This window comes from Macaca mulatta, chromosome 10 (genome assembly GCF_049350105.2).
Source record: "Macaca mulatta isolate MMU2019108-1 chromosome 10, T2T-MMU8v2.0, whole genome shotgun sequence".
Classification (NCBI taxonomy): domain Eukaryota; kingdom Metazoa; phylum Chordata; class Mammalia; order Primates; family Cercopithecidae; genus Macaca; species Macaca mulatta.
Genome location: NC_133415.1, coordinates 94,251,524 through 94,539,881, shown reverse-complemented (window position 1 = coordinate 94,539,881; position 288,358 = coordinate 94,251,524). Strand labels below are relative to the sequence as shown.

Genomic DNA, 288,358 nt, shown 5'->3' with positions numbered 1-288,358 from the left:
CTTCAGCCTCCCAAAGTGCTGGGATTACAGGAGTGAGCCATGATGCCAGGCCCACACTGCCTTAATTACCATACTTAATATGTCTTGTTGTATGCTATGGTGAGTTCACCCATTCTCTACTTCTCATTGTGTCTTATCTGTTCTTATATATTTCTATCTACATTTTAGAATCAGCTTAAGTTCCAAAGAAATATGTTAGAATTTTGATTAGAACTGCAGTAAAATCGGCCGGGCATGGCGGCTCATGCCTGTAATCCTAGCACTTTGGGAGGCCGAGGTGGGTGGATTGCCTGAGCTCAGGAGTTCGAGACCAGCTGGCCAACATGGTGAAACACCATCTCTACTAAAATACAAAAAATTAGCTGGGTGTGGTGGCGTGGCTGTAGTCCCAGCTACTCAGGAGGCTGAGGCAGGAGATGACTTGAACCCAGGAGGAGGAGGTTGTGGTGAGCTGAGATCATGCCACTGCACTCCAGCCTGGGTGACAGAGTGAGACTCCCGTCTCCAAAAAAATAATAATAATAAAATAAATCAAAAAGAGAACTGCAATAAAATCTATACATTCCTGTGGAGAATTGACATCTTTATGATATTACATTTTTATGTCCACGTTCATAATATGTTTTTCTGTTTATTTAATAGGTTATATTTAAGATTTTTTCATCACTTTCTAGAATTTTTTCATAAAGGTTTTAAACATCTTTTGTTATCTTTATTGCAAGGTACTTTATCCTTTCTTTCTTGATGTTATAAATGACATCTTTTTTAAAATTGTATTTTCTGTGTCTGAACCGCTTGAAAACAATTGAATCACTTGGTAAACTCTCCTATTGATTCTAAAAGCCTTTTTGTCAATTATCTTGGCTTTCTCTGTGTAAACAATCATATAACCTGTGAATAATTGCATGGAAGTGATGTTCAGTAGGCAAAATAACAGCACCCTAAAGATGTTCATGGCCCAATTCCCCTCGTGTCCCAATTCCCCAAATCTGTGACTATGGTACTTTACATGACAAAAAGGACTTTGTATATGTGACTAAATTAAGGATCTTAAGATGGAGAGAGGTTCCTGGATTATCCAGGTGGGCCCAATGTTCTCACAAAGGTCCTTTTAAGGGTGATGCAGTTTTATTTCTTTTTCTTGTCTTCACTGGCTAGGCTCTCCAAATACAATGTTGGATAGAAAGGTATTAGAGGACACCTTTGTCATCTTCCTGATTTCAAAGTGAATCACTTTAAAACTTTATTATTATGTATTCTATCTGATGTAAATTATTAGTAGAGCATTTTCATCAAGTTAAAGAAATTGCCTACTTCTGGTTGGCTAAGATTGTTTTTAACTTAAATAACTGCTAAGTTTCATCAAATATTTGTTCCTTGCCTATCAAGATAATCATGTAGATTTTCTCCTTTAGTCTATATTGTGATGATTTATATTAATACAGCATTTTTAAGTTGGATCGATTTTGCATTACTAAAGACCAGCTTGATTCTGCCGTATTCAGCTTGCTAACATTTTCTTCAGAACTCTTCTGTCTATGCTGATGAGTGAAAGTGGCTGTAATTACCTGTCTTCTATTGTCCTCATCTAGTTTTTGTTCAGGGCTATATAGCCTGTACTTGTATTTTGGTTGATTCTTTTCACTTTAGAAATTCCTTTAAACATACTTCCACTTGCCTTTATTTTCCCATATAGTTATAGCTTCTGTTTCAGTCAATATTTCACATTATCAGAATTACATAACTATTATATGCTATTGAGGCACATAATATATTTATATATCCTTTCCTGTACAACTTTTGGGCTTAATAGCCTCCTTTTTCTTTTCTTTTCTCTCTTGCTTTGTTTGTTTGGGGCTTAGTTTCTTGAAACTGTCATGCAGAACTGTAAGTCTCCTCTCAATACACTTAAATATTAGAAAACTGACCAGGTGCATGTTTTTCATGGAGAAATTTCTCCTGGAGATGTCTTGTTGTTATCCTCCAACCTAGATCTCTTGTGCTCTATGCCTGCTTCCAGTAGTTTTGGGGGGACTTCGTTGGACTAACACTCTTTGTATTCTTTTTTGTTTCTTTCCTGTATTGGAATCTGTGTTTCCATGGTTTCCATGATTTCCTCTATTTACTGGCTCTTTTTGGTGGAGTACATGCTCTCCTTTTGAGAAAGGGTAGGTGGAAGATAAAATTTTTGAGGTCTAACTTGTCTTGAGTGTGTCTTACTTCTGCTCTCTCATATGTTACTTTGTCGGGTCTAGAATTCTAGGTAGGAATCTTGTTCCTTCAGAATCTTAGACGGGCTGTTGTCTTCCATTTCCAGTCTTGCTAATGAGAACACCAATGCGATTCTGATTCTTAGTTTTTTTCATGTGAACTATTTTTCCTGCTGTTATGATAGTCTTTATCTCTGATGCTCTGAAATTTCATATATGCTTTGGAATAGTATTTTTTCCCTCATAGCATTGGACTGTTAGGCCATTTTAATCTGAAAACTCACATCCTTAATTCAGGGAAATCTTATTATATTATTTGGGGGGTGTGTGTGAGAGAGAGAGAGAGAGCAAGAGCGAGAACGAGAGAGAGAGAGAGAGAGACACTTAACATACAGGTAATTTAAGTTATGAAACATAGTAGTAAAACAAATTCCCAAGAACCTATCACCCAACTTAGGAAATGGAACATGCCCAATGCCTTGAATCATCGTGTACTGACTTTTTCTGATTTCATTCCATCTTCTCCCTTGCCTGCCATGCCTCATCCCCTACCAGCTACATAATCACTTTCATGACTTTTTCCCCAATTATGTTGCTTCTTTTTATTGTTTCACTAAATGTGTATGTATTGCTAAACTATACCTCATTCACTTTTTTTTTTTTTTTTTTTTTTGAGACGGAGTCTCGCTTTGTCCCCCCGGCTGGAGTGCAGTGGCGTGATCTCGGCTCACTCCTGGGTTCATGCCATTCTCCTGCCTCAGCCTCTGGAGTAGCTGGGACTACAGGCACCCGCCGCCACGCCCAGCTAATTTTTTCGTATTTTTTTTAGTAGAGACGGGGTTTCACTGTGTTAGCCAGAATGATCTCAATCTCCCGACCTTGTGATCTGCCCTCCTCAGCCTCCCAAAGTGCTGGGATTATAGGCGTGAGCCACCGCGCCTGGCCACCTCATTCACTTTTGCTTTATTTTGAACGTCATAGAAATGGCATTGCACAGAGATGGCACTCTTCCACGGTTTGCCTTTCATTCAACATTGTTCCTAAGAATTACCTATATACGTGGCTATAGTTCATTACCTTTTCATTGCAGCGTAGCAGTCTGTTGTGTGAAGATACCACAATTTAGTTATCTATTTTCCCAGCAACAGGCATTAGGTTATTCCCTCTTTTAAAAATTCTGTCTAGTCTACAGATAAAGAAATCTAGTGATCATTTCTTTCCCTCATTTTCTCTCTTCTCTGTGAAAGTTAGTTATTAGATCTTCTGGGCTAAGCCTTGAATTTTCTTACCTTTTCTTTTTTTTCATTTTCTGTTTCTATTTTTCTTCTACTATCTCAGAGAATTCCTCAAATTATATTCCAATTCATCTGTTGATTTTTTAAGATTTCTGCTATCATATTTTGAATTTTCCTTTTTTTCAACATTTATTTTGGATTCAGGGGTTTCATATGCAGGTTTGTTACATGGGTATATTGTATGATGCTGAGGTTTGGGTTACAGAAGATCCCATCACCCAGGTAGTGAGCATATTACCCAACAGATGGTACTTTAAATTTTCAAGAGCTTTTATTCTTTGGATATTCCCTTTTGTGTGTGTGAGAGACAGAGTCTTGCTCCTGTTGCCCAGGCTAGAGTGCAATGGTGCAATCTCGGCTCACTGCAACCTCTGCCTCCCAGGTTCAAGCGATTCTCCTGCCTCAGCCTCCCAAGTAGCTAGGATTACAATCGTGCACCACCACATCCGGCTAATTTTATATTTTTAGTAGAGACAGGGTTTCTCCATGTTGGTCAGGCTGGTCGCAAACTCCTGACCTCAGGTGATCTGCCCACCTTGGCCTCCCAAAGTGCTGGCATTACAGGCGTGAGCCACCACGCCCGGCTATATATTCCTTTGTATAGCTTACTATGTCATAGTTTTCACAGATACCAGACTTACAAGGTTTAGGATTTTCTTGAAATTTTATTTTGCTTTCTGTAGTCTGTTTTCCTCTACTGTGGCTGGTTGGGTGGTTGATTCATTTATGCCTCTGTCTTTCATGTTAGAAACTCCCCTCTGATGTCAAGTGATGCTAATCTACCTACTCAGACATAATAGTAAAGGGACCAAAATGGTAATTTCAAGTTCTGTGTGTATGGGTGAGGCTCATCTGCCAGTGGACTTCACAGTAGGCTAGTCCGGTGGGGACCCAGCTGTTTCACTGGGGAAACCTGTGTTAGTAGGTCTTTTCTCTTGGCCTAGTCAGTATCCCCAGAGGAATCTTCCATTCTTCTTCCTGGAAACTATAAGCTCTGCCATCATGCTGGCTGCTGAGCAGGGAAAGCGAGTTGGAGGGTTTGCCATCCACAGGTAGACGTCCACTTAGTGCCCATTTTCAGTATAGTTCCCTGATCTCAACTGCACCTGGCATCTCCAACACTAGCATCTCCTCATTTGAATGTCCCATCCCCTCCAGCTATAGTGGATAGTTGCCTGGCTTGTGCAGAAATGGGGTAGACATCTGGGAGTCTCTTTGCTCCTCGAACAGATAGCCAAGATGTGTCTCCCATTTTCAGCCCCACCCCTTGAAGCTTTGTCATTGCCTGGGGTAATACCCGAGGTTCATTGCCTCGCGCCAAGGAAATCGAGGACATGGACACACACAAGAAGTGAGTTTAAGAGTGAAGGTTTAGTGGCCGGGCGCGGTGGCTCACGCCTGGAATCCCAGCACTTTGGGAGGCCAAGGCGGGTGAATCACGAGCTCAGGAGATCGAGACCATCCTGGTTAACACAGTGAAAACCCGTCTCTACTAAAAATAAAAAAAAATTAGCTGCGCGTGGTGGCGGCGCCTGTAGTCCCAGCTACTCGGGAGGCTGAGGCAGGAGAATGGCGTGAACCCTGGAGGCGGAGCTTGCAGTGAGCCGAGATCACACCACTGCACTCCAGCCTGGGCGACAGAGCGAGACTCCGTCTCAAAAAAAATAAATAAATAAATAAATAAAATAAAATAAAATAAAAAATAAATGAAGGTTTAATAGGCAAAAGAAAGAGAAAGGAAAATGGCTCTCTCTTCTGCAAGAGAGAGAGGCGCCCAAGCGGAACTTCTGGCCCGCGGCAGAGCGCACAGGGTTTCACACACAGGCTTGAGGACGCGGTGTCTGATTTACACAGGGCCCAAAGATTGGTTGGACCTAGTGTGATGTTTATATAGCGTGTGGGGAAGCCGGCCACCCCACCCTAATCTTCTTTATGCAAATGGAGTCTTTGTGTGACTGGGGCCATGTTATCTTCTCCCAACCGCACACGTGGTTGGCAAGGAAAAGGGAAGATGGAGTCATCACTTTGAACATACCTAGTCTCCAGTAGCCCCTTTCCTATTGCCACAACTGCCAGCATTCACCCATGCAAGCTTCTAGCCTGCCTTTCTATGTCTGCAGCTTGATTTTACCGGCTGCTCTCTGTTAGAAAAGAAAATGATTTAGAGGCTGCTTTTCATTAAAAGGAAAAGCTTACCGAGGACTTCCTTACCCTCACTATCTGCCTAAATAATTCCTTTTTAACTCCTGTATCACCCTCATCCCTATCTTCAGGGGTATTCCAATAGGGGTCCTGCAGTAAGAAATCTACCAACTTCTTTTCACTGGGTACCACCCCTCTTTTTAGGTTTAAATTTCAACTTTCTCTGCTCTTCTAAGTAAATTACCACGGACTTAATTGATCACCTTCCAAAATTTTCTTGACATTCATGATCTATTTCTATATCCTCTCTGAAAGTCTTTGTCCTTATACATTTATGGTTTTATTTGTTGTCATTTCTCCACTGTCATTTTGAGGCTTTGAGAAGGAAGAAGATATAAAGGCATATGTTTTCCATGTCGCTACCCATGATGCAGAGATGTTAGAAGGTGGGCAAGTACCTGAGGGGAGAAGCCTAAGAAACTGCAGGCAGTCTGTGGGCCTCGCTCTATGTCTGCAGCAGCCTCTGGTTTTCAGGAGCCTCCATACCACTGGCCGACTGCCTGACACAGTCGGTATTCAGTTATGTGGCAAGTCAAGAGGAATTCTCTGCGTGTTTGTTCAGACCAGTGACACTTTCACAAAAAGCAGCTAAGAAGGTGCTATTGAACTGGGGAAAGAGAATCCAGCTCAGTTAGAGCAAGCAAAAGTCTATTGGAAAAGCATTGATTGCCAAGATCTGGATAAACCTCTCCCACATTCCCTCATTACTGGAGTTAATGCTGGGGAAGGAGGAGAGGGAGGCAATCTTGAGTGCTATTGAGAAATAACCCAGGGTAGCAGAGTTCACAATAGCAGCCCCAGCTCGGACTCCTGGAATCAAGGTGGACATGACTCCCGCACCTGAGGTTGAGTTCCTGAAGGAGGAAAACAGCAGATTTCTCGTCTCCAGTCAGAGGGATCCCCAAAAGGGTAGGACTTGATTAACAACTACTGGCTACCTTGCTTCCAGTGTAGGCAGAGAGCCCCAAACAGGACAGCTGTGTCTCAAACAGGATAAGCTACCCCCTTGCATCTGGCAAACTCAGGGCAGATGGGGCAGGTTCTGAAGGAGGACAGTATAGTAGCTCCTATGCGCCCAGGGCTCTGTGACCTGGGGTTGGGGCATTTTCTCGGAGATAACCAGAGAAGCCCCCATCTAGAAGGGGAGCTGAGCAACTCCACGTGGAATTTCTGAGAAACAGACCGCTGATTTGATGTGAATGCTCACCCTTTTCTTCTGATGCTGAGCAATCTGGAAGCTGCAGTCATCCTGAGAGCTAAGTCATGCCAGACAGGAGTCAGAAAATGGGAGAAGGGCTTGGAGGAGTCGCTCTTGTCCTCCTGAGTAAGCAAGCTAGCTCCAGGATAGCTGTCGCTTTTGTTTGTTTGTTTGTTTGTTTTTAGAGACAGGTCTCTCTCTGTTGTCCAGGCTGGAGTGCAGTAGCACTATCATAGCTCAATGCAGCCTCCACCTCCTGGGCTTAAGCAACCCTCCTGCCACAGCCTCCCAAGTAGCTAGGACCATGGGTGCTCAGCACCACACCAGGATAATTTATTTTTATTTTTTTACTTTTTGTAGAGATGAGGTCTCCGTATGTTGCTCAGGCTTGTCTTGAACTCCTGGCCTCAAGCAATCCTCCCACCTCATCCCCACAAAGTGCTGGGATTACAGATGTGCGCCACCTCACCTGACCAAGCTGCTTCTGTTTTCTACAGAGTGGCAGAACTCACATCAATGAGGAAATTGTTCACACAACTGCCTTTCCACTCATGAAGTTGAGTAAGGGAGGGAAGAAGGAAAGACTCACGGCAGATGCTGTTGGTGCCTTGCCCGTAGCCCCTCAGATCCCTGGACCATTTACTGTGTCCACCAGCTCCCCATGCACCTTCACTCCCAACAGCCTGCACCTGCATCTCTTGGTGGAGAGCCTGGGAATTAACATCCCCCTGGGACAGCCCTTAACAAGTGACTGACAAACATGGGAATACAATCCTCTGGCTCTTGCTTCCTGGTGAGGGAAATTGGAAAGTGTCTCCTGAGTTCCCAGGAGAGACAGCCAAAGCAGCCTTCCCCGGACTCTGCCTGCTGCCGTTCCTTTGCCTGGCCTTCTTTCTCTCCTGGTCCCTCTTTCCCGCCCACTCCTAAATGGTTTTTTCTAGGAACACTTCTTAAATAAATAATTTTTATAGGAATCCTCTTCTCAGAGTCTGCTTTCAAAAACTCAACCTAAGACAGCCTCCTATTTCAGAGTCCTTGCTGGTTCGTTGCTACTAAAAAATTGAAAAACCAGTAGCCCTTTGTTTATTAGGCACGTTAAGGATGCTGTGGGTATAACAAGGTAGACTCTGAGGTGAGGCAAGGGTGGAGACTTCAATTACTTCTTTAAATTCAAGGAAGAGAACTGGGCCTCTGAAGGGAACCTGGAGTGGTAAGGAGAGGAGGGAGCTGGGAGTGTGTGGTGGAGAAGGGCTGGGCAGGGTGTGAAAGCTGTCTGTTGTACCGAACCTTCAGCAAGGCTGCTGCTCACGCAGACTGTGTGGGTGTGAGGTTTGGGGCAAGGGTATCCAATGAAAAGGCTGCTTGGGATGCTGCAGTGCAGAACAGAAGAGCGGGATGGAAAAGCAAAGCAATCCTCCAACTGAACTCAGTTCGTCGCAGCAGAAACTCTGAGCCACCAAAGGACATTATCCACCATGAGCATGCCACACCCACCCACTCCCACCCCCTGTCACACACCAACCCACCAAGAGGTTGAAAGGAATAAAATACATCCCCTGAGATCTGGATTATGCATGCAAATAATCAACTTGAAATAATTATTGAAGGGTAAGTTATAAAATCATCCTAAGAAACTATCCAAAGGCATCTATAACCCTAAAACAGGATTTCCTAATGATTATCTGTTAACAGGATCCTGCAGCAAACACAGGAGTTAACGGAAGGTGGGTGATGCAATTAGAAAGGATAAGCTAAGGCAGTGAATTCCACACCCATAATGTCAAAATGCAGGGCTTAGAACACAGCATCCTTCCTCCTACCTATGACCTGAGCCCCTTCCCTGCTCCTCCAGCCCATAACAGAGCCAGCACAGCCCTGGGACTTCCTCTTCTCTCCCCAACCACCTGGGACTCAGCAGCTGTGCCAATAGCCCTGCTCCTGCCTGCCCTCCCACTCCTCAGCCCTGCTGCCAGCTGCCCACTCCATGTGGCCTGGGTCCTAACGGTGGGTGCTCCAGGGCCAGTGAGTTCTAATGAAAACAGGGAGCGGGGGACCTGCCTCCGAATCCACTCTTGTATCTGACTCATTCTCCCTTTTGAATCTTTATTCCACAGACATTGATTCACCACATATCACGTAACAGTCTCTGTCCCTGTCTCTGTTTTTGTTTCTTTCTCTGTCTCTCCCTGATTTCATTCCTGCCTCTCCCCTTGTCCCTTCCTTCCTCCGTCTCTCATCACATCTTCCTTTCCCTCTGCCTATCCCTTCTCCCAGTCCTGGCCTTGTTAATTAAATTGGTCTATGTCTCTGAAGACAGATGACACAGCAAATCTGACACTGCCCACAGAAGCTCACATGTCTCAATGCAGTTTGTACTAACACATTCACTGTTTTCTGCTATTATAAATAACCATGTAATGAACATTGCTTTAGATGTCTATCTACATATCTGATTAATTCCTGCAGGCTGCTGTACTCCCTAGATATGACATTTTTAAGTCAAAGGGTATAGACAGTTTTAAGGCTTATTGTAGGTATATTTGGAAAAATAGTTTTTACAGCAATGTCATGCATGTAACTGGACTTCTTTAAGGTCATACAATTTCAGATTTAAAACAGGGTCATGTGTTTTTCCAGGGACCCTGAAGACATTCACATTCTGAATATCTCTGCAGATCATGTGGTTTCTTAAGGACCTAATCCCCTTTCTGCACACTTAAATATTAATTTATCTATCAATTTGTTCATCAACACATGTGCCAAGCCTAGTAATGCCCCTGGACCACACCTTGGCGATTTAGAGCCTTTCCAAAATCGTGGGTGACTCCCTCCTTTTTATGGGCTCAATTTCAGTATTTGGTATTTTTTAAATCAAAAATAAAATGGAAGTTTTTGAGTACTATGAGGCAGAATGTGATCAAAGATCATTCCACCACCCATTTATTCTTTATCCAGACAGTACCAAACAATGTTCGACACTCACCTACACTGCCTTCAGTTTCTGTTGGTTGAGACTTCTCCTTTTTTTAAATATCTAAACAGCTTCAGATGTCCTGTAATTTTTAGAACACTTCGCTGCTTCAAAAAAAGGAGGCGTCTGGGCCTCTTTTATTCCTCCCTAGGGTAGAATTTGTGGGCCATGGTGCCCACCCATATTCTTTTACCTCATTTAAGATAGGTTCAATGGACTGGCCCCTCTTTATTATCCAATGGCAACATGAAAACACCAAGCATTATATTTTTCACTTGCTGCAATATATGCTCACAGATCTTGGTGTAACTTGCTCAATAATCACAATTTTTAGCTGTAAGACAAGTGTCAAGGGGTGTTTTGAGGTCCTCAAAGTTCTCCCAGAACATTTACTTACACTTGGAAGTTCATAATCTAATGTAGGATATAAGCACGTCAATCAGATAATCATAATATGGTATAATAATGGCTTTTAAGCAGTTGTACTACAGGTGGGATTTGGGGGAGGAGAACCCAGAGAATAAAGGGCAAGAGACCTTGAAAACTATGCATCTGGCACCTACTGCTGCATAACAAACACTGCAGCAACCTCAGTGTTGAACAATACGTATTTGTAAGGTTCTCATCCCGATGACTAGAGGTTTGCTGTGCAGGGACTCTGATCTTGTCTAGGCTTATATAGGCTTCACTCCAGGCCATGTATTTGGTTCAAGTCTGTTCCATGCATTTGGGGCCTCCTTGTACCTGTGGCTACCTGGTTATCATGGCAAAAAATAGGCATGAAAGAGACCAAGCCCAACATGCAAGCACATTTTAAGCCTTTGCTCATATCATGTGTACTAACATGCATTGGCCAAAGTAAGTCACATGGGGAAGCTCAAAGTCAAGATGAAAGGAAGAACATTCCTCCATGGAGATGTAGTGAGAAACAGTGAATATTTGTGGGATAATAATCTAATCTACCATGAACCAGATCTTGAAGAACCAAGGAGTATTGGTTCTTCTCTAGAATGGAATATCCTGCGGAAGTGGAATATGCTGTTCCTTGGGAAGGACCACATCAGGAAAAGCAGACAGATACAAAGATGCAAGGTACATTTAGGAAGTATGGGTGATTCAAAGTGCAGAAGCTCAGGACACTTGTGAGAGATGTCCAGGACATATAGCAAGCAAGCTGAGGCAGGATCTCAGGGTGGGAGGAAACCCAAAAGGTCTAGACAGCTTGGGGCACAGTAAGAGCCCTGCCTCCTTGTTGGCTTTTTTGTTTTTGTTTTTTTACAGTTTGTTTTGTTTTGTTTGAGACACAGTTTCACTGTGTCGCTCAGGCTGGAGTACAGTGCACGATGTCGGCTCACTGCAACGTCTGCCTCCCAGGTTCAGGAGATTCTCCTGCCTCAGCCTCCTGAGTAGCTGGGACTACAGGCGTGTGCCACCATGCCCGGCTAAGTTTTGTATTTTTAGTAGAGAGGGGGTTTTGCCATGTAGGCCAGGCTGGTCTCCAACTCCTGACCTCGTGATCCGCCTGCCTCTGCCTCCCAAAGTGCTGGGTTTATAGGCGTGAGCCACCGCGCCCAGCCCTTGTCGGGTTTTCAGGGGACTCTTCCCCTATCTCTTGAAGTGTCTACTACCTGGTTGGGGGTATGGGGGAAAAAAACTTTCATCAATCCTCCATATTCTCTAGGCAAAAACATTACCTCCTCTTCACCATCCAAGTGCAGAACCCTACTAACCCTCCCTTTCCTCATCACTTCTGCTACCCAGCATAGCATGTAACAAATCCTTATGGTATATAATCCAGAATATGTATACAGCTGGGAATTCTTTCCTCAAAATTATTTTTTTCTGATAAGGCATATTTATTGAAAGAATGACACAAAATGGTGAATGTTAAAGATCTACTGCCTGTCTCCAGAAATAGCCACACTTCACACTTTGATGTACAACCTTCCAGATGGTATGTAATATAATTCCATAAGTGGAATCATATATTCTGTGAGGTTTAACCAGCTGTTTGATATCAACTTAAAACATCACCTATCACTTTCTTTTTCATGACTGTGTAGTATTTTATTATATGGCTATACCATCATTTATTCAATCAATCTCCCAATTTTAACCACGAGAAATAATACTCTAAAGGATATCCTTGTAAATACATCTCTGCTTACTGATCTAGTTAATTTCCTAAGTGTAAATTGCTAGAAGTACAATTCTTTGTTCAAACGTACACCCATTTAAAGTTTCCATACATATTGTCAAATTGCCTGCCAGATGGTTGTACCAACATGCATTCTCAGCAGTGGTGTCTGAAAGTGGCTTTTACTCACACACTTGACAGCGCTGGGTATGTAACACATTGCTAATACGAACAATTTTATCTTGTTTCTTATTATAATAGAGCAATGACTTTTTTATTTCTTTGTAAAAAAATTTTGAACTAGAATTCTCTTAGCAGAGCTATCAATAAGTATGAGGGTAGACCATCGACATTTTCGGAGAAAGGAATTATTAAAGATAAAAGCTAAAATGTCAAAATAAGCAGACTTGATAAATAAAACTAAGCTTGTTCTTTAAAAAGACTAAAAAGAAGAAAAGGAAAAACTACTGTTAAGCATAAGCAAAAAATTAAGAATTAAATCACAAGTAACACAATGCCAGGGATAAGGAGTAGGGTCTTTATCTCCACATATTAAGAAGAATTAAGTTATTTGAAAATTTTATGTTAAAATTGATGTTAATATACCTGAACATTTACCTAAAATGAATGGTATTCCATAAAAATATAAGCTCCTAAAACTGATTCTAAGGAACCTATATAGGCTAGATGCAGTGGCTCCTGCCTGTAATCCCAGCTCTTTGGGAGGCCGAGGTGGCAGGATCTCTTGAAGCCAGGAGTTCAAGACCAGCCTGGGTAACACTAAGAGACCCTGTCTCTACAAAACATGTTTTAAAAAATTAGCCGGGCATAATGGCAAGCACCTGCAGTCCTAGCTGCTTGGGAGGCTGAGCCAGGAAGATCCCTTGAGCCCAAGAGTTTGAGGCTACAGTGAGCTATCATAGTGCCCCTGCCCTCTAGCCTGAGTAACAGAGCAACTACATACCTCTAAAAACTAAAACAAAACAAAAGGAACCTATATACTAAAATCTATTGCTAAAACTGAAAAGGTAAATAATCTATACCCCTAGGTAATTCTGCCCCAGATGGTTTTATGAGTAGGTTCTAGGAAATCTTATTAAAAATACCATTTGTATGTTTTTTAAACTAGATATTTAAACTAGCAACAAAAAAGATCCAATTTCATTTTATAATGCAAAAATCCAACCAAGCACTTGCTGGTATGAAAGTCTTAAATAAAATATTAGTAAGTCATACCCAGCAGTATATTAAAAGAATTATGTACCGTGACCAAGTAGTGTTTATTTCAGGAAGAATGATTGGTTCAACATTAAGAAATTTTTGTTGAACTAAGCATCCTGTAATACATCAGATAGTGAAAGGAAAAAAACCATATGATCATCTCAATATATGCCCAAATGCATTAATTAGAGTATAACCTCCATTTCAGATGATGATAATAATGACAGTGATGACAAAAATGATGATGAACACTTTACTAAGCAAAGAACAGAGGGCCCAGGGACACTTTTTAAAATCAGATGCCAGAAGCAGCAAACTTAATGGTAAAACATTAAACACTGGAGGCGTTTCTATTAAATGGGATGCTCACTATTATTGCCATTAATCAAAATGTTTCTAGAGTCTCAGAACAGTGCCATTAGGTAAGAAAAAAAACAAAGGGAATACATATTAAAAGAAACAGCAAGTTATTTGTATTTTCAGACTATAGTCTTTTCTTCTTAGAAAATCCATGAAGCCCAACAGAAAATATTACTGAAATTAATGAGAGAGATCAATAAATTGGTTCAATACAAGAAATATAAATCTATGACTTTCTTATATTCCAACAATAGCCACTTAGTAAATTGTACTGAAAAGAACTTCCATTCATAATTGCAACAATAACTGTAAATAACTGTGTGTAACTATGACCAGAAATAAAGAAAATATACATGAAGAAAATTCTGGCTGGGCGCGGTGGTTCACGCTTGTAATCCCAGCACTTTGGGAGGCCGAGGCCGGTGGATCTCGAGGTCAGGAGATCAAGACCATCCTGGTTAACACGGTGAAACCCCGTCTGTACTAAAAAATACAAAAAATTAGCCGGGCGTGGTGGCGGGCGCCTGTAGTCCCAGCTACTCCGGAGGCTGTGGCAGGAGAATGGCTTGAACCCGGGAGGCGGAGCTTGCAGTGAGCCAGGATTGCGCCACTGTACTCTAGCCTGGGTGACAGAGTGAGGCTCCGTCTCAAAAACAAAACAAAACAAAACAAAAAAAGAAGAAAAGAAAATTCTAAAATATTCCAAACTAGAGAAAAAGTTGAAGAGGTATACCACATTACATGGTATAAATATGTTAGCTTTCCCCGAATCACTTTATGGATTTAATACAGTTGCAGTCAAACTCCCCTTGGGATTATTTTTGGAACTTGAAAGACTGATTCTAAAGTTGTCTACAAGAATGCATGCGTGCGAAGCATCATGAAATTTCTGGGTGGGATCACAGCCACACAGAATAAAGACTACATTTCCCATTTTTCTTTGCAGCTAGATGTGTTCATGTGACTAAGTTTTGACCAATGGGAGCATTTTGTTGCTGCATCCAGAAATCTTTAAGAGACAATCTACATATGCCCTTTCCCCTTCCTCTTTCTCTGTCCTGCTACCTGGAACGTGAAGTCTGAGGATGAAACTGTGCAGGCTGGACTTTCAAGATGAAGCTCACATTCTAGTAACGGCAGAGCAGAAAGTTGGAAGGAGCCTGGGTTCCAGAGATTTTCATGAAAGAGAGACACTACATCAGCTCCAGATTAACACAGAGCTTAACATGAGAGAGAAATGAACTACATATCTTATTTGAGCCATTGTTATTTTGGGTTTTCTTTGCTCACAGGTGAATCTAATGCTATTAAAATAACCCTTCATATTTCCCCCCATGCTTATATAATTATTTTCAGGCCTATACGAACAAACGTATACACACATAAGTTTTATATAGTTTTCTGTCATTGTTTTCTGGGAGAAAAAAAAAACTTTCTTCATCTTGTTTTTTCTCAGTCAATACATTGTGAAATATTATCCATGTTCATTGGTATAGCTCTAATTCATGGTTTTCATTTTTTGTTTGTTTGTTTTGAGATGGAGTCTTACTCTGTTGCCTAGGCTACAGTACAATGGTGTGATCTTGGCTCACTTCAACTTCCACCTCCTGGATTCAAGCAATTCTCCTGCCTCAGCCTCCCGAGTAGCTGGGATTACAAGCACCTGCCACCACACCCGGCTAATTCTTGTATTTTTAGTAGAGACAGGGTTTCACCATGTTGGCCAGGATGGTCTTGAACTCCTGACCTCAGGTGATCTGCCCACCTCAGCCGCCCAAATTGTTGGGATTACAGGTGTGAGCCACCACACCCAGCCTAATTCATGTTTTTTGATGGCTTCAAAAAAAGTATCAAAATGTATGCCCCTATTCTCCCATTGGTGGGCATTAGATTTGTTTTCTTTTTTTTCCCCCCTCACAACTAACAAGAAATACATCTGCATCCTTGCATACTGGTGCTCTTGTTTCTAAGAGAGAGAATCCTAGGAGTAGGCTAGCTGGGTGAAGGATGTATTTATTTTAAATTTTAATAGCTATTACTAGATTGCTTTCCAGAAAGCCTGCATCACTTAGATTTCTATTGGCAATGTATGAGAGACACTTTGCCACATCCCTACCAGCAATAGCTCCTTTTTACTTTGCAGTCTGGTGGACATAAAGTGGTGTTACCTCAATTTGCTTCTCCCAGACTATTAATCAAATCTGACAATATATTACTCCTATGTCTTCTTTTCATAGTTTTCATCCATTTATTCCTCATAGAACAAGCTCACTTTATTCAATTCAAAGAAAAACCTATGAGATTCTAAATGGAATTATAATAAATTGATATATAAAATTTTTGTGTTATGCCTTTCCATCCAAGAACATGGTAAACTTTTTATTTGGTTCTTTTATGTCTTTCAATAAACTTTAGAGTTTTTATATAGTTTTTCCTATGCCTTTCCCGTTAAATATATTCTTAACTATTCTGTAGTTTTTGAGGCTATTATAAACATTTTCCCGTACCATTTCTAGGTATTTATTGACAAAATAAAGAAAATATATGGATCTTTTTTGTGTATTTACTTTCTAACAAGCTGCCTTATCGAATTATCTTATTCATATACTCTTTTTTTTTTTAACTGAAACCTCTTGCGTTTTCTTGTTAATAACATCAGAAAAAAAAGAGTAGGTTTAGGTCTTTATTTCCAGTATTTATGTTAGCCATTTCATTTATTTTTGGAATTTTCTAGAACCTCCAAGACCATGATAAGTACTAACAGCCCATGTTCTTATTTCTTATTCCTCTCCTTCAATTGCTGGTGCTCCTACACTTCTATCCTTGATTGGACCTCATCACATCTTACTGAAGGGCAAGAATAATGTCTACAAAAACACGTTTCTGTGTTTTTGATTTAGCAACAGGTAGGTCGTTGACAAACTTAGTGACAGTATTTTAATGATAGGGGCAGAAGCCACAGGACAAACACTGGGGAATAAGGTCAACCAGGCCCAAGGGGAATTTTTGTGCAAATATTTGAGGGCCTGAGCTCCCCTAGTGCTTAAGTGATACTGAAAAACCTTTCAGCAAGGCTGGAGCTTATGGTACACATGGAAATGAGCAAGAGTCATATTAAGCACTGTGCTTTACTCTGGAAGACATAGACAGCTATGAAAGACCTGTAAACTAAAGAGTTATAGCATTAGGGTCACTTTTTAGAAAGAAAATAAAGTACCATTTCTTGAATCCACTCACCCATTTCTCTCCATTCTTACTTGCATTGCCTTTCCTTGGATCACCCCGTCCACCCTCTCCACACACGTGAATTTCTGCAAACAACTTCCTGGTCTCCTTCTATTTGTTCTTATCTCGCTTCAATCCATTCTTCACACCAGCTTCCACAGTCACCTCTCCTTTGTTTTGATTTTCTTTCCTTTTGTGTTTCAAAGTAATATTTTCTAGATTTCAAATCTAATAATACCATTTTTCTGCTTAAAACATGTTATTAGGCCGGGCGCGGTGGCTCAAGCCTGTAATCCCGCACTTTGGGAGGCTGAGACGGGCAGATCACGAGGTTAGGAGATCGAGACCTTCCTGGCTAACACGGTGAAACCCCATCTCTACTAAAAATACAAAAAACTAGCCGGGCGAGGTGGCGGGCGCCTGTAGTCCCAACTACTCAGGAGGCTGAGGCAGAAGAATGGCGTAAACCTGGGAGGCGGAGCTTGCAGTGAGCTGAGATCCGGCCACTGCACTCCAGCCTGGGCGACAGAGCGAGACTCCGTCTCAAAAAAAAAAAAAAAAAAAAACATGTTATTAGGAGTCAGTAAAGAACTACCCTGCCTTCTATACGATGCAGGCTTCCCAGGTGAGTTCCCAGGGACATCTGCTTCCACCCTTTGATTGGCAGAATCTCTACCTGAGGAGTAATATGTTCTTTGGGCTCCTAGGGGGAAACTTAGTTTCTGCTCTAGTGAAACAAAGCTAAATGAGAATCCCGTGACCATCCTTTGAGGCTTAGGGGTACAGATTTCTTCCTCAAAACTGTTTTTCAGCTCCACTCTAAAGCCAGTTCAAATGGTCATAAAAGTAACTGTGCTTGTCCCATTCCTCTGCTGTATGTTCCTTACAGAAGACCCTGACAGTCTTACATCTGCTAAGATAAGAGGATAAGTTCTCTGAAAGTTCTGGTCTGTAGATGTGTGTCTGAGAGAGGAACCAGGCAGATTTGGATAGGGCTTGGGGAAGAGATTTCTTCTTGGAAGACTTCACATTCAAATGAGTTCAAGGCTGAGATTCAGTAATAATAATGGTGACTATGATGTGGTAGGATGGTTTTGCTTCCATATATTTTCTCCCTTTTCCTCGAAGCCTGGTGCCTCATGAGGCTGCGATATTGGAATGAGCTCTGAAATCATGTAAGTCAAGGTTGGGAAGCAGATGACACTTTTTCTTTCTTTCTTTTTTTTTTTTTTTTTTTTTGTCTGAGACAGAGTCTCATTCTTGTAGCCCAGGCTAGAGTGCAGTGGAGTGATCTTGGCTTACTGCAACCTCCACCTCCCGGGTTCAAGCGATTCTCCTGCCTCAGCCTCCTGAGTAGCTGGGATTACAGGTGCCTGCCACCATGCCTGGTTAATTGTTATACTTTTAGTAGAGATGGGGTTTTGCCATGTTGGCCAGGCTGGTCTCGAACTCCTGACCTCAGGTGATCCACCCACCTTGGCCTCCCAAAGTGCTGGGATTACAGGCATGAGCCACCGCACCCAGTCAACACCCTTTTAACATTTCAAGAGAAATAAATCCATTTATTTAGCAAATACTTGTATGTGCAAGACATTGTTCTGGGTGCCGGAGATATTGCAGTGAGCATGACAATCAGAAATCCTTACAATTAAGGCACTTACATTCTCATGGCAAGAAGGGACAGACAATAAATAGGTAAAATGTACAGCACATCAGACAGGTAAAATAAATAAATAAATAAATAAAAGAAGATAGGGGTAGACAGTCTTATAAGGGAAAGGAGTTTGCCGTAGAATGGTCAGAAAAGTCCTCCCTGACAAGTTGACATTTCAGCAAAGACCTAAAGGAGTCAAAGGAATGAGCCACATGGCTATCTGGGATCAGAGCATTCCAGGGTAAGAGAAAAGCAAGTGCAAAGACCCTGGGGCTGGAGCATGCTGGTATCTTCACGAAACTCAAGGAGGTCCATGCGGCTGGAGTGGAGTGAGAGGAAGGGTAGCAGGGGATGAGGTCAGATAAGTAATGGAATCAGATCATGTAGAGTCCTATTGGCCACTACAGCATTTTATCTTTTACTTCTTGTCTCACCAATGGTAGAGGTGGTGACACTTGTCAGTTTCTAAATATATTTAGAAGCTAAAGCTGATGGAATTTGCTTATAAATTCAACGTAGGATTAGAAACCAAAAGATTGGTCATGGATGACTCCAAAGATTTTGGCCTGAGCAGCCGGAAGTATGGAGTGGCTATTTGCTGACATGCGGGAAGATATAGAATGAGCAAGTTTTAAAGAAGTCTGGAATTCAATGTGTTCTTTTTGAGATGCTACTAGACTCCTAAAAGAGGATGTCAAGCAGGCAGTTAGATGTACGAGCCATAAGTTCTTGGGAGAAGCCTGGGTTAGAGATCTAAACTGGGGAGTGTTTAAAGCCATGAGGATTGGATGAAGTCACCAGGAGGTAACTGGACATGGAGAAGAGTACCAAGGACCGAGCCTGGGGAAATTCAACATTTAGATGAGGATATAAGGAATAACCAACAAATAAGACCAAGAAATAGTGTTGTTGGAGTGAAAAGAAAACCAGGAGAATGCAATGTCATGGAGGCTAAGCACAGAAAGTGTTTCCAGGAGCAAAGAATCATCAACTGCACAAGGTGCTGCAGAGAGGTTATAATAGTCAAGTCAAACTAGATGCTGAAATTGAGACAACCCCATATCTTAGCGGTATCAGCAACCTAACTTTGTTTCTCATTCATGTGAAGTATATTCAGCAGCAGAGTGGGGAATGAAAGGAGGGAAACGGCAGCTCTCTGCTCCATGACAGCAGTCAGGGTCTTATGTTGATCCTTATCTTCAATTTTTGGCTTCCAAGGTCACTCTATCCAGCCAGTAAATGAAGGTGAGAGATGAGGATAGTGCATTGGAGTCTGGTAAGAAATAGAGGACACACTCAAATTTAGGAAAGATTTAATAAACAGACGACTTATAAAGGTGTGAGCAGGGGCAGGAAAGCTATCAAAGGATGTTGCTATAATCCAGAGATGGTTGACAGTAGGAGCTGTTACCACCCCTGAGTCTGAAGAGACAAGAGAAAGTAATGGTTAGTGGAATTGGGAGAGAGGAAGAGCTATGTGGAGTGAGATGCCTAACCAAAGCTTCAGTAAAGGAAACAGCCAATTCAAAGCAACCCTACAGAGAGGAAGCCAAGGGAATAAGTATCCTGACCTCATTCTCCTTTTTCCTCCCAGTCTCCTACAGATACCTCTGATTGACTTGACCCAATCAGAAACCAGAAGGCTCATTGATGAAGTGTCTAGTGATTAGGCTCCTAAGGCAGGAGCAGAGTGGAAAAAGGTGAATAGAGGAGGCAGACCTCCAGCACAGAAAGGTTTTGTGGGTCAGGCTTGAAAGTTGCATAAATCCCTTCCACCTACATTCCATTGGTCAGAACCCAGCAATATGGCCACACCTAGCTACAAATAAGTCCAGAAAATGTGATCCAGCTGGTGCCCAGGAGAAAGAAGAGAGAGACTTGGTAAAGAGTTAACCTCTACCACATGGTCAAGAAAGATGTGAACTGAGAATTGACCATTGGATTTAGCAATATGGAGACAATTGGCAATCCTGATAATTCAGTCTTGCTAGAGTGGTAAATGTGAAAGACTGATTGGAGTGGGATCAAGAAAGGATGGGAGGACCAGGTATGGTGGCTCATGCCTGTAATCCTAGTTCTTTAACAGGTCGAGGTGGGAGGATCACTTGAGCTCAAGAGTTCGAGAAGAGCCTGGGCAACATAGTGAGACCTTCTCTCTACAAAAATAAAATAAAATAAAAATAAAATAAAATAAAACACAATAAAATAAATTAGCCAGGCATGGTGGTGGGTGCTTGTAGTCCCAGCTACTCGAGGGGCTGAGATGAGAGGATCACATGAGCCTGGGAGGTTGAGGCTACAGTGAGCGAGTGAGCCATGATCATGCCACTGCATTTCCCACACACAGGGTGGGGAAGATTCATGAAGGTCTTCTTCAGCCTGGGCAACAGAGTGAGACACTGTCTAAAAAAAAAAAAAAGAGGCCGGGCGCGGTGGCTCAAGCCTGTAATCCCAGCACTTTGGGAGGCTGAGGCGGGCGGATCACGAGGCCAGGAGATCAAGACCATCCTGGCTAACACGGTGAAACCCCGTCTCTACTAAAAATACAAGAAAATTAGCCGGGCGAGGTAGCGGGCGCCTGTAGTCCCAGCTACTTGGGAGGCTGAGGCAGGAGAATGGCGTGAACCCGGGGGGTTGGAGCTTGCAGTGAGCCGAGATCGCGCCACTGCACTCCAGCCTGGGGCACAGAGCAAGACTCTGTCTCAAAAAAAAAAAAAAAAAAAAAAAAAAGAAAGAAAGAAAGAAAAAAAGAAAGAAAGAACAGAAGAAAGAATGGGAGAGGAAGAATTTGAGGCAGCAATTGTTAAAAACAGCAACAACAACTCCTTTCAATAGGTTTTGCTACAAAAGGAAGCAAAGCAATAAGGTAGTAGCTGGAATCATTGTGAGATAAAGAGTTTTACTTTTTTTTTCCACAATAAAGAAATAGCAGCATGTTTTTATGCTGATGAGAATGTTCCAGTAGAGAGAAAAAAAACTGATGATTCAGGAAAGAGAGGGAAAATTGCTGGAGCAATTTCCTTGAGTAAGCAAGAAAGGATGGGATCTAGCAATAAGTAAAAAGTTGGCCTTGGAAAAGAACACAGGTAGTTAACAAGGAAAACCGAATATATGGACAGAACCCTGGCAGGAAGTAAATGTGGTGGGGGAGGTTGTTGAAGCTCTTTTCTAATGACCTGTATTTTCTCAGTGAAACAAGATGCAAAGTTATTAGCTGAGAGTGAAACTAGGGGAAGAATTGTTGGGGGTTTAAGCAGAAATAAGGAAGTATGACATAGTTACCTGAGAATGTGAGGTTGCTACCCAGCAGTTAATCGTCCCTGTGGAGAGGGTCCAGTTGTCTCTGAGTCCACTCAGGCGGGGCACTTCAACCATCAGCTTATTTAACTCCCCCCTTTCTCCCCTCAGAGGACCAGTTGGAATCTATTGGCCCCTTGGTCCTCATATTCTCACTTGGAGCCAGTTCATAAAGTTCACAAGGCCACAAAGAGAGAAATTTGGTAACATTGCTGAAATATATTAACAGCTGGGCATATCTCATACTTAGAAGGTTAGTACTATCACTTCCCTGTACTAGCCAGGTGAAGGCCTCCAGCCCTGCCTTTTTTCCTCAATCTGTAGACCTCTCCTTGTCCTAATCCAGCTTCAGAACTGAATAATAATAATCGATAACATGTGTTAGCACTTACAAGGCACTACTCCAAACACTTCACATTTATTTAATCACAATAATTCTATGGCATAGGTACCATTGTTATCAACTTCATTTTATAATGAGGAAACTGAGGCACAAAGTAACTAACAGAGTCGGTACCTAAGCTGAATTTGAACTCAGGCAGTCTGGCTCAGGGGCCATGCTCTTGACCTCTACATACGTATCTTCATGTACTGAAAGTGTCAGAGAGTGATAAACACTCCAGGGAGCTGGGCTTGGGCAGAGTAAATAAAATTTTAGGAGGACTGCAGTCAAGTAGGTGGGGATGAGTCTCTGTGCTTGAGAGAGGGTTGGTGAGAGATTGCTGCTGACAGAAGAGTGGCCACATGGTGACCCAGAAAGCCTAGGACCAAAGGGCAGAGCCAATATCAGTACAAAGACAAGTTGAACAGGCTGAAGAAGACCTTCATGAATCTTCCCCATGCTATGTGTAGACTCTGCACCAATCAGCATAGGATGCTTGATTTAATCTTGATTTGCTGTTCCCCTGGCTTCCATATGTGTTTCTCTTGTTTCCATGACAGGGGAGCATATGCTGTGATGGGAGCTACAATCATGATATGGTAAAATGGTTCCCAATCAATGAACATTTCAATGAACAATAAACTTTATGAAGAACTTCATCAATGAAAAATCTATCAATGAGTGCAGAACACAGCATGTTACTGACATTATGTAGTTCAATACTTATAACACCACTGTGAGTTACACAGCATTGTTCCCATATTCAGATAAGGAAAGGGAGGCTCAGAGAGGTTGTGCTGCAATACTAAGGTCTCATAGGTAATACATGGGAGAGGCAGAGCTTGAGCCCAAGCTTGCTTGGAGTCCGAAGTCTGTGCTGGCTACACTGTACCAGCTGCCTCTCTATTTTGAGATAAAGCACCAGGAGCGCTACAGAACCCTTCAGGGTCCCCAAGGGCCTCTGGGTCAGGGCTCCTGGGCGAGAGGGACTCCCTTTAATGAAGGCAATTGAGAAACAATCCTCCTCTTTATTTGCCTGTAACAGGGGCTCAGAAAAGCTAATTATCTTCCTGTGAACCAGTTAACTATTCAATTTTCTCCATTTGGGTAATTAATTATCAGAGTCAAATGCAGGATCCAGCTAATTTTAGAACCATGCAGCTGTAGGGTCATCTGGGGAACAAGCTCAGTTGAGAAAGGAGGAAGAGCAGGCGCCAGCGTTTGTCATGGCTTAGAGAGAGGCGGGGTGTTGAGGGACCTTGGGCTGGCTGGAGTGGAGGGTAGCGAGAATGCTTAAGGCAGGCTGGCTGGGATTCCCTCAGCACCAGACAGCAGAATAGTCAGTGTCCAAACACAGGAGGACAAAGATGCTATTGGAGCTGCCAGTCCCATGTTGGAGAATTAAGGGAGGGGGGACAATTCAACCATCTCTTTAACTCCTCCCTTTCTACCCTTAGGGGACCAGTTGGAATCTATTAGCCCCCTTGGTCCTCACATTCTCACTTGGAGCCAGTTCATAAAGCCACAAAGAGAGAAATCTGGTAACATTGCTAACATTTATCAAGAGCTGGGCATATCTCATACTAAGAAGGTAAGGTACTATCACTTCCCGGTATTAGAGATGAGAAAACTGAGGCTTAGAGAGGAGATAAAACTTGTTCAAGATTTCGTGGTTAGGATACAGCAGAAGCTGGGATTTGAGCTCAACTCCTGAACCCATGATCTCACTGCCTCCTAAAGCGCCATGCTATATGTACAATTTTAATATGAGCAGCACTGAAGTGAAGACATTAGGGTATTTGGGGCATCAAGGGTTGGAGGAGTACTTGGTTCACTAAAACAAAGTCAATTGGTTAAGGATATTCAAATCCTCAGCAAGCTCCTCGGCGGGGAGGGGAATGTTCCTCCCATCTGCCAATGCAGAGGGTATAGATTCTCACCATTATTCATTCCCATGTGCTCCAGGGGTATCAAGAAAGGTTAGAGAATACCTGGCCATAGACTTTGTCCCCTGGGCCAGTTGCTGGGGGTGAGGACAGGGGTGGGAATGAGAGTGATGATAGTTTTACTGGGCATTTAGTATATGCCAAGAAGTGTGATTAACTCATTTCATCCTTACAACAGTACTGGAAATCCCCATCCCCATTGTACAGACAGATAAATTGAAACACAAAATTTAGTCCCTTGCCCTTGGGAAAAGAAGTTGAATTCAAATCTAGGCAATTTGACTCCACAGCCTATCAAGTCAACTGGGCCCTGGGAGAGGGTCAGAGAGATAGCCAGAGCTGGTGAGAAGCCTACCCCAAACCATGGACAGCTCCCAGGTGGCCCTGTGGTTGAACAGCCCAATTTCTGAGACTACTTCAATGCCCTCCCTGACCACCACCAGTGTCACCCATTGTGAAGCACTCTGCTGCCTTCCAGAAGGGAATTCTCCTTGGACTGACTCTTAGGGAACAGATCCTCCGGCTTGATTCAGGTCCCTAAGAAGCCCTATGGAACTGGTCCTTGAGCCAAGTATATCCCTCCTTAGGGTTCTGAACACCCATCCTCTGAGACAAAAGGATTTTCTCCAGGGTAGGTCAGGCAGGAAACTGCTACCCACATCAGCCCAACAGTCTGTCTCTGCCCACTAGTCCTGCTCTTCCCACGCCTACCACCCTTCCCCATTACTATGGGAAAGCCAGTTCCCTCTGCCTCAGTTCTCCATATGTAGTTTTACCATCTCTGCAAAAGCCCAGGGCCAAAGCAGTCTCCCCAAATTAGGTCTTCCTCCTTTTGACAGCCCTTATGGGAGTTGCCAAGTTCAAAGTCAGGCTCCCTGGCCCAAGCTGCTGGCCCAGAGCCCCAGCAGGTGCCGCATAGTTGCTAAGCAACATCTCCGAATCTCTGTGTGTTCCTGTCACATGATTATTGTAGCTAAGGAAACAAGTCCTCTGGCATCCCAGGACGCAGCAAGGCCTAGGCAGCAGTGTGTTACCTGAGGCCTAACAAAAATCCTGCTGTCCTGTGTTCCTGACAAGTTGTGGTTCCCTAAACTGCTATAGGAGACTATCAGGTTGAATTTTGTCTTTCATCCAGGTACTGACTCTTAGAAGAGAAGGCCTAAATAGGAATCTTAGTCACTTGCTGCGCACTCATGGAATCCAGTTCTTTGGGATGGTCAGTAGGAGCAATGCCTTTAGAAGGGTATATTAATAGGCTCGGATTCAAGAGACAATCACATATCCCCAATTACCCCATTCTCTATCCTTAGATTCCATTGTAGAGGCGAAATGGAAAAGGCTTGGATTGGACAATGGAAAAGCTGAAGAGAGGCTGAAGACAAGAGCATTGCTCCAGGGTCCCAGGTCTACAGCAGCACAAGAGCCAGACAGGGAGTTCCCTACAATGCCACCTTGCCACACCTGCATCTCAAACACTAGAGGAAAGTGGACGACACATCAGGGGATGCTACTGTCTCCTTGGAGGGCCTGCCTCCCCAGTCTTCCAGCCCATACTTCCTGCAGCTTCTTCTCCAGGATTGGCCTAGAAATAAGGAAATCTCTATGAAGGACAAACAGCTAAAGAGGTAAACAATAGCAGAGGAAATATAAGATTTTTTTTTTTTTTGGAAACAAAGTCTCTCTCTATTGCCCAGGCTGGGGTGCTGTGGGGTGATCTCGGCTTACTGCAACCTCTGCCTCCTGGGTTCAAGTGATTCTTGTGCCTCAGCCTCCCAAGTAGCTGAGACTAGAGGCGCCTGCTACCACGCCTGGCTAATTTTTGTATTTTTAGCAGAGACGGGGGTTTTATCATGTTGGCCAGGCTGGTCTCGAACTCCTGACCTCAGGTGATCCACCCGCTTCAACCTCCCAAAGTGCTGGGATTACAGGCATGAGCCACCACGCCTGGCCTAAATATAAGAGAAATTGAGCACCAATGAGGAAGGCACAACAAGTGAATAACTGGAATTCCAAAAATAAAGAACAGAGAAAGCCAGTGGAAGGAAATTATCAAAGAAATAATTGAAATCTATTGAAAATAGTTGAAATATTCCAGAAAAGAAAGGCATGAGTTGTTTCCAGATTCAAAGATTCCAAAGAGTGGCCAACATAAACTCTGGAAATATTTCCATGTCAAGTCACATCTTTCAGAAGTATCAGATCACTGGTGACAAAGAAAAGATGCTTCCAGAGAGTAAAAGCAACTTTCATAGAAAATGTCAAAAACCATAATGGCATCAGACTACTCAAGTGGCAGATCCAACACCATGGGGCAAGATCCACTAAATATCCAAGGAAAATAGTTTTATCTGTTCTATTACAACTGTTTTCATTCCGACAGCCTATTTTTTTAAACAATCAATCCCCCTTTCATAACATCCTGTCCTTTTTTTTCATGAGTGCAGTGTCTAATACCATCTTCTCCCTACATCATCCCAAATTCCTCAAAATTGTATGCAGTAGTGTAGTCTTTATCTTTCACATTGGAGCCTTTCTTCAAATACTTGGGGATGTTCTCTTTGTCACCAGTGATCAGATACTTCTGAAAGATGTGACTTGGGTCGGGTACAGGGGCTCACGCATGTAATCCCAGCACTTTGGGAGGCCAAGGCAAGTGGATCACCTGAGGTCAGGAGTTCGAGACCAGACTTGCCAACACGGTGAAACCCTGTCTCTACTAAAAATACAAAAATTAGCCAGGTGTGGTGGCAGGTACCTGTAATCCCAGCTACTCAGGAGGCTGAGGCAGGAGAAATGCTTGAACCTGGGAGGCAGAGGTTACAGTGAGCCAAGACCATGCCATTGAACTCCAGCCTGGGCAACGAGAGTGAAACTCCGTCTAAAAAAAAAAAAAGAAAGATGTGACTTGAGATGGAAATATCTCCAGAATTTATGTAGGCTACTCTTTGGAATCTTTAAATCTAGAAACTCATGCCTTTCTTTTCTGGAATACTTCAATTATTTTTAATAGATTTCAGTTATTTCTTTGATAATTTCCTTCCATTGGCTCTCTCTGTTCAATGACTAACAGAAATTCTTGAGTTTGCAGAACAACAGATAAGAAAAGAAACAACTTGCTGAAATGCTGAACATTCCTCTGCTTATGAGATAACAAAACCGGCTGGAATCAAATGGAACCAGTACGGCCAACTAGAGTCTGCGCAGAACCAGCTTGCTGAATCGCAGCTTGAATTTCCGCCACATGTTTCATGCTAACTCCCTCCAAGTTTGCACATGTGCTCCATGAGGTAGCATAGAAAGATAACTGCACGTGCCCAAGGACTGTCCAGACCTCCCCTTTTCTTCCACCAATCACCTGCTAATCTCAAAACTCATTCCCTAAACCTTTTCTAATAAAATGACTGCCTGAAAGCTGGCACAGAGAGACAGGTTTGAACTAGACTCCTGTCTCCTTGTTAGTCAACTTACAATAAAAATCTTTTCTTTTCTCAAAAGCCTGGTGTCTTAGTAATAGCTTCTAATGCATCAGGCAGAAAGCTCCTTTTGCTCTCTAATAGTTGTTTGGATAATTCGATGTTTGGGTTAGCCTTAGGTTTAAGTGTTTAGGTTGTCTGGACCTGCTTAAGAGTAAAGCATTAAAAACTTGATCAAAAGCTCTTTGCACTTGGCTTGAGCATGTGGTCTATGGGCTTCCCTGTTTGGTGATCCTCCTGGGTCCATTTGTGAGGTCCTCCTTCTCAGGCTGGTCATTTTCCCAGAGAAAAGGGTCTCCCACTCTCCTGTCTCAAGGGTATAATTCTGGCTACCAGTATTCTAGCAGTTGTGAGAGAGAAAAAAAGGGTGGGAATCTCCCAGTCAGTATGCAAACTTAAATCTAATTTCCCTACTATTATCAGGGAATATCCCAGTCCTCAATTGTACCTGGCACCCCCAATTCAGAAGCCCTCTTTTACCTGCACCAGAAAATAAACATGCAATCTTCTGCTGAGGTTAAAGAAAGGATCTAGGAGTCTGCATAACAGACTTCTGCATATCAGAACCAATCTTCCTCTTTCAACCCCATCTGGTGCCACTAATTCCTGAGCCTTGGGGAGTTTCTGCCATGAAATCAGGTTGCTGTTTCTTGGCTTTTCTCACTGCCAGTTTAGGATTCAGCTTTCTGGGTCTGTGAAGTCAACCACCATTCATTCGTCTGCTTTCCAGCTTCTAAAATTGTATTGCTGCTTAGGGATAGGGATACATCTGCCCTCCCACACTCTTTGTCTTTGTACATTTAAACATTTTACAGTTTCTTGCAGTGTTGTTTTTGTAGGGTTTTGGAAGACAGGGTTAGTCATCAATCGCACTTGTTCAATCTGCCATCTTGAACCAGGGGTCTTTATGCTGAAGAACGACCAGTACTAAAACATCTAGATCCAGCCTGGGTTCAGATGCTGGCTTTAGTACATGAATAGCTGTTTTACCATGGGTAAGTTACAGAAACTCTCTATATCTTAAAGTACTCCATCAGAGTTAACTATTATTATTATTGTACAGCATTGACTATGTGCCAGCACCTATAGCAAAGGCAATGGGTCTCCGCCAGGATGAAAATTTCAGGTTAGCTGCTGCTCTTTCCAGCCCCAAACTGGTGTGACCAGTTTCCCCACTCTGGTCTATACCATGTAAATACAATATGTACCCTAAGTAAATTATCAAGCAGGTGGAAGTTCTAGTTGTGCAAATACAGCTGGTAACAATGTAAATACAGTATTTAAATGAACTAGAGGCCAGCAAGGCAGGGCAGTTGTTTACAAATGTAGTTGAATCCCTTCTGTTTTAAGTACAACAGCCATGGGCATCATTTCCCCCAAATGACTTACCCATACATTTATTTCTCAGCATCAAAATCATGTTGTCTATTACTTGTTTTGCAGGGCAAATGACACCATCTGGACCCTAGAAACAGCACATGCTTGGTGCAGTCACCCTCCCCCAAGCCAGTATCTTAAGCAAAGTCTCCTCCCCCGTTAAATGAGCTTCCTTCATGTTTTCCTTTCTTCTGGTCCGCTTGGCTTTCATGTTCCTCCCTCTGCTCTCTTTGTCCTGCTGAGCAGACAGCAAACCTGCAGGTTCTGTGATCCTGCTGCTCAGCTTTAAAACAAAAACCAAAAACAAAACCATGTTGCAATTTGTGAACTTTCTCTCCTGGAAGGCATAAACCATCAGCTTTCCTGAAGGTAGTTACTGCAAAGCATTGGTCTTACAGAAGAAAAGGACTGAAGAGGGAAAGAGAAAGGGACACAGACAAAGAAAGGAAGGGAAGCATTCGGAAGGAGGGAGAGAGGCCAGCTGGCCCACAGGTTGAACCACATACTCAGCCTTTAAGAAACTGGGCTTCTTTAACATGGGTGCAAGTATCAGCCAAGGTATTTCCACTGCAGATTCACGACCGAGATGAAGATGGCTAGACATGTTTCAAATGAGAGCAACTGGGCCTGTACTAGAAGACGTATTCAGGCTATTAATATCTCCATGCCCTGCCATTCCCTCTGCCTGAAAATGTTCTTTCTCCAATAGTTTGTATTCTGATGGCTCTCGACCCTAGCTTCAAACCCCAAACCCCTGCTTCTAGATAACAGCCTCACAACAGATTATTCAGGGGCCCATGTATTTACAAGCCTGGGAGGTGATCCTGAAAGCGTTGCAGGTATATTCTTCTTTGACTCCACCCACACTCCAGTGAGCACAGCTGCATCTGCTCAGTTATGCTTTCTTCTTCCAGACACTGCCACCAATGCTGAGATACACAAGATGCCAGGCCTTGGGAATCAATGATAGATCCACAGCTGAATGCTTGAAGACAGGATTTGACCAAGTATCTAGTGTGGCATCTCTTCCAGTTTTCCCATTTATAGCATGTTTTCATTTTTCAAATTTCAGAATTTATTATATCCCTCCCCTTTCTCTGTGTGTGTGTGTGTGTGTGTGTGTGTGTGTCTGTCTCCCCTCTCTGTCTCCCTCCTCCATCACCACCTTAAGATTCAGACATGTGCCTACTGAACACAAATCTGAATGGAAGCCACCTCTTTGAACTAGAATTGCCCAAGATGAGGGCCCCATTTACCAGGTCAGCTTGTTCTCTGGTTCCCTCTTTGTTAAGGGTGAGTTTTCTCCCAAGAAGCCCTTATGCAAACTGATGTCTGGTTGGCAAGCTCAACAGCTCTATACAGACATACCCAGACATGCTATACCCCCATGTGTGGGCACAGCTGATACCCACTTGATCCCAGTAAAACATTCATAATCCCTTTCATGCTGTCATTGCTTTCACCCAACAATTCCACCACAGAGAGTGAAGATATAATTTTTTTTATTGACCAGGGCCCTTGGGTGCTTCTTGAGTGTGGCTTTCAGGGACAATGACATCACATGTTAAATAACTCTTTGCTAAAGAGCTCTGAGTACAAACAACTGCTATTCTCTAACATACCCTAAGAACAAAGTGAATAGGTCCTATCCCTGTCCTATGCTTTGGCCTCCTGTCTGGGAATCTGTCCCCCCAACTCCATTCCCATCTCGTCCATCCCCAGAATTGACTGGTTTAGTCCTGTTGGGTCCCAGGTTACTTGGGGGCAGGCAGAGCTGTCTTTGGCACAAAAGTGGAAGCAAGTCCACATGGATCATCTGGGCCCCAGCCAGTGTCTAAAGGTATAGCCACTGGATCCTTAGATTCACCTCCATTTGGGTTCTTGGCTAATTTCTTGGCTGTAGAGGAAGATTATTCTACTTTCCTTGGGCCATTTCTTCATTCCCTACTTCTGATTTTTATGGTAGGCCCAGGGTGCAAACAACACAGTTTTCAACCTGTTCTCTCTTTGGGGGGAATCTCTGCCTGCATTGCACATAGCCTCGGGGTCCTGCTCATCCCTGGGCAATAGCAAGCACTTAATTTATACTGAACCCATTGGACCCTTTCCCTCTCTGGATTTTGAATCTTGAGTAGAATGATCCAGGAATGAAAGTGATGACTTTGTAGTACAGCTACTCCGTCCAAGCTTCCTAAAGGGACTGCTAATTCTTACTCCCTAGATCCCTGAGATGCCCTTTCTCCTCTTTCCAAAAGCTGATCTATTCAGCCCTCTTTACAATTCTGTGACTTTTCTTATAGTCTTCCAATAAATCCCTTTTTGCTTAAGTTAGCCTAAGTCTTTTTCTGTTGCTTGCCATCAAAAAGTACTACCTGATAGGGATGGCCCTCTCACCATCGTTCTCTGTCCCCTGGGTATCCTTTCCCCAAAGCTGTTAATTTTAGAGCCAGGAAGCTCAAGATACTCCCCACCGCCACATTCCTGCAAGATCCAGGCAAACTTTGGCCTCTGATTCCTTGTATCTTCTTTCAGAAAGCGGCCATCCTCAGTTTAAACAACAAAAATCTTCCATCCATGATCCCTTTTAAATAACATTGCATTTATCAGGCAGGATTCAACAGAATGGAAAACAGAACCATTCTAAGTATTGAAAACAGGCAATTTAATGCTGAGATTTGGGTTTGCAAGTGACAGAAGAGCTGATAATCGAAGATGGTGAAGCAACTCAGAGTTTAGCTGTAGCAGAAACTGCTACCAGCCCTAGGCTGTAAGGACAAAAGGAGGTGATGTTACTGGTGCTCAGGGTTTAGGGTCACTGGAGCAAACTGGGACCATGGTAAGCCCATCTGATGAGAGCTGGAGTCAAGGAGAAGATGCAGCGACTGCTGAAGATGCCACCTGTGGCAGAGGGAAGGGGAGAAACACCTGGGTTCTCCTTTCTTCCTGTCCTCTCATCTCTTACCTCCCATGTTCAAGCTAGCTGTAACCCAGTCAGCAGAGGAGTCTGAGAAAGGAGCCTGGGAGGTCAGTTTCACTGTGGCACAGAGCAAAGCAGAAGGACAAGGAACGGATCTGAGAGGACACAGAATACAGACAGCACCTGCTTCATTATTTAAATTATATTTGCTAAAGTATTATTTAATGTTTAGAATAAAACGACTTTAGCATTTAAATAAATAGCATGCAATATGTGTATATCAAGGTTCCAAGGGTATGCACAATTTTAATTCCTTATTAAATTAGATATTATCACACAAAACACAATAGGAAAGTCTTCTCAGCTAGAAAATGCTTTGTATCTTGATCGTGTTCTCAATGTAATCAACAGGCCTGTTTCTTTCTTTACTGTTTGTGTTGATGACACTGTCTTGTACTCATATATTGTACAGATATTTGTAGGGAGAAGGGATACAGTAACCCCCAAACTGCAGTTGCAAGGGCAGAAGCAATGCCCAGTGTCCCCAAACCTCCAGGCCCCAGAGACATGAGAGAAGAAACATGGCAGTTACCACTTGGTGACTTACGAACTCAAATCACCGAGTTCTTCCCCAAGCCTGCTGCCTTCTCTTCTGTAATTTCCTTGCTGTTGGCCGGGCACGGTGGCTCAAGCCTGTAATCCCAGCACTTTGGGAGGCCGAGACGGGCGGATCACGAGGTCAGGAGATCGAGACCAGCCTGGCTAACACGGTGAAACCCCGTCTCTACTAAAAATACAAAAAACTAGCCGGGCGAGGTGGCGGGCGCCTGTAGTCCCAGCTATTTGGGAGGCTGAGGCAGGAGAATGGCGTAAACCTGGGAGGCAGAGCTTGTAGTGAGCTGAGATCCGGCCACTGCACTCCAGCCTGGGTGACAGAGCGAGACTCTGTCTAAAAAAAAAAAAAAAAAAAAAAAAAAAAAAAAAAAAAAAATTTCCTTGCTGCTGATTACTGTAAGGCAGACTGGCCTCACATCAGAGCCCAGAGAAGGGGGAGTGACACAGTGACGTGACAATAGTGCAATGATAAAACAGGATTCTTTTTCTTATCTAAGGTGTTAGAATGTGTATAAATAAACACTTTTGTTAGGCGATTTGTTTTAGTTTAGTTTTGCTATTTTAACTACACAAGCAAGACAAGCATGATCTGAGCACTCCATTTTGTCAGCCTGTGCTGTCTGAAATCGAGGCTCCTGCATTCTGTCCTAGCTTATGTAATTCTGAGAAAGCAGTTCTGGTGCAGTGTTTAGGCTCAGTCCCCATCAAAGCAGTGCTGGCTGTCCTCCCTACGGTAGTAATAAAATGATAAGTCTAGGAATGGGATGGGGAGTGGACGATGTCAGGAGAGGGCACAGAGTAGGCCCTCGATAATGCTTACTGCACAGATATTGAATGGCAGAGTCAAGAACAGAGACTGGGTTGGGTCCCAGCACACTGGGCTTAGATGCCCCTGCTGGCACAGACCCTGGCATTGCTCTCCAGAGGGGAGGCTAAAGCTCCACCTGTGATCCATCTGGGTCTAGGTGTGTTTCTCCAGGGTAAAGACTGGCAACAGCTGAAGCCTCCACTTGGATATTCCATGGACACGTAAAGCTAAATGTGTTGGCACATGAATTTGTTACTCTCTACTGTTGACCTACCCCTCCAGTCATCTGTATCTCAGGTAATGGTACCTCCAGCTATTCAGTTGTTATGTTAGAAACCAGGATCTCATCCTTGATACCACACTCCCCACCATCAGCATCACTATGCCCCTACCAGCATCTAATTTATTCTACCTCCCAAACATGCCATGAATCTGTGCACTTCTCTTCATCCCCACAGCCAGGTCACCTGTGATTTAATATTTGGACTACATAGTCACCTCCTCACTGATTATTCTGGACACATTTTCTACACAGCAGTTATCCATTCATTCACTTCTCAGTTGTTTGCTGAATACCTATGGAGTGTTAGGTGCTAGGGATACAGTAGTGAGCAAAACAAAGCCCTCATCCTCATGGAACTAATATTCTTACAGAAGCCAGTTATGGCTCCTAAAGCACAGATATTCTCATGTCTGTCCCCAGATTAAAACACATCAATAGCATCCCTCTGTCCTCAGCACAAAATCCAAACTCCCTAAGACACCTTCCTCTCTAGCTCATGGCATCCCAGTATTTCCTGTGCTCACCTTCCCAGCCATATGGAATCAATTTCAGTTACCCAAATGCACCAAGCCTTCGCATATCCTAGAATATTCTAACCACCTCCCCCAACTTGCCTATCAGCTACTCACCCTTCAGTTCTCAACTTGGAGCTCTCTTGGCCAGGGTTGGTTGCCAACTATGATGAGTTGAGTCTTGTTGGGGATAATGGAATTTGGAGGATGCCCAAAATTCCTGAGACCTGAAACCTGTCCTGCCACAGCCACTACTGCCCATCCCTTCTCCCCAAGCCTTCAAAAGAAATATGAGCCCAGAGAATAAGCCCAAACAAATGCACACTCTTTCTTTCTCTGAGGTTCTGGCCTCTGGTTGTGCTGGATTGAATAATGTGAAGGATTTTACTGACCTAGGCTAGAGGGAGACCTAACTGATCTCAGAATAGGATATTTACTATTTTTGGCTTCTAAGTATCTGTATTATTCTGTTGTCATGCTGCTATAAGGACATCCCCAAGACTGGGTAATTTATAAAGGAAAGAGGTTTAATGGACTCAGTTCCACATGACTGGGGAGGCCTCATGATCATGGCAGAGAGCAAAGGAAGAACAAAGGAATGTCTTAGGAGGCAGCAGGCAAGAAAGTATGTGCAGGGCAGGTGCCCTTTATAAAACCATCAGATCTCATGAGACTTATTCACTATCACGAGAACAGCACAAGAAAACCCCATAGCTACTGCTGTTGCTGCTGCTTTTTTTTTTTTTGGAAACAGGGTCTCAGTCTGTCACCCAGGCTGGAGTTCAGTGGCATGATTATAACTCACTGCAGCCTCAAACTCCTGGGCTCAAGCAATCTTCCTGCCTCAGCCTCCCAAGTAGCTAGAACTACAGGTATACACCACCACATCCAGCTCTTTTTTTTAAATAATTTTTTGTAGAGACAGGGTCTCACTGTGTTGCTAAGGATAATCTTGAACTCAAGCAATCCTCCCACCTCAGCCACCCAAAGTGCTGGGATTACAGGTGTGATCCCTTTTTCTGCATTTCTCTCAACTTCCAGGCCATTCTGCTGTTTAAGTTTATCTCTTAGATCCAAACTTCCCAAACAAGGATGTGATTAGATCTGTTGATTACTATTCATAGAGAGTCCTGTACGAGGACTATAGGTCTAGAGACACTTTCCTCAGAAAGGCTAAGGATGTGGCAAACACACAGAGTGAATGGAGCCCACTCTAGTCCAGCATTTCAGACTCAACTTGTGCAAACCTAAGCATGTCATCTTCACTCACATGTCTTCTTGTTCACTCTGTGTTCCTTAACTCAGTGAATGTTCCACTGTAGACACCTGGTCTTCCAAACAAAGTCCCCTCTTGTAACCTACCTCTCCAGCCTCATCTCCTTCCACTCCCATCATGCCGCAACTATCTGAACTTCTCAATACATATTTCAAAAAATGAAATCAGCTCTTCCAACTTTCTGGCCAATGTATTCTTTCTTCAACTACACTCCACACCAGGGGGCTTTGTTTGTACTTCTCTGTCTCTACTTGTATTTTCTTTCCTCTACAAGATCCCAACCTAGAAAGTTTTAACATCCTCTTTTGCTAGACTATGAACCATCTGGGGCAGGAATTATGTCTCAGTAATCTTTGGAGCTGGCCAAGGTGAGTGTCAGTGAGTTTCTAAAGACTAACTCAGCAACAACCTTCAAACATCCTTCCCCTAGAGTTTAGGACACACAGTCTTACTTGTCCTCCATCCCTTGGTCCAGCAGCTCACCTTTGAGACCCCATAGCCTGGTAGGGTCCCACCCGCCCTCTCTTTTGATGGAGTTGGCTCAGGTGTGAATGGGTCTGAGGACTGGGTCCTGAAAACACATTTCTCTAAAGAGTGACAACAGCTGAGAGGATGCAGTTATGACCTAGGTGGTCCTTTGCCTGGCTTCCCAGGGGCTTTGGGCTGCCTGGCTGCTCCAAGTGCCTCTCTGTGAAATAAGCCAATTTCCTCCTGCTCTGTTGATTTCTGTTGTGATGCTGCAGGACTCCCGGCCCGAGAGTGACTCAGCTGATTTGCCTTCTGCATGCCTGGATTGGTGTAGGAGGGGCAGACTGATAGGAGTGAAGCTGGAACAAAGGTTTGAGTCTTATGGTCATGAGGAGGCCTGGCCTCATGCCCATAAGACCATAGAGAGGGCTGGGAGGGTTAAGGCCTGGTCCTGTACTTACGCCAGGAACAGGACAGGGGCTGTGAGAACTCTGCCAGCTCAGAAAGTGTTTAAGAGGTTGCAGTGTTGTCACTGAAGCCCAGGCTTCAAGATTCTCCCAACAGGCAGCCAGAAATAGTGATAAGAAGACCAGGGGCAGGTGATACAAATCAAGAAGTATTTGGGCCTTCACGGCAAGATTGAGATGGAAGCAATCTTTCTATAGAGCTGGGGAAGGAAGCAAATTAGTCAAACAAGCAAATCAGAGTGAGATACAAAGCAGAAACCAGCTCTGTGAGTATGGGCATAGGCTAGGTGGGAAGGAGAGACCTCAGACTTAGAGGCATCCTCATCCATTCATCACCCTGTGCTGGGCTCCAGAGATGAAGAGATGGTTGATTACGCTCCTGCCCTGAAGGAAATCCCTGCTTGAGTTCAGTGGGGAATCCCCCAGATACATAAACAGAAACTACCATAAAACATGGTCAAGGGGCTGGGCATGGTGGTTCATGCCTGTAATCCCAGTGCTTTGGGAGGCCGAGGTGGGAGGATCATTTATTTGTGCCCAGGAGTTCGAGACCAGCCTGAGAAACATGGAGACTCCGTCTTTACAAAAAAAAAAATTAGCCAAGTGTGGTAGTGTGCCAATGTAGTACCAGCTACTCAGGAGGCTGAGGCAGGAGGATTGCTTGAGACTAGGAATTTGAGGCTACAGTCAGGTATGATGGAGTCGACCCCAGCTGGGTGACAGGGCAATACCTTGTCTCTAAAAAACAAACAACAACAACAAAAACATGGTCAAGGCAGTGGCAGAGGTGAGCACAGAAGCTGTGGAGCACAGATGAGGAGGACTTAACTCTGCCTTTTTCAAAGCAGGGCTTGAGGGTCCTTCACAGTGGAAGGGAGGGTCTGACGGTTCTCCATAGCAGAGGTGAGATGGAACTTAAAGGAGGTAAAAGCATTTGCTAGGTGGGAAAGAGTAGTCCATGCATAGGCATGGAGGCGTGTTAGAGCAAAGCCTATTTGGGGCACTGTAGGAAAATGGGTGGGACTAATACTTTGAGTGGATATGAGCATGTGGATATGAGCACGCGGCAGCAAATGCTGCAGATGTTGACAGCAGGCAGAAGAAAAGGCCTTATTCCTGCATATGGTTTTAGAGATCCCACCCAGCATTTAAACCAATCAAATTACAATTTCTCCTCTTAAGAACGGGAGATGGTTTGCTGCTGTTTAGTTTGAGTTCCTTTTTTTTTTTAAGTGTAAGAGGATAATTTGGTCTGACCTCAGGCAGAGAGGAAGACTAAAGCAAAAATAAGAGGGAATTGCATTTCAGTGGGTACTCAGATGTCCAGGACTCAACCCCAAACACACAGGATGCTGGAACAGGAGCAGTATGACTAACTTTAACCTACCCTTGCTTTTGATGGAGCCCCTGCCCAGTTGGTATTGGTTCAGATATGATCTGGGGCAACCTCAGCTGGGTCTCCAGATGTTATAGTAGAGATTAGGTGATAGTCAAAAGAGCTGGGAGCCTTCTGGGAAGGCACTTGCATGACCAAGAGGAAAGAGCACATTTTTAGGTTCAGAGTTCAAACACAACTTACTAGCTATGTGTCCTTAAGCAAGTTACTCAGTTTCTCTGAGACACTGGGTCCTCAGCTATAAAGTAGGAATCACAGCACCTGCTTCCTAGGAATGTTGTAAGGACAAATGAGATAATCCATGTGAAAGAATCTGGTACATATTGGATGTTCATTTAAAGGGAATTATCTTCTGCTTCTCTCCCATGAACCTGCCTCAAGAAGCCAAGAGAAGGGGAGGAGCCTTTATTTAACATGCATAATGGGTTAATACCTGAATATATAAAGAGCTCTTTTAATCAATAAGAGGAAGAATAGCCCAACAGAACAATAGACAAATGATAGACATAATTAATAAAAATAGATATTAATAGTTATTAATCATATTATGAATTTTATACATAAAAATACACAGCCATATACATACAAATTTCATTAGCCAAATTGGTGAATCGTGACAATAATAAAATATCATTTCCACTTATCAGCTTGACAAAGTTTATCAAGCATTTCACCATAAGTGCAGTGTGCTTCCTTGCACAATTGATAAATCATTTGTATTATTTTTCTGTAAATTACCCATACCTACCTTTTGTCCATTTTTCTGACACAGTGTTAGTCTTTTTTTAATTGGTACATAAAAAATTTGCACCAATTTAAAAAAGCTTTTTATGTATTTGATTTTAACCTTTTGATTGACCTAAGTGTAATAAATATTTTTCTAGTTTGTCATTTGTCTTTTGACTTTGTTTATGGTATTTTGGTTGTACAGAAGTTAAAACTTTTTTATGCAGTCAAAATCATCAATGAATATTTTCCATTTCTGGCTTGGCAAAGAGGCTAAAGTTTCACAATATACAGTGTGGGAAAGGCTATCCCTAATATGAGATGTCTGGCTTGGGCTAGCTTAGACTGAACCCACTTTACATTTAGATCTCCTAAGTCTCACTTCCCTGACTCTAAGTTTTATATGATGTAGTCTGTCTTTGAAGATTTGGCTTCCCAATAGGTATGAGCCCAGGGAGAAACTGATCACACTGACCTGAGTATTCTGGTCCTTTCCAAAAGCTGTATTTCTCATTGGAAATTAATGGACTATGATCTGGTTAATACATTGGTCTAATGAATTTGATAAGTATGAATCTGCCCTAGAGATAGATCTCTTCTCAGTACTGAAAAAAATCAGGTTTTTGAGCTATAAGTCTGACAGCCAGACTCTAGGCTGTAATTCACCCAGACTTTGCTGAAAAATGTTAGTCTTACCACCTTTTCTTAGAGATAATTCCCCAACATTTCTGTTACTATGCAAATACCTTTCTCAATAATAAGCCATGAAGGTAAATGTGCCAGAAACTCCGTAACTAATAATAATTCAGAATCAACCCTACCCCCTAATTAAGTACTTGCTAGGTGCCTAACACTGTTCTTGGTGCATTTAATGAACTGTTTAACAGCTACACACTTCTGTGATGTATACAATCTTTTTATTTATTATTATTTTTTGAGATGGAGTCTTTCTCTACCACCCAGGGCTGGAGTGCAGTGGGGCAATCTCAGCTCACTGCAACTTCTGCCTCTCAGGTTCAAGTGATTCTCCTGCCTCAGCCTCCTAAGTAGCTGAGATTACAGGTGCACACCACCACGCCTAGCTAATTTTTGTATTTTTAATAGAGACGGGGGTTTCTCCATGTTGGCCAGGCTGGTCTCAAACTCCTGACCTCAGGTGATCTGCCCACCTCAGCCTCCCAAAGTGCTGGTATTATAGGCGTGAGCCACCGTGCCTGGCTGACATATACAATCTTAGTTCCTAATTTACACATGAAGAAATAGAGGCCCAGAGAGATGGAGTAACTTTACCAAAATTACGAAGTCAAGAACCTGGTGCTGCCCGTATTTGAACCCTGGACTGTCTGCCTTTTTATGTGCTTGCATTTGTAATATTTGATTATGACCCTGTCTTGAAACCTCCCTTTAGTTTAGGGAGCTTCAAACTGTTATCCAATTATTCTAGTAACCATCCCAGTAATAAGTTGATAACCTCTTTCCCACTAACTTCTCCCTCTCTCTCTGAATTTTCAGATCTCCTGCACTAAATCATGCACGTGAGGACTCCGTGGATAACACACAGGGACCTCCTGCCAAATCCCTCTTCCCAGAAAATGTGAGCCTTCATTCTTCCACTAGTTTCACTGCGGCTGTGTCGAATTTAAACTATAAAGGGTTTCCTGTGCATTGTCTTCTAGCCAGAAGGATTAGCTTTAGGCTGACACATTCCATATAAGGTCTTAAGCCTCAAGGAAAGTATCTTTCCTTTATGCTTTTCCAAAATATCCATTTAGCTCTTTATTTTCTGAATGTGAATATAGAACTTTATTTACCAGTTTCAGATGCTTTAGTAATGCTCAAATAACTAAAATTGACCAGTCTATAATTGAATTGAGTTATTTGGAGGATATAAAAATACTGTGCAATTTCATTTTATGTGCTGCTATTTTTATGAAGGCTAGAAAAAGTTCTGTAGACAGAAAAGGGAAAAATAGAAAGAGAGATTGCTATTGTGCTGCAGGAAGAAACAAGGGAGAGAGAAACCTAGGAAGAAAGAAGGGGAATTAATAATTGATTATCACCTACTGTTGCCAGTCACTGTGCGAGATGCTTCATGTGCATCATCTTGTTTAATCCACTCTAACCACCGAGGGACATAGATTTATTGCATCCATTTCATGAATTAGGAAATTGAGAGTCAGAAAGGTTAAGTAACTCACTTAAGGGCACACAGCTAGTTCATGCAGAGTTGGGATTTGAATGCAGTTCTCTTAGATCCTCAGTGTGCTGGGTATAGAACGGAAGAACAGATCACAAAACTCAAACTGAAGTCTAGCAGATAACTGAAAAGATCAAAGGGAAACTAACTGGAGATGAGAAAAGAGAAGGATGATCAGAGTGACAGAAGAGGATGTGCTAGCCTTTGGTAAGAGGTAGGGTTTCCGAATCTACCAGCCTAGAACAAGGTAGGGGCAGGTGGCTGGAGCTGGAACTGACGGATTTCGGAATGGGATATGGCTAGAACCTCGTCAAGTCAGAGAGGATGCTTGTTCAAGGACAGCCAAGTGAAGAGGATCTGAGTGAAGGCAAAGAGATGGTTGACCTGGCCCAGAGACCGGGGCTCTGGCCTCTCTGGAGGCAGAGGGGACTCTAGGAAGAGGGAGCCCTGAACCTGATGGTTGGCTCTTCCATTTAGGAGAAATACTCTCCCTGTCAAAGTCTTCCATCAGGAAAGCCAAACTTCATTGTCATAGTATTAATAATGCCCTAGCAACCCATCAAGAACTTTCCTGAGTAGGAATGCCACAGGAAGGTTTCCATTCATTCAAAAAAGTGCCTACTGGGTACTTTTCCATTTGCCAGGTATGACCTAATAGATGGGGAGAAAATGGTAGGCAAAAATACTTTGATTTCTGTCCTTATGCAGCTCACAGTCTAATGGAAGAGATGGTTACTAATCACATGATCATACAAATAAAGGCAAAACTACTAATTTAATAAGCTCTCCAAAGCAAAGGTACACAATACTGTAAGAGTATATTTAATAAGGCTTCCTTGAGAAAGCAATGCTTGTGCTGTGATGCAGGGAATCAGAAGTTAATTACTTAAAGGAAGAGTATTATATTCCAGATAGAGAAACCATCAAGTGCAAAGGTCCCTTGTTTTAACTGGTTCATCCTGGAGGACGGAGGCTTAGTCACATTCAGAGCTTTACACACAATTTACAGACTATCCGGATGTCTCCTTTTCTAACTGGAAACTCCCCTAATCTCCAACAAATCCACATTTCATGTCAAAGATAGTGTTTGTCTCTAAGCATGAGATACTTTTTTTTTCTTTATTTTATTTATTTATTTATTTATTTATTTATTTATTTATTTATTCTGAGACAGAGTTTCTCTCTTATTGCCCAGGCTGGAGTGCAATGGCACAATCTCGGCTCACTGCAACCTCTGCCTCCCAGGTTCAAGTAATTCTCCTGCCTCAGCCTCCCAAGTAGCTGGTATTACAGGTGCCAGCCACCACGCCCAGCTAATTTTTATATTTTTAGTAGAAATGGGTTTCACAATGTTGGCCAGGCTGGTCTCTGAACTCCTGACCTCAGGTGATCCGCCTGCCTCGGCTTTCCAAAGTGCTGGGATTACAGGTATGAACCACCGCACCCAGCTTATTTTGTTTTGTTTTGTTTTAAACGGAGTCTTGCTCTGTCACCCAGGTTGGAGTGCAGTGGCGCAATCCTTGGCTCACTGCAAGCTCCACCTCCTGGGTTCAAGCAATTCTCCTGCCTCAGCCTCCCGAGTAGCTGGGACTACAGGCACCTGCCACAACACCCAGCTATTTTTTTTTTTTTTTGGTATTTTGAGTAGAGATGGGGTTTCACTGTGTTAGCCAGGATGGTCTCGATCTCCTGACCTCGTGATCCACCCGCCTCGGCCTCCCAAAGTGCTGGGATTACAGGTGTGAGCCACTGCGCCTGGCTGGCTAGTTTTATTTTTAACAACAAGTTTTGGTTTTTGCCCCAGACTTTCCCCTCACAGGTACGAGTAATAAGGTGAGAAGGCATATACTACTGAAGCAAAAGGATAAGCAGTGGCAGTAACCATGAACATCACCACTCACAAACATGACCATAGTTTATAGTTGTCAAAACTGTTAATGGTCTCTCATCACAGGCTGAGACACAGATAAGTTAGACTGAGGGTAGTGTGAAATTCCCAGTGCTGAGCTAAAATGCCTCCCTCTGCCCTGTTGCTCAGGAAAGCACATCAGAATGCAAATGAATAGGAATGACATTATTATAAGAATAACTGTTCCTATTTATTTATTTGAGATGGAGTTTCACTCTTGTTGCCTAGGCTGGAGTGCAATGGTGTGATCTCAGCTCACGGCAACCTCTGCCTCCCGGATTCAAGCAATTCTCCTGCCTCAGCCTCTCAAGTAGCCAGGATTACAGGCATGCACCACCATGCCCAGCTAATTTTGTATTTTTAGTAGAGACAGGATTTCTCCATGTTGGTCAGGCTGGTCTTGAACTCCCAACCTCAGGTAATCCGCCTGCCTCAGCCTCCCAAAGTGCTGGGATTACGGGGGTGAGCCACTGCACCTGGCCTTCTATTTATCTTTATTAAAAGAAGGAAAATCATTCAGACTGTGGTGCCTTATTGGTAACAAATTACTGGCCATAGACCTCATGACTGATCATGTCAAGATGTGACCCCTGAGAAGCGTGGCTAAACGACTGCTAGATTTCTGAACATGTTTAAGGTCAATAAGCCATCATGCACATAAGTTAAAACTGGAGTGAAGTTGTTTGGGTGAGTCAGAGTGGCCCAGCTCCTCTCCTGGAGATACCATTCATTTGTTGGCTATGCAGAAGTGTTGAGACTCCTTCATGGAGCTCAACACTGGTCCATGAGGCCATAGTTCATACTACTTCAAAACCTTTCAAGAAAAATGTAATGGAAAATGTGATGTTATCAGAGTCTTGGCCAAAATAATATTTCAGAAATGAATGAGGAAGTACAATTCCTTGTGATCAGCAGTCTGGTCTGGGAAGATGTCACTCCTCAACAGTTGGATGGTTCTAGAGCCCTGAGTCAAAAGATTTTGAAGGCACTAACTTTTCAACAATGTAGGATCACTGGTTTATAAACATAAGCTCTGGCCAGCACTAAGACATCAGTGAATTATACATAAAAGGTTTATACTTTGAGCCTGGGAAACATAGTGAGACCCTATCTCTACAAAAATAAAAATAAAAAACAAAAAATTAGACAACACAGTGGTGCGTACCTGTAGTCCCACCTACCTGTAGGATCACTTGAGCCCAGAAGTTTAAGGCTGCAGTGAGCTGTGATCATGTTGCTACACTTCAGCCTGGGTGACAGGAAGACCCTGTATATAAAAACAAAAAATAGTAATTTTTAAAAAGGCACCTCTGAGAAACTGCCTAGACAGGGCTTATACCAATTTTATAGATGAAATGACTATAGCAAAAAGTCAATGTCCCGAGATAGCAATTAGGTTTCATACTGCGAGCCATTCCTAGTTGACTAATAATATCTGCCTGGCCAGGTGTGGTGTCTCACACCTATAATCCCAGCACTTTGGGAGGCCAACGCGAGCAGATCACTTGAAGTCAGGAGTTCGAGACCAGCCTGGCCAATATGGTGAAATCCCTGGCTCTACTAAAAATACAAAAATTAGCCAGTCGTGGTGGCAGGTGCCTATAGTCCCAGCTACTCAGAAGGCTGAGGCAGGAGAATCGCCTGAAGACAGGAGACAAAGGTTGCAGTGAGCTGAAATCGTGCCACTGCACTCCAGCCTGGGTGACAGAGCAAGATTCCATCTCAAAACAATATATCATCATCATAATAATAATGTCTGCCTGGAGCTCTGAGTTGATAGGGATTCTGGGGTTAAATACAGGATTAGCAAGAAAGAAGGTGGTAAATTAGCCAGAATTTCTCCATGGATATGGGAGGGAGAAGTAGAAACAGGTATGACACCATTTCCCATCATTTTTCCAGTATTTTCCATCATTCAACCAATATTTGCTGAGCTCTGCAAGGTACCTGTCAGGTGCTAAGAATAATGAAGAAGAACAAAAAAAAAAAAAGTTTTTAAAATCTATCTAAATAGGCCGGGCGCGGTGGCTCAAGCCTGTAATCCCAGCACTTTGGGAGGCCGAGACGGGCGGATCACGAGGTCGGGAGATCGAGACCATCCTGGTTAACACGGTGAAACCCCGTCTCTACTAAAAAATACAAAAAACTAGCCGGGCGAGGTGGCGGGCGCCTGTAGTCCCAGCTACTCGGGAGGCTGAGGCAGGAGAATAGCGTGAACCCGGGAGGCGGAGCTTGCAGTGAGCTGAGATCCGGCCACTGCACTCCAGCCTGGGTGACAGAGCGAGCCTCCGTCTCAAAAAAAAAAAATAAAATAAAATAAAATAAAATAAAATAAAATAAAATAAAATCTATCTAAATAACTGGAGCCCACAATCCAGTTATTTTTATCATCCCATTCTGTTCCTGATAAAAGATCTTGCTATCTCTTCATCAAAAATTCATTTCCTCTTCTTCCTGGGTACATACAAACTACATTATTCAGCTTCTCTTGTGGTTTGGTGTGGCCATGTAACTGAGTTCTAGCCAATGACACATGAGCAGAAGTGATATGTGTGATTTCTAGGCTTTTTAAAAGGGGGTGTGTCCTAACCACAATCTCTTCTTGCTAGTTGGATGCAGATGAAGACAAAACCCTAGGGGTGATGTAGTTATGGCATAGAAGGAATCCCCCTGAATCAACAGGTAGAGGATTGTGACTTGTCAACCAAAAATATTTTCCTTTAGACTGGGCGTGGTAGCTCACCCCTGTAATCCCAGCACTTCAGGAGGCCAAGGCAGGCAGATCATCTGAGGTCAGGAGTTTGAGACCAACCTGGCCAACATGGCGAAAACCCATCTCTACTAAAAGTACAAAAATTAGTTCGGCATGGTGGTATGTGCCTGTAATTGCAGCTACTCAGGAGGCTGAGGCAGGAGAATTGCTTGAGCTGGGGAGGCAGAGGTTGCAGTGAGCCAAGATCGTGCCACTGCACTCTAGCCTGGGCAACAGAGTGAGATTCTGTCTCAAAAAAAAAAAAAAAGAAAGAAAGAAAGAAAGAAAGAAACAAACAAACAAACAAACAAAGAAAAAAATACTTACCTTGAAGTACTGTATAAGCAAGCAATAAACTTCTTTTTGTTGGAGCCATTATTCTTTTGTGTGTATATTTATTATAGCAGCTAGTGAATATTATACTACCTAATTTGCTCTAAAGTGACCTGGCTTCTTTCAGCCTCCTCTCAACATGCTTTCATCCACTATAGTTGGCACTTAATCCATATTTTCAAGTTAAGTTAGGTGGATATCCTTCATCCTAGCCCAGGAATCTGTATTTGACAGGGGGCATCAAAGGCACGTTGAAGGTCCCTGCTTTATTCCATTCCTACGAAGGAATGACAGTCATGTTTCTTTTTGGCTAGAATATCTTTCATTGTTGCTGTTGGACTCCAAAATTGGTGCTGTAATGACTCCCCAGAGTTGTCATGGGCTCTGAGTCACACAGCCCAGATTTAGCCACAGCTGGGTCCCCTACGTCGGTAGAGCTCAGACTTCAGCATACATTTAAGCACAGGCTTCTAGCCCCACCCCCAAACTTTCTGATCCAGTTGGTTTGGGTTGGAGTCCAAGAGTCTGGATTTTTACCAAGTTCCTAGATGCTGCTGCTGGTCCAGGAACCACACTTTGAGAACCATTAAGTCAGTAAAGCTAAGCTGTTGCTGTTCATCTTTTTTTTTTTTTTTTTTTTTTTTTTTTTTTTTTTTTTGAGACAGTCTCACTCTGTCGCCCAGGTTGAAGTGCATTGACGCAATCTTGGCTCACTGCAACCTCCACCTCTCAGGTTCAAACGATTCTCCTGCCTCAGCCTCCTGAGTAGCTGGGATTACAGGCGCCTGCCACCACGCCTGGCTAATTTTTTTGTATTTTTAGTAGACACGAGGTTTCACCATGTTGGCCAGGTTGGTCTCGAACTCCTGACCTCAGGTGATCCGCCCATCTCCACCTCCCAAAATGCTGGGATTATAGGTGTGAGCCACTGCACCTGGCCCTGTTCTTTTTTTTTTTTTTTTTTTTTGAGATGGATTTTCATTCTTGTCGCCCACGCTGGAGTGCACTGGCACAATCTCAGCTCACTGCAACCTCTGCCTCCCAGGTTCAAGAAATTCTCCTGCCTCAGCCTCATGAGTAGCTGGGATTACAGGTGCCTGCCACCACGCCAGGCTAATTTTTCTATTTTTAGTAGAGATGGGGTTTTGGCATGTTGGCCAGGCTGGTCTCAAACTCCTGACCTCAGGTGATCCGCCCACCTCAGCCTCCCAAAGTGCTGGAATAATAGGCATGAGCCACCGCACCCAGCCTCATCTTTTAAAATTACTATAAGACATCTGAATTAGGGTTCTCCAGAGAATAGAACCAATAGGACACACACAAGCATGCACACATGCACACACACACACACATATGAGGAGATTTATTATGGGAATTGGCTCATATGATTATGGAGGCTGAATATTTCCACAATCTGCCATCTGCAAGCTGTAGAACCAGGAAATCCAGTGGTTTAATTCAGTATGAGTCCAAAGGCCTGAGAACCAGGATATCTTATGATATAATCCCTAGTTCAAGCCTGAAGGCCTGAGAACAGAGAATAGAGGTGAGGGGAGTGCAGGTATAGGCTCCAGAATCCAAAGGCCTGAGAACCAGGAGCTCCAATGTCCCGGTTCAAGGAGAGGGGGAATTCACTCTTCTTCCATATTTTTATTCTCTTTGGGCCCTCAATGGACGATGCCCACTAACATTGGTGAGGGCGATCTTCTTTATTAAGTCTACTGATTCAAATGCTAATTTATCCTGGGAACATCCTCAGAGCCACACCCAGAAATGTTTCTCCAGCTATCTGTGCATCCCTTAGCCCAATCAAGTTGACACATAACATTAACCATCACAGCATCTGTGTTCTGTAAATATTTTTCTTTGTATGCTTTGTTGGTGCTTTCTTTTCACTTTTCCTTCTGTAAAATCTCAGCCTTGTTTTTGCTTGTGATACCTACAGCAGGAGCCTGGGAAGCTAAGACACTGGACTGAACTGCTATTGGTGTGGTAGTTACTGCTGCACTTTGGCACCTGGGCCTGTGGCTCAGTTTTACTATTTGTAAAATGAGAGTAATAACAACTTTTTCTTTGTAAGACTTAAATATTTTATACATGTAAAGCATTTAAAACAGTGCTTGGAACAAAGCCAGAGGCATCACATTACTCAATTTTAAGTTAGCATGGTACTGGTACAAAAACAGACACACAGCCCAACAAACAGAATAGAGAACCCAGAATTAAAGCCACACAGCTGTAGCCATCTGATCTTTGGCAAAGTTGAAAAAAATAAGCAATGAGGAAAAGACTCCCTATTCAATAAATGGTGCTGGGATAGCTGGCTAACCATAAGCAGAAGAATGAAACTGGACCCACACTTTTTAACCATATACAAAAATCAACTCAAGATAGATTAAATATTTAAGTGTAAGACCTCAAACTATAAGAAAATCCTAGAAGAATACCTAGGAAATACCATTCTGGACATTGGTCTTGGGAAACAATTTATGACTAGGTCCTCAAAAGCAAATGCAACAAAAACAAAAATTGATAAGTGGGACCTAATTAAACTAAAGAGCTTTTGCACAGCAAAACAAACTATCAACAAAGTAAACAGACAACCTACAGAATGAGAGAAAATATTTGCAAACTATGCACCTAAAAAAGGTCTAATATCCAGAATCTGTAAGGAACTTTGACAAATCAAGGAAGCAAAAACAAACAACTCCATTAAAAAGTAGGCAAAGGGCCAAGCACAGTGGCTCAGGCCTACAATCCCAGCACTTTGGGAGACCAAGGCAGGCAGATCACTTAAGCCCAGAAGTTTGACACCAACCTAGGCAACCCCATCTGTGAAACCCCATCTCTACAAAAAAAAAAAAAAAAAAAGTGGTGGCATGTGCCTGTAGTCCTACCTACTCAGGAGGCTAATGTAGAAGGATTGCTTCAGCCCAGGAGGTTAAGGCTGCAGTGAGCCATGATCGCACCACTGCACTCCAGTCTCGGCAAAAGAATGAAATCCTGTCTCCAAAAAATAAAGAAAGTAGGCAAAGGACATGAACAAAGATTTCTCAAAAGAAGAAAGAAGAAATATGAGTGGCCAACAAACATATGTAAAAAAAAAGCTCGACATCACTAATCATCAAGACGCAAATCAAAACCACAATGAAATACCATCTTACCCAAGTTAGAATGGCTATTATTAGAAAGTCAGAAAATAACAGATGCTGGCAAGGCTTCAGAGAAAAGGGAACACCTATACACTGCTGGTGGGAATGTAAATTAGTCTGCCACTGTGGGAAGCAGTTTGGAGATTTCTCAAATAACTCAAAACTACCATTCAATCCAGCAATTCTACTACTGGGTATATACCACTCCCAAAAATAAGTCATCCTACCAAAAAGACACATGCACTCATATGTTCGTCACTGCACTATTCACAAGAGCAAAGACACAGAATTAACCTAGGTGGCCATCCATGGTAGACTGGATAATGAGAATGTGGTACATATACACCATAGAATAGTATGTAGCTATAAAAAAGAATAAAATCATGTCCTTTGCAGCAACATGGATGTAACTGGAGGCCATTATCCTAAGCTAATTAATGTAAGAACAGAAAACCAAATACCACATGTTCTCACTTATAAGTGGGAGCTAAGCATTGGGTACAAATGGACATAAAGATGGGAACAATAGACACTGGGGACTACTAGTGGCAGGAGGGAGGAAAGAGGGAAGGACTGAAAAAACTCCTATTGGGTGCTATACTTACCACCTAGGTGACGGGATCATTCATACGCCAAACCTCAGTGTCACACAATATTCACATGTAACAAACCTGCACATGTACCCACTGAATCTAAAATAAAAATTGAAATTATTTTAAAAATTTTAAAAACAGTGCTTAGTTCATATTAATTATGCAATAAAATTAGCTATTACAAACTGTCAGTGTAACAGTGCATGTTTTAGTAACATGGGGGCGTCATTCTCTCCAACTTTATTCCCTTCTGGCATATATTCCAAAAAGAAGCAAAATAAGTGGTAGGAGCTGGACTTGCTGGCATCCAGAGTTTTAACTACAATCATGAAAGCATAAGCATCATTCACAAGAAACGGAATTGGATGGAGAAAAACAACTTACTGTCATCAGTTTGGTTCAAATTGCTGTAGGTTGATCTGGAGTTTTCTGTCACGAACAGGTTTTGAAACATGTAGGCAATGCATGTGATATGGTTTGGCTCTGTGTCCCCAACTAACTCTCATATTGAATTGTAATTCCCAATGTTGGGGGAAGGACCTGGTGGGAGGTGATTGGCTCATGGGGGCAGATTTCCTCCTTTTTGTTCTCATGATAGTGAATGAGTTCCCATGAAATCTGGTTGTTTAAAAGTGTGTAGCACTTCCTCTTTCTCTTTCTCTCTCTCTCTCTGTCTCTCTCTCTCTCTCTCTCTCTCCTGCCGCCATGTGAACACGTGCTTGCTTTTCCTTTGCCCATTCATCATGACTGTGAGTTTCCTGAGGCCTCCCCAATCATGCTTCCTGTCCAGCCTGCAGAAATGTGAGTCCATTAAACCTCTTTTCTCGCTAAATTACCCAGTCTCAGGTAGTTCTTTATAGCAGTGTGAGAACAGACCAATATAGCATGTTTGCTGAATGGGACTGAAATGATTCATAGAATAACCTAAAATATCTGGATGCAGGTCATATGTTAAGAAAACACTTAAAATGTGGGGCAAATTTTATACAATAACCAAGCACATTTCATACATACAGTCCCTTAATGATGGCTGTCACTTGTATCACCCAAGGAAATACTGTTATCTATTGCTGCATAACAAATTATCCCCAAAGCTTGGTGGCTTAAAAACAACAACAAACATTTATTATCTTACATAGTTTTCGTAGGTCAGAAATTTGAGAGTGACTTAAGTTTTCATGAGGTTGTAGTCAAAATGTTGGCTGGGGATGGATGCAGTCTGATCTGAAGGCTTGACTAGGCATGGAGGATCTACTTCCAAGATGGCCAATTCATATGGTTCCTGACAAGAGGTCTTGAGTCCTTGCCACAAAGACTTTTTCCATAAGGCTGTCTGAATGTCCTCATGTCATGAAAATGGACTCTACCCATTGCAAATTACCCAAAAGAGCAAGACAGATGCTGCAATGCCATTTATGACTAGCATTGGAAGTTACACTCTGTCACTTCTGCAATATCCTACTGGTTACATATATAAATCAGCTCTATTCAGTACGGGAGAGGGCAGTATAAGGGTTTGAATCCCAGCAGATGAGTATCACTGGGGGCCAACTGGAAGGACAGCTACCATGCTTCACCTCAGCAAAAACATGGAAACTAATTCATTTTTTAAAACTATAGTTTTTTGTTTCTAGTATGTACAACAGTGTTGCTTGTTTTTATTACCAGTTTTCAGATGGTAGCCTCTCCAAATTGGTCAGTAAAGGTGATGGCAGAATTGCACACATAAAGAAAAGGATTCCACAGCAACTTGAGGCTTAGTAAAAAGCTTAAGAAAGTTTTTTGTTGTTGTTGTTGTGTTTGTTTGTTTGTTTTGAGACAGTATTGTTCTGTTGCCCAGGTTGGAGTGCAATGGTGCTATCTCAGCTCACTGCAATCTCCGCCTCCCAGGTTTAGGTGATTCTCCTGCCTCAGCCTCCCATGCAGCTGGGGTTACAGATGCACACCATCATGCCCAGCTAATTTTTGTAGTTTTAGTAGAGACGGGGTTTCACCACATTGGCCAGGCTGGTCTCGAACTCTTGACCTCAAGTGATCCACCCGCCTCAGCCTCCCAAAGTGCTGGGATTACAGGCGTGAGCCACTGCGCCCGGCCTTAAGCAAGTTTTTATCGCTGAAACTGTCTAATGGTCATTGCAGGAAAGTACACTGTTGAGCAAGAATGAAGGATTTACGAAGCTGTTTCAGGGTAGTGTGACCAGTGTTTTTGAAAAATCCTGCCCAAGAACATTTGAGGTGTGATTTTCCATAAATCATAGTAACTGAAAGGGACTGCAGTCATTTTTATATATAACCTTGGATTTTAAAAATCAAAATAGCGGTAGTGCTATACATGGGTGAGAATGAGAGCTCTGTGGCACTGTAAGAGTTAAATCAGTGAGATTAATTCATGAGGGATGGAGGCCATATATCAGCAGAAGGCACTCCAAAAGACAGAAGGTTCCCCAAGCCAAACACAAGAACAGAGATTGACTTCAGTTCAATCAATGGAATTAATGTTTCAAAAACAGCAAGTCAACAAAGGGGGAAAGTCTATACAGAACATGGGGAAATGGGAGGCAGAGGAAAGGCTGTAATAATTATATACTAATAACCAGTTTGTTGAGCAGTTGCCATGTGCTAAGCACCTGGCATGAATCATTTAATCCACACAACAACCCTATTATTGGAATCAAGAAACTGTAAGTTAAGTGACTTTCTTTTTTTTTTTTGAGATGACGTCTCACTCTATCACCCAGGCTAGCATGCAGTGGCACAATCTTGGCTCACTGCAACCTCCATTTCGCAGGTTCAAGCAATTCTCCTGCCTCAGTTTCCTGAGTAGCTGGGATTACAGAGGTGTGTGCCACCATGCCCAGCTAATTTTTGTATTTTTCGTAGAGACAGGGTTTCACCATGTTGGCCAGGCTGGTCTCAAACTCCCAACCTCAGGTAATCCACCCACCTCAGCCTCCTAAAGTGCTGTGATTACAGGCATGAGCCACCATGCCTGGCCTGTTAAGTGACTTTCTTAAGGACACTAGTGGTACAGCTGAGATTTGAACCACATCTGTAGGGCTTCAAAGCCTGTGGGCTTAACTAGTCTATCCAGCTTTGTTCTGGAGAATGGAGCTTCTGGAAGGAGAATGCCTCGTGGCAGATTCACCCCTACAGTGGAGATACAGGGATTGGACCAGTATAGTTCCAGAACACTGGCTATTAGCATCATCCCCTCAGTTCCAGGTTCCAGAAGTCACTTTCTCATCATGACTCCTCTTCCCACAGAGAGAGAACAAGGTCAGGGTCTGACAAGAAAGGCCGGGCTGCTTGGCAGGTACAATTCTCAAGGGAACTAAAAAGTACATTTTTAAGATGTTTAATCACGAAATATTTCAAACATACAGAAAATAATATAAGAGATGGGCCAGGCACAGCGACTCATACCTGTAATCCCAGTGTTTTGTGAGGCCAAGGCAGAAGGATTGCGTGAGGCCAGGAGTTTGAGACTGGCCTGGGCAACATAGCAAGATCCTGTCTCTGAAAAAAAAAAAAAAAAGAGAGAGAGAGAGAAATGACTGAAAATGTACCTTTACTGACAGAGAGTTGTGTTTGCTTCACAGTTTTCAAAAACTCTGAGAGATTGAAACACAGAGACTTTAAGCATAAATAGGCCCAAGACCAGCATATCTATAAACTGGCTCAGACATGTCTGCAAGGGCAGCATTACTGGAAATAAGTATATGGCTTCCTAAGATATATTACTTTGAAACACAGAAATCAGCGTGACTACATTCTCACACACTCCAGATCTCAGCTCAAGGGCAGCTTTCCTGACCTCCTTGACAAAGGCAGATCCTTCTAGCATAATCTCTCACAGTATCTTATACCCCTCCTTTATGGCATACACTTACCACTGCTGTGATGTTACATTTATTCACATGACTACTGGACTAATGCCTTTCTCTTCTATAGACTGCAAGCTCCATGAGGGCTGAGTTTGTGTCAAATTTTATTCACTACTGTATCCCTGGCATCTAGCACAGTACTTGTCAGTAATAGACACTCAATAAATATCTTTTCAATGAACGAATTCAATTTTAAACACCAATCTCCTTCGGCATCTACCCAAGAGAAATGAAAACATATGTCCACACACAGACTTCTACTTGAAGGTTTATAGCAGCATTATTCATAATAGTCCCAATGTGGAAACAATCTGAATGTCCATCATTTGGTAAGTGATAAACAAAAGGTGGCATATGCAGACAATGGAATGCCATTCAAGCAATTTTAAAAAGTACAAACTGACAAAACTCTCTACAACACAATGAACTACACAATTATTACATTAAGTGAAATAAGCCAGACACGGACGACTACATATTGTACTATTCTGTTTATATGACATTTCTTAAAAAGGCAGAACTCTAAAGAAGAAAGCAGATCAATGGTTTCTCAGGCCTGGGGGTGGGAGTGGAGATTGACTGCAAGTGGGAACAAGGAACTTCTGAGGGTGACAGAAATGTTCTAAAACTGGATTGTGGTGATGGTTGCACAACTGTATAAACTTACTAAACATCGTCAAACTATATACTTGCAGTAAGCAAATTGTATGGTATGTGAATTATACCACAATAAAGCTGCTAAAAATGTTTAAAAAATCAATCTCCTTACTTAGTCATTTTATCCCAATTTAGGTTCTGTGGAACATTATTTCTGTAGGGCATTGTGCCAGAAACTGCTAGTTGAGTCTCTCAACTCTTTAGTGACAGACCCAATTTTTAACTTGGCACATAGAAAAGCAAAATAAAAGACCAGATTTCCTAGCCTCCTTTGCAGCTTGGCATGGTCACATGACCAGGTTCTGGACAATGAGACATAAGCAAAAATGTGTAGTATTTCCAGGAAGGTTGTTTAAGGGACTCAACTCCACTTTTTCTACTTTGCCTTTCCTTTTTCCTTCCAAGGACATGTGGACTGGTGCTCCAGCAGCCATTTTGGACCATGAAGTGACCTTGGGAATGAAAGCTAAGGATAATGGAGCAAAAACATTGAAGCCTGGATTCCCGAAGGTACCGGAGAGCTGCCATGCCACCCCTGGATGGCCTGCTTCCCAAATTTCTTTTATGTAAGACAGAAATCAACTTTAATCTTTTTATATCATTTTCTCATATTTATGCAGGCAAATTGAGTCCTAAGTGATACCAGTTTTTTTTGTTTGTTTTTTGAGACGGAGTCTTGCTCTGTTGCCCAGGCTGGAGTGCAGTGGCACAAACTCGGTTCACGGCAAGCTCTGCCTCCTGGGTTCACGCCATTCTCCCACCTCAGCCTCCTGAGTAGCTGGGACTACGGGTGCCCACCACCACGCCCAGCTAATTTTTTGTATTTTTAGTAGAGACGGGGTTTCACCGTGTTAGCCAGGATGGTCTCAATCTCCTGACCTCGTGATCCACCCGTCTAGGCCTCCCAAAGTGCTGGGATTACAGACATGAGCCACCACGCCCAGCTGTGATACCAGTTTTAATAGGTGTTCAATGAAGAAAGGGTTCTGTGGTCAAATAATTTTGAGAATTATTACATTAAACTTTAACAGATTTTATTAGTGCAGGACCTCTCAGGGTTTTTAATATGTGAACAGGAATCTCCAAGAACCTCCAGGAGGGGCTACAGTATACTCAACTTCCCAAACTAACTTGTCCCCAAAACCTCTTTTTAGTGGAAAATCTTATGGGACAAATGACTTGAGAAGATGAAATGTTGCTGTAAAAATTTTTTGTATTTTTGACTCTCCCTTTCTAATCCATCCTTTTCCAGGTAGCTAGAGAGATGTTTGTTAAAGATAAACTTGATGACATCACATTCTTGTTTTAAATCCTTGAATGATTCCTGTAGGGTAAATTTCAAACTCCTTCATGTAACATACAAGACTTTTCGTGATCTGGCCCTTGCCTTCTTTCTAGCCTCACCCTAACCATATCCATGACCCTTCTGCAGTGCTGAGAACTGACTCTATTTTCCCTAGTTTCTCTACCTCTACACATGCTATGCCCCCTTCAAGGAACACTTTCTACTTGCCACCTTGCTTGGCATTCTACCTCTGATCTTTGAGACCAGGCTCAGGTATCAGCTCATTCACTCTTGTCCATACTTCAAGAAACGCTTACTATGTGCCACGCATTGCACTTGTGCTTGAGTTACAAACACAGTCCCTGCCCTGGAGTGACATGGAATCAAATGAAGTTAGACAAGTACTGTATCAGACAGGGTATACTAATAGCTGTAACAGACAACCTTCACATTTCAGTGACTTGACACCATGACATTTTATTTCTTGCTTACAACATGATCCAGTGCAAGTGAGCACAGAGGTTCTACTCTATGCAGTGAGCCACCATTGCCATTTTCTGGGGCCTCTGAGTCCTCCACTCAATATTTTTGCACCTGGCCAGGCATGAGGAAAGGAGAAATTTGGAAGATCTCATGGGAGTTTTTAGGGGATGTCCAGAAATGGGATATATTTACCACTTCTGTCCAGATTCCATTACCCAGAGCTCAGTTACATGGGCCTACCTGATTACTGAGAAATGTAGTTTTATTATGAACCTAGGAGGAAAATGAAATGGGCTGGTGAAAAGAGTTATTTTTCCTGCCACAGGTATATCAACAAGAACAATAAAGAAGCTCATGGTCTAATAGAGGAAACAGACAAGTGAACAGAGACATGAAGGCAAGAGAGAACAGAGTCAGGTGGGATGCAACTCTTTCTTTGTGGTGTTACTATAAGAAAGTTCTAGAATTGCTGGAAGCCCTTCTGTGGCTCCCTTCAGAGCTCCTAAGGATTGCTTTTCTGGGGCCCTTTAGAAATGGGGCACACTATATGGTACAAAAATTTGTGCATCACTGGCATCACCCTTGTAGCATCAATCATCTTTCGTTCCAGCAGCTGCTGTGGCATCAAGCTCTGCGTGGGCACCATCTGACTTCACACAGCTGCACCCTGACAGTACTTTGCCTCGTGGCCCTGCCACGTGCCTCTTGCTAGGTTCCCTGTTGACACTGAGTTTTGGGACACTGCAGAAGCCCACTTGGCACCTATGCATGAACAACTGGTGTGAGTCTTTATCCAATGAGATGAGCTGATGGATAGATTTCCTTCCCTTCCCCCTCCCATAGGCTATTCTGAGACTCATTTTATATGGCTTCTCAGAGGATAATCCCTTGAGCAGAAGCAATCAGCCATACTTAGTGGAGGCCAGATTAATAACCATCCTGGTATTGGCTCTTCCTTCCTCCCTACTTTACTCCTTTTGCTTTACTCCTACGCTATAGAATCAGGCTCTGTTTCTGGAGACGCAGGCCAAGACACTGCCATGAATGGGTACAGCTAAAAGCAACTTAGCTGTCTCTGTTTCCCTTTCCCCTCCAGTTCCTCCCCACTGGTTCCTGATGAAGTACCTTGGGTCAGACTCCACTAACTCCTCTCAGTTCTGCAGACCTGACTCTCACTGGATAAGGTCAAGCCTGCCACCTCTCCTAAATGCAGTCCCCAGACTGTTCCTTTGGTTGTACCTGTCCCACCCATTTGTGAATCAGTCATATACTTCTATTGATTTCTTTTTTGGTGACTTAATATTGTGTCTCTGTGTATATCTAACTTCTTATGTGCTGCTGACTTTTCTCAATGTTTAAGAACAGCAATTACTGACAAGTCTACCTTCCATCTCCCTCTTGGCTCTCACACCTCCCCAGGCTGCCTCTTGCATTGGTACATACATGCTCCTCTTTCTGTCTAGAGTACCACCTCATTTATGTTATTTCAATTTTTGTAGGCAAGAGACTTTATTATGCAAAGGAAGGGTCATTTGACTCCCACATAGGACCCACCAAATCTGTCTCTGATAAAACTCTGCTCCCTGGCTAGGCTCAGTGGCTCACACCTGTAATCTCAGCACTTTGGGAGGCCAAGGCAGGCGGATCATGAGGTCAGGAGATTGAGACGATCCTGGTTAACACGGTGAAACCCCGTCTCTACTAAAAATACAAAAACAAAATTAGCCGGGCATGGTGGCGGGTGCCTGTAGTCCCAGCTATTCAGGAGAATGAAGTGGGAGAATGGCGTGAACCCCAGAGGCAGAGCTTGCCGTGAGCTGAGATCACACTACTGCACTCCAGCCTGGGCAACAGAGTGAGACTCCATCTCAAAAAAACAAAAACAAACAAACAAACAAAAAACCAACTCTGCTCCCAGCCTCTTTCAAGACATGAGAGCCAAGAGTACCATGGGCACTGTTGAGAGCTTTGGAACCTGTAATTCTGGTGTTTGAGCTGGAGAGGCTGTGGCTACCAGCTGCCTGGTCCTGCCTCAGCTTCAACTTCAGCTCCTGAAGCAGCTGGTTCAGAAGGTCAAGCATGCTGTCCCCAGGAGGCAGCAGCAGGCGGGTCACCCTCAGTATACTCACTCACCAGCAGCTTGGCAAAATTGGAGATCCTCAGGATCTATGCATAACTCTCTATCTCATCCTCAACTAGATTGTAAGCTCCTTGAGGGCAAAGATTTTATTTGTCTTGTTTAATGCTGCATCCCTTGTGTCTAGAACAATACCTGGAACATAGTTGGTGCCTAATAAATATCTGTTTAAGGGAGGAAGAAAGACGAGGAAAGAAAGACCATGAGACATCTTGGCCAGCCTTGAGTCAAATGACAGAAATGCACACAAATGAGAGAGATAGGCAGCAGGGGGCTGCTGCCTCTGTTTTCAAGCTGGAGAAATCTCTTGTGTCTGCCAAGAAGTGAAGAGTGTTACTCACAAGAGAGTTAGGGCCACAGGCTGAAAGCCATCGGAAAACTGGGATTTCAAAGAAGCTAAAAATACTCTCTCTCTGGGGGTACAGTAAGGCTCCGCTAAATCATTATCATGGCCCCTGACACAGTCAAAATGTGCTTATCCTAAATGTATCCCACAAACTGCTCTTAGAATCATCAGACTCAGATCATTCCTGCTTTAACTGAGGTAGAATAAGCCTCTACAGTCAGAATCCAATCAGTTTTTTAGTCGGTGCTTAGGAAACACGATGGGCAAGCAGGGCGCGAGGAGGGCAGGTGGCTGCCAAGGTCAGGGTGGGAGGGGGCAGTAATGAGATGCCATACAGAGTATTCAGCCAGGCAGCGCAAACTCTCCATCCCTCCTTTCTTAATTTAGGAATTTCCTAATTCCTAAACCTTGGTCTAATTTCCCTCCTTTCTTCTATCTATTTTCTTCACAGCATTTATCACTACCTGCCCCTTGTATTTAGTCTTTCGCCTACTCCATGAAAGCAAGGGCTTTGTCTTGTTGACTGCAATATCCCGTTTTATATCAATGTCTGGAATTTGCGGGCACTCAAAGATTAGCTGCTAACGAATGAATTCGAGAGTGTAACAATTAGTTGAATCTCTGCCAAACACTAGGCCCTGTCCTTGAGGATGCTACAAGGATGGTAGGGGCGACAGGCCCGAAAATAAATGTACCATATCTCGACACCTGATTTCACGGAGATCTAGCCAAGGCGCTGCAGGGTCCGCGGGGCTGGAAAACTCCCGGGTGCGCGGGGCCTTGGGAAGAAGCCCGTCAGGAGCCAGGAGTGCCAGTGAGCCGGGCTGAACGGCAGGAGACGCGGCTGCAGGCTGCTCCTGTGTTTCCTTGGCCACTCAGCATCTTCTTTTCCTGACCTGCGGGTCCCTCGCCTCTCCTTGCATTTGCTGGCATGACCTCGGCCCCTGCGGAACCCCTGTGTCGCGGGACCCCAGCCACATCCTCTTCCACCCGCGGAGACGCCAGCCCCAGGTCTTCCAGAGAGCTAGCCAGCTACCTGAGAGACCTCCACCTGCGGGCTGAACGCCCGCCGGGCTCCGCGCGCGCCCCAGGTCCCCGCCCCCTGCCTGCGATCCGTCGCGTGCAAGACCCCGCCCCGCCCCCTCGGCCCCCGGGACCCCGGCCCCGCCCCGCCCCCGTGGCCCCGCCGCTAGTCCCGAGGGGGCGGGGCCGCGCGCAGCGGCGTCTCCAAGGCGGGGGGCACGAGGCAGGGGGCGGGGCAGTCTCAGCGCCGACCAATCAAGGCCGCGATCACATCCATGCAAATACGAGCACAATGGAGCGAGCCCATCACTCGCCCCTGCAAGCAAGCTTGAAATGGGCTTCTGCCTGAGCGGCAGCCGGCAAGACCAATGGTTCTGTGTTTTGGACCGGCGAAGCCCAATGGCGCGACAGGGAAGGCGGGCCCGAGATGGGTTAGGGTGTCCTTGCAGGGTGTCTGAGCTAAACTTCACCAAATAATAGCTGTTTGTATTTTGGCTGCTGCAGGAGCCATTTTAGGTAAGTTCTTCTCTTAACTTTTTATTTTCCTTCCTGGCCTCGGCGGACCGGCCTTGTCCGCGGGTCCCCGGCCCCGCCCCGCCGGCCGGGCTAGGGTGCCCCTATGAATGGAGCCGGGATGAGGGGCTGCGGCGGCGTCCAGGCCCGGCCGGGCTGGGGTCCGAGCGCGGCCGGCGGGCGGGCGGCCTGGCGGAGGGCAGGCGGCGGCCTGCGGCCTGGGGAGAGGGGCGGCCTCTGCCGCGCCAGGCTCCTGCTCCGGCTCCCGCTCCCGCTTTCGCTTGGGTCGGGCGGCCGTCCTTGGGAGTGCGCCGCTGCGGGCCGCGCGCAGGGGCGGGGGTCCGGGCAGACCCCGGCCGCGGGCCTTGCGGCCGGGGGCGGGGCGTGCAGAGGCCCCCCCGGGGCGGGCGCGGTGGGACCCCCGGGCCGGGCCGCGCTGGGGCGGGGCGGGGGTGACCGCTATTCCCGCCGCCGCCCCCGCGGAGAAGTTGCTCTATTCGCGTCCTGCGTCTGTTTGCAGGGGTGGAGGAGGGTGGGCTGGTGCCAGGTTGCTGCTCCGGGAGGGGGCGGGGGCCCCGGCGCGGCCTCGGATCGCGCACCCCCTCCGCCCCCTTCTTACGCACTAGCGCGCACTCGCCCCGAAAATTGGAGCCCTGGAGGGGTCCTGCAACCCCGCTGCCAAGTTTTGTGCATTATTAGATTGCATGTTTGAGCTTTAAAAAAAGATCTATCTGTCCTCTTCAAGGTATTTATTTTCTTCGCTGTTGAGAAGTAACGGAGTCCGTTGCGCCCAGATTTCCAGGGACATGCCTGTCGGATGTGCAGAGGGTTGGCAGCTACTTGGGTTTTTTTAAAAGGCGTTATTAGGAAATCCCCTCACTAGTGAGATAATTGAAATTTGAGTTAGTTTGCAGCTTCAGTTTTATTTGATACAATTAAAAATGCATAGCAGGCACTTTATATTTGTGTACATAAAGTATTCCTAGTTCCAGTTATGACTAATGTGACTATGGTTTCAGTTGTGTGGGATCTAATAAGGCAGTATAATTCAATTTTGATCTTGTAGGCCCCTGTTCTCCAAATTAGGGTTTATGGAGCATTAGTAATCTGGCCAAGGTTTCTGGTGAATCCTTGGCATCTCTGAGCATCTCTCTGGGACTGTGTGTGCCTTATTTCCCACCCCCTGAAAACTCCTCGTTTCTGGTGGCAGATCCACGAACACAGGAAATACACATTTTAAATATTTACAGTTTCCAGGATGTCTGAAATATTGCCCGAGATTTGATTATGGTTTCCCAGATGGTATGTAAGAGTACCATCCCAGTGAGACCCCAATTTCGATGTACTTTGTGGAAATGTGTTTGTGGCGTTTGGGGAAAAAAACCGGGGCAGACCACTTGGTTTTGCTCCCTAGGCTGATGTGAGCTGTGTGACTTACTGGGGGTCTGTCCCATTGATTTCATGGCACAGTCGAGTTTGACTATAAGCCAAATTGGAAAATCAGGTTGGCAACCTCAGAGAGAGAGTTTTTGTGAACTTTATGGCTCTCTGGCAACAGAAAGAAGATTTGAGATCTGTGTGTGATAAAATGATTAGGCATGAATCCTCAAGTAACATGATTTATGCCAAACAGAGCAGGTGGTTTCTTATAAGCAATGCATCATTATAACCAAAGGCCTTGGGAAAATGCGGAGTGGTAAGATTATTCATTTTGGAGTTCTTTTTGTTCCAGGGCAGATTTCATAGGTGAATTATAAGTTCTTTTGAATTTAAACTTTTTTTCTCGATTAGTGGGCGACTAAAAGCTAGCCTGCACACATCTTTCCCCACCTTTCTGTTAGCTTTGGAGTCTCTCTACTAATAACCAAACTACAGTACTGTTCTTGGTGCAGTCTGGCCATGGGCGAAGTAAATCTGGATCTGTTGCGAAATTGAGTTGTGTTTCAGTGTGGTATCACAGTTTCCCTGGAGTCACGTTTTTTATTCTGCAGTTGTTTCTTTGCTTTTCACATTTAGCTCTTCTGTTACATTTAGTAGCACTGCAGACTCTTTCAATATGATCATTTTTATAACTTTTAAATATTCTATGTCTTTATAATTTTTATAATTTATTATTCGTGTAGTTGGAAGTTCTCTGAACTCATCAATGTATTAGTTGAGGCAAACCACACAAGAAATTGAAAGACAAGTTAGAAGTGAAGTGGGAGAAATACGACTAACTGCTGCATTTCTGGAAGAACCTTTGGCAGTTTTGTTTTTGTATTTATTGATTTACTTTTTGTATATTTCAAATACCAAAGAAAACCTGAAGCAGAATCATATCTCATTAGAAACCACATCTTATTTATGATTTTGCTCTAACATTGCAGAAAACCTGTTAGAAACAACAGGCGGCCCTTGGGCTACTATGTCTTGGAGAGCTCCTTGGTTTATGTAAGTTTCAAAGAAATGTTTTGGTTTTCTTGGAAGTATGGCTTTGCCCCAAGCAGAGTTTGTGGTTATGTCTTCCTGTGTTATACCATGAGGTTCCACAACATCAGGCTTGATTCTCCCTGTAGGTGCCTATGTTTTTCACCTTTCATGGAAAGACTTTAATTGGTAATTACTAAATGAGATCACTCACGGACCACCCATGTTCTGAATCTCTTTGAACAAGTTTAAGGATTCAGAGATTCTACCTGCAAAAATGTCTTTGGTATAGGACAGTGACAGTATATCCATATCAACTGAGGAGGCTGTACTCTCCCTCCGTCCTTCCCCTTTCCCTGCCTGGTATAAGGCGGCTTGAAATAGTTTTGTTTTTAATACATATTTAATGATTCTCTTATACTTCATTGCTCATGCAGAGCTTTAGTTTAATTCTAGTGAGAGGTGGAGTGAATTCCATAGGATTGCCTGCCTTCTTCTATACCAGGTTATTATATTGAAAACTCTTTGAAATACACAAAATGATAGCTAGGGCTGAGATATCTCTTCCCTAGAGAACTTTTTTTTTTTTTGCAGTGGAATGTGACATACTTGTGAGTGGAGCAAAAAGAACTAGCATTGATTGAATACCTAGTGTTTGTCCAGTACTCACCCAGATACTGGGGCTACAGAGTTGGGAAAAATACGTTTGCTTTCATAGCCACTTCATGAGGCTGGGCTGCAGCTCAGAGAAATGAAGTAACTTATTAAAGGCCATAAAGGTAATCAATGATAGAGCCAGAATTTGAACCCAGATTATCTGTATCCAAGACATGTCCTTTTCACCAATAGTTCTCTCTAAAGATCTGTTTAAAAGCTCAAGCGTACTGTTGTATTTTAGTGGTATGGTGTTAGGTTAGTTAACTAACACACCTTCCCTAAGTTCTACACGTGCATCAATTTTTACTTTTCCGTTTCAGGAATTTGTCACTGAAGAGGAGTGTTGAAATACAGTGAGGACACCCTTTCCCCCGCTTTGTCTCCATGGTGTAGGGGTGGTCTTCCTGGGGCACTTAGGAGTTCAGGTGTACCCTGGTACAGTAATAACCATGAAGTATAGGGAGAATGCAGTCACTTTTTCCTTTGCCAAAATGTTCTTTTCTTCGGTTCATGTTGTGGAGGCGTTGATACCCTCATGAGAAATTCTGTTACTTCCATAAAAGTCCTGAAGGTAGTAAAATGGAGTTATTTTAAAATATCCATGCTTGTCCCTGTTTCTGAACTAAATCATCTGCATAAAATCCAAAGAAAAATGTTTATTTTTGCCTGTAGTACCTGTATTTGTTGGTTTTTACAGTCAGTAAATAGTGATTCTGTGCATCCTCTTACATTTATTCATTATGTTGTTTGCCATCACTGTTCTATTTTGCAATCTTTAGAATTTGTAATGGAGTGTATATGATATAACTTAAATCGCTCCTATTTTGAAGAGTCAGGATTTTTTTTTTAAATTGAACGTTTTTTCTTTATAGTCATAATGAAGGACTTAGAAATTTTAGCAAGGAACAAACCTAAGTTTTCAACGGACTCCTGTGGTGCTTTTGTTATCTATTTCAATAATATACTAAGACAGCATTTGAAAATTTCAGGATGCTAGGAAGTCAAATTGTAAGATAACCAGGACAAGAATCCAAACATAAGTAGAAAGCGATGGATACATATTTGAATTTTCTAAATAAGTAAAGGAAGATTTCCATTTGTTTTACCCCTTTATTAAGGATACTTGTAAGGGATAGTCGCTGATCGCACTTTATGGATCAAATATGTTATTCTTTATCAAGTAGTTAAATTTTTAATATATTTTGGATTTTCTTATATACTATGTGACCAAGGTATTTTGGTTTTGGAATTTTTTTTTTTAATTCTAAGATTGTCTTTATGTAAAAGCCTGGCTTCAGGTTAAAAGTTCCAGCTACTGTGGTAACAGAGATCTTTAGTTCCTACCTAAAGGTTTAGGCTTTTTATCCTGTAGTTCGTGGACCCCTAGGGAGTCTTTGGCTGGTCTGTGAAAGCCCCAAAATAGTATGCAAATTTTTGTTTGTGTCTGCGTATTTTATAAGCGGACAGTCCATTGCTTTTTGTGATTCTCAAACGGATCCGTGACTCTCATACCCCTACCCCCATACCTTTCCACCAGCATACAAAAAAATACTAAGGGTCATTAATTTAGGTCATTCTAGAACAACTGCTTTGCATGAACAAAATCTTCTGCCTGGATGCTGACTTCTTTGGACCTTTTTTGTCCTTTAGCAAGTTCTGCGATCTCAGCCTTGATCAGTTGGCCTGGGCTTGGGGAAGAACTGCATCCCTCTGGCAGCATTCAGGCATTCCCTGGGATTATCCCCCAAATTCTTCCCTCCCTGCGATCACATGGAAGTGTTCCTTGCCCTTGCCCTTGCAGCCTGATAGAGTTAAAGGTTGGAATGGGAGACATGGGGGCTCTTGAGGGTCCTCGGCTTCTCGTTTTCACACATCTGCCTCTGCAGATGGGACTAGAAGGGTGGCTATGGCAAATGCGCCTGACATTTTCTTGCTTTGAATACTACTTCTTACTAATTCTGCTATTGCTTCATTCAATATGTTAGGAGGAAAAGGGATTTTCTTTCTTACACTGAAGAATAATTAAAAGAAGCCCTCCATTTTTTATATTCCCCAGACTTTTATGAAATGCTTTGCAACTTCCATTAGTGCTGATTTTTAGTGGAGTTCTTCGTTAAAATAATGTGTGGTTGAACATAAAAGCTTATTTTTAGACTGCCAAAAATTTTACAGAGAACATACATACAAAACCAGGTGTTACTATATAAAAAGGATTTTATATTAAAGTTCTCAGAGCCTTATTGTTTACTTAATAAGTCAAGCAAATTGCTAAAACAATATTAGAGTAACAAAAAAATTCTAAGAATAACTCTAGGAGGTGGTAAACTTAAAGTTATTCTGGAGATTTTTTTGTTGGGCCAGACCAGAAGTTGAATAGAAGAAAAATCAGTTTATTTTGTTTAATAATAGATAATAATAATTAGATTAGGGAAAATACCTAAGCTTTAGGCAGATGGTGAAGGGCATTGACTTGATTATTTGGTTTGTTCCTTCCTTAAGTGTATATGAGTAAAGAAATATATCTGGACTCTACTTTGGATCCAAGAAAAACCATCAGTATTCTAAGAAATACTTTGAAGGATTATGTCTGGTAAGCTAAGTCTAGATCATAGATTTTATTTACGGAAAGAATTTTGCATAATTTAACACAGAGACTTTATTATTGCTCATTGTGTATTTTGGCTTAGCAATTCTTGCACTGTTGGCAGTCTAAATTAAACTATGGGTTTGGATGAAAAAGTTAAGCCATCATTATTGTTGATCCCGTGATAGAATCAGATCACATTATAAGTGATGACACCATTAGATTGCTACTTTAAACCTGGTATAATATCACTTAAGGGATTTAGGGGTATTTTGCTTAATGGAATTAACAGTTTTGCCTTGAGTTGTAAAAATGTACTGAGGAAATGATAGAGGATATGAAAGAGGTCATTAATGACCAGCTCCAGAAAGATAAGTGTAAAAATGTAAAAAAAATAAGCTCTTGTGGATCAGGCTACTAAAAGTAGTCTACAGATTCCTGCAGGTCTGTGGACTGCTTACCTGTCTGACAAAGTGAGTACAGAACTTGAAAAGAAGCATGTAGATGCTTTTATAGCAGATGGTTAGAAAAATGGTTTGTTGAATCTAATAATAAAAGCAATTAGTTTATAATTGTAGTCCTTTTTAATTTATTTTTTCCTGGAAATTCATTTTTTCTGGTGTTTTATGAAAGTCTTGGCCGTAGATTGGGAACGAGCAAAAACAAAAACTAGTTCTTCACTAATCATAGTGTTGGGAAACTTCAGCATTACCTTGGAGCATGTTAGAAATGCAAGTTTTGCCGGGTGTGGTGGCTCACGCCTGTAATCCCAGCACTTTGGGAGGTCCAGGCAGGTGGATCACCTGAGGTCAGGAATTCTACACCAGCCTGGCCAACATTGTGAAACCCTGTCTCTACTAAAAATACAAAACTTAGCCAGGCATGGTGGTGCACATTTGTAATCCCAGCTACACCAGAGGCTGAGGCAGGAGAATCGCTTGAACTCTGGAGGCAGAGGTTGCAGTGAACTGAGATGCAGTGAACTGAGATCACGCCATTGCACTCCAGCCCGGGTGACAGAGTGAGACTCTGTCTCAAAAAAAAAAAAAAAAAGAAATGCAAGTTTTGGGGCCCCATTCCAGACCTACTGAAATAGACCACCTGGGGTTCCCAGGAGTCTGTGTTTTAACATGCTGATGATTTTGTGCACATTGAAATTTGAGAAACATTGTTCTAGATCAGCACTGTTCAGTAGAACTTCCTGTTATGATGGAGGTGTCCAGTATCTGCATGGGAACTACTAGCCACTGATGGTTTTCAAGTCCTTAAGATGTGGCTAGTATGACTGAGGATGAGAATTTTAAGTTTTATTTAATATTAGCTTAAATTTAAATAGCCACACATGGCCAGTGGTACCACTATTGAACAGCACAGCTCTAGACCCTTTAGCATCTCTACGTAGACTCTTTGGAGCAAAGGTGGTTTTTTTTCTGTGTCTGTGAAGGAAAATATAATAGGAAACAAGATTGTCCTTTAACCTAAAACAAGTCTAAGCAAACCGTGTAATAAAATTTGACAGTTATTTACCTATTTATATTTGTCTCTTTATTTTTATCTGAAAGTTGATTTGAATGTTCAGAAAATAGTAAGATGAGAGAATAAATTTAGATGTGTCTTGTAAGGCTTTACAAAAATCAAGGTAGCTGTTTCAGCAGGGCCTTATGACCCTTCCTGTCTATGACTAACATGCATGATGTCTTTCAACATGGCTTTTGAAGCTTTTTTCTTTCATACTAAGATTGAAGATAGGCAGCTTTTAAGTGTAACACTGTAGTTCTCCTGTTCTCTATAAAAACTACTGGCTATGGGGGTTCCCATTACTTTAGACCAGTAATGGATATTTTTACCATACAAAGGATATCAGGTTTATCAATTAACTTTATAAAGGGAATCTTGTTTTTTCAAAATAACATTTACCAAGCCTGCCTTGAAAGACTGAGTCTTATTCTCTGTTCCCTTTCCAATGTATTTTAAAAATTGATTTGTTAATAGAAGCAGTTTCTTTGGTTCATTCGGGGTTGCACATTCTTCTCCGTCTCCTCTCCCCATCTACTTGTAAAGGGGGAATACAAGTTTTAAACTCCTAAAAATCAGTGATAAGATTGATTCTAGTATATTGATCGAAATCTATTGCAAAATTGAAAATTATGTTGTGATTGACAAGAAGAAGGAAATTACTGTAGAAGTAAGCACAGGCTGGGCACCAGTGGCTCATGCCTGTAATCCCAACACTTTGGTAGGTGAGGTGGGCAGATTATTTGATGTCAGGAGTTCGAGACCAGCCTGGCCAACATGGTGAAATCCTGACTCTACTAAAAATACAAAAATTAGCCAAGCATGGTGGCAGATGCCTGTAATCCCAGCTACTTGCGAGGCTGAGGCAGGAGAATCGCTTGAACCCAGGAGGCGGAGGTTGCAGTGAGCCAAGGTCGTGCCACTGCCCTCCAGCCTTGGCAACAGAGTGAGACTCCATCTCAAAAAAAAAAAAAGTAAACACAGATCCACATGTAGACTTGTAGCTTAAAAAATGCTGTCCAGTCATAACAAAGTGAGTCTAATCATACAGCAGTTTTATTAGATATATTTACTAGGTTTTAGATTTTCAAGCAGGAAATTGTTAAGTCATTTAGGCAGTGACTCTTGAAGCAAGAGAGACAGTAACGGATGTCCCATGTGGTTTATAGACTCATAGAACATTAGAATTGGAAGGTTCCTTAAAAATCAGGGATAAGGCTGCCAGCATAGCAAAATTTATAATGCAGCAGTGTCTGTTTTGTTTATGGCGTGAGTTAATGCTGTGTAGTCTCTCGTTGGTGTTCATTGCAGATCAGCACTGTTTTCTCATTAATTTCTGTTGTAAGGGTGGTTGTATACTCACAGAGCAGGGACTGGTGGTAGGTTGTCTGGGCAGGTGCTTCTGTTTGACACAAGTGTCACTGATTAGGGGGCTTAACATTTTGTAACTTGCTGCTTTGAGCTTTTTTGTCTGACTTTCTTGTAAGGATGTCAAGTTCTAGATCTCTGGGCATGTATTTTGTTTTTGTTTTTGTTTTATAGAAACTGGGTCTCTTATGTTGCCCAGGCTAGACTCATGGGCTCAAGTGATCCTCCTGCCTCAGCCTCCTGAGTAGCTGGGACTACAGTCTTGCCACTGTGCCCAGCTCTCTGGGCATGTATTTGAATTCTTGCCATAGGGTTTTAAAGAATTGGAAAGCCCAGTGTGTTGGAATTTAGATCTGATAGTTGGACAGATCCTAAGCCTAAAAGGTTTGGAGGTTCCTTGCTTCAGGTTTGTTCCCATCACTGCCACTTGTCCTTGGAATGCTGTGTGAGATGTTACTAAAATATTGTGATTTCATAAGCTACACACAAAATAACCATACTCTGTCCATTTTTATCTGCACTTTGTGTCTGTACCTTTTCATGTAGCAGAGCTCTCCCTGCATGTTCTTGACTGTGTTGCGTATTTACTCTTGAACTAAGCTTTGTTTTTGCCCTTATGAGTGTGGTTGTGGCAGATTTAACCGTTACCGGGTCTTACACAGGTCACCATCATTACTAGATTCTCTGAAAAGAAAGCAAAGCTTCTTTCTAGCTTGTCAGGATTGCAGAAGAGTAGAGTTAGAAGGTACCTCTGAAGACATCTATCCATTTTCATTACGCATAATGGAATGGGGTCCTAGTCATGTAGATGTTTGTGAGGTCACAGAGCTAATCTGCGGTCAAGCCTTGATTAGAATTCAGTTCTCATTTTGCTGTATAGGACTTTTCCCTTAACCTCCAAGGATTAGGGTCCTGAAAACCCACATAGGAGAATTTCCCTTAGAATTTCATGGGGGAAATATGGGACAGGCGTGCTCTGAGATTAGGAGTGAATGTGTGAAAGTCTCCGTAATTTTTTAAATGTTCTCTAAAATAATAAAGATACTATCAATGAAGTATTACATGTCTTAAATTAGTAAGAATGGGTATTTTAATAGCTCTTCTTTACTAGAAACGTTTTGGCATGTCCCTCTCTCATCGTGGTACAGTGCTTGTTCTATTTTGGTAAATCTTGTTACTATTTTTTTGCTTAATGGAAACTTTTCAGCATATCCCTCCCTTTTATCACGGTAAAATGCTTGTAAATTAACCTTTGCTTTATTTGTAAATGATGTGCATAAGATTTTTTTCACACGTGCTTTATATGACTTAGGGTTATTAGGATAGATTTTTTCCCCAGATCTCTCAATAATCATGATCACAGTAGCTGTCAATCACTGAGTGCTTACTGTGTGCCAGGTATGGTGCTAGACTCTTTCATGGTGTGGTCATTAGGACTCTTCAGTATTCTGGTTCTCTTCCTTAAGCACACGTGGTAGGGTTACATTCTCTCTTACACCTTGAAATTGGGCATGACTGTGTAACTTGCTTTGGATATTGACATTTCAGTGGAAGTGATGTGTGTCCCTTCGAGGCAGGTACCTTTTCTTTTTAAAGAAATATGTAATGGTTACATAGTGTAAGCAAGTAAACCTTTGCTTTAAAGCACTGAGCTTTTTTAATGAGTTTTTTGTTTTTTGGTTTTTTTTGCCCCTGTGGGATGGTCTGCGTTTGTACTGTTTCCCATGCTCATTGTTTTCTGCTCCTCCCTCTTGGCCCATCCAGATATTTTCCTTCCATGAGACTTGAGAGCAAGACCGGTGTCTTCATGGAGCCTTCTCTTCCCATATCAGCCTGAAGCAATCTCTCTCCCCACAGCACTTCTTGAGTTAGATTTTCCCTTTGTAACTAATTTGGCATTTCATATTGAATTGCCTTTGTCTTTTCTTACATTGTTATTCATTTATTCCACAAGTGTGTGAGGCCCATTTATTTAGTAAACAGTTATTGAAAATTCATTGTGTTTCAGCCATTCATGTGTCCTGGGAACTTGATAAATGCGCATGGTCTCTCCCTTTATGGAATGCACTTTGTATTAGAAGACACAGAAAGGTAAACTGCCACTACAAGCATCATGATCAATGTCAGATTACAGCTATGTCCAAATTTTGTTAAGACTCAAGAAGAAGGATCAACCATTAAGCCAGGGGAGTAGGTTAAGGCTTTTGAAAGGAAGACCTTTTAAACGGGTACTTGAAAATTGATTCGGAGTTTGATAATCAGAGACAGATTAGTGTTTGTGAGCTTGGAGAGCCTTTTATGCATAAGAAACATCTTGCTGGGGGTTCAGAGGCAAATGGTAAGTTCATTCTGGCTGGAGTATGGTGGAGAGCCATGGAGTACTGGTAGGTGAGGGGCTGGAGGAGGGATAGGTTGGAGATGTTGAGAAAGGCTTTGAATATCATGGTCAGTTGTTTGGGTTTGTGTTGGCAGTGAGGAGTCATCAGAGGTTTTAATGCAGGAGGGTGTCTCGTACTTTGCACTCAAGCACCAGAGGTTGGTTGAGTGGTGCTCAAACTTTGTAGTGTATTAGAATCACCTGAAGAGCTTATAAAAATACCAGTACCCAGGCTACAAACAGTAAAATCAGATTTTTCTGAAGGAGAGACTCAGATATTGGATTTTTGATAATTTCCCAGGTGAGTCCAATGTGTATCTGAGTTTTAGAACTACTCTTTTAGAGGGGCCTGATGGAGTAAGGAATTCAGATACTATTGCATGGACTGATTAGGAGGTAAGTCTTTTTTTTTTTTTTTTTTGGTGACAGAGTCTCGCACTTTTGCCCAGGCTAGAGTGCAGTGGCATAATCTCTGTTCACAGCGACCTCCACCTCGTGGATTCAAGTGATTCTCCTGCCTCAGCCTCCTGAGTAGCTGAGGTTATAGGTGCCCGCCACCACATCCAGCTAATTTTTTTCTTTTTTTTTTTTTTTGAGATGGAGTCTCGCTCTGTGGCCCAGGCTGGAGTGCAGTGGCACGATCTCGGCTCACTGCAAGCTCCACCTCCTGGGTTCACGCCGTTCTTCCGCCTCAGCCTCCTGAATAGCTGGGACGACAGGCGCCCGCCACCACGCCTGGCTAATTTTGTTTTTGTATTTTTAGTAGAGATGGGGTTTCACTGTGTTAGCCAGGGTGGCCTCCATCTCCTGACCTTGTGATCCGCCCGCCTCAGCCTCTCAAAGTGATGGGATTACAGATGTGAGCCACCGCGCCCGGCCAATTTTTTGTATTTTTAGTAGAGACGGAGTTTCACCATGTTGGCCCAGGCTGGTCTTGAACTCATGACCTCGTGATTTGCCTGCCTCGGCCTCCCAAAGTGCTGGGATTACAGGCGTGAGCCACCGTGACCTGGCCAAGAGAAGTCTTTGAATTGAGGCATTAAGGAGCTGGGACAAGGTGAGACAGAGTCAACCATTATTCTTTTCCTTCAGTGTTCTAAATGTTTGTCTTTTCCTACAAAATTGTGGTCCTCATGGGCGCAAGGCCCATTCTTTGTACCTTGAATTCCTCATAGAGATTTGTACATAGTAGGTTCTCAAAAACTATTTGCCTGCATTAAAGTCAGTTTTCCTTTGGTCAAGTATTCATACTTGTTGAGTACTTTGGATATTTTCATTTCACTTCTTTCCTTTTTGTTGTTAAATAGAATCTTCTTTAGGAATGAGAGTGGATAGAAATGAAATTTTTTTTTGTCAATTTTACTCATAGTTCTGATGAAAATTAAAATTCACTAGTTAAAACAATAAGTCTTACATATGGTTTATCTGTGCTGTCTCTCTATATTAGCACAAATAAGTAAATTTGCCATTAATCCTTGGCATTTGTGTAAAAACTCCTTAGTACTAATACATCCTTTAAAATAAAGAATTCAGATGAAGTATCCAACAACATATGGGAGGTTTACGTTAAAAATAACACCTAACTTCTGTTAATTTATATAACTCAGGAACTCAGTGTGGTATAGAGGCTGACTTGGTTTGTGCACTTGAAATTCAGTTTCTCTTTGGCAAATAACTTCATTTATTTGTGAATGGGGATAGTATTGAATGTTTTAAGGCGTTTTTGAGTCAACTCTTTGTTCTCCATTCTAATGGAAGGGAGTTGGAACCTGTAGAAATTAAAAACTTTTTTTATTCTTAAAGGATTTATACTCCTTTGTATCTTAGAAAAGTATCAAACCTACAGACAGGTGTGAGAACAGTACCATGAGCACCCATCTCCCCTTCACCTAGAACTACCTGTTATTAACATTTTGACAAATTTGCTTTATAACTTTCTGTCTCTCTATATATGCACTTTTTTTTTACAATACCATTTGAGAGTTACTTGCAGACACTGTAATGCTTCACCCCTAAATACTTTACATATTTATCCTAAGGAAAAAGGCATTCTCCTACATAGAATGATCAGAGTGTAATTATATCCCTCAGGAAACTTGAAGTAAAACCCAATATGCAGTCCTTTTTAAAATTTTCCCATGAAAATGTTACTTGTAGCCTCACCACCCCCAACTCCCTGTCCCCCATTAGGATCCAGTCAAGGATCCTGCATTGTATTATGTTGTCATGTGCCCCTACCTTTCAGTATCAATTAGTTTGACCTGGTAGTCCAAGGATTCCAGAAATGGAAATGAAAACACCTGGAAAATGGTGTGACCCAGCTTCTGGAGTCTTCTTCCCTGCTTACCTCTTTCTGTGCTCCCTGCCACAGGTAGGGAATTGGCCTCAGAGAAGATGGGTGGCAGAGTTCTAAAGTGGAACCTCACATCCAGTGCAGACCTGTTTGTTCACATCTTCCTGAGACTCAGAGAGGCTTTATCTGGACAGTTATTTTCTGTTTTAGGATTAAGGCCATTTGAGTCACCCACATGCTTAGTTAAGAAAATGTGATAGTGTTAATGAGACTTTAGGAAATGATTTTCATAGCCAACTCTAAGACATCTGCAACACAAAGAGTTAGGAGTCTTCTGCTATTTCTTGAGGACCACCGATTTTCATGACCAGTCATTATGTAGTTCCTGGGGTTTTAATTTTTAAAAAACTATTAAGGACTCCTCTAATCTTTAAATATTCCTCAGTCATACCTTATTGGTCTTGTGCCCTTCTAGTTTTATACTTCTTCCTGGGCAGGCTATTCTTTGTTGTTGTTTCAACTTTTGATGACTCTAGAATCTATTTTTCCATCCCTACCCTCTCCTGTGATCCAAACCTTTATTTCCAGCCACACACTCAGCAGCTCTACCTGCCTGTCCAAGTGCAAAACTGAACTCAGCGTCTTTTTGTGTAAACCTGGGCACTGGTTGGATTGTTAAGCATGGGATGGAGAATGAGATGATATTTAACCAGGGGCCTAGGAACATGAGGATCACGTTCTTTAGCAGCCCCTGTTCTCCCTGACACCCCCTACCTACCCACCCCCACCCGGCCTATACAAACGCGCGCGTGCGCGCGCACGCACACACACACACACACACACACACGGGAAGAGGTGAACCCAGGGCAAGGCCTTGCTAACTATGTCATTTCCAGCTGGATATAGAATCTTGGGAGTTAGGCTTCATGAAATGAATTCTTTTGTATTATTTTGTTTTGTTTTGTTTTGAGACTGAGTCTCACTCTTTCGCCCAGGCTGGAGTGCAGTGGCACGATTTTGGCTCACTGCAGTCTCTACTTCCCCTGGGTTCAAGTGATTCTCCTGCCTCAGCCTCCTAAGTAGCTGGGATTACAGGCACACACCACCAAGCCTAGCTAACTTTTTTTGTATTTTACTAGAGAGAGGGTTTCACCGTGTTGTCCAGGCTGATCTCAAACTCCTGAACTCAGGCAATCTACCTGCCTTGGCCTCCCAAAGTGCTGGAATTACAGGCGTGAGCCACAGCGCTGGGCCCAAAATGAATTTTTTTAATTCAGTGTTTCTCAACCTTAATGCCTTGAAAGGAAGCATTCCAAAGGGTTTGCTAGCTCTCGTTGCACAAGGAGTTTACCTTAGGCCAGCTCCTGACTGCTGAAACTAGAGTTTTGTAATCTTGTGACCATAACTCACAGTGATAAAGACACTATATTGTGCCTAGTACACACACATGTGTATATGTATGCATTGCTAATTCAAAGTTTTTCTTTTTCTTTCCTGAGATGGGCTATCACTCTGTTGCCCAGGCTGGAGTGCAGTGGCATGATCTTGGTTCACTGCAACGTCCGCCTCCCAGGTTTAAAGCCTCAGCCTCCGGCACCCGCCACCCACCCGGTTAATTTTTAGTAGAGACAGGGTTTCACCATGTTGACTAGGCTGGTCTTGAACTCCTGACCTCAAGTGATCCACCCACCTTGGCCTCTCAAAGTGCTGAGATTACAGGCATGAGCCACCACGCCTGGCGTAATTCAGGTATTTTAATATTCAGTATTTACTCTCACCACTTGTGATGCACTCGATTTTCTGTTCTCTAATCTTTTAAAAATAGTTTTGGCCAGGCACAGTGGTGCATGCCTGTAATCCTAGCACTTTGAGGGGCTGAGACAGGCAGATCATGTGAGCCCAGGAGTTCAAGACCAGCCTGGTCAACATGTTGAGACCCTATCTCTACAAAATATTTAAAAAATTAGCCAGGTGTGGTGGCGTGCACCTGTAGATAGATCCTGCTACTTGGGAGGCAAAGGTCAGAGGATCGCCCATGATCATGCCACTGCATTTCAGCTTGGGCAACAGAATGAGACCCTGCCTCCAAAAAAATGTTATATTGAAATGTAATTTACATGCTATAAAATTGTCCTTTTTAAACTTCTCTATTTTTTTTAATGTAAAAAGAAATGCTGGTGGTAACCCCACTGACTTGTAAAAGCATTACAGTGTGAGGAGCAGTGCAGAGGCACAGCTGGTCTAGAGACTGTCCACCAGGGAGGCAAGAAAGGCAGGCCAGCACCCAGCCTTGAACCACTGTGCTCACTGCAGTCACTGGATTGTGTTTCATTAAACACCCTTAAACTTGAGCAAACTGGCATTTTTACTCCTTGGTGTGAGATGAAGGCTGGGGTAAGCCCACAGGTAAAACTGCTCTGGTGGTCAACCAAAGGGCTTGCCTCATAGGAAGGTGAAATGGGCACCTTCTTTTTGTGGTGCCAGCATCACCTCTCCTCTTTGCAAGGAAGAAAGAGAGAGGGAGATGAGGGGGTAGAGGAAAGGAAGCTTTGTCTCATTAAACAGTAGAGCCTGAAATTCTTGTAATTCATGTTATTCTATTTAACTGAGTTTATTCATGAGAATCTTTGAGAGAGTGACTTTAGGGACATGGGTATTTGATCAGTTTGCTGTCATTAATCTGCTGACTAAAAGGAGATAGAGCACCAAGGAAATGAAATAGGAAACAACTAAGTTTTCATTAGGAGAGTAGAAGAGGAGAGGGACTAAAGAATGCAATGTAACTTGTTGGGTTGTGTTCATGGCCAGAGGGAGGCCCTGCGTGGTGAGGGTAATCAGCTGTGTAAGCAAGGAAACCAGTGGTGGAGAGGCTCAGAGAAGAGATTTGGTGCCAGTGCCAGGTAGGGCAGGAATAAGATAGGACCAAATAAAACTGAGGGATCCCTGTCCCATCCCAGAGCAGTGAAATAATTAGAGCAAACATTTATTGAGTGCTCATGATATGCCGGGCACTGTATCATTCATTTAATCCTTTAATACCACATGAAATTTTGGGTTCTGTTATTAACCCCATTTTACCAATGAGGAAACTGAGGCACAGACAGGTAAAGTAACTCGTTCAGGGTTGCACAGTTACTTGTTCTGACATTTATATAAATGCAGGGCATTGAAGATCCTGCCTTGAAGTGAGTGAACCCACTGCCTCTGGGACCATATGCGCTATACCATAGCTTCAGGAGCATACCTTTCCTGGCAGATCCCATAATCTTTGAGTCATTTAGTCTCCAGGTTGCTACTCTGAAATTCACTCTTAGAGGCTGGTGACCATAATACTAAAAATAACCCTGTCCTAGAGAATATTTATAGTTTTTTCACTCCCTCTTCATAAGTACAGACTGTGCCTTATCTGGGAAATACCACTTATTTTGGGACTCTAGAGTTGGGCGTATAAATGGTAAGGCATGTCCAGTAGTAGTCATGTTTCAAGTCACTTCAACAGACGTTTGCATGTTCGAAAGAGCCCTGCCATGTACTTCATGCTAGAATGGCAAATATGATCACAGGGGAAATAAACGTGACCAATATTTAAATTGAAGTGAACCAAAGTAATAGAACAGTAAAAGAAACAAAGGAGGGTGAGGAGTTTAGGAAGAACTTTCCAGAAGAGTTAACATCTGAGTTGGGGTTTGAAGGATGAATACGAGTTTGTCAGGCCGGTAACAGTCACAGAAAGATTAAGTGAAAATTCCTGGAAAGATGGGCAGAGGTTTTCTTCTGATTTTATTGCCAGTGTGTCTAGATTTTCGATGTGATAGAAAGAACCTTCAGTTGTAAAATTCCACTTTTTTCCCCTAGTGACTTGAAATGCCATTGGGATCCTATGCCTCAGCAGTGGGGCTGGATAAGTAGGAATTATGTTTCCAGCCAGTCATAGGGAGGGGCAAATGCTACCCATGCAGCACCTGTAGGCATACTGCAACTCTGGACAGAAGCAAGTTTCTTGTTTGAGTGAGCTGATGGTGGTGGTTAGCCTAGCTCCAACCCAAACTAACTGCAATTGCTTGACTAGATTTTTCTTTCCTTATATGAAAATACTGTAGTTGATTGTTGTTATTTAGAAAGTATTTAGGCATTTAGTCACAAATGTTTATTGAGCATTGATGTTTGGATAGGGGTTGGGGCAGATGAGGACCATATATAGAACTTGGGTTTTTGAAATACAACATACATTTCAGTAAATGTTACTAATCTCAAGTATACTGCTCAGTGGACTTTTAGGTATGTATATACCTGTGTAACAGCCACCCTGAGATCAACATAGAGACTGTTCCAGCACTCCATAAGGTTCTCTTGTGACCCTTCCCAGATAATATCCCCCTCACTCTACCCCAGTCCGCTTAGTTCTGGCTTCTGTAAAAGATTAGTTTTGCCTGTTATTGAACTTCAAATGGAGTAATACAAAATGTCCTGCTTTGTATCTGGCTTCTTCAGTGCAAAGTATATCTTTGAGATTCAAATTGTTGGGAGGCATTGATTATAACATATGATTTGTGCCATTGAGGGTTGGGTCTGAATTTGTTGGTGGCATTCATGTATTCAATACACATTTACAGGAGCTCTACAGGGGTTTATAGATTAAAGATGAATACAGTTCCTGCCGTCAAGGACTTTTCAGTGTATTGAAGGAGACAGACACAAATGTTACAGACAAGCACTCAGTGCCGCAAAGAAAAGCCAGCACTTAGAAAATTTCTCAGCAAGGCACATTTACTTCTGCAGAAGGGTGCTACCTGTGCCTGTCCGATCACAAAAGCACACCGAGCAGGGTAGAGCAGGGTTTTTAATCCCTACGTAGTTCCTGTTTCTGTGTTCGTTCCCATTGGCTGGAGTTGGACCGCACAGTGTAAGCTGACCCAATTGGCTAGTGTTTGAAATTGAATAAGGCCAATTAGGCAGGAAGGGAGAGGCTGTCCATTACCAACTAGGCAGGAAGGGTTGTTTACGGAGTAAGAGGTTTGCTAGTTATAGATGAAGCAGAGAAACGGTGTTCGTTACAGATTTAGCAGGAAGGCTGTGTACAGAGCAAGAAAGACCAAGGAAGCTTTGAAGAGGAACTTACTGTGTCTGGCAGATTTCCCCCTCTTGAGTTTATAGTTCTTCCTCTTCAAATTTTTGTAACATATCTTGGCTTTGTTGCTCCTCTTGGTTGTCTGGGAGTAGGAACTTATCTGAATAGGGTGGGGGAGAATCAAGAAGGGTTTTGGTGAGGGCTTTTTTTATAAGCCTTTGCCCTAATCCACGAATACAAGGTATGGTGCAGCAACCTACAAGAATGAGTATACCTATAACAATTGCAAGGGGGGTAAAGATTGAGGTTGAGTCCCTTCATTTTCCAAACCGTTTTTCCATGAGACCAGAGAAGGGGTCATCTATTCCAGAATTTTCGGCTAATTCGTTTGCTAGGGTGGTAAGGCCCTGTAAGGCTTTTGTAATTGTTCCATCGGGTGCTGTGTTGTTAGGGATAAAAGTACAGCATTGGACCCCAATCATGACACAGACCCCCACCTTTCTCAGGTAATATCATGTCCAGGGCTATCCTATTTTCCTAAACCATTTGGCTGGTAGGGCCTAATTGTTCAGCTGTTCCTTTAATGGCATCCCTAGTAAAATTGACAAACCACTGTTGATTATAGTAAATGTAATTTATCCAGTCTACATTTTTGTTTATAGTTACCCACAAGAACAATATAGATTGAAATCCTGCAACTATTTGATTTCAGGCTTTAAATTCATTTAACACTCCTCGTGGAACTCCAATGGCATCTATATAAATGTGAGGGTTTAAGGACCCGTTGGGGGTATTCCTTTTTTTTGCGATTGTCCTTTTTGCTTGGTTGATGAAATGCCAACCAACTGAATGGCCAACTGAATTAGGGCTCAATTTCCGCTCCAGTTACTTGGCAGAGTCCCCAATAGTGGTCCACCACAATACCACCATACATCTGCTTGGGGATGAACAAGGGCAGACTGATTGGTTAGCTCCCAAAAAGGCTTAGGCTTACTGCATCCTGCTAGATTTCCAAGGAATGCCAAGTTTTCCCCTTGCTGTGAGAGACATGAGGTGAAACTGACATTGGTACCTGGAGGACAGATGGCTCTTGGGGGCTTACCTGCAGGGCTTTTAACTTCCGGGAATAACAGCAAGAAAGTTCGGCATGCCTTATTGCCCCAAGCTGTGCAGTTTTGGAAGAGAGCTACCATACAGCTCATATCCTGTTGGTCAGAGGACCATCCAAGTGGAAAAGGGACGATTTGGGTGTCTGGCCTGCCTGTTGCACAAGCATTAACAGTCGCTTTTGTTTAGTGTGTGGACAGAATATTTAATCCATTCCAGCCAGGCATTTGCATCTTGGTACCCTGTTTCAATAGCTAGGGTTGGTTTTAAATCTTTAACTTCTACAGTGGCTACTTTGGGAGCCATTGCATTGTAGGGAGAGACTAGTAGTTTGATTAGAAGGTTTAGAAGGAGAGGGAGGAAGGAATGATGAGGCGATGAAACTCATTTTGAGAAATCCTATAGAGTCTGCCCCTGCGACCTCTGTTCCCATACCATAGAAACGACTTAATGAAGGGGAGGAATTTTGGGAAATTGAGATAGTAATGGAAATTTGTACTGGATTACATTGGTTTTGCTGGCATTTGGCAGGGGGGCTTCCTTTAGTTAAACGAGTGTATAGTTTTAGGGATACACAGAGACTCGTTGGGGAGGTCCAACCCTGATTTTTGGTAGTCCATAGGAACATTGGACCAGTTACAGCAGAGAAGTTGTTTTCGGAGAACGAGATTCCCAGTTAACAGAATTTTTAAAATAATATCCCAAGTCTAAGGGAGCTGCCCAGTTAATAGAATCTGCCCAGTCTGAGAATTTCCAAGAAGGGCAAAGTAGAGAGCTGCCTTTGCCTTTGCAAGTCTCTACAAGGTATGACAAGACAAGCATCAAAAGTAGTGATTTGCGGTGACTGTTCTGTGGTTACATCAATAATGAGATGTAGGGCAGCTAAGGGAAAGGGAAGAGAAAAAAAAGGATACATAGATTAGGCTTTTTTCTTTAACGTTACTCTTGTGGGGGTTGGTCCTGGGATGACGGTCCATGACTTGGTCCATGACTTTGGAGAGGGCGATGCCTTTTGACTCGGGTTCAGTGGGTCCACCCCTTCTCAGCAGTTCAGACTGCTGTTTCAGTCGTTAGGAGCGCTAAATAAGGCCCTTCCCAGGTGGGTTCGAGCTTTCCCTCTTTCCAACTTCTGATAAGGATGTGATCTCCAGGTTGGTGTTGGTGAACTGCGAATTCGAGGGATGGGGTTTGTGCTAGGAGGCCTTGAGTCCTGAGAAAGGAAAGGGTGACAGACAGACCAAATACGTAGTTTTTAAGAAACTGATCCTTTGTCTCAAATGTCGGGAAGTCATTAGTGGAATTTAAGTAAGGCAACCCATAAGGCATTTCATAAGGGATAAGCTGATGTCTTTCCGGGGAGCAGTTCAGGTTTAGGTCTCACCTCTAAATTTATCAGGGGCTCTTAGTGGAACTTGAGATAAAAGAAACAGAGCCCCTGACCTCCCTATTTTTCCTTGAAGGCCATAAGTGGGATGACTTCTTTCTTTTTCCTTTTCCCATTCGGGACATTCTCTTTTGAAGTGACCTATTCTTCCACATTTGAAACATTTGTTTTGCCCTTTTTCTCTCCCTATTTTTAAGTTTCCTCGCTTTGCTTTTTCATACCCTTTATATGGCCTAGTGAGTAGGGGCTTAAGTTCTTTACAGGTTTTGGACCCTTTGGTACATTGTTGTAAAGCGGACAACATGATTTTTTGCCTTTTGTTTTTGCTTTTCTTTATCTCTTCTTACATATACTTTTTGGGCCTCCCTCAAAAGTTCCTCTATAGGCCTATCTTTCCATTTCCAGTTCTCTATTTTTTGTAATTTCTTTATGATATCTGGCCAACTATTAGTAACAAAATGGAGCTTTAACATCCCCTGCCCAAGGGGATCCTCCGTGTCTAAGCCTGCATATTTTCTCATCTGTTCCTTGAGTGTTTAAAAACTCCACGGGCCCTTCGTCTTTTCCCTGCTGTATATTAAATGCTCGGGAAATACTTTGGATTCGAGGCACTGATTCCTGCATCCCTTTAACTATCGTTTCCTTAAGATCTTTTATGTTTTCTCAGTGGGCTGCATTGTTATTATCCCATTGTGGGTCTTGGGCCAGAAATTTTTGTTCTGCTGCAGGGATATTTTGACCGGATGTTCGCGCTTCCAGACTATCATAGCAGCCCTGCGGATCATGGTTCTTTCCTTCCCAGAAAAGAGAGTACTTAAGATGGACATTAGGTCAGCCCATGTGTATACCTGTGGTCCTAAAAATTGGTCAATTTGATCCGTGACCCCAGAAGGATCATCTAATAGTGGTTTAAGTTCCGTCTTCAGGTTTTCGACCTCTGAACTAGTTAAGGGGGGCATTTACAAAGCCAATTCCCCCTCCTCCACATGGTACTTCTCTTAAGGGAAAAAGGGTTGGGGTAGAGTCCTTTGAGGAGGAGGGGAAAGGGAAGTTGTGAGTGTCCCTGTGGCATTGTTCTGGCATTGTTCTATTTCTCATTGGAGCTTCCCCGAGGGAGGGGCATGTTTGGGCAACTGCCCAGTGGGAATGTGGGGTGACGGGGCCCGCGGGGCAGTGTTATATGGGGGAGGGACTGAGTGTTCAGCTTGGGGCAGAGTGGTCGGTGGGGGAGGGTTGTCTGAGGGTCCCATGTGGTATTAGACTGCTTGAGGGTAGGGATTCTGTTTTCAGGGGAGGTAGCTTTTGGCTTATTTCCTGTAGCTTTTAGGGGTAGAGGAGGACAGGCCCCTGCCACCAGCACAGGGCTATCTGTTTCCTCCTGGGAGACAGGACTTTTGTCATTGACATATTCTATTAAAAGTTGACAAATCCATTCCTCATTTGACCCAAACTTTGGCCAAAAAAAAAGAAAAAAAAGCGTTCGAGGATGGGTTCTTTTGTCCAAATAAAACAACAATATTTTATCATTTGTTGCTTTTTCTTATGTTTGGTCCTTTCATTATCCTTACAGTATTTTAATATGAGACCTAGAGGGCTATTAGAGGGAATTTTACTGTCTGTCTTGTCCTTTATATTCCCTGTCCTGCTTGGGGTTATTTCCCATCCTGGAAGTTTTAGGCGTTTCCCTGAGTTTCCTGCATGTGTGGGGCTAAAGCTCTCTTACTAGCGATTTCTTGCACCATTTCTTTGGAGGCTCTACCCCCCACACTGGAGGTTTCCTGCACTCCTTTGCTTTCTCTTCGTCCTTCTTTGGCCACTTCCCTCGCGGCAATTTAGGTACCTCTTAGCATTGGTGGGTCGGTATAAACCCCCAATAGGAAAGCCGCCTTAAGCTGTATGAGGTGACCACAGAACTGCAAATCCGGACTCCACACTTGCTTCACACTTAATTGTGCGTCTCATTCACACACTGTCAACTTCCAGGGTGTCCTGACCACCCAGGAAGTACTTCACTGCCCCCATGGATTTTCTTACCTTGGTATGTTTACAGAGTTACCAGGTCACTGCAGTATCTGTAGGCTCTTTCCTCCCGCGTTGCTGAGAGTCTGGGTTTATTCATCACACCAGGTGGGTCTCAATCCCTCACCCCTGAGGCCGCTGCAACAAGGGATGCGTCTCCTCCCAAGAGATGATCAGAGACTCCTCCCCTGGAGGAGAATGGGATCCCGGACGATCCCCCAAATTGTTAGAGACATGTGCTCATCAGTGCTACACACAGACACACACACACCAGCACTTAGAAAAATTTTCAGCAAGGCACATTTACTTGTATGGAAGAGTGCTGCCTGCACCTGTCAGATCGCAAGAGCACACCCAGCGGGGTAGGGCAGGGGTTTTTATCCCTAACAGTTCCTGTTTCTGTGTCCTTTCCCCCATTGGCTGGAGTCTACCGCACAGTCTAAGCTGACACAATTGGCTAGTGTTTGAAATTGAATAAGGCCAATTAGGCAGGAAGGGAGAGGCTGTCCGTTACCAACTAGGTGGGAAGGGTTGTTTACAGAGTGAGAGGTTTGCTAGTTATAGATTAAGCAGAGAAACAAGTGTTCCTTACAGATTAAGTAGGAAGGGCTGTGTAGAGAGCAAGACAGACCAAGGAAGCTTTGAAGAGGAACTTACTGTTTCTGGCACAAATAATCACAATGGGTGGTAGGTCATCTTTTAGGTGGTGAAAATGGTTTTCAAAAGACTTTATAGAGGTGGTGAGTTTCTTCTGATTCTTAAGGGATTATTAGGAGAGTTTTCCAGATGGTCAGAGGGCTCATGCACAGATGTGGAGGTGTGAAGCAGAGCAGTGTCTTCAGAGACCTGCAGTATCAGTACTTTGATTTTAGATTGGTGTAAGAATGCCAAAAACATCACTTTGGGAAGAAATTTTGAGGAAAAATTGGCAAATAAGTTTGACTTCCATCTTAGGATGGAGCCATGGGATGTGACCACTTTAGCATATGGTCTTGAAAATACCATAGTGGAGAAGGCAAAGAGTGGAAGTGAATTTTGGTGATTGCTTCAGCTAGGGAAAAAGGTTCCAACAGTGCTTTACTATTGATATTGTGGAAGACCTTTATGAGGTTAGATAAAAACCGTAAGAATGCTTGTTATGAATGTGGTGTTTTTTTTTAATAATTGAGATGAATTGAGGTGTTACATTAAGCCATCAAAAATCCTGTAAGGGTAGATTTAGAAGTAGCATCTCATCTTGATCATGGGAATTTTTTTTTTTTTTTTTAGCAAAATTTGTTCTCCATTGCATTAGTTTGCTAGGGCCATAACAAAATACCATGGACTGGGTGGCTTAAACAATAGAAATTACTTTCTCACAATTCTGGTGCCTGGAAGTCCAAGATCAAGATGTCAGCAGGTTTGGTCTCTTCTTTCTTCTCTTGGCTTGTAGATAGCTGCCTCTTACCATATCCTCACATGGCCTTTTTCTCTGTACTTGTCTGTGTCCACATCTCATCTTTTTGTAAGGACACCAGTCATATTGGATTAGAACTCACCCTAATGGCCTCCTTTTAACTTACCTCTTTAAAGACCCTATCTCCAAATATGGTCACATGCTGAGAAAAGAGAGGTTAGGGCTTCAGCATATGAATTTGGGACAGACACTGCAGCTCATAACACCCATGTTTCAAAACTTATTATAATAAGAGTTGGGCTTTTCGGGGGTTGTCACCAGAGAAAAACAGGCTAGAAGAGCTGCAATATCAGCAGATAGCAGTGTTGTAGGCTGAAGTCGTGTGGGACCCATGTGGGTGCTGGGCTTTCTTTTAAAGTGCCATCTCTGAGTTCTTAGTGGCTTGGGTCTGTGCATACACATACCCTTTGGGCAGTACAGCTTAATTCCTTGTGTGTTCTCATAAATTAATGCTGAAAATAGAGACTAAGAAGTAAAGAAACCAAACTGTAAAGGCCAGTGAGCATCACAAGGGAGATAATTTCATAACTTTTATAACTCTAAGTTTATTCTAGTGCTGAACAAACCATATCCCTCTTTTACTATTTAAACCACCCCCACCCCTCGCTTTTTGATTGAGCTACTAAACAGCCTTGGCATTCTCCTTATCAAAACATTTGGATACCAAAGAACTGTTTTAAAATGCCTGAATCTTCTCCTTGGAGGCAAGAAATTGTTTTCTGTAGAAGGATTGTATTTTGATTTTTCTGTTGTGATGGCCACAAAGAGGGTGGAGGGATAGGTGTTTTTCTTTCTTGTTTAAGGAAGTCTTTTAAGGAAGTGCTTTTACATAGTCAGTTCTTAAATTGTTTCCTAAATTGAATTTTGGAGGGACTGCTTTTGTTTTTACATGAATAGGAATTCTGTGGTAGCAGATGAGGCATGTTTTAGGTACCTGAGAACTGGAAATCTTTGATATTCAGTGTAATAGTATTTATCATAATGGTGTGTGTCACAGAGTTTACTAAGGTATGTTAACTCACACCCACTGGTATTAGACCCAGCCTGTTGTAAAACAGGGAATCTTGGGAATTCACAGCATTCCCGGGTGTTCTCATGTTGCATCCCTGCTAATGCCAGTGCTGTCCATTGCCTTTTTGTTCCTTCCCTTAGTCATGGATTTGTTGACCACTAATTAGATTTTGCCAGGATAGTCTAGGTCAGAAACAGGCATTTTTAAATCTTTGAACAGCAGCAAATGTAGTGTGCATTGTAGCTCCAGTTTCTATTTGTGTGAATATGTGTACTCGTTGTCTTTGAATGAAGTACTACTATTGTGTCATTGTTAATTCTTTTAAAAAGGAGTAAATTCATTGTTTGAAACGGATCATAGTTCAAAAGTGTATCCAGATTTTACTTATTTTTGAGGAAAACTATTTTTCTCAAAAGACTCTCTGTTTAAGACAGTAAATATTACCTATTACTCTAGCAAATTAAATGTGTTAACTTTCCAAATTTTTCTATTTTGTTTTCTACCATTTCATTCTATTCTATACTTAGATTTGACTTTACCCACTTTTCTTGTGTGTGGGGTTCATCTCCTTTTTTTTAAAAAAAAAAAAAGAAATTAGGTAGAGAATACCACTTAGAATTTTTTTTTTTTCTTTTAACCATGAAAAGTGCTGATAGTATTCAAAAGCTTTGGATATTGGGAACCTGTGACCCTTGGATTCACAGGAGTCTGATTTGAAATTCTTTATACCTTGTAGGGTAGTCTGTATGTTTTATCGGCACCTTCCATCTGTGAAAATCCTTGAATGATTGCTGCCGTATTTTCTAGACATGTCTCTTGACTTTTTTTGTTTTTTGAGATGAAGTTTCATTCTTGTTGCCCAGGCTGGAGTGCAATGGCACAATCTTGGCTTACCACAACCTCTGCCTCCCGGGTTCAAGCAATTCTCCTGCCTCAGCCTCCTGAGTAGCTGGGATTACAGGAATGCGCTACCATGCCTGGCTAATTTTTTTAGTTTTTAGTAGAGACGGAGTTTCTCCAATTTGGTCAGGCTGGTCTTGAACTCTCGACCTCAAGTGATCCGCCCACCTTGGCTTCTCAATCTCCTGGCTTTCTTAAGAGTCCCCCCATCACCTTTTGATTAGAAATATTTCAACAAAATAATTTTAGACCATATCCTGTAAGGGGAGAAAGAGGAGATCAGGGTCATTAGATGACATTGCATTAGAGAGTGGGAGCTAGGGTAGCATGTCTTTGGTCCTAGAAAATTTTCTTGATCCCTGTGTTTAGTTAGACTCTTTCAGTTTGCAGGGTACAGAGATTGAGGCCTGACTAGCTTAGAGAAGTGGTGTGGAGTGGTATGGGAGACTGAATCATTGGTCTCAATTCTTCACTCTCCTGTAGTAGTTTTCTACATCTTTACCTTGCCATAACTTCATGGGAGATGGGTTTTTGTCCCTGCCTCTTCATTTTGGGCTTGGGCATATGACTTACTTTGGCCCAGTGGGATGTTAGTGGACAAGATAAAAGCAGAGGTTAGTAGGATGCTTGGGCTGATGGGCTTAACTCTGTAGTGCCTCTGCCATGACTGTGAGAAGAAAAACCCTGAATCGCTGCAGCCTCTTCAGCTTGTTTCTCATTGTGAGACCATACCGCAGAGCCACCCGAGACGACCTGTGCTTAAAGCAGTGCCAGCGCAACTCAGATGCCTGAGTGAAAATAAAATTCTTATTGTTGTATGACACTGAGATTTTGTGGTCTGTTGTTCAGCGTTATTGTGGCAATAGATGATGACTAACACATTTATCCTGCTGGATCCAGGACAACTCCAGGGGCTTTCGTAAGCAGGTTTTCTTGGATAGTCTCTATAGGATTTTGCCATTTACCTCACTCCCTGTGGGTCAACCTCACCCTTCTTTTCCCACCTACTGGCTTCCTCATCCTACTTGCTGCTACCTGCCTCTACTTTATAGCTTCTGCTTGCTTACACACTGTGCTCCCTCTTACTTTTTCCATGCCCAAGGTCCCTCCCTCATGGCCCCTTCAGGCTCTCTGAATTTCATGACTTCTCAGCGTTTACTCCTGTTGCCTAATGCTTTATTCTTTTGGTACATTCCATTTCAAATTTGAGAGAATCTATTTTGCCCAGCAGGATTTTTTTGTTTGTTTGTTTTTCACCACAGAAATGTCATCAGTTGCTGGCCCATTCAGGCATTGACTGCTCTTGGGTTAGGGAGTCCACCTCTGGTCAGTTAGATGTGGCACTGCATTATTAACAGGAGGCTGTCCTTTGTACAGCATTAATGTCATTATGACATGCTTTGGGGAGTGAGTATTAAAGCTTGTCAGTTTTCAGGCTGAGCAGTTCCCCACTTGCCAGAGGGAACTTTACTTTTGCAAGCTTTTAATATTCTGAGGCTGCATTCATTTTTTTTTGTTTGTTTCCTAGTTCCAAGATACTAACCTTACAGTGTAAACTCTTGGGATGAACCTTTGTCAATGAAAAGCATGAGAGAAGAGACCCTCTACTCATCTGAAAGGCTTGCTTATTATTCCAAAATCCTGAATAAGCTGACTTATTTTCTTCTCACCTCAAAGATAAGAAGAAAATAAATCAGCTCATTTGGAAGGTTTAGGCTACTTAGGCTATCCCATAGTATTTCTGTAACAGAAGAGATTGGCCCATTTAAAGTTAGTTTATAACAATTACAAGGCTCTGCTTAATTAGAGTTATCTCTAAGTATTTTTCTAAGTATGTTTTTTGGATACTATTTTAAATGGTACTAAAACATGTTAATTTGCAGTTGTTTCTTGCTAGTATGTTGAAATGTAATTGATTTTTATATGTCAATCTTACAGCCTATGACCTTATTAAATTATAGTTCTAGAAGCTCTTGTTATAGATTCTTTGGGATTTCTGTGTTATGATAGTTACGTCAAGTGCAAATAGCCATTTTATTTCTTCCTGTTTACTCTTTATGCCTTCTGTTTCTTTTTCTTGCCTTATTGCACTGGCTAGGATCCCTCCTCCTCACATGATATTGAATCAGTGTGATGAGATTAAATGTCTTTGTCTTGTTCCTGAATTTAAGGGAAAATAATTCAGTCACATTAACTATACGTTTTTTGTCAATGCTTTTTATCAAGTTGAGGAAGTTACCTTTTGTTCCTAATTTGTTGAGCTTTCTTTTATCAGAAATGGATTTTGAATTTTGTTACATGCTTTTTGTGTATCGCGATGACCATGGGGTTTTTTCCTTTGGTCTGTTCATACAGTGAATTATATTGATTGATGTTTTGAGGATTGACTTACTCTTGCGTTCTTAGGATAAATCTCACTTGACCTTGATGTATTATTGTTACCAGCGGATCTTTGTTCTTAGAGGTCCCAAGATGGTAGTGGGCCACTCCCAAGATGGCAGCAAGCCTTTTGTTCTCTGACCTGGGGTTCTTGGCCTCACATATTCTAAGGAATGGAACCTTGGGCCATGCGGTGAGTGCTATAGCTCTATTAGAAGCTGTGGGTCACAGAAGAGAACCGTGGAACCCAGCGACTAGTGTTCAGCTCGATTAGGACGAACCCAGGCACTTAGCTGTGCAGGAACAATGGCGAGCCTCTAGCCCAGTTGGGAGAGGCAGTGGGCGCCTTGCTGGATCAGAAGCACAGCGGACACCCTGCCGCATCCGGAGGGGTGGAAGTCAACAGTGGGTCTTGCAACAGCATTCAGCAGTGGTTGATGGGGAGCAAAAGCTCAGCTCGAGCCAGAACAAACACAGACCAGAAGAGTGTGCAGTTGCAAGATTTAATAAGAGTGAACACAGCTCCCATACGATGGGAGGGGACCCAAAGAGGGTTACCACTACCTGCTCAAATGCCTGGGTTTATATCCCGATCATTGTCCCTCTTCCTGTGCTCTCAGGCGGTATATGATTTGACTATTTCTTTACCTCCTGCTTTTAGCCTAATTTGTATTTTAGTGAGCCCTCTTTACTACCTGATTGGTCAAGTGTGAGCTGAGTTACAAGCCCCATATTTAAAGGTGGGTACAGTCACCTTCCCCAGCTAGGCTTAGGAATTCTTAGTCAGCCTAGGAAATCCAGCTAGTCCTGTCTCTCATTATCTTTTTTATATATTGCAGGATTCAATTTGCTAGTATTTTGTTAAGGAGTTTAATGTCGCTTGTTTTGATCTTTGTCTTTGGTTGATGGTCTCTTGTATTTGCTGCGTTTGATGTCAAGGTAATGCTGGCCTCATAAAGTGAGGTGGGAAGTGTCCCCTCCTTTTCTATTTTCTGGAAGAGTATATGTAAAATTGATATTATTTCTTCCTTAAATATGGTAAAATTCACCAGTGAAGTCATCTGCGTCTGGAGTTTTTGTTGGAAGGCGTTTAACTGTAAATTTACCATCTTTCATAGATAAAGGACTGTTCAAGTTCTCTTGTTTCGTTTTGTTTTGTTTTGTTTTGTTTTTTTGAGACGGAGTTTCACTCTTGTTTCCCAGGCTGGAATACAATGGTGTGATCTTGGCTCACCACAACCTCTGCCCCCCGGGTTCAAGCGATTCTCCTACCTCAGCCTCCTGAGTAGCTGGGATTACAGGAATGCCCCCCATGCCTGGCTAATTTTGTATTTTTAGTAAAGACAGGGATTCTCCATGTTGGTGAGGCTGGTCTTGAACTCCCAACCTCAGGTGATCCGCCCGCCTCTGCCTCCCAAAGTGCTGGGATTACAGGTGTGAGCCACCGCGCCCAGCTACTCTATATCTTCTTGAGTGAGCTTTGGTAGCTTGTACTTTTGTGGAATTATTCAACTTATCTAAGTTCAAATGTATATACAGGAAGTTGCTAATAATATTCCATTATTATCCTTTAATATATACCTTGTGATGTCTCCTCTTTGAGTCCTAATACTGGTAAATTGTGTCTTTTCCCTTTTTTTACTTGATCATTCTGCTTAGAGGTTTATTAAAAACTTGCTTTGGTTTCTTTCCTTTTCTCTACTATATTTCTGTTCTTAATTTCATTGATTTTTGTTCATTATGATTTCTTCTGCTTCCTTTGGGTTTAATTTGGTCTCCGTTTTTAGTTTCTTAGGTGGAAGTTTAATTGATTTGAGGTCTTTCTTCTTCCCTAATATAAGCTTTAGTGCTATAAACTTTTCTCTAAGCACTGTTTAAGTTGCATTCCATAAATTTTCGTATGTTGCTTTGATTTTGATTCAATTCAAAGTATTTTCTAGTTTCCCTTGTTAACTTCCTTTTTGATCCATATATTGTTTAGAAGTGTGTTTTATTTTTATTTATGGATTTTCCTGATATTTTTCTGTAAATTTCAAATTTAATTCTTTTGTAGTTGGATAATAGAATTTTAATTCTTTCAAATTTGTTGAGGTTTGTTTTATGGCTAAGAATATAGGCCATATTGGTGAGCATTCCATATTCACTTGAAAAGAATGTATATTCTGGTCTTGTAGGGTGGGGTGTTCTGTAAATATTAATCAGGTAAAGTTGGTTGTAGTGTTATTCTCATCTTCTAGATAGAAATTTTTTTCTACACATTATGGATTACCAGAAGTAGTGTGTTGAGTCCACTGTTAATTATGGATACGTATATTTCTCCTTACAGTTCTCGCAGTTCTTGGATTGTATGCTGTTAAGCTCTAATGTCAGGTGCATCCATATTAAGGATTGTTATATCTTCTTGATAAATTAGCTCACTTATCATTATGGAATGTCTCTATTGCTTTCACTGTTTATTTCAAATCTATTTTGTGTGATATTTATATAACCTCTTTAGCTTTCTTTTGATTGGTGTGTGCATGGTGTATCTTTTTCCATCATTTTACTTGTAATCTATCTATGTCTTTAAAATGGATTTCTCATAGAAACATATAACTGGGTATTGTGATAATCCCAGCCTTTTAACCTGTATGTATAGACTGTTTACATTTAACATAATTATTAATATGGTTTAATTTAAGTCTGTTATCTTGCCAATTGATATCTATTTGTCTCTGACCTGTTCCCCCTTTCCTCTTTATTCCTGCTTTTAGGTTGAGGGTTTTTTTAAAATTCAATTTAACCTCTATAATTGATGTATTAGTTATGCCTTTTTATAAAAATTTAGTGATTGTTCTTGGATTTACAAAATACATCATCACAACCTACCTTCCCATATTATACTACTTCTCATATAGTATGAGATCCTAACAATACAGTATATGTCCAGTTTTTCCCCTTCATCATATATGATATTGTTATATATTTTACTTTTATATTTTTTATAATCTCTACAATACATTGCTACTGTTTTTGCTTTAGGCAGTTATCTTTTAGAATGATTAAAAATGTGAAAAAAAGATCTTGCATTGACCTCCGTTTTTGCCATTTCTGGAGGTATCCACTTCTTATGTAGGTCCTCATTTTTGTTCAGTGTCATATGCCTTCTACTTAAAGAACTTCCTTTACCATTTCTTGTAGTGCAGGTATGCTGACATTGAATTATCTTAGCTTTTAATTGTCTGAAAACTCATTATTTTGCTTTCATTTTGGGGAGATATTTCTGGGTTGTGAGGTGTGTTTATTTTTTCGTTCATTACTTTAAAGATATTACTCCATTGTCCTCTGGATTGCAAGAATTCTGATGAGTAGTCTGGTGAATTTTTTATTTTAATTTTTTTCTTCCGAGGTAATGTCTTTTTCCCCCCTCTGGCTGCTTTTAAGATTTTCTGTTTAACTTTGATTTTTAGCCGTTTAACTGTAAAATGTCTAGATATGTGTTCTTTATTGTATTTATTATATTTATTTGTGTGCTTACTTGTTTGTATTTATTCTGTAGGGTTCTCTGAGCTTCTTGGAGCTGTGGTTTGATGACTTTATTTTTGGAGAATTCTTAGCCTTTTTTTACCCGCTACCAAATACTGTTTCTGCCTCATTCCCCTCTCTATCCCCTTCTGCCATCTAGGACTCCAGTTTCATGTATATGATGCCATTGATCATATCCCAGAGCTCTCCGCCTTCTTTCTGTGTTTTCCACCGCTGCTTTTTCCCCTTTTTTGTTGCAGTTTGGGTGATTTCTAGTGACCTGTCTTCATCGATTGCTTCCTTGACTGTGTAGAGTGTTCTTATGAGCCCATCAAAGGAAATTTTAAATCTCTGATGACTTAAAAAAATTATACCATTTCTATTTGATTCTTTCTCACATATTTCATCTTTCTGTTGAAGTTTTCCATCTCTTCATACATATTGTCTACTAAATTGTTTAGCATATCAATTGTTGTTATTTTAAATTTCCTCTCCAACAGTTACAACATCTTGGTCATCTTTCTTAGTCTGGCTCTCTTGTTTGCTTTGTCTTTCCATATGGGTTCTTCCCCCCTTTTGCTTTTTCATATGCCTTATAATTTTTGATCTACTGGTGGACATTATTGTAGAACAATAGAGACTGAGATGGATATTAAATATTGATGTTGAGACTACTACTGTTACATTGGTATTGGGGTTTGGCAGGGAGTCATATTTGTGCATATAGAATATTCAGCACCTGTTACAGGATTTACTATTTTCAATTATTATAAAGTTTCACATTTCTGTATTGTTTCCTTTTACAATACCCCAAAAATTCATCTTATCAAGGATTTCCCCTTGGAGTTGCCTACTCCTTAAATTCTACTCACCGTGTCTGGAACTCTTCCTTAGTTATATCAGCGCTTGCATCAAATCACATTTGGTAGCATGTTTGTCTTTTTCATGAGACTGATTTCTTAAAAGCCGGTACAGGGTTTTGTTAGTATTTGGATATGTAGATTCCTTAACTACATTTTAGGTGTAGGGTTTTTTTTTTTTAAATAATTGAATTGAGTTGAGATTATTTAATTATTTTTATTCCTTAGAAACCCACACTACCCTGCCCACCAACAGGTTTTGGGAAGATTGTCTCTGTGTTTCCACAGTCAACTGTCATGTACCTTAAAAAATGCACTGGAGTAAGAAGTGAGGGCTGGCCATGGATGAATTTATGAGGAAGTTGCTTTTATACAGAGAAGACATACATTTTCTCTCCTAGTTATCCATGTATGTTTTGTGTCCCTACCTCGACAGTAAGGTTTTGAGGGAATAGCTGTCTTCTTCTTCTCTAGTGTTCCCTTTACTACTAGCACAATGCTGGCTACACGGCAGATGCTCGTTAAATATTTCTTCACAGGATTTAATGAGACTGATGGATTTTAGAAGAAGGTACTAATAGATTTACTTTTTCAGTTTGCCCCTTAAAGATTTCAAGTGGTGATAATGGTGATTTTTGAGAGAGTGTCTCGCTCTGTTGCCAGGGTGGAGTGCAGTGGCATGATCTTGGCTTACTGCAACCTCTGCCTCCCGGGTTCAAGTGATTCTCCTGCCTCAGCCTCCTGAGTCATTGGGACTACAGGCACGCACCACCACGCCCGGCTAATTTTTGTATTTTTAGTAGAGACGGGGTTTCACCATGTTGGCCAGAATGGTCTCGATCTCTTGACCTCGTGAACCGCCCGCCTTGGCCTCCCGAAGCGCTGGGATTACAGGCCTGAGCCACCGTGGTCAGCCGATAATGATATTATTTCATTATGGCAGGCATATCATGTGTAGCTAAGAATATAGACTCTGCAACTAGACTGCCTGGATTTGAATCCTGGCTTAGCTACTTATTAGATCTGTTATCTTTGGCAAGTTACTTGACCTTCTTGTGCTTCAATGTCCTCGTCTATACAATGGGAACAATAATAGTACTGTACCTATCTCATGGGATGATTATGATGATTAAGACAAAATGCAGTAAATGTTAGCTGCTGCATTCTACCTTAATTATTATTAACAGTGAATATTAGACAAATCCAATTTTAAGTTCTTAGAAGATAAGTTCTTTGAGTAGAAGGACTTTAATATTGGAAAGCCATCTATCAGTGTGGATAAATATAACTACTACTACTGTATTAATCAAGGAAGTAACCACCTTTGCTTGGCATATTAACAGCAGAAAGGGGGCAGAGCTAATTAATTTCAGCTTTGCTAGCAATAATGTTGTCTCTTCTGTCTTACCTTAGGAGCAATCTGCCCTGTTCCTGGGGGAATAAGAGCAATAGAGAAATAAATTTCCCAGATTAGCTTTCACTACAACCAAATATACTTCATCTTATAGCTTATTTTGAATTGTATGTTAAAACTGTATTCATTCTTACCTAAAGGTAAGGCATCATTTATTGTTGTTTTTATAGTGTCTCCTTTTACCACCATTATTGGACAAAACATGTTCAATAGATGTATTTTTTGTTGTTTTCTTCTTCTTCTTTTTTTTTTTTTTTTTTTTAAGACTGGGTCTCACTGTGTTGCCCAGGCATAATCACACCTCATTGCAACCTTGACCTCCCAGGCTTAAGTAATCCTCCTGCCTCAGCCTTCCAAGTAGCTGGGACCACAGGCATGCACCACCATACCTGGCTAATTTTTTATGTTTTGTATAGATGGAGTGTCGTTAAGTTGCCCAGTGTGTTCTTGATCTTCTGGGCTCAAGCCATCCTCAGCCTCCTAAGTGCTAGGATTACAGGGGTGAGCCTATCAAGAGATGTGTGAAGCAGAGAAGGGAGTCACAGAAAGGTGAGTTTAGCCTGGTAAGATATATTTGGCGGACAGCTGTTGGGAAAATACTGTTAAGGTACAATATTTTGGATTCACTATTTTCTTTTTTTTTTTTTTTTTTTGAGACGGAGTCTGGCTCTGTTGCCCAGGCTGGAGTGCAATGGCGCGATCTCAGCTCACCGCAACCGCCTCCCGGGTTCAAGCGATTCTCCTGCCTCGGCCTCCCGAGTAGCTGGGATTACAGGCATGTGCCACCACCCCGGCTAATTTTGTATTTTTAGTAGAGACGGGGTTTCTCCATGTTGGTCAGGCTGGTCTTGAACTCCCGACCTCAGGTGATCCACCTGCCTCGGCCTCCCAAAGTGCTGGCATTACAAGCGTGAGCCACCGCGCCGGGCTGGATTCACTATTTTCTTTACATAACAAGAAGAGATACAAAGGACAGTTATAGAGCAAAAAGTAAACACTCTTTGTATAGCTTTGGTGCCTGTATTGCCTGCTGAACCCCCTTATAAAAATAGTAGTTTGTAACATTATAACAGTGTCCTTGTCTATACATGCAGTAGACTGTTTTCTTAAGTTTTGAAAGGAAATTGGTGATGCACTTGACCTATGAATCTGTGATATATTCAGTTAATGTTATAACTACACTGATACCAAGTATAAGGTGATCATAGCCTGACCTAAGTTGGGAATAGTGGAAATGGAGAAGAGATTGCTGTAAATGTACTTCAGAAAGCAAAATAAAACAAAAACCCGTTTTTTTTCTTTTATTGTACTAAAGATTATTTCTTTGATTGTATAAAAATATATGAGTGTTGGAAAAGCTTGAAAAGTAGTAAGAGGCAAGCTGCTGAACTCTTAGAGATATATGTATCCTATTTACAAGCATGTTTTAGTAGTCAGTTTCTTCGAATAATTTTCCTAAGGGTGAGGAGGTTGGAAGAGTTCAGTTTGGTATCAAGACATCTTGTTTATACTTCGGTAATAGATTTCCATTGCTTAGTGGAAAGCACACCTCCATAGGAATGTGCAGAAAATTTCTGCTGACGAGGTATGCTTAAAGCATCTCACATATAGTCTTCAGAGACCACTAGTATCTCATGTTTTTGTGTTTTACAAATATAGGCCTTCTGCAGTTCTTCATTCCTCATGGATGGTGGCCAAACTTAGGATTGGTTATGAGTTCTCGTGTCTTGTTTCTCTTAGCCTTTAAGTTCTGGTTTTTGTTTTTGTTTTTTTTTTTTTTTTTTTTGAGACAGAGTCTCACTCTGTCACCCAGGCTGTAGTGCAGTGGTGTGATCTCGGCTTACTGCATCCTTCCACCTCCCGGGTTCAAGCAACTCTCTTGCCTCAGCCTCCTCAGTAGCTGGGATTACAGGCGTAAGCCACCATGCCCGGTTAATTTTTGTATTTTTAGTAGATATGGGGTTTTCCCCCATGTTGGTCAGGCTGATCTCGAACTCCTGACCTCGTGATCTGCCCGCCTCGGCCTCCCAAAGTGCTGGGATTACAGGCGTGAGCCACCGCACCTGGCCTTTTCTTTTCTTTTCTTTTCTTTTCTTTTCTTTTCTTTTCTTTTCTTTTCTTTTCTTTTTGAAATGGAGTCTTGCTCTCTTGCCCAGGCTGGAGTGCAGTAGTGCGATCTTGGCTCACTGCAACCTCCACCACCGGGTTCAGGCGATTCCCCTGCTTCAGCCTCCCGAGTAGCTGGGATCACAGGCACACGCCATCACGCCCAGCTAATTTTTATATTTTTAGTAGAGACGGGGTTTTACCATGTTAGCCAGGCTGGTCTCAAGCTCCTGACCTCAGGTGATCCACCCACCGTGGCCTCCCAAAGTAGATTTTTTTTTTCTTTTTAATGGGGGCCTTGCTATGTTGTCTAGGTTGGTATCCAACTCCTGGGCTCAAGTGATCCTCCTACCTCAGCCTCCATGTAGCTGGGATTACAGGTGTGCATCACTGTACCCAGCAATAAATTTTTTTATTATAGAAAATTTCTTTCCTTTTTTTTTGTTTTTGAGGTAGAGTCTCACTGTCACTCTGTTGCCCAGGCTGGAGTGGAGTGCGGTGGCGTGATCTCAGCTCACTGCAACCTCCACCTCCCGGGTTCAAGTGATTCTCCTACCTCAGTCTCCCGAGTAGCTGGAATTACAGGCGCCTGCCACTATGCTCAGCTAATTGGTTTGAACTGAACATTCATTGGTGATTGTTGCCTAAATAATTATTTCACTATTGCTACATTTTAAGAAGAGCAAAGTTTCATTTTGTTAATAAGTGACACAAATTTTTTATTAAAAAACTCTTTTTTTAAAATGTGAGGAAATTCTGAGGTGTCTGAAAAATCCATTTATTCACTATGCACTATACCTTTTTCTGTGGTTATGCCTTGTAAAAGAAGTGTCATTGTGATAGATAAGAATGTTTAAAAGTTGTATTTTGCTAAATTAAGTGCCCCCTATTTGTTTTTGAATGTGTTGTTTTTAAACAGTTTTATGGTAACAGATTTTGATCTGGAGTCGTGTTTCTGCATTATGCATTTGTGCTTTTTGTCTACATTGGGGGTGTGGGGGACTTGCTCCTCAACCAGGGAAAATAAAATGCTAAAGTTTATTTGATTGAGGAGTATGAATCATGGTAAAGACTGAAATCCATATAGGTCATTTATTCTCACTGCTGTTATCACGTATTTTGTCTATAACCTAGGATGGCTATTGTTTAAATATCAGTATTTAACCTTATATAGTATTTTCTATGTGCCGGACACTGTACTTTGTAATTTGCATCTACTAATTTATTTAATCCTCATATGATTGTCATGTTTTGTAGATGAGAAAACTGAGGCAAGGAGGTTAAGTGATTTACTCTGGCCATGTGGCTAACAATTAGCAAGGGCTAAGATATGGACCCAGACAGCTGATTATAGGATTTGTACTACAAGAGAGGGAGAGAATCAATTGTCTTGTGTCTCTATTACTAGAAAAATAACTCAAGTGTACTGTCCCACTAGCCTTGGAAGATAATCTGTTTATTCAACATCCAGTAATCTACACATATATTTGCTTTATTATGTTTGCTACACATATATTTATTTTGTTTACACATATGCGTAGTGTGTGTACACACACACACACACACACACACACACACTACATGTCCACCTAAAGGAGCAAATATTTAGGGTTTTCCCTTTGGAAAGTCCTTCTTAATGTATAACTTTTTTTGAATCTCTTTACTTGACTTTAGAGCAGAAATAGCCCCCAAATTCTGTAGGAGAATCTTTGAGGTCAGAGTAGATGGAAAAATCAAGAGAAACCTAGCAGACAGCTTGAGGTCACAGATTCACACAGGATACCACTCTGACCCTTGGACTCTATTTGCACTGAAGTTAAAGCTGCTTGTTACAAAGCAGCCACCCAGATAAATCTTAGCTATATATTTTCAGGCTATTTTTGGAGCAGAAAGCCAAATAGCTGGTATCCAATACCAAATAAACAATTTTTCACGTTCTCTAAATCATGATAAATAGTGGCCACAAGTCTCTGATTATAGAACCAAGCCAGGAGGTACTGTAGAGACCGTCTTGTTCTAAGTTTATTTCTGCCGTCTCTTTGCTTAGTGATTTTTCTTTTTTTTAGTTGAAGTAATGTGTCTTGTATTTTAACAAATTCTTAAATAATTCTTTTTCCTTCCTTTTCTGTCCCTCATTCTGTTTTTACTTTAGCATGTGTATTTATTCTACCAAATGTTAGTTCAGATGGGAGTTGTAGATAATTTGAGCAGGCATGTTTTTCACAAAAAAGTTAACCACCTTTCTCTTTCTCTGTTTTTATGTTTGGATTGTGCTTCTTTTGTGTTAGTCTGATAAGAAGTTAATCTGTGTGGATAAGAACATGACTAGATCCTCAAGAATCTGGACATTATAATAACAATCTGATGGTTTGAATAGTTTGATGTTATTGATAGGGATAAGATGGAAAAACATGAGGGAGCATCCTCAGGTCTGGTTCTTACTGAGATGTACTCATCTTGTGAGTTTGAGTCTGTATTTGAAGTTTCCTTTTCTGTGGGGGGGAGACAGAGTCTCGCTCTGTTGCCTAGGCTGGAGTACAGTGGTGCGATCTCAGCTCTCTGCAACCTCTGCCTCCTGGGTTCAAGTGATTCTTGTGCCTCAGCCTCATGAGTAGCTGGGACTACAGGTGCATGCCACCACGCCTGGCTAATTTTTGTATTTCAGTAGAGACAGGGTTTCACCATGTTGGCCAGACTGGTCTCCAACTCCTGACGTCAGGTGATCTGCCCACCTTGGCCTCCCAAAGTACTGGGATTACACGCGTGAGCCACCGCGCCAGGACTGTGTTTGAAGTTTCAGGTGGCCTGTGCCAGTGGTAAAACTTAACAGTAAAGGCCTCCAGGGATTGATTCTCTACATATATAGTGGGGATGGGCTTAAAGACAACATGTTTCTTACTTTTACTTATTCTGTTTACAGATTCGAATATTGATGCTGTATATTGTTTTGGTAATGATTATTACAGGATTAATTTTCTTCGTGTATAGAGAATTTCTTCAAGTGCCTAACATGTTTTGGTAAAGATGTTTGTGTCTTCTCACAGAAACATTTCCTGAATCATTTTCCTGACTTCTCTGCAGCTTTTCCTGTTTAGTAAATTTTGCTGGAAGAAAAAAAATGAATTAATTTTTCTTATATATTAAAAGAAGCTTGCTTTTTCACCTACAGAATAGACAACTCAGTGAATATAGATCATATTACTGTTTCTTCAAAAGAATTCATTTCGCAGAGTTTTTTTTTCATGGTATGTAGTTTTAGGTAATGAGTCAGAATATGGGATTTTATGGCATAGAGTCTTTAGAAAGATAATTTTTTTTTTTTTGGCTTCACTTAATCGTTGAAAAAAAAAAGTTGATTCTTTAGTTTCATTAATGACTGTCTTGTATAGCTTCTCATGTTGGTTGTTGAGTGAGGTGACCAGCTCCTCAGAGGGACAAACCATACAATGAAAGGGAGAAATGTGAGAAATGATTGGATTTGGTGTAGTAGAAATTCAAGATGAATATTATGTTGGACATATTAGCACAATTCTAGGTGCATTAATGGAGACAGGATAAATATGAGGTCTACTTCTGTGGCGTTTTTTTTTGTTTGTTTTTTGTTTGTTTGCTTGTTTGTTTTTTGTTGGGATCGGTTCCAGTGTGGTGCCGAACTGTCCTCCGGAAGGTTGACTTCTCATGTCTGGTCTGTGTGAGTGGACGGGCCCTCCCTTGGCACCAGTTCCTTGAGTATGCAGTTGCAGCCAGTTGGTATTCACTTGGTATTCATGACATGAACCATAGCAAGTGCATACAAAGAAAGCTTGAGGTTTCTTTTCACAAAGTTATTGGTGTTTGTATAAATATATATTTTTACTGGCCATCTTATTGTGACTGGTGGAGGGTGTCCAGGTTCTTGGTGTTTTAACAAAGAATTGAACAAAATGTACAAATGAAGCAAGAAAAGAATGAAACAAAAGCAGAGATTTATTGAGAACGAAAGTACACTCCACAGGGTGGGAGCAGGCTGAGCATAGGGGCTCAAGGGACCTGTTACAGACCTTTCTGGGGTTTGAATATCCTCCAGAGGTTTCCCATTGATTACTTGATGTACACCCTGTGTAAATGAAGTAGTGGCCTGCAGTCACTTCAGTGAAGTGCAGTTACAAAGGTCCCATTCCTGTGCAAACACCTGATTGGTTGGGGAAAGTAACCAGTCAGGCTCAAGTGAAGTTAAAAGTTACACTCCTATTCAGATATCTGATCAGTTTTCCCTCTGCCACATGGGAAAGGAACTTTGCAAAGGGTGTAGCCTCCGATCCTTTTGTTTGTATGGAAAGTTGGGGTTTTCCTTTGGCTTTAGCTCTAGGTGTGAATCGTCCTTAGGTTCTCTGCCTCAGATTCCCTGCCTTCAGACCCGATTTTCCTACCTCATTATAAACTCTTTTTCTTGGTTCTCATTGTTTTCAAGTCGTTTCTTAAGGGCTTACAAGATAAAACAGCCACATCATATATAAATAATAATTTTGTGTTTTCCTTTCCAGTATGTGTTATCTCATAATCGTTCCCCATATTCTTTAGACTGTCCAGAGTAACACTGATCGCTGACATTTTTGTCTTGGTCCCCACTTGTTAACGGAAGTGCCTTTAGCGTTTCATCATAAGGTTCGACTTGATTTTGATGAGTATTTGTGAGGGTTCATACTACTTTAACCTGATAAAGTACCTTAGTTCAGCTTTGACTTTGTAAATTAAGGAGTATACGGAACATGGAAGGTTCAGGAGAGAGCAGAAAATGTATGAATGACTAAATAATACCCAAGTAGAGAAGCTAGGAACCTGGTATATTTATCTAAGAGAAGAAACTAGGGGATGATTTCATTATCTCTAAGTATAGGTAGAACCCACGCTGGCATTTTGGAGCTCCCAGATCATCTTTGAGAATGAAAAAAACAGTTCAGTTTTTTCCCTTTGGTAAACTTTTTATTGTATAATAACATACAAAGAAATACATAAAATTTAAACTTTAGATGGTTTGCCACTCCCTCGCCCCATCCCCTGTCCCTCTCTTCCTCCCCCACCCCCGCTTCCCTTCCCTCTTCCTCTCTCCCTTTCCAGTATAGTGATAGCTAAAATAACATTTGCTTGCCTGAGGGCATTGCCAACCTGCATTTAGGAGAAAGTTAGATCCACTATTTATCTGAACATTGAGTGATGGGCCCTTGCTTTTACCCATGTGCTTATAAGGATCAGGAATCCACTCTTGCCCTTTTCCATGTGGTCTATAAAGGCCCACAGCTGGAGTTAGTTTGCTGGATCTGGGGGCTGCAGTAGCCCTTACCTGAGTTGATTTCTCTAGAGCTGCCTTATGGTCAGAGACCCCTCCCGTGGTGAAACGTAGAGTGAACTACCCATGTTTTCTTTGTCTTCACTTCCCGTCCCTTGCTTACTTCATAGATTGTCAAACTTTCATTGATATTATAGTCTCTTAACTCGCATGGCTCTTAGGTTTTTAAAGCTTAGGTCTTGATGTTTGTTTTTGTTTTTTCTTTTTGCATTGTTCTCCAGTTACTTGTGTGCTAGTCATATCTTCCTTACTAGATCATAGGTCTTAACCCTCTTTCTTGGGTCACAGATATTTATATCACTTACTCCTAATTTGAAACTTCCAGAATTTAGCTTTTCCTTGTCACTTGGTCTGGATGTTTAAATGGTTTAATTACAGTAATCTGCAATACTGTTTTCCCAGTTAGGGTTGTCGTGTAGCATAATACATTAAGGCTAAAAATCATGGAATATGAGACTTTAGGTTGCATAAAATGTCAAGATCTTCATTCATTCATCAGATAGTTATAGAGCACCTTCTGTGTGCAAGGCAGTATACTAGGTAATGAAATATAGTGGCACTAGGTAATGAAATGTAGTGGTAATGAAAAGTATGACACTGCCTCAAACTTCATAGAATTTAGAAGAGTTTAGTGAAAGGTCCTTAATCTCTTCTAGATTGGTGGTAGTAGAAGGTTCTTGGCCTGGCGCGGTGGCTCACGTCTGTAATCCCAGCACTTTGGGAGGCTGAGGCGGGTGGATCACAAGGTCAGGAGATTGAGACTGTCCTGGTTAACACAGTGAAACCCCGTCTCTACTAAAAACACAAAAAATTAGCCAGGCGTAGTGGCGGGCGCCTGTAGTCCCAACAACTCAGGAGCCTGAGGCAGGAGAATGGCGTGAACCTGGGAGGCAGAGCTTGCAGTGAGCCGAGCTCATGCCACTGTACTCCAGCCTGGGCGACAGAGCGAGACTCTGTCTCAAAAAAAAAAAAGGGTCTTGATTATTATTATACTGTCCTGGGTGCAGATCTAAGCTCTCCTAGTTATTAAAGTTGAATAATTTAAGGTAATTATTTATACTCTGAATGGGATAAGAGGGCCTTTTCCCCAGGGTTAGGGTTCAGATTTAATTGGTAAAGGTGTGGTTGTAGCCCATTGGGTGGCAGAGGAGTTCCCTGGTTGCCTGGGCCAGAGTTAATACACAGTTGCCAGGCAAGCATGAAACCAAACCTGGTGGGTAGGCAGGCATGCAGAAGGGAGTTGGGTGCCACTGTGGGTACAAGGTGCAGAGGCCTGCAGAGTCCGCATTGGGAAGGCCGTATTAAATAACCCTTCAGGGTCCAGATGAGCCAGGCCTGGTAGGTGGTCATGTAGAGGGAAGTGGTAGATGGCCTCCTTTTAGGAGGGCTGCAGGAAACAACTCTGGGATAAAAGCCAGCAGAGGCCATCAGGAGGCTATTGTGTGTTTAAGGCCTGGAGTCCCTGCTGTCCGTGTCTACAGGAGCACAGAAAGGTGGTCACCAGGCCTGGTGTGGTCGCTGAGGGTCCATGTGCTTTGTGCTTTGTGCATGTGGTAGGCAGAACACTACCGTATGTCCCCACATACTCACACTAGACCTTGGAGCAGGAGCAAGAACAGCAAAAGCACAGCACTTTTGAACCCAAAAGACAAGCTCCCTTCCTGCCTTGTCCCTCCAGCTCCCTCTGCTGACCAGGTTTAGCATCATGTGCTCTGTAAAGGTGAAATTCTGGAGAGTCCAGTCCATTATTACAGAACTGGTACTGAAGGGTGAGTTTGGAGTTAAAAGGCAATAAATTGATAACTGGCACAGAAGCCAAATGTAAGAGTACTGATTAAATAATAGCCAAGTACAAGAATACAGATTACATAATTCCACTTTTATAAGGCACAGGTAAAACTAATCTAATCCACACTGTGAGAAGTCAGGCTATTGGTTACTTTTGGGGAAAAGCAGTATTGAAAGGAGTATGGATTTGCAGTGCTAATGTACTGTTTCTGGATGGGGATGCTGGTTACACAGCTGTGTGCAGTTTGTGAAGAGCTGTGCTTTCTATGATAAACATCTATTATATTTCATTAAGATTATGACATAACCTGATTCAAAAAGTAAAAGCTTCAAGATCCAGTCTAGAATAGAGGAAATATAATCCAGGGTGTCTCATTCTTTTTTTTTTTTTTTAATGTTTGAAAACCATTTGAAGATTGTCTAACTTAATGTCTAAAAATAGATACCTAATTCATTCAACAAAAATATTAATGGCCAAGGAGTTTGAGACCAGCCTGGCCAACATGATGAAACCCATTTCTACTAAAAATACAAAAATTGGCCAGGTATGTTGGCGGGCACCTGTATTCCCAGCTACTTGGGAGGCTAAGGCAGGAGGATCTCTTGAAGCCGGGAGGTGGAGGTTGCAGTGAGCCAAGATCGCGCCATTGCATTCCAGCCTGGGTGACAGAGCGAGACTCTGTCTCAAAAAAAAAAAAAATTCCGGACTTCCTTACGTTTGGGTATCAAATTTGGTAACTCTGAGGCCTTCAGTAGAGCAAGTTATACTTCTTCATTTTGCTGTCGTTCTTCTTATCAAGTCTTTAAGCAGCAACTTCCAAGCTTTTTTATGGCTTCCCAGATACCGCTTTGTTCTTGGTCTAAATAAAATATCACTGTTGTCTTCTGTAAGTGTTGTCTTTGCTTTTATCTTTGTCATGATACATCCTTCTCGCAGCTGACAAATCACCAGACCTCGTTTTTCTTCACTAAGAGATTTGGAAACCCACTGTAACTCCCATATAGGCGTTAATGATAACGACAACTGTAGACTTTGGTTTGGGAACTAACTGGTGGTGATAGGAGAGACTCAGTTTGTGGCTTTTAAAAGCTTTAAGCAGAAACAGTTCAGTACTGTTATTTGTTCAGGAGTAGGTAACTCTGGGAGCAGAAGTTAAGGAATCTACCAAGTTAGTGGTTAAACCTGGATCTGAGGGATGGCTATGGAATCTAGAAAGAGTTCATGTTCACAGAAAGCAGAGGTTGTTAAGAAACTCTGGCATTACACTGTGGACAGAATTTAGGGTGAATTTGAAAGTGGAGCCGGCTGCTTAAAGCTCAGTTGTTAAAGTGAGCCACATTAGTCTAATTCCACTTTTGTGGACAAAGCTTGATATCTCCCAGTATATAGCGTATGAGGTTGTTTTTGTGCTTTGAATAGCTGGTGGTATTCTTGTACATAGAGAGGATTTGGCCAGGGCAAGAGTTACTGCAAACATATCACAGAAAGCTGAGAATCTAGAATGATTCCCTTGCAAAAATTGTTTCCTTATCATCTTTAACCCTTAAGTCATTTGGAGGTGAAGGAAGAAAACAGCATTTAAGTGGTGAAATTAGCCAGTGGGCCCTTCACATATAAATTCATTCCACCTACTTGCCCAACCAGTATATGTGTACTGTACTTACATTATTGGTCTGTCCTAGATACTGGAATCCGGTGCAGTCCCTTGGCCCTCTGAGTGTTATTATTTTATATTCCTCTCTTTGAGGGCCGCCTGCATCACTTGTCTGTGATACCCAGCTTTGCAGCAACTCCTTAAGGATTTTGATGAACCTTTAAGAAGTGATACTTGGATTTCATATTCAACCTAATGAGAGTTTCCTGACTTTTAATTTATTTCATTTTATTACTTGTCTGGGCTTGTACTGCCACCAGTAAAGACTGTCGTTTTCAAATTTAACATCTTGAGGAAAGGTGCCTATGATTGAAGATACAAGTCTCATTCTGCATATGTATTCTAGAGTGGCAGTTTGGAAATTTGCTGTACTCCAAACTGGTCATCTGCCATTGCAGCTGGTTCTTAGTGCTTGGACTGATGATGGAAGGGTACATTGGAACAGGTAACATAAGTACAGTAGTCCCTCAGTGTCCGTGGGGGATTGGTTCCAGGACACCCACCCCATGCCAGAATTTGAGGATGCTCCAGTTCCTTATTTAAAATGGCATAGTAATTGCCTATAACCTACTGACATCCTCCCGTAGACTTTAAATCATCTCTGATACAGTATAAATGCTATGTAAATAGTTGTGTACTATATTTTAAAAAGTTGTATTTTTGTATTAAAAATTTTTTTGCCTTATTGTCATTAAATATTTTTGATGTTAATTCTGAGGATGTGGAGGGCTGACTGTATAAGCAGGAAGTGATACATGATAAGAAGTTAAGTTTATATTATAAAATGGTTATTTTTTGATCTGGATATTGGTACTATTTACCAAGAAACAAACAGACTTTACTCTGTGATTCTTGTGCTCATTCTGGGCATGAGTTCTGTCATCTCTCAGACCAGTCCCCCTAAAATAGTGCCCCATGCCAATCTGAAAACTTCACTTTTAGGCAAACAACTAGTTTTATTTAGATATTAGAAGTTAGTAGTTTTAACAATACATGGTTTGCTAATGTAGTATAAATTTAAAGTAGGTGACCAAGTCTGTACCAGTTTGTAGGCAAACTAAATGAATGGCATATGGTGTAGATGGTGTTAACAGATTTTTGTCGATTGGCTTAAGATGGCCTAAAGTGGCCTCCTAAGTATTCTGCTTATAGCTTGCAGTTTCTGCTTTTAGTGTACTATAGCCAGATTGAGAGAACCAAGACATTTGTTGTCTGTTTGGCAGGAAGATCCTATTGCCAGCCACCTGCCTCATCATTCACCCAGAGCTTTCTGTTTGCTTTTGCGAGGAGAACTTTTTCCATACCTCTTGGTCACCATGTGCTGTATCCTGCTTTATATATTTTCCCCAACAGACTAGTTTTATGTTTACCTCAGTACTCCCTTCCTCTTGGGCTTCTAGGAAGGACGAATTAGAAGTGAGAGAGGATTAAGAACTGCTTCTTGTCTTTGAAAAATCGGAGTTTAAAACCATTCTCAATTTATGTTAAACAAAAATTCTCAGACCCTAAGGAAAGTGCAGGAGGTACCAGAGTTGAACAGCTTTTAGGAGGCAGAAATGACTGGAAGCCATCAGGGTGCAGTATCCTTCTTGGTTTGCAGAGGCAATTTGATGTAGGATGTGGAAGTAGGTTTTAGCATTTCATTCGTAAAACCTGAATGGAAGGAATGTGTGTCAGATTCAGAATCCATTATTTGTTTTCTCTTTAAACAAAGGGAAAAAAAACACTTTGGAAAAATATTGGGTTTTTAAAATTTTTACTTTAATACAGCAGATTTATAGAAATAGGGGAAAGCCCATCTTTTTATTGCTAGGAATTCCACAGATTTAGTTGAGGAGCTATTTTCCAATTATAGATTGACTTGCCACTTGGGCTGACTCTTCTATTTTCTGTAGATTGAAGAGTGCTGAGCCTGGGCAACCATAAATATGTGATTTTTCTTTTATTAATTATCTCAAAGTGAAAACTTTTCTTTGCTAAGTATTGTCTGTTATGATTTTGTTAATGTGTTTACTTTGTTTCCCTGCCATCTTGGATAGCTATCAGTTAAACTTTGTTCCTTACCATAAATTGATCCAAAACAGTTTTGTTTAACAATTCAGAATTCAAATGGAGGGCTATATGAATGTAGATAAAGAATTTAAACAGAATTATGTACAGTTATATCCCTCAAGATTTTATCTATGTTTAATTATTATATGAATTTTTTGTTTCCTTGTATGTAATATTATCTGAAGTATCCATCCATCTTGTCTAAAATGTGCTTATATGGTCGTTTTAAATGACAGTTTTATCAAGCTGTTTTAATTGCTTTCTGTGTACTTCACCCATGGATTGGAACCATCCTCTGCTACAGCCTTGCTTTTTTACTTTTATTCTTTTTTCTCTTTACATATTTCCTCAGAATATTTTGGATTTTTAGCCATGTAGAGTATGATTTTCAGTGTTTGTCTCCATCCAATCACTCATGCTGTAGATATCTGCATAGTTACTGGGAGAGGTTTAGGAGCCTGTGAGCCTGCCTCATAGCAGCCTTGTGTTCCTTCAGGGAGTGTCAGTCAGTCTTCCTGGGTTGGAGTCCACATCCAGCAAGGTCATTTTGTCTGTGACCTTGTTGAGCCCTGTGATCACAAAATTAGCACCTTGGCATGCTGGTAAGCAGCAGAACTGAGCAGAGCCCAGGCACATTAGGAGTTTCACATGGGAAGAGCATTTGACTTCTCTCCTCCTGTGTTTTGGGAGGGCTGATAACAAATGCTCACTCTCTTTTTTTTCATCAGTACCTGCACCACAAGCCACCATTGATGTGCACCCTGATATCTACTTGGGGATCAGGAAAGTGTACATGACAACAGCAAGGGAAGAAGCAGCACAGGAGACAGGCAAGGCCACCACTACCTTTGCCAGAACTACAGTGACTCTTGTTACACAACCAAGGTGCCATGCTTAAGTCTCCCTCAGGGTGGTGGTCTTCTCCATTTCCAAAAACTTAACAGCTGTCCCTGAGCCTGTTCCTGGGGTATACAATCATAAGCAGTGTGTGTATGCCTGTCCCAAGTGGCCAGTGATGGTCATCAGGCTAGACACAGTGACCCAAGAGCTATAGCTTGACCCTTGATAAGGGGGACCCAAGTGCTGGCTGGTTAAGGCACTGTGTTGTTGCCACTTTACAGGCAGGAACCTCAGAGAACACCCGCCACACATAGGCCAAGCCTGATGGTGCATCACACCAGGATACAGTTAACAACAGAGTCTCATCTCGGGGACAAGTGCCTTTTAGGGTGGGAAGAGATGATAACATCTAGCAAAGACAATTAAGAGCTGTGTGGGCCATAGTTCATGCCCACCAGCAATTGGTGGTTCTGTCCCATGTGACCTTCACCATATAATGGAACTAGTTAGTTAGCTAAGATAAATAAGTTGAAACTAACCAGGTGTCCTTGGTCACGGTTGGGCCCTCTTGTTCGTGATGCCAATTGCTTTAGTTACTTACTATTCACTCCATTTGTGTGAGATTCCTGACACAGGATTATAGGGATGACCAAGCACAGTGCACCTAACACTGGGCAGATGCGATCAACAGCAGTTTATTGTTCACATACACTCATAGCCTGCAAGAGGAGACACCACACACCACACACCACACAGGGCTACACAGGGATTGTACTTGGGAAAAGGGTGAACATCCAGGGTCTGTGGGAGGCAGACTTTGTAGTACCAAGAGGACGGGGTGACCCCTGGTTCCCATGGAAGGATGTGATTGGCTTGCATGAGTAATTCTACAGGCTGGCAAGAAATGGAAATCTTCTACTTGGGCATAAGAAGGAACTGCACATGGTCCCCTCAGTAAGGATGGTGGTTTGGTTAGGGGACCTTATCCATAGGAGCAGAGTGGGTAAGGGACTAGTGGATAGACCATTGGAGGTCTTTCCAATTTCAGATACCAAGGCAGCACATGATATTGGGCCTGAATTTTAGGCTTTACACCACACAAACCATTGTGTTGGACTTTGAAGACTTTTTTCCTTTCCCCCCAAAGCTAGTAGTTTATGCCTTCCTTCACTATCTCACTGCCCCTTCATTTCTCCCACTACCTACTGTCTTTAAAGTACTAGAAAATGCAGTCTGTCAGGGAAAGTGCATGGCATAGTGATTTCACGGTTGAGTTTCAGCTCAGGTCTTTTTCCAGAGTAGAGGTCCTCCAACCTGGCTGTCTATTAGAATCATCTGCGAGAGTTTAAAAAATTATGTGGGGTCTCACCTCAGACCAATTAAATTGGAATCTTTTGGAGATGGGAGTGAATTTTTGTTTTAGTGTGGTTCAGCCATATTGAGAACTGCTTCTCATGGATGTCAGCAAAGTCACCGTGTCTAAAACCAAATGCGTTGTCTTAGTCCATGGAACCAGCTCTTCCCATTGACTGTTTCTCCCTTTTAATGGTACTAATATCATCTTCCCAATCTTCCAGGCTAGAAAAGTTAGTATTCTCTTTGTACTTGTTCTCCCCCTTTCCATGGAATGATATTTATCATTGGTCCGCCTTTGTTAATTTCATTTCGTCTTTACTGCTGCACTTCCAGACTGTTGTAATTTATTCATAGAATACCTTTCCAACCTCTGCCCACTCTCTGAGTGCCCCAAATAGAACATTTCCAGTCCTGATCTCTCACTTTATTATTTTCATTTGTCTACAAAACAGCTTGATGTAATATTAAGATAGGTGAATTGGAATTCAAGAAATCTAATTCTTGTAATTCTGAGTCAGTGTGAAGCTTTGGGCAGATCATTTGACAACTCTAACCCTAAGTTTCATTATCTTAAGACGAAAGGATTACATTACCTGAGCCTTGGATTCTTTCTCCTCACTGTGACTCAGTCTTCACTGTTCCTTCAAACTTAGCCTGTCTGTAATAGAACTCATCCATCTACTTTCCCAAAAGTTACCTCTTTCTCGTGCCCTGATGTCTCTTGCCAATACCAGCATTCTACCATTTTAGACCACTTAAAAAGAATCCAGCTGGGCACGGTGCCTCATGCCTGTAATCCCAGCACTTTGGGAGGCGGAGGTGGGTAGATCATGAGGTCAGGAGTTCAAGACCAGCCTGGCCAACATGGTGAAAACCCGTCTCTACTAAAAATACAAAAATTAGCTGGGTATGGTGGTGGGCACCTGTTATCCCAGCTACTCGGGAGGCTGAGGCAGAGAATTGCTTGAATCTGGGAGGTAGAGGTTGCAGTGAACTGAGATCGTGCCACTGCACTCCAGCCTGGGTGACAAGAGTGAGACTCCGTCTCAAAAAAAAAATCCGTTATCTTCATTTTCTTGGACTCCGTGACTTCTCCTCTGTTTTATTTGCTAGCCTGCTGTTTACTGTTACTTCTACCTGGGTATGACTCGCTGGTCTTCTTGGACCCCAAGCCTGCCCTACCTAGTCCTACCTGATGAATCTTTACATCAAACAAACTTTGATAATTTTTGTCCTTTTCTCAGAAATCTTCAATTAATGGCTCTCCATTACATGAAAGATTCAATTCAGACTGCCTAGCCAGGCATTTTGAGAGTCTCTCTCCATCACTTATCTCCAGCCCCAAACTTCACCTGCCTTTGCTGATTCCTCTTCACCTGTTGGTCACCCATGGTACATGTTAGGTGTTTAGAAAACAATTTTTTAATTGAATTACTCATTAACTTTGGATTAACATATCCTTTAAATAAGATTTTAAAACATTAACTTTTTTCACACAGAAAAATGTCCTCTTTCTGGTGAGGAATTCTTCCAGTTCCAGCAAATGCATACCGTTGTGTAATGAACATCACAGTAAAGATATAGAACAGTTCCATCATCCCTAAAATTCTCTTTATAGTTGACCCTCTCCTGTCCCCAACCCCAACCACTGTTATGGTTTTTGTTCCTACAATTTTACCTTTTCTTGAATGTCATATAAATGAAATCATACAGTATATAGACTTTTAAGTTTGTCTTCTTTCACTCAGCATAATGCATTGGAGATTCATCCATGTTGTGTGTATAAGTGGTTTGTTCTTTTTTATAACTCTGTTTTTAAAATACCCCCAAGAGGGAGTTTACATTGGGAGTTGTGAGTTTTTTGTGTCTTATATGCTATTTTGGAGAGAAAATGTCATCTAGATCATTTTTAGTGCCCCAAAACATGTTTAAGCTATTTTGTAGATGGTGTCTCATTTCAGTGTTGACAGAATAACTCTTTGTTTTTAGCCCATGTGTCAGTCTTATATGATTGGCTTTTGTACCAGGTCTGTAAATGAAGAAACGGAGACCCAGGGAGATCAAATAAATTGCCCAAATCACACATCCCTTGTGTTCAGAACGTAGATATCTTCACTCCCAAGTCTACAGGCAGTGTTGTTCTACCCCAAAAGGCATTAAAATGTAATAAGTGAAAAGGTCTTGTGTTGCTGGTGTGAGGCCTCTTGAGACTGAATATGTAGAGTCTTGTTTGTAAAGTCCTTTGTCTTCCCCCATAAGATTATAACTTGAATTTTCAGGGTTCTGAAGCTTGAATGGGCTTGGCTGTCAAGAAATTGGTTTATTCAGTCCTGTGTTCACAGCTGTGTTCATTCCTGATCTGGGTCAATTGACATTATGGCATAGGGTCCAACAACAACAAAAAAGTGCAGTCAGATTTTACCTTACAATGTGGTATATGATAGCTCTAGAAGGGCCTGGCCACTTGCTTCTACTGCTCTTCTTAACAGTAATTCTTATCAAGCTAACTGATTTTTATCAGCAGATTAGGATTTAGAAATGATTTTTTTCTGACCAAAGAAGATGAACTGGAGTTGGTATTTCTCTTCTTGAATTGTGTGAATGTGCCTCACTCATCATGAAGATCAAAGAGTTTGGCCATGTGACCTCAGAGATCCCATTCAGTTCTGATTGTGTGAATGTGGCATTGAAGTATTTGTGGACTATAGAAAGCTTCCTTAGTTTATACCTTTGTATCATCTCAGGTAAAACAGATTATAGGAATTATAGCAACATAAGATACTGCTTCAAGTTAATAGTAATTAGTTTGACTAGCCAGAGGAGATTCATTCAGTGAGTAAAAGTCTTGTTATTCGGCAGTTGGCCCACAGAAAGTTTCTCAGAATGGACTTTCCTAATACTCTTGGTTCAGTAGTGAGAGTTTCTTAGGAGGTTGTTGTCACTCTTACTACTGATTTTTGCCATCTCCTCACAGACAAGGATTGAAATCACTACTGTTGATTTGCCTTTTGGCTTGTATTACCCACATGCAAGGTAACAGAGCTTTTACTTCAAAATAATTCATTGAATGTTTAAAACACTTTTTTTGAGGAGTAATGTCTTAATGTTAATGATGGTAATGCATCCTTTCAAACTAGCCAAGCACAGAGCTTCCTCACTTTGGAAGTGATGACAGTACTAGTGCCTTCTCACAAGTAATATTTGGCAGATATTTTAAGTTAAGTGTTCACATTTTTGGAGAGATGGATTTTTCGTCCAAGCTTTATAGCTGTGTGTATGATCCTTCTCTTTTGACCCACTATCGATAAATCCATATATACTATTAGTATATTTACTAATTTATCAAATACTATGCTAATATTAGTTAGACAATAGTCATAATAGATATGGTCCCTCTCCTCATGGCCCTCTTTTCATCTTACAGATATGGATACTTTTCGATATGCAGTCTTGAGTTTAAGGTGATAGGTTTTCACTAGCCTGTAGTAGGGAATGTCAGGAATTCACCTATACAGACTTTATTTGGCCTGACTTATATGCAAAAGATAAATTTTCACAGAAGTTGATCTACTTTACAAATTGCCATATGTTTCAAAGAAAACTTTTGGGCATCTAAAAGAATTCATAGATACAAAAAAGAAAATCAAACCCTCAGTATATTTTGCTGCTCTGTCACCTTTAAGGCAAAAATACTTTCTCAGCCAGAGCTTGAATATATGAGAAATCTTTAAAACTGTTACAGAAGCCTTTCTTCATGCTAATCTTTGAAAGAAAAGAGTAACCATTTGTCATTTGAATACTCTTCCATTGTTGGTTAGTTGACATGAGTTTAGGAGACTATAAAAATAAAATATCAGAGCACACTCAGAAAAGAATTGTTGAATGTTAAAAACATATTAGCTATAAAGAAAAAAGAAGGGTTGAAAGAGAAAGTTGAGGAAACTTCTCAGAAAGTAGAACATGAAGAGTTTTTTTTCTCTTTTAAATGAGACAGCAAATTAAGAGGTACAGCTCAGATGGTCCATCATTCAAACAGTAAAATGAGTTCCATTAAAAGAAAAGAATAGGGAGGGAATTATGAAGAAATAATACCAGAGGAATTGTCAGAACTGAAAAATCTGACAGTTTCCAGATTGTGAAAGAATCCACAGGTACCTAACCTCATGGGTGAAAATAGCCCCAAGGCACATATTTTGAAAAGATGATTCTAAAAACTTTCCAGAAAGGAAGAGATTGTCACATACAAATGGGCAGAAATCAGAATTGTTCAGATTCTTCAACCTAAGTGGTGGAAGGAACAGAACAATGGAGTAGTGCTCTCAAAATTCCAAGGAGAAATCGACCTCCAGCCTGTGATTTGCAAGCCACCAGTCCGTCCAGGTAGGATAGAAACATTTTCAGACACGAAGGTCTCAAAAACTTACATCTCATTTTTAGGATTTTCTAGAGCATTACTAGATGTTGTGCTTCACTAAAATGAGAGTGTAAACCTGGAGCGGAGAAACCTCGGAGTCCACCATGGAGAGAAACTGAGGGAATGAATCTCTGGGAGGATAGTGATGAGAAGTCCCAGGAGGCAGATAAGAGACAATGATGGAGGACTCTACCTATAATGACCCAAGAGAAGAACTTTGAGCTTAGATTGAAAGGAGTTTCAAGGTTTTAGAGGAGCATTTTAGGAGAAGTTTAGAGGACCTTTTCATGAGAAGTTAGTGACTCATAGAAAACCATGCAAATTTTAAAATGAGGTAGTTACTATCTTCAGGGAAAAAATTAAAGTTTTAGCAAAGTATAGTTCATGGCTTAGCTGTGAATTAAATGTTGATTTAATAAATAAGGGTGATAGTAACTATATTGGGAAGATAACACTTCATCTTCCATAGTAGGGGGACTTCCTGTTTTTGAAAAAAAGTTTTATTGGAACACAGCCATACCCATTTGTTTGCATATTTGTCTGTGGCTCTTTTCGCATCACAGCAGAATTGAGTAGCTGCAACTGAGACCATATGGCCTACAAAACCTAAAATATTTATTATCTGGCCTTTTTATAAAAATACTTGCTGACTCCTGTTCCATAGGAAGAAGCCAATAAAATAATGCCTAAAATTGAAAAAAAAAAAAAGTAATAGTAATAACCATGTTATTTAAAGTAGATTGGGAAGGAGCAGAAGAAACAGCTGAGGTTCAAATGATTGCCTCTGAGAATAGTGAATCAGGACTGGGGAGTGGAATCAGGGACTGGTTTTTTTGTTTTAGGCTTTGTATTTTTATTGAATTCTTAAGCTAAGTACATGTATTTGAAAGGTGTGAAGGAAGAATACTGAGAACTTTGACTGGATTAGGAGAAAAAAAAAGAGGGCACTAGTTACATTGAAAGGAGGAGTTGAAAGCATTTTCAATAAACACAGCTTTCCCATTAATTCACTTACTCATTCCACAGCTAATCACTGAAGAGTTCAAATGTCAGGCACTGAGCGCTACACTGCAGAACACGGTTCCTCCCCGGAAGGGGCTTGGGCACCCTGCAGCTGCTGGCACGCACAGACAGGTAAAAGATTATAATAACCTGGTGATACAGCTGCTGTAGTTTAGTGCCTATCACACGATGCTTATGCGATTTAGGCAGGTCAGGGAAGGCATCCCAGAGAACATGACACCAGATCTGAATTTTGAAGGATGAGACCATGTGAGGCAGGGCCTGAACAAGACCTGAATGAGCAGGGCAGACGTCGGAACCCACAGGTGTTCAGTATAGTTGGATGCATGTTGGAAAATAATGTCAGAGCAGTAGACAAGAACCAGAGGCCAGATCGCTTATGCAGGGCTCTTTGCTATGGGGAATATGTTTTTATTTTGTTTTAAGACAAATACCCACTGAAGAGATAGCATCTGATTTTGTTTGCACTTTAGGAAAACATACTGTTGGTAGCAATGAGGGTAATGGGGGTGAGGGTAGGAGACATTGAAAACAGAGAAGCACTTAAGAAACTGTTTCAAGCAAAAATGACAACAAAAAAAATATGGGAATAAACCAGAGTCGACTGGAGAGGAACCAAGGGATTCTGGAATTAAAAGAGTTATGGGAAAGGGAAGGAATCAAGGACGACTCAATTCTGGGCTGGGTGGCATGGCAGGTCGCAGGACATTAACCTCTGATGGGGAACACAGGAGCAGGTGAGAGAGAGAGTTTGTGTGTGTGGGTGTGTGTGTGTAAAGATGTGTGTGAGTTTCGTTTTGGAAGAGTTGTGGGGTTTTTTGGTGGTACCTGTGCAGTGTCTCAGGAACTGGCCAGGACGTGGTTGGATATAGCCACATAGAGGTCAAGAGGAGGGCTTGGATTTGCAAATGTGCAGGTCATTGTGCGAAGAGATGAAGTTTGGGAGTTGAGTAGAAAACTCAGGGAGCCTTTCTGGTATTGCCAGCATTGAACCCTTCCTGGGAACAGTGATATTTAAGGATTGGGTTTTATAAGAGGAGGATTCTAGCGAGGAAGCTTAGCCTAGAAGCCTGCAATCAGAGGGATCCAGAAACCAGTCAGATGAGAATTTTAAGAGGAAATGATCCATAGTTTAAAATGCTGCAGAGCACTCAAAGCCTAAAAATGGCCGTTAGATTTGGTAGCTAGGGAGTGATTGTCAAGAACAGCTTTAGGGAAGTAATACGGGAGGAAGTGAACTTTCAGATGTGTAGAGGATTTGTTCGTGTTGTTAATGTTTTGAGATAGAGTTAAACATGTTTCTTTGTTGAGAGGAGGAGAGCTATACAAAGGGAGACATTTAGTGATAACTTAGGGAGAAGAAATGATTCTTCCATTCAAAGAATGCTTATTGCGCACATGCTAGGAGCTCAATCCTATTCCAGACTTGGGGGATATAGCATGAACAAGACAAAGGTTACTCTGTGTGTGTGTGTGTATGTGTGTGTGTGTGTGAGGAACAGGCAATAAGCTTAAAACCAAATAGATACATAGGAAGTCCTCACTTTAAGCAAAACAGCATACAAGGAAACTAATTTTTTTCTCATCAACGTTGTAATGAAATGGTGTTGATTAGAGGAGCTGGCTTAAGTTGTTTCACTTAAAGTCCTTGTTTCACTGAAAGTCATAGCTTTTTCCAAGAGTCTGGACATTAAGTAAGGTCTTACTATAATATAATATCAGGGAGTAATAAGGACCTGGAGGAAAATGAAATTAGAATAAGAGGATAACAGAGTGGTGGTGGGTGGGAGGTGGGGTGCTGTTTTCTGTAAGGTGGTTAGGGAAGGCGTTGCTGCTAAGGTGATATTTGAGGAGAGTCCTGAATGAAATGAGGAAAGAGTAACTGGGAGGTAATCAAGAGACTGAGGTGGATCTCAAATACGGATGGAAAGGTTAGTTGTCCCCAGGAGATGAGGCACTGTTGCAGAATTTTTGAACTGGAGAGAGAGAGAGTAATTTAAAAAAAGAAAACTTTCAAAGTGTTCTAATTGAAACCTGGCCCCCAGTTTTCTTAATAGGAGCATCCTTAGATGGGTGAGTGTAAGAAGGAATGGGAGCTTTTATATTGTCTGTTTTTCCATCATTAAAACATCTTCTTCTTCATTTATGTCTTCTTCCCGTGACGCTGGAGGGATGACCTTAAGGACAAGTAGCACAAATGGCTGCCTATAACTAGTCTTCACCATGTGACAGATGCCATAGATTGTTATCCCTTTGAATTCTCCTAAGGCCCTCTGAGGCATACATTGTCAGCATTTTACAGGGAGGAAACAAAGTCTGGAAGAGGTTTCACATGTCTCGTCATCATCACAGCCCAGATCCAAACTGCTTTCTGGTACTTCAAACCCTTGCTATTAAAGTACCTCCTGTAGACTGCTCACACTCTGCAGTAGAGATAGGTACCTGTGTCCAGTTTGTAGGCGTGGAGGGTAGTAAGGCGGGGAAATGGGAAGTTGGGGGATTTCTTATCCGTTGGACTGCCTCCGGGGTCAGGAGTCTTGATAAGAGGTGTTTGGGCCAGGATTTAAGGCAGGTGGCATTCTTCAAGACATCTCTGCTTTCTTGGTTATCTCACTCTTCCCAGATGAGTTACTCTTTGTGTCCTTATTCCTATTCCTAAAATCCCCACAGTATAACCATGTGGGATTACCCTATTTATGCCTGCTATTGTTAGAGTGGTTCATAGGAAACAATCTCAAGGTTGAGGATGGGCATGAGTAGATTATAAAAATACATGTTCATTGTGGAAAATTTGAGGTTTAGAGTTGCTTCCCACATACTCTGTCTCAAAGTGCCTGATAGAGTGGTGAGGGTAGGGGCCTGTTAACAGCAAAATTCTCCATCGTTACTGTGTTCAGTTGTGTCTACTCTCGTCTTCTGTGAATATGAAGGACCTTGGTAGGGGTCTGCTGGGTATGCACTTGTTTGTGTTTGCAAAAACACACATTCTCATAATGAAATAGACCCTTGGACTGAGCAGGGATTGTTAGGATGGCAGAGTTCTCAAGGTATAGTAAATTTAAATCATTTCTGTGAATAAATGGTTGAATGGGGTGAACCTGATATTTTGTTATTTTTAAAAACTTATATTACACAGCACTGAGGAACTTGGAAATGGCACAGGCACTGTTGCAGAATTTTTGGACCAGAGAGAGAGATAGTAATTAAAAAAAAAAGAAAACTTTCAAAATGTTCTTATTGAAACCTGGCACCCATTTTTCTTAATAGGAGCATCCTTAGATGGGTGAGTATAAGAAGGAATGGGAGCTTTTATGTTGTTTATTTTTACATCATTAGCAGCTTACCTTCCTGTGAAGGTAATTAAATGCTGCACTCCTACAGAAGCACTCATACATACTGCAGCAAGGAGAGTGGGAGTCCCACTAGCTTCCCACCAGTTTCCCCAATTCAGAAGTTATACACTTGATATTTTCCGCTGTTGACAGGTTTTCTGTTTTGCCCATTCAGAATTGTCTGTAGAATTATCTGCATTATGTTTCTAATTAAGTATCGAGACCCTGAAATTACTTTTTGATTTGTTCTTTATTGAGCCAGAAGGATCTAGTCAGAACTTCTGAGTGATGGCAGCAGAGACTGTAGAGCCATTTCCAGCATTGTACAGAAGTACAAGCTTGAGGGCCGGGCGCGGTGGCTCAAGCCTGTAATCCCAGCACTTTGGGAGGCCGAGACGGGCGGATCACGAGGTCAGGAGATCGAGACCATCCTGGCTGACACGGTGAAACCCCGTCTCTACTAAAAAAAATACAAAAACTTAGCCGGGCAAGGTGGCGGGCGCCTGTAGTCCCAGCTACTCAGGAGGCTCAGGCAGGAGAATGGCGTAAACCCGGGAGGCGGAGCTTGCAGTGAGCTGAGATCCGGCCAGTGCACTCCAGCCTGGGCGACAGAGCGAGACTCCGTCTCAAAAAAAAAGTACAAGCTTGAGGGTGTAACTAGTCATCTATTCCTAGCACATAAAATTTAGCCTTACAAAAAGATGACATTGTTTTATACATTTTTTTTAATGTGTGCCTTTAAAAAGATTTAAAAATAGAGATAATTTAAGGGTGTTTATAAATTATGGGGTGCTGTCCGGAGAAGGACAAGCCAATAAATGCTTATTGAACACCTATTGATGACGTTTGTTATCTTGTTGGGTGGCAGCATGCTGGTGTGTTTTGTGAACTGTTGGGATGCCAGAAATGATTTGACAGTAACATGAGATTTGCCAGCATTTGCTTTCAGTGAACTAGACAGTTATTCTGCAGTAACATCGCCATCATACAGATTTCACATGCACATTCTCTCCGTCTCAGAGGCTAGCCAAGTCTGATGTGATATTTTCACAGTTCACTCACCTCATCTCTGACCTTCCCCTTGGGGTCAGGTTCATTTCCTACCTGCTCGTGGCCTTGGGAGATATTCCTTAAAGTGGAACTGGCCTATAAAAGGATTGAAAACGTTCATAGATCTAGTGGCATATTGCCTGAGTGCTCTTCAGAAAGCTTGAAACAGTTAAAAGTGCCATTAGCAATGATAAGTAGGACCTGTTTTCCCACATTCCTGGCAGTGTTATGCACGCTGCTTATTTTTATTGCAGTGCTTGTTTGTGGTAGTGAATCAGAAATTGTGCTTTCTGATGTCCCTGCTGCATCATACTTGTATCGGTTCTTTATACGCTACAAAGGTAATTTTTTATTAACATTGGTAGAGTTTTCCTGTAGTGTTTTATGTTGTTTGTTTTTTGAGACAGGGCCTCACTCTGTCACCTAGGCTGGAGTACAGTAGTGTGATCTCACTGCAGATTGGACCTTCCAGACTCGGATGATCCTCCTACCTCAGCCTCCCAAGTAGCTGGGACCACAGGTGGAAGCCACCACACCCGGCTAATTTTTGTATTTTCTGTGGTGACAAGTTTTTGCCATGTTGCCCAGGCTGGTCACAAACTCCTGGGTTCAAGTGATCCACCTGCCTTGGCCTCCCAAAGTGCTGAGATTACAGGTGTGAGCCATTGTACCTGACCTTTCTGTAATTTTTAATGATTTCATTTTGTTGGGCAGAATTTTATTTGAGACATATTGTTAGACATACCAAAATGGTTAGAAATAATCGGTGCCACGAAGAAAAGTTAGCACATAGACAGAAGATCTCTCAGCAAGGCGATCTTTAGTCTCTGCAGAAAGGGTACTCAGTTGCAGATGAAACAATGGCCAGAGCACACCTGAACAAAGGAAAGCAGATATATTTATCCCTTGTGCATTTGGATCATCCTTACAGCTGTGTCCTGCATCCATTGGCTGGAGCTGGACCTCACACTCTTAAACTGACACCCGATTTGCTAATAGCCTAAAACTTTCCTAAATAGGTAAGTGCAGGGAAGAACAAAGAAGGAGAGGAGGTTGCTTACGAAAGGTTTAAGGAAGCAGTAACATTTCCAAATAAGGAATGGGCATAGGCTGTGAGCTAGAACGTGCCTATGAGCATGTCCAACAGTTACTTAGGATAGGGCCTAACAAAGAGTTATTAGCCCAAAGCAAAGAGGCTTTGAAGAAAGTTAGTCTTTAAAAGAAACTATTATTTCTAACACTTATGATTTATTCTTTAACAAGAAGGGGAACTTTGAAGACGAAACTTTTTACTTTCTACACATATGTCTTATTATTGATAATAGCCTTTTTTATTAGCTGGAATTTCCCCCCAAACTTCTTTATTTTTGACTTTGTGGCAGTTTGTGATGGTTGAGAATGTCAGTTTTCTGGGATCTGATAATTTAAAGAATAGAGATAAAGGAGATAAACTTGTAGTAACATCATTTACCTAGAACTGACTCCACTGTAATGAAGCTTAGGAGATAATTTTTTTTTTTTTTTTAATTTTAACTGCCTTGGTTCAGAGCACTTACCATTTATCTGGAATTTATGGCTTCTTCAGGTAAATAATTGTCCTATCGAACACTAACCCTTGCATTGATTCTTAGAAGCACCATTTACTAAATGGACTTGCCTTTCCCTGATTTAGCCAGTTAGTCTCTGCCCTCGTCCCCTTCCCCTTAGCACCCGACCATGCCTGCTTTCGAGCTACTTACCTCCTTGGCCGCTGCACTCTTTGCAAACAGCAGTACCTTGGTAGACATGTCTCTCTAGGACAGATTCCATGGCATTTTGTGGTTCTTTTTAATAGAAAATGCCTCTAACTCTTAGAGAAAAAAAATCTAAATTGACAGACATTAAAATGATAAACCGTAATTGCAGTCCCAAGGATGATTGGAATCATGTCTTTCATTTTTCTGTGTGCATCCAGCATGCCATGAACTCACTTAGAATTGGAACTCACTTTAATCTTTTTTAAATTGCAAATTGACAAACTATGGTTGTATATATTTATGGGGTACAGAGTGATGTCATTTTTGAATACAATGTGGAATAATTAAGTCAAACTAACATATCTACCACCTCAAATACTTATCTCACTTTAATCTTAAAGCTGTATTAATACTTAATGCCTACATATCCCATTCATTTGGATATGAGAAATAATTAGGAAACTTAAGGGTAATTTGGTTTTCTGAGTGAGTGGTGTTTTGTAGCTGTGTGGGATGACCAGGAAATCAAAGTCAACAAAAAATAGGAAGCAGTGTTTATATCCCGGCTAGAACCAGAAGCCTGAGATACTATGATCCTTGTATTGTTTGTATATGAGGAAGGTTAAGAGCTTCAGATCTGAAGCAGTAGTACTAGTTAGTGATGCTGGCAGCCCCAAATTCTGAGTTTCCTAGACTAGGGTTTGTTCTTTTCCCTGAGATGCCCCAACATGCCTTTGTACCTCTAAAGACAATTACTGGGCTTTTATGGTGTTCACAAGTCATTTATGAGAAGTGCAGTGTCATCAAGGACATTATGGTTGCAGTGGGGATGGGGGCTTAAGTCCTGGGTAGAATAAAATCAGTCCTTAAAAAAAAATCGTATGAAGTATTGCAATGAAATTATTTTTTCAAATAATAAATACACATGGTTTAAAACGTCAAATAATATACCAAATCCTGTCTCCTTAGAGAGAATTGCATTGAACTCTTAGCTCTTTTTTATTGTCTATATTTCTATTTCTTGATTTATCAATTATAGATATCATTGATTGTTTTCTTCCAAAAGGGATGAGGGCTTACCTTATTTCCTCCCCATCTCCTAATACCCCTCAATGAAGGCATGTTATTGTTTTTGTTCCTTTATTAGTTACCGCTAACTTTCTTTTTTTTTTTTTTTTTTTTTTTTTTTTTGAGACGGAGTCTCGCTTTGTCGCCCAGGCTGGAGTGCAGTGGCCGGATCTCAGCTCACTGCAAGCTCCGCCTCCCGGGTTTACGCCATTCTCCTGCCTCAGCCTCCCGAGTAGCTGGGACTACAGGCGCCCACCACCTCGCCCGGCTAGTTTTTTGTATTCTTTAGTAGAGACGGGGTTTCACCATATTAGCCAGGATGGTCTCAATCTCCTGACCTCGTGATCCGCCCGTCTCGGCCTCCCAAAGTGCTGGGATTACAGGCTTGAGCCACCGCGCCCGGCCAGTTACCACTAACTTTCATACATGCCAGCATCTTTTATAACTGATTTAATCTACAAAGACAATATCCTTTTGACTTCATTTTATTGGGTGCAATAAATTAGGGTCTAATAGAGTTAGATCTAATTAGGTCTACACTTAGGGCTCTGGGGGTTGTTGGACATAAATGTTCTGCAGAAGTAATCCCCTGTTTGTTTTCCTTGTGTGTTATAGTTAATCTGGAGATGTTGAAAATGTTTTATTTTGGATTTTGTCATAATCTTTGCCTTTTTAAAAATGTTTTACAGAAATAAATATCTTCCTTCAATAGATGAAAATGAAAATACAGAAGAAAGAGAAGCAGGTAAGAGATCACATTTCTTTTAAGTGAATGCATCTGGGGTATCTTGGTGCTTTTTCAACAAGGGGAGACACTGGCAGCGTTGGCTCATCCCTTAATCTTTGGTACTTTCCCTGTTGCCTGTATTATAGTAACTGAGAGCTCTGTTCTGAATGACTTAATAATGCGGATTTTTCTTGATGCTCAGTTCATCTTCACGTAGGAGTAAATGTAATGAAAACTGTATATCAGAATATTATTCAAATTAGCCAAGTAGAAGAGAAACATTTCCTCCCTTTGAATAGCTTTCTGAGTCTTTTCTGAAAGAGAGATGTGACCAATTCTTTATAGTTTATATATTTATCCTTCTATCCATCTGGATTTTTGGTTAAACTAAAAGCATTCTTACTTACAAAATCCTTACTTATGATTTTGTAAGTAATGATCAGTGGATGGGTTCCTCCTAGAGAGAAAAATAGTGAAATAATTAGAAGAACAGGAGCATCAACTCTTTGGCATTTGGTTTTTTGAAGGGGGTGTGGGATGGAGAGTGTGATTTATCTTGCCAGGATCTCTTTCCTTGGTTGGTACTGCTGTGCCCTGAGTGTAATATATTCAAAGGAACTCTGAGACCTCACTCAGGGAGGTCAGATGGGAGACCTGTCTCTGTCTCTTGGAAATGGGCTATTTCTGATAGGCTGGTTTTTCTTTTACAGAATTGAATGACAACCTGGGAAGTGGGGTATCTAAATCCCTGCTTTTCACTGGGACTCTAACAAAGAGGTTGGGTGAGACTAGCCTCTCTTACTTTTCCAGTTTGCTTCTAGGGAACCCTAGTCTAATAATAGGGTGACGTAGGGTTATGGCTCAGGGTTATGGTTACAAAGACTACCCCCTGGTCTGTCCTCAATGGATAGGTTGGTTTGGGGAATTAGTTAACTCATCTGCTGCCAGATAACAAGAAGAGCAGTGACTAAATACTGTCTACTTACTGGATTTATATCTGTCCTAGCTCAGAGAGTTGTCAACTGATAGGCAAACGCTACATGGAATGCAGTTCCATCTACCAGGAACTCAGGTGTGCAAAACTGTGTGTATAAAGGCTTAAATTGCTGTTTCATGTATGATAGCAAAAATGGAAAAGAACGTACACATCCATCAAAAAGGGGACTGTTTAAATCATAGCTCACCCACCTAGTGGAATATTATGCTGCTGTTAAAAAGAACACATTACTGGCTGGACGCAGTGGCTCACACCTGTAATGCCAGCACTTTTGGAGGCCAAGGTAGGCCGATCACCTGAGGTCAGGAGTTTGAGACCAGCCTGGCCAACACGGCGAAACCCTGTCTCTACTAAAAATACAAAAAAATTAGCTGGGCATGGTGGCAAGTGACTGTAATCCCAGCTACTCAGGAGGCTGAGGCAGGAGAATCACTTGAACCTGGGAGGTGGAGGTTGCAGTGAGCCGAGATTGCGCCATTGGACTCCAGCCTGGACAAGAGCAAGACTCCGTCTCAAAGAACACATTACTGAGGAGAACCCCAAACCCTCAAAACTATTGTCATTTGTGATATGTGAGCAGGTTTATATTTCTTAAAGCAGTCTTCACATTTATTTATTTTTAGGCATCCTTTAAGATAAGCATTTATTTAAATCAAAACATTCTATAGTGATTACACCAAAATGAATTCTGGTTCCTTTCTGTGAGATTTTACTGGTTCGTGTTAAGACCTTTGGTATATTAGCCAGCTGTTATGTAGCTTCAGTTGGATGGGTTTTTGTTTTAGACCTCATGGTAATGTTGATGATGAACAGAACAGGATTTTTCATTTAAAAATTAATATTAGATAGGATAGAGAAGCAGGTTAAAGAAGTGAGCAACTTTCAGAAAGACTTGATCCTGCTCCTCTTATAAATACTGATGGTAGGCCATACTGGTAACTGAACTGCAAGAAATTGCAGAGAATGAAAATAGAAAATTGTGTTCAAATTAAAGCAATATATAAACTCTAGGATGGAGAATTCAGTGCCTAACAGAGAAGAGGCTCATGTTCTGGAGTGAACTTCAGCTTTGATTTCCATAGAACAGGATTGAAACTCTGACCCTACGATTTAGTTGTATAACTTTGGATAAGTTCAGTCTTGTCAAATGATCCTTTATGGAAATTTTTCCTTTGTGCTTCTTAACTAGTTGGGCATTCCACCACACCACTGTTGATGTCATCCATGATGTCATGAGGGGGTGGCCATCAACATTGCAGACCACAGACTAGGCAGTCCCCAGGAGCTCTTTAATAGTTCCAGAGAGTTCTCTGGCTAAAGATTGGTGCTGCATCTGTCGAGCAGTGTTAACAATCTCATTAAAAGTGATATTTCCACTATATTTAATGTTTTTCTGTTTCTTTCTGTCTCTTGGTGGTTCCTTGAGGGTTTTGATGATCAGGGCAGAAGAAGAAGGTACCACCTCAAACTGGGCCTGTCTGTTCTGAATGGTCAGTTTCACTGTAATCCTTAGACCCTTCCAGTCACCAGTTGCCTTGGCAATGTCATCACCAGCCTTTCTGGGAGACAGACCCAGGGGGCTGATCTTGGGAGCCGGTGCAGACATGGCACTGACTTCCCCCCTGGTGCACCTCACGTACAGACTCTGATCTCATTGGGGTCAAACTTCAGAAGCATGGTGGAGGCAGCTGGTGTCAGATGAATCCGATTCAGGACGACCAAAGAAAGTTGCACCTTAGCCGCCTCTGAGCTGGAAGACAAAAGCCAGCCTTGTTTTTCTGTCACTTAAATGGGAGTAATCATAACATGCCTCACATCATAAGACTAGGATTAAGTGGGGTGATTTGTCAAGTACTTGGTATTCAGTTTGTCAGTGGCAAGGAAATCTTTCAGTTTAACAAAAGTAGCCATCAAACTTTGTCTTTTCTCTTACCATGATTCTGAGGTGTTAGAAGTAGCAGCAAATGAAATATCTACCTTTTAAAAACCCTCATTCCTATTAATTCACTTTCCTCTTCCTTGGAGAAAAGTAGCATATAAATACACTCTGATCTTGATATTCCTCATTTCTTTGTTCAAAATCTTATCAAGGTAAATTGAAATGGTAGATTTTTACAAATTAAATCAAAACTCAGTAATAAACAATAGTGCTTCTTATTAACCGGAAAAGGCATAATAGGTGTAATGTGTCCAGAACAAAGGGTTTAGAGATTGAATTTGTTTTGCCTAAAGAAGCGTTGTGAGAAACAGACTTTAATAAAACGTTTGAAAGTGAATCACTCAGGAGAGCTATAGACTTTTATCTACATTATAGAGAACTAAACTGCTTCTAAGAAATATGTTTAATTCTTAAGATGACTAAGCATTATTAGGCAAAAAAAAATATAAAAATAAAATGTGAACTCTAATCATTGAAAACCTATGTGGCACTATTGATGTATAATATAGTTGTAAATACTTCTTTGCGAGAGGGCACATCCTAATGTTAGCAACAACAAAACTGTGATACAGGAATATTGATTTTTATTCATCTCAGCTCCTTGCTTGGCACTGGGAAAAAACATAAGTGATAAATACTATGTAATGTATAATATGGTCTGCAGGCAGGTGTAATCTTAAGGGGTAAGAGGGCTTTGGGACCACATATGCAGTGTAGAAGACAGTTAATAAACAGTGAATGCAATAGAAATACATAATATTATAAGTAGGATGACAGCTTGGAGCTGTGCCCAGGAGGTAACCCAGACCTGAGTAACTACAGGAGAATCTTGCTTCCTGACCCCATGCCAAGAGTTGGGTAAGCAGAGCCTTTCATTATTAGGTCCTCTGGAAAACATAAAGATGGGAAGAGTTTTCTTCAGATATACTGTGAGAATCTCAAAGACTTTCAGATTATTAGACCTTATTTTCTTCCCTGGAGTGAATATGGGTATAATTTATTCACTCAACAAATATTTGTTGAGTTTTTCAACATTAATTCATTAATATTAATTCAGAAATATTTGCGTTCTACTTGGGGTCAGGTCCAGTAGTAACTAAAACAATTTCTCAAGAAATTTCTAGCCTGATTACAAACTATTAATATAACCAGGGAATGAAATATGCCTCGGAAGCGCCAGAGTTTTACCGTGTGGTGGAAGATCATGCCCTGGAATTGGAGAGTATGGGGGCCGAGGGAAGGTCAGCCCCACCAAAGAAATTGAGAGAGTTCTAAAAAGAGGCAATGTCTTCTGTGGGGAGCTGGGTTTCAGGTTTTTTGCTTCAGGGGCCTCAGGAGGAAAGCTTAGAAGGGAAGAGGGTGGATTTGGGAAGTTGAAAGACATAGTGGGAAGGGAGAAAGGAAAGGTGTGGAGTGTGGTGCTAAGTTTTGGGTGGTGACCGAGGGTGAACTAGGACAAAGAATAGTTCCCAAAAGATTTGGTCCCAGAAGTCCTCTAGGGAGAGATGAGGACTCAAGTTTACTAGTAGTATGGATCACTAAATCATGATCCATAATTCAGAATAGTGAAAGAGGAAGAATAGCAAAGTTGGTAATATGGTTGAGTGAATAATTTACTTTTAAGACTTTTTAGCCTCATCTGCAGAGGGTCTGAAGATCGTCTGGGCTAATACTAGCCTAGATGACTAAACAGCCTCACCCTAGAATCATGTTTCAAAAGGACTTAAAAGGTACCTATCCACCTCCTTTCTCCTCCCTCCTCCAAAAAGGAAAAGAAGTCTGAGCATTAAATGCTTTCCCCTCTTTGAACATATCTTAATAGATTTTTTTTTTCGTTATTCTTACTCACTTTATGTTCTGAGACATACACTCAAGGCCAGAATAAGTCACTGGGATGGCAAAATAACACTGACTTATATAATGTGAACTGTGGATGAAGCTAGGACTGTGTAACCTGAAGAAGTGAAGACTTAAGGGCATCATGTGGAAAAGAGGTTAAATGTGTCTATTGCTGGACCTGTGGAAGAGAATGGGACATGTGGGGACAGTTAGAGGAGGATAGGCTTTAGCTTCATACAAACAAGGACATCCGGGCCGGGCGCGGATAAAGATGGGAAGAGTTTTCTTCAGATATACTGTGTATAATCCCAGCATTTTGGGAGGCCGAGGCGGGCAGATCACAAGGTCAGGAGATCGAGACCATGGTGAAACCCCGTCTCTACTAAAAACACACACAAAAAATTAGCCGGGCGCGGTGGCGGGCACCTGTAGTCCCAGCTACTCAGGAGGCTGAGGCAGGAGAATGGCGTGAACCTGGGAGATGGAGCTTGCAGTGAGCCAATATCGCGCCACTGCACTCCAGCCTGGGGGACAGAGCGAGACTCCGTCTCAAAAAAAAAAAAAAAAAAAGAAGGGCATCCGGAGAAGTTGAGCTGCACAGCTGTGCCATATGCCTTGTAAGCAGTAAAGCTCCCTGTCTCCAGAACTTATTAGTTATTATTTTCTCTCTCTCCTAATTCTTTGTATTTTAGAAAGAATGAGATGGGAGTTTGAACTCAACCTCAGAGGCCCATCCTGACTAGAATCATAGAGTTTGCCAGTACATTTATTTATGGTATTTATAAGACCAAAGTAAATTGTATATAAGTTGACACAGTTTTAACTAAAATATTACATAGTAATTCTATATTACTATGATATAATAATATTACTCTACATACACAGTAATATTACTATGATATAGTATCATGATTATGTAACGTAGTATATGATTATGTAGTAATCATATTACTATGTAATATTTTAGTATTAAAATGCTAATATTTTAATTTTAGTATAAAATATTAACATTAAAATATATAGTAGGATTAATTATAATATATTAACATTTAAATTGCACTGTGGTTCATTTAATTCATGTTACTAATGTTATCAAATATGTCACTAGCATTTATGAGACAGACACAAAATTTTAATGGAAATAAGCTGCTAATTTTAAAATCCTATGCATAAAGAAGCTGTAAGTCTTGTAAGTTTACATGTAGAAAACACTACCATAAAAAAGGCTACTTAAAAACAGCTAATGGAATTGCCTCGCCTCCTATCTTGACCAGAGGAGTCTGGGAACCTCTGGTGACCAAGTTTTTGGCGCAGCTTCAAAGTGATGATGAAGGATTTGGATCTGTGACATTTTTAGCTCGCACATGAGTATTGATGTGACTGTGAAGAGTTGTCTTCCTCTGCCTAACTTTGTTTTTTTTTTTAGACAGAGTTTTGTTTTGTTGCCCAGGCTGTAGAGTAGTAGTACAATCTCAGCTCACTGCAACCTCTACCTCCTGGATTCAAGCAATTCTCGTGCCTCAGCCTTCTGAGTAGCTGGGATTACAGGCACCCGCCACCACGCCTGGCTGATTTTTTTGTATTTTAGTATAGATGAGGTTTCCCTATTTTGCCCAGGCTGGTCTCAAACTTCTCAGCTCAGGCAGTCCGCCCGTCTCGGCCTCCCAAAGTGCTAGGATTACAGGAATGAGCCACCGTGCCTGGCCGCTCTGCATAACTTTGATTCATCCTTGGGAAAACTGTCCCAAAGGGTTGAAGTATTATGAAAAAAACAGAAGTGCAATAGGAGCGTCTTTTTCATTTTGATATGGTTTGTAACTTTATCATGAACTTACTGTCCAGGAACTATGTAATATTTAGATACTGAGAATAAAACGTTCTCATTTTGTAAGGATAAAAGAAATATGTCTACTGCTAACTACGTTCTTACGATGTTGGTGGTAGATCTTTGGTAGCTGCCAAGTCCCTGTTTAAAATGACCCTCATCTTGGGACCCTTCTGGGTGAAGTTGAAAAGTCTTATTTATTTAATATATGTCCTACTACATTTATTTAATATACGTCCATTTAATAAATTGTTTATTCTTGATGTGTTTTTCATCTGATCTGGAGAACAAGTGGATTTATGAAGAAATGGATAGAAGAGGAAAGTTAGTGAATTGAAAGTCGTCTGGGGAAAGGTTGAGGAGATACAGCTGTGTTGGGGAATGGGTGATGGAAACGAAATAGAGGTTGGTTAGAGGTTCTTGCTGATTCTTATTTCTAAGTTTGTTGTATCCAGTACACGAGACAATGTGAAGTGATTAAGAGCAGTGGCCCTTGAAATAGGAGTCAAATCCCAAATCTTAGCTTTACCACTTACTAGCCATGGGACCAAGGTGAGTTATTTAGTCTTTCTAGGCTTCTACTCTAAAATGGAGTTATAATATGCCTCTATCTTAAGGTTGTTTTGGTGATACACTCAATAAGCTTAGTATCTTCCTAATACCCAATTCTTAGTAAAATTAACTATTATTATTATTGACATCCTTTTTTTTTTTTTTTTGAGATGGTCTGTGTCGCCAGGCTGGAGTGCAGTGGCATGATCTTGGCTCACTGCAATCTCCGCCTCCCGAATTCAAGCGATTCTCCTGTCTCAGCCTCCCAAGTAGCTGGGATTACAGGCACACATCACCACACCCAGCTAGTTTTTTAAATTTTTAGTAGAAATGGGGTTTCACCATGTTGGCCAGGATGGTCTCAATCTCCTGACCTTGTGATCCGCCAGCCTCAGCCTCCCAAAGTGCAGGGGTTACAGGCATGAGCCATCGCACCTGGCCTTGGCATCCATTTTATATTTAAAATATCAGAACAATTCTGGGTGCTCAAAGTCATTGTGACTACAAGGTTTAGATATATAAAAGAACAATTCCTTATCCATGAATACAGTCTTTCAAACTCTAGGCCCGGGTGCTGGTTTATTATGTGGCAGTGATAGGAGCAGAATTGGCCTAAGTTTTGGGCCTTGGGCCTCCGGTGCCTAAAGCTACAGTAAAACTACATGTGGGCCAGGAATGAAGAGGTAGGAAAATAGTCTTATTCACACCGCTAGTTTCTGTTCAGCATCTACTTGTCCTAGAATATATCAGCAAATAATTCTGAAAGACGTATCTCCTGGCCTTGGTTGGTGGAGCAAACATCATTCCACTTAGGCAGATTAGGAAATTGAGTTACTGTGAGGTTTTGGTCTACCCAACCATAGTTGGAAATAAAAGTAGTTTCCAAAAACAACACAGGCACTTATTAATTATTATTTTCCCTCTCTCCTCCTAATTCTTCCCTCTCAGCATCCACATTTAGTCATTTACTAGCCCGCAGTTTTTGTTACTGCCTAGAGTTAACAAGAATTAGGTTGACTGCAGATTTAGAGATTTCAAATTTCTAAGACTCTTGAAACATCGTAAGAGAAAAGTATCTCCTATCCCCATCTCTCCATTTTAATTGCAAAAATGTGGAAGTAGAGGTGGGGACTAAAAATGAGTCAAGTATTTGGGGGTGGAAAGGTTTTGAAAAAATGACATTACCAAATCCTTTGACCACTCTTTAGTGCTTCACTTACCTGCCTTTCAGTAGTGTTTGACACCTGTGATGATTCTGTCTTGAAATGCTGTCTTCTTCAGGCTTCTGGGATACCATGCTTTCAGTCTTACATTTTTTTCCTGGCCACTTTGCTTATCTCACTGTTTCTTCTCACTCTGTAGGTTTTTCTTCCTCTGGTGATCCTGAAACATTAGCATGTGTCAGGTTTTGGTCCTGTTTTCCTTCTCCTTTTATTCTTGCTGGGTAATCTAATTCATTCTTGTAGAAATTTTTCTTGGAAAATTATCCAAGAACCTACTGGATTTCTCCACCTGAATTATCCTTAAATACCTGCAACTGAACTCTCTTCCTCCTGGTTCTAACCAGCTGTGACTGTGTGAAGAACATCAGGATCAAAGTACCTGCTTTGTCACCTAAAGCACAGGTCTCCTCAGTAGAGATACATTGAAATAGAAATGTTCCTGGACTTCACAATGAAGTTAGATGTCCTGACAAACCTGTCATCAAGTTGAAAATTCGTAAGTCAAACCATTATGAGTCAGGGACTGTCTGTATACTAAATGCAGAAAAAGAAACAGAGAGAGAAGGAGATATACAAATGCACAAACAATTGGACAGACGTTTTTCCTGCCCCCACTCTGGTCAGTCTTGCTAATTCCATACAGATGTCTTTGCCGAATGGGTAAGTTCCAGTACAATTGCAGCAAAATAAAAGCCGAGGACATGTGGGTTTTGTTTTTGTTTTTGTTTTTTTCTGCATTTAGTATGTTCCGTAGTCAAATACCTGTTTAAAAAAAAACTTTCTGAAGAAAGTGATGGTGAAAAAATAAGACAATCCTAATTTTAATTAGGAAATAACTTTAGCTACCTGAAATGTTGTCCATGAACTGATTTATTAATAGGAACAATTACCTCTTACTTTGAATGCTCATTTTTATTATTTGAACTTTAAAAAGAGATAGAAGGTTGCAAATTTTTATGATTTTTTTCTACTCATTTTTATGTTCAGCTAATTTCTGACACAGAACACCATCTTCTCCCTGCTGGGAAAGATAGAAGACTCCAAAGCCAGCCAGCAGCAGGAGTTGGCCAGGCCTTGCTCACTACTTGGGTTTGAGGTGCAAGGAAGTACAGCTGGATGAAGGGGGTGTGGTGGCCTTTCCAGCCTAGGTGCAAAGTGCGCACTTTGTCCTGCACCTCAGTCAAATGTAATCTCTCAGTGCTGGCACCTTTCATTCTGCCTTTGATTCTTGAATCCTTATGATTGGGAGAAACATGAATTGTCTGGTAAAACAGTTTTTCTCATTTGTTATAGAAGTCTGTAAAAATTTTCTATTACATGTATGTGAAAGTTTTTCTGTTAAAAATACCATGAAAGTAATACATTCTCATTATTGAAATTGTAGATGTCTGTTAAAAATTAAACAACCAAATTTGCATAGCCTCAAATGATTACTATTAACATTTTGTTTTTCTTCTATTATTTGTTCTATGCACAGATATTTATTGCCATTTCTGTTTACATGTACAATTCTATAGACTTCCTTTTTCTCTTTTCCAAATTGTAGATAACTGTTTCATTCAGTAACCACAGGATTGAATTATACCATAAGCCAGGTACTTTTCTAGATACTACCACAGAATCACTGCCTCTTGAAGCTTACATTCTACTAATGGGAGACAGGTAAAAACAAAGAACAAAAAAGAAGTGAAAGCTGCCCATAGTCGTATCACCCACACATAATGATGGTTAACATTTGGTCTGTGCCCTTGCAGACTTTAAAAAATTGTTTTAAAAAGCTGGCGTTCATATAGCTAGCTTTTTGTTTTTAAAAACAAAATGTGATTAGACCATAGGTTTTCTTTTTTTGCTTCCCAAATGTAGACATGTTTCATGTCTTTTAAACCTCTGTAAAATAATGGCTGCATAGTATTATTCCAGATGGTGGGTGTACTATTAATTTAAATATTTTTCTAAAGATTGGCAAGCAGGTTATTTATAGCTTTTTTCTCTATTAAACACAATTGTGTATCAGATATTCTTATACATAATCCTTTGGAGTACTTACGTGTTTCCTTTATTTATGCCCTAGAAGAGAAGTTGCCCCGTTTAAAAGGATATCCACAATTAAAATTTTATATTGTTGTGTTGTATTTTTCTCTAATTTGGTCTTAAGGTTACTCCCTGGACAGTGGCTATAATTTCTAGCCCTGCCCTGATGGGGCCCCAGGGAGGTGGTCATGTGTGTTTACAGTGTGCCTTTCACCAGCTACTTCTCTATCCTGGAGGCAGCCTAATGCAAGTGACCAGTGACCAGGTGTCCCTCTCACAGAAGACTTATTTATACTGGTAGACTCCTTGTGGCTCTTGTCCAACCTGTGTCCTTTGTCCAGTTTATTCCCACCAAGATAACCACTCTCTAGGAGAGCCCTGACCAGGAGGAGAGTTAGGTTAATGTGTGTCAGTCAGGTGAGATACAGAGAAGACAGCATAACAAAACATATGAAATAACAGAGGCAGTTTTATTACTTGCAGATCCTAGAGAGAAGAGAGCAGCACACGTCACAGGCCCAATGAGAAGTGAAGAGCTGTCCAGGCCTCGCATGTTCAGTCAGTGTGTGGGGAGCAAGATATAGAAAGATGAACCAATGGATCAAAGCCTTCATTGGGGTCCAGGCCATTACCCATTACCCTAGCAGGTTTCCTGCAGGGAGTTCTAATTGCTGGGTTTAGAGCAAGCAGTTAAAATTCAGTGGAGTCACTGCGGCGTATCTGGGCAGTCCATGCAGGGTATGGGAGTCAGTGGGACAAGACACATAGGTAGGCTCTCTGGCTGTCCCATAGGTGGGTGGTCACCAGGAGGCAGTTGTAAAAGGCAGATATCGGGATTGACCACCTTAAGGAACTGGGAGAAGGCAGTGTCAAGGGTGGAAACTGTATCAAGGGTGATCAAGCTCCACTTCTGGTATGAGAAAGTCCAGTGTACATCCAAAATGGATGTTGAGGCAACATAAAATTGCAAGAATCACTGCATGTTGCTTCTCTGTCCTGCGAAGGAAAAAAAAAAGGCTTTTAATAGTTGATACTCTTGCCAGCAATATATGAGCGCACCAATTTCGGTATGTCCTTGTATTGGATTTTTCAAAATGAAAATGTAATTTACATACTATAAAATCCACCCTTTTAAAATGTGCAATTTCATGGTTTTTAGAATATTGACAAGATTGTGTAAACATCACCACTATTTAATTTCAGAATGTTTTCATAACCTCCAATTTGTCTCTTTGAGTTTGTTTTTTTCTGAGTATTTCATATAAATTGTATTATACAATATGTGGCCTTTTGTGTCTGGCTTATTTCATTTGGCATGTTTTCAAGGTCTATCCGTGGTATAGCATGTTTCAGTACTTCACTCTTCACTCTTTTTTTTTTTTTGGAGACAGAGTCACTTTGTCGCCTAGGCTAGAATGCAGTGGCATGATCTCAGCTCACTGCAGCCTCCGCCTCCCAAGCTCAAGCGATTCTCCTGCCTCAGCCTCCCAAGTAGCTGGGATTACAGGTGCGTGCCACCCCACCTGGCTAATTTTTGTGTTTTTAGTAGAGATGGGGTTTCACCATGTATGGCCGGGCTGGTCTTGAACTCCTGACCTCGTGTGATCTGCCCATCTTGGCCTCCCAAAGCGCTGGGGTTGTAGGTGTGGGCCACTGTGCCCAGCCCCACTTCACTCCTTTTTATGGCTGAATAATATGCCATTGTATGGACATACCACATTTTGTTTGCCCGTTCATCTGTTGATGGACTGGGTTTCTTCCACATTTTGGCTATTGTGAATAGTGCTGCTGTGAACATTTGTGTATAAGTTTTTGTTTAAACACCTGTTTTCAATTCTGTCTCTGTGTGTGTGTGTGTGTGTGTGTGTTTGTGTGTCTGTCTATGATGGAATTGCCAGATCATTTGCTAACTGTGTAACTTTTTGAAGGACTGTCACACTGTTAAGTGGCTTCACCATTTTTTATTCCCACCAACAATGTATGAAGGTTTCAGTTTCTCTGTATCCTTGCCAAAATTATTGTTGTCTGTCTTTTTTATTATAGCCATCTTAGGTGGGTATAAAATAGTATCTCATTGTGGCCTTGAATTTGGTTCTTTTTTATTATTGAATTGTAAGAATTCTTTATATATTCTAGACACTAGACCCTTATCCAATAAATGATTTGCAAATACTTTCACCCATTCTGGGGATTTTATACAGTTGTTCCTCAGCGTCCATGGGGGATTGTTCTAATGCCTTCCGTGAATACCAAAATCTGAGGATGCTCAAGTCCCTTATTTAAAATGGTGTAGTATTTGTATATAACCCATACACATCTTCTCCTACACTTTAAATCATCTCTAGGTTACTTATAATACCTAACATAACACAAATGCTACATAAATAGTTGTTGTAGTATATTGTTTTTAATATGTATTTTTATTGTTGTATTGTCATTTTTAATTGTTTGTTTTCAAATATTTTCAATCCTCAGTTGGTTGACTCCATAGATGCAGAACCCATGGATTTAAAGGGCTGATTGTACATTCTTGATAATGTTCTTTAAAGTGCAAAAGTTATTTATTTTGATAAGTGTATTAAAGTTTTAAACAAAAAATATTTAAATTCCTTAATTACTGTATTTCACATAAAATATGCATAATTTTTAGGAAAAATTGAGGGAAGTCTAATAGTATTATATTATCACTTTATTTAATTTTTCTTTCAAAGAAAGAATCATCTTAAATTTGGGAGAGGGAAATGTCATCACAACTTGGAGAGTATCTTCCTTTTCAACCTTCCATCTCTATATATACCTGTTTGCCATGCCAACATGTGAAGAAACGTTTAAATGGCCAGTAAATACTGTTTATATGAATAAGAATGAAAAGCTGTCTCTCTCTATTCCTTGGGAACTTGGATACCGAGAACAGGACTAGCTTGGAAGCAGCTTACAGGCAATGATCGTCAGGTACCCATGTATGGATTCGTTACAGATAGAAATCTATGTTTCCTGACCCAAAACAAAAAAATACAGTGAAATATGCTTGTTTAATTTTTTTTAAACCTGATGTACTGAAATTTACTGGTTTTTGCTGCCCGAGTTTTAGCATATTATTTCAAGGCCTTCTGTTGAAAAGGTGTGGAAATCGTTATAACTGATGAAGAAGATTATGTAACAGATACACTCGTTTTTCTGGATGATTTTCTTAATTAGAATCTGTTTTGACTTTCAAGTTCTTGAATAATTGTTAAAGGTTTGTCAGTGGACCGCTGGGAACCACTGCCCAGGGCCATAATTTTTTCATTAGTTCCTAACTCCTTTTCAACTGACCTGATCTGGTTTATCTAGATTCATGTCTTTAAGTGTCTTTTCCAGGAATATTGTGGATTGATAATTTTGAATCACAGAAACAGGTTTTTTAAAACAGTGCAGTTTTTGAGCTAGCATTGTTGCATGTGTTACCTGTGGACCCTCTCCATTTCATTCTTGTTTTCCTAGCTTCTTGTCTCTATTTAAATTGTTGTTATAATTTGTAAAATATTTTTGGCACCTTGTGGCCCATCATCTCCAACCTGTTCGTTTTAGGGCCAGTTTCAAAGTGGTGATTTAATGCCCTTGGTAGAAGCTGAAACAAAGCTTTTATTTAGGCTCTTTGCCTTTCCCCCCACTGACCTTGAGACACATGAAAGAAATTATTTTTTGTCTAATATTTTTTAATCTTCAGCAAATATATTTTCATAGCTCCCAACAAGGTGCTTTAAAAATACAAACATTTCTGGTAGACTTTTCAATCATAATTTTATATATTTTATTACTAATACCTGCTTTTTCATCAACAACTGCATGACCTTTCCCAAAGTGATTGCATATGCCATCACATTTAACTTTTATTTTTATTTTTAAAAGGTAGAGTCTTGCTCTGTTGCCCAGGCTGGAGTGCAGTGGCACAATCATAGCTCATTGTAACTTCAAACTCCTGGGCTCAAGTGATCCTCCTGCCTCAGCCTCATATGTAGCTAGGACTACAGGTGTGCACCACCACTGCTGGCAAATGTTTTAAATTTTTTTTTTTTTTTGTAGAGATAGGGTCTTGCTCTGTTGCCCAGGCTGGTCTCTAACTCCTGACCTCAAGCGGTTCTCCCACCTCAGCCTCACGAAGTGCTAGTATTACAGGTGCGAACCACCATGCCTGGCTGCATTTAACATTTCTAACCAAGTTTCATCATGCTGGTCTCATGGCCTAGCAATCATTGTAGTTCCCTGGGAGGTCATACAATGCTCAATGAAATGAGTGTTAGCTTTGGCCAGATGGATAGTTCAAATCTAAACTCCCGCACTCAGTAGCCGTTGGCCTTGGGCACACCAGTTAACATCACTAACCTTCCATTTCTCTGTATACAAAACCGGCATCTTTTTATTGACCCTGTGGGATTGTTATAAAGATTTAGAGGTCACGAAACATGCCTTGCACAAGCTCTAGTGTACCCATATGGCATGTTTTCAATAAACGTTAGCTGCTACTCTTGCTATTGCCTAAGGATTGAATACCCCCTTACTGCCACCTACTTCTAGCTTATTTGGGGACCCCTGTCCTTCAGAAAAGAGACCTGGACATGAGATATGAGCTGAAAAGACAGAGTCTCACTCTGACCTTCAGAGAGCTGCCTCGGTGGGAGTAGATCTTTTATGTTATCTTTGAAAGCCTAAGAAACCTGTGACTCGTCCTTTTCCAGTCTGTACACCCTTGCATGCTCAGCAAAAACTTGTTCCTTAAGGGCCAGCTGTCCTTGGCACAGAATTCAGGAATCTCCCGAGGACGGCTCTGCACTTCACAGGAGCTGAGCTTCACCTGGATACCTGTCACCTCACTGCTAGATTTCTTCTTGCCTTTTATCCCATTAAAACAGTTTTTAAAATTGTAGTAAAAAGCATATGATAGAAAATTTACCATCTTAACCATTTTTTTTTCGCATTTGATTTTAAATTCCTTTTGTCCACTTAGCTCCTTTCCCAAGCCATCTCAAGTACTCAAATCAGTAATGAGATAATAAACTGAATTGTTCTCCTTTTTTTTTTTTTTTTTTTTTTTTTTTGAGTAGTGAGTCCTGCCGGAATGACCAGTTCCCTTTGTATTTAGGCTTATGAGGCTGGACTGTATTGATATGATAAAGATCTCTTCCCCTCCCCACCCCAAATCTTTCTTTTCTTTCATCTTTTTATCCTGGGATTCTCAGTGTTATGTTTGGGAGCATTGGACTAGGGAAAGACACTGGAAAAAACAGAAGGGGAAATATGCAGCTGAATGTTACGGTCTCTGTAACTACCAGGCTGGGCCAGGAAGTCTGAGCACAGAACGGATAACCGGCATACTGAAGGGAAACCATGCCACCTGGGCAACTGTCTGTGCCCTTTAGCACATGCTGGGCCTCTTGTTAAGAGAAAAGGTTCCTCACAAATGGTGCTATTTCTAAGCCATCATGCAAAGATGATTGTAACTCTCTTCCTAGAAAGCCTGCTTGTCCCTCCCAGGCTCTCCTTAAGTTATTTCTTTGTTCCAGACCAAGGGAGGTGCTGTTCCTTGAAACTAACACCCTCATTGTTACCGATTATCACCAACCTTAGCTTTGTTATGAAATTGTAAGTGTTTTTTTGCAACACTAGACCTGAAAGAATGAGATATAACTTCTATACCCAAAGGGATGTTTTCTTAAAAAGTGGTCACTTTGGGGGGCTGTACTTTTGTTTGTTGGTGCTCAAAAACAGCTTTGCAACTTCCATTTTGGGGATGCCTTCAGCACCTGTGACACATCCTTTCTAATGGCATCCATCACAATAAAACTTCCTCCTATACAGGTAGTTTGGTTTCTGCAAGTGGCCAAAGGTTATTTGGTGCTCAGTCTGGTGGCTAGATTAGATGATCATACAGAACAGCACAATTTTTAGTTAAAATCTAAGGTGTATCTTTGATCCTGATTTAGTATGCTAACAACACGTTGGCACAGCTCCCCAAGTTTAAAGGCCATATATGTCCTGTTTGCCACTCTGTCTCGAAGGCCTAGCACAATAGAAACTAACAGAGAGTGGGAACTCAGTAAATATACTATTTGTTGAGCAAATCCATGTATTCAAACTGGGTAAGTCTCTTTGTAGGAAGCATGCATTGGAAGGGTAATATGCTTGTTTCTCTTTCTTTTACAGTTGTCAAATTTAAAAGTTTTGAATCACTCCCCAATGTCTGATGCCTCTGTCAATTTTGACTACAAATCTCCATCCCCATTTGACTGCAGCACTGATCAAGAAGAGAAAATTGAAGATGTTGCTAGTCACTGTCTGCCCCAGAAGGACCTATACACTGCTGAAGAGGAAGCTGCTACCCTTTTTCCTAGGAAAATGACATCCCATAATGGGATGGAGGACAGTGGAGGAGGAGGTACTGGAGTGAAGAAGAAACGGAAGAAAAAGGAGCCAGGAGACCAAGAGGGTGCAGCAAAGGGAAGCAAGGACAGAGAGCCCAAGCCAAAGAGGAAACGCGAACCGAAAGAGCCAAAGGAACCCAGGAAGGCCAAGGAGCCGAAGAAGGCCAAGGAGCACAAGGAGCCGAAGCAAAAAGATGGGGTAAAGAAGGCGCGGAAGCCCCGGGAGGCCTCAGGCACCAAGGAGGCCAAAGAGAAGAGGAGCTGCACTGACTCTGCAGCCAGGACGAAGTCCAGGAAGGCCAGGTACTTTCCTTTCTTCCTTCTCTGAGCATTTGCCTGTGCCAGTGCAGAATGATTTGCCTTTGGCATTGGCCCAAGCCCCTGGACACAACCTTGCTGCACTCCTGTGGGCCTAAGCTTCATATCCCACCTATATAGGATAGGGAGCAGGGATAACCCCTTGGTGCTAATGCAAGGGACTGTCCTTGAAGGTTGCTGTTTTCTCATTGCATTTCTGAAGTCGCGGCATTTCAAAAAAGACATTTGTGTTTTTAGGATACTCCCAAGAATTCCCCACCCGCTTCAGACCCCAACCATTCTTTTTGGTCTTAGTACTTAGCATTCTTTAGTTGCTAGCTGGTATCCTGCCAGATGTGTAGATGTGCCCCCTATATCCCATGTTTATGTGTTCTTTGTGTCCATATTAGCTTTCAGCCAAAAATGAACCACCTTTCTTACCTCCTAATGAGAGAAAGATAAACTTAATTAATACTGGCCATGCAGTTTCTTGCCATTCCTTTTGGACAAAAAAGAATTAAAATGTTAACATGCACAGGGTGTAAGGGAAGTGACATCCCAGGTGTGATACAGAGGGCAGTGATTTTTGGAACAGTAGTGGTGTAGAGTGGCAGAGGAGCTGCTGTAAGGAGGATGCACAGTGACGGGAATCAGTCGTGCAGGAAGCCTAAGAGAGCCATCGGTATCCACAGAGTTCCAGATAGTTGAGGACTGACTAGCTTCCCCTAGGTTCCAAAACCTGAGTGCAGGACCATTCCTGATCTATTTATCTAGTTCATTGTCTAGCACAGTGCCTGACACATTGACAAGTGCTTAGGAAATGCTGAGTAAATGAGACCAGAGCCGACTGTAATGACTTACGGCGAGACCAGAGTGCATAGGTACAGAATCACTGTATAGATCCTATCAAGATAGCAAATGCATTCCTTGTGCAGGGAGCTCAATATCTGTCATCATATACAAATATATTTCTCATTTTGTTTCTAAATTCCTTGTGCAGAAGTTTATATTTAGAATTTTGAGGAAACACCAAATATATGACTCCTATCTTAAGGAATTTACATGTCTAAAATCTAAGTACAGAGGAAGGTTAATTACATTTATCTATGTATCTATTATTCTAGACCAAGAGCACTCATAAAAAACACAGAGACTGATGTGGATACTAACAAAACATAAAGTAATGGGGCTATCACACCTGTGTTGGTCAGGCATGAAGGAGGTAATTTGAAGAATGCATTTTAAGTGGTGTGTGTTGCAACCTGGAGTTTACTAGATGGTTCACTTCTTTTTCAGAAGGACAGTTTGTTGGGACCAGATGGATGGTTTCTTAATCCAAATTAAAAATTTGCCTCATAATATTCACTCCCTTCTGTCTGGCAGAGGATTTCATCGTTCTTCTACCAAAGAAACTTGGGTGGGATCCCAGGAATGTAGATTACAGAAAATGCCTGTAAAATACCTTACAGAAGGTCAAGAGAGAGGTAGACAAAACTCAGGATTCTGCCTAACTAAAACCCTACAGGACTTGTTTCTTAGTGAACCTAGTGAGCATACTCTTAATCTCCAGTGTGTGGATGGAGTAGCAGAGTGACTGTTCGTCCTCTGCAAATAATTTTCATCTCCATCTCCAGATTACTTTGGAGGAGCTGAAGTGGTACTTTGGGGTAATAGCGTATATAAGGAAGGAGGATCGGACATGAGCTAGTGTGGCGACTTTTTATTATTATTATTACAGAGAATAATAAGGAATAAAGATTGTGTGTGAGAATTTAGGGTAATTAGAGGAGGGTTTTATAGCCCTAATAAGGAGTCTTGGTTTGTATCTAGAAGACATTAGAAAGCCATAGGTGTCTGAGCCCACTTAGCCACTGGTTTCTGATGTTTACAATTTTATCAACTCTTCATTTTTTAAGGAATTCATGTTTACATTTTATGAGGTCTGAAACAAAGTGATGAGTATGCAAACATTGTCATAAATTCCATTTTGGGGGAATAAGGGGGCATTTAACTAAGTGTTGGATGCCAAATGTATAGGCAAAATCAGGATTCTGACTAGTGAAAATGTACAGGCTTTCTCATATAAATGTAGCAATACTAACACAACTTGATTTGATCTAATTAGGCTGTATGAAATATAAGTGACTTGGAGAAGTGCTTGGTAGTGTTTTCAAAGGCTGCTAACTTAGAAGACAGCAGAACCTTTTCAGGTTTAGAAGTCCAAGAGACATCCTGTTAGAGGAGGTTGACAGAAATGATCATCTCTTTAAAAATGTGGACAGGTTACATGAGCTTTCTCTCTTTCTTTTGGAGCTATATTATATCGATCTGTAACATAATAGAAGTCTTTTGTGCACTCCAGAGTTCTGGACTGGTTAGCCTTTGATTGCTTCTCTTTTATATCTTTATAAAATTGTTTTGGTTCCTTTAATTAGTGATCCTACAGGTAGGCAGAAGCAGTTTTAGATATGAAGCATGTTAATTGATTTAAAAATACATATATATATACACACATACATATATATATGCATATGTTAGTAATTAAGCCTTAGTTTTTTTGTTCTCTTTGATTTACTCTTGCAGATTGGCTCAAGTACATGTTTTGATTTAAGCAGATATCGATTAGACCCTGGATAATACTTGATGGTTATAAATGATTCACTTAATGCTTGGATTACTGTAGGAGCTCCACAACTGATTTACGGGCTTCTGGCCTTTTCCTCCTTCAGTCCATCTTGCCAGCTGCCACCTGGCTAGTCTTTCTGAAGCACTGCTGTTGGCCCCTTTATTTATGTTGGCAACGGTGGTGGTGGTAATAAATCAAATCGCCTTTTCTCCCTTTTCAATTCTAAATCAGTTGATAAATAGTCAATAGAAATGGGCATTCATTTATCAGCTCTGTTATTGGTAAATTGGATTGAAGAACATTGGTTAGCTTGTGGCCACCATCAGACTTGTTGTTCCTCCCTCAGTTAAGTTTATCTGCCAGCACTGCAGGCACTCGAAAGCAGAGGTGGCGGTGCTGGGCCATGTGTGCTCCATTCCTTCTTCCAGTCTTGCTATTGGAGTATTTCCCCAGTCGGGGAAGTGAGATAAATTTGAAGAAGGGTGGAAAATATATTTCCAGTATTTTTAAGTCCTTGGGAATAAAATATGCTTTTCCTCATGAAAACATGGAGACGGGGAAATGGGATTCCCTCAACAATTTATAACCGCTTAGAATCCTCTGATTGTTCCTGTTGCCCCCTGATTGCTCCTGTTGCCTCCAGGACAAAATCCAGACTCCTTCCTCTGTTATTCAGACCCTCTGGGGTCTGATGTCTCCCTCCCTTTCCATCTCTGGCACTGTACCTCACCAACTCAATTAATCTCATTAGCTCTTAAAGGTCCTTGACCCACTTCTCCTTTGGATTGCTCTGGGTATTTCCCCAGCTCTTATCCTCTCGGTATCCCAAGTCCTTTCCATTCTTCGGGTCTGAGTGCAAGTCTAAGTTCAGATATATATCAGAGTTCAGCTGTATATCAGTACAGATATATATATCAGAGTTTCCCCAAAACAGCGTACCCGTGTGTCCCCTCTGAACTTCCATAGCATTTGGAGCCTCACTTTTCATTATAAATCATAACCGTAGACCTGGGAAGGCTAAAAGATACTTACTTAGTTCAGCCCTGTTGTAGGGCTGCAGCCAGGGAAACGGAGACCCACAGAGAAGTGACTTGTCTAAGGTCATTCACAGATGTGTGTTATAAACTCAGGCCCGATTCCCAGTCTTGTATGTTTGCCTCTAAAACAGGCTACTTTCCCCATCATTAATTATGGTTTTCAGGTATGTATGACTTGTTTTCCTCAGCAAAAGTTAAGTGTCTGAGGTCAGGATCAACTTGCCTTGTGCCTTTTTATGTTCCTGGGGCTGGTCACCAGAGAGGTTTGTCAGGTTCACATATGATACATATCTCTCTATATATAGAGATATATATATATAGAGAGAGAGATAGAGATATATATCTATATGTATAGATATAAATGTATTCCAAGAATGAATGGTTAGAGCTCTTCTCCTTGAAAATAAGACCTGTATAAGGTATCTTATAACTTATACCTGTATAAGGTATCTTATATCTTATAACTCCCATTGTTATATAACAGTAGGTAATATATCCATTTTATAATTGAATGAAAGTTTAAAAAGTTAAGTAACTTGTCCAAGGCACAAAACTAGTGAGCACCATCCTTGGGATTTGACTCCACGTTCACCTGATTGTAAAACCGACTTTTCTCCCCTCAGCTGTGTGTCTTTATGTTTTGCTAAGGAAGATCAGAAATGGACGTGGGGAGATTTCAGTGTCAGATAAATTTGTTTTTATTTGTAGGAAATGGTTGCTCTTCTATAGAATTTCAGTTTGCATACTTCATGGTATCCTTTCAAGGACTAAATGTCTTCAACTTTTTCCTTTGCTGTTTATGTTTGCATTTGAGAGGCAACAGATTATTGAACATGTCTGTTCTAAACAGGTGATAGGTAGTCTAGCAAATTTTCCTTTTCAAGGATGATATTAATAGTGATCAGTATTCATTTATTGCTTGAGAGATAAAAGCCTAAAATTCTTAAATAGGAGAAGTTTCAATTGAAACTAGTGTCTCTTCCCTCCAAATTATTATTATTATTATTATTTTTAGAGATGAGGTCTCCCAAATAGCTGGGATTACAGATATATATTACTAAACCTGGCTTCTCTAAAGTGTTTTTGAGTATGAGTTTAGTTCATTCCTTTATTGTGTAAAACTTAAGCAAGAAAGAAAGCTCCTTCAGGAAGCCAAGTTAGGCTCTGTCATTTTCCTGACTCTGAAATTAAAATTTCATTTGGTATAGTTTATATGCTTATACTATTTTTAAAATTATAGTGCCTTATTCCACAGAGGATTGGAGCCACTTGCCTAAGAAGACATACACAGATGTACATGTGTGTGTGTATATATACAAACATATACACATACCTATGCATACATACCTGTACATGGCCAGTATAGCTGGAGGAGGGGATCAGAGAGGCAGGGGTCAGATCATGTAGGGTCATGAAATGTTAGTAAGGGCTTTGGGAATATATTGTTCCCAAAATTGTTCATTACATTGAATATAATGTTTCGGCCTTAGAAAAGCAACGTGACAGTTTCTCAGAGAAGCTAAGTTTTTACCATTTGAGAAAGAAATTTCATATTAGGGAACTGTTATAGTTCATTTTATGTTCCTATAATAGAATACACAGACTGGATAATGTATAGTGAGCAGAAATTTATTTGGCTCACCATTCTGGAGACTGGGAAGTCCAACAGTATGGCGCTGGAATCTGGGGAGGACCTGTGTGCTGCTCCTTATCCTGTGGCCAAAGGCAGAGGAGCAAAAGAGGATGAAATGTTACTCTAAAATGAACGAGAGAGGGCTACTGTTGAGATAATCCACTCCTGTGATAAGAGTATTCATCCATTCATGAGGCCAGAGCCACCTGACCTGATCTCCTCTTATTAGACCCCAACTCCCAACACCACTGCATTGGAGATGAGGTTTCCAACACAGGAATTTTGGGGGACAAATTCAGATTATAGCAAGAACTGTTATGCAGTGGATTCTGTGCTCAACAACAGTTTTTGCATCTAATGCTTCTAAATGCCTGTGAATATCACGTTTTGGGGGGACGGAGTCTCGCTCTCTCGCCCAGGCTGGAGTGCAGTGGCGCCATCTCGGCTCACTGCAATCTCTGCCTCCCAGGTTCAAGCGATTCTCCTGCTCCAGCCTCCCGAGTAGCTGGGATTGCAGGTGTGTACCACCACACCCAGCTTATTTTTTGTATTTTTAGTAGAGATGGGAGTTTGCTGTGTTGGCCAGGCTGATCTCGAGCTCCTGTCCTCAAGTGATTCGCTTGCCTGGCCTTTTAAAGTGCTGGGATTACAGGCATGAGCCATGGTACCCAGCCTGAGTGTTGCTTTTAAAAGCTAAGGTCTTGAGTTTTGGTGTTCATGTTGTCGGTGAGGGCAGCGTATAAGCTTTGGAATTTCCACACATATCAGAATGGTTCATATTCTTTCTTGCAAGTCAAGAAATTAGTGTGCTGGCCCAAGTGGAGGTCTATCTACCTGGATCTCTGGTCCTCAGACTTTGCTGTGCCTAGGGAACTACCTGGAGAGCTTGTTAGAAAAGTGGATTCCCCAGAGAGAATGATTTATTAGGTCTGGGGTGGAACCCAGGAATCTGCAGTTCAGAATTCTCCCAGGTAATTAGAGTGTGGCTGAGTCTTAGATTATCCTTTGAGAAACATGTTTCCCAGGTGAAAGATCACAGGAAAAAGGAGCCTGTGTAAGTTTTTATATGTAACATCTGCTAGGAATGAAAAAGCAAAAAGAGGAAAAGAAGTGGTTGTGTGATCAGCCCCAGTTTCAGTTTTTCATCCCCATTTGTTTGGTTTGTCAACCCAGAGCAGATTTTTCTCCCAAATGCAGCATTTTACCTTTTTTTTTGCTTTCATCTGTGATGACTGCTTCTGGGAAGTGTTCAGCCCCAGGCCTTCTGATTATATAACCATCTGAGCTGCGTGGTTGCCGCTGAGTCAGCCGGTCACTGTGTGGTGCAGGAAGAGTAGTAACACAGCTAGCTTTCCTCCTCCGGGGCTGGTGGCTCTTTCTCATTTATTTGAAGGTCAATCAGCTATATCTGTTTAGAGAGATCTTTATTGAGGCTAATTTCAGGTTCAAGAGATTACATTAGTGGGGTTCTTTCTGTTGGGAGACCTGTTTTTACATTGTGACCATTTATTAGACCAAAGAAGACATAAAGGTGTGTATGAGCCCTCAGTAGAGACCCTGAGCTTGGAACCCGTTGGACTTTGTGTTAACCAGGGAAGAAATCTAAATGGTAATGTCAGAGACCCACCTTGGAAGCTTTGTACTAAGTCTTTATTTCTGTTTTTTGTTTGTTTGTTTGTTTTTGGGTTTTTTTTTTTTGGAGCATCAGAAGTGCTACTTTGTGGCCTGGTGCATAGTAGACCTTTACCAAATCTGTAAGGGAACAGTTGCTAAATAATAATGCTTGATACATGCCTACTCATTTATCCAGTATATTTTTAGTGCCTCTTCTGTGTCTTGCTTTGTTTATGAGTTTTTTTTTATAGGGAATGCAATAGTGAAGGAAGCAAGGTGTCAGAAGTATCTGTGAGCCCAGTCATTGAGGTACTTTTATGAGTTTGAGGTGCTTTTCACAAGAAGCAGCCTTGACAAGTGTTCAAGAAACAAGCAAAAATATAAACAAATGAAAAACCTGGTATAACTGCTTACAGAGTAGCTGAAAGGATTTAGAAGATAAGGAGTATGTCATTTCTGGTCTGAGGAGTCCCTTGGAAGAGATGAGTATTGAGCCAGTTATTAAAGAAATTTGTAGATGAGAAAAGACTTAAAACAAAAAGACCAAAAGACATTTAAACAAATGTTCTTTTTAGGGGCTTCCAGATTTTAAGATGGTACATGCAGCCTGCTTTCATTTTCACTTCTCCAAATCTTACTGAAATGATAGGAAGAACAGAGGGGACGAAATTTTTCAAAGATGAGAGCTATTACTGAATTTCTGGACAAAGAAGTCCACTGGTATCATACTGGTGGATAAATGGTATGGAGGGAGTCCCAGCTTAGAGCTCATGCAGGCACTATGTTTGCAGCAGAGATAGAAGTGCTTTCTCCTTGCAATGGAGCAGGCAGCTCTGGAGGAGCGATTGGAGGCAGGCCAGAAGTGGAGGTGGCTGATTAAGGGACTGTCTGCAGAGCGGCTGTGTGGTTTGTCAGCTCTAGGATGAACTCAGGCAATTACTCTACGGATATTAGGCAGTTTGCCCTGAGGAAGGGGCTAGGGCTCCATATAAGGAATGACATCCACAAGAAAGGGGCACAGAGCACTAACTTCTCTGCCCTTCCCTGCCCATACCCTAAAAAGTGGAGGGAGGGACAGCCACTTGACATGTGTGCAGAGTCCTAGGCCAGGCTTCATATTCAGGGGCGAGGCTTGTAGAGAAAGCGGTTTACTCAGAAGCAGAGGAGAGCCTCACCAGGCACCTGTATTACCAGCCTAGTTGATTTTCAATAGGAACAGTCTACTGAAGAGCACAAGACCACAGACGAAAACGAGCAGCATAAAGCAGGAAAAGGAAGAATGAAAGAACAACTGTCATAAGAAGAAACAATTCAAGGAAAAGAATGAACATATTTTAAATTAGCTCCTCAAATTGAGGATATTTTGTCTGCAACACAAGAATGGGTCATGACGGGAGCAATCAGAAAAACAAAGAATGAAAATTTAAAATGTGGTTGCCTCCACTAAAAGAGTTCAAAGAAAATACTGAGTAGGGACAGAATAGGGGAGGTATATAAGATCTGAATTCATCAACGTTCCTATCAGGATGTCAGTAGCCATTGCTTAATGTTGATAAATAATGAACTAGAAGCATGAACGCATCAGAGAGGCGTCAGTCAAAAGCGATCCTTTCTGGGGATTTGGTGCACTAAGGATGGGTTATACTTTGTATTTGAAACTCTTCTATACTTTCTGAATTTTTATTTTCAATTGCTTTTATTACTTTTAATAGAATTACTTGGTAAAACTCTGCTTTTTCATCTTAAGAGGAAGTAATCTTTTTGTTTCCATTTTACTAGGATATTGTCCTCTGTAATCTCTGTTTTGAAGGTGTTGATACGGTTAAAGGGACTGACAGGGCAGATTTAGTTCACAGTTTATCTACAGCAGATTATATCTGTACCAAAATAATTAGGGTTTTTTAGTATTTTTTCTTTTAACTAGTATCTTTTAAAAATAGATACCAACTCAGTTCTCTATATAGGCTCAATTAATACGGGCATTATGGAAAAGCTGAATCAAGTGTACAAATGAGCTTTTTCAAGGTAATATCCATGTTTTCAGTATTGTACTCCTGGGAAGAGGATCAAAGCGTATAGGAAGGTCAGTGCTGGAAGCTTCTCTGAAGCGTTGTTGCTGGAGTGGAGTAGTGGTTCCTGGACTGGACTCCTGAGACTCCGCTTGTCTTTGGAGGTAGTTATTGGGATCGTGAGCTATTTTCAGTGGCTGTAGTAGTAACTCATTCTTGCTGTAAGGCTCTGATGGATATTTAATAAGGTTTTAATTTTAAAATGAGAAGATGAATCATTTTGAATTAATGCATCTTAGTAGATAAGAGCTTTCAATACCTGGAATCCACAGGGACAGAGCCATGAAAGATTCATAGGAGTACAGTGTCATGACATGTACCCAGGTCTTTTCCTCGTACTCAGATTCGGCACTCACTTCCTAACTCTTAGTTCTAGCAAAGAAACCTGGAGGTTAGAAACTAGAGATATGGTTGCAGAGAAAGTTTGAGAAATCCCATCTACCTAGTGCTTTCATATTATAATGAAATTTCCTATTTGGAAAGCAAAAAAAAAAAAAAATTTCTAGGACAAACTACAGAAAGTAAAGATGCACACAGTCTTCTTGGCTGATGAAGCCATGTGGAAGACAGAATAAAAGCTTTGATGGTTATGACTAATAGTTGTCCTGCATGTATGAAATAATTGATTGGGAGTTTCTTGCATGTCATAAATGCATAGTAGGTACTTTCTTTGAAGTGGAGATATGTTTGATTGTAAAATCAAGTTGGAATAAAAAAATAGTTACTTTGACTCTCAAAAATGTTATTTCTTCCTTTTTTTTCCTTCCAAGTTAGTCTAACGCTGAAAGCTATTAATTAAAAAGAGGATTATAGAAATAAGATTTCTTTGATTCAAGCCCCTGTGCCATTAATTGGTGGGAGTATTAGGCGTTTGTATTATTCAGAACTCTCTTGGTTACAAGTAACATAAACCCAGTCAAATTAGCTTAAGTTGGAAAAAATGATAATGAGGTTCAGTAGCTTAAGGAATCAGAACCAGGAAGTTTAGTTGAGACCAAAGCTGTTTGTCTCCAGTGACCCCCTGAGCCTGTCTGGGTGCCACTCCATCCTTTGCAAATGCATTCCTCTCGAGGCTGGAATCATGGCTGCCCGTAGCTGTGGGTTTACAGCTTAACAACTTCATGACGTAGGAAGAAAGATTCATTTTCCTACCCACTCCTGCCTATATATATATATATATATATATATATATATATATATATTTTTTTTTTTTTTTTTTTAAAGGAAGGACTCCCAGATTAGTCTGGCTAGGTCATGTGTCCATCCTGGACCAATCACCATGGTAAAAGGAATGGGGTACCATAGCCCACTCTGACCTTCTGCCAGAGCTCTTTTATGGTCTAGGAATCAGTATTGGTTGTCAGGAAAAAAGATGCCAAACACAGTATCCACTTCTGCAGTGGAATAGATGTATGTCAAGATAAATTATTTTTTAAAGTATGTGTGTATGTGCGTGTGTGTGTATGCGTGTGTGTGTGTGTATATATATTTAAGTGTGTGTGTGCACGTGCGTGCGTGTGCGCACACGTTTCCTGAACCAGTTGCAAACAAGTTACATATGTCTGGCCTTTTTGTCCCTAATACATCAGTGTGTCTTTCCTAAGAGTAAGTCATTCTTCTATAACCATTGTCTAGTTAGTTATTCTTTTCATTCCCTTATAACTACTAAGTAATCTGCAGGGAGACACTTTAAGATCATGCAAATATCCTGCTTCTCTTCACATCATTCTCCCTAGATTTAGCATCCCTTGATGATTCTGCACCATGCCCATCTTTTCTACATTGGTTACAAAGTGGTTTTTTTTGTTTGTCATTTTGGGTTTTTTTGAGACAGGGTCTTGCTCTGTCACCCAGGCTGGTGTGCAGTGGCACCATCATGACTTACTACAGCTTCGACCTTCTGGGCTCGATCAGTCCTCCCATCTTAGCCTCCCAGGTACCTGGCATGCATCATCATGCCTGGCTGATTTTTTTTTTCCCCCAATTTTTTTGTAGAGATGGGGTTTTTTTTTTTTTTTTTTTTTTTTGAGACAGAGTCTCGCTCTGTCGCCCAGGCTAGAGTGCAGTGGCCGGATCTCAGCTCACTGCAAGCTCCGCCTCCCAGGTTTACGCCATTCTCCTGCCTCAGCCTCCCAAGTAGCTGGGGCTACAGGTGCCCGCCACCTCGCCCGGCTAGTTTTTTATATTTTTGTAGTAGAGATGGGGCTTCACCACGTTAACCAGGATGGTCTCGATCTCCTGACCTCGTGATCTGCCCGTCTCGGCCTCCCAAAGTGCTGGGATTACAGACTTGAGCCACGGCGCCCGGCCGAGATGAGGTTTCAATATGTTGCCAGTCTGGTCTTGAACTCCTGGCCTCAAGCCATCCTCCCGCCCCAGCCTACCAAAGTGCTGATATTTCAGGCATGAGCCGCTGCACCCAGCCTCAAAATGATTTTCTAACTCTACCACTTCCTTTACAGTTACCATTTGTGTTTTGTAGTGAACAAGAGCTCCCCTTTATCCCTTATTCATTATTTATGTATGTCTCATCGGTATAGATTCCTATTATTTTCAATGACTTATAATTCTTTACTGTCCTCAGTTACTTTGGTGTTCAGATGGTCTCAGTTTTGGGCAACAAAAGCTCTTCAAGCTGACTTATTTCTCATTTTGACTTGCCATGTTTGTTTTTCTAAACACTCTCTTACTTTCTGACATAGCAGGGTGTTTCGGGCTCATCCTCTCTCTTCCCTGCTTTAGCCTTGGAATCAGCCATTTCTGTGAGGAGCTTCAGTATTAAACACCAAGATCTGAGTGTTAGGTGTACACATTGCTGATGGGGCATCTTTGCTCTTAGGCCCTTTCTGTTGTCAAAACTAGGGGGAAAATACATACAAACATGCACATATGAATATATGTACACACGTATATACATACTTATATCTACACAATACATGTATATATACATACACATGTGCGCATATACGTGCTTGTGTTCATACATGTTATGGAACTCATGAGTTCAACTGATGATGCCTGCAGTTGAGATTCATCTCACAGTATCTCCCTTGCCTTATAGCATTTCGTATTTGCCAGTTCCCAACATCAACACATTTACTCATTTGCTTAGTCCTATACCACATCTGAAATAGTTCAGAGTCACTTCACCATGGTAGTTTTTTTCTTAACTACCAAGAAAAAAAAGTTCAGAATTGGTTTGCTCTTCTTTCCCCTTCTCCTAGAAATTGAGAGTATGTAGTCAAATGCTGTGTTCATCAGTTAATGGAAGCGGTTTTATTCTTTATGAGGTGCAGTTATATTACTTGTTTTAAACATACATGGATTCACTTGTTTCAGCTTGTTTTCATCTTTTAGTTTTTTGTGTTTTAGTATGTAGAACTTTAACAGATTTCCTAAAGTCAGATCTGTATACAAAGGTATACTCAGAGAAGTGTCACTCCCTCCTGTATCCCTGCTACCCCTTGTAGATAGATAGGCATTGTGGGTTTTTTTGTTTATCCTTCCTGTGTTTCTTTTTGTATTAGTAGATAGATGTGTACAGGTTTTTTAAATTTCCCTTTATTCTTACACAAAAGGTAGCATATTATACTCTTTTAACACTGCTTTGTTCACTTGATATATCTTTAGAAATCATTCCCTATCAGTTTGTAGAATTATTTCTTGTTTTTATAGCTGTCTAGTATTACATTGTATATATCCTAATTTATTCAGTCATTTATGTTTAGATAGGTAGTTCTCATTATTTTATAATTACCAAAAAATGTTGTAATAAATAACCTCATGAATATGTGTTTTTATATCGTGTGATATATCTTTAGATTACATTCCTGTAAGTAGATTGCTGAGTCAAAGATTATTTGCATATGCAGTTTTGTTAGATCCTATTTATCCTCTTTTTTTTTTTTTTGAGACAAGGTCTCACTCTGACACCCAGGCTGGAGTGCAGTGGCATGATGTCTGTTCACTGCAACCTCTGCCTTCCAGGCTCAAGCGATTCTCCCACCTCAGCCTCTCAAGTAGCTGGGACCACAGGCCAATGCCACGATGCCCAGCTAATTTTTGTATTTTTTTGTAGAGACAGGGTTTCACCATATTGCCCAGGCTGGTCTCGAACTCCTGAGCTCAAGCGATCTGCCTGCCTGGGCCTCCCAAAGTGCTGAGATTACAGTCATGAGCCACCACACCTGGCCTATCCATTATTTTTGAAGAACCTGGAACTTCAAGGAGCAAACAAACATTCATGGGCCAAATCATCTGTAGGTATAGCAGTTTAGAGATTAAAATGTCTTCAACTGATAAAACTCTCAAGCGTAAGGTTTTTAAAACTTTTTCCAAAGAGCAGAAAGATACACCTTATCTAGTCTTCCTAGAGGATGAATTCAGATGATATTTTTCTTAATATCGTATTTGAAGATCCCATTTGTAAGCTTACAAGGAATCTTTTCTTCTTGATACTTGCCTTTATCAGAAGAGCTCCAGGAAGAATTTTTGGAACTTAAAATGGCTTCTCTTGCCAAAGGTAACCTCCAAAAAATCACTTTGAAGCTTTCCCGAGTAGAGTATCTTCTTATTTACCTGCAAATAAGGGAGCAGGTTTCAGCCAGTATTTTCCTATTTTACTGACAAATATTTGAGAAAGTATATTCCCAGGCTACCTGAACCCCAGCTTATGGCTGGGAAAATCTAGTAGCGCCTCAGGCTTGTCTTGGAAAGTGCCTCACCATGACTCCTCCCTCCTTTCAACAGTTAATGTGTTGCTCAAAATGCACACAAGTCTCCTAGTAAAAGTGTCATATTTTGAGGAAGTTCTATTCGTTAGTTATGATTTGAACTTGGTTTAGCTTCGAGTATGATGTTCCACAGTGAAGCACATGATTCTAGCATGTTGGGCACATGCGCGCACACACACATAATAAATATTTAGAATGAAGATTAAACATATACAGACAAAGTGTTCTAATATAATGAAGTTACATTTAGTAAGTAGATGAAATTGATTTCAAATGCTGGGAAGAAAGATTTAAGATTTTACAGAAGATTCAAAGGCCACTGAGCATGTGACTATTAGGGTGACTTGGCATATTGTAAGCTTTCTTTACATTTGTGTCAAAGAATTAAACCTTTTTCTAAGAGAGCTGTAAAAAACTATCAACATCTATGGATTTGTGAATTTTCTATATTTGGGTCATTGGAATGTTGCTGATTTTTTAAACCATTATTTTGAGATTCAAATAACATTAAAGGATATTTGAAGTTTTTACATTTACTAAAAGGGAGACTGGGATTTTAGAAAAAAAGAGGCAAAATACATGATTTGGTGTGAAAAAGTAATACCCTGTGACTCAGCTGACGTGAGCATAAGCCTCTGCCCTGCTGCTGACTTTGGGACATTTGCTGCTTTTAAATCTCAGTTTTCAGCCGGGTGTGGTGGCTCAAGCCTGTAATCCCAGCACTTTGGGAGGCCAAGTCGGGCGGATCGCGAGGTCAGGAGATCGAGACCATCCTGGCTAACATGGTGAAACCCCGTCTCTACTAAAAAATACAAAAAACTAGCTGGGCGAGGTGGCGGGCGTCTCTAGTCCCAGCTACTCAGGAGGCTGAGGCAGGAGGATGGCGTGAACCCAGGAGGCAGAGCTTGCAGTGAGCCGAGATCCGGCCACTGCACTCCATCCAGCCTGGGCGACAGAGCGAGACTCTGTCTCAAAAAAAAAAAATCTCAGTTTTCCTCATCTGGAATATAGGGATTGTTTGTCCTGGCTCCCTCTTGGGATTGGGATGGAATTCACAAGTACTTTGTAGAATGTAATTTACTATGCAGTTTTCTTAATAAGAAGCCACAAAATTACTTCACGAGATAAAGACTCATGAAAATTTAGCATCTTTTAAAACTGTTTTACCTGAGTCTCCTCTTCTGAACTGGTAAGAAATAGAAGAACTTGTGCTTTTTCCCCTGCTTAAGGGTACAAGTGCCTTGTTAAAAATCTGTAATCCTTGAAAATGGCACGACCCCTTGAGTTTCAGTTCTTTAGGTTGGATCAAAATAGTTTTTTCGTTTGTTTGTTTGTTTGTTTTTTAACTTTTAAGTTCAGGGGTACAAGTGTAGTTTGTTACATAAGTAAACTTATGTCATGGTGGTTGGTTGTATAGATTATTTCATCCCCCAGGTATTAAGCCTAGTATCCATTAATTATTTTTCCTAATCCTCTACCTCCTCCCATCCTCCACCCTCCAAAAGGCCCTAGTGTGTGTCATTCCCCTCTGTGTGTCCATGTGTTCTCATCATTTAGCTCCTACTTGTAAGTGAGAACATGCAGTATTTGTTTTTCTGTTCCTGTGTTTGTTTGCAAATAGCTTTCATCGTGAACTTTCCTGGTAGGTAGGCAAGCCAGTCTCCAGCCTGGGGAATAAAAGCTGGGCAGAGTTTGTGCTGACCTGGTTGGGAGCATGTGAAGGGTGAAGGGTATTCAAGAGGGAAGCAGACAGATTTAGCTATCAGCACTGGCTGGTTTGTGTCCTTGATCACCCCTCTGAACAAGGTCCTCCAGTTTCCTTCTCTTCCCCATACTTTCTACTAAATCTCCTGATGGGAAGTACCAGTGTTGGCTCTTTCTTTGTCACCCACATTCTGTCACTTGCCAAGACTTCCTGGTTCTACTCCTGCTGGGCCTTTCAAAGCATTTCCACCCTTGAAAGGCTTCATTCCCTCTTTCCTGGACCTGCTTTCATGGCCCTTTTCACGCAGAATGAAGTCTAAACTTTCTGGCCTGGTGCACCCTTGATTTTTCCTTTGAGCTGCATCACATGGTGCTTCTGTTCACTTGCCCTGTTATCCAGACACACAACTAACTATCTTTTACTAAATGTATCCAAAACACTGTTCTATTCCCCCAAGAATGCTATGATAATCACAGATGAGCACAGATTCCACTTGGGCTCAGATCTTGTCTCTGCCATTTACTAACCCTGTTGCCCTGGAAATCTAACTTAACCTCACCATGCCTCAGATTCCTCTGAGGAGGAATAAAATGAGAATAAGAATACCATCTGCTGGCCAGGTGCGGTGGCTCACACCTGTAATCCCAGCACTTTGGGAGGCCGAGACCGGCGGATCACGAGGTCAGGAGATCGAGACCATCCTGACTAACATGGTGAAACCCCGTCTCTACTAAAAATACAAAAATTAGCCGGGCGCGGTGGCTGGCGTCTGTAGTCCCAGCTACACGGGAGGCTGAGGCAGGAGAAAGGCGTGAACCCAGCAGGCGGAGCTTGTAGTGAGTGGAGATTGCGCCACTGCACTCCAGCATGGGTGACAGAGCAAGACTCCGTCTCAAAAAAAAAAAAAATACCCCCCCAAAAAAAGCCAAGTGTGGTGATGGATGCCTGTAATCCCAGCTACTGGTGAAGCTGAGGCAAGAGAATTAAACATGGGAGGTAGAGGTTGCAGTGAGCAGAGATCGCACCACTGAACCGCATCCTGGATGACAGTGCGAGACTCCGTCTTTAAAAAAAAAAAAAAAAAGAATACCATCTGCCTTACAGGGCTGTTGTGAAGAGCAAAGGCAATGTAAACGAATGTGCCGGCATGTAGTAATTATTATATAAAGTATTAGCTGCAATCATTAGTTATTGTTATTTCTACTACTGTCAGAATTGTGTTTTTATATGTACATATATATATGTATCTCTGATCAAATGTATGTTCTCAAATCTCCCCAACCACAGTTAATCACAGCCATTCATTAAGGCATCCATCTATCCGTTGCTTAAACAACCATTTTAAAACTTGCTTAAATATTAATTGAATACTTACTATGTATAAGGCATAAGACCACTCACTCTGAGGAATACAAGCATAGTCAAGCACATACTGCCCTCTAGGAACTTCGAGTCTGGTAAGAGAGATCAGAGAAGTATAAAGTACTCACCTATCCAGCAAATATTTATTGAGCAACTGTAGAGGATCCAGGCACTGTATGTAGTTATGTGAATTCTGAGCCTGATATTGTAGTTAACAACTAATTCTGGTGAAAGATCATTTAAGCAAAGTATAGTTGAAGTGCTTTGGGAGTGTGGGAAAGAGATTTTACCACCTAGGAAGGCCAAGGAAGGCTTTTTGGAGAAAATGTTGCCATCTTAGCAGGGCCTTGCAGGGCGGATGGACTTGGCCCATCTCTGCCTCTCTGAGGAAGCATTCATGTACTGCCTTGGGCTGTGGTTGTAGGTGAACTGTAGGATTTTCATAATCATAAGCTCGTCAAGGGCAGAGGCAGTGTTCTCTTCATTTTTGAGTGCCTAGTGTTCACTCCAGGTCCAGCATGTACTCAGTACAGGATGGTGACAGATTAGGGAGATGTCTCTTCCTAAGAAACTTAAAGGGAGATTGTAATTTGAAGATTCTTGGTATCTGTGAAGCAGTTGAACTTCCTAGAGAAGACATTTGTATAAACTAAAAGTGAAGTTTTTGGAGATGTTCATATTATTTCTTACATATTAATTGTAGCTATAATAGTCACGATGGGGTGTAATAAAGTGAATTCTGCATTGATCCATGTAGATATTTCTTCCCATGTTTCTGTTCATTTCTGGGAAGAAACTCTTGTAGATTCCCCATTAAAGCCTGCCCTGGCCCTAGAATTCCAGGATGTGATTTCATGATGTTGATCACATGAGAAATCTTAGTTTTAAAAACTGCCCAACAGTTTTAATTCTGAATTTCTCCTTGTAGCAAGGAGCAAGGACCAACCCCAGTGGAGAAAAAGAAGAAAGGAAAAAGGAAAAGTGAAACTACAGTGGAGAGTTTAGAGCTGGATCAGGGCCTGACGAACCCATCTCTGCGGAGTCCTGAGGAGTCCACTGAGTCTACAGACAGCCAGGTACAGCTGTGACCGGGAGGCCTGGTGGAGATTACAGCTGCTGGATGGGATCTGGCTCACACTGATCCTGTTGCTCCTCTATGCCTATCTCTAGCACACTCCCTAGCCCGATCAGTATACTAATGATATCCCAGTTTTCTAGTGGTGTTTGCCTCATTCCTGAAAAGTAGCGGGATATTAGGCTGCAGAAGGAGTTGATGTGGAAAACAAAGTTGTGAGCCAAGCTTGTAAGGCCTCTTTTCCATGCAGGTAATGCATTTAGTGCTCAGAGTGCCAGGCCAGCCTGTACAAGGACATTTTCATAATCCCAGATGCTGGGAAAGTCAGAAATGTATCCATTATGCCAACAAGTAAGGAAAGTTTGGCCAAACATGGAAACATGGAGTTGCCCGTCTAAACCAGATTCCTAAAAATATGCCAAAGTGTGCCCATGACAGTATTAGGGATTTTCTGAGTTGATAACCGCTCTTGAGCATGAAGGCTAATATTTGAAAGTGCTCTGTTTCCTCTGATATTCATAGCAATTTATCTGAGCCATGCTGCTGCAAGGCTCATTTAGAATAAGACTGACGTACTATACCTTCCAGGATCATCTGGACCTTCATGGGTTTCTCACTGCTCTTCCCTGTAGGAAAATGACAGCTAGTAATGTCATAGTATTAATAAGCAGCAGTGTCTGGTGTCAGAGCAGACTCCTCACTGCCTATAAACTGGGGCTGGTGGCTGTTAAGTGTCTAGATTGGCAGAGGAGCCAGGCACACTGAGTTGATGGAATTTGGCAGGGTATTAGGTGTTTGTAGAATGGTGATCCGTATGTGGTGTTGGGGAGAGGTTTTTATGTGGAATCCCTCGTATAAAGTAAAACATCCTAGAGGCAACTTAGTGAAGAAGTGATAGGAACACAAGAGAGATGCTCAGGAGGTATCTTGTAGAAGAAAAGAGAGGTGGGATTTTGCTTTTGCTTTTGTTTTTTAAGATTTAAATATTTGAGAGTGAACTGGCTGGTAAATGGTTCCCTGAAGTGATTCTACTGTTGAGATAATGATGAGTATGTAGAGATGAACTGTATGCTGTTCTGTTTGTGGAAAGCCACTGGGCTGTTTTGTTGTTGAATATTAAAAGGTACAGGCTTCTTAATTAGAGATGAATCCTTAGATCATCACAGTCAAGGTGACTTAGGAACCTTGTTTTGTCACACTTAAGATGTCTCCCTGCATTTCAGGAAGCATTACGAGATTCTCAGAGTAAATCCAAAAAATTGATACTAACTAGTTTTCTAACTACATTTTTAGAAGTACACAGTAAGGATGGTGAATTTCAGCAAAAACAATAAAAAACTGTCATCATGTCATAAAATCTGTGCTTCCAGCAAGTGCTGGAAGGGACCCAAAAGATGATAGAGTTCAGCTCCCATCCTTGTTTTATTGGAGGAAAAGTGGATTCTGAAAGGGGGAAGTCACTACCGTTGATCAACAGAACACGTCTTACTGGACAGTGAGACATTACCCCTTCTTTTTAGTGGATCATGGCAATTTGGAGATTGAGCTTTTGTTCTGTCCCCTACTCCGCTAGATCCCATTTTGACTGAATTTAGTCCTTAAAAGAGTTGTCTTTAAGAAAGATTTCTTTTGTAAGGCAAGAAAGCTCTCCTTGGCTTATTAGTAAATGTAGATGCGGGTCTTCTTATGTAGGCTGTTGTCTTTCACTCAGAGAGTTTCTCTGATGGGTGTGTTTGCCCTGCAGAAACGACGCTCGGGAAGGCAAGTAAAGCGCAGAAAATACAATGAGGACCTGGACTTCAAAGTGGTGGATGATGATGGGGAAACAATTGCTGTTCTTGGAGCTGGTCGAACGTCTGCACTCTCAGCTTCTACACTGGCCTGGCAGGCGGAGGTATGGCCTTTGCATGAGGGTACTGACTTTGGCTGGACAGTCATTTTGACCTAGATGGCAGAGTTGTTTCTTGGCCCTTTGCTAAAGCATAAGTCAGATCATTTTAACTGCTGCTTGTAGCCTTCATGTAGCCTTCAAATAACTTCTTGTTGCACTGGGAATAACATTCAGACTCCTCACTGTGCTCAGCAGGACCCTCCACATCACACTCTCGCCTTGTTTCACCAAATTCTTCATTTTTTTAGATAAACAGTTTTTCCCTGTCCCATTACTCTCCAGCCAAAAGACTGACTGTCTTTTAATGCATTGAACTAACAGTCCTTTTCCACCTGTAGACCTTTGCCTCTGTTCTTCCTTCTGCTTGGAATGCTTTACATGACTGGTTTATCAGTTTTGCCTAAAATGTTATCTCCTTAGAGAGATCCTTCTTGACTCTTTTATCTAAAGTAGATTCCTGCCCCTCATCCCAATGATGTTCTATTTCAGCCCCTTGTATGCTTCCTTAAAGCACTTACCACAACACAAATTGCATTTGAATGTATCTGATCTCTGATGTTGTTTTATTTGTCTCTCATTAAAAATGTGAAAGTCTTGGCCGGGCGTGGTGGCTTACACCTGTAATCCCAGCACTTTGGGGGGTCTGAGGCAGGTGGATCACTTGAGGCCAGGAGTTCGAGATCAACATGGGCAACATGGCAAAACCCCGTCTCTACAAAAAAAAAAATACAAAAATTAGCTGGGCATGGTGGTGCAGGCCTGTAATCCCAGCTACTTGGGAGATTGAGGCACAAGAATCACTTGAACCTGGGAAGCAGAGGTTGCAGTGAGCTAAGATCGCATCATTACACTCCAGCCTGGGTGACAGAGCAAGACACTGTCTCAAAAAAAAAAAAAAAAAAAAAAAGAATGTTAAAGTCTTTTGTGTAATAAAATAGCTGTTAAGTGGATGAGAGCAAATGAACTAGTAATTACAGTTGGAACTCGGAACTCTGATTCAACAGGCTTGTATTGCGAGTCTAGATGTGCTGGGTACAGAGGCTGCACAGAAGCAAGACTGGTCAGATGTATAGGAAGACAAGGACTTAGGAGGAACTTTTCCAGCATGAACTTCATAAAGCCCCAGAAACTGAATGGCACCACAAGCTGTGATATGACAAATGGATAATCTTGGCTGGATGCTGGGGTGTATTTTGAGGGGTGGTGAGAGAGGAGGACTGAGAGGTAGGAGCAGTCACAGTGTGAAGGGCCTTGAATATCACCTAAGGAATTTTGTTTTTATCATGCAGATTGGACAAGGGATAGGAGGCACTGATGTGTTGAAGCAGAGGAGTAGGACCACTGTATTTGCATTTTAGCAGTTTCTGTTGGCAGCAGTGTCAAGAAAGAAGATGATAGTATTAGCACTTGATACAGAGGCACTAGAAAGGAGAGAAGGGTTAAATGTTGAAAAGAAGGAGGTCTGTGCCAAGGAGCTTATAGAGAAGAAGTGAAAAGCAAGACAAGAAGCAGGCTGTGCATGTAGGAGGGGCGTTATTGCCAAGAGCACATTCTGGGACATGGCTGTCTGTTGTTATGGAGTCAACTGTTGCTGACTTGGCAGAATTCACACTCTGTATGGAGTGGTAGCATCACAAATACCTGTCATTCCTCCTGGATGCTAGTGTATCTTATGGAAGCTGATAATACTTTATCTTCCTTGACTACCTTGCCTCCAACTTAAACCATTTTCATATAATTCCACATATTCTTTCACTCTATGTTTGCATAGAAAGTAGCAGGGAGCAGGGACTATTGTCCCTATTTTAACAATGAAGAAACTGAAGCCCAGAACGATCCAGGTCAGAGTTACATAGCAGCAATTAATCAGTGACTAGCATGTAAGAGTTGATTTCATGTCTCTGCTAAGGGTTATCCAACTAATGAATGTAACAGTAGGAATAATAATTTGATGTATTGTCACTATAATACTTTTCAAGCAAATATTAATATTTAAAAATAGCCCTTGCAAGACTGCCATGAGGTGATAGAATTGTATTGCTTTGTAATGGGGTTTTCATTCCTTGGGGATGTTATGGTTGGTTTGGTAGTTAAAACACTATACGGAATTTGATTTTCTCCTAGTAGCCATTTAGCCTAAGCCATTAACCATATTTCAGATGTTGTTATGACTTCTCCCCTGGCACCTGAAGGGCAGCAGTAGCTGATCTAACAGAAATAATTCAGGAAATGTTGGGTATCTTATTAAGACTCTTTTTTTTCTTCTAAGGATATAGCAAAGAGAGGGTTTATATATGGAGAAACATAAATTAGAATCTGAATTATATCTCAAAAAAATTTACCAAATTTAAGGAAGAGAGAGGCCTGATTGATGGTTTTGGCTTTGGCATTCAGAGAAGTGCGACCGTGTGGGGCTGGCCTCTGAGCCAAGGCCTGGCCTAGCATGCAGGGCAGGCCGCACAGCCAGTGAGGGTACTGGAGAGATCGGCTTACCGAGTGATTTTCAAAATTGGTGCTCTGTAGAGTCCTAGTTGCTGCAGAACCAAAACAGCTCCACTTAAAACTGTTTTTACATACTGGGCTTCCTGAGGAAGTTTGAACAAAGATTTCCCACACTAACGAAAAGCCTGAAAGCCTTGAATCTCATCTAGGATTCCAGGCAATCTCAAGGCACATCCAGTGGCACAGAAATCACTGAAGAAGAGGAAGCTTTTTCCTATATCCTTCTCCTGGGGCCCTCTGGGTGGGTGTCTGCCTGCCTGCCAGCTTTAGGTCGGGGCAGAGAAGGGGCTGGAGTCAGCACCAGAATGGCCCCACTGCCATCTCTCTGCAGATCTGTGCAGTATCTTCTCAGCATGCTCAACCCACTTCTGTGACTGCTGGCCCTTGTCCCAGCCCCAGATCACAACCTCAGCATTGGTTACCAAGTGGTGAGTTGCTAAAACATCTTTACACACGACTCACTTTAGCTCAGGAATGGCATATTATCACAGCTGTGCTTTGGACTCTGTAGCACAGTCCTGAGCTTGGGATTCAGGGGTAGAAAAGTTTCCATCCTAAATGTGACTCTTTATTTTCTTATTCTTTGTCAAACTCATTTTGGTGTCTGGAACACAAACAAACTTTTAGAGTTCTGTGGTGTATTTTATTTACAATGTATAGACTGTTGGCAAGGCTGTCTCAGTTTTTGCCTCCTGCAATTTGGGTGGTTTGTGTGATTTTGCCTTTTGGAACAGAAGGACTTGAATTTGAATAAGGCTTTGGCTCGTGGTTTTCTCCTGTGCTGTGCTCTGTGTCTGCGTACAGCGCACTCTTCTTTGATAGGCCTTTTTCTATACCTGGCAGGCTGAGCTCAGTTGTTTCCTCCTCCTGAAAGTGCCTTGCTCCTCCGAGCTGGGGTAAGTGCCCCTCCCCTTTACTCTCAGTGCACTCTAATATGTTTAACTGTCCTTGTCCTTTGGACACCTGCCAAATTTTTTGTTTCCTTCTTCTAAACCATGAGTTATGTTAGTGTAGGATTTGTATCTTTTTTTGTCCTATGTGCCTCTCAGGTAGGAGAGTTTCAATAAAATAAAATTTACATTTACTCCCAGGAACTATTCAGATGAAGTGGCACTTTCCATCCTCTGCTCGATAAGGTTTTTCATTATTGTAATTATTATTCCCTAAGTCTAAATTCAGCTGGGACCCTTGTACCACTTATTCATAGCCTGTGATGGTCCTGATTTTCAGCGCCTCTGCCATACTGCTTTGATGATCGCTCCTGATTGTTCCCCAGATTGCAGAGTTTTGCAAAAACAGGCATCACTTTTTAATTTATTGTAATTTTTCTTAGCATAGGTAGAACTTTATATTTCTGCTGGTTGGTAGCTAATATAAAGACCTATTAGTTGAACTTATCAAATACTTATTCAGTGAGTGAATAAATATGTTTAAAACTCATTATGGTATGAAACTGGTAATGATTTGTTTAAACCTCAACTGCTTTAAAACTCAAACTGGTATGATTTGTTTAAACCTCTGTATTAGAAAGGAAAGAGATTTTTCTTTTCTTCCAGGCTCTTGTTTCCTCCATTTCCGTATACTGGCACTTTTTCCTCACTGGTATTCATCTCTGTCTCACTTAAACCCTCAGACAGGCCTCTTTTCTGAGGCTCCTTGCTGCTATTTGGCATTGCCGTAGCTTCGTGCCAGCGTGTGTGACTCGGTGCAGAAGTGTCCGTTAGGGCCCTTCATCATAAGGCTCCTATCAGCTCTGCCTGGGTGGGTAATTTCTTGAGTCTTCCCATTTCTTCACTAGGTACAACCACCAATTCCCACACTGTCTTTAGGTTGTTTCCTGTATTTGTTTCCTCTTGGTTTCTGCTGCCACCCCCTGTGCTGAGCCCAGTGTACAATTTACTGCAGCACACACTTCTGTAGTTTGCCTGCCACAATTCTCTGCTCTCCCCAGTCGGATACCAGACTAACTTTCCCAAAATATCAGGGAATTGCTGGTATTTCTCAGTCTCCTGCTCACGAAATCCAAGGTGGTTACTTTTTAACTCCCTTATTAGATCAAAACTCCTGTGTTTTCTTTTCTTTTCCTTTTTTTTTTAAAGATGTGGCCACACACTACCTGTTTACTCTCATTCCTACTCCTCATTTTGTGTAATGCTTTCAGTCTAATAAGGCAGGTTACTTAGCATGCATTCTAGATATGCATCATACATCCTGTAAGATTGTTCTTTCATCTCTCATTTCATCTTACCTTTCTCTTTGCTGTCCTCTTTTATGAGCCAGTGTTCTTTAGGGCCCAACTAAAACCTCACCTATGCTGTGAAATCCATGCTGTTTTCACTTTCTGAACTCTCATTGGACTGTAGTTACTCTTTGACCAATTAGCATTTACCCTGGGATATTTCTAAGACAGACATGTTTATTTTGTCTTCCCTGAATGAGTGTAATCCCCTTGAAATTGGGCATAAAGCTTGATACTGGTTTTGTATATTCCATGGCACTTGATAAATACTGTGGTTTCAAACCTGATTTGCTTCTTGTTATGCTCCCTCCTTATGGTTTGCTAAATAGAGGTAAGAGAGGTAGTTGGTTGAGGTTGAAGGTAAATAGGGTTAAAAGTTTTTGAAAATTTTCCCTAAGGATAAAATATTAAGATTATATAAATCTCTGACATAAAAAGTGTATGAATTAAAATGGTCTTCTTTGAAGGATAATTTAAGGAAATTCCAAGCAGTTGAGAACAGATGGTTGTTATGGAAGTGTGTCTGGCAAGCAGATTTAGTTTATATCTGTGTGTATCTGTATACACTGAGTGTTTATACACACATGATCGTACTTATGCACAATCTCTGTTCAGAAAAAAAAAAAAAAAGATTCTGATTTTCCAGTTTCCTTCCTACTTCGATGTGTATTTCGGAAATGCTGCTCCCTTTTCATTTCATTAGGATAAAATAAAAACCTGTTTTCCATATTTGGATGATCACTATTGATTCTTTAACATGAGTGCTTACCCTCTCTTTTTTAACAGTGCCAAAAAAACAAATTGAAATTTTATTTCAAACTCCTTAATTTTCACTTGAAAATTTCCTATAATGAAAAGTGTTTAAACCCTGACTTCTTTTAATATTCAAAGTCCTGTGCTTTCTTCATCCATGTATTAAAGTTTCTTTAGATTTGGTCCTAGTTAAATATTCTGAATTGTAATCAAATTCCTATCATCAGAAACCATTTTTATTCTTCATGGTAGGTAGAATAAGAAAATATTTGAAGCAATCTAGTAGTAAGGAAGAGAACTTTGTTCCTTTCAGTGTGTGTGTACATGTGTGGATGCTTGCTTGCTAGTCTGGGGTATACAGACTTAGGAGCAGGTGGGGAAAGTAGTCAGCAGTCGTGAAAGTTTACTGCTTGCCCACAGATATAACTCATATGTCACATCATTTCCAGAGCCTCTTCTAATTCGCCCAAGTGCTCTGGCTTCTGTATTCTCATAGTACTTGCTTTTTACTACTGTTACCATGTTCTATTGCAAAATCTCCTAACATTATTTATTCAGAAATATTTATTGAGCACCTACTGTATGCCAAGGACTGTCTAATTTCTGGAAATAACACCAGGGAACAAAAGAAACAGAAATTCCTGCCCTCGTGGAAAAGCCTGCAACAAATTCACAACTGGTCTCTCCCTCCAACATTTGCCACATTTTGAACCTACGTGGCATGGGAGGCCGAAGGACCTAGGTCAAAACTTCCAAAGTGTAGAAGTAAATAGGGAGAGGCTATTAATAAACCTTAAATAAGAAAATTACCAGTACATCAATGGCAGTAAATGCCATTCTAAAAATATATTAGAATAAGGGTGATGCAGAATTCAGGGTGAGGATTGCAATTTTAAATAGGGTGGTCAGAGTTGCCTTCACTAAAAGTATAATATTTGAGCGAGTAATAGAAGGAGGTAAAGGAGAGAGGGAGTTGTGCAGGGCAGAAGAACATCTTAGACAGAGGGAATAGTCTATACAAAGTCCTGAGGTAGAGGCATGCATGGTATGCATGAAGAATAGACAAGGATAACTGAACCATAACCGATGAGGTAGGAGGGTGGGCATGGACCCTGTAGGATTTGTAGACATTGGAAGATGTTTAGTTTTACTTTGAGTTAAAAGAGAAACCTTTTAAGCAGTGTAAGCAGAGGAATAGCTTAATAAAAAAGGTCATTCTGGATGTTATGTTGAGAATAGACTAGTGGGGCAAGAACAGAAGCAGGGAGACAAGTTAGGATACTCTTGAGAATAATCTGGGTGAGAAATGAAGGTGGTTCAGACCAGGTTAGAAGCAATGGAGATGGTGAAAAATAGGCTGGGTTTTGGACATACTTTGAAGATAGAGCCAACAAGATTTCTAGGCCAATCAGATATGGTGTATGGAAAGGAAAGAGAAGAGTCAAGGATTACACCAAGATTTTTTGTTTGAGTACCTGAAAGCATAGTTTACTCTAACTCAGGTGGGAGAAGACTGTAGGTAGGAGGGGTAGGAAAGAGGGGTTGGATAGGAGTTTAGTGTATGGATATTTTAAATTTGAAATACCTCTGAGATACTCAAGTGGAGATGGCATATAGGAATTACATATATGAGGCTATTGCCAGGGGAGAGATTCTGAGCTGGATGATGCCTGTATTTAAAACCCTGAGACTGAGTGAGATCACCAAGACAATGAATACAGATAGAAAAGAGAAGAAACCCAAAAACTAGGCCCTAGACTGCTCCAGTAATGAGAGTTAATATTGGAAAAAATATATAAATTGCAAAAAGCTCTTTTTAAAGGCATCATATAGCTGTGGAAGCAACGAGAATGAGATGAACTAAAATATCAGACAGTAAGGCTCATCCCTAGGTGGGCTGATGATGACTGGCTGTTTTCTTCTCTGGAGACATTTCCCAATTCTGGGAGTGGGCTAAGGGTCAGGTTTGGCCTAAACAAAAGAGACTGTTCTGGGTAGAAGAGAAACCATCTGATGCTACTGGGGATTGAATATACAGGGCTGGTGGAATGTTTGGAAACTAAAGAAATCCCCAAAGCAAGGGGATTTCCTCAAGAGACTTCTACTGAATTCTGGGGTATCCCAGGAAGCTAGGAGTTCAGCCAGAAGGCAGATTGAAATTTCATAGTCGCCTGGTACTTAGGAGACAAATAAATCACTAAAGGAACGGACCTACCACAGAATACTGACTCTCGCTTAAGGTGTTTGTCGGACTTTTAACCTGCGTGGGGCAGAAGACTAAAACACTAAGCTCAAAACCTCCATAGAGCATGTTTCAGGGCTCAAGAGAAAAAAGACCTGCCACTCTCACTCAGTGACCCTGGATACTCATGTTCCAAAAACAGTAAAATAAGAGGTGGATTGAATCTTAAAACAGTAACTCAGTCCTAACCCAACTCAGTCTCTGACTGGATCAAAGGGACCATCCCCTCGCCCTGGTTGTCTAAGAGAAAATGGGAAATACTTGTAGTACAAAATACTGTTTGGAGCTGCCACAATTCGTTTATCCACAGTGTCCAACATAAAGTAAAAAATATTAGGCATTCAAAGAGGCTGGAAAAGGTGGCTAAAAATTAAGAGAATAATTATATAATAGAAGCAGACCCCAGGTGACCCAGATATTAGAGTTGGCAGGGGGAAAGAACTTTAAAATAACTATGATTAAAATGTTAAAGAAAATAGAGGGGGCCAGCACAGTGGCTCATGCCTATAACCCCAGCACTTTTGGAGGCCAAGGCTGGAGTATCACTTTGAGCTTAGAATTTCGAAGCCAACCTGGGCAACATGGCAAAACCCTTCTCTACAAAAAATACAAAAATTAGCTGGGTGTGGTGGCTTGCACCTCTAGTCTCAGCTACTTGCAAGTCTGAGGCTGGAGAATCATTGGAGCCCGGGAAGTGGAGGTTTTAGTGAGGTGAGATCGCTCCATTGCACTCTTCAGCCTGGGTGACAGAGTGAGATCCTGTTTTAAAAAAAAAAAAATAGAGGAAAAGATGGATAAGGTGAATTTTAAAGTGAAAACTTCCAACAGAGAATTAAATCTATAAAGAGAATCAGGTAACAGTGTAGAACGAAAAATCCAGTTTATAAAATTCAAGACCAAGTGGATAGGTTTATAAGTAGATTAGATGCAGCAGAAGAGAAGATGAGTGAATATGAAGACAGATCAATGGAAAATTTCTAAAGCACATAGAGGAAAAAGAACGAATCAAACAGAGCAGAAGGTAAAAGCATGAGAGAGAGAGACAAGTGGGGTGCAGTTAAAAGTTCTAATGTATTTCTTTCTTTTTTTTTTTTTTGAGACAGAGTCTCACTCTATCACCCAAGCTGGAGTGCAGTGGTACTATCTCAGCTCACTGCAACTTCTGCCTCCTGGGTTCAAGCAATTCTCTTTCCTCAGCCTCCTAAGTAGATGGGATTACAGGTGTGTACCACCATGCCCAGCTAATTTTTGTATTTTTAGTAGAGATGGGGCTTCACTGTGTTGGCAAGGCTGGTCTCAAACTCCTGACGTCAGGTGATCCACCCACTTCGGCCTCCCAAAGTGTTGGGATTACACGTGTGAGCCACTGCACCCAGCCGAAAGTTCTAAGTATTTCTGATTGGAGTCCTAGGGATAGAGGAGATTGGAGCAGAGTAGCATTTGAAGATATAACTAATGACCAAGAATTCCTAAACTGATGGAAGATATCAACCAGTAGATTCAAAATGAGATAACTCTGAAGCAGGAAAAATACAGAAAAAGAAAACCATACTTAGGCATATCTTCAACTGTAAAAACCAGAGACTGAGAGAACATTTAAAAGCCGCAAGAGAAAATCTGATGGATAATATTGTATTAAGTAGTACAATATTGAATGCATTCTTTCCTGAATTTGGGAGTAAGAAAAACACTTCACTGTCATAATTTATACTCAGAAATACAATGTAGGACCTGGCCACTACAATAAAGAGAAAGAATAAATAAAAAGTTAAAAGATTAGAAAGGGAGTAGTAAAACTTTTTTATTATTTGTAGATGACATGAGTGCATATGTAGAAAATTGAACAGAATGTACTAACAAATCATTATAAATAATAAATGTAGATTTAGTTAAGTTGCTGGATACAAAGACAATATGCAAATACATGAGTTTTTTATTTCTATAAACTAGCAACATAACATCAGGAAAGGATAATTATTAAATCCCATTTGTCATAGCATCAGGGTATCAGATACCCTGGAATAACTCAAAAAAATACACAAGCTGTCTATTCTAAAAACATTGCTGTGAAAAAAGAAGACCTAAACAAATAGATGTAGCACATACGGGGTTTTGCTTTGCTTTGTTTTGTTTTGTTTTTGAGATGGAGTCTCACTCTGTCACTCAGGCTAGAGTGCAGTGGCGTGATCTTGCTCACTGCAACCTCTACCTCCCGGGTTCAAGCAATACTCCAGCGTCCCGAGTACCTGGGACTATAGGCATGCGTCACCACACCCAGCTAATTTTTGTATTTTTAGTAGAGACAGGGTTTCGCCGTGTTGGCCAGGCTGGTCCCGAGCTCCTGACCTCAAGTGATCCACCTGCCTCGACCTCCCAAAGTGCTGGGATTACAGCCATGAGCCACCACGCCCAGCTACATACGGGTATTTAATACTGCTAAGATGTTTATAATTCAAATCCAGTCAAAAACTAAGCAGGGCGTTTTTTAATTGGTGGAAATGTATGTGAAAATGCTGAAGACCTATCTAGCATAACCTGAGACAGTCATGAAAAAGAACTAAATTGGAAAGTTTAACTGTAAGACTTTGTAATCAGGCTATAGGAATGAAGACGGGGCAGTATTGCCGTAAGGATAGTCAAATAGATCAGCTGAACAAAATAGAGCTACCTTGTCCAATATGGACCCTATCAGCCACATGTGCCTATTGAGTGCTTGAAATGTAGCTAGTTTGAATTAAGATGTGCTATAAATATAAAATACCATATTTTGAAGACTTGGTATCAAATGACTATTAAAATTTTTTTTAATTTTTAGTTGATTACACATTGATAATATTTTAGATATATTGGTTTAAGTGAAATATATTATTAAAATTATTTGCACCTGTTTCTTTTTACTTTTTTAGTGTGGCTACTAGAAAATTTTAAATTACATTTAAAATTAAATGACATTACATTTAAATTTAAAGTTTGATTAAAATAAAAATTACAATTTACATTTGTAGCTTAATGACATTGGTGACAACACAGATTTCTTAAACAGCACACAAAAACACTATTCATAAGAGAAAAGATTGATAAAATGGATTATATAGAATTTCTGTTCATTAGAAGACACATTAAGGGATTGAAAAGGCAAACCATAGACTGGTAGAAAATGTTTGTAATCTGTGTATCAATGTTTGTAATCTGTGTATCTGAGAGAGGACTCTTATTTAAAATAATTCTTGAAAATAAATTAAAAAGAATAATTTATAAAATAGGCAAATGACCTGAATAGGAGGTTCACAAAAGAGGATATCCAAAGGACCAGTAAGCGTATGAAAAGAGGCACAGCATCCTCTGTTATCAGGAAGATGTGAATTAAAGAGACAACACTACACATCCACCAGAATGGCTAACATGCTAAAGACTGACAGTATCAGGTCACCCAGAACCCCCATACCTTGCTGGTAGGTATCAAAATTTTTACAATCACTGAGAAAATTTTTGACAATATTATGTATTTATTGATAATATTTATTAAAATTAGTCATCTACCTACCCCATGACCCAGTATTTCTACTGCTAGTTATATATCCAAGATAAATTAGCATATTTTTCCACCAAAAGACATAATTTACATGAATTTCTTGTGTAATACAAAAATTGGAAGCACACCAAATATTCCTCAACAGTAGAGTGGATAGTGTATTTATATTACAAAATACTACACAGTGTTAAAAAAGAATGAACTATTTACTGTACGATTCAGTTTACATGAGGTTTAATAATACACAAAACCAGTCTATGGTGGTAGAAGTCTGAATATTAGTTACTTACGGGGGGACAGGATTTTTCAGAGTGTTGGAAAAATTATGTAACTTGATCTTGAGTGGTAGTTATATAAGTGCATATGTGTATGTAAAAATTCAAGATGTACACTTGAGATTTCTGCATACTATAAGTATGCCATACCTCAATAACTAAGCATTATGTTAGCATGCCTGATAGTTCCTTGATGGCTAAGACTAGACATATCTCATTTACTTCTGTAAGACCAGTGCATAAACTAAAAGCACTCCATAAATAATGTGGGATAAAAATTTAGGAAGGAAATGAGGTAGGAAGCTGGTTCATTAGTCTAGTTTCTCTTAATCTAGCACCTGTTCACTGCCCACTTGCCATAGTCAGACTTTAGTTAGTTGGCTGCAAGATCAGTGGTCGTGGTCCTTGCTGTTCGTTAAAGTACACCTGGCTTTGGCCCTTTGCTGTTACCATCCTGACAGTGTATAAGTCTGAGTTTATGGAGCAGGGGGAGACTTCTTAAATTAAGTGATGTAAATCAAGAAAAATAGCTGTCTCCACTCTGTGGCCTCAGAGAGTTTGACACTTTATTTCCTCATAGTATTTCCTTCTTTCTTTTCCTCTTCCTTGTTATTCAGCATTCAACAAATACCTATTGATTATGCATTTCGTGGTCTAGCTATGTCGGTATATAAAACAAGGATCCCTGCCCTCTGAAGGTTTATGTAGTAAAGGGAGAAGACAGCAATAAACAGTGAACTGCCACCTCCTCCCTGCCACCTATCTATGTTTAGGAACCAAGCAGAACAAATACTTAAACAGAGAAACAAAACCATAGTCTGTATTCGCACCGCTTTCTTCTATTGTATGGTAATTATAGTTTATTTGCCTTCCTGTTGAGTGGTGAGAAGGGATGTGTGTGGTTTTGGATTAACTTCTGCATGGCATCTGGCACAATGCCATGTGTCTGAGAGAGCTTAGTAAATATTTGTAACCTTTGGGAGCATCTGCCTGTGCTTGCTTACTGATTTCCATAATTCTTTTCCGCCATGTGCCTTCCTCATTTCTTTTAACCCATCATCACTTTCCTGGGAAAAGCTTGATTTAAGATCTTAAGAGATGTTTTCTATAATTTTATGGCTTTACGCCCTATAATGGGTAGACTGAAGGTATACAAATCACCTTTCTGGGACGTTCCAGCCAGGAACCCAGAATACCGAATTTGGCAATTACGTTGTTATGATGAGTGTTCTTTTCATATGGTGTTTTAAGTTTCATATTGTAATAGATCTGAAAAGGTCACTGTGCATACGAAACCACTAAGAAATAATGCTGCTCGAGGTTCTAGAAAGAGTGTTAAACATTCAGTGTTTTTTAACTATAAATATTCTGTAGAAAGAGATTTCATGGAGACGTGGAGCACAGAAGTGTTGATGTTTATCTAGGGTAAAAAGGAATATGTTTTCAGTTGGGATTTACATTCAAAGGATGATCCGTGAAATAGCCTTTTCCAGCTACAAAAGGGGAAAGATGGTACAATTTTAATAGAGAATAATTATACCTTGATTTTGAGTAGTATGTGAAAACATTTTTCCCACAGTAATACTATTTTATCTTGCCACTGATCCAGTGAGATATGTATTTTTAACTCCTATTTTAATAGATTCGAAGACTAGGAGGTATTGACTTGCCTAAAGTCAATAGCTGGTAGCTATTAGAACTAATGTTAAGACCCCAGACTCAGAACTTTCTGAAAATTTTATCCATCAACACGTAGGTAGTTTTGCAAAGAAGGTAAGTCCGAGACCAATTTTAAGCATGTTAAATGCAGATCTGAAATTGAATCTGAAAAACATCTCTGCTCTTGTAATATAGTTGTGTCCAGAGCTTAGAAGCCACCACCACTTTGAATTCTAGGTTTGTAAAATGTTTGTGACCTTTTGACCACTCTGTGGCCTGACAGGAGGCCTTGGTACTCAAAGGTGAACTTTTGAATGAAGTAGTACCTATTGTAGTATTTCTTATAGAATTGTTTTCTTGGATTCTGTGGTTCCAGCAATTTTCTTTTTTTTTTTCATCTTTGTCCCCAGGAGCCTCCAGAAGATGATGCAAACATCATTGAGAAGATCCTGGCATCTAAGACTGTCCAGGAGGTTGGTGGCTCGTGTGTCTCGCTTTTATATCATTAGCACAGATTACATCTTCTATGAAGAGATTTTTGGCTAGAGAACCTAGAATGACCGTTATTGGCTGGAGTGAGAGCTAGGCAAGAATATTGTCTGGCTAGCCAACACTTATTTTTACCCCTATAGAGCATTTTAGGACATAAAACTCTTAAAATATCTAGAATGGCTCAAGCTAATGATTTCCTCCATTCTGATCCTAGCAAAAGGCATATATCCCTTAGCTGCTGTAGCCCACCAGAATTTAGCGGAGAGCCAAGAAGAAGAGATGGAAAAAAAGTTGTAATGGAGGCTAGGTTCAGTGGCTCATGCCTATAATCCCAACACTTTGGGAGGCCAACATCGGAGGATTGCTTGAGCCCAGTAGTTCAAGACCAGCCTGGGCAACATAGTGAGACCTTGTCTCTATTTAAAATATATATATATATACACACACACACACACCCCTACATGAGTCCTAATGGAAATGTTGTGGGGGTTCTTTTCTTCAGACATCTCAGGGCCATTGTAGGAATCACCTAGAGGAAATTCCTGGAGTGGTAGAGTATGTTGGTGCTGGTGAGAGCATGGCTTCCTCTTCAAGTATTTATGAAAGTAAACTTCCTTACTTGGAGAGTGAATACCATTGGCGTTTCAGAAGTGAGGCGTTAGGGGGACACCAGAGATGAATGTAGTCACTTCCATACCAGGCTCTGGTCCTGACATTTCTCAAGAGACCTGGGCCAGTTTGGGTTTATCAGCTGAGTGCCGTCCCAGCCTAGACCTTGGAAGGACAGCACGAAGATCAATTTTTTACCTTGCAGCTCTGTATTCCACCTTTGGAAAACCTGACCAATAGGTATCAGGAAAAGGCCTGGGAAAATGAAAATATGCTCAAGAAATCTTTATGGAAATCAGGCAGAGATGTTGATTACCTGTTTTCTTTTGGCTCAATAAGGGTGATCTGCCTGGGATCTGGGCTGATAACTGCTTGCTATTTGTTACAGGTTCACCCAGGAGAACCTCCATTTGACTTGGAGCTGTTCTACGTTAAGTATAGAAATTTGTACGTCTATTTAAAGTATTCTCTGTATTTGGGTTTTATATGAATAAAACTTTCTTTCTCTTGTGACTTTATTACCTACTGCATCTTCAGAGTCTTGCCTCTAAGGCATGACCCACAGGTCTTGGCTGACCAAAGTTTACCTTAGGCAGTAACACTCAATTATAGCTGCACACAGAATTACCTGGAGAGCTTTTTTAAACCACTGAAGCCCTTGCTCCACCCAAGACCATCGACTCAGACTCAGTGGGGCCCAAGGATTGTTGTTTTTTTAAAACTCCTTGGGGAATTCTCATATGCAACCAGGGTGGAGAACCACTCTCCTGTAGCATATGCTCTTTTCCCCTCTTACATTTTTTCATTTCTGCTACAGCCCACTTTCACTAACGTGTGTTAATGATAACCTGCCCACACCTGCACTGCCTCTGTTCTTGGCCAGTTTCTCTAGAAGCTGCAGAGAGATCAGTTGCTTGGAATTACTCCATTTTGTTTTGTTTTCTGTTGTTGCCCTTAAGAGGAAGGTCTTTCTAAGCCCAATCTGCAGCAGTTGCACAATAAACCATTTTACTATTTCTGTGTTAGACGGTCACCCTGTTTATTGAACACCTTAAAGCTCAATCATTTGCTAGTTATGTGCTTGCCTGACAATTTGTATGTCTTTGGATAGTTCCTACTTACATTGTAAATGGGCCACAATGGAAGAGCTCGAAAAGGATCCTCGCATCGCACAGAAGATCAAGCGATTTAGGAATAAACAAGCCCAGATGAAGCACATTTTTACGGAGGTGAAGCAATATTTACTGACTCATTTGACTGCTGCTTTTCTTGCAGCAGTAAATACTGTGTTTATGTTTCTGAGTCCAAGTTAAAGTCCTATACAGATCTGTTGCTCAAGTCAAATTGATAAATGTGTGCTGATTTGCAACAAAACTAGTCTAGATTCAAGTCAAAGAGAAGTATCCACCAAAGTTCAGGATCAAACCTTATAAACTGACAACTCATAAGAGCATGCATCTTGGTGTGAATACTAATAAATAGCTAGAGTGAGAGGAATATGCACACAATTCTTTCATCCCTGCTCCCTCAACCCCCCACAACCCAAAAAGGACATTTCAGAAGGTCCTAAAATTTGAATGAAAAAAAAAAACAAACCTAAAAGTGTGAGAAAGTAAACAAATAATTTTATTTATGTAAACTTGGGAATTTCTAAATATTGTACCTACAGCAAGAGGAAGGACTGATGGATTTTAATATTAAACAAATCTGTAAGTGCTATATATCAGAAAATGCCACAAACCTTAACCTTAATGTGTTATTCTTGGAATAAAGTCTAAACCCTGTAATATAGCCTACATAGCCCTTTGTGTCTGTTTTCTGATCTATTCCTAAAGCAGTGGTTTTTCCTTGGCTGAGAATAGAGAAAACTGTGCTGGGGTATATAGAAATAATGCAACAAGAGTTCATATTTTTGTGGAAAGGAAAGGCTCTTGAGAATATTGGAACACATGAAATTAAGGAGGAATAATACTGAAGAGTAGTTCCTATAACACTGCCTTTGGTCTTGACCTATTCAACATATTTATTAGTAACTTGGGTAAATATTTTTGTGATATAAATAGTAACTTAGTTTTGAGTAGAGCTTTATATCCATTATTTCCAGCTGCTTTATGAGGTAGCTAAAGCACACGTCGGGGAAACTCAGGCTCCAAGAGCCTGCAACTTCCCACATGCACAGACGTAGACTCCTGACTAAATCCTAACTCCTGAAGACCCAGGAGACGTCCTAACCAGACCCAATACTGGGAGGATAAATGACAGAATCAGCCTGGGTTTGCCTGGACAGGCTAGGATGAATAAATGTAGGAATAAATGTAATATCCTACATTGTTCTTGGAATCTTTCTAGTTCTGAAGTGAGGAAAATGACTGGGTAGCAGTTCTAGGGAGAAAAGACATTGCCAGTTTAAGTAACTACACATTTATTGTGTGTCAAGAGTAGGAAGTGGCTGCTTAAAAAGTAAACTAATCCTACTAATCCTGGACTGCACCAATAGAACAGTCCTGCTGTACCAGGCTCTTTTCATTCCTAAATGTTAGGTTCATTTGGGTACCAGGATTCAGCGAGGGACTTTGCAAAACCTGAGGGCAGCTGCAAGAGGACTGTCATGGTGGGAATGGGGCATAGGTGGAGAGCGGACTGCACAATGCTAAGAGCCTGGGCTCTGCAGTCAAACTGCCCCTCCCAGCCCACCCTCACACACATCTGGGTGGCCTCAGGCCGTGGCATAAGCTCCTTCAAACTCAGTATCATAGGAAAAAGCAGGACTCCTGATAGAATCAGCCTCACAGAGTACCTGCAAGGATTAAGTGATAATTTTCTTGCCATTTTCAGCTTTATTGGAGTATAATTGACAAACATGTATATTTAAGGTATACAACTTGATGTTTTAATATATGTGTACATTGTAAAATAATCACTATAGTCCAGCTAGTGAGCATATCCATCACCTCACATAGTTAGGGGATTTTTTTCTTTCTTTTTTCCCACCTTAGGGTGAGAACACTTGAGATTTATCCTTTTAGAAAATTTCAAATGTATAATACAGTATTTTTAACTGTCATCACCATTCTATACATTAGGTCTCCAGAATTTATTCATCCTGAATAACTGCAATTTTATACCCTTTGACTGGTGTCTTCCTCCCCATTTACCCCTCCCTTTCATCCCTGGCAACCGCCATTTTACTCTCTGCTTCTACAAGTTTGATTATTTTATGTTCCACATATAAGTGAGATCATACACTTATCTTTGTTTTTGTGTGTCAGGTTTATTTTACTTTGTATAACATCCTCCAGGTTCATCCATGTTGTTGCAAATGATGGGATTTCCTTTTTTTTTTTTTTTTTGAGATGGAGTCTTGCTCATCGCCCAGGCTGGAGTGCAGTGGCACGATCTCGGCTCACTGCAAGCTCCGCCTCCCGGGTTCATGCCATTCTCCTGTCTCAGCCTCCCGAGTAGCTGGGACTACAGGCGCCCGCCACCACACCCGGCTAATTTTTGTATTTTTAGCAGAGACAGGGTTTCACGGCGTTAGCCAGGATGGTCTCGATCTTCTGGCCTCATGATCTGCCCACCCCGGCCTCTCAAAGTACTGGGATTACAGGCGTGAGCCACCGTGCCCGGCCGGAATTTCCTTCTTTTTTAAAGCTGAATGATATTCTGTTGTGTGGATATATACATCCCACTTTCTTTATCCATTCATCCCTTGATGGACACTTAGGTTGTTTCTGTATCTTGACTGTTATGAATAATAAAGGACACAATGTTTATAGCAGTGTTTAGCTCATAGGCACTATTCCATAAATATTAGCTTTTCGTATCGTTAAGATGGAAATGGTATATGAAGAACTGTTGAACAAACGGGGTTTTTTTTTTTAACCCAAATAGGGAGGAGATTGCTGAAGAGCCTAAACAGAGAGGAAAGAATCAAATTACTTATTGCTGCTCTAGAGGAAGCAGTTCACACCAATGAGCAACAGTTATAAGGAAGGAAGTTAAGTTATAATTTACTAATGATAAAGATCATGATACTACTACTAAAGAGGTAGAGATAAAGCTGTTTCGACAGTGAATCAGGTCTTGGAGGGTAGTAAATTTCTTAATTGGGAATAATTGAATCTGAGAGGTTTGCCAGGGATGTTGTAAAAAGTATCCTGCATTGATTAGACGATGAAACTAGATAGCCCTAAAAGTGCCTTGCAGCCTAAGTGTCAGTAAGAGCTCTCCAGCACTCCTGGAGGAGGACTTCGGCTTCTGGGTAAGAAAGACCTGGGTGAACGGTCCAGTTAACATAGCTCCATGAACTTGGTTGCATTACTTAATATCTCTGAGTCGGTTTCCTAATCTGTAAGGTAATTATAGTACCTACTCCGTGAGGTAGTTTTGGAGCTTAAATGAAAGTACTTAGCATTACTCTGGACGTACATTAAATATTTCTGTATGTTACTTCTTGTTGTTTTGTAGGTAAGCATTTTTTGAAGCATAATGTGCATAAAGATAAAGTGTACATCTCCATGAATTTTTACAATGTAAACACATTTATGTAACTACTACCTAGATCAGCAAATAGAACATTGTCAGCACCCAGGAAGCTTCCCTCATGCCCCCTTCCAATGTTAGCTATTGTTGTTATTAAGAAGAAAAAGAGGCTGGGCGCGGTGGCTCAAGCCTGTAATCCCAGCACTTTGGGAGGCCAAGACGGGCAGATCACGAGGTCAGGAGATCGAGACCATCCTGGCTAACACAGTGAAACCCCGTCTTTACTAAAAAATACAAAAAAAAACTAGCCAGGCGAGGTGGCGGGCGCCTGCAGTCCCAGCTACTCGGGAGGCTGAGGCAGGAGAATGGCGTAAACCCGGGAGGCAGAGCTTGCAGTGAGCTGAGATCCGGCCACTGCACTCTAGCCTGGGCGACAAGACCGAGACTCCGTCTCAAAAAAAAAGAAGAAGAAAAAGAAACCGTAATTCCTAGTTGCCAAGGACTATGTTTGAAATAAGGACCAGTAAGGAAAAGGGAGCTCTTCTGCTGATTTTTGTACATTGCTATAATGACCAATAGGGAATTATTACCTGGCTAGGGTGTAGCCTCTAAGATGGTTGGATCCTTTAAATTTAGTCATGGAGAGCAGGATTTGGAGACATTGAATAAATGCCTGCGACTTTTATTATTAAGCAAACCCTTTCTTTTTGTGTTTGTTGATAGGGCCCAGAGTAGGGGTCACTTAGAGATAACACCCTAGGTGTTGGATTTGAGAGAAGGGGACACACTTCCTAACTGTTCTCCTCTGTTTGTGTTAGCCTGATGAAGACTTGTTCAATCCAGACTATGTAGAAGTTGATCGCATCTTGGAGGTGGCCCACACCAAGGATGCAGAAACAGGGGAGGTGGGTATTCACCTCTCCTAAAGCATCTTCCCTTCTTTCCACATATTTCACTTGTTTTAACATGTGGCCTTTGTCTTAATGGTATTCCTGTCTATTCATTTAGGGTGGTTTTTCAGAGGTTGGCAGATATGACTGACTCCTTTAATCTAATAGAACATTAAGTTTCTTTCCTGTTTTCCTACCAGGAGGTAACACATTACCTGGTGAAGTGGTGCTCACTACCATATGAGGAAAGCACATGGGAGCTAGAGGAAGATGTGGATCCTGCAAAAGTTAAAGAATTTGAATCTCTTCAAGTTCTCCCTGAAATTAAGCATGTGGTAAAGCAATCTTGTCTCTCTCTGACACTTCTCAGAACATGCAATTTTATGAACTTTGCAATCATGGAAGTTCACCTGGCTGTGTTCCTAAGTGGTTTCTGTGGTATTTTACCTTTGTTACTTGTCATTGAACCCGCAATTCAGTGTTTTCCTCCCCAGATCGAACTTTGCCAGCACCCTGGTCACCTTTAGGTCTCAGGTCTATTTTGATGTATGTGACATTTAAGAAGCTTTGATATTGGCTTAGAATTCTTGGTGTGTGGCTGTTATATGGAGTCAGTAAAATAAAATTTGTAAGAAATGGCTGGTATGCAAGAGAAGCTCAGTAGTATCTTTCCTGTTTCTTACCTCTTCGTCAGCTACCTCTTTTCTTTGATTTTCCCTTCTTCACTCAACTGGAATATTATTAAGCGGAAGAACTGCCTTTATCTGCAGATCCCTGTAATGCCCACACAGAGAACATAGGTTTTTTGATAAACATTGTTGAATCTATTTGTTTTTCTGATTCTAAATTATTGCCACTCAACTGCCAAGATCTCCCAGGGCGCCTGAGAAGTATATAAATTATCCAACAATTGAGGGAGAGTTGGGATCAGAGCTTTTATTTATTTTTTTATTTTGAGATGGAGTCTTGGTCTGTTGCTGGAGTGCAGTGGCACAATCTTAGATCACTGCAACCTCCATCTCCCGAGTTCAAGCAATTCTCTTGCCTTGGCCTCCTAAGTAGCTAGGAATATAAGCGCTTGCCGCCACGCCTGGCTAATTTTTGTATGTTTTTAGCAGAGATGGTGTTTCACCATGTTAGGCTTGTCTTGAACTCCTGGCTTCAGGTGATCCACCTGTCTTGGCCTCCCAAATTGCTGGGATTACAGGCGTGAGCCACCATACCCGGGCCAGAGCTTTTATTAAGGTGTAACTAACTTGAAAAGAGAATCAGTTGTTAAAGAATATGGCTGTAGGCTGGAATGATAGTTTCTGTTTAAAAAAGAAAAATTGCCATTTTTATATGAAAAACTCTTATCTAGTTCCTTATTAATATTATTTGTTGCTTTTACATCACTGGAAGATTGATACTCAGAACATTAAACTTAGGTCCCTATAGGAGTCCATTCAAGAGCAGTGTTTCGTTTTTGTTTTTTTGGCATATGAAAGGTAGATAGAGGTGTCTTGAGATGCAGAACTGTGTAGAAACTTACATAGTTCATAGTGTTTTGATTACATGCTTGATTATTCTTCTTTCAACCCTCTCCCGTATACACTGTTTTCTGCTTTTAATTCAACTTGTCAGTCATCAGTTAAGCATTTGCTATAGGTTGATGCTTGTGTGAGGTATGTTAAGAAACAAGGTACAGGCCCTGCCCTCAGGAGCTCACAGTCTAATGGAAGAAGCATGTGTGTACATGGATAAATAAATACAGCACCAGGCTAATTGTGGTATGTGGCATAATGCAGTGACGGACCAGATAGAGAACAGGGAGAGTTTCATTCTGAAGCTAATTGTAAGTTATTATCCAGAAGCAATCAGGATTCCTACCCATTCTCTCAGCCTGACTCCTACTTAGTTCCCCCAACCTGTACATTACTCAGAAGGTAATAACTATAGTTTGAAACCAGCCTTGGGACAATGAGATTTACCACTGTCCTCATTAGTATCCATGTTATGCTCCTAAAACATCGTTCTCTATCTATTATGCTGTTTGCTTTCCTCCCTAGGAGCGGCCTGCTTCAGACTCCTGGCAGAAACTTGAGAAGTCTCGCGAGTATAAGAACAGTAACCAGCTCCGGGAATACCAGCTGGAGGGGATGAACTGGCTTCTTTTTAACTGGTATAACAGGTACGGAACCAAAACCAGCCCAGATGTTTGTACCCGGAGGCATATTATTGCCTTAGCCTGGAAAACCTAGAGTCGCAGTTGCAGACTGGTGAGAGGGAGCAGCATGGCCGTCATTTTAGGGTGGTAATCTTTGCACATTAATCATCCAAGACTAATTTTATTTTTGTCAGTTGTTTCTCCAACCAAAAGGAATGACATCATTGACTTTGTGCCCCTTTTTTTGGCCAGCCATACCAAAAGGTTGGGCTCAATCTAGATGAAAGAAAATCCAGAAGATCCTTTAAAGCTGTTTTCTATTTCTAAATCCTTAACCAAAAAAAATACATATATATATTTATATATATATATATATATATGGGAATATACAGCTATACAAAAACGTTTAAATGTTTTAAAACTTCTTGATTCTTTGTAATAACACTTAAGAGTCAAAAGTTTTAAAAAAAATTGAAAGTTCATACAGTAAAAAAGTTACAGTAAGCTAGGGTTAATTTATTGAAGAAAAAATATTTTTAAATAAATTGAGTGTAGCTTTAGTGTACAGTATTTATAATGTCTACAGTGGTGTGCAGTAATGTCCTCGGCCTTCACATCACCCACCACTCACTCACTGATTCACCCAGAGCAACTTTCAGTCCTGTAAGCTCCATTCATGGTAAGTGCCCTATATAGGTATACCTTTTTTGTTTTTGTTTTTTAATGTTTATCTTTAGTTCTAGGGTACATGTGGTGGATAGGCAGGTTTGTTATGTAGGTAAATGTGTGCCATGGTGGTTTGCTACAGCTATCAACCTATCACCTAGGTATACCATTTTATTTTTTTATTTTTATTTTTGTCGAAACAGAGCCTAGCTCTGTCACCCAGGCTGGAGTGCAATAGTGCGATCTCAGCTCACTGCAGCCTCTGCCTCCTGGGTTCAAACGATTCTTCTGCCTCTGCCTCCCTAGTAGCTGGGATTACAGGCACCTGCCACCTCGCCCTGCTAGTTTTTGTATTTTTAATAGAGATGGGGTTTCACTGTGTTGGCCAGGCTGGTCTCGAACTTCTGACCTCAGGTGATCTGCCTGCCTTGGCCTCCCAAAATGTTGGGATTACAGGTGTGAGCCACCGCGCCTGGCCAGGTATACCATTTTAAATCTATATTTTGCTCTATTTTTACTTTTTCTTTTCTGTGTTTAGATACACAAATACTATTGTGTTACAGTTGCCTATAGTATTAACTGCAGTGACATGCTATATAGGCTTATAGCCTAGAAGCCGTAGGCTATATACCACATAGCCTAGGTGTGTAGTAGGCTATACCATCTAGGTTTAGTAGGTACACTCTCTGATGTTCCCACAATGACACAGTCACCCAGTGATGCATTTCTCAGAATGTGACCCCATCCTTAAGTGACACGCGACTGTATTTTCTCCCAAATTAGCACAGTTCTGTTTTGGAAGTAGGCAAGGTATGAATAATAATAACAACTAACCTCAGTTTAATATGTAAAATGATGATAAAGCCTTCAATGATAATCTTATAGGTAAACATCTATTTGTGAAGCATCTTTTCAAGTTATAACCAGCCTCTATAAGTTTCCTGTATTGATAATGAATTACCTGTATTTCTCACTCTCTGCAGAAAAAACTGTATTTTGGCTGATGAGATGGGCCTAGGGAAAACCATCCAGTCCATCACATTCCTTTCAGAAATATTTCTGCGAGGAATCCACGGCCCTTTTCTCATTATTGCCCCTCTCTCCACCATCACTAACTGGGAGCGAGAGTTCCGGACATGGACAGAGATGAATGCCATTGTGTACCACGGCAGCCAGATCAGCAGGCAGATGATCCAGCAATATGAAATGGTGTACAGAGACGCCCAGGTGAGCCTCACGTGAATCAGAGACCCAGGGACTGCCTAAGCTCGGAGCAGCCTTTCCGTCACTTAACTTCAGAAGTTCCAGTGCCCTGCATCTTGTGTTAATGTGGAATGACTTTGTAATATGTTTGTCAAGGCTGACTCCTGCTCTCCCTGGTAGTTCATTTTAATTTATGATACAACACAGGATTGTAGGGCATGCTGTCTAAACTCTGAGATGTACCTTTTTTAGGACACTGAAAATTTGACTTACCTGTTGGTTTATGAAGTTACTTTTATATGCAGAAGATTTTATCTGAATTGTTATGTGTTCAGTGAAGAAAGTGAGCAAAAGAATTACTCTACAGAGAATGGATTCCCAGCCAGGGAGTTTGGAGAGGAGGTTAACAGATTTGACAGAGAGGATAAAGAGAAAATAGGTTTCAAATAATTAAATACACAACAGCAACATTTTCTCTTTTTTTAATTTTTTAAGTGCTATCACTTAGCTGAATATAGTTGTGTGTTTGTCCTGCACACTGGTTTTTATAATTAAGGTAAAAATTAAACGATTTGTATCAGAGGAAAGCCAGTGGTCTCCCCAGAGGTTTCAGAGACAGCAGAGACACTTGGAAGAAATTTAAGAATTGCTCTAACATGATGCGGCTCTGCTCTTGAAACGTGATGGCAACACCAAGACAGGCTGAACAACAAACCTATGTCCTGCCTAGTAGCACTTGTCTTAGGTGAATCAGGATCATTACCTTAAATCTGTGCTAGAACTCAAATTATAAGGTGAAATTAAGTCTGAAAAATAGCAGAGAGTTTCCTTTGGGCATTCAAACTATGGTTTAGACTGACTCCTGTCTGGGAACTTGTGAACCAACACCCATCTGATTTCCTTATCATAGCAGCTAATAAGTAAAAATGCTCCCTTGCTGTGCCTTCCATATTGCCCATCCTTCTCACCTTTGTGAGGGCAGATGTTGTCTCGCTTCTGTTTCATTGATGGTGTGTGAGGCCTTTTGGCTAACGAGCTCGTTCTCTTTTCTCACATGAGGAAAAGCAGTGCTTGTCTTCTCACCTAGGCCCCAGCATTTGTAGTGCTACCTCCTCATCCAGCAGGTATTAGCAGAATTCTGTAGCCGTGGTGTAAAGCTTTGCCTTTGGTTGTGTCATCCTCAGGGAAACCCCCTTTCAGGAGTCTTCAAGTTCCACGTCGTCATCACAACGTTTGAGATGATCCTGGCAGACTGCCCAGAGTTGAAGAAGATTCACTGGAGCTGTGTGATAATTGATGAAGCCCACAGATTGAAGAACAGGAACTGTAAACTTCTGGAGGGTCTAAAGCTTATGGCCCTGGTGAGAGCAGCTCTTTACATAAACACAAGTTCATTCTGTTCAGCTTGGAGGAAACACTCCTTAGCCATTCTGCATGTAGCTTATTTCTGCCTGGTCCTTTTACATTAGATGTTCTTTTTTGGTCTCTATAACTGCAAGAGTATAGGAATCAAGATTTTTTTTGTTACAAACTGGGTCAACAATGGCCTTTGCCACAGATTGATTTCCATAGACTTAGGAGGACTCTTAAATACCATGAAATATGTGACTTGGAAATGTAAGGTGTTTTGGCTTGTTTCCAGGCCCCTAAATGAACTGGTACCAAAGATGATGCCCTTTTAACATCACTGCCTTGGCATGGTGCCCAGTATCTGGTGGGGAGGCCCTCAATAATATTTAGTGAATGAGTGAATAGTTGCTTTAATTAACATGAAAGTGCTGCTGGAATCAATGATGTGAAAGGAAGGTTGATTCGTTTATTGACTGTACGCCTATGAGGGTGTATTATCTTTTCATTAAAGCAGATCAGAATTGCCCCAAATTGAGCACTCAATGCCCTGGCTTAATTTTCCCCACGAAAATGCACTATTTTGATGGCGCAAGCACTATTCATCATGTGTGTTTAATTTGTGCAGGAACATAAAGTGCTTCTCACTGGAACACCCTTGCAGAACTCCGTGGAGGAGCTCTTCAGTTTGCTAAATTTTTTGGAGCCATCACAGTTTCCTTCAGAGACCGCTTTCTTGGAGGAATTTGGAGATTTGAAAACAGAGGAACAGGTAATTAGGGACCCAAAGAATTGAGGAGACAATGTGATCATTATCTTCATCAAGAAAAGAGCAGGATGCTGTGGGGCCAGGATTTAGCAAGTTGTCACATTCCTGGCAAAATGAGCATTACCTCCTTTATTTTATGTGTTTGTTTATGTTGGGGAGGGTAAGCTGATTATTAGCGGTTCTTACTGCCCCAAAGGTTAGATGGGTCCATACCCAAAATATCTTATGTTGGTCTATCGGGCCTCCTTGCTTCACTAATTTCACATATTGTGTGTTCACTGATTTTGCTTATAGCTCTGGCCTTAGGAGTATGGTGCTTTCTTCTGCTTCCCTCATCCTTCATCCTTTCCCCTTCAAAATCTGCAGCTCGTTCCCAGGCCCATCTTCTTGAGTACAACACAATACACAGGTAGTGAGGAAAAGAAGGCAGTCACATACCTAGAGTAGTTGATAAGTCCTCTTTTGTCCAGATCAGCTGCGTTTCTGCAGTTTTCAAGGTCCAGTTCCAAGTCTACCTTGTTGGACTCAAAGCTAATAAAAAACAGCTGATAGTAATAAATACTTATTTCATATGAGTAGAAATCTCTACTAGGGATTATAGAAATAACCCAGACAAATTTACGTGCCATAAGAAGAACAAATAATAGAGTTGGTCCTTCAGAGGAGAGACAGGTCACATCTATTTGAGAATTAGAAAAGACTCCAGGGAGAGAGTACAATTTGAAAATGCATCTTGAGGGATGGGCAGGTTTTCACAGGTATAGAGAGAAGAGGTGGTAACCACTTTGCATAGAAAAAAAAAAAACCAGCAAAATCAGAGTCATGGTAGTTATTCACTAGTGGGGAAACATCTGATTAAGCTGAAAACAGTGAATGAATTGGAAATATAAGGCCAGAAGTCTTTAGGGTTATATTGTGGGAAGATCTTGAAAGGTAGTTTGAAGAATTTAGTAGGTAATGGAGAAGCCATACAAGGCCTTATTACAGGAATGACATAATTAGCTCTGCCAAATTAATTCAGCAATGGTGTGTAAGTGGGTTGGGGCAAAGAATGAGGGGAATGAAAACATTTGGGAATTTTGCCCACATGTCAAAATTGTGGGGTTCCAATCTCTTCCTACTTCTGATGCAAGTCAGACTTGCATCAGAGCAGTGAATAATCAAACTTAATTCCTACATTTGCAGTATCTATTGACTTTCAAAAGCCAGCTCCAATCTTCTCTCCGTTTTTGGACCATTAGAAATGCATCCTCTTCTCCCATTGCACTTAATTTGTGGTATGCATTTTTTCTTCTTCCTAGACAAAGATCTCCTTGAGGACAAGGCCCACATCTTCTCCCAAGTTGTGTTTGTTGTATTGACCAGCACAATGTCTGGCATATAGTAAACTCTAAATGATTCAAGGTATGAGCCAAGTGAAGGGCAAAAGCTAAACCCAGCATGTGGCAGATTGACATTTGACCCTATCTTTAACAATCAGCTAGCTGAGTCTTTTCCCTTTAGGTTCTTATATAGTAATTCCTTACCCACATGGGGGATTAGATTTCTAAGTACCCTTCGTTGGTAAAATGAAAGTCTCATAAAAAGATTAAGTTTAAGATTGGAGTTAGGTAGGAGAAAACCATACAAATTACATCAAATATTTTATTTGATATTTTATCTTTAATATTTATTTTTATATAATTATTTTTAAATTTTTTGGCTTTCTGTATTTTTAATTGACAAAAATATGTATTGATCATGTACAATATGTTTTGAAATATGTATACATAGTGGAATGGCTAAACAGAGCTAATTAGCACATGCTTTTTGTGAGAACATTCAAAATCCACTCTCAGCAATCTTCAAAAATACTGTACATTGTTATCAACTGTAGTCACCATGTTGTTCAGTAGATCTCTTGAACTTACTCCACCTATCTAACTAAAATTTTCTATCTTTTGAACAATACCTCCCTACCCCGCCCCACCCCCCAGTCCCTGGTAACCACCACTCTAATCTCTGCTTCTATGAGATGTCTGTATTTTAAAACACAGTAAATAAAAGTTCTGGAAAGCATCTGTTTCCAAAATAAAGCATGTTCATCATTGTCTAAAATCTGCTTTTGTAAGTAACTCTTCTGAATCACTCTCTGTAAATCACTTTGTATTTCTTCAGGAAGCAGTCCTGCAGCACACAACTTATTTATGCAGAGTGTACCCCTTTTAAAATTTTTGAACAGCCGTTTCTGACTTGAAACTTGATTTCTTTTGCACTTTCATCTTCCCTTATTTTGTTTTTCCGCCAGAGTTAATCTTACCGGTATCATGTTTTAGCTCCAGGTTAACTCAGGTTCTTGGACTTTGAATCCCTTAGTCTGTCATTGTCTCACTGGGAGGGGGAACAAGTTACCTTGCTGGTGCAGTCAGTTGCATAAAGATCTGCTGTCCAGGCCTGTGCTTTTAGGGGAAGAACAGACAAGTTGTAGCAAAGAACACCATCAGACTTAAAGTGCCCCTGATGTGACAGATTCCATGATAGAACAGATGTCACCTATAACATTAATTCTTTACATACTGCTACACCCAAACATGTATGCTGCTTTTGTTACTTAAAAGGTATAGGAGGAATTCTTTTCCAGATCATCTCTACTTACTCCGTTCTCTCAGCGTCTAAGTTTCTTTTGTAATATATCACTCATACCTTCTAACATAATTTAAAATATTCTTCAGGTAATTACTGTGCATGTGGTGTGTGTATTAGAGAAAGAATGACAGAGAGACGTGTTTTCTCCATCCTAGAGAATAAGTACTCTTTTATACCTTTCTCCCTTTTTATCTTCTGAGATTGCCACTAGATTCTCAGTAATTGCTTGTAAATTAAAATCATATCCATAATTCCCTTTCAGTACTATTATAAGCCCCATTTTCAGGGGTCAATCGTGATCTTTCTATTAGTCTACTACCACAGTACTATGCGTAAATGTTCAAGAAATAAGAGTGAAGGTTGAAATACCCCAGTAATCGTTAAATCAGGATTGAGGTAGGTAAATAGGTCTCATTTCCCTGGACAGGTAAAGAAACTGCAGTCTATCCTAAAACCAATGATGCTTCGACGGCTGAAAGATGATGTGGAAAAGAACCTTGCTCCCAAACAAGAGACGATCATTGAGGTGGAACTAACCAATATCCAGAAAAAGTACTACCGTGCCATCCTCGAGAAGAACTTTTCCTTCCTGACCAAGGGGGCAAATCAGCACAACATGCCCAATCTCATCAACACCATGATGGAGCTGAGGAAGTGCTGTAACCATCCCTACCTGATCAATGGTGAGTCAGGGGCACTGTGAAGTTACTCAGGACTGCCATGGCCTCTGCCAGAAGCTAATGATAATCAAATAACTTGTGTATTGAATTTTCATTATCTGCTAGCATGTATGCATTCTCACCTTTTTACAGAGTATAAAACTGAGATTCAGAGAGCTTGATGGATTTGCCTAAGCAGTATAGCTACTAAGGACCAAGAGCCAAGGTTTGAACTTAACTTCTGCCAACACGCTGCCGCACAGCATGTACTCTGCTGGGCAGGAAAGGGATATCACTCACCAGTTTGCTGCCCTTTATTTGTTCAAAGTCTGGCACACACTTTCTACTTGGGGACAGGAAAATGTGTTACTTAGCTGAATCAGTGAAAATGCTGCAATGACATTAAAACTCTCTGCAGACAAATTAACAGTTAACCAAACTAGTTAGAGAAAATGTTGGGAGGATTTTTTTTTTTTTACAATGAAACTTTTTGAGAAATTTTAAAATCACAGTGTGGCTTGGATTATCTTATAGTCTTTGTGATGTCAAGAGGTGTGAAAGTCCTTCTTGTCTGGGAAGGTTTCTTGGGTGAGTCAGCTTAGGACTTGGTATCTCAGATCCTCACTCTACTTGGTGAGACTTCCCAGGAGAGTGGAGCACCCGCGTTCTCTCCTGCTGCCACTGCAGAGCCCTCTGCTGAAGGGACAGACCAACGTGCACCCAGCATCTCCTCACTGAACTGCTGGTCTAGGACCTAAGAATTCACTTCATTTTTCCCAGGATCTGTAAAGCAGAGTACAGCCTTTATCCTTATATTCTGTCCAGGGAATAGTTTTGTTCCATTCCTTTTCAGGAGCAGAGGAGAAAATTCTAGAAGATTTCCGAAAAACCCACAGCCCTGATGCCCCTGACTTTCAGCTGCAGGCCATGATTCAGGCAGCAGGGAAGCTTGTGCTGATTGATAAACTACTCCCTAAGCTGATTGCGGGTGGCCACAAGGTACTCATCTTCTCCCAGATGGTGCGTTGCCTCGACATCCTGGAAGATTACCTCATCCAGAGAAGGTGAGACTTGTGTCAAAGCCCTGCATTCAACACTGGGACAGTTCCTTTTCTTTGATATTTTTTTTTTGATCCATTCAAAAATGTTGTTTAAACACAAGAAGACATTCAAAAATGGAGAAAAGGAATCTCCTTTTAAAGACTGACTGAAATTCAGAGTTAAATTTTATGACCAAATGGACCCAAGTTTAACTGTCAAGAGTAAATTTCATGACCTATGATGTAGAGTCCTTGCTTTGCTTTAAAAAAAAATTCCACATATTTATTTATATTCACTTTAGTTGGAGGAAACAATCCAAATAACATTAGAAAAGTCTAGGAAAATCATGTATTTACATTTTTGTTGCTTAATAATGGTGAAAGAAATATATCCTGGAAATCATCACTATATCAAATTTCTAAAAGAGCATAAACTGGCAACTCACAGAGAAGGAATTTGGGGATATTTTATGTCCTTTCTCAGCAAACCCTCTAAGGTTTTATGATGCACTGGCTATGGCATCCCAATTTATTTTCTTGTTCATACTCTTATAATTCCTTGAATCTAAGTTCCATTCCTCATGCAAATAAAAAGTCTGTGGTGCTGTGTGGGTTATTTGGATTCTGTATGGGAACTACATTTATTACCTCACATGTATTACCTTAGATTTTCAGTCATTGTGACACATCAGTGATCTGAAGATGATAAATGAGTTTTTAAAAATGCATTCTTAATGATAAAAGACTTCCAAGGTTATAGAAACTGGTAGCCTAGGCATTGCTAAGTCTAAAGAAAATCTTGTTTTCATAGCAAATCTCGGGTGTCTTAACAGATGTTCTTATTCTTTAACATTCTGTTTGCCCTTGTACATGTACTTTATAGCAAGAGGATTAAAAGAAATGACAAATTAAACTATGGCTATGCTGACATTGAATATAACATAAATAATTCTTCAAAGTCTGATTAGACAATAAAATAATTCATCAGAGCTGTATAGGAGAGATTTCTATGTAAAGGATTCTTGAAACTTGTATTACATGAATAAATCAAAACTTGTAAAGCAGTTTTGTAGCTTTGAATTCACTGTAGATTAGGAGCCCATTGCCAGAGCACTTGCTTCTTATATTATCTTACTCTTTAAAATATGTACAACTATTAGTTTGCAGATTTTTTAAAAAGAACCCCCCAAAATGAGTAATGGTGTATATAACAGACTTTTGGTAAGTACAGAAGTCTTTAGCTCTCTTTTATGCTATTTTCTCTTTATTATTTATTGCTCATTTTGTGTTCAAATTACTTAAGATTATAGCTTCTCTTGAAAATGTGGAAACATGTAACACTACCACCTGCACAATTCCCCATTCATCTTGAGGGTTGTCTTTTCAGTCTGTTCTTTCTGCATAAATATGTTTAGCTTTATTGTTTGAATTGCAGTGCTGTTCTACATTGTACTTTGTAAGTCATTTTTTATTTAATATATTATGAAATTTTTTTGTTTTTCTACAACAAAATTTTAATGATCTACATGATACTCTATTTTAAACATTTCCAATTTTTCAGCATTTTAAGGGACTCTATAAATCAATATCCCTTTTAAGTAGTTATGAATGTTTCCAGTTATTTCTTTAGGATAAATGTCAGTGCACATTTTTTAAAACATTTGATACACTCAGTGTTTACAAAATGCCCTCTAGTTAAGAGTGTTTTATTTATATTCATTTCTGAAATATCGTATGAGAATGCTTTTTTTCATATTCTGATCAATATTGTTTTTACTTCTTAATCTTTGCTAATTCAGTATTTCAAAATTATGATCTCTTTAATTTGTAATTGTGATTACTAATGAGAATGAGTATTTTTTCATATTTATTAGTTATTCGTATTTCATTTTTGTGGATTGATGTTTTTCCTGCATTTTTCTCTTGGTCTTTGACTTTTTGTTTATTAATTTATAAGAATTATTTGTTTACTTGAGAACATGTTGCAAAAACTTTCCCCAGTGTTGTTTTTGTTCTTTAATTTTATTTATGAGTATGGGTTTTCATTTATTTTATTTTTTGATGTCCTAAATTTTATAGTAGTCAAATCTTTGTCTTAAAACAACTTTAAATCCTTTTTTAGGCCTAAACCTAAGCTTAAATTAATGTGCTTTAAAAGACTTCTCTCTCATCTTAATCGTGAGACCCATATAAATATTCTGAAGTATGTTTATATATATATATACTTTTTCTTTTTCTGAGACAATGTCTCGCTCTGTCACCTAAGATGATGAAGTACAGTGGGTCAATCACTGCGGCCTCAAACTCCTGGGCTCAAGTGGTCCTCCCATCTCAGCCTGCTGAGTAGCTGAATTATAGGCATACACCACCATACCCAGCCCTTCTTTTCATGTTTATGGCTTCTTCACCCAAGTTGCATTCAACAGGGTTCTTCTGGCCTTAATATTATCATTGTCTTTCTCTTTTTAGTTTAGTTTTTATTTTCATTAAAGTTGTACATGCACATGATTTGAAAAGCCATGTCATTCTGTTACAATTATGAAAAATTATGTGCTGATTCACCCTCCACCTTCCGCCAGTTTCTCATATCCCAGAAGCATTTACTTTCAACTCTTTATGCTATTTCTTTTGGTATTTATAGCTGTATCTAAATAATGCTATTAGTTGTAATATCTTGGTTTTTTCAGTTGTAGGTATTATCTGTTCTCACTGTGGAAGATGAATGTTTAGGCTTCTTTCACTGCTCCTCATACCATCATGTATACAACTCCCTGTCCTCTCATCTTCCCAGTATGCCACATAATACTTGGAGTTAGGTTAATATTTGTTGTTTATTATGACTTATGAAAATGTGAAATTACAGCTGAGCTATGTCATGTGCTGTTTAATTTTCATTCTTGTACAGTTTTTATTTTCTTTGAAACTAAAAATTATCTTTTTGATTGCTTATTTTTCTATACACCTATTATAATTCAGCAGCAAACTTTACCCTGGTTGTCTAAATCCCCTCTGGTTATGTTCCAACACATCAGTTTCCTCTTCTCTAGGCCATATCTTCTGGGGCCTCCTGACCTGCTCCTGCCTGGCCTGTTGCTGTTCCCCACAGAGTACACAGTTGTCAGCTGTGATCTGCCTTCTTTCTCATGCTGACAGCTTTCTTTTTTTTCCTCTTAAATCAGATCTTCTTGTTGGTGGATTCCATGTTGGAGCACCTCTTCCAGGAGCTCCTGAGAAAGGGTGAATGATAAGTAAATTTTGAGACATGGTCTGAAACTGTTTTACTCTGCTCTCATTCTTAAGGAATCTTTTCGCAGGATTTGAGATTCTAGGTTGTAAATCATTTCCCTGCAGAATTTTGAAGGTGTTAATCCACTGTCTTCTAGCCTCCAGGGTTACCATTGAGAAGTTCAAAGCCCTTAGAATTATTAGTCTGTCTATGTGTTATGTTTGTTCTTTTTAGAAGTTTTTATATATTCTCTTTGTCCCCAGTCCTGTGAAATTTTATAATGAATTGCTTCATTGGTGCTGGATACTAAAAAGATCTTTCCCATCTGAAATCTAAGTTCACATGCTGGGGAATTTTCTTGACTTTATCTTTCACTATAATTATATTTTTTAATTTCACAGAACATTTTTTGTAATTTTTCTATTTTTAATAGCACCATTATTTCACAAGGACAGTGTCTTCTCCTGTCTTTCTAAGGCTAATCATGATAGAATTTTTTTATCTTCATCTGTTTTCTCCAAGTCATATTTTTTCCCATTTGTTTATATCTGTCTTTCATGTTAGAATTTTAGGTTCACTTTTTTTTCCTTTTCTTCCCCCTCCAGCTCTTTACAGTGTTAGTCCACTGTGCCCTGGCCCCTGTGATTTCTTATGAGAAGTTCTGCAGTCGTTCACGTTGCTGCTCCCTGTGTGCAATACATTGACTTATTCTGGCTACTTCTAAGATTTTCTTTTAATTTTTCGTTTTCAGCAGTTTAACTGTGATCATTGGGATTCATCCTGCTTACTGAGCTTCTTGAATTTGTAAATGTATGTCTTTCATCAAATTTGAGAAGCTTTTGATCACTATTTCTTCAATTTCTTTTTGTTTTTGCCCCATTCTCTTGGTTATTTGTGAAACTAATTACCTGTTTATTTGACCTTGAGATATTCCCCACAAGTCCATGGGCTCTGTTTTTTTAAAAATCATTTTTCTCTCTCTTTTAGCTGTCTTCAAGTTCACTGACTCTTTTCTTTATCATCTCCATCATGCTTATTAAGCACACTCTATGCTTTATTTATTTATTAGTTCTAAAATTTCCATTTAGTTCTATGTTTATTAACGCTTTGTTTCTCTGCTGAGTTTTCTTATCTTTTTATTCATGACTTAACATTCCTTGACTTCATCAAGCATAAGCATAATAGCAGCTTTAAAGTTCTTGTCTGAATTATAACATTGTAGGTTTGACGTTGACATCTGTTGTCTGTTCCCTTGAGAATGAGAATAACTGAGTTTTTCCCTAGACCTAGTGAATAGTATGTTCTAGAACTTGAGGATTCTGTTACAGTGCTCTGAAGATGTTGATGGGTTTTATTTGGAAGCAGCTAACTAGGTTATCCTCAAAGTGCAAACTCTGTCAGTGTCTCCGGTAGATAGTAGTTCCCATTTCAGACTACCACAGTCAGCCCCGAGCAAGTGTGAGTCAGAAGTCAGCCACAAACTTGGGCAGAGTTTATACCCAGAGTTTGGAGCTCCCATCTCTATTTCTCTGCTTTCTGGGGATCCCCTCTCACTCTCTGGCAATCTTAGCTGCCCCAGGCATCTTCCCCTCATGTGTGTCAGAAAGACAACAACTTTTATCAATTACAGCTGATCAACATCTTGTCACCATAATTGTGGCCGCTCCTCTAGCTGAAACCACAAATTTCTATTCTTCTCCAAGATCTGTCTGCTTTTGTTAACTCGCCAGTGCCCTCAGGTTTTTCTGTTCATTCATTTTGGTTTTTATAGTTTGTCCAGAATTTGTCATTTGCTAGAGGGTTGGTGTGTTAGGACATTGCCCCTCCTTTCAGAAGCAGGGGCTGTGTGTTTCGTATCAGCCTCATGTCTGATATCTTAGGCCAGCAAGATGGGGGGCACTGTGGAGCCAACCAGAAGCTCTGAGTATGTGAGCAAGGCTTGTTGACTGTGCACTTCACTTTCCATATGTGAGCACTGTGCATCTGGCTGGACCATTTTCATTGGGGACCCTCCTGTATCAGCGTTTTGAGGTCCTGTGCCTCTTACTCTCCCCTGCCTATAGGTGGAAACTTGACTGTATTTAGAGCTAATTGTGGGGGAGGGGTGAGAAAGAGTAAGGACTCTCACTATTTCTATCTCTCTTCCCCTTTTCAGCGTGGCACATTCACTTTTAACTGTGGTTAGTATCTTCTAGAGTAGAGAGGATCAAGATCTTTTATTTTACCCTCTTCAAGGCGGGGGTAGGTGATCTAGAGGCTAAGTAAATACTTCAGCAAATACTCCACCAGTTTCCCTGTTTTTAGACTCTTTGTGTTGCTGCTTTCAGGGGAACCTAGTGCCACCAATGTTTGATCCCGTCAGATGTTCTGCACTATTAAATTAGGTTGTGTCTTGCCTGGGATTCTGCCTTCTTCAAATCAAATACGACTTTCCAGATTCCAGAATTTTATCACTTCTGTTCTTTTGGTGTATTTATTTGGGGAAGGGATTATACCTTTTTTTAAAAATCCTTTACTGTCATTTTACTAGAGGTTTGGAGAGATCAAAGAATTAAATGTGTATGTTAATTCATAATCTTTAACTGGATTATTTGATATTTTCTTTTTTCATTTAAGTCTTTAGCCCTTCTGTAATTTTGGTAAATGGCATATACTCGAAGTCTGATTTTCGTTTATTTCCAAATATATTGAATCTTCTAATTTTCTCTTTATTAAAATAGTCTATTTCCCTCACTCATAAAATTCTATGAAATATAGGGAGATATTATATATACTGGATATATGTCTAGCCTTTCTATTCTTTTGATCAGTAGTTTTATTCCTTTGCACATTTAGTATTCCACATTAACTTGAGAATTATTTATTTATTTATTTATATTTAGAGATAGGGTCTTGCTGTGTCTCACAAGCTGGAGTGCAGTGGCATGATCAAAGCTCACTGCAACCTTGAACTCATGGGTTCAAGTAATTCTCCGACCTGCTCCTCCTGAGTAGCTAGGACAATAGACACATTGGCCACCATGCCTGTCTAATTTTTCTTTCTTTTTTATAGAGGCGAAGTTCCACTATGTTGGCCAGGCTGCTCTTGAACTCCTGGCCTCAAGTGATCCTCCCGCCTTGACCTCCCAAACTGCTGGGGTTACAAGAGTGAGCCACCATACCTGACTTATTTATCTGTCTCTGTCTGCTCCAGCCCCTAACTCCAGAAAATGTGTATGTATAGATGTATGTATACATACATACACATTTACATGTTTATATATACATATATTCGTGTGTTGGGATTTTTTTCGCTTTTTTTTTTTTTTAGACATCTTTGCAAAATCAAAGAACATGCTTTTCACTACACTTAACTTGGGTCCTTCATATACACTGTTGTCTCAGTAAATATTTATAAAGTGTCTGCATTGTGCTAGAACTTACAGTCATAATGGTGAACAAAGCATAGCCCCTTAGTGTTATGTTACCATTCCTTCATATTTCTTACTGAATTAAATCCTAAGTATTTTATATGCTTGTAACTATTGTGAGTGGTTTTTTGTGTTGGGTTTTTTTTTTTTTCCTTTTTTAAAATTAATTCTTCATGTTTTCCAGTTGATTATTGCTGGGAGACCAGAAAGTTGTTCATTTCCCTTCAGGCCTTTCTAAAGTCAACATTTCTTGTGCCAAAAACATGTCACTCCACTCCCTACCAGTCTGCTCCAGGCCAGTCACATAGAGGTTTTTTCCAGAGTGCCACCTGCTGCTTGTTGATATTTGATAGTATTTGATAGTGACTCAGAATTACAGTTTGAACCATATCAGCTCCTAGGGATCTTCTTAAAAATACAGTTGTCGCAGAGACTTAATTGCTGTGCTGAAGTTCAGTGTGGAAAATTTTATGATGTCTGATTTCTTCATTCAGACTTATTTGCCCTCAAGGTTTTCTTTGTTCTTGAGCCTCTTTGCCTCTCCAGCTGTCAGTTTGGTTTTGTTCCCGTATGATTTCATGCCAGACTCTGATATAGGAATGAGGGCATGGCCAGAGGATCTGGCTCAGAAGTGAGGGAGGAGCTCAAGTAATTCAATTTTTTTTTTAAGTTTTGCGTTCTTTGAGAGCACTCCCTGAAAACTAAACAAGTGATAGGGAATTATTCTGTTCATCTTGTTCTAAAAGTTCTGAAAGTGTTGTTACATTATTAATACAGAAAAACACTTATCTAATTTTATGGGAACGTTTTCCCTAGGTAATGGCTGAGCTGTATCATCACTGTCTATTGATTTCCCCTCCCCCTTAAGGCTGTGCTAATTCCCAGCCTCACTCTGATCCATGTGGTATCTAACTCTTATCTGATGACTAGGGGTGTCTTTTCAAAGAGCATGGAGTCTGTCCCTGCAGCATTAATCATTCATATGTGTGATGGTGGTGGAGGGTGGAGGAGGGTAAATGGCTGTTCTTTAATTGAATCTCAACCCGGTTTTTGACTCCAAGTATTGTGCTTCCTCTATTGCATCACATACATGGCTAAACTTCTGTAACTGTTACAGATCCTCTGAGCATTGATTTATCAAAAACGTTTTGATACCAGTTATAGTTTGTGTTTCCACCTCCTGTTAGAGTTACAAGCTTCCAAAGTTTACTAGTGTCCCTTATGTATTCTCCATTTCTCCTCTTTATTGTTTAGGAAAACCTTTCTGTCCTAATGCATTGAAATGTAAGGTACAGTGTGAAAGCTGTAAGTCAAATGGATGTGAGTTTAGCTCAACCAGCTGGAGGACTGAGCAAGATATTTTACTTGTATAAATTTTTGTTTTGTTCTGTTTTTAGGTTTTTGTCAGTGTAAAATGAGGATGATAATAGAAACTACCTCATAGGATTATTGTGAGAATTAAATGTAATGATGTATACCAAGCATGTACCACAGGGTTTGGCACAGAACTGACACTTAAGAACTTGCTGCTAATATTATTATTGTGGTCGTTATGAATAATGGTGATAATTTAATCTATAGAATTCAGACATCTAATCCTTAGCCTTTGTCTATGACACAAAATCCTTTTAGTCTGCCTTCATGAAATCCTATCACCACCACCCATTTCATTTCCTGCTGAAGTTCTCATTTATTATTATTGAGTGTATTATAATTTTAAATAAAGACGAAACAAAAATTGTACCCTTAATTTTAGGTATGGTTGTATTGTGGCTTTGTAAAAGGGAGACAGCATTTTCAGACTTGTTTCTTTACTTTATACATGTCCCTTATAAGTCTGAGTTGGTCAGGTTTCTTCATGTGCATTTCCTTGGGTGGTTTCTTTACATGGTTTTTTCTTTTCTTCAAGGAAGTCAAGATCATATTGCCAGATTTAGTTTTCCAAAGCCATCCTCACACAGAATTATCTACCCCTAGGGTATCTATCCTTATTTTCTTACTGCTTATTTATGTAAGTTTTAGAGATTTGATTTCCCAAATTCTTGTCTGCTGATAGGATTTTGCCAGGATTCATGATCTTGGCTGTTGTCGGTTTGGGATGATTTGGTTCTTTTCTCACAAGTTTCCTATTACTTCTACTTCACTAACCAGTTCAGGTTTATAGGTCAAAATTGGGCCCAAAGTAACATTCCCCTTGTTAATTCATATGTTGTCAGGGGTAAATAAGAAAAGAATAAGACGCCCAGCAGCTGTCCAGATTGCTGCTATATTCTGTGTTAATCCCATGATCTCCAACATAAAAAAGGTCCCTTCTGTTTTCCCTCTAGATGGACATGAGTAATATGTTCCCTTAGCAGTTTCATTTCTTATTCTCTTTCCTTTTACCCTTACTTCTACCATGCACTCCACCCCTGTTTCTTGATTTTCCACACAGGTGTATACCTTCTCAATGATATTCAGCTTTGCTTTCTTACTTTATTTTCCTCTTACTATTCATCAGTTCCTTCACCCCTACCCCACACACACACCTCAAAAACCTTTCCTTTCCTGTGATTTATACTTGGCAATATACTGCCCGGAAGACCTTGGTTTCAGCTATAAACTTGGAGGTTTTGCTGTGTACCTCCAAAGCTTTGAGGAGCTTGGTAGGCTAGAAATGGCATAAAAGGACTGCCTCACAGTGTAATCTTACCATTTCTGGTTTACCCTAAAGTAGCTGGAAACTGATGAGAACTCAGTCCTTTTTATGAGCACTACTCAAAGTAGATGGGAAAGGCTTTTGTTTGTTTTTCCTGGTCTTATGATTAGATTTAGTACAAGTATAAACTGGGAAATACTTGAGAGAGTAAGTTGCTTGGGCTATGGGGATCAGTATTTTATGATTTAATTCTTCTAGTCCTTAGTTTACAGCTGGGTTTTTTTGCTTTGTTTTGGTTTTTTGTTTTGTTTTGAGAGGGGGACATTTTGCAATACAGTTTTAAGTGCCCTGCTGCATATGTAGGGGCGGGATTCCTTCTAGACTGCTGTCATTTAGTCCAAATTTAGACGTGAGGGATTTAAGGCCATCAGTCAACAGCTTCCTGCATTTTGTGCTGTTCTCCATTGAAGTCATGATTAACGCCTGGGCTTTCGTTCATTTGGGTCCCCTCAGATACACCTATGAGCGAATTGATGGGCGAGTACGGGGAAACCTGCGCCAGGCAGCCATCGACCGGTTCTGTAAGCCAGATTCAGACCGCTTTGTCTTTCTTCTGTGCACCAGAGCGGGAGGCCTGGGGATCAATCTCACAGCTGCTGATACCTGCATCATATTTGATTCTGACTGGAACCCACAAAATGACTTGCAGGTAACCACTAGGATGATTGCTCTTTACCTTAGCTGCCCTGGATCCCAGAACATCATGATAGGGCCTGGCTTGGCTACAGAGCATCCATGATGCTTAATGCTGTGGTGTCAGCTGGATGACAGGCTTAGGGCCTTGGTCAGGGGGTGAAACTGAATGAAAAGTAAATGTCAACCCTTCTGACTAATTAGAGAGTGTGGTTCTTTCCATTAAATCAAATGATGTTTGACAGTGGTAGCCTCCAGATACAGACTAGAACTACTAATTATTATTATTATCAGAAATAAAGATATTAAGCTTGACTAATTCTCTAATTCTTGATATGTAGATGATTCGGGCATTTTCACTCAGTTTGTTCGTTAAGACGGTCATGTTTCATGTACAGTAAACGAGTTAACCCAGAGGGGTGGGGAAGTTCCATGGCGTGGCAGGGGCAACAGGGACAGCCTTACTAGTTCCTTTGCTCTCCACACAGTGCAACACGTTAGAGTGTATATGTGTCCAGTTAAGTGGCTTTATGGATGCTATTTTCTGGTTTTAGCCAAACTAAATAACCTGTGGCTTTAAAAGATTACTGCAAAGATTGGAGTTGATACATTTTTTAAAAGCTAACATAAACAAGCAAGAAAATGGCAGGGTCCTGTTTGGAGTTCTTCATCAACCCTTTATCAAAGTAAAAACAATGGCATTTTAACTATATGGGATGTGAAGTCAGCCAAAAAGGATTCTAACTTGTCAGTAAGACTATTTGGAATATATATTTACAGTCAATATCATTGATGATGAACTTCATCTAAAGTGTATATTTTATATATCTTGAGATATTTACTAATACTAGGATGATTATGGGTATGTGGTGAAGACGGTGGGTGGGTGGCTCAAAACCTTTTTCATAATACAGGTGATTGATCAAAAGAAGTTTGGAGCCTGCTGTTTGACAGGATTCAAGAGGTACTCTAGGGGATACTGCAAGAGAAGAGATGCAGGGAAGAGGGCACTAAGCCAATGGGTATCTGGGCTTCTTCTCTACCCACCCACTCCTACAGAGTTGCTACTTTGTCTTTTTCTTTCTCTCTCTCTCTTTTTTTTTTTTTTTTTTTTTTTTTTTTTGAGACAGAGTCTCGCTCTATTCCCCCAGAGTAGAATGCAGTGCCACGATCTCAGCTCACTGCAGCCTCTGCCTCCCAGGTTCAAGCGATTCTCTTGCCTCAGCCTCCTGAGTAGCTGGGATTACAAGGGCCTGCTACCATGCCTGGCTAATTTTTGTATTTTTAGTAGAGATGGGGTTTTGCCATGTTGGGCATGTCGGTCTTGAACTCCTGACCTCAGGTGATCCGCCCGCCTTGGCCTCCCTAAGTGGTGGAATTAGAGGTGTCGGCCACTGCGCCCGGCCCTTTGTCTTTTTCATTTAATGAGTTTCCACATAAACTTGTGTTTGAAGAAAGCAGGCTATTAGTTGAAAACTAGTGCTTTAAATTATTAAGTTAGTGATGGTTAAAACTCTGAAAATAATGGTCGGGCATGGTGGCTCATGCCTGTAATCCCAGCACTTTGAGAGGCCGAGGCAGGAGGATCACAAGGTCAGGAGATTGAGACCATCCTGACTAACACGGTGAAACCCCATCTCTACTAAAAATACAAAAAAAAATTAGCTGGGCGTGGTGGCGGACACCTGTAATCCCAGCTATTCAGGAGGCTGAGGCAGGAGAATGGCGTGAACCTGGGATGCGGAGCTTGCAGTGAGCTGAGATTGCGCCAGTGCACTCGAGCCTGGCCGACAGAGAAAGACTCTGTCTCAAAAAAAAAAACAAAAACAAAACTCTGAAAATATTTCATGTTATACATCATAAAGTAAACTATGTTCAACATGCAACCTCAAAGAAAACCAGTGATTATAACTAGCTTACCATCTTTCTACTGGTGAAAAGGTGGCTGAAAATGAGTTGCTAAATATAATGAATAACCCATTTTTAAAGGAGTAACACATTGAACACTAAAATAATAATAAGCAAAAACTAATATTTGATCAGCTCATTATCAAGAACTTACTTACAACAATGATACAGATTAAGGGGTGGAAAATGATTGCCTTTTGGCCTGCTGCCTGTTTTTAAAAATACTTTTAATGGAATATAATCTAACCCATTTGTAAGTATATAATCTATGGCTGCTTTCATGTTATGGTGGCAGAGTTGAGTAGTTGCAACAGAGACCTCATAGCCAACAAAACCTAAAATATTTACTATCAGGCCCTTTTCAGATTTTTGCCAACCCCAAAACATGATTTCTTAAGTCCTTGACAGTTATAAAGTTCTCTGCTTCTTTGTGATGCTCACCTGACTGTGAGGCATGGCAGCTGGGAGAATAATGGCACAGGAAACCAAAGTTGAATGGCCAGTTTGAGAACACCTGGCTGGACATTCCTAAAGGGATATCCAGGAGGATCAGTGGAAGCATGGGGCTGGCAACGGCTCATGGCCAGAGGCAAAGATTTTGGAATGACCATGCTTCACCGAGGTGAAGTCTAAATATTACCAATTGAATAGGTGCAGTGCCAATGGGAAAAGCAAGAACCTAGTGGAGTGAATATTCAAACCTAGTGGAGAAGGCGAAGTCATCTGAGGTGACTGATTTATATGTGTAGCATCCAGAGAGGTTGGGTGAGGCTGTCCAGAATGAGGGTCTTGGATGAAGGGAGAAGCTTTGGAGTAGCTGTTCTCAATGTCCACTGCTGGGGAACTGGCAAGAGATGAATTAAGGAATAGCAGTGAAGTCCAAACTGAAATTGGATAGTGTGAACTTTATTAGTGTGTTGAGTCAGTTTCTGAACTTCCTCTAATGCTCAGCCTGAATGAAGAAATGAAGAAGACCAGCACTGCGGAAGATCCAAGGTGGAAGATGCAGGGTGGGAATTCGTATGGAGAATGCAGCAAAAGGTTACCGCGTGAGAGAGAACATTTGTACAACTCAGAAGGAATCATCCTTTTTTTTTTTTTTAATGTCTCGGTAGAGATGAAAGAATTGAGGAATGTAGAGCAGTTTTAGGACAGGGGACTAGAAGAATGGCTGTTAGTGAGTGGGACTGGTGGGCTATAAAAAAGATGTGATAGAGGAAGTTCCAAATTCTGTGTCTCCCACAGAGATGGAGCAAGGTTCTTGCTTGCTTGGTGTGATGAGGAAGAGAGCAAAAGGGTTTTTCCAAAAGCAAGAGGGCTGGAGACTGTCCACGGAGCGATGCATACTCCCCACACAAACACACACATTCCCATGCCCCTTGGCATTTGCCCTTGCACCCACGTGCTATAAATATAGAATATTTAATCCAGAGAGAGTGTGGAGACTGGGACGCTGAGATCATCGTGTTCCTCTTCCCAAATCCTCCTCTCCTCCTCTTGCTTTCCAGAAAATGAAGGCACAGGTTCATTAGGATCCAGTATAGAAACTGCATACTACTTAGGAATAACAAAAGAGATTAAAGTTAGCACTGAGCGATCTTAACAATATTATTGTTTTATCTGGACTATTAAAGGAAAACCAATTTTTACGTCCCCTTAATGGGGAGATCTTATCTAGAGTCAGGTAAGTGCCACACCCTCTCCCAAACCTTGAATATGTCTGTATTAGCATCAATGTGTGTACAGAATTGAAGGGTATCAGTTCGCCTTTTCTCACCATCATTTAGAAGACATAGGCTCTAATTTAGTCCTGGCACAGCAGCAGCAGCAGCAGCAGCAGCAGCAGGTGTTGTCTAGGTTTCCGATAACACCTAAGGTTAAGAAGTGACACAAGACGATAACAGTAGCCTGAGAAGGAAAGACAAATGAAAAACTGGGTTTTTATCTTCTTTCTTCTTAGAAGTAGGCCACTGTTGCTGCTACCCCTGACGGCAAAGGCAGACCTCTTGGGAATAACATGGTATCATGCCCCCCTCAGAGACAATAAGCACCTTCCTCTTCCATTGTTCCATGATACTTCTGCTTCTTTCTTATTCTCTGGGGGACCTTTTGCACCTGGAGGCAAGAGTTCCTTAGGGTTGAAGAGGGTTCAAGATAACAGTGGTGGGCTGCACAGTTCTGTGCCCTTCCTGCTGCTAAGGTCCCTGAAGGCGGAATTCAGAAAGTGTGGGAGCAGATGTCCCGGCCAACAGCACAGCCACAGGATAATGCAGCTGCTGCATGTCTGCAGGATTTTGGAAGTGAGTTGGGAGTCCAGAGTGAGGAGCCAGGCCCTTTCCACAATCGCCAGAAGGAGGTCTCAGGAAACCCACACTGCTCCGAGGGGGAGAGGTCAGGACCCCTGTGCCTCTTACTCTGCTGCCACCATGTTGCTTGCACCCCCTATTTCTTATCTTTTTAATTTAATTTTATTTTTTCAGAAGACAAAATCTCACTATGATGTCCAGGCTAGACTGCAGTGGCTCGATGTCAGTTCACTGCAACCTGCACCTACCTCAGCCTCCCGAACAGCTGGGGTTACAGGTACAAGCCCCATGCCTGGCTAATTTTTGTAATTTTTGAAGAGAAGAGGTTTCGCATGTTACCTAGGCTGGTCTTGAACTCCTGAGCTCAAGTGACCCACCCACCTCAGCCTCCCAAGTGCTGAGATTACAGGCCTGAGCCACTACGCCCCGCCTACATCCCCTATTTCTTGACAGTGTGTGTGTCTGGAGTTTGGAGGATTGCACCTGTTGAGTTTTCTTTGCTATGAGAAAGTAATAATTTGTAAATGTATACACAAATAGTATACTATGTAGTCATTTATTCAGTGACTATCTCTTGATCACTGGAACATGCCAGGTGTTACTTAAAGTATTGGAGAGACACCAGTGAGCCAGACTGACACTTTTATTTCAGTAGGATAGGCAGACAATAAATGAGGAAAAATAAGATAATTACAGATAAGCAATATTTACTGCAAAGAAAATAAAATAAGGGGATAAGAATGATGGGAGTTGAGGCTGGGCGCAGTGGCTCACGCCTCTAATCCCAGCTCTTTGGGAGGCTGAGGCGAATAGATCACCTGAGGTCAAGAGTTGAAGAGCAGCCTGGCCAATATGGTGAAACCCCGTCTCTACTAAAAATATAAAAATTAGCCCAGCATGGGAGTGGGCACCCGTAACCCCAGCTACTCGGGAGGCTGAGGCAGGAGAATTGCCTGAACCTGGGAGGTGGAGGTTGCAGTGAACCAAGATCGTGCCATTGCACTCCAGCCTGGGCGACAAGAGCAAAACTCCATCTCAAAAAAAAAAAAGAAGAAGAATGATGGGAGTTCTTTGCTCTGATTTAGATAAGAGTGGTCTAGGAAGACTTCTTTAAGAAGATGACATTTGAGCAGAAATAATGAAAAGGATCTTAAATTACAAGATAAGAAGGAAGAATGTTCCAGACAGAACAAAGAGTATGACCATGTAGAGTGGGATGTCAATAGGTGGCACCCCTGAAGCTCAGGATGGGACAGGCACTTATTACACAGCACCAGTCCTAAACAGAATGAATCAGGTTCCTTTTGAGTATGCTGCTGCCTCTCCTTGTCAGTGTCCTCTTTTTTTTTTTTTTTTTAACTCCTTTCTGCTGCCCAAAAGCACCCCTTTCCCATTCTGTGAATTCATCTGTGCTTCCTGTTCTCAGCTAGTTCTTGACTTATTTACCTGACAGATTTAACCTCAGAGAGGGTCTTGCTATGTTGACAGCCCAGATTGGTCTCAAACCCCTGGCCTCAAGCAGTCCTGCCTCAGACTCCCAAGGTGCTGGGAAGATGGGCAAGAACCACAACACCCAGCCTGTTTTTTTGTTTTTTTGTTTGTTTGTTTTCATTGTCAGAACATCGTTACTCAGTTCTGTTTGGCCTTTGCCCACCACAAATGTATTAAAAAATAACAAATTGTGAGCCCACAAATCATTAGAGCTCTATAATTTTCTCCAGGTATTGTAGCACCACCGCCCCCTAATTGTGTTTTACTCCAAAGGTTTTTATATTTATACCTTTGCTGATGCATTTCCTTTGAACTTCATCTGAGTTCCTGGCCCTGGTTCTGAATGTTTCTTTTTCTACCTCATGTTTGTTTGGTCAAGTTCTCTTAGGAAAATAAAGAATGGTTTGAGATTTGACTGTAAAATGATGAGTCTCTTAAATGTGATGGGACTCACCCTGTTGTCCTTCAGGTAAGTCATCTTAGGGGAGAACATGTTTATTTCTATGTAATTTAGCTGCTTGTGGCCTCAGCTCTTCCAAACAGGGGTTTATTTTTCTCGGTTAACAAGTCCAGAGGTAGGCAGTTGAGGACTAGTGAGGCGACCTCATAGTGTCGTCGGAGTCCCGGGTTCTTCCTGTCTTTCTGCTCTACTGGCCTCAGTATGTGTGGTTTACAGCCTCTTGGTTCCATCCCAGAAAGGAAAAATAAGGAAAGAAGGCATATTGGATTTTACTGGCAAGCAGAACTTTGGCACATATCTTCAGGAGGCTCTGTTACACCTCATTGTCTAGGACTGTGTTACCTGGCCATCCCTGGGAGGTTGGGAGTGTTTTGGTTGAACATGTTGCTGCCCTGTACAAGAATCAGGGTTCTGGTAGTGAGCAAGAAAGAGATGGATGCTACGAAGGCCATTAGCAGTGTCTGCAGGGCTCCTCCGTGATACTTTTGCTCAGAACTTTTCAACTCCCTCTTGTAATTTACCCTCAACACCATATGAGCCAGAAAAAGAAATCAGGTCTCATAAACCATATTGTTTAGCTTGATCACTTCCTTAATTTGCAGAATCATTCATCAAACCTTCTCCCAGTAGCAGAGATTTGCTGCCGCTAAAGATACAGAAAGAAGGTCCAGCAATGAATTATAATAGCCAAAGACTACACAACTCTATTCAGCAATAGATGACTAATTGAACAAACTATAGTATATTCAGCTTTGAAAAAAGAATGAACAATATCACTGTATCCTGCTATGGAATTGTACCCTGGGTATATTGTTAAGTGGGGAAAAAAATAAGGTAGAAGAAGTTTGTACTGTATGCTAGCGTTTATCTTAAAAGGCTGTGTGTCTTTGTATCTGTCCCTTCCCTACCGAAGATAAAACTAAAACAAACTTCGTGTGTGTTTTTTTTTTGTTTTTTTGAGACGGAGTCCTGCCCTGTCACCCAGGCTAGAGTGCAGTGATGTGACCTCGGCTCACTGCAACCTCCACCTCCTGGGTTCAAGCAGTTCTCCTGCCTCAGCCTTCCGAGTAGCTGGGATTACAGGCGCGTGCCACCACGCCTGGCTAATTTTGTATTTTTAGTAGAGACGGGGTTTCACCAGTTGGCCAGACTGGTCTCAAACTCCTGACCTTGTGATCCGCCCACCTTGGCCTCCCAAAGTGCTGGGATTACAGGCATGAGCCACCGCACCCGGCCTACAAACTTCGTTTTTAAATGGTTACCCTTAGAGAACAGGATGGAAGTGACAGGGAAATAAACTAGTTTTTCCAAATATGCCGTTTTGTGTATTTGACTTTGGAACTCTTTTAAGTATTTTACCTCATTATTAAAACAAAATTAATTTTTTAACCTTTTTAAAAAGTTGCAAAAATTATGTAGAATTCCAATGTACACTTTACCCAGCATCCCTTAATGTTGACATTTTATATAACCATAGTATAATGATTGAAACCAAGAAAGCAACATTGATATGATGCTCTTTAACTAATCTACAGACCTTATTCATATTCATTCCTTCAGTTTCCTAGAAATATTTTTTTTTGGCTCAGTATCCACATTCCATTTAGAAGTTAGGACTCCCTAACCTTCTCCAGTCTGTAACAATTCCTTTGTCTTTCTTTATCTTTCATGACCTTGACACTTTTGAAGGGTACTGACCAGCTGTTTTGTGGACAGTTCTCAGTTTGTATTTGCCTTATGTTTTCTTATGGTGAGATTTGAGGTTATGCATTTTAGGCAAGAGTATCATAGAAATCATATTACATCCTCCTCAGTGCATTTTATCAGGGAATGCATGATATGACCTACATCTTATTACTTGTGATGTAACTTTGATTACTTGGTTAATGTGCCATCTGCCAAGTTTTTCCACCATAAAATAACTATTTATCTCTAAAAATTAGTATCTTCTGAGTGAATATTTTGAGACTCTTATCCTGGTTTTCATCCTACTTCTGTCCATTAATTTTAGCTTCCATCAATGGTTCTTGCTTTCAGTAAATTATTACCATGGTGTTTAGCTGATGGTAATTTTCTATTCTCATCATTCCTTCTACATTTATTAATAAGAATTCTATTATAACAAAGTTGTCCTTTGTCTCCCATTTATTTATATCAGTATTGACTTGTGGATATTTCTTTTATTTTATAATCCATTACTCTATTTTGTTTTCAAGTTGTTCAGATTTGGCCATTGGTAGCTCCTTCACATTGGCTTCTATATTTTTTTGACATACTCCCATCGTTTTTTGAGTGCTTCCTTACTTTCTGGCACCATGAGATGTTCAAGTTCATGTTACATTTTTCCTGCCCCCGCCTTGGAATTGACCATTCTCCAACGATCCTTGCTTGCTTTTACTTGAGAATAGCATTTAGAAACCAAGCTCTGGCTACTAGGTATGCCCACTGCTACTGGAGTGTTATTGCTTCTAGAACCTCTGTGCACATGGAGCTAGGAAGCAGATGTATGCATACTTACACAAGCACTTACACCACACAGCTATATTTATTCTGTATGTATTCATCCATAGTGAATTTTCTGATTACAGTGCGGCATCACAGCGTTCATTATAGTCTCCTCCTCTTCCTTATTTGTAACTTCTTTCTCTGGCAGGATGAAGCCTGGACCTTGTTATCATAACACGGTATATTTACTCATTTATTTCATCCTAGTATACACATCAAGTAGTTTTAGAATTGCTAACCCATATTTTGTGAAAAATACATTTACCAGAATATAATGTTGGTCTATAATGGATTTTGGGCTTTAGTATTACAGTATATAATCAGAATACTATTTGCCAAAGTTGCTTAGTTTAGTTGTTTTCTTCACCACCTGCTTCAGTGTGGTTAAATTAATAGGGGGAAACATCAATTCCTAAAACTCAAAAGCAAAATGAAACAATTGAATCTAGCTGTGTATCAAGTGAATAGCATATAACTCACAGAAAAGGATTATTTCAAGGGTCTATATTTGATGTTTATACATTTTTATTTCTATATAATTTCATTTTGCAACTCCAGCGTACCCTTTATCCAGATTCACCAGCTGTGTTTACAGTTTGCCTCATTGACTCTATCATTTTTGCCCTTTCTCACTCTCTCCTTTGTGTCTCTGTCCCTTTCTTTCTCTGAGTACATGTATAGATACCGACATCACTTTTTGACTGAGATATTTGAGAGTAAGTTGCAGGCACTGTACCCCCTTGTCCCCTAAATACTTTCATTGTGTATTTCACTCAGTACAAGGACTTTCTCTTGTTTATTCACAGTTCAGTTCTCAGAATCAAGAAATAAAAATACTGTTCTCCAATCCACAGTTCATATTCAAGTCTTATCATTTGTTTCAACATATTTTATAGCTGTCATTTCCCCAGTCCAGGATCCAATCCAGGATCACCCATTACCTTTAGCTGTCGTGTCTCTTTAGTCTCCATTAATCTGGATCAGTTCCTCGGTTTTTCTTTTTATTTTATGACCTTCAAGCTTTTGAAGAGTACTGGCCACTTTTTTTGTAGGTTGTCCCTCAGTTTGAATTTGTCTGTATTTCCTCAGGGTTGGATCTAGGTTTAGTACTACCACAGAACTGACACAGCCATCTCAATATATCACATCAGGAATAACATGGTGTCCATTTGTCTGATGATGGTAACTTTGATCACTTAGTACAGTGATGTCTATCAGATTTCTCCACTTACAAAGTTTCTGTTTTTCCCTTTGAAAATAATAAGTAATTTTGGAGAAATAAATTGGAACTGTACCTATTCCTCATCAAAGTATCATCCATTGGTTTTAGCATCCATTGATTATTTTTGGCTGAATCGATCATCACTTTGATGGTTACAAAGTGGTGATTTTCTGTTGCTCTGAACTGGTTAGTTAGCATTCTACTATAAGAAAGAGTGTTCCCTTTTTCTCCCATTTATTTATGTCAATATGAATACATGGGTTCTTTTTTTATGTAGTGAGTTATAATCTGTTACTATCTTTATTTCGATGTTCTGTTCGTATAGTTCTAGACTTAGCCAGTGGAGTCTCTTCAAGCTTTAAGTGTTATTCTCATATGTCTCTCTCATTCATTGAATACTTTCTTACATCTGACACAGTAATATGTTTCAGACTTATCCTATACTTTCTCTACCGCAGCCCTAGCTACAGTTAGCCATTTCTCTAGCACACTGTGCCTCTGTTGTATAGAGAATGGTTTTTAGTAATCAAGATTCAGGAGTTAGGTGCGTTCATTGCTACTGCAATGATGTTTCTTCTAGGCCCTCCCAGTGGACGTAGCTGAAATACACACAGAAAGAGAGACTATAAATATGCATATGTGTAAATATATGCATTCATTTGTATATGTGTGTATACACACAAGTGCATACATAAACATGCATATCCATATCTATTTCTGTACCTTTATGTGTATGTGTGTGTGTGTATAAATACACATGTACACCTAACCATGAGTTAACACTGATACCTCCAGTTCATTCTAGCACCACAGATTTTATTTTAGTTTTCCTCCTTTCCATATTTATAATTTCCTTCTCCAACAGTGAAAGCCCTTACTTTTGCTACCGCCAGTATCTTTACTCATTTGCTGAATCCTAGATTAAACAGAAAGTAGTTTGAGGATTGCTAACCTTGCAACTATAGAAAAGAAACCTACTTTGAAGTGTGTATTTAAAACACTGTACATACTTAGCAGGATATAACCCTAAGTGGCTGGGGGAGAGAAAATCTTGCATGTTTTTGGTAATTATGTTTTAAATGAGTTGTAATGGTATTGGTTTTCTAAAAATGTTATATTATGGGACAAATCAAATGAGTACTGATATTGGTGTGGTTGAAAATTGAGTTTTTCAACATGGTTAAAGAAATACAAATGTGAGGTTGATGAAACTAAAATCCCTCAATCATAATTTGAACTAAAAATATCAGTATGACCTCATGATGTATTTTGTTTTATATATGCATATATTTATATACACTGTGCACACACAAACACTTCCTATATTTGCCCACTGAGTAGGCCCTGGAAACCATGACCATCCCTAGTAGCAGGGACCACCCCTAGGACATCCAGATTGTTTTCTGTAAGTTTTCTACTCCTATCTATGACTAGACTGTTTCTCAGCCACTTGCCCTGCAGCCTGGCAAGAGAGAGGAAAAATTAGCTATTCCCATGCTATGAAGACCTTTGCTCTGGTCTTCCTGGTGACTCTGCTGTGCACAGAGAGCCCAGGGTCTGTTCTGCTGCCCATGCTTGGTGGCCTCACACATAAACCCTTGCCTGCCAGCTATGTGATCCTTCCTCAGTGGGGTCTGGATCTCCCAGGAAGTGACCAGCATTGTTGAGTCTAAGAAAGTTACAGTGGAGAACAAGTTCAGCCCTCCCTCATGCCCCAAGAACAGCTTGGTAAACCAGGATGTATTGGTTCATTTTCACACTGCTGATAAAGAAATACCAGAGACTGGGAAGAAAAAGAAGTTTAATTGGACATACAGTTCCACATGGATGGGGAGGACTCAGAATCATGGTGGGAGGCAAAAGGCTCTTCTTACGTGGAAGCAGCAAGAGAAAATGAGGAAGAAGCAAAAGCAGAAACCCCTGATGAGCCCATCAGATCTCATGAGACTCATTAACTATCGTGAGAATAGCATGGAAAAGACCAGCCCCCATGATTCAATTACCTCCCCCCCGGGTCCCTCCCACAATGTGGGAATTCTGGGAGATACAATTCAAGTTGATATTTGGATGGGGACACAGCCAAACCATATCGCTCTGCCCCTGGCCCCTCCAAATCTCATGTCTTCACATTTCAAAACCAATCATGCCTTCCCAACAGTCCCCCAAAGTCTTAACTCATTCAGCATTAACCCAGAAGTCTGCTGTCCAAAGTCTCATCTGAGACAAGGCAAGTCCCTTCTGCCTATGAGCCTGTAAAATCAAAAGCAAGCTAGTTACTTCCTAGATATGATTTGGATACAGTTATTGGGTAAATACAGCCATTCCAAATGGGATTAATTGGCCAAAACAAAGGGGGCCCATGCAAGTCTGATATCCACCAGAGCAGTCAAATTTTAAGGCTCCAAAATGATCTCCTTTGACTTCAGGTCTCTCATTCAGGTCATGCTGATGCAAGAGGTGGGTTCACGTTGTCTTGTGCAGCTCCACCTCTGTGCCTTTGCAGGGTACAGCCTCCCTCCCAGCAGCTTTCATGGGCTGGCATTGAGTGTCTGTAGCTTTTTCAGGCACACAGTGCAAACTGTCAGTGGATCTGCAGTTCTGGGGCCTGGAGAATGGTAGCCCTCTTCTCACAGCCCACTAGCCAGTGACCCAGTAGGGACTCTGTGTGGGGGCTCCAACTCCACATTTCCCTTCTGCACTGCTCTAGCAGAGGTTCTCCATGACAGCCCCGCCCCTGCAGCAAACTTTTGCCTGGACATCCAGGCGTTTGCATACATCTGAAATCTAGGTGGAAGTTCCCAAACCTCAATTATTGACTTCTGTGACTCTCAGGCTCAACACCATGTGGAAGCTGCCAAGGTTTGGCGCTTTCACCCTCTGAAACCACAGCCTGAGCTGTGCGTTGGCCCCTTTCAGCCACGGCTGGAACAGCTGGGACAGGGCAACAAGTCCTTAGGCTGCACACAGCACAGGGACCCTGGGCCCAGCCCACAAAACCACTTTTTCCTCTTCGGCCTCCAAGCCTGTGATGGGAGGGACTGCCATGAAGGTCTCTGATATGGCCTGAAGACATTTTCCCCATGCTCTTGGGGATTAACATTAGGCTTCTTGTTACTTGTGCAAATTTCTGTAGCCGGCTTGAATTTCTTCCCAGAAAATTGACATTTCTTTTCTATCACGTAGGCTGCAAATTTTCCAAACTTTTATTCTTTCCTTCCCTTATAAAACTGAATATTTTTGACAGATCCCAGGTCACCCCTTGAACACTTTACTGCTTAGAAATTTCTCCCACCAGATACCCTAAATCATCTTTCTTAAGTTCAAAGTTCTGCAAATCTCTAGGGCAGGGGCTAAATGCCACCGGTCTCATTTCTTAAACGTAACAAAAGTCACATTTGCTCCAGTTCCCAACAAGTTCCTCATCTCCATCTGAGACCACCTCAGCCTGGACTCTGTGTGGTGGCTCTGACCCCACGTTTCCCTTCTGCACTGGTCTAGCAAAGGTTCTCTATGAGGGCCCCACCCCTGCAGCAGACTTTTGCCTGGACATCCAGGCATTTGCATACATCTGAAATCTAGGTGGAGGTACCCAAACCTCAGTTCCTGACTTCTGTGACCCTCAGGCTCAACATCATGTGGAAGCTGCCAAGGTTTGGCGCTTTCACCCTCTGAAACCATTCCATATCTCTGTCAGCATTTTGGGCAAAGCCATTCAACAAGTCTGTAGGAGGTTCCAAGCTTCCCCACATTTTCTTATCTTCTTCTGAACCTTCCAAACTACTCTTCCAACCTCTGCCTGTTACCCAGTTTCAAAGTCACTTCCACATTTTTGGGTATCTTTTCAGCAATGCCCCGCTCTACTGGTACCAATTTTCTGTATTTGTTCATTTTCATGCTGCTGATAAAGGTATATCCAAAACTGGAAACAAAAAAAGGTTTAATTGGACTTACAGTTTCACATGACTGGGGAGGCCTGAGAATCATGGCAAGAGGCGAAAGGCTCTTCTTATGTGGCGGTGGCAAGAGAAAAATGAGGAAGAAGCACAAGTGGGAATCCCTGATAAAGACATCAGATCTTATTAACTATCACGAGAATAGCACTAGAAAGACTGGCCCCTGTGATTCAGTTACCTCCCCGCTGGCTCCCTTCCACAACACATGGGAATTCTGGGAGATAAATTCAAGTTGAGATTTGGATGGTGACACAGCCAAACCATATCACAGGATATGCAAATTTTGGGCACCAAGATGAACTTCAGGCTTTCTTATTGCAAGGAGGACCTCTGTAACACAGTGGACCAAGTGGTAGGAGGTGCCTGGGATCCACCCTGCTCTAATGGTATTTTCCTGTACGCCCCAGTGGCCTCTTTTCTGTCCCAGTACTTACTGGGCTTCTTAGTCTTTGGGTCACTTTAGTACTGAATTATAGGAATTCTGGTGTCATTTTCAGCCATGAGGTTAGGGGAAGAATGTGGGCAGGGTATGGATGGAGGCTTCCATATCCAGGGATTCTGGCACTGGGTGAGCCCCTTATGCGCAAACATGGAATTCCTGCTTAGACTTACCCCTTTCTCTGGGTCCAGTAACTTCAAATCCAACTCAAACAGCCTGGCCTCAGACATGGGGGACACCCATTGCTTGCAATTCTGGACTCCAGGATCAAGATCATACGGCAGGAGCAGAAGTACAAGGCTCCAGTCTTGCTCTGCCACTGACTCACAGAGGAGCAAGGGCCACATTTCTTACTGCTCTGGGCCAAGATAAGGAAGGGCCCTGGGTGTCCAGTGATACCCGCAGGGCTCACTCACATGGCATGGCCACCTCTTCCTCTCGGTGTCAGTAATCACCCCTCTGCTTGCTTACTCAGGGGAAAAACATTTCCACTAAAAGAAACTAGGACTCCTGGAAACAAAATGGCTGAAGCCAGGTCTGGACAGGAAATGTATAAGAGGAATGTAGAATATGTTGAAAGCAAGGGAACTATCAAAAGACTACTAGTCTTTGATATAACATACAAACATGAATGTACACATATCCATACCTATTTCTTTATCTGTGTATGTGTATGTATATGTGTGTATATATACATATACACCTAACCATGAGTTCATACTGATACCTTCAGTCCATTCAAATACCACAGAGTTGATTCTCATCTTCGTTTTTTCCACATTTGAGTAGGTCATGTTGAAGGAACTCAGGAGCCAACTTAGTGAGGCTCCTATGGGCCAAATGTAAACAGCAATAAGAATAATAACTGCAGTTCAGTAAAACATGGCAGATATATTTAAATGCATGCCTTCATTGTATCCCATAAAGAAGTAATTTTTAAAAAAATTTCATTGCTCACTTTTTGGGATGTTATTTTGGAAACTGATTACATAAAGAGATAGCTTGCCCCGCCTATATGAACTGTACATTAGGGTAGCCCCTGATGAATTAACAGATCTAGGCAATGATCATCAATTCAAAAGAAAGATGACCAGATACCATGTGCCTCTTGATGGATATTCAGATGCTCAAATCCTAAGCTGATCAAGTTCCAAGGTAGAACTCCTAGTTCAGAGAAAATACAGGGAATAAAGGTACCTGTTCAGTGACACAGCAGAAATGCAGTTGTTTTTAAGTGTGGCAAATGATAATATATATTTTATAAGAGTTTGTATCTTTAGAAATGTGTATTGAAATATGTAAGGATGAAACAGTATCATGCTTAGGATTTACTTTGTAACAATCTGGGAGGGTGGAGTGTGGTAAAAATAAACAAGATTGTCCATAAGAGGTCATTACACTGTCCTGTATTTTTGTCTATGTTTGAAAATTTCAGTAGCAAAATTTTAAAAATAAAATTTCAGTGCTACCAGCTCCGAAGCATATCTTCCAAGAGGACAGGACAGCATCCTGGGAATGTGTGCCACTCACAAGGTGCCTTGCACAGACCACAGCGGGGCGGGGGCACAGGATGGGACACCATGTCCTTCTCGTTGCTTTATCCCTGACACACAGTAGTCAGTACACAATGGGAAAAGAAATGAATGGCCACGGAGGTGGCAGTCAACCTTTGGGTATGAACTGTGTTCTGAAATCAGTCCCGTTACTTGTGACCGAGAGCTGGCCACTCACACCACATGACATGTAAGCACTCCCCTATTTCCAGGGCTGCTGCCGTTTTATATATATGGTGACGTGATGTATATGACCCTCCTTCTTCCCAGGCTCAGGCCCGATGTCACCGCATAGGCCAGAGCAAAGCCGTGAAGGTGTATCGCCTCATCACTCGAAATTCCTACGAACGCGAGATGTTTGACAAGGCCAGCCTAAAGCTGGGTCTGGACAAGGCTGTTCTTCAGGACATCAACCGAAAGGGCGGCACCAATGGGGTGAGTGTGATGGGCCTACTCTGGAGTCTTAAGGAGCATTGGTCGCACAGCCCAGGCGGGCTTCTCTTACGGCTGTTTCAGGGTTCACTTTCACTGCATTGAGCCAGCCCTCACATCATTATTGGGTAATTCCCTACAACCAGGCATGATTCAGAATCAGGTCTCTGTGTTTTCTAGGTGGTTAAAGAAAATCTGTAGAAGCAGTTATGAGGTAGGATTGCCCAGCTTGGTGTAACATTTCAGTAAACAGTTTTTAACTGTGCCCATTAGAAGCTAGTAGATCTTAACATTGTATTTGTATAATTTAAAAAAAAAAAAAAAAAAAAAGTTTAAAAAAAAAAAAACCTTGAATTTGTTACTGTGCCTTATCTCATACCTCAGACTTTGAGCTTTGAGAGTGTACTCGGCCCCTAACAGTGCTCGGCGTATTAGAAACATAAAGTGCGGGATGGTCAGTAAACAAATGAATAAATTAGCAGCTTAAAATAAGGCAGTTAAAGTATTTTTCCCCCTCTGAGGGCATAAGAATTGCAGCTAAGATTCTTAAATTGTCTTAAAGTATAGGCAGACAAAGCAGAATATCTCCTTAATCTCTGGGCTCAGGGCATCAAAGATTGGATGCTTAAACCTTCTAAATGAGTTGTCTTTAGTCCAGATGTTCCATATCCTCTTAGCTATGCATATGTTACTAAGTATAATACTTCAAGTTAGTCATGCAGAGAGTCATGGAATTCTCTCTTGTGATTGATATAAAGAGAACCAGATTCTTAATTAGAACCAGAAAAGGGTGTTTGGAATCCCATTTCCTGTTTTCCTCAAGAGTTGAGAAGATCACATTTGTCATGGGATCTTTTTTTTTTTTTAGTTGAGAAATGACATCATTTACAATACTAATATATGTATTTATTTAATAATGAATAAATCATTGTTCTGCTTGTTTGGTACATCTGGAAGTTTTTAAAGATACAGGCTTTAACTAAAATATAAAGATGTCAAAAATACCATCTTCAATGGTGCATAGTTGTAGTGGCTTGTGACATTTGATAATAACCAACGTCCTGAAGAATGTTAGGGACCTTGGATCATGTGCTTGGCTTTATTTCAGAGCTGCCTATAGAGGACTGTCTGCCTGCCCTCCCCAGAGTATCGCATCTGGGTTTTCACTAGCTGAAGTTTGTTGCCCACGTCCTTTGTTCTTCTGACATGCAGTTCGTGGAGGAACTATGCACTGAACCACAAAAACCAGATTTGAGGCTGTTTTTCTTCTATACATTTTCCACTTTGTGAGTAGCCTTTGGTGACCTGTCCAGGTACAGCAGCTCTCAAAAATGGAGGTGGAGGACCTACTCCGGAAAGGTGCTTATGGAGCCTTAATGGACGAAGAAGATGAAGGTTCCAAGTTCTGTGAAGAAGACATAGACCAGATTCTGCAGAGGAGAACGCACACCATCACCATCCAGTCTGAGGGGAAAGGGTCCACTTTTGCCAAGGTACAGGGCCTTTTCCCCAGAGCTGTTGGGGGTGGGAGAGAAAAAAAAATGTTTATTCTCTGAAACCCATTAGCAGGGCTTCCCTTTCTCTGAATGCAAATCCTAGAAATTGGCTGCAGATTTAGTCTGTGTGCCTATCTAAAGATATAGATCCTTAGAGGAGGAAGGAAGTCTGAATAGGGAGTCAGGGGCTATACAAAGAAGATACCACTCCTCATCTTTGAGAGCTGATCTTTAACAGACAGAATAAACACTCCTATTCCCAGTTGGCTCTATTTGCAAGGACTGCTCTGAAACCTTCCAGTGGACATCTTGATTTCCTTATAGACCACTTCTTGATCACCGATAGAGAGTGGAAGCTCCAGTGAACACTCCATTCCCCAAACTCAAGCAATTAGTTTGTTTATTTAATGGGAAAGAGATTTTACTTAAAATTCCCAGCTTCTAGTCTGGGTGCCTCTTTTCTCCGCTGTTGAGGCCACTGGATTTAAAACTTAGATCACTCTCAGGTTTCCGTAGCCACAGCCACTGCTGAGTCCTGTGAGAGCTTTGTGACCTGTTTGATTAAATCTCCTGTTTGGTGACACCTGGAAGTTTTTTAGTGGGATGTTCTGTGTTTTATAAGGAGAATATGGGTGAACGATCCCTTGTCTCTACACCTCATACTGCCCAGCCCAGTACCTTTTCCATAGCAGACATTTGGTAACTGTTGCACTGAAAAAAAATCTAGAAAAGTTTTAAGAGTTAACTCTTTCATAGGGAACTAGACACCAAGTGGCACATTGCCATTGTCTTCCAGGGTTTGCCTTCCTGCTACCAAGCTTAAGCTCCAAAAAAAATGATCCTTTCAGTTGAAATTGTAATTTGCTCACCCAATCTTTAAAATAAAAGGAAAAAAAAAAAAGAATAACCTTGAGATTTTCACATTCATTTTGGAAGCCCTGTTAAGGGTTTGATTTTGAATGCAAATAGATAATAGACTTAGGTTTCTCCTGTATTTGAAGTAACACTGGTGTTTTATTAGTTTGTACTGTGTTCAAGCACAGTTTATTAATTCTTGTCTTCTTCACAGGCTAGCTTTGTGGCTTCAGGAAACAGAACAGATATTTCCTTAGATGATCCTAACTTTTGGCAGAAATGGGCTAAAATAGCTGAACTGGACACTGAAGCAAAGAATGAAAAGGTACAGCATAATAATATTTTATTCCATGGAACATTCACTTATGTCATACATGATAGTAAATTCCTACACAGCTCAAGTCATTATTTACTCTTGAGTCTTGGTTCTTAAATGATATTTGTACCATACTTAAAATATGCCTGGCGCATAGACAACACTCAGTAAATCTTAACTGTTGTCATTTTTAAATGGCCATTCAGTCTGTTGGGCACCTGGGAAATTAGATGAAGGCAATTAGAACTGGAACCGGACACAGGGTCAAGTTCAGGCCTCTGTCTCAAGCCAACATTCTGTCCCTTGCATGTGACTATTTTATTTCTATTTCAACACTTCCTGTGAGAGAAACTTCACACATAATAGGAAGAAGGAAAAAGCATGACAAAAGTTTGTTGGCTTTACCTCCATTCTTTCAGTGTCTCGTGTTTTCTTAATTCTAAACATGAGAAAGAGAATGGACTTTGGAGTGAAACCAGAGTATGCCTTTGGATGAAGTACTTGACCCCCACTGAGATTAGTAGAAGAGGAGTTGGTGAGGCCCACACTGTGGGGTTACAAGGTAGCATTTGTGGATATAACTGGCACCAGTGCCCAGCCCACTGTGAGGCACCTGTTAAATGTTGGTTTCCCTTCCTTCATCTCTGACCCTGTCACCTCACTTCAGGATGAGTGTCTTCTCAGGTAAGTATTGAACTCTCATGGTTCCACAGACCCAGGAGACAGTCCCTCCTTGTAGCTAGCTAATTCAGTAACCAGCACCCAACCAGAACCACCACAGGTTGCTTAATCCACCCTCTTTTCTCCTATAAATAGAAATGCTGATTTTCTTCGTTTAAGAAGATCCTACAGTCCCCTTTAGTAACCTGTTCTAAGTGTTTCACAGTGTCACAATCAAGAAACTACTGTGTGTGCAGGACATTGGGTCCAAGCCGGGGAAGAAAGCACGGTGGCTCTGTAGCCAGGCAGAAGCAATTGGAGCCTTCTTTGTTGGGAAGCACAGTGATCAAAGCAGGGATAACACTGGACATTTGTTATCTGGGCTGTGTGGAGTACTCAGGAAGTTAGCCTGGCTTAGGAAAGAGGTATAGGGGGAAGGAGTGAGGAGCAGGAAGCAATGGAGACTATAGAAGACACATGGCCAGGGGAGCCATCAGAATGACCGAGGCTCCTGAGCTGGAGATGGTATTTTCGGTGAAAGGCAAAGGGTTAGTGGATAGAACCAGTCGAAGGCAGATAAATATGCGTTTGTCTTCAGAAAGTTGCTGAGCAGATGGAATTCTCTGGCTTGTCTTGTCTCCAGAGTGCAGACTGCTCTCTGCATGCTGGGCAGAACAGCTGGGTCTTCACCACTCCAGGCTTTCTTAGCAAGAGCTGACCACCACTTTGGTCACTGGGGGGGCCTTGCCTGCCCACACCCCGGGTAGAATGACTACAGAAAGAACAGATGGTGACAAGTAGCACTGGGGGTCAGGGAGCACGCCAACTTAAGCAAGTCCCAGAGAATCCTGTCTGCTTGTCCTGTGGTCATGGAGACAGCAGGTGTGCTGGGAAGAGCCCTTCGTGCTGGAGGATGAGACGGGCATGGTTCTATCCCAAATGTGTCCTGGGGATACACTTATGCATTGTGATAGGAGTAGAGAAAAGAGGACTTTCTTCCCAGTAGTCCTCTCCATTTCTAGGAAAGCTTAGTGATTGACCGACCTCGCGTGAGAAAGCAGACCAAACACTACAACTCGTTTGAGGAAGACGAGCTCATGGAGTTTTCAGAGTTAGACAGCGACTCAGATGAAAGGCCTACGAGATCCAGGCGCCTCAATGACAAAGCCAGGCGCTACCTCCGAGCGGAGTGCTTCCGGGTAGAGAAGAACCTGCTCATCTTTGGGTGGGTATTGGCTCTGCTTGGTTTTGTTGTTGTTGTTGTTGTTGTTGTTTGTTCCCCTCTGTTTTTCAGTCCCCAAGGTTTGTCTAGGATGTCTCTCCAGTCACCTTTGGGATTATAGGGCAGAGGGGGATCTGTTGGAGCAAGAGAGAACCATGCCTTCTGCCCAGAATCCCTCAGTCACCATATGCTCTGCAACCACAATGCAGACATGCCATGGTTTTCTCATATGCCTGTCACAGCAAATCTCTGGTACTAATTTGCTGTCTGGTACTGATTTCCTGCTTCCCCCCATCCCCCAAGGATATATGAGGAGTCCACACAACAGATGTTATAGTCAAGGCATGATTCGTGCAGGGCTTTGACTCTGGTAGAAATCAAAGGTTCAGCTTCTGTGAGCTCATCATTGCTTTTGAATAATGCTGCTGGACTCTTTAATTCCAAATTTATTCCCTGCTCCCAGTATTTTGGTCCCTCCGTGTTTAACATTGTAGTGGCCATATGAAGTTCTCAGTGTCCAACATCCACCTTAGTGATATTTAGTGTGCTACAGTCGGGTGGTCCTCAAAGGCCTTTCAGGACAAAGCCCTTGGGATGATTAACAGACCTACAGAGAACAAAAGCATGTATGGCTCTTGTTTCTTCTCCTGTGGGGAAGCTGCATGCATGGCCTGGCCCATCCTCCCTCCAACACCTGTCTGTATGTCCACTGTCAGCTGGGGCCGGTGGAAGGACATCCTGACTCATGGCCGATTCAAATGGCATCTGAACGAGAAGGACATGGAGATGATTTGCCGTGCCCTCCTGGTGTACTGTGTCAAGCATTATAAGGGAGACGAGAAGATCAAGAGTTTCATTTGGGAACTGATCACACCTACCAAAGACGGGCAAGCCCAGACCCTCCAGAACCACTCAGGTGAGAGGTGGCAGGGCCACACCTAAGAAGCACAGATTCCCATGCACTTCGTTCCCTCTTCCTCTGCGGGGTCATGTTGCTGTGCTTTGGTAGACTTCTCTTTCTCAGGTGTTTTTCAGAATGTTACCAGTGGGAAAAGATGTTGCTTTCAGTTCTGCCTCAGAATCTCCCAGTGTTACCTGTGATATTTTGTTTAAGTACAACTGGGCCCTCTTAAAGTTTCCCACATCTGGTCCTGCCCACTAACCTGAATCTCACATGGGATCCCCCTCTGAATTAGGGATGCACACCCAGTGCTCTCTGACTTGCCTTCTGCATTTCACCATCCTGTCCCTGTCCCACCTCTGTCTGTGCCTTTTCTTGTGCCACACTCCTTCTTCCCTGTCCTTGGTTAAGGCTCCCTTTGAAGTTTCAAGTCAATTACTCCTTTTCTCCCAGCCAGGTTGTAGTTCCCAAAGGGCACAGGTTGTGTTACACCTTTCTTAATCCTCACAGGGTACTTGGATTCTTACTGACAGACTAAGTGGTCCTGGAGTTTGTTTACTAAGGAGGAGACCAAGTGCATGGCCTTCCCACCACCACCACCTATGGGCTAAGGAGTAGGGTCTGCTATCCAGATCACAGCCCAACTCTGTTCTAACAAACCCCAGTCCAGCTCTGTTCTAAAACTCGTGTTTAACCCCCCTTGGCTATCCACTTGCCCTATGCTCTCTTTCTGTTTCAGGCTTGTCTGCCCCAGTCCCTAGAGGGAGGAAGGGGAAGAAGACGAAGAACCAGCTGCTAATCCCAGAGCTAAAGGATGCAGATTGGCTGGCCACCTGCAACCCCGAGGTGGTCTTGCATGATGACGGCTATAAGAAACATCTCAAACAGCACTGCAACAAGTGAGTGTCCCTCCTCCCATACCCTGTTGGCAGCCCGGCTCAGACTGCTTCGATTCCTGGGAACGTCACAGGGAGACCGCTTCATGCTCTTGTGCTGCTTCCATGCAAGGTCTAGAAAGACAGGATGCGTTATCTGTGGTCTCAGCTGGGTCAGAATTCATGTTACAGGTCCTGTAACTCCTTTAACAGTACCTCTGCTCTCCCACAGAACCTGGCCCCTCTGCCATCGCATTGTATATACCCCTGAGGATTTTTCTGTTTTGACTCTCAAAAACCAGTCAGTTCATCCTCTGCCCCTGAGGTCACATTAACAAGGGCAGAACATTGTGGCCTTAGTCGCTGCCACTCTCAGCCTCCTCTTCCAGTTTGCTGTTGCCATTCATGGCCTTCAGTTATTTGATAGGCATGCATTTGAGGTAGTATGCTTTGTGTCTGTAGGCTAACAGCTGGGGGCAGCAAAAAGAAAACAGTATTGAAAATGAAACTTTGTTCACATGTAGTTTAGTCTTGGGGACTTAGGGCATTCAGCGACAAAACAGTGGCAAGTTTGCATATGGATATTTCCACCACTGTGCAATATATCTGACCCTTGGAAATTATCTAATTCGTGTCAAAGTCATGCAAGAGTTATCTTCCCAGAATTCCTGGTAGGCAGTGTGAGGGCCTCCGGTTGCACACCTCTGGTAATCAAGAATTTATTACCTTATAGGTTAAGAGCTTTTGCTTGGGTTTTCCCATCTCCCTGTAACATCTTCTTAATGATTCTGTAGTTGTTGGGTTGTGTGGTGTTTTTTTTTTTTCTTTTACAGATAAAGTTTAATCCTTTCCCTTGATCACCTCAAATACTTGAAGATAAGTCTCATGCCCAATACTGTAATAAAAACTATTGTACACAAAAGTACAAGCTCTTCAGAGACAGCAGTAAGCACTCAATGTGTTGTTATTATTAGCACGATTATTATTTTAGCCATGAAATTATCATCTAAAGAACTTTTAAAAAGTGAAAAAGCACTGTTTCAAATCCAAGCTAAAAGCAGACAGGATAATGGTTATCCACTGGGGGTGGGATAGTAACTGGAAGGGAATACCAAGGGGACTTAAGGGAAAATAGTCTGCTTCCTGATCTGGATGCTGAATACACATGTATGTTTTGTTTGTAGGAATTCTTTAAGCTATACATTTTTGCATTGTGCACGTTATGGAAGTATATTTCACATCAGTAAAATACTTTTAGAAAGAAAAAAAGGATATGTCGCCACCCAAAATATTAATGGATTGTTTTCTTTGGCTAAACCAAGGGCGTTACAAAACTGCTGCAGCTGTGTGTCCCTTTGAGTTCAGATGCCAGCTGGGAGGAGGGGCTGGCTAGAAGGAATTGTCCATCCATCCTCTGAATTGATTTCCCTTCCATTTGGAGGAGAATTGAATACTATTGGCTTTAAATTCTGTTCTCTCATGCTGCAGATATTGTCAGACATCAACACATTTGTTTTTCTTTATGGAAATGGAAACAGCTCTCCCTGTCTTAAGGAGACAGACATTTTCAGGAAAGCCCTACTTTAATTGAGCTAAGTCTCAGCAGGCAGGACTCTGACATTCTGTTCCAGTTTTTACTAAGGAGGCTGTCAGCTATGACCATCTACAAATTAAGGATTGGCAGTGGTTGTAAATTCCTAAGAGTTCTTATTCTCTGGGCTTTAAAAATAAACAAACAAACAGGTTGGGTGCGGTGGCTCACGCCTATAATCCCAGCACTTTGGGAGGCCGGGACAGGTGAATCATCTGAGGTCAGGAGTTCAGGACCAGCCTGGCCAACATGGTGAAACCACATCTCTACTAAAAATGTAAAAAATTAGCCAGATGTGGTGGCGGGCACTTGTAATCCCAGCTACTCGGGAGGCTAAGGCAGGAGAACAGCTTGAAGCCGGGAGCGGGAGGTTGCAGTGAACCAAGATTGCACCATTGCACTCCAGCCTAGGCGACAAGAGCAAAACTCCATCTCAAAAAAAAAAATAATAATAATAATAATAAATACTCTCAGAATTATTTGAGTTGATTGACAGCTGAGATGAGAAATGGTATACCAGAGATAATAAGGGTTCTTTGCAATCCATAAGTTCTGACTTTGTGTGTTTCCACTTACAACTTGAGCCCACAGGGGCACTTTCTACCCAGATCTAATAGATAGAAATTGTACTTTCTTAGAGGCCTTTGTCATAGTCCATTTTCTGCTGCTATAACAGAATACCACAGACTGGGCATTGGCTCATGACTCTGCAGGCTGGGATGCCCAAGAGCATGATGCCAGCTTGTGGGCAAGGGTCCTCCGATGGCGAAAGGCATTACTTTTGTTACATACCTATAGCATCCGGCAAGATGCAGAGCATATAGTAGTTGCCCGACAAATACTTGCTTAATTGCTTTGTCTGAGACATGTTTGATGCATTCCTGTGGAGCCTGATTGTGGTCCATACAGAATAAAAATGAATTGAGCACCTCAGAATAGAAGACACATTGCCATGAAAAATAGACACTTGCCTTTATTCATTTGTTCATTTAACTGTGTACAAGTGAAACTGTTTGAAAGCACCACTGTTCACCCTACTCACTCTTCAGTAGCTGGCCTTTCAGAAGCCACCTCTGCCTAACACAGGTCACTGTGGCCACATGGAAGGGGTGAGTACTCTTAAAGATGAGAAGCGCTGTCTGTTCCTGCTGCCCCCTGTGGCTCACAGGATGATGTAGTCATTTTTTTTTGTAAAATGGGAATGAGCATAATAATGTCTGCCATAATGTTTTGTTTCTCTAGTGCCTTCTCTTCTATTACTTCATAATATTAACTACATGGGAATGTCCAGAATTTCCCAGTGTTAACTTGGGCATGTGGTTCACAGATAGTTACGGGTTCTAATTTGTTTGCATTAATGTGTTCAACTTTCATAGAGTACTTTTGCGAGTCCGGATGCTGTACTACCTAAAAGCTGAAATACTGGGAGAAGCAGCTGAGAAAGCATTTGAAGGAACTCCTGCCAGGTAAAGCAAATCAAACTTAATATGTCAACGTTAAAGAATTGACATAAAATGCCTATTCATGGAGCTGGCCAAACTTGCCTGTGCTTAAAGAGGCCCATGTTCCTCCTACCCCCTACCCAGGACCAGTGACCCGGATGGGAGAACAGGCAAGTAGAATAAGGACAATTCATCAGGTCATCTACAAATAAAATAAAGGAGAAAACCATTTCTTAGAAACCTAGCTTTTGGTGAGTTAGTTCATTTTATTTCCCTCGAAAGTGTTGTAAATTTTCTTTTAAAACAGTCATTTACTGTAGAATGAGTGTCAGTTACTGATCTGACATGTATAGACTGGAAGTTTTACCCACCATCCCATTCTTAGCGATAGTACTCATATACGTATTTCTTTTATTTGCTGATCATATGAATATGTGCGGCCTATTTGATTTGTTGCATGTTAGTTTTGCAGATTAGTGCTTTGAAAGCTATAGAATCCTGTGGGAGTATCCCAAGATTTTCAAGAGTGAGGCTACCAGGTTCTCAGCTGGCCCTTAATAAAGCTGTCAGAAAGACCCAGTTTGTAAATGGGGCCACCAGGTGTAGTTTGCTAGCCCTGTGCACACCTGTCATTCCTAGAGAATACCAGGAGTGCTGATATTCGGATTTTGTGTTGAGATTACCTGGGGCCATGTTTTCTTCTTTCTCTTGCTTTCCTTTGAGCAATGCTAGTGTCTCTAGAGTTCATAGGAGCTCTGAAGTAAGACGGAGGGACATAGACAACCCTACCCATGGGGCAGCTTGTAATCAGAGCCAGGCTTCTCAGCAACTGTTGTCACTTTTTATGCCTTTCAGAGTCACTGTTGTAATTTCCAGCAGGGATGGGGAGGTTGTGTGTTTGATAGACAGGTTCAATTTGAGTCATATAAATGCAGCAGAATTCCGCCTGATAATTTCCATCAGGTGTTACCTGGCAGAAGTAGTCTGAACTTACCGCTGTCATGTGTAGGAAGTCATAGGTGGTAGCTAGGTAGAACACAGAGAGAGTAAATCCGCTGCCCACCCTCTTCCTTCCTCTGCATTCCTCTGTCTCTTACTGCTCCTGTTAAGGTTGAATACCTTCTTGTGGAGAAGTTGCCATGAGACATAAACAGCAGTTCATCCCAGAGAAGTCATTCAGCCATGGCACTGTGCAGGCAGAGCCATGGATCCCTGGAAAGGTGGGGATCAGGAAACACTACCCCCACAGAGGAAGCTGGGCCTGGTAGGGAGCATTCAGTCCTGTGTCACAGTAAGAGCCTGATGGAAGAAGAAACTTCGGAGGCAGCTGGAGGGGGAGGGAGAAGCCATCCAGGTGCATGCTATTCCCTAAACCCCAAAGCCTTAAAGAGCGAGGACTGTACTCAGATGAATGAGGACAGTGAACTTAGGGTTTATATGAGCTCTCAAAACATAGACAGAAACTCAGAGAGGGGCTAACACCTGCATGTCTGGCCTAAGGTGAGTTATGTGCATCCCTTTGGCCAGGAGCAATGCAGTTTTTTATCATTTTTAATCTAATAGACCACTGCCAGGAGGTGCCACCTGTTATGGCACTTACCCTCTGAAAGGCCTCCTGATATACCCACTTGTTGCAGAGTGGACTCTTATTCTTAAATGGTACGTAAGATCTCTACTTGTTGCGGCAACATACTGAGCCACGATGATTTGGGTACTATTTTAAACATTCAATCATGTATGAATTCAACTGTTGGGGAAGCTCTACCTTCAGATGTCCAATATATCAATGGCCTTTGCTGTGGTTCACATAAGGTGCACATTAGAACTCCATACATGTGGATCCCAAAATGCCACCCTGGACCAACTGACATTGGGTTCTCCAAGAGGTGCTTCAAGACTGTGTCAGGCTGTCAAAGGTGGAGCCTGGAAATCAAGTACTTATGCTTAAATCACTCCCTAAGTGATTCTCATGCAAAGCTCTGGTTGAGAAACGATGACCCACAGCCTTCCTAACTCTTTATTGTTTATTGTTACCTTAGCATCTCAGCATGCCACTAGGACTGTGGCCCAATACCAGGGTTGGGCCAGTAGCTTTTGTGTTGTTTTGAGTCTACGCCCTTCCTTCCCTAGGGAGCTGGATGTGCCTCTGCCCGACATCGACTACATGGAGATCCCAGTGGATTGGTGGGATGCTGAAGCCGATAAGTCCCTTCTCATTGGCGTGTTCAAGCATGGTGTGTATTTCTCTAAAGGCGTTCCCTTCTGGATCAGTTTCCCCCAGGAAGGATGAGTTCAGCCGCTGTAACCTCGGCGTGTTCCTGCAAAACTCCATCATTCTGTTACACATTCATCTCAAAAAGTAGAGCTTAACCACTGCCCCGTTGGAATTTCCACCAGATGAATATATGGCTCACAATAATACTGCAAATATTATATTATTGAGGAATATTCAGGCCACAAAGAACCTGTTTGGTGTATATCTTCCTCCCTTGCTTGTCCATGCTGTCAGATATGGGACTGCCTCTAATAGTCCCAATGCCTGGCACATAGTAGGTACCTTGAATGAAGGAGTAAATAAATGGTGGGAAATGCTAAGTTTCAGTATTTCATATATGTGCAGAATTATAAGGTCATTCTAGATAACCTATGTATTCCTAGTATGTATCTTTTACTCCATTGGCATTTAAAAAACTAAGCACAGAAGATAGCATAGACTATCTTTTTTAAAACTTTGGTAATTGAGCCACTAAAGGGGACTGAGAGGTTTTCTAAACACTTAGAAAAACTGAAGTGTGTGCTCCCTTTCTTCATCTCTGGCAGTGTTTTAAACAGCTGCCCTTGCTTTCAGCCAGCTGCCAACCATTAAAATGAATGATGAAAGGGTCAAGTGATAGTCACCCATAGTATGCCTGATAGACACTTTCCCTGCCAGGGGAATCAACAGAAATTTTAAAATGAGGAGCAAGGTTTAAAGTGAAAAGAATTAGGTATACCTGGCTTTAGCTATCAACTCCACTGCTTACTAAATGTGTGACATTGGGCAAGTCATAAGCTTCTCTGACTTATTTTCTCACCTATACAATGGAGGAGATATAGTATCAAAACAGCCTACCTAGGGATTGTTTAAAGATTAAATATTACAGTAAATGTAGACCACCTAGAACAGTGCTTGGTACATAATAGGTGCTAGGTGCTATTCCACTCTACCATATTACTCTGCCTTTGGAAGGTTGTTAACTTTCTAATGCATGTTCTTTAAAGGGAATTCTTCAACTTTTACAGGCTAACCAGCTATATTTAAGTAACAACCATGCCTATACATATTTTAATTTGGAATCCACTCAAAACTTGGATGCTGGTATTGAGAATGCAGGCTTCAGTGGTGCAGTGCTGCTGAGAACTCTTTGTCAAACCACTGGGGTTAGGCTAAAGCGGTGCTGTCCGGTAGAACTACATGCGATGATCGAAATGCCCTAATTCTGCACTGTCTGCTATGGAAGCCACTAGCCCTGTGTGGCTGTTGAGCACTTACAATGTGACTAATGTAACTGAGCAAGTGTATTTGTATGTACTTTTAATTAATTCAAATTTAAATAGCCCCATGGCTCCTCTGTTGTTTGTTGTTATTTTAGCATCTGTTACTAGCATCTGTTAGTGGCTCCTCTGTTGGACAGTGCAGGGATAGAACTCAGCTCCAAAGTAGAAAGAAGTGTGTGACCTCCCTGTTAGTCACAGGGTACCACAGTGCAACCCAGACTTGGTTTAACCTAGTTTTGGAAGGACCCCAGAAGACGACAGGCTGCTAAAGACAGCCAGATTCCAGAGCATCTGAATTTGGTGTGTGGGGGAAGGTCCAGTGACCCTGGGTCTCATTTCAGTGGTGGTTTTAGGGCACATTGTCAAATCCCTGCATGGCAACAACATGCTGTGAAAAGAGAACACATCTGAAGTCCCAGAAGTATGGCAGATAGAATTTACATGCTGCTACTTCTTCCTCCCCCACCCCAACACGCCCACCATAGACATACAGAAAATCAAAGCAGATCAGGACTTGGAAGAAATAAAGGCAAGTCTCCAAATGCAGAGGTCATTTAAAGCAGAACTGAAAGCTTAGGGGCCAATATGACAGTGGACCAGAGGGACTGGGTTTTTAATACCCACAGAAATGGAAAACATGGCCTTGAAAGGGTTGCCCCTCCAGGAAAGGGAAGCAAGAAAAAGCTCTCTGGTCCAAGAAAGCAGAGCTAAAGAAACAGATCCCTGAGAGATAAAGAGATGAAGACATGAAAGAGAAGATGAGACGTAGAGGACAGAGTGAGGTTGACATCCAAGAGGTGAAACAAGACATGCCCAGAAAATACTAACAACAACCTGGTAAGGCAAATCAATATCACACACAGTCTGTGAGGCAAAAAGCATAATTTGGAAGAAAGGGGGTCATTACACAATGATGATAGATACAACTCACCAGGAAGATAGAATTAATAATTCTCATGCGAAGGACACAGCCTCAGAATGTGTAAAAGTGGACAGGAATCTAAGGAGGTCCAAGACGCTTTCTCACCTGGAAAAGACAAGTTATTTTTGGTGCTCCACCTTCTAGTTTCCTAATCCCTAATCACCATTCAGGGTATTGGGATTAATCAGTTGATCTCTTAGTCTCATATTGGAGATAGAGTCAGCCCAGATGATACATAAAGTCGCTCCCAAACTCTTCTGCTCATTGAAGCAGGTTTGCGGAGTATAAATTGTTTTTCCTGATCGTACCTGTGAGATGTTAAGATGACACTTCAGGGCCAGGCGCGGTGGCTCAAGCCTGTAATCCCAGCACTTTGGGAGGCCGAGACGAGTGGATCATGAGGTCAGGAGATCGACACCATCTTGGCTAACATGGTGAAACCCCGTCTCTACTAAAAAATACAAAAAACTAGCCGGGCGTGGTGGTGGGCGCCTGTAGTCCCAGCTACTCGGGAGGCTGAGGCAGGAGAATGGTGTAAACCCGGGAGGCGGAGCTTGCAGTGAGCTGAGATCTGGCCACTGCACTCCAGCCTGGGCGACAGAGCGAGACTCCGTCTCAAAAAAAAAAAAAGATGACACTTCATCTCATTGTACAGGATGAGTTTAGCAGATAATGCTATAAAGACAAGATAAGAAACAGCCTCTGTTCTCAGTGCTAAGAGACTAATCCTAAGCCATAAATGCAGGCTCTGCATAGGGCCAGATCAGTTTAGTTGGATGGTTACGTTGGAGTCAACTTAGATGAGGTTGGACAGATGCCTCATGGGCCCATCCTCCTTGGCACCCTCCAGAGTCATCAGATCCTGCCCCTGCCTGGCTGCTACCTATTCCATGAGCTTAGTCTTAGACCTGTCCTCATCTAGGTAGCACATCTGACCACCCCTTTCTAATCTTAGCCCTCATCACAGTATAACCAAGCACACACAACATGTCTTACCAGGTGACAGCTTCTCAGATACTCAGCAGCTCTGGAGACGTGACACTCAGCCATTTTCAGAAAGCCAGTCTGTCTAGTGTTCACTTTTCAGGGATATTGTGTCAGGAAGCCCTCTTCACTTCACCTGCATGCCTTGGTTAAGTATGAGCTGTAGGGCTGCAACCATTTTCTTTGTTAAGAAACACATGACTGTTCGTTGACTGAGGTTTTGTGAATCTTTTTTTTTTTTTTTTTTTTTTTTTTTGAGACGGAGTCTCACTCTGTCGCCCAGGCTGGAGTGCAGTGGCTGGATCTCAGCTCACTGCAAGCTCTGCCTCCCGGGTTCTCGCCATTCTCCTGCCTCAGCCTCCGGAGTAGCTGGGACTACAGGCGCCCGCCACCTCGCCCGGCTAGTTCTTTTTTTGTGTGTTTTTTAGTAGAGACAGGGTTTCACTGTGTTAGCCAGGATGGTCTCGATCTCCTGACCTCGTGATCCGCCCGTCTCGGCCCCCCAAAGTGCTGGGATTACAGGCTTGAGCCACCGCGCCCGGCCTTTTTTTTTTTTTTTTTTTTTAAGAGACAGGGTCTCACTCTTGTCACTCAGGCTGGAGCACAGTGGCATGATCACAGCTACTGTAGCCTTGAACTCCCAGGTTCAAGTGATCCGTCCACCTCAGCCTCCCAAGTAGCTGGGGCTACGGGTGCACACCACCATGCCTGGCTAATTTTTTTTTTTTTTAATTTTTTGTAAAGAGGGGAGCTCGTATGTTGCCCAGACTGGTCTCAAACTCCTAGACTCAAAACAATCCTCTTGCCTCCACCTCCTAAAGTGCTGGGATTATAGGCGTGAGCCACCATGCCTGGCCTTGTGGATCTTTTAGTCCACTCCAGACATAGCCTGCTGTAACCCTGTTAAATGAGATGAATATAGCCATGGATCCATCTCCAAGCTGACCCCATTAGCACTGGCTTAGTTATTGGTTGGAGCTTTAGCCTGCAGCAAGAAGGCTTCTGTGGCAAACCTATTCTAAATGATGCCCTTGACAGCTCAGTTGGGTTGAGTGACTACTGCCCCTCCAAGGTAGCCTGGATCTGTGAAAATTTCCATGACATACAGACTTTAGTATTTCTGTTGATATTCTTAGAGAGCAGCTTATAGACTAAGTGAAAAGAGGCAGGCAGCGGACACCCCCTCACAGGCCTGTCACATTGCTGTTTGTCTTTGTATTGCTGTTGCAGCTCCTACTGGCCTCTTTTCAGTACAGTTGTTAGGGTTTTCTAGGGGACTAAAATAGTCATTCTTCCTCGCCTCCAGCTTCACACCTAATTGAGAAATAAAATTACTGACTCTGTCTCTAGGCTTCAGATCCACACATGACAAGAGAAAGTCTACAGAATAGAAGCTTGCCCAGGTCAGAGAGGGTCCCAGCATGTTCCATGCCTGAGCACAGAGTGTGAAGGTGGTATACTCCTGGACAGTTGGCCTCCCTCAGTAGTAAGGGGACAGTAAGGGAAGGATTTCACCATCTCACCTGTCATTTAAATTACCCCTCTCTTCATGAGGAGCAGGTGGAGAAACTGACTGGAACCTCCTTAAAAGGAGTATTGGGGAAGTTTCTGTTTTGATGTGCGCTGAGACAGGAACATGGGGAAAGGGTGAGAGCAATTCTTCCTACGACAATGATTTGAAGAGAAATAATCTAGGCAAAATCGACTCATCTGGTCAGTTATTTGTTCAGTCTGTACCGTGTCAGGCCCTTTGCTAGATACTGACTATATAATGATGAGCAAAAATAGATACAGGTTCTGCTCCTAGGAAGCACACGACCTCATGAAAGACTTAGAGCAGTCAAGTAATTACCGTAAGGAATAAGTGAGTAAAGAACATAAGGCACTGCAGAGCTTCTCATGCCAGGTAACTCATGTGGGCAGCACCTGTCATGGAGATGGCAGGAGAGCCACTGTGAATTTAAAAGATCAGCTACCCCACAGCTCCTCAGGGAAAAGAACCAGGTGCTACCTACAGCGTGAAGGATACAACTGCATCAACAGTAATATGAGAACAAAAACCAAGATAGAGATGAAATACCAAACACAGTAAAATCAGGTTTGTTCCTAAGAGCCAGGCTGGTTCTTACTTACACTCAGCTCTTCCGTCTCCTGTCATGGGGACTCTGCCTTTTATGTGGCCAAATGCTGTCTCATTCTAAGAGTACATTAGGTTCAATAAAATAAATCCTCACTCATAGACTTTATCAAACTGAAGATGAGGGTTATTAAAATTGTTTTGCTTCCTTTTTGAGGCCCCTCTTCGGGGTCAAAACACCGTCTGTTGTTAACTTTGGGGTGTGATGAGGAGCAATTCCAAAGCCCTGGCCAGTGTGGATTAAGATTCGTACTGAGTTTGTGATACAGAGGCCACAGGTCTGTCTTAATGCAATAAACAATCATCGTAGTTCTCTTTATATTTCAGTCCTGCCATCCATCATGTTGTTCAGCTTCCCTTTCCAACACATGGGATAAAAGTGAGCTATAAGAAAACAAGGCCCACTAAGGACATAACAAGGTATCCAGTGTTGAGGATGGGGGAAGAAGTTGCAAAACCAACTCACAGGAAGCAGCAAACAGAATTGTATCTGTACAGTTGCATCTTTTCGTGGACACTGAGTATTTCTGTAAGCCATTGTTTATTGGTCAAACACTACTCAAAGGTGTCCACTTTAGCACCAGGATCTTTCCCTGATAGTCTTATAGGATCTCATTAATCTTAAATAAGTTTTTTTTGTGTGTTTCTTTTGTTCTTTACTAAATAAGGAAAACAAAAAGACTAGTGCCCAAAGCAAATATTGTGAGTTTCTAACGTGACTTCGGGCATTTCTCACCACTCTTGATCAGGTTATGAAAGGTACAATGCCATGCGAGCAGACCCAGCACTTTGCTTCCTGGAGAAAGTTGGGATGCCCGATGAGAAGTCCCTTTCTGCAGAACAGGGTGTTACGGATGGGACTTCAGACATTCCTGAAAGGTGAGAAGCCACGTGGGCCAGCCCTGATGTGACGTGCCATGCCACTGATCTGTGACCCCTTCCTCATACACCCAGCACACTTTGTATCTCTTCCTCAGTGTCTGGCATCTCCCTACACCTTGCCACACCGCCGCTGTTTTTCATAATTTGAACCAAATACCGGTTCCTGTTCCTCATGAGTTCCCCAGGCTGCCCACCTTTCTAAAAGCCTGCCCAGCTTTTTAACCATGCCCATCCCTTGTCTGGTCAGAGGATTCCTGTGGAAGAATTCAGACCTCCCATGCCTGGCAGAAAGCTAAGAACAGACACAAGCACAGCCTTCCTGACTTTGAACTAGTTCCTCAGCTGAAATTCCAGTATTGTGTAAGGATTGCGTAGTCCCTGAGCAAGATGGATTTAGGGGCCGCTCCTTGATGGCCATGGCATTTCAGCTTGTCCATGGATTCTGTGCAAAAAAGTATGGAAAGCATCTCCTTTGACTGATTTTTATTTACTCTTGACATGAATACATAGGAAAACTAAATAAACAGCTAAAAATTGTAGTTCTTCAAATTATATCTATATTTTTGAAAACATAGCTTTTTTTTTTTTTTTTTGAGATGGAGTCTTGCTTTGTTGCCTAGGTGAGAGTGCAGTGACACAATCCTGGCTCACTGCAACCTCCGCCTTCTGCGTTCAAGCAATCCTCCTGCCTCAGCCTCCTGAGTAGCTGGAACTACAGGCACACACCACCATGCCCAGGTGATTTTTGTATTTTTAGTAGAGACGGGGTTTCACCATGTTGGCCAGGCTGTTTTTAAACTCCTGACCTCGTGATCTGCCCACCTTGGCCTCCCAAAGTGCTGGGATTACAGGCATGAGACGCCATGCCCGGCCAAAACATAGCATTTATCTCTTAGCATTTATCTCTTAGTTTCTTCCCAAAAGTAGCAGATACTGCTGTGCGTTGCCCAGGACTGTGGACAGACCTGAGAGTGTGGCACTGCCGGGAGCCCCTAACTATTTGCTCAGGCCAAGAGAAGTGTGCAGGGCATTTTCCATCTGTCCTTAACCCCTCATGATCACTTCAGCTGCCCCAGCATGTTTCTTGAGGACAGATAACAGAGATGCATTCTGGGAGATGTTAACAAAGACCCATATGACTGGTGATTCTCATGTTACATTCAGTGATTCAGGGAAAACACGCCCTGGATGGGTGCCTGAATGTGGCATAAAGGCTATTTTTTGTGGATTGGCTTTTCTTTCTACGGTTAAGCAGTAAAGCCAGGAGCTTATCTTGCCTCTAGGACTTGAGCAGCAAGGACAAGAATATTTGGGACAAGAATATATCAAAGTCAGTTTTTTGGGGGGTTTTCTTGGTTTGTGTGGTTTTTGTTTGTTTGTTTGTTTGTGTTTTTTGAGACAAGGTCTCACTCTTTCACCCAGGCTGAAGTGCAGTGGCATGATCTCGGTTCATTGCAGCCCCCGCCTCACGGTTTCAAGCAATTCTCCTGCCTCAGCCTCCCGAGTAGCTGGGATTACAGGCACCCACCACCACGCCTGGCGAGTTGTTATATTTTTAGTAGAGACGGAGTTTCACCATGTTGGCCAGGCTGGTCTCGAACTCCTGACCTCAGGTGATCCGCCCACCTCAGCCTCCCAAAGGGCTGAGATTACAGGCGTGAGCCACTGCACCCACCCTCAAAGTCAGTTTTTAAAAGAATCATGAAAAAGGTAGGCATCAGCAGTAGTTAAGCTTATAAAAGAGAAGACATTAGGCAGCTGAGCTAGCGTCAAGGGTCTGATGGTAACAAGGGGAAAATGTCCTTGTTAACCAGTGACTACAGAGCTTCCTTCCAAGCCAAGGAGTGATTTTTGCCAAATGTGATTCTGTGGGAAGATTCATCCTACTGTGACCAGGGAGTTGCAACATTAGGCCTCATTTGATGTGCACAGCCTTCAGTTTCTAGAGTGTGTTCTTTTATCAGAGTCACTTGTTCAGATGAGTCTTGATGGGCAGGAATTAACTTTTTCTGAACTTGCCTGAGTAGACATGAGCCTCATGCTGCAGTCTCAGTTGAATAAAGGTCCTTGCCTGTGGAAGTGGTGACTGTTTGGTGATAGTTTCTTTCATTCTCAGTGTCTCTTGAGTTCTCCCACAAGAGAGGGAAAAACTAAGACTTGGAATGCCTGTGGTAGAAGGGATCTATTGTCAGCCCTCCTTGTCTGTGGATGCAGAACTCTCAGACACAGAGGGCCAACCAAGGGACTTGATCATCTGCCGATATTGGTATCCCTGAGGATCCGAGAACCAATCCTCCGTGGATACAGAGGGCTGACTCGGAAGTCCTCCTTTATTCATGGAGGATACCCGAAATTTCAGATAGTACCAAACCCTGTATAAACTGTGTTTTCTCCTATATAAACATACCTATGATAAAGATTAATTTATAAATTAGGGACAGTAAGGGATTAACAACAACAATAATAGAACAATTATAACAATATACCGTAATAAAAGTTATGTAAATGTGATCTCTCTCTCGCCCTGTCTCTCCCCAAAAATATCTTAGTGTTTTTGGACTGTGGTTGACCAGGGTAACTGAAACTGTGGATAAGGGGGACCTAGGTAGTATGTGATGTGTTTTTTTTTACTTTTATTTAGAGGCAACACAGACAAAGAAGACAATGCTGAGGACAAAGTAGATGGCCTCCAGAAACAAACGGTGAGTCAGATGTGCAGTATTGGTTGTCTACACTGTCTTTCATATTAAGAAAGAAATTCCTATCTTGGTAGTGATCTGGGGGAACTTGATTGCATTGCTACAGTTACATTGCATTTTCCTCAACATTTTGTTATAAAAACTTAAAATATACAGACTGCAATTGCATTTCTATTCTAATTAAACTTTTTATTTTGAGATAACTATATATTTCAGAAGCAGTCACAAAATATAATACAGAAATTACATATACCTTTTATCCAGTTTCCCCTCATAGTGGCGTCTTACAATATTGTAGTACAGTATCACAATCAGGATACCGATATAGATAGAGTCAAGATACAGGACATTTCCATGACCACAAAGATTCATCCTGTTGCTGTCTTATAACCATATCCTCTTCCTTCTGCCTTCACCCCTCTTTAAATTCCTGGCAACCACTCATCCGTTCTCTATTTTTTATGATTTTGTCATTTTAAGAATGTTCTATAAATGGAATCATACAGTATGTAAACTTTGGGGATTGGCTTTTTCACACAGAATAATTCCCTGGGATTCATCAAGGTGGTTTTCTGTATCAACAGTTCATTCCTTTTCACTGCTGAGTAGTATTCAGTGGTTTGGAGGAACCACAGTTTGTTCAACCATTCATCCATTGAAGGACATCTGGGTTGTTTCCAGTTTTTGACTATTAAGTCCACTGTAAACATTTGCATATAGATTTTTGTGTGAACATACATTTTCATTTCTCTGGGATAAATGCCCAGGAGTGTAATTGCTGGGTCATATGATAGTTACATGTTTTGTTTTTTAAGAAATTGCCAAATTGTTTTCCAGAGTGGCTGTACCATTTTACACTGCCACTAACAATGCATGAGAGATCCACTTTCTCTGTATTCTCCATCCTCACCGGCATTTGGTGTGGTCACTATTATTTACTTGAGCCATTCTGGTAGGTGCATATAATATCTTGTTGTGATTTTAATTTGCATTTCTCTGATGGCTAAATGATGTTGAACACCTTTTATGTGTTTAATCGCCATCTGTATATCCTTTTCAGTGAGATGTTTATGTCCCTTGCCTGTATTCTAATTTCATTGTTTTAGTGTTGATTTTCTAGAGTTCTTTATATATTCTAGATACTAGTCTTTTGTCAGATACGTACTTTGCAAGTATTTTCTCCCACCCTGTAGGTGTGTGTTTTTAGGGAGGATCCCTTGAGCCCAGGAGTTCAAGACTAGCCTGGACAACATGGTGAGACCTTGTCTCTACGAAAAATGTTTTTAAAAAAATGAAAAATCAGTTTGGTGTATTTGTGGGTTCTATTTCTGAGTTCTCCGCTGTTTTCCATTTATCTATTTGTCTTTTCCTCTGACAGTAGCACATAATCTTGAGTTCCGTAATACCATAAGGTTTAAAATTTGATAGATTGATACCTCCCACATTTTTCTTCTTTTTCAAAATTGTTTTTGCTTTTCTTGTTCTTTTGACTTTCCATATAAATTTTAGGATAATCTTATCCACAGAAACTGTTGCTGGGATTTTGATAGGCATTGCTTTAAACCTTTATATCACTTTGGGGAGAATTGGCATCTTCATTGAGTTTTTACAGTACTGAATCTTACTATATACCTCTTCATTTACTTTTTTTTTTTTTTTTTTTTGACTTAGGGTCTCACTCTTTCAGCTAGACTGGAGTGTGGTGATGCAATCATAGCTCACTAAAGCCTCGACCTCCCAGGCTCAAGTGATGGCCGCAGCTCAGCCTCCCAAGTAGTAGGGACCACAGGTCCTACCACCACACCTAGCTAATTTTTTCTATTTTTCTATTTTTTGTAGAGACAGGGTCTTGCTAAGTTGCCCAGGCTAGTATGGAACCCCTGGGTTCAAGCATTCCTCCCTCTCCGGCCTCCCAAAGTGCTGGAATTACAGGCATGAGCCATTGTGCCCAGCCCTTTTCTAAGTTTTTGAGGTGGGAGTTTCTATATTATTGATCTGAAACTTTTCTGCTTATCTAATACATGCATTTAGTGCTATAAATTTCCCTCAGCCTTGGTTTAGTTATGTTTCATTAATTTTGCATTGTGTTTTCACTTGCATTCAGTTTAATGTATTTTTTTAAATTTCCCTTGTTCCATGAATTATTTAGGTGTTTGTTATTTAGTGTCCAAGTGTTTGGAGATTTCCCCATTAACTTGCTGTTACTGATCTCTAGTTTGATTCTATTATAATCATTCTATATGATTCCAGTTGTTTTAAATTTATTAAGTTTGTTTTATGGCCCAGGTTATGGTATATCTTGGTATACATTCCATGGGCACTTGAAAAGAATATGCATTTTGGTGTCGTTGGATGCAGCATTTCATAAATGTTGACTAGGTCCTATTGGTCGATGATGATGTTGAGTTTTTCTGTATCCTTACTGATTATCTGTCTAGTCGTTTCATCAGTTGTTGAGAGAGGAATATTGAAGCCTCCAACTATAATTGTGGATTTATTTATTTCTCCTTTCAGTTCTATCAGTTTTTGCTTCATATATTTTGCAGCTCTGGTTGGTGCATACACATTGAGAATTATATGTTCTTGCCGGGCACGGTGACTCATGCCTGTAGTCCCCGCACTTTGGGAGGCCAAAGAAGGCAGATCGCTTAAGGCCAGGGGTTTGAGACCAGCCTGACCAACATGGTGAAACCCCATCACTACAAAAAATACAAAATTAGCCAGGCATGGTGGCGCATGCCTGTAATCCTAGCTACTTAGGAGGCTGAGGCATGAGAACCACTTGAACCCAGAAGGCAGAGGTTGCAGCGAGCCATGATCGTGCCACTGCACTCCAGCCTGGGCAACAGAGCGAGATTCTGTCTCAAAAAAATGTATAGAGAGAATTACATGTTCTTGGCAAATTGACCCTGTTACCATTATATATAATGTCTCGCTTTTGTCTCTGGTAATTTTCTTTGCTCTGAAGTGTACTTTATCTGATAAATTAATATGGCTACTTTCCCTTGATTAATGTGTGCATAAATATAATTTTTTTATTCTTTTACTTTCAACCTGACTTTATTGTATTTGAAGTAAGTTTCCTATAGATAGCATACGAGTAGATCATAATCTTTAATATGCTCTGCCAGTCTCTGTCTTCTAGTCAGTATTATTCAGACCATTTACACTTAATGTAATTATTGATATATTAAAGCTTAAGCCTGTCATTTTATTGTCTTTGTTTTCCCTGATTTTTTATTTTTCCTGCCTTCCTCTGGTTTACATGAGCATTTTATATGATTTTATTTGATTTATCTATATTTTTTAGCCTTTTAATGCTTCTAGGTGTTTCGTATATTTATATGTAATGTATCACAGTCTACTAATACTATCATTTTATCAGCTTAAGTGAAGTGTAGAAACCTTCCATTTTTGTTCCTTTATCCTCTCCCATTTGTGATATAGTTGTCTTAACCATTTCTTATCAGATAATGGTAAAATTTTTGCCTCAACTGTCAAACATCGCTTAGAAAACTCAAGAGGAGAAGGAAAGTATGCTATATTTACCCATATTTTTTTTACTGTGTTCTTTTTCTTCCTAGTGTTCCAAGGTTCCTTCTTTTATTGTTTTCTTTCTGTTTAGAGAAATCTCTTTAGCTGTTCTTTTAAGGTAGACTAGAGAACTGTCAGTTCTCTTAGTTTTTCTTCATCTGAGAATGTCTTAATATCCTTCGTTTTTCTCATCTGAGAATGTCTTAATGTCCCCTTTATTCCCCAAGGATATTTTCACCAAATGGAGGATTCTGGGTTGATAGTTCTTTTCTTTCAGCTCTTAATGTTCTGCTGCTTCCTTCTGGCCTCCATGGTTTCTGATGAGAAATTTGTCATTCAAGCTCTTTTCCCCTATTGGTAATGTGTCTTTTCTCTCTTGATGCCTTCAGGATTTTTTCTTGGACTTTAGTTTTCAGAAGTTTATGATTTTATGTGTTTATGGATTTCTGTGAGTTTACCCTATTTGGAATTCACTCATCTTCTTAAATCTGATTTCTGTCTTTTGCTAAATGTGAAGCGTTTTCAGTCATGATTTCTTCAAGTATTTCTTCTGCCCTGTCCTCTTTCTCCTTGCCTTCTGGGATACCAATAAAATGAAGATTAGATATTTTGTTATAGACCCGTGGGTCTCTAAGGCTCTGTTCATTTTTTTTTTCTGTTATTCACATTGGGTACTTTCCATTTTTCTGTCTTTGAGGTCACTGATTCTTTTCCTCCTCCATTCTGCTGTTGAGCCTTCTGTTGAGGGTTTTGAGTTTTCATTTTTTGTTTTGGTTTTTGTTCCAGTTTATTGTACTTTTCAAACCTAAAATTTCCCTTTGAATCCAAAGATTATTTGGATCTTTGTTTCTTTGCTGAAACTTTCTGTTTTTTTCATTTGTGGCAAGCGTGTTCAGAATGGCTCACTGATGACTGTGTTAAATTCTTACATCAGATGATTTCCTCTCAGGATTGGCCTCTTTTGTCTTTTTTTCATTCAGTTTGATTTCTTCTTGGTTCTTGGTATGTGATTTTTTTATTGGAACCTGGACATTTTGGACATTATATTGTGAGACTCTGGATCTTATTTAAACATTCTTTTTCAGCATCTGTCTTGGCAGGGGAACAGAGGTGTGGAGATGGGGGGCACCTTGTTTCTGGGAGGTGGAAGCAAAAATTCATGTTCCCAGTCTGTTCCCATTAACCCCTAAAGGGGATGTTTCTCATTTCTTTGAGCAGGGATGGAAGTTTAGCTCCACCATGGGTAGGGGTGGGGAACCTCATTACTACCTGTCAAGGTTGAAAGTCCTGACTTCCTGCTTAGCTTTTTCTGATACCACCCCAGCAAGGGAATGGGGCACCCTATTACCAACCACCTAGAAAAAGTAGAAGTCTAAGCTCCCACTCAGCTGTTGCTGCCATTGGGTAGAGTTGAGACACAGTTTCTTCTGCCTTGTTAGGCTGGGGTATAACAGTTATTGTCTTAATATTTTCTGTGTTCCTAACCTGCTAACCTGCCTCTTCCTAGTCCTTAACTAGAGAAAGCAGGAAGCAGGCTTGCTTCTTTTTTTTTCTTTTGAGATGGAGTTTTACTCTTGTTGCCCAGGCTGGAGTGCAATGGCATGATCTTGGCTCCCTACAGTTTCTGCCTCCCAGCTTCAAGTAATTCTCCTGCCTCAGCCTCCCAAGTAGCTGGGACTACAGGCATGTGCCACCATGCCCAGCTAATTTTTTTGTATTTTCAGTAGAGACGGGGTTTCACCATGTTGACCAGGCTGGTCTCAAATTCCTGACCTCAGGTGATCTACCCGCCTCAACCTCCCAAAGTGCTAGGATTACAGGTGTGAGCCACTGCACCCGGAATTTTTTTCTGAGGGCCTTTTTTGTCTGCCTCCTTTACCATTTCCAGGTAGCCTGCTTCTTTACCTCCAAATCTAGGATATAAGAAGCCAAAAAAAAAAAAAAAAAACAGGGTTTTTTCCATCATGTCATTCTTTGGGTCCTGAGGTCTCTAGTTTGTCCCTTTTTTCACCTTTCAGAGTTTTCTTACGCTTGTTTCAAATTTAATATCTAGAGGGTTTAATTGTACTTAAAGAATAGGGAAATGCATCCCAGAAGCGGCAGTCTGTATTGCATTTTTAAAATGAGTTTCTGAGATTTTGCGAAAGCAGACTGAAACCTTACCTGGGCCCCAGCACCATGTGACCAAATTTTCTCTAGCATTGAGTAATAGAGCAAATGTTAGAATGTTATGGATTCTGGATCCCAGAAGTACTGTAGCATTGTCCCCAAGTGACTCCCCTGCGAGGGTCCTCCCTCTTCTTCTCCTGATTACTACCCAAAAATTATCCATTCTTTTCCATTCTCTTCTGTTGATTCTAGCTTGCAGAATGTATTGTATTTACTTACTTTGGCCTCCATCAGCTCTGACCCCTGTAACAGTAACAGTGGCATCCCTTTCTTAAAATAGATAATAGTAATTTTTCAAAGATGTGTTTCCCTGTGTCCTCAAGCTTTGAGAAACAGTGGATTGAAGCAAATCAGCATGAAGCTTCAGACCCCGGTAACATGAAGGAAGTTAGGTTCTTGTCTTGACAATTCAAATCCATGTTCTGGGCCAGGTACAGTGGCTCACGCCTGTAATGCCAGCCTTTGGGAGGCTGAGGCGGGCCGATCACGAGATCAGAAGTTCGAGACCAGCCTGACCAACACGGTGAAACCCTGTCTCTACTAAAAATATAAAAAATTAGCCAGGCGTGGTGGCATGCACCTATATTCCCAGCTACTCAGGAGGCTGAGGCAGAGGTTGCAGTGAGCCAAGATCGAGCCACCGCACTCCAGCCTGAGTGACAGAGCTAGACCCCGTCTCAAAAAAAAAAAAAAAAATCATGTTCTGCCATTTCAGTCCCTAGTTTATATTATTTCTTTTATGTGTAATTTGGGGTGTGTTTTCCCTGTAGAAACAACTCAAGTACCAAAGAAATGAACGTAATACCTTATTCTCATATGGAACTTGACTCTTTTCAAACCAGTTACTCCATTTGTTTAAGTTGATCCTCACCTCACCCTGTCTTCATTTGAGGGCTGAGAAAATTTTAGGCCCTCCCTGAAAGTTATAGGACTTGACCAAATTCTCACAACCACTAGATGACAGAGCTAAGACTTGTAATTCTCTAGATATGCTGGCATACTTTGTTGTAGTCAAGTATTCTTTTCATAGTCCAGACAGTAGAGAGTATTTCAGGTGTGCGTTTATGCCCCTTCCTCCCAGCAGCAGCTCATGTGAAGAGGCCAGCCTCTGAAAGCCACTGACGTTAAACTGGACATGCTTAGGAGGACACTGGAGGGCCATGGCAGAATCCATAAAATTAACTTAAGTTCTCTTATATATTAGGGTTAAACTCTGGAAGTACTTTTGTATTCATTTACAGAATTAACACGTTTATGATTTCTTTTGCTCTTCACATCCTTAAAACCTGGGGTATAGAATATCATCAAAAGCAGATGAAATGGGGAGTGGGTTTCCCCAGATTCTGAGGCGGACAGACTATAAACGGATTCACCTTGACTTCTAGTCCGCATGCTAAAACCACACACATAGAGGGATGGCCAGCATCTGAGCCAGGCCTGCTGCCCACCCTGCTTCACTCTTACTCCCTACCTCCTGCACTGAAGACACTGTTTGGGTGTTTCTTTCTCCCAGTTCTGTCCTCAGACAGAGTTAAAGAACCCCAAAGCATTGTGTAAAAAGAGCCTGTTCATCAGAGCAATTCCTCTGAATTAAACAGACCTCGGCATAGAAAGGGAGCCATTTAGCAGATTGGTAGAGTCTTAGCATTACAAGGAGCCCTGGCACATGCCTGAGTGGTCTCAGTGTGGCGTTCCCTCTTCAGCAGGGCTGTCAGGGGGCCGTTCAGGTCGACGAGGGACTCCCGGGAGTTCATGGGGAAAACAAGAGGAACATGCCACCTTCTAAGGGAGTCTGTTTTATTGTTGGATGATACTTCTTTTTACCACACCAGAAATCTGCCTCCCATCTGGTTCCATGGGTTCCATCTAGCTTTCTTTATGGCACTGTTGTTTTTCCCCTCTCTGATAGAATTTTAAATTGCCTGAGACCAGCTCATGACCTTAATATCTTTAAATTTCTTTTCAGGTGAAATAGCTCTAGTTCCTCTATATCATATCATCTCCAGAGCCCTTGCTATTCCAGCACCTTCCAGAGCCCACAGTGGTTGTTGTCCTCTTAAAATGTGGCATTCAGAGAGTCATAGAATGTTAGAATTTGAAGGGAGATTTGAAATGATCTAAGTTACAGCTTCCCCCACCCTCTGTTTTAATACCAATAGCACTTTTGATTGGCAAATCATTACAGATGTCAACGTGCAGCCAGATTCAATGAACCTACAGAAACCTTCTAAAGCAGTTAGTCTAAAAGTGTATTTGGGTTGGAATGGTCTGGAGCCTGGAATTGTAAACAAAGTCTTTCTCTATCACAGCCAGTATGTGAGGAGAATAACACGTCTTTTAACAGAAATAGCAATAAGTAACAGCACAATTTTCATTATTGTAATTATGCTGTCAAAAGCATGCATGTCCGTGCTGTGCCACAGTTCCTACCATAGGTGGCTGTGACATCTCAGGTGCTCTCTGAACCATGAGGTCAGTGCGTAAAAGGATGAGGTCGTGGCCAAGAGCTTGCAGGAAAATTAATGCCTAAAATGGCCAAATTCCATTGTACGAAAACTTTAATGAGGAACTGAACAAGCACCCTCTTCTTGTGAGTTAGGAGTTTGAGGGTTCTGTGAACTCAAATACTAGTATTTGTGTATACTTTCACACTTACAAAGCACACTTCCCAGTCTGTTAGGCACTATTCTTACGCCCATTGTGGAGATGAGGGAGCTCAGGTTTTTGTTGTTGTTGTTGTTGTTGTTGTTGTTGTTGTTGTTGTTGTTTGAGATGGAGTTTCGCTCCTGTTGCCCAGGCTGCAGTGCAACGGCGCAATCTAGGCTCACTGCAACCTCTGCCTCCTGGATTCAAGCGATTCTCCTGCCTCAGCCTCCCGAGTAGCTGGGATTACAGGCGTGCGCTGCCACACCCAGCTAATTTGGTATTTTTAATAGAGACAGGGTTTCACCATGTTGGTCAGGCTGGTCTCGAGTTCCTGACCTCATGTGATCGACCCACCTCGGCCTCCAAAAGCGCTGGGATTACAGGCATGAGCCACTGCGCCCGGCCGAGGGAGCTAAGTTTTAATCAGCTGCAAAAAAGTCATACAGCCAGGGGACATAAGAGCGGTATCTCCCCTGCCCTCTTCTTTTTCTATATTCTGCAATCTTTCCATAATAAAATCCTCGAATATTGTGTTAATGGCATTTGAGGTTTATCTACTTTCCACCTGAAGATTATGCCATTCTCCGTTTTGCAAAAGAAGAAATGAGCTTGAGAGAGCTCAAAACAACTTGCCCGAGGCCAGAAAGCCGTGGATCATGGGACTCCAAACCACGTGTGTCCTCAAGATGGAGAAATTGCACATTGTAACCAATCAGTGTGCTTTGTTGTTGACATTCTTGTCAGCACTCTGGGGCCCTTCACTCTGAGATGATTGATTCATACCTCTTTGAAGATGAACATTTCTTTCAAGTTGATTCATGTAAGCAGAAATTGAGGTAGCAAATATTAGACTACATAGTTCAGATGCAGGGCCTCTGCATGCTCAGGACTGTCCCTGCTACAGCACCTCACACACTCACATTAAACTGGTTATTAACTAAAAGTCTGACATCTTTTTTACTTGAGCTACTAACAAACTAGGTCCTCTTCATTCTGTCATTTCTAGACAGAGGAAGTACCTTCAAGAGAATACAGGAACAGAGAAACACTATGAATACTAAAAGCTTTCCTTACTTGAGAGTTTTGCCTAAAACTGTTCCTGTTTACTAACTGTACCAACAGCTGGGCGCGGTGGCTCACGCCTGTAATCCCAGCACTTTGGGAGGCCGAGGCGGGTGGATCACAAGGTCAGGAGATCGAGACCACGGTGAAACCCCATCTCTACTAAAAATGCAAAAAATTAGCCAGGCACTGTGGCGGGCGCCTGTAGTCCCAGCTACTCGGGAGGCCGAGGCAGGAGAATGGCGTGAACCCAGGAGGCGGAGCTTGCAGTGAGCCAAGATCACGCCACTGCACTCCAGCCTGGGTAACAGAGCGAGACTCCGTCTCAAAAAAAAAAAAAAAAAAAAAACTAACTGTACCAACAGAAACTACTAGGTGGACTGGAAGGAAAGCTAGCATTTGCTGTGTGCCTGCCTCACACCAAGCTGGGAGCCTGCTCTCATGGACTTGGGGTATGATGATGCCCATGTCAGCCACCACTACATGGCAAGAAGGAACATGGCAGCTCTGGGGCCTGCCACCCGTGTTGTGCAGACTGTAGAACATTTCTCAGCTGGAAGTACTACACTTACACATTTCAGCATTCAAAGAATCTTCACAGATACCATGGGGATATTTAAAAGGTTCTCTCTGGCAGGAAATTATATAAGGCATAGTAGGTTGTTTTTTAACTGCCTAAAGAGTAGCGTAAGATAAGATGGTATATTTAACTGCCACGTCAAAATGGTACAGTAGATCAGCCCTGGGTTTTCACTTTTCATTAACGTTAGATAACAGGAGACAATTCTGGCCCAGGCAAAGGAGATTAGCTAGTGTTCCCCACTTCTGTTATAAATACGTTTTCACTCTCCAAAACAAATGTTCATCTAAGACTCTCTTGTCCTTTTTTAGACAGCTTGACAGTTGTAGGTGTTGGTTCTCAAATCAGATTACCTGTATTTGAATCCCAGCTCTGCCACTTTCCAGATGTGTGACCTTGGGCAAGTTACTGAACTTTTCTAGGACTTGTTTTCTGCATCAGTAAAATGAGCATAGTAATGGTTTCTATCTCATGAGACAGTGCTGATAACTAAATGAGATGAGCCATGTAAAAGGTTTTATGCAATGCTTAACACATAGTTCTCAGTAATATTAGCTATTATCACTGTTATGCGTAAGAGAGAAATTCATTCAGAAAATGGGCTCCTGTTCTTTGCGTGGTATCAGGGGCCCAAAGAGAGCATTTTGAATTTTCACTGTTGGCAGTCGTGGGTGTCTGCATTCCTACCATGCTAGGTTACTGGTCTCCCGTGTTGTGTATTCCAGGATGTAGCAAGTAAAGGACCAGAGAGTAAATACCTTGGGCTGGAAGGCCATATGTGGCTTCTGTTGCATATCCTTCCCTTTTTTTCACTCTTTAAAAATGTAAGAACCATTCTTAGCTTGAGGGCCACACAGAAAGTCTGCAGGCCGCAGTTTGCTGACCCTTCTCTCTGACCCTGTGCTCTAGGAAAGTCTTGAATCCTGAGGTTGTTCTGTATTGTCATTCAGGTCAAAAGATGCTAGTCAAAATATAATGTTTTAGTGTTGAAATTAGAGTCCAGTTGAAAAATAGCACAATCACTTGTCTTACCCCTCAAATTCCCACCTGCATTATATATATAAGGAGTTTTTAAAGTTCCATTCCTGAGACCAAGAAGGGTTTGTGAAGGAATCCATTAAAGCAGTTTGACACATACACCGACTGGGCAAGCTCAGTGCTTGTGATATTACTCCAGATTCACTTAGAGCTCAAGTCATGATTTTAATTTTAAATTCCTGGGGTTTTGCGCCATCAGGTTTCATGTCTGGAGCAGTAGTGTTTTATGAAAATAGTGTCTGTTGCTGTGAAGTAAGTTAACCATAATGAACACGAACATGACACTTTTTCACAGCAAAAGAACAGAAATGCAGGCACAACCTTTATGAAATGAAATGACAGTATTAAATTGCAAGTGATGATGGTAAGGCAAATATTTAAATTCGCAACTAAAATAGTACTTGTAAAATGTAATTGCCAGAGAGTGTGCCAGTTCATCATTGCTCAGGCTGATTTTTTTACAGGCAGAAGCATTCCACATGGTTCCAGGAAAAGGAAAAAAAAAAAAACTTATTTTAAATAAACTGCTTTCTGGCTCTTTTAAGATTGTACAGAAGTAAGCTTTCTCAGGTCCTACCTTGGTCTGAGTTGTTCGTGGGCAGGGGACATCTCTTATGCGTGATGCTTACTTTTTCCATATCAAGACTTTCTGAGCTGGTTTCTTCTAAGCTGCAGTTTTGCTGATCGGATGGCTTTATTTATCCCTAGGAGAGTTCCAGTGATGGAGGTGATGGCATTTTTGGCGAAAAGAAGGATGACAGCCGGGCAGGTGAGACTATGTCCTTCTGAAGGCATAGGAAAGTAAGGTCCTAGTTTGTTAGTTATCATGGAGTTTATATATAATTAACATGTAGTTTTTTAAGGAGGCTCTTTTAAAAAGCAAAATAAGTTGACCTTCATCAAACTCCCCTGGAGTCACACATGGAGCTTTAACATGGCTCTAGCTTCCTCTACCTGGCATTAAAATTTGAAAGTGAAGTAAATGTTAGTATCTTAAGTTAGAATAGGGTCTGAGAGGTAAAAAGCAATTGTGATGACATTGATTTTCTTTTTTTAAAGAAAGATGGGGGGGTTGGTTTAGTTTGGTTTGGTTTTTGAATTTTCTGAATTCAGACATGACAGGAGCTTTGGTAATTGGAAAGCCCAGGCAACAAAGGGTCTGCTCATTCCTGTGCTTTAGAGCAAAGTCCTCAGATCACTTCTGCCACCACAAAAGATACTTCTGTGTTTGAGAGAGAACAGAATTGACCACAACATAAGCTGTATCTAAGGCAAAATTGCAGCCCTTCCAGCCATGCCTAGTTCCTGGGCCAATTATTAAATCAGTAACTACTTTGAGTAAGTTATTGAGTCAGCTTTGTTTTTATTTAAACAAAACCAAAAGACAGTCATTCCTGTTTTAGTTCTGTTTGTAAATACTAATATCCTCACTGATGTTTGAAGCCCAGGATGGCTCCGACCCAGACAAATCGCCCTGGCCAGTTTCATCCGCCCTCACAGCTCGTCTCAGACGTCTGGTCACTGTTTACCAGCGCTGCAACCGCAAAGAACTGTGCCGGCCTGAAATTCTGGGACCAGGTAGCCAAGGATACTGGGTTCAGGAAGAGATGTTCAGGAGAACCTCAGAAATGGACCTCATCAACAAGGAAGCCCAAAAGAGGTAAAAGCCAGTGGCCAAAGGGGCATGCTCAGCCACCCACTGGGTAACGTTTTCAAAAGGTGAAGCTGGTAGCTTGGAGGGCGAGTATATTTCTGTTGTCTTGTGAAGTTAGGTTATCTCCAGAATTCATTACCTTCAGCCTTCAGTTGTGATGGTGTCATGGTGACAGGAGTCTGATGAGGTCTAGGAACACCCTACCCTGTCTTTACAGTTTCCAGATTTTTGTGATTTTCTAACTTGACACTCTTCCCTAAATTAAACCCCAGTGTCTGGGGATATGGTTAAGAAACACCACAGTGGAATGTGTCAGACCCTTTCAGACCCCCTAATTCTTTTAGTAACAAAGGGAACATTGAAGCTGTCTTATAGCTAAATCCTTATCAAGCCTTCCAGGGCAATAAATACCATAAAATGCAAGCCCAAAAGGAAGGAATAAATTACCAGCAGTTACTTGCCCATCTGAGAATTAAGCTCTAAAAGGCTTACAGAAGGCCAGCATAGGCTAGGAATCGTGCCACCAGAAGGTATCAACGAAGCTGCAATTCCTTGAGTCATATCTCTCTATCCTTCTGATGAAACATCCCGTGAATTAAAAGAAGACTGCATAACAAATTCAATTTCTTCTCTGTACTCCTGACTTATGAAATTTGATACTTCAGGGAATATATTTCTTCCTTCTTACACATCTCTAAAGAGAAGAACCAAAGCCACTTCTTCTCTGCTTCTCATTCTTTCTCTAACCCCTCACCCTGTTACCCCCATGCCTAGCTAGACTCCCTCTGGATTGGAGAGCACCCTGCCCAGGAGCCCCACATAAAGGCTATGGTGGTATATAATTATCCACCTCCCTTAAGTCATTGACTTACTCGTATAGGATATAAAGACTAGAGGACTTTTGTGTCCCAGAGAAAATAATTGTCATGGACAACCTACCTACATAAAACCACAAAGAAAAGCAGTATGAGGTGGGGAGGCAGGGGTTGTGTCACTGAAGTAGTCACTTCCCTTCAGGACACCAGTAAGATGAGGAGGTTGAATTTAATGGTCTGGAAGATCCCTCCAGGATTCTCTGCTTCTATATTGCCATACAGGTAAAGAAAAAAAAAAAAAAAAAAAAAAAAAAACAAGGCTAGATATTTAAGTATATATAGTATTTTTAAAATATTCATCTTCTACAGGCAGAAGTTAACTAGGTGATTCCTAAAATTGATGAATCAAGAGATAGCAAGTGTATACCTGGTTTAGACATAGGGAGGTAAATACCAGAAGAAAGAGCTGAAAGATTTGGAAGTGATTACCTCTTTGGGAGTAGGATAATAGGCTGTTTTCATTATAAGCCTCTCAGCCCAGTTTAACTTAAATAAAAATAACAAAAGAGACAAACCAGCTCTGCCTCCTTTCTTGACTTTATGGGCTTTCATAGTAGGCTCTCAATAAGCAGTTATTGGCTTTCAAAAAGAAGAAACAGCTCACTCTTCCTTTCTGATTAAATCTCAAGGTGGACTAGGAGAGAACAAGCAGACTTCTATAGAACAGTGTCTTCCTTTGGTGTTGTTTACGATCAAGAAAAGAAAACCTTTGACTGGACACAGTTCCGCATCATTTCCCGTTTGGACAAGAAGTCGGATGAGAGCCTGGAACAGTATTTTTATAGTTTCGTGGCCATGTGCCGGAATGTCTGTCGTCTACCCACATGGAAAGATGGCGGTGAGAAAACTCTCAGTATATTGTCAGATGATACAAGGAAAGAACATTCTGATTTTCAAATTGCAGAATTACTTTAGGTATACCTATTAAAACTAGAGTCTACATGAGGAATTTAGGTAAAGATGAGTGGGCTTTTAGAAATTCATAAACTTCTAATTGGATCCACCTCATAAAATAAAATCTCTCTCCCAAAATGATGTAACTTCAGTGAAAGTTGAAATTCAGCTTAAAATGTCACAAATATTGAGAGACTATTAACCGCGTTCTCCAAAGTATACGGGTTTTTTTTTTTAAGTCATGTTCAGATTTATCCTACTCTGAATTTTGCACCTTCCTTAGATTAAATCTTAATAACTTTAAGTATTTCCTCACATGTCGACTTGTAACTATAGAAAGTAAGTGGCTGTCATTTAAATATCCCCTGATCCAATAGAGAACCCTTTTGAAAAATGTCTTCCTGGTTGACACTTGCAACGCCTGCCTTTAGCCTTGTAGTTGTAGATGGAGTTCCTCTGGACCATGGGACAATATTTTAGGAAAGCTAAAGCAAACATTGAACCTACTCAGTGTGGGTTCAGGGCTGATGGCAGCACGCACAAGATGTCCCAGCCTTTGCCTCCTATGTGGCAGGGCTAAAGTGGTGTCATCCAAGCCAGGGAGCTGAATATATTGGAAAGATGTGGACCTTGGAGTCACACTGACAAAACCTGGATTTAAATCCTGGTTCTGTCACCTGGAGCAAGGTAGTTTATCTGAGCCAATTTCCTTATCCTTGAAACAGGACAGGCATGATGATGATATGGTGGGATTTTCATGAGAACTAAGTAACATGTAGAAAGTACCTAGTGTAGAATACAGTGGTGTGATCACAGCTCACTGTAGCCTCAAACTCCTGATCTCCCAGATCCTCTTGCCTCAGCCTTCCAAACAGCCAGACTATGGGCACACAGTACCATGCCCAGATAATTTTTTTTATTTTTTGTAGACTTGGCAGAGGGTGTCACTTTGTTGTCCGGGCTGGTCTTGAACTCCTGGCCTCAAGCGATCCTCTTAGCCTCTGCCTCTCAAAGTGCTGGGATTATAGGCATGAACTACTACTATACTATGCCTGGCCTAGTACATGCTTATTTAAAGGAAACTAATACTATTTTCAGAACTGGAGTTTTTATGCTCTTCTTTCACACCCCTTGGGTCTGTCCTTCCATTCTTTTTCAGTTTCCTGTTTTAGCAAGGGCCCACACACCTACAGCTGCCATGCTGAGGAGCCAGAGAGCTAAACTCCACGGCCAGAGATGCAGGGGCTCAGGTGGGCGGAAGTGTCTGAGGCCACCTTAAGTGATAGGCTTTATTTTCCTTTCTCTCCAGGTCCCCCAGATACCACCATCTACGTTGAACCCATCACTGAGGAACGTGCTGCAAGAACTCTGTACCGCATTGAACTGTTACGCAAAGTTCGAGAGCAAGTGCTTAAGTGCCCTCAGCTGCATGAACGCCTCCAGCTGTGCAGGCCTAGCCTCTACCTCCCAGTCTGGTGGGAGTGTGGGAAGCATGATCGAGACCTGCTCATCGGCACTGCCAAACATGGGCTGAACCGCACTGACTGTTATATCATGAACGACCCCCAGCTGTCCTTTCTGGATGCCTATAGAAACTATGCCCAGCATAAAAGATCTGACACCCAGGCACCAGGAAATCTCTGTTGTCTTTACCAGACCAACTCCAAATTATATGAATCTCTTACATATACTCAAATGAGTAGGACTTCAGAGTCCCTTGAAAATGAACCTGAGAATCTAGTGAAAGTAGAAAGCAGAGATGATCATCTCAGCCTGCCTGATGTGACTTGTGAAAACTTTATTTCTAAAGTTCAGGATGTCATTTCCATCAACCATGATGAAAGCCTGCTGCCTGAGTCCTTAGAGAGCATGATGTATGGTAAGAAGGTGCTCAGCCAAGAACCAGGCTCTTTTCGGGAGAGCCCAAGTACCAATACAGAATGTAGAAAAGATGTTATTACCATCTCAATAAGCAAAGATGGGAACTGCCAGCCTGGTGGCCATGAGGCAGAAATAGCTTCCGGCCCCACTTTTATGGGTAGCTTAGAAGCAGGAGGAGTAGCTCAAGCAAACATCAAAAATGGAAAACATTTGTTGATGTCTATTTCAAAGGAAGAGGACCTCTGCTTCAGTGAGGCAGGACAGAGACCCGAAAGCATCAGCCAGCTGGAAGCCAAGTGTTTAGCTTCCTCTTCCTTGAATCCAGGAAATGAAAGTGGGTTTGTAGATATGTGCAGTCTTAGTGTCTGTGACTCCAAAAGAAACCTGTCATCAGATCAGCAATTAATTGATTTATTGGAAAACAAAAGCTTAGAAAGTAAATTGATTTTGAGTCAGAACCACAGTGATGAGGAGGAGGAAGAGGAGGAAAACGAGGAGGAAAACTTAGCCATGGCAGTAGGCATGGGGGAAAGGCCAGAGGTATTGCATCTCACAGAGCCCACTATTGACATCTCAAGGGAAAAGAACCAAGGCTTCCATGCAGATGAAACCAAGAAAGGAAGCTTAGAGGTGGCAAACCAGACTCCTGGACTACAGAGGGCTTTCCCGCCTCCAGCAGCCTGTCAATGCCACTGCAAACACATGGAGAGGTGGATGCATGGCCTTGAGAATGATGAATTTGAAATCGAGAAACCCAAGGCTTATATCCCAGATCTGTTCAAAAGCAAAACCAGTACTATCGCCATGGAGGGTGAACCCACTGCTGTTGCATCAGAGCCGTTTAAAGTGAAGCATGAGCTTTTAAAAGAACCTTGGAAAGAAGGTGCAGAGGGGCAAAAAGTTTTCCCCACATATCCTCTCGAAGGAAGTGAGCTCAAAGCAGAAGACATGGATTTTGAGAATAAAGATGAGTATGATAGAGATGGAAACTGCCATAGTCAAGGTACAGTATGTAGGATCTTGTCGTATTTTGGATAAACTAGTTCACACATGACGGGGGGTTAGATTTTGGGGGAGAGAGTGCTTCATATTTTTACAGCTTCTGAAACAGACCTGCCTGCCCTCACCAAAGGTCATAGGCCTTGGACTGAAAATTCAAATAGCTTAGTAACTGTGGTCATGTTGTAGAAAATTGAGGAAGATCATAGACAATCATAGCACTTTGGCTGCCTCACCCATATAATTTGGGCAGGGGCTTGTGTGTTTTCATTCAATAGATGCTATGTATGGTGTTAAGGGGAAATAGTTTGTTCTTCCCGTAGATAAGGTGCTTCAAACTGGCTAAAGTGGAACAGCCTTGGGATGTTAGGAACTTGCAGTTTAATATGGGGGCAGTTAATTTTTCAGGAACTGAACAAAAATACAAATAAATTTGATCTTTGTTAAGGTGGGCAAAAAAGCCATTTGTTCATGTCATTGTCAAAACTGTGTGACTTAAGGTCGGTGCATTTGGTTTAGATTCCTTTCAGTAACTCAAAAGAAATAAAAAGTTTACAGCAATAAAGAAAATAGATTTGATCCTTTTAAATAGGGAGATCTTAGATAAGGGTTCAAGCTAGAAGGAATTTCAAAATGTTAAGAATCTAGGTGACCCTGAGATTCTATGGGCTTTGCAAGAATAGACATACAGTGATTAGGGATCGTGAGGAACAACAGCAACAAATGATTATTAGCTGTAGTTTTAATTTTTTTCAGATCCAAGAAGGCCTATTAGGGTGAACAAAAAACCAAAAACAACTCCCTTCATTGCCTGGTCCACTGTGATGCTGAGGCGTGTGGACAGACACATCATCCCTTTCTGGGGCACTGATTTTATGTTAAAGAGGGAAAGAAAAAGGAGCTAAGCTAAGTCCCCCAAATTATCTAGCCTTTTTTTTTTTTTTTTTTTTTTTTTTTTTTTGAGATAGTCTTGCTCTGTCACCTAGTCTGGAGTGCAGTGGCACGATCTCAGCTCCTGCAACCTCTGCCTCCTGGGTTCAACATCCCAAGCTGGGATTACAGGTGTGTGCCACCACGTCTGACTAATTTTTGTATTTTTAATACAGATAGGGTTTCACCATGTTGGCCAGGCTGGTTTTGAACTTCTGGCTTCAAGCAATCCACTTGCCTCAGCCTCCCAAAGTGCTGGGATTATAGACGTGAACCACTGCACCCAGCCTCAAGTTATCTAGCTTTTTCTTTTTAAACTCCTTGGTTTTATTCAGAACTCTTGGGAAGAGTTCTGAACGCAAATTAAAATTTACACACTAGCTGAGATAAAAACCGAGACGCCAAATTGAAAGTAGCTTGATAGAATTGTAACCTCAGCCAACCCAGAAGGAACCAGTCTGCAACTATGCCTGATTCTCCTCACGGCAGGCCACGAAGCATTGCTGCCATGTGTTGAATTATAAAACCCACATTGCTTTTTGAACCCTGTTGTGGGTAAAAATCAAATTATCGGTCCTTGGAAACCCAGGCAGTCAAGTGAGTACAACGTACGGTTTAGAGGAGAAATTGTGTTCCTGAACTGGTATCCTTTGATGGCAGCGTCAGCCTTGCTAAGTCAGAGTAGAGGAAGCAGTGACCTTAATAAGCTTTGGTGAGCATCATGTGCACGTGTGGGTGGGAGTCCCTTTCACTGATGGTTTTAAAAGTGCTTCTGAAGACCTTGGAAGGGATCCTCCACACATACAAGGTGTGGGACAGGTAAGGCAGAGAAGGTTAGCTCTGCTTTTGAGACTAGAAATCTACAGTCCTGAAGGAGCAGTAATTAACTGGTACACCTGTCAGGGCCCAGGTCTCCTGGCTTTTTCCAGGTTTTCTCTCTCACATGATTTCGCTTTTTAAAAAAAAAAACTTTCAACTCCTCTGCTTAAAACCTTTCAGTGGTGGTCCCCCATTGAATCTAGAATAAAATCCAAATTCTCTATCCTGGCCTACAGGACTCAGCATGTTCTAGATGATTTCCACCCCTCTAGCCTCATCTTCGTACTTTTCACCTGGCCCTCACTTAGTTCCTCAGCACGTCCACAATACCCTTCCCCGTTGCTGCCTCATCTTCATGGGACTTCCCTCCTCCGAGAGACTCTCTAACAACCTACTTGAGTAGGTTCTTCCCTGTTGTTCCCTATCATGGCACTTGGTTTCTTTCCCTCGATAGCACTTATCACAGCTTGTAATTATAGTTGCTCTTTTACTGTCACTGCTTTCCTGGCTGTATTCCCTCATAGGGCTGTAAGAACCTTGAGGGCCTGGGCCGTGTCTGTCTGACTTATCCTGAGTCCACCAGGCCTAGCAAGGCCCTGTTTTTCATGGTCAGGTCGCTGCATTTCCCTAGGAGACTTGTTGCACATTCAAAAGTGAAATATCCACATTTCAAAGGATGGATGCTCCTTGTCATTGAACCAAGAAAGAGGCCAACAACTTTTCCTGCCTTAGGTGTTTTGCCATTGTCTGTTCATTTCCTGTAAGTGGATCTCTGAAGATCTATTCACGTTGATGATAAACTTTCACCATTACTAAAGCTTGAAAGAATAAGTTGCATGTCCATTTCTTTCCATGAGTGAGGTAATTGAAATGTTCTGAGTTTCTTGGCATCTTTTACATGAATCAGGTCTGTCTGACATTTGTTGTAAGCTTCCTGACTTTCACTCTTTCTCATATTAATCACCCTCTTGCTGTTCCATTTCATAGACTGTCCCTTCAAAGATCTCAAAGTATTAGAATATTCAGCTTTCCCTTGACCACTATACTGAGTGAGAAGCCTCTTTGTGGTTAGTCATCCCCTTTCACTCTTGGATACACAAGAAAAATTTCCTTTCTCTTTTCTTGTGTTGGGATGTGGATGCAAATGCTCACTAGAGGACTTGCCTTGGGAGCCCCAGAGCAGGATTTGCTTTTATGGCTTAACTGATACGGTTCTCCTAGAAATAGAAGATATCATAATTAATATTCCATTTAAAATAAATTAGCACAGAATAAGCTAATTTAAAAAGAAAAAGGAAAAGATCAGGATAGCCTAATCTCTCAGATCACTGTTATCTCACTACGACAATTAAGTGTCTGAGTAATTTTTTAACCTCTTCCCAGATTATCCAGGGAAGTACTCTGAAGAGGAGAGCAAGAGCTCAACATCGGGCATCGCAGGAGACATTGGGGATGAGCTACAGGAGGCTCGAGCTCCCACTATTGCTCAGCTGCTACAGGAGAAAACTCTCTATTCCTTCTCTGAGTGGCCAAAGGTATCCCAGAGCTTGCATTTCCCACCCCGCCCCAAAACCATTCCCAGCTTTGAATTGTTTTTAAACCTTTTAGAAATAGTTCTGAACAACAAACTCAGAAATGTTTAATACCTTTAAAAGGTATTAGTTATGTAGCATTTGAACATTAAAGATACACGCACTTAACTAATTCAACTGTAAGATGAAGGTGTCAGATTGTCCTCATAGTTATAGTGCCATGGCTTTCATTTGTATTGTCCAGACTATGATTTTTATTTTAAGGCTTATAAAGTGAGTATGTTTGAGTGTGCTCTTTTCTTACCGACTCCTTCTGGTGAAAAGCTTGACCCTTGATCTCAAAGGATTTTGTGAGTTTAGGTAACTCGATCCTTATTCATCAGAGCTTTATCCTTTTTTCTAGGACCGCGTGATAATTAACCGCCTAGATAATATCTGCCACGTGGTGTTAAAGGGGAAGTGGCCCTCCAGCCAGCAGTATGAGCCCTCAGGCACACTGCCCACCCCGGTGTTAACCAGCAGTGTTGGTTCTCGAACCAGCCTCTCAGAGCCGGAAGCAGCAGAACACAGCTTCAGCAACGGCGCAGCATTGGCGGCCCAGATTCAGAAGGTGAGCCGGCAAGAATGGAGTGACCACAAAACAGAGAGTGGTGGGCATATTCCACGTCTCAGTTGAGTTCATTCATTCAGCAAGTGTTTACTGAGTGGATAGGGGTTTGTTTTGCCTAGCCATTAGTGTTGATTGGGGAATTTAGACTTTATCCTGTATGTAGTGGAGAGCTAGTAAAAGTATTGGAGCAGGAGAAGGCATGATGAAAGCAGGGGTTTGCAGCTCACCTAGAGTGGTATACGGCTTGGCTAGGAGGGCCAAGCAGGAAACTGATAAAGAGAAGTTCTAGACCCCAGTTGGTTCAGAGTGGATACAAAGATGGGGGGAACTGACAAATATGACTCCATGACCAATAAATATATAAGGAAAGGGAAGCATGAATGGAACAGTGTGGTTGACCCTTAGAGAACTGAGCCAACAATGGAAGTTGATAGAAATTAGGGAAATCAAGGCAGGAGTGAGCGTTTTGGTGGGGGTGATGAGTTTTGAGATACATTATTAACATGCTGGTTCTCATGCTTAACTGCACATTGCAGTCAGCTGGGGACTTTGACAAGCTAATGATTCTGATTTAATCAGTCCGAAGTGTGTCCTGGCTACTGGGTTGTTTTAAACTTCCCAGATGATTCTGATGCACAGCTGAAGTTGAGCATTCCTGAGTTATCATCTTGCAACACCAAATGTAGTTCATGGACTAGCAACTTTAGCAGCACCTGGAAATCTGTTTAAAAAGCAGACTCTTAGGCTCTACCTCAGACCCACTGAAGTAGAATCTGCATTTTAACAAGCTGTTCAGGTTTGAGGAGGCCCGAGTTAGAAGAACTCCTAAAAAGATGATTGGAAATAATATGAGGCCTAGGGAAATCAGGCCTGGAGAAAGAGCTGGCGTGCAGCCACTTGTGTGGCATTCAGACCTCTCTTGCTGTTTGTGTGTTCACAGGAGAGCTTCTTAGCTCCAGTATTCACAAAGGATGAACAAAAGCACAGGCGCCCCTATGAGTTTGAGGTGGAGAGGGATGCAAAGGCTCGGGGCCTGGAGCAGTTCTCTGCCACCCACGGGCACACCCCTATCATCCTCAATGGCTGGCATGGGGAGTCAGCTATGGACCTCTCCTGCTCATCAGAGGGGTCCCCAGGAGCCACATCCCCTTTCCCAGTGAGCACCAGCACCCCTAAGATTGGGGCTATCAGTTCACTTCAGGGAGCCCTTGGCATGGACTTGTCTGGGATTCTGCAAGCTGGCCTGATCCATCCTGTGACCGGACAGATTGTCAATGGAAACCTCAGAAGAGATGATGCGGCCACGAGGAGGCGAAGAGGCAGGCGGAAACATGTTGAAGGAGGGATGGACCTCATCTTTTTGAAGGAGCAAACACTTCAGGCAGGAATCTTGGTGGGTATCGAGGTCATTAGATTAAAAACATTCACGTTTCTACACTGAGAAACAAATCCTTCTTCCTCAGACACAAAATAATTTGTGGATCTTTTATCTCTATTTCAGTTGTCCTGCTTTCTTTCCTCTCATTATAAGATGCCCTCCATCCTCTGTAGAACTAGATAGTTACTAACTCATTAATGGCGCTTAATCTGCTTACAGCCTGGAGAAATGAGCCAGGAGGTCTTGCCATTTCAAATAGGAACAACCCCGCTCCTCCAGGGTTTCAGAAGAGCCACTGTTGACGGCACGGCAGAGCAAGATGGCAGGGTTGAGTGTGCAGCGGCTTTTCTCCGGGGTAGTGAGGCTCTCCGAGACTGGGGTATGGGAGAAAGAACAGGAGTCAGGGCTACCTGAATGTGACCCTGGCTCTTCTGCTTGACTTACTGGGTGACATTGGGCTACAACTGAGCCTCACTTTGCTCCTCTGTAAAGTGGGGCAACAGCATCTACCACGGAGGGTTGAAGATTCACGGAGATCATGCTAAGACAGTTTGTTCCAAACTCAAAGGAAATCATTTGCAAACAACAGAAAAGGTCAGAAACCGTATACCTGGCCAAGAGAGATCCCTTTTATGCTTTGTTTGATGCTTAATGTTGTATTTTGGGTTTTCCCATTTACTGGATTTTGAGAATCCATTTTATGTTTTCTTATTTTAAAAGGAATAGTAATAGCTAGTACTTATTGAGTGCCTACTACTTACCATGTTCAAGGCTTTACATGATTATCTTGTTTGTTCCTCACAACCACTCTGAAGATGGGCTTATTATTCCCATTTTATAGATGAGGAAAATAAGGCTTTAAAGCATTAAATAATTTCCCCCAGATTATCCAGCTAGTAAGTGACAAAGCAGGAAACCAAACCAAGGACCTTGTTCTCTAGGGGCTGAGAACTTTACTGCTAAGCCGTATTGCTTGGGTTATGTCTTCCTCTTAGACTTCCAAAGTAATTTGGGAAGCTGAAGTGACACGTCCTTTCCCTGCTCAATCCTGCAAGCTTTTAAGAAGTTCGTTACCTTTTTTAGATGTGCAACACCATAGTTTCTCTATAATGATCATAGAATTCCAGTGGAATGACCAATAAAAATTTTCCCTCTTGTCTTCAGAGTATTTTTTTAATTTATTAATGCAAACACTTATTTAGCATTGACGTTGTTACAGACCCTATTATAGGCTTTAGTAAAACAGAGGTAAAACAGGCATTCAAACTATAGAGGGTGAGTAAATTGTGGTATGGCGTTTTCTTTACGTGAGAGAGCTAGGGACAGAGTGCTGTGGGGACAGGAGCTGGAGCAGTGAGTGCTGCCTGGGACAGTGGGCAGTGGTGACAGAGGAGGAAAACTGAATCCGGCAGTCAGGATGGAGTTAAAGTGTACCAAGTGGACAAGAGCGGGAGAGGAGCGCTCAGGTGAAGGGAACACCAAATCACTTGCAAGAGCTTATGTGTGCGTGGGTCAGTGGTATGTGTAGGGTTCTAATTCAGGCGCCCCAGCTGAGTAATATCAGGGTGGAAATAGATGGAGTGATTCAAATAACACCTTACGTGTTTTCTTTTTTTAGAAACTAATTTTCATTCTGTCGTGATTATACATACTCGTTTTTCCTTCATCCAGGAAGTCCATGAAGACCCAGGGCAGGCCACCTTGAGCACCACACACCCTGAGGGGCCAGGGCCTGCCACCTCGGCTCCCGAGCCAGCCACGGCAGCCAGCAGCCAAGCCGAGAAAGCCATTCCCAGCAAGAGTCTGCTTGATTGGCTGAGGCAGCAGGCTGACTACTCCTTAGAAGTTCCCGGCTTCGGGGCAGTAAGTGTTTGTTGGTGCTGCCTGAGATCGCTGTTTGCTTCCTGCTGACTTGTTGCTATTTTTGATGAAAGCATGCTGAGGGAAACCAGAAAGTTGGGAGCTATTTGGGAGAAATCTGTCAGCTGACAACATCATGTTAAAGGACTTTTGTTTTTAAGTTTAAATTTTGATTAAATTCTCCAGTAATAGAAATGATAGCCCATCTCCAAATACTATGCCAAAAAGTAGACATGCAAAATCCTAAGAGGACAGAACTTGTCCCCCGTCCCCACAAACATTGCCACACGGTATCATAAGCTCATAGAGAAATCTTTAGGTTGCATAAACTTGGCCACCTATGAAAATGTTCCTTTGTATTCTTTTCAAGTTAATACGTTACCATTTGTGGTGGTTGGGGGACTGTCCTTAGTTTTATGGTTACTCTGCTTTGGGACATTCCCTTCAAATTACCTTACTGCCTTTGTCCTAAGTCCCTCAGACTAGACATTTTTGGGAGAGGACTCTTGAGCACGATGTCTTTTTTGGTTTTTCTCTTCTCACTTGCTCACCTACCTCACCACCGTCTTTGTCCTGGATGCACCTAACTATTAAGATACATATGTAGAGAGCACACAAGAAGAGGAGAACACATTCACAGATGCGCACCCTCCAGAGACAGGTGAAACCAGCCAGGCAAGTAGCAGTGACGAGAGAATCCAAGGAAACGATCAAGAGGAAAAGGCCAGGGATTAACAGGGCCCTGGCAGCCTGGTGAATTGGCTCATGTGTTCTAGTCTGGAGGGCTGGGGGCCCACACAGCCTGTTTTCCAGCTTACTGTAGGAACACTGGTGCTTCAGGAGAGAAAGCCTAGGTGAGGCCAGGTAGCTATTTCCTTTAGTTTAACCTGGCCAGCTCCTGTGCAGACAGCCATTGAAGAGAACAATAGCAAAACCAGTTGAAAGGCATCAGCCTCATCAGAAGAATCTGGGATAGCGAGTTTTGTAATGTTGGTCTCCGTTTTCATCCTAGAATTTTTCAGACAAACCAAAGCAGAGGAGGCCACGCTGTAAAGAACCTGGAAAATTAGATGTCAGCTCTCTGAGTGGGGAAGAGAGGGTTCCTGCTGTCCCCAAGGAGCCAGGACTGAGGGTAAGGAAGAAGGCCATGTGAGTGTGGGGCCAGGAGGAGCATCCTGGTTGAGCCATGCCTTATACACTTGAGAGAAAGCCCCAGCTGGGAAGGGGTTCACTGGGAGACGTCTTTCAAGAGGACTAGAAGCCAGCAGAGGAAGTTGATTAGCAGCAAGAAATGGTGCTGTGGCATTTTTGAGCACTCTGTGACTCCCAGTGGTCATTTGTTTTCAACCCTTACCTCCAGAATTGTTTGTTAAACCATTGCCAAAGCTTGGGTTTGTGTTTTGTTTCTCCTGTGTGCAGAGTTGCAAGGGGAAAGAAATTTAAACCTTTGTTAGTGAACAAAATTCATTATTGGAAGTTTTCATTTCCTAATTTAGGTTTTTATGGCTACCGTTTAAGACATTTCTTCCTAGTCCGGCCTCACTGGCAATGAAAAACAGCTGACTCTAAGCACTACCCTTTTCCTATTATAGCATCATGAGACTGGAAGGGACTTCAAAGACTTCTGCAGAATACTTCTAGTATAACGAATCCGAGTTAATTATAGTTTACAGATTAGTACAAATTTGGACTGCAAAAGTCATAACCTCTAGGGGGCGGTAACAACATTTCAAGTTGAAAATGTGTTGAGCTTGGGCAAATTATATATAAATGTGCTTTTAACCTCCTAAAAGCACTTTCTGCCCGAATAGGGAACTTCTGAAGATCCTCGTGGGGACTATTGCCTTTCCCAGGTTGTTCCATAAACTCAAGCTTTCCTGAATGCCTTCTCTTAAGTACTCTGCCAGCTACATCTTTCCTGGAGTAGGAATTCCCTTCTCGGTGGGATTGCTTGAATGTGATTTCTTTTTATAGCTCCAAAAGACCGCCCACCCTAGTCATTTCCTCCTGGTGCAGAAAGAGGTTGGCATTTAATGTTCTCAGGGAACTTGTTCCAGAGTTTGTCACCTGGATTACCGCTGGTCTAGTAGCCCCACCAGTGGCCATTGCTCATCTCCATCTGCTACCACAGCCCCTTTGAGGGGGGACTTGGACCCTAGATAGTTTGTCACATTGGAGAAGCTGCTCTTTTTTTCCCCTCTTGCTTTAGTCTCAGAAAATGTCCCTTCCACCCTTTTCTTAGGATTCTCCCCCCACTTTCTTTCACCTGCAGCAGTATGAGTTGGTTCACCTTTGTTTGTGTCCCCTCTGTCTTCCCTCGCCCCTTCACACTGCCTCCCACCTTCTTCTTTTGTCTCGGCGCACGGTGTCTCAGATACGCTGTCAAGGGAAGACCTCCAATTCTTGCTTTGTTGTAGTCTCTGAATTCTTGCTTTAGAGATGTGTCAGGAAGAGCCACGTAGTTCCCCCTTGGCTTGCTTGTTTCTTTCTCCATGTCTAACAGTTTCCCTCATGTTCCTTGGAAACTAATGTTCATCCCTCCCTACAGATGCTGACCCTTTGCCAGAAAACCCATCTCTAAGCTGTTCTTGCAAGCCAGCCTCTTCCCAGAGATGTGTTAGCCTCCTTTGTTAAATAAACACACTCCCTGCCTCGGAGGCCCTTTTCCTGCAGTAAGGCAAGAACAAGACCTCAGGCAGCTCAGCCTTCCCAACAGGGGCACCCGTGTATCTCCTGCAGCTCCTCTTGGAACAGGGCCTTCTAGGGTGCACTGTACTCTTTTTCTTTGCCATAGATACTTAGTCCATTCAGGCTACCATAACACAATACTGGGGGGATTATAAGCAACAGAAATTTATTTCTCACAGTTCTGGAGACCCAAATGTCCAAGGTCAAGGTACTGACAGGTCAAGGCACTGGCAGATTGGGTGTCTGGTGAGGCCCCATACCACATCATCCAGACAGATGTCTTCTCACTGTGCCCTCTCATGGAGGAAGGGACAGCCAGCTCTCATAAGGTTACTGGCCGGGCGCGGTGGCTCAAGCCTGTAATCCCAGCACTTTGGGAGGCCAAGACGGGCAGATCACAAGGTCAGGAGATCAAGACCATCCTGGCTAACATGGTGAAACCCCGTCTCTACTAAAAAATACAAAAAACTAGCCGGGCGAGGTGGTGGGCGCCTGTAGTCCCAGCTACTCAGGAGGCTGAGGCAGGAGAATGGCGTAAACCCAGGAGGCAGAGCTTGCAGTGAGCTGAGATCTGGCCACTGCAGTCCAGCCTGGGTGACAGAGCGAGACTCCGTCTCAAAAAAATAATAATAATAATGTCACTAATTCCATTCATAAAGGCTCAGCCCCTATGACCTGATCACCACCCTAAACCCCCTGCATCCTATTACCATCACCTTGGGGCACAGGATTTCAACATAGGAATCTGAAGGGACACAAACATTTACAGCAGAAACCCTACCCCTCTTTTTAGAAATAGATTTAAATCTCACAAGGAATTCCTCCTCCCTTCCTTCGAGCTCACATGGCCCTTCTGCCGTATGCACTGTGGTTTGGATGGGTGGTGTCCACAGAATTATCATAGCACAGGCTGCATGGAAGGTTGTGGGATTCAATTTTTAATGCCCAGTACCTAGTGGTTACTCATTAAATATATGTATACACACACATATACTTAATATAGTTTATATATGTAAGTTACATATGTATATATTGGTTTTACCTATATGTGTATAGTTTTGGGGTTTTGCTGGGCCATTTGACAGTAAGTTGCAGACATGACATATCACCCCTAAATACTTTAGCATGCATCTCATAAAGAACATTTTCCTGCATAATTATTGCTATTATTACCTGTACATATTAATAATACCTGTTATCTAGTCTATATTCAGATTCCACCAGTTATCCTAAAAATGTCTTTAGAGCTGGTTTCTGTTGTGTTCTGGTTTGGTTTTAGGATTTTTAAATGAAGAGCCACACATCGCATTTCGTTGTTAGGTCTCTTTTCACCCACCACGTATTTGTTGGATGAATGTACTAACCTTCGGAGAAGAAAGGAAGCTCTGGTCACCACCTTCTTTTAACTCCACCCAGAGTTAAGTTTTAGAGTTGGAGTAATGCTACCATGCATTGATGAGGATGTTCTTGGGCTGGATGCCTATGCAATTAGATAGAAAGCAGATTTGCCTCCAGTGTGCTTGAACATAAGGAAGCTCCTTTTCCTTGTTCTCTTTGCCCCCTCCGCAGGCCTTTCCTGGAAGGGGAAGCAGGTTTGCTCCCAGGGTATAATTACCGGGAGGGAGAGCTGCCAAAGCCCGCCTGGCCGCTGTGTGTGGTCGCCGCACTGCTGGGAGGGGCACCTGACTGGGGTGGGCAGCAGCTGGTGGCTGGGGTGACTCCTCCACAGGTCGTGGTTAAAGCTGACTTCCTTTGCCAGCACTCTTGTTCTGCTGCAAATGAAGAGCGTTCTCTTTATCCTCGGGGCCTTTCTGCTGCTATTCTCCACATCTAGAGGGGAAGAAAGATCAGCTTGTGCCTTCTAAGCAAGTTCTCATTTCTGAAAGGACCCACCATTCTGTCTACAACCATGATTCTCAGCAAGGGCAGGGAAAGGATGCTTTTGACATCCCATATCCTGAGAGTGCTATTTGCACTTACTGGGCCAAGGCCAAGGTGGCGAAAGGTCCTTTGGGGCATAGACTGGTCCTAGATACCCTGAGGAGGGTCTCAAAGCATGTTAAAGAAGACCTGATTTATAGCAGATTCCTTGAAAATAAGAAGGAGGCACCATTCATCTAGTGCTGGGCTTGTTTTCTTCCTAACAGAGTTCTGAGATGGAATATGCCCCTCTCGCTGGAGAGTTATGAGGGCACATTTGTGGATGTACAGGAAAGACACTCCCCAGCATCTTTCTCTGCCTCTCGGTTGTGGGTAGGCTACAGGAAGAGGGCTCGGAAAGGTGTGTGGTCAAGTTGTGGTTACCCTGGCTGAAGCACCCTGGGCTGTGGTGCCATGCCAGCAAGGGCCTGAGACTGCTGTGTAGACAGAGTGGCTGGCCCAGAATGAGGCGATTTGCATTGATGAGCTCAAGACAGACTGGTGAGAAATTATCCTTTTAGCCTGGCCCCGATCCATCAAGTCCTACTGTCTCTCTTTAGAAATAGGAACCAGCCAGGAATTGCTTCCCCAGTGATCCTCCCTAGAGCCAGAGGGGCAGTTGCCAACCGAGCACATTGCAAGTGGCAAGTCATGCTGGGAAGAAGAGAGGGTGTGATGTGCTGTGGAAAGAGGCCTGGGCTGGGAACCACAGGGCCTGTGTTCTCACCTGCTATGTCCCTGACCCACTGTACCCTGCCCACCCCCACCCCCCCCCACTTGTGAAAACGAAGGGGACTAATAACAGTTTCAGGGATTTCTTCCAGCCCTGTGATGCAAACCAAGGCTTTTTGAGAAGAACTTTCTTAAAGTTGCCATCATAAAGCTTTGTTGTCTATGATGAACTGGGGTTTTATATATATTCTTGGGAAACTGAAGGACAGGTGTAGGAGTTCAAAAAATATTTCTGGGGACTCAGAAACATTCAGATATGCACGTTTTCACACACCTATGAATCTCTAAATTCTCTGTAAAGCAGGCATGATGATAGTACTGACTCCACAGGGCTGATTCACTGATTGGTTGAGACGCTGCTGGAGCCCTCCGTACAGTGCCTGACACGTGATCAGTGCTTCCTCATGGCGTCTCGCACTCTTCTGCTGCTCATCCTCTTATCACCACCACCTTCCCTGCTGCCTCCGACAGCCGTTCCCCTCGCTGCTAAGTGCCCACTGCCGTGGGAACCAACACAGTCCGGCTGCTGCTCATTTGGGGCCCACCACACACATGTGTCCTTACAGCCCATGAGAACCTGAAACCAGTGCCACCAACTAAGGTTACAGCTGCCCCTTAAATAAAAATCTGGTGGGTCTTCCAAGGATTTGCTTCTTTCATAGTTTATGGAGAAGAGAGGCAGTGAAAAAAATGCGAAATGCCAGGGCTGCCGAATTAAAGTTAAAAGTAGGTGCCCTTAGGCAGATTGTAAATAGATTTCTTAACTGCCCTCAGGCCTGGTGGCAAGTCTCAGCCCAGAGATATCCTCAGCTTCTCTGGCTTCTTTCTCTATGTTCTGTGGGGTTTTTTCGGTCATTCTGGTGTCTCTTGGTGAGACCTGCACCTCCTTTCTCGCCCCAAGAGTGTGCCCCATTGAGAGGTACAGCCAGATCCCTGCCTCTGATTCCCACAGACAAGGAGGCTGTGGGCTGATGGAGCCTCAGCTGCTGCTTGTCACATCACCACCCCCGACTCTGCAGACTCTAGTGGAAGGGAAGGTATTCCAAAGGAGAATCCTGGAAAGGCCGCAGGCGCAGCCCAAGGAGTTGCCTCAGCAGCCCAGAGGCCTCACCCCTCACTGTTGAGCTCTCCTGCCTCATGCTGCTCCGTAGGCTCCACATTCCAGCCTTGATGGTGATCATTGACCTCAGTGGAATCCAGTGTGACAAGATCCATTGAGGCCACTGTGAACATGTTGCTTCACCATTGCTGTAATCAAAGGGAAGGGGGTAAAACAGCACTGCCTTTGTAGCAGGAACCGTAAGAAGAAGATGCCCAGGCAGTCAGGGAGGTGCCAGCAGCGGAGGGCTTTGTCCTCACACTGTACACCTCCTCTGTGTGAGGAAACTCTGAGACTGCTCAACTGCACAAGTACAGTTCACCTTTTTTCATACCATGGGCATGTACTACTTGATAAACTAGCTGATAGCAGTGAGGTGTGGAGGGCAATCAAAAGAGAGAAAGGCATGCAGTTCTCCAGGGGCGCAGGGCCTGCGGCACTAAGTCCTGAAAGAAATCGCTCCCCATCTGTGGGGAAGAAATTCTGTCTCTCTCTAGGGATTATAAATTCAGAGAAAGATCCATTGTAATTGCAGTGGTTTGTTTACGCTCCAGGGACCAGGTTCCTGGCTGCATCCTCTCTGCCCTGCAGAGCTCCTGAGCTCCACTCTCAAGAAGAAGGGTGTGGGGCCGCAGCCTGCGCCTCCCTCTCCACGTGCTGCCTCCCCTGTGATTCTGTGCAGCTCAGCCGTCCTGATGGGTTATGGGAATGTCCAGTGCAGGTGCCAGATTACCCGTGTTGAGGGCCCTGGTCCTGTCACAGTGTGGTCCACATGGAGCAGAAGTGCTTTACTGCAGAGCTCTCTGCTAATTAAGAAAATTGGAGAGCGAACCTCCAAATAGAGAAAAAATAGATGGTCTCCCTTAGGGAGAACATGACTTATTTTAGTGGCAGTTTCCCCAACAATGTTCAAGAAGTCCTTCATTTCTTCAACAAGCATATACACATCCCATTGTATTCAGAGAGGGGTGGGGCATACACACAATAAATAAATAATGTGCCATTAGCAAGCACTGCTTCCTATGGATCAGGTAATGTGTTAAACCCGTCACTTTCAGCAACTCTAAAGATAGCTGCCATTGTCCTTTTTTACTTAAACTCAGAGGCTAACTGACATGTCTTGAGTCCCACAGCTAGGAGGTTGCCGTCAGGATTTAAACTCGGGTCTGTCTGGCTTCAAAACCCTGTCTTACATATTCTTTGTTGCTTCAGTGAAAACCTGTGTCAGGAGGAAGGCAAGCGTTGGGATCTGGTGAAGGGGTCTCAGCCACAATAGTCTCACCGAGAACCAGGGCACTTTTAGTGCTTTCTCCAGCTCCCCACTCTCTTCTGCCAGCTTCTCACAGGCTGGATGCCACTTTTGTCAGTCAGCATGTTGGAATTACCACTGGGCAGTGACAGGTGCCCTACTTGTGCCCATGCCACAAAATGCTGTCAGCTGCTGAGGGAGAAGCCTGTCAGGTACAGTCAGGCCGGAGAGCTGCACAAGTAGGCGGGAGGTGCTCCTTTTCCTGGGAACCCTTCGTGCAGCTGGAGACAGGCCAGGCCAGTGCAGAGCCCTGGTCGTCACCCTCAGCTGACCACCTGCCATCCTGTTGCCTCAGCATTTTGTGTTTCGTTGTTTTTCCAGGGGTTTCTTCCAGAAAACAAGTTCAATCACACCCTGGGTGAGCCTGTTCTTCGAGATACGGGCCCCCGCAGGAGGGGGAGGCGGCCTCGGAGCGAGCTCCTGAAGGCTCCTTCCATTGTGGCAGACTCTCCCTCTGGAATGGGGCCGCTGTTCATGAATGGACTGATTGCTGGGATGGACCTGGTAGGACTTCAGAACATGAGAAATATGCCAGGCATCCCCCTCACCGGGCTGGTGGGGTTTCCAGCTGGCTTTGCCACGATGCCAACGGGTGAAGAGGTCAAAAGTACCCTGAGCATGCTGCCCATGATGCTGCCGGGCATGGCTGCTGTGCCCCAGATGTTTGGTGTTGGGGGACTCCTCAGTCCACCCATGGCAACCACCTGCACTTCCACTGCTCCGGCGTCTCTGTCAAGCACAACGAAAAGTGGTACGGCAGTGACTGAAAAGACTGCGAGAGACAAGCCGAGTAGCCATGATGTGAAAACAGACACTTTAGCTGAGGATAAGCCTGGTCCAGGTCCATTTTCTGATCAGTCTGAACCTGCAATAACTACTAGTAGTCCTGTGGCTTTTAACCCATTTCTCATCCCCGGAGTATCTCCTGGACTCATTTACCCGTCCATGTTCCTCTCCCCTGGTATGGGCATGGCTCTGCCAGCCATGCAGCAGGCCAGACACTCGGAAATAGTAGGCCTGGAGAGCCAAAAGAGGAAGAAGAAGAAGACAAAGGGGGACAACCCCAACTCCCACCCAGAGCCTGCTCCCAGCTGCGAAAGGGAGCCCAGCAGTGATGAGAACTGTGCCGAACCCAGTGCCCTTTTGCCTGCAGAGAGAGAACATGTGGCACAGGCTGGGGAGGGGGCACCCAAAGACTCCAACGACGACACCAATTAGAACTTTTTTCATTTAAGAAATTATTGTGACTTGTAAGTTTCTTATCCCATAAAGGTTTGTTACTTCCCTCACTTCACCTCCATAAGAACCTGTGTTTCCATAAGTAAGATGACCTACCTGATTTCCTGTCTGAGAACTATGGTAACAGATGTTAATAGTTGCAGGGTCTCACCACTCCATTAGATAAGTGTTGTCTACCTAGTCTAGGAGGCACAGAATTCGCATTCTGTTCATCCCGTTCATTCCAGCAATCGTAGCTAATACAGTACTTGGTGACGCGCCCACCCCCTTCTCTTCCAAGTTTCCCACTCACTCGAGGAGGAAAAATGGCAAAAGAAAGCTGTCTAGGGATTTACCATTGAAGGGCTGAAGAACAGAGACAAAGAGGAGCTCTTTTTCTATGAGCTGGGTTGCACAGGAGGAATGTCACAGGGAACCAAAAAGCACAGAAAAAGGAAGTGCTGGTGCATATTTTTTAGTTAAAATAATTCCCTATTTTATCATGATTCTTAAGTGAGTAGTATAGACAGAAGCATATAACTAATGGTTGAAAATACATATATTCATTTCTTTATAAAAAACAAAAACCTTACTGGTAGTAATATAATTTCCCCCTTCATGGTTTTTCAGACACCTGCAGCGAGAAGAAATACTGACTGACTAGGCATTATTTTCTATACATCCCTCTCCCCAGTGAAAAGATGCCTCTCGCTGCAAAAAAGCTTTACCCACCATGAGTTATTGCTGGCGACGGGGGTGGGGCCAGGACCCGCGGTCCGTAGAGCTCCACGTTGCTTCACACACACACAGCTGGCGCTCTGCTCCCACCTGGTTCGCTTACAGATTTCTTAGCCATTAATTTGCCTCTCTGTGTTTAAAGAGCACCAGGACCGAATGGATTTTCACTTGAGGCTTTCCTTCACCAATAAGGCTCTTTCTGGAGCCTGCAAGACAGTTGCCCAACACTTTGACACTTGCTAGTAGGTCCTTTGATCAGGAATGTCTGAGGCTGTCAGATGTGTGCCATCCTTTATAATACAGCTGTGAAAAGTTACTTCTCCATTAATTTCTCCATTCTGTTTATATCTTACAGTTGGACCCAAATCCCAAATTATCAGTTAATCGAAACTATGTTGCAAGTCAACATTATTTTCTCTTCCTCAGCTTCTCCTTGTGTAGGAACTGAGAAAGAACCTGCCTAAGCAGCACTTCCCCATGTCCTTTCGCCTTCGTGTTAACGTCCCTTCTAATGGTCTCACTCTTCACAGGTAGTTCACACTCTAAGACTTGAAGTAAGCTCATGGTTCAGTACTCTGGGGGCGCAGGGCTGCGCAGGACCCTTGGAAATGTTGCAAGTGTTACTAGTACCAGTTTCACTTTTCGTTGTCACAATTTACTGTATTTTTTACTTTTTCTGTTACAGTTTTGCTAATTTATCAGAAGGTCCAAAAGTTTGACATAACTATTTCATTTTGCATTATTTATTTATGATGCTTTTGTCATTGTCTTTTATACATTTGGGATTATAAATTATGTAAATGTTAAAATGAGCATCTCAAAGAAGTCTGTTAAATCATGATTGAAAATGTCAATCAGATGTATCTTCAAAAAGTGGAGTCCCAGTTTTATGAATCTGATATAAACCAGAAATTCTATAACCAATCACAGAAGAATCCAGTAATTGAACAAATCCTATTTAATGACATCCTTGTAGCATAGATGGTCTATAATGCTGACCACAGATTTCTTAGAAATGCTGCTCTCTCTATTTAACTAACATTTTGTTCAGTTTTGCCTCCAGTGGAAGCAGAAAGGGTTTTTTCAGCTGTTAAATCCTAAAAATCAATATAATTTATTTATGTAAAAAAAATAACTCAATCAATATATTTTTGAACCTTTTAAGTACTAATTTTCTTTTTATCAAGTAGAAAAAAAAAAATGTATTTGCCCTAAATCCTTAAAATACAAATGCTATAAAAATTCCTGTATCTTGAAAGCCTTACTGCAAATGAGTATTATAGACATCCAGCAGAGTCTGGTTTTCTTTGTTGTCGTTGTGTTGTTGTTGTTTTGTATGGAAAAGCTGCTTTCCCCGGGTTCCACTTATAACCTCCAGTAGGTCACAGGGTTCAATGTGGATCTGACTTAAAAACCCACCAGCATGCTCAATCCCTTGTTATACCTTATCGAATCTGTATGTTAACTCTCTGGGTGTTTAGGCTTCTATTTGACTGCTGTTGTGACCCTGTTTGCAAAATGAAAATGACACTCTGTGGATTATTTGCTCTGTAAGGCACAAGTGCTTCTTATGATTATTTTGACGTTTCCAAGAGCAAAAGCCAAATTTAAACTCTTCAGCAAACTTGAGCCTTTTCATCTAATTCCATGTCACTCACAGCCATAACTTTTCTTGATCATTCTTCACCCCATGTCTTACATAATAAATTGTGGTCTTGATCCTGGATTTAAAAACAAAAAAAAAGTTTAAAAGTCACATTTGTATTTGAGGAATTCAGTGGCACTTGGGTGTCTCTTGCTGCCTGGGGCATTTATGAGTGCATGGTATGCCCACTGTCTTTCCAAGGTGTCCGATCCGTGCTGGGCACCCTATGGAGGACTTGTTGAATATTCATCATGAGGGTTGACTTGGCCTGTCTCTCAACCAACTGACCAGAACACCTGGTTAAAACATGCCCTAGAAGGGAGTCGGGGGTGGGCGAGGTGGCTCACGCCTATAATCCCAGCACTTTGGGAGGCCAAGGTAGGCGGATCACTTAAGATCAGGAGTTTGAGACCAGCCTGGCCAACATGGTGAAACTCCGTCTCTACTGAAAATACAAAAATTAACTGGGCATGGTGGCGGGCACCTGTAATCCCAGCTACTCGTTAAGCTGAGGCAGGAGAATCACTTAAACCTGGGAGGCAGAGATTGCAGTGAGCCGAGATCGTGCCACTGCACTCCAGCCTGGGCAACAGTGAGGTTCCATCTCAAGAAAAAAAGAAAGAGTTGGCAGCACAGCATCCTGCTCCACAGACTCGAGGCCTGAACGCTCTCAGCTGGTACATCCCCAGCGCCACTTCTTAAGCTCCATACCGAGAGTCCCATTTCAATCACACACCTGCAATGTATGGGGGAACTAGACTTGAGTGGGTTAGAGTAGGTTCATAAAACACAGGACCACCAGGGTAGCTGAAATTCTCAAGGTTTTTCAGAACTCTGTGCTCCTGAGCCTGGTGTCTCAACCCCAAAAGGGGTGAGTCAGAAGTTACCAATGAGGCTGGCAGGAAAGTGCCACAGCCTCTTTGAAGGCTGAGCAAGAGACTGACCCAGCCTCATCTTGTTGGCTCCCAACTAAACACCACCAGATGCGTGCATGAATGGCCTGGAGCATGGATGGGCATTGTTACAGTAAGGCCTTAGGTGTTACAGGCCTCTAATCAAGACATAGGGAGCCCTCATAACAACTTAAACAGAAGAAGTAGTAAAGGGTCTTGGTTTCATTTTTTACCTAAAACCCTGTCCCAGGAAATACTACCTTGTACAAGGGCAGAATAGGAATAGTTGGTTCAGCACACTGGACTACTGTTGGTGTGTGTTTGCCATTAGTGACCTCATTTGTCCTCACTGCATCTTGGGCACTGGGTAGAGGGATGCCAACATCGAATTTGCCTCCTGAAAACTAGCAGAGAGACTGCCAAAGCTACCTTGTCAATCCTGAACAGCAGAGCTGGGCTAGACTCCGCAGTCCCACCAGCTGGGGAGACGGCACCCTAATTTTGCCTTTCGTGGTAACAGTCTGGGGCCTCTATCTCAGAAACCAAAACTGAGTGAAGAAATTACACTCAGAAAAATTGGCACTAGGAAAAACAGAACACTCAAATAAGTGTCACACCCTCTGGAAAACTCGATGCTAGATTCATTTACACCAAATTGCTTAAATGGCCTCTTGTAAGAAGTATTGTTCATTTGCCTCTTCTGGAAACCACAGGATTTCTTTCTTAGGTCAGAAGTAGAGTTCACCCAGCCCAGTAATTGGGATCTTGGCTGCCTAGTGGCGGACATTGTGGCCACTTTCATAATCCTAACTCAACAAGGTATCTGTGGGATGAAGTAGGGAATAGGGGAAAGGGTGAGTTCAATGCTGGCTGCTTCTGGGAAGTTGTTTTATGAGGTCGATTTGGACATGGAGTCTGAGCATGGCTGCGACAAGTTGGTGCCTCCTAGACGGCCTTGGGGTTTGAGTTCTGGCTCAGCCCAAGCCTTGGAGGACAATGGGAAGAACTAGAATGAGAGCCAGTTGTGGGGGAGGAACAGCCACTTGGAACACCCTTCTCCAAGTCTGTTTCCTCATCTGTAAAATGGGGATAATGATAATTTGCACTAATAGGGCTGTTGATGGGGTTCATTGAAATGATCAGTCTTTGTTTATTTTTGTTTTTTTGAGACAGCGTTTCGCTCTTGTTGCCCAGTGCGATGGTGCAATCTCGGCTCACTGCAACCTCTGCCTCCTGGGTTCAAGCGATTTTCCTGCCTCAGCCTCCTGAGTAGCTGGGATTACAGGCACCCACCATCACACCCGGCTAATTTTGTATTTTTAGTAGAGACAGGGTTTCTCCATGTTGGTCAGGCTGATCTCAAATCCCCAACGTCAGGTGATCCGCCCGCCTCGGCCTCCCGAAGTGCTGGGATGACAGGCATGAGCCACTGGCCCAATCAATCAGATTCTTAATACTGCTGATTCTTTTGAGTCATAGGTCTTTTACTCCTTCTGGATAGCCAGCAAGAGAATTTACCAGTCTCACTGGAAAAGTAGGATAAGGAAGGGGCAAGGAAGAGCTTGTTCCAAGTCCCAAGGCAAGTACAGAGTGGATCTGGGATTGGGTTCAGAGCACTGCGGGAAACCAGCTTTCTGTCCTGCCCACAGGAAAGAAGGGTTTTCTGCATGAGCCCGTTGTGCTGGGTGGACTAGAGGGATGTGGGGACTGTTTTGGGGCTGGGGAACAGGAAGGTTCATGGGTTTGTGGAGCCTTCCTCAGTGTAGGAATGCCAGCTTTAGGAGGGAAAGTTAACACCCAGTTAAATTTTAATTCCATGTAAACATTTTTTAGAGTAAGTGTATCCCATACAGTATTTGGTATATGCACTTTTTTAAATTTTCCCTTTTTAAATTTATTTAAATATTTTTGGCTGAGTGCGGTGGCCCACCATGTAATTCCAGCACTTTGGAGGCTGAGCGGGGAGGATCACTTGAATCCAGGAGTTTGAGCCTGGGCAACATAAGGAGTCCTCATCTCTACAAAAAATATTTTGAAAACTTAGCCAGGCATGATAGTGTGTGCCTATTGTCCTTGCTACTCAGGAGGCTGAGGTGGGAGGATCGCTTGAGTCCAGGAGGTTGAGGCTGCAGGAAGCTGTGATCACAACACTACACTTCAGCCTGGCCAGCAGAGCCAGACCCTGTCTCTAAAAAACAAAATGCAACCTCAAAACTCCCAGGCTTAAGTGATGCCCCCTCCTCAGCCTCTGGAGTAGCTGGGACCACAGGCATGAGCCACCATGCCCAGCTAATTTTTTATCTTTTGTAGAGATGGGATCTTGATATGTTGCCCTAGCTGGTCTCAAACTCCTGGCCTCAAGCAATCCTCCCACCTCAGCCTCCCAAAGCGCTGGGATTACAGGCATGAGCCACCACCCCCAGCCTAAAAAACTTTATTGTTTATCTGGAACTCAAATTTAACCAGACATCCTGTATTTTATCTGGTAACCTTACTTAGTAGCAATAGTGTGCTATTTACTAGGCACTTCCTGTGAGTAGGATTTGTTCTATGTATGTTATGGCCAAATTCTTAATCCCCACAATAACCCTATGAGGTTGTCCTCATACATACAAGGAAACAGGCCCAGGCCTAAAGAAGCTAAGTAACTTGCCCAATCATCCAGCTGGAAAATGTCAGGGCTGGGCTTCGGGGACTCAGAAGGAGTAAACCCAGAACTGTAAACTGAGCAGGAGGGGAGCCAGGATGGGCATCTTTAGTCTGAGGCTTGGAGCAGGCCATCCCTCTAGAGTGCAGCTTCATAAAATAGCACTAAGCGCAAATGATGAGCAAGGGGAGAGAGGTTGCTCTGGCCCTTGCTGCCCTTGGGCTGCAGCTACCATCCCTGAGGCCAGTGGGGAGGCAGTTAGCCTCAGTTTTTCCTTCCCATCCCTGCTGTGCTGGTGTTGGGAGGCCTCTGAGCTGGGAGTGTCTAAGTGCTTGGACTCACCAGCCCAGGGCCAAGGAGCCCCGTGAGAAGCAGTGTCCAATCTTGGAAGGTGGAAAGAAGGATGGCAGGGGGTAGGACAACTGTTCGGCTAGAATGGCCTGGGGAAAAGGATGGGGGAGCTGACCAGGGAGGGGAAGAGGCACATCTCACCCACCCATACGCTGGCCATGACCTTCCTCCTACCCAGGGAAGCTCAGCCACGTGCACCACTAAAGGTGGCCACAGCACTGCTTAGTCAATACCTACTCTGCAGGCCACTGTGCAGGCCTTCTGTGAGCTCATTCCAAAACATGTTCTCCAGGAGGACCAGGTTCAGGTGGGTTGTCACCTGCCTTCAGTGGCACAACTCATGAGGAAGAACAAGAATTTAGAGATGGGTCTGATTCCAAAATCTAGTGTTCTTTCACAGGCATTGGCTTTGCATGTGGAGCCACAGGCCCAACACACTTTCTTCCCGGGGTGGAGTCAGAGCTACGGCCCACAAGCCAAGAACCAGGACTCACATTTATAAATAATTGGACAATCAAAGGGAAATATTTCATGACCATAAAAATGATCCCCTCATGCCTGTAATCCCAGCACTTTGGGAGGCCGAGACGGGCGGACCACGAGGTCAGGAGATCGAGACCATCCTGGCTAACACTGTGAAACCCTGTCTCTACTAAAAATACAAAAGATTAGCCAGGCATGGTGGCAGGAGGCTAATCGGGAGGCTGAGGCAGGAGAATGGCGTGAACCCAGGAGGCGGAGCTTGCAGCGAGCCGAGATCGGGCCACTGCTCTCCAGCCTGGGCAAAAGAGCGAGACTCCGTCTCAAAAAAAAAAATCCCAAATCCAAATTCCAGTGGCCGTAAATAAAGTTTTATTGAACACAGCTATACTCAAAGCTGCTTTTGGGCTATGACAGCAGTAGTCACAGAGACCACACAGCCTGCAAAGTCTAAAATATTTATTATACTGTCTGATCCTTTGCAGAAAACGTTTGTCGATCCCCATCCTGCAACATCAATTTTATTCATAGATTCAATGCAAAAACTCATTAAAAGTATTTCATATGGCCAGGCGCAGTGGCTCACGCCTGTAATCCCAGCCCTTTGGGAGGCCAAGGCGGGTGGATCACCTGAGGTCAGTAGTTTGAGACCAGCCTGGCCAACATGGCAAAAGCCCACCTCTGCTAAAAATACAAAAATTAGCCAGGTGTGTTGGTAGGTGCCTATAATCCCAGCTACTTGGGAGGCTGAAGCAGGAGAATTACTTGAACCCAGGAGGCAGAGGTTGTAGTGACCCGAGATAGCACCATTGCACTCCAGCCTGGGCAACAGAGCGAGACTCCATCCCAAAAAATACATATATATGTATGTATATTTCATATTAACGCAAACATGGTTTTGTATAAAAGTGAATCACATAGTGGAATATAAGATTCATGTCTACTTTTGAGATAAAATGCTTCCAAGAAGCCCTCGGCTTTGGGCATGCTTCTTGAGGGCCAGCCTCCAAACCCGAGGGGATACTTTCACTTTGGAGGAAACACTGGAGCTGCCCTGTCCCCCTCCCCTCTTCACACGGAGCCTTTTTTGGTTGTTTTTGTTTTTTTGAGACAAGGTCTCCCTCTGTCACCCAGGCTGGAGTGCAGTGGTGTGATCACAGCTCACTGCAGCCTCGAACTCCTGGGCTCAAGCGATCCTCCTGCCTCGAGAGTGACTGTCCTGTTCCCCACTGAGATGTCCAGCTGGCTCTCAGAAGCAGGACACTAGGACAGGCTCAAGAGTCCAGGTCGACGCGGTGCTGTGGCCAGACTGAAGCAGCTTTGCCACGTCCCCCTGGTCTCATCCACCATCAGGCCCCTGCTGGCCGTGTGTGCCTGTTCCCCCTCAGGATGACAACTTGGCCTCACCTTTCTCTGTATGCAGCACCTTGAGGCTCTTTGAAAATCCTCAGGGACTCCCAAAGCCTGTGTGGGTCAGGAGAGCCGGGCCAAGGAAGGTCCATGCTGCACAGGGCAGGCAAGGACTCAGCACTGCTGGGTGTTTAGACTGTTTCCTGGCTCAGACCAAGAAAACTCTAAACTCTGTAGACACAGCTCCCAACTCCCACCCACTCCCCACTCCAGCTCTGACCCAGGCTTTTCCATTCACAGATCCCAGACTTTCCAGACCGGCAAAGAGCCCGGAGGCCAAAGCCTGGTGAGTGCCTTGGGCAGGGGCTGGGGGTGGGGCGGCGGATAGTACAAGGCTGAGGAAAGCCCCCAACCCCCCTTGGGCCTCCCCAGGTAGAGGACACTCCTACCCTCACCCCAGTCCCTTGTCAAATTTCCCTGTCAAGAAGCAGTACATACGTATATAAGGATACTCCTAGTGTTGGTGTGCATCTGAGAAAGAGGGAAGGAGGGAGGGAGGGAGAGCTGGAGGGCGGTGGGGCAGGGGAGCAGGTGTTCCTCCTGGCTAAGCCCCTGCAGCTACTTCCTTTCTTCCCCCAGACAAGTTGAGGATAATTAGCATCCCATGAGGGAACAGAGAGGCAGCTCCCATCCCTAGACTGAGTGTGGGAGGAAGATTCAGAGCCCCCACCAACTCCACTCCCACTGCACAACCCAGCACCCCCCAAAACAGGCCCAAGGACAAGGGGTCGGGTTCTACCACCCCCACCCCATGAGTCCAACCACTCCCAGCTTCTGTAAGGAACAAGAGTTCAAAGACATAAAACCTCTGTCCAAAGAGGTACTTGCTCTGCACAGTCAAGTGGGGTGGCACAATGTTCTTGAAAACCTGACTTTTCTTTGGACTTCCTGGTTGTTTCTTGTGTTCTCTGACTCCCTTTCAAGCTGGACTGGTCCATGAGTGTTTCTCAGGGACGAGATATGACAATGGGAAGCAGACAAAAAAAGATTCTCTGCCTGGCTTTTGAGTTTCGGTGCCTGGCTTGGGCACATGACAGATAAGAGCAAAGCTTCCCAGCTGCTATCCCTCCCGCCAGGAAAAGGGTTCCTGAAGGGAAGAAGAGAGGGGTGGTTGGTGGGGGTCAGTGGGGATGGACTGAAGGAACCATCCTCTTTGAGGGTGTCTCGTCTGTTTCCAGCACCCAGGAGGCCCCTGGAGCCATGTTTGGAACCAGGCTTCCGGGCTCCTCTTCCTCAGGTGCCCCACCAGCCTGCCCCTCCCACATGACTGTGGCATCTCCAGCAGTAGCCCCTGTGTCTCCTGTGACGAACCAGTGAGGGGGCTGCCACCTGTGCCCTGAGCATCCACGTGGGATAGGTTCTTACCCATTGGACTGCCCTCCCATCTTCACCCTAAGGCACGCTTAAGACCCAATAGAGGCTAGGTACAGTGGCTCACACCTGTAATCCCAACACTTTGGGAGGCCGAGGTGGGTAGATCTCTTGAGGTTAGGAGTTCGAGACCAGCCTGGCCAACATGGTGAAGCCCTGTCTCTACTAAAAATACAAAAATTAGCCAGGCATAGTGGCGTGCGCCTGTAATCCCAGCTACTCAGGAGGCTGATGCAGGAGAATCGCTTGAACCCGGGAGGTGGAGGTTCCAGTGAGTCGGGATCACACCACTGCATTCTAGCCTGGGCAATAGAGCGAGACTGGGTCTCAAAGGAAAAAAAAAAAAAAAAGACCGGGTTGAGCCCCAACAGGGGAGACAGCAGTACAGAAAGCCCCTCCCTTGTGCCTCAGTGGGACTAGGAGAAACAGCTTGAGGTCCCCAGAACCCCAAGTAAGGCAGGTGCTGGGTAAACCAACCCTGTGCTCAAACACTGACTTTGTGATATGGACTCAGGAGACCTTGAGCAAAAGGGCCAGCCAGGCTCAGAGCCTGCTACTCTGAAGTCTGGCAGTGGCACCCACCTCCCTGCAGAAGAGGCAGACCCAGGGTTATCCATGGCAGGGTCACCAGGGCCTGGGGCTGCAGGATGCCAGGAAGGGGCTCAGCTTCTGCCTGGCCTGGGGCATCCCTCTGGGCCTCTCTCTCCTGTGTGCCCATGGGGAGTTGAGCTGCCTGAGCCCTGGGACCCCTCCCAGCTCTGCCACCCTGGACATGAGACCCTGAGATGCTGTGTCCCCATCTTTGGGGGTGAAGGATCCGTTAACCAAGTTCGGCTTCAGGCTGCAGGGCCCTCTCTGGCTGAAGCTCAGCTGACTGATGCTCCCATTTAATCTTGGGGCTTGGAGCAGGGTTCCTGAGCCCCCCAGGCAGAGTTCCCACCTTCCTGTTAAGCTATTCCCCATGAGCCTTTTTATAAAGAGTTTGGCTGGGAGCCAGAGAGCTTTTGGAAAGTGTATGGGCCAAGCCAAGCTGTACAAACCTGTCTCCCTCCCAGAGCCGAAAGAGGCCAGGTTGTTCCCAAACAAATGCAGAGGCGGGGCCGGGGGTTGGGAAGAAGAAAGGGGGCTATTTTAGGAGGACCTGCATACTGCAGAGCCCCCACACAGCAGCAAGGGGTGTGGGGAGGCATGGCCAGAGGCAGCAGAGGTAGGGACCTGGTACCAGGTGTCTCATGTAGACACACACATGAAACATACGCATACACCCCCAAACGCATGTGGGCACAGACACAAGTCACAAAGATACACAGACTTGTGACTGTGTAGAAGCATGTGCTGATGTGTACAGAAATATGCACAAGTACATACTAGGTAGTCACACCTGCAGCTGCAGGGACATGCACAAACATGCTCACACGTACAATCACACACCACCACGTACACACACATGCATAGACACTTAGAGATGTACACAAAGGATGCAGATTGAGCAATGCCAGGCTAAACGCAGGAGGCTGGGAGAGAGCTTGCACTCCCTGACAACCCAACTCCCTGAAACCCAGCACACATGTGCATGCACACACACACACACACACACACACACACACACACACACCCTGGGAGGGAACCGCTTCCTCCATAGGAACTTTTGGATCCAGGGCAACATGCAATCAAGACCTTGTGCTAGGAAAGAAAGCGCCTTTGTCTGCTGGCACCAGGGCTGCAGGAGCAGCTGCAACCTCCTCCAGGATAAAAGCCAGGCCAGTTCCTTGCCCTGGGGAAGAAGGTCAGGCCAGGCCCTAGATGGGGGATGGAAAGAGGGAGCTGGGGGCTCCAGCAGGCCCTGCCACCAATCCCAGGACACTGTGTCTGGCTGATGGCAAAAAGCCCAGAAAGCTTGTTGTTCTCAGGCCTGGCCACCCTGACCTCTAACCCTAGTTTGGCCCTGTCTCCAGAACGACTGTGGTTCTGACCCTAGCCCTGGTGCTACACTGACCCAGACTGAGACCTGGCTCACCCGGGGCTCCATGCCTGCCATGTGCCTGTGACCTCACTTTTTTTTAGCAGAGTGAAAAAAAAGTCAGGCTCTGGAATTAGAAAGATGTGAAATTGAATCCTGATTTGTCACTCTCTGAGTGATTTTTAGAATGTGCTTGACCTTTTTGAGCCCTAAATTCAAACTCCCGTTATACAGAGGCAGATCTTTTTATTTATTCATTTATTTATTTAGAGACAGGGTTTCATTTCTCATTCCATCACCCAGGCTGGAGTGCTTGCTGTAACCTTGAACTCCCGGGCTCAGGTGATCCTCTCTGAGCCTCCCAAGTAACTAGAACTGCGGGTGTGCACCACTCGCCTGGCTCATTTTTCAAAACATGTATCATAGAGATGGGGTCTTGCTGTGTTGCCCAGGCTGGTCTTAAACTCCTGGCCTCAAGCCATCCTCCCAGCTTGGCCTCCCAAAGCACTGGGATTATAGGCATGACCCACCACACCAAGCCTAAATCCTCTTTATTGAGCCCACTGCATACAGCTGCCTTCTCCCTGTGTATACCTTCTCTTCTGGGCCTGGTGAAGCTGGGTTGGTCCTCTCAGCCCCCAGCACCCCTGCCCAGCACCCTCTCCTGCTGCGCTGGCCCCAGGGAGGAAAGCAAGACCCAGGCCTGATCTCTAGGGACTGCCATCTTGGGAGCGCCCTTCCTCCCTTGTGCCCTTTTCTCACCCCCTGTGGTCCCGGCCATGTCCCTGAAGCTGCCCCGTGCCCCTCTGCACTCCTCATCACACTCTGAAGACCAAAACCTCAGTGAGAACAGCCCTGTTTTTCTAACTCAGGAAAAGGATTTAGCTTTGGAGGCCCTTCAGAGGTAACGTAAACCCCCTCCAGACACTTCCAGAACTAATTTCAGTCCTTCCATTCAACAGATATTTACCAAGGGCCTACTATGCTCTTCTAGATGCTGGAGATTCCACGGTGGGCAAATAGGCAAAACTTCCCGCCTGGGGCTTACATTCAGGCTCCCTATGCCCCATGCTGCGGGAGCCTCTAGCCTCACACATTCTCCACATCGGCCCGAGGGCTGCAGCCACGGTGCAAGCGCAGACACACCCCCTCCTTCATGTTGCCACAAAACTTTGGAATGTCACTATCATCACTGTCACAGCTCTTTCTCCCACTGAGGCGCTCCTGGCTGATGCTGGGAATCTCAAGGGCAGGAATGCGCCTGGTGGGAATGCACTTGAACTATTGAAAGCCATTGCGGCGCGCTCTCTCTCTCTCTCTCTCTCTCTCTCGCTCTCGCGCGCTCTCTCTCTCTCTTTCTCTCTGCCCTGCCACCTCCTGCCCTCATGTAAGATGTGCCTTGCTTCTCTTTGCCTTCCACCGTGATTGTAAGGCCTGCCCAGTCATGCAGGACTATGAGTCAGTTAAACCTCTTTCGTTTATAAAGTTTTAAAAAATTGGGCCAAGGTGCAGTGGTTCACGCCTGTAATCCCAGCACTTTGGGAGGCCAAGATAGGTGGATCACGAGGTCAGGAGATGGAGACCATCCTGGATAACATGGTGAAACCCCATCTCCACTAAAAATACAAAAAATGAGCCAGGCATGGTGGCGGGCGCCTGTAGTCCCAGCTACTTGGGAGGCTGAGGCAGGAGAATGGTGTGAACCCAGGAGGCGGAGCTTGCAGTGAGCCGAGATCGCACCACTGCACTCCATCCAACCTGAGCGACAGAGCGAGACTCCGTCTCAAAAAAAAATTAAAAATATAAATAAATAAATAAATAAACAATGAAAGCCACTGTGGAGTCTGACAGCAGCTTTCAATAGTTCAATTGTGGCCGGGCGCAGCAGCTCAAGCCTGTAATCCCAGCACTCTGGGAGGCCGAGATGGGCAGATCACGAGGTCAGGAGATCGAGACCATCCTGGCTAATACGGTGAAACCCCGTCTCTACTAAAAAATCCACAAAAAAAAAAATCACTAGCCGGGCGAGGTGGCGGGTGCCTGTAATCCCAGCTACTCAGGAGGCTGAGGCAGGAGAATAGTGTGAACCCGGGAGGCGGAGCTTGCAGTGAGCTGAGATCCGGCCACTGCACTCCAGCCTGGGCAACAGAGTGAGACTCTGTCTCAAAAAAAATAATAAAATAAAATAGTTCAAGTGATTTCACGTACCAATGTCCCTTAGCGTGCCTTCTGATCTTACTATAACTTGGTATCTTTCAACTATGATGCAATTATGATAGTTATTACATCATAATTGAATTATACATAATTATTTCTCTTAATTGCATCATCGTTAAATAACTTGCCCTTATTTTAAATAAAAGCATACTGTTTTAGGAAATAAATCAGCCATGCACAGCAACTCATGCCTATAATCCCATTACTTTGGGAGGCTGAGGCAGGAGGATCTCTTGAGGCCAGGAGCTTGAGACCAGCCTTAACAACATAGCAAGGCCCCATCTCTACAAAAAATAAAAAATTAGCCAGGCACAGTGGCACACACCTGTAGTCTCAGCTACTTAGGAGGCTGAGGTGGGAAGATTGCTTGAGCCCAGGAGTTCAAGGCTGTAGTGAGCCGTGATCATGCCACTGCACTCAAGCCTGAGTGACTGAGCGAGACCCTGTCTCAAAAAATATAAAAGAGATGGACTGAACCTGAAGCTCAATTAGTGTCGGTTCAATTGCCCTGGTCTGTCACTCACAGTTCGATGCGTTTGTTCATGAAATTTTAATTGAACACTTGCTCTTTGCCAGATATGGAGAGGGGGAAAGGGGTCCCCGGAGCCCCCTGTCTAGAGTGAGCCAGTGAGCAGAAAATGACAATGCAGTGTAGTAAGTGCCGAACAGACTGATGGGCAGTTGCCATAGGAGCCCAAGGGGAGTTCCTTGGGGGCAGATGGATTAAAGACAGTTTTGCAGAACAGGGGATATTTGAGCTGAGCCTTGAAGGAGCAGTTGGATTTTTTTCAGGTAGAGATGAAAGAGAGTGAGCCAAGCAGAAGGACCAGCATTTGCAAAAGTCATGGAAACAGGGAAGTGCCTGATGTGTGAGGAAGATGGCAAAATGTTAAATGTCCCAGGCGGGGAGGCCAGGCTGGCTGAGGAAGTGACTGGCACCAGATAAGACTGTGAATGCCAGGGAGAGTGGGGAACCCCTGCCACGTGGAGGTCACCCAACCCTGACCCTGGAGCTGTCCCCCTGAGCTGTCCACCCCCAACCTGAAAATTCTGTGCAGCCCTTCCCCTCCTACCTTCCTCCTGCCCTTAGAAACCCTGATTTCACTGTGGTCAAATTCCCCTCCATTCTTGGCTTAGGGAAAACAATTATGAGGCAGGAATTCTTGTAAGAGCTTTTTCTATATTAAAATGCTTGATCCTCTGTTAAATATTGTCTGTCATTTTTTTTCACAGTTTGACCTTATTTTATTACGTTTTGATGGAAAGAAGCCTCCCATTATCATGTCGTGAAATCTGTCAGTCTGTTCATATGATGTCTTCTTAGGAAGTTGTCCCCTATCCTAAAGTTGTGTAAGTTTTCGGATTCTTTTATGGTTTACCTTCTAGCATTCAAATCTTTAAGCCATCTGCAGTTTATTTGGGTTTAAGGTAGAAATCTAACTTTTTTCCAAATTGTTAGCCAGTTGTCCAGTCCCACTTCTTAAGTAATCCATCATTTCTGCCCTGTTTTTTTTTTTTTTTCCAAATTTTCAATTCCCCCCCTCCTCGATTTTTAAAGTTATACCTGCTATCCAGGAAAAAGAAGAGGAGTGAGCAGGAGGGGGATGAGAAGTGGGGAAATGAATGGCTTAGGAAGTAAAAGCCCTCCTCCCCTTTCACCTCCCTGAGGTAGAGGCAATAACTGTTCATCATTTGTTACATATCCTATTATTATTAGTGTTACAACACTTACTAGGTTTCTCTTAAGTGCAGAGATGTTCAAAAGAGAAAACCCAAAAGGAATCAAAACCTCTGGAACATATTTTGGCATAAAAGCATGTTGGCTTCTCAGGTGAAGAAGGTTGCAGTGAGCAGATATCGTGCCACTGCACTCCAGACTGGGCAACAGAGCGAGACCCTGTCTCAAAACAAACAAACAAACAAATATATATATATGTATGTATGTACATATGTATATGTGTATGTGTGTGTATATATGTTGGTTTTTAAAAAAAAAAAAAAGAATACATACGGCAGGGCACAGTGGCTCACACCTGTAAACCCAGCACTTTGGGAGGCCGAGGCGGGCAGATCACAAGGTCAGGAGATCGAGACCATCCTGGCTACCATGGTGAAACCCTGTTTCAACTAAAAATACAAAAAATTAGCTGGGCATGGTGGCGCGTGCCTGTAGTCCCAGCTACTCAGGAGGCTGAGGCAGGAGAATCGCTTGAACCCAGGAGGCAGAGGTTGCAGTGAGCCAAGATTGCACCACTGTACTCCTGGGCAACAAAGCAAGACTCCGTCTCAAAAACAAACAAAAAACAAACAAACAAAAAAAAAAAACCATATATAAGGTTGGAAAAATAAAACAACTCTAAAAGATACAAAATGAAAAATAAACACTTCCCTCTCACTCGCTACTGTCCCACGCCAAGTCCGGCTCCCCAAAAGTAACCACTGGTGAAATTTCCTATTTGCTTTAGTGTGACATGCATTTCCTTTTTTTTTTTTTTTTTTTTTTTTTGAGACAGAGTCTTGCTCTGTCACCCAGGCTAGAGTGCAGTGGCGCGATCTCCACTCACTGCAAGCTCCGGCCCCCGGGTTCACACCGTTCTCCTGCCTCAGCCTCCTGTGTAGCTGGGACTACAGGTGCCCGCCACCACGACTGGCTAATTTTTTGTATTTTTAGTAGAGACGGGGTTTCACCATGTTAGCCAGGATGGTCTCGATCTCCTGACCTCGTGATCCGCCCGTCTTGGCCTCCCAAAGTGCTGGGATTACAGGCATGAGCCACCATGCCTAGCCTAGTGTGACATGCATTTCTTTGCCACATTCCACATTCTCATCTGGAGATGGGTTTACTGCTCGTGTTTCCATTTTCTGTGCCATTTCCCTCTCTGCTGCGCCAGCACAAGTACCATAATGTTGAAGGTATTCTAGTGTTACCTGCTTTTAACATCTGGGAGGGTAAGTCACGCCTTAATGTTTTTCATCTGTGGAGATATGGTGAGTATTCTATACTTATGTTCTACTTTATATTGCACCCTCTCCCTACCCCCGCCAATTTGATTGGAAATTTGTTGGAAGGGCATTGTTTGTATAGATTCATTTGGAGAAGATGATGAGTTTATCTCTTTGTGGACATCTCGCCCCTGTGACTGCATTCAGATATTGTGACTTTTCTTTTTTTCTTTTTGAGACAAGATCTTGCTCTTTCGGCTGGGCGCGGTGGCTCAAGCCTGTAATCCCAGCACTTTGGGAGGCCGAGGCGGGCGGATCACAAGGTCAGGAGATCGAGACCACAGTGAAACCCCGTCTCTACTAAAAATACAAAAAATTAGCCGGGCGTGGTGGCGGGCGCCTGTAGTCTCAGCTACTCAGGAGGCTGAGGCAGGAGAATGGCGGGAACCCAGGAGGCGGAGCTTGCAGTGAGCCGAGATCGCGCCACTGCACTCCAGCCTGGGCAACAGCGTGAGACTCCGTCTCAAAAAAAAAAAAAAAAAAAAAAAAAAAAAAAAAGATCTTGCTCTTTCATCCAGGTTGGAGTGCAGTGGCACAATCATGGCTTACTGCAGCCTCGACCTCCCGAGCTCAAGTGATCCTCCCACCTCAGCCTCCCAATTAGCTGGGACCACAGATGCCACCACCCCTGGTTAATTTTTTTATTTTTAGTAGAGACAGGGTCTCTCTGTGTTGCTCAGGCTGATCTCAAACTCCAGGGCTCAAGTGATCCTCCTCGGCCTCCCAGTGTGGGGATTACAGACATGAGCCTGGCCTCTTTGAATTGGAGTGAAGGCATACCGATTTTATTAACATGTACACAGGGAGAACCACAGAGTCATTCCCCCAGACATTGTGACTTTTCTTGTTTGGGATTTTGAACACCTCTCCTTAGAGCATCTTAATCTTTGTCCATCTGATGTCATAACTGCAACCGCCTACTAGGAAAAGGGTCGGGAGACTTGGTCGCTGTCTTCCCATACTCGAGGGTATCAGGTGAAAGAGGGTGTGGCCCGCTCAGCAGAGCTCCAGAGAGCAGAACTCAGACCAGTTGGGGGTCACACAGAGGCCATCTTTGGCTCAGTGAACGGAAGAATGTTCTATCCGTTGGAGCTGCAGGGCCATGGAACGAGCCGCTGGGGGAGGTGGTGAGCTGCCCACCTTGGCTCTTTTCCAGTGTTCCAGGGAAAAGGCAGCCCGTGCTGCCCAGGGGCATCCGTGTTGCTGAGAGGAGTAGGGGAGGATGCTTGGTTACTTGGGCCCCTGTTCTCTCCACTCTGCCCAAAGGGAAAGCCAGGGCTTTCTGAGCCCCCCGCTGTGCTACTTACTTCATTTCATTTTGCACAATGACCTCTGTGGGTAGAATGGCGTTATTCTATTTTCCATTCAAAGACAGGGAGGCCAAGGGACTTCTCCAGGCTCATCCAGCTAGGCCTGCTTGAACCGGATTCCAAAGCAGACCCTCCCCAAGCAGCCTGTCTATGATTGTCCCCTGGGAGCCCCTGCTCAGAGTCAGGGCTGAAAAAAAGGGAGCGGGAACACCCTCCCTGCCTTTCAGTCCAGGGACAGCTGCAGGGCAGGTGAGCGCCCAGTGGGCAGCAAGAAGGCACCTGGCTCCTCTCCCATCCCTGATTCTGCACGTCCATGTCTCTCCCCCGGGGCAGCTCTCAGCTTGGCTCACAGTGTCCTCAGGGGGCCAATGGGCTTCTTGATTCCAGGCTGCACATCTGGAAGTTGACGCTATTAAAACAAACCCCATTATATAACAAACGGACATCTGGAATCCGTTAGCAATGAGTTTTTAGAAAAAGAAATTGTTTTGGATGTGCTCTCTCCTAAGAATGTGGCAAAGCGCCCTCGCCCTGGCTGTCCAGGAACCCAGGGACCCAGGGGCCTCTCCTGGGCCCACTTTTCAAGGTATCTCAGGCCAGACCAGAGGTGGGCTGGGGCACAGACAGAGACAGACTCCTCCCTGCCCCCACAGGCAACTTCACTGTCTCCTGCTGGCTCCATCTTCGGAAGGGCTCCTTTCCAATTCATTCAG

The 288,358-nt window shown here is 42.1% G+C and overlaps 1 protein-coding gene across 2 annotated transcripts; it reads left to right on the top strand.

Annotated features, from left to right (window-relative positions):
* Positions 1-59,628: 59,628 nt before the first annotated feature.
* CHD6 (chromodomain helicase DNA binding protein 6) lies at positions 59,629-271,600 on the top strand. 2 transcript variants are annotated; one of them, XM_015149001.3, is made up of 37 exons: positions 59,629-59,683; positions 122,422-122,477; positions 139,049-139,569; positions 157,271-157,418; positions 159,162-159,311; positions 172,921-172,983; positions 174,000-174,058; positions 174,723-174,840; positions 178,912-178,998; positions 179,184-179,318; positions 181,032-181,153; positions 182,779-183,022; positions 184,183-184,359; positions 184,974-185,117; positions 188,167-188,422; positions 189,252-189,462; positions 199,226-199,421; positions 215,513-215,677; positions 216,988-217,167; positions 218,240-218,350; positions 220,024-220,226; positions 220,940-221,139; positions 221,864-222,023; positions 224,967-225,056; positions 227,163-227,266; positions 233,362-233,491; positions 236,136-236,196; positions 247,931-247,991; positions 248,666-248,882; positions 250,381-250,589; positions 251,955-253,529; positions 256,658-256,809; positions 257,210-257,416; positions 258,357-258,809; positions 260,466-260,657; positions 261,667-261,786; positions 268,724-271,600. In XM_015149001.3, the coding sequence occupies exons 2-37, from the start codon at positions 122,445-122,447 to the stop codon at positions 269,618-269,620; spliced, it is 8,151 nt and encodes a 2,716-aa protein (XP_015004487.1). In that variant the 5' UTR covers positions 59,629-59,683; positions 122,422-122,444; the 3' UTR covers positions 269,621-271,600. The 2 variants fall into 2 exon arrangements, with proteins under 2 accessions (XP_015004487.1, XP_077807948.1); XM_077951822.1 differs by lacking the exon at positions 59,629-59,683 and adding an exon at positions 94,360-94,535.
* Positions 271,601-288,358: the final 16,758 nt, after the last annotated feature.

What these genes read in the sequence shown, in the direction of transcription:
- CHD6 (XM_015149001.3), top strand. Translation starts at nt 122,445, where the DNA reads ATGAAAATGAAAATACAGAAGAAAGAGAAGCAG. An exon ending in AAGGGTCCACTTTTGCCAAG is followed by an intron (nt 217,168 to 218,239) that starts GTACAGGGCCTT and finishes TCTTCTTCACAG; the next exon opens with GCTAGCTTTGTGGCTTCAGG. An exon ending in AACAAGGAAGCCCAAAAGAG is followed by an intron (nt 248,883 to 250,380) that starts GTAAAAGCCAGT and finishes TTAAATCTCAAG; the next exon opens with GTGGACTAGGAGAGAACAAG.